The sequence below is a fragment of the Prinia subflava genome, chromosome 8 (genome assembly GCF_021018805.1).
Source record: "Prinia subflava isolate CZ2003 ecotype Zambia chromosome 8, Cam_Psub_1.2, whole genome shotgun sequence".
Classification (NCBI taxonomy): domain Eukaryota; kingdom Metazoa; phylum Chordata; class Aves; order Passeriformes; family Cisticolidae; genus Prinia; species Prinia subflava.
This window is the reverse complement of record NC_086254.1, coordinates 34,111,101-34,364,636: the sequence shown is the minus strand read 5'-3', so window position 1 is coordinate 34,364,636 and position 253,536 is coordinate 34,111,101. Positions and strand designations below refer to the sequence as shown.

At 50.7% G+C, this 253,536-nt stretch overlaps 2 protein-coding genes across 2 annotated transcripts; one reads left to right on the top strand and one right to left on the bottom strand.

The window, feature by feature from the left end:
• Window positions 1-8,979: 8,979 nt before the first annotated feature.
• Window positions 8,980-22,139, top strand: SNTA1 (syntrophin alpha 1). The gene is made up of 8 exons (XM_063404672.1): window positions 8,980-9,334; window positions 11,605-11,790; window positions 18,803-19,001; window positions 19,091-19,298; window positions 19,367-19,497; window positions 20,536-20,732; window positions 20,827-21,014; window positions 21,277-22,139. Exons 1-8 carry the CDS (start codon window positions 9,070-9,072, stop codon window positions 21,367-21,369), a joined length of 1,467 nt encoding a protein of 488 aa, XP_063260742.1. The 5' UTR covers window positions 8,980-9,069; the 3' UTR covers window positions 21,370-22,139.
• A 32,128-nt stretch (window positions 22,140-54,267) lies between these two features.
• On the bottom strand, window positions 54,268-206,372 carry TOX2 (TOX high mobility group box family member 2). The gene is made up of 9 exons (XM_063404670.1): window positions 206,130-206,372; window positions 144,891-144,956; window positions 117,024-117,269; window positions 79,392-79,631; window positions 74,927-75,154; window positions 65,304-65,384; window positions 63,149-63,556; window positions 61,789-61,919; window positions 54,268-55,476 (listed from the first exon to the last, which is right to left on the bottom strand). The coding sequence occupies exons 1-9, from the start codon at window positions 206,229-206,231 to the stop codon at window positions 55,440-55,442; spliced, it is 1,539 nt and encodes a 512-aa protein (XP_063260740.1). The 5' UTR covers window positions 206,232-206,372; the 3' UTR covers window positions 54,268-55,439.
• Window positions 206,373-253,536: the final 47,164 nt, after the last annotated feature.

Sequence of the window (253,536 nt, the reverse complement as noted above, 5' to 3'; positions counted from 1 at the left end):
TTCTGTTCCTTCACCTGTTGTGCTCCAGGGCCTGACCCTGCTGCTCCTCACACCCCATTCCCGATGCTCCCCCGCTTGCCGGGCGTCCCCGGGTGCCACAGCATCCCCCACTCCCCATGGGAGCTCAGTGCTGGACCGAACAAGGCACAGAGAGAGGTGGTTCAGCGGCAGGGGCTGGGATGGGGCCCCTGTGCTGGTCCTGAGCCCCAGGGCTGGGCTCACCCCACCTGCAGTCACAGGTGTGCGGGAATTTTTTAAGCCCCTGGAGGCAAATTCCTCGTCCTGCCTTGTCCTGCCCGATCCGCGCAGACGGAGGAGGCTGGAGCTGCAGGAGGGGATGCCCGGGATAGCCTCAGGCAGGGTCAGAGGTGCAGCCAGGGATCTCCGGGTCCCGCTGAGGTGCCAGGGGTGTGTGAGGGATGCAGTAAGTCCCCGTGGGATGCAGTCTGTCCCCAGCCTGGGGACCTGGGGCGCTCGGTGACAGTTGCGGGGGTGGGAGCGGGGCCGGGCGGGGTTAACGCCGTTAGGAGCCGGGGCAGGGGTCTCCAACAGACGAGGCCTCGCCGGCCAGATGGGGACACTCGTCTGCCGCTCGCCGGGGCCACAAAGGAGGGTCCCCTGGCAGCAGCTGGTCCCAAGGAAGAGGTTAAGGTGACACGTGTCAGGGCAAAGCCCAAGGGCGGCAGACGCGGCCCGGGTCTTTGTGGGGGTCACCTCCCATCTGACGGGGAGCAGGTGGGGTGGGAGCCGCGGGGACCCGGGGCCGGAGGAGCGGCGGGGTGGCTCCGTCATGGTCCTGCCGGGCAGTGGCACAGCCTGCGACAGCCATTCGCCGTCTGCCTTTGTGCTTCTGCAGATAATGAAGCTTTTTTTCCCCCGTTTTTTCTCCCATAAAGAATGGCAACAGCCCCATGGCAGGAGATGCTGATGGGGGTTACTGCGTGCCCTGGCCTGGAGCTGGGAACAGGACAGGGGGTAATGACCGGGTCAGTGGCCTGAGAGGCAGGGCAGGATGAGCGTCCATCCTGCTTCCCAGTTTTGTACACTTGGACAAACCACAGGCAATGCTTCATCCCTGTGGGCACTGCTGGCCCCGTGACCCCCTCTGGAGGCCAGGAGCCAGCCAGGGGTCAGGGCTCTCCCCTGCCACAGCTCAGCCCCTCACCCAGCTCAGCCCCCCCAGCCCCTCGGCTCCCCCTTGCTGCAGGGCTAATTTCAATTATCTTCTCCAGGCCATATGAATTCTATTAATATCAAAGTAATGAGGTAGTTACTGCGATTCGGAGGAATGGCTGGGGAATTGCTCAGGATAGGGTTTCGCCAGCCAAGAGGGTAAATTAAAACCTCCCTCTGGAGAGGAGCAAAGGGCTGTAGCAGAGGTGAGCGGGGGCCAGCCTGGGGCAGGGGGCGGTGATCACGGGTGTCCTTCCCCTGGGGGGCCATCCAGGGGGATGCCACTCATGCCAGGGGGCTCCTTTGGAGATACCATGAGCTGGATAGGGAGCTCACAGCAGGGATGATGCCTGCCCTTCCCTTTCTGCAGCCCCTCCAGCCCCTGCAAAAGCCCCCTAAGGATTGTGCCTGGAGCGTCCACCCCAGAATACAGAGGGATGCATCCCCTTGCTCAGCCTTCCTGGAGCCCAGTGGGTTCAAGCTGCTGCCTGGTGTTTGGTTTAGGGTGCCCCTCAAAGCAGCACTGAAATGGGCAGCGTGTGTCCCATGGCAGGGTTTGGGAGAGTGCTGGGCTCCCTCAAGGCACACGGGGCCCAGCAGCCCGGGAGAGGATGGGGAGTGATCACAGACCCCTCCTGGCACCCAAATCAAAGGAACTGAGGCTCTTCCAGGACCAGCACCCTTCCCTGGCCATCAAAAAGACCTGGCAAAGCTGCCAACACTGCTTCCCTGGGCAGCCCTGAGCTTGCTTGAGAGAGCTGAAAAGACCATGAGGAAGGGGAAAATAGCAGGGAGGGAAGGGGAAACAGCAGGAACCATATATATATATATATATGTGTGCATCTTCCTATAGAACAAGTTCCAGCTACTTGTTGGGTTGGAAAAAGAGCTTTATATGGGGCAGTGGATGGGCTCCTCCTGCATCCCCCCAGCTGCAGGGTGCTTGGGGACACAAGCAGAGCCTGATCCCAGCTGCAGCGGGGACCCGGCCAGGAGCTGGGGACACGGGGAGTGCACGAGGCTGAGGCGGGGGAGCATGACTATTTTAAGGGTAAAAATAGCTCTTGTTGTGGAGCAGGGGTGTCACACACGCCTGCCAAGCTGGGAGGGAGCAGGAGGTGCCTCCCAAGTCCTTGAGAGGAATTGGGTGAGCAAGGGGAGGGTAGGTTAAGCGGAGGGTGGGGTTTGTGCCCTGGGTGCTGAGCAGAAAGTCAGGGCATGTGGGAGGATCCTGTTGGACACCACCTCCCAAAACCGGCGCTGGGGCCAGCCCAGAGCCCAGAATAGCTGAACAGTGAGAAGAGGTGAGGATTCCTCCCCAGTGCCCTCTTAGCCCACATAACGAGGGAATATTTTTACAATGGCGGTAGAGAGACACAGGACAGGATTTCCCAGAGAAGATGTGGATGCCCAGGAGTTGGGACATCCCAGGTTGGACTGGGCTTCCAGCAGTCTGGTTTAGCACAGGTGTCCCCGCTATGGCAGGGGGTTGGATTAGATGGTTTGTAAGGTACATTCCAACCCAAACCACCCTGTGACTCCCATAACCAGCAGGCTGGGCAGGCAGCGCAGCGTGTCCCCTGCCCGCCTGTGGCACGAAGCCGTGCGTGGCATGAGCCAGAGGCTCACCCCGTCCCGTTGCTCTGCTCGGTGCCTCCGGTTCTGCAGCAGCCGCAGATGCCGCAGTTCGTGAGCCGAGCGTGGGGGGTCTCAGCTGGCAAAGACCCCCCGAATCCCCGCACGGCTTTGTCCCTCGGCAGCAGCGCCCAGCCGGGCGCTGGGGAGGGGGCTGAAGGTGCCCCAGCGCCCAGGGTGGGGGTCCCCGGCCGCCCTCAGCCCGCGGCAGCGCCGGTGGCTGCAGAGCGGCTCTTTGCTGGCATCTGCTGACAGCGGCAGATCCTGCAGCTCTCGGGATCCCAGGGAGCGGCGCTGAAAGCCGGCCCGGAGATGGCCCTCGCCCCGCTCCTGGGAAGGAGCAGCTCCCTGGCAGCGTGGGGCTGCCAGCCAAGCACCTGCCAGGAGCGCCCCGCGGGGATGTGACTCTTGCAGGGAAGGTGAAACCCCACAGAAGGATGCACTGAACTCTGATGCTGAAGCTGGCTCTCCAACTAGAAGTGGGAAAACATCCCTAAGGCTTCAAACACAGCCTTTTCCTGGGATACAAGGCTCTTCCATCCCTCCTGTGCCTCTGTTATGGGCTTAGCACAGGAAACTCTTCCTGCATCGTGCCCTGAGTCAGGGAATGAAATCACATCCACCAAGGTCTCCTTGTGCTCCAGACAACCTCTTGGAATCATAACTCACAGAATAGTTTGCGTTGGAAGGGACCTTAAAATCCACCCAATTCCAACCCCTCTGCCATGAGCAGGGACACTTCCCACCAGACCAGGTTGCTCCAAGCCCCATCCAAGCTGGCCTTGCACACTTCTGTGTCACAGCCTTGGTGGTGTCATGTTGACTGGCCATCAGAGAGAGGTGACAGCAGCAGAGAAGTGACATTTATCAAAGCTCTACCTGTTGAGTTACAAAAAGCCCAGGAGAGCTGCAGAATCCAGAATAATGGGCAGTGTATCCCACCAACTCTGCAGTCCAAGAGATGTATATTCCCAGTGCCAGGCAGGAAGGAAACAGCATTTTCTTCTGCAAGCTGCGAATTAACAGAAAAATGTCCCAGTTGAACTGCAAACATGATGGTGGATTTACAAGCTGCAGCTCATGTGCTGATATTATTATTAATTTATGTCCCTTATCTGATTGACACCCCTGCCACTGATACCACTTGGTCTTAGAGCATCAGAGAGCCAAAGCTGCAGGAGGCAGTGACTGGGCTTTAATGTGGGACAACTTTCCAAAATTATTTTAGCTTCTGGGTGCTGCTTTTTCCCACCCAGTCACTTGTTCCTTGATTAAATGATCCTGCCCTGATAACATGAACTGCCATGCAGTGGGATAAGCATTTTCCCACAGTGAAAGCACAGCTGCCTGTGGTTATCTTACAGGAATCCATAAGGGAGAAGCCTGCATGAGATGGAAGAAACTTTGCAGGGACTAATTATGTCCCAAAGCATACAGAAACACTCTAAAGGACTTGGAGATCCTAGTGATTCCAAAGTCAGATACACTTTTTTGCTGTGTTTCCTGCATAATGAAGGATGAATCCATCTGTTAAGTACATATTGCATATCTAAATCTGTTAATATCAAGACTAAAATCTACCTAGATAATAAAAGCTATTTTCCTTCCATCTCTTGCAGGGTTTCAAGAGTCTCAGTCCTGCAGGGCAGGGTTCCTTTCCATGAATTCCCAGGAACACTGAGCGGAGCAGCCCTTCCCTGGTGCTGAGGGAACTGGGACTAAGGTTTGTCAGGGCATCCATTGGCCTGAGATGCTGCCTGGATCCCCACAGTTTGGGAATGTTGTCCCAGAGACTGAACTTGAGCTCTTCAAGTCTTTTCTTCAGAAGGGATTAATTCAATTAACACAAGTAACAAAACAGCTCACAGCACTCTATAAATAGACTGGTGGGCTCTGACACAGCTCCTGGCTATGCCAAGCAGTGGGACTAATAATAGCTGCTTAACGACAGGGTTCAGGGGGCTGGAAAGAATAGGCAGAGAAAATGCCAGGATGGCTTAAACCTGCCATGAAAATCAGCTGGGGAAGTGTGGAATCCAGGAATCCCAGAATGGTCTGGGTTGAAAGAAACCTTAAAGCTCAGGTCATCCCACCCTCTGCCGTGGGCAGGGACACCTCTCACTGTCCCAGGCTGCTCCAAGCCCTGTCCAGCCTGGCCTTGAACACTGCCAGGGATCCAGGGGTAGCCCCAGCTTCTCTGGGCACCCTGTGCCAGGGCCTGCCCACTCTGCAGTATCCCAACAGCCACGGAGGAAGCTCTGCTGGAGGGGATGGCTCAGAGTGTGAGCACGGAGCCCATCACTGCCACACTGCCAGGTGCTGCTCCTGGGGACTGTTTGGAGAATGATGGAGCCAAGAGATGCTTTTTCTTGCTAAAAAGCAGCAATTTCCCTCAGGGCCGAGGTCAGGGCCCTGGCAGCACCCCCAGTCCTGCACCTCAGCCTCCTGCACTCCCCAGCCCCTTCCCCACCCACTGTTCCTGCTGCCAGGAGAAATTCCCAGCTGGGCTTTTGTCACCGACGCACGCGTGTTTCTGCGGGAAGTTTCTATTTCTGTGAATAGCAATTTTTCAAGCAGCTCCTCCCCCGCCTGCTGGCTTTCACAGGAGCCCTGACGAACGCCGCTGGCATGCCTGGAAGCTGCGGCTCACTCCTGCGTGCCAGCCCCGGCCGGAGCCTCCGCCCTCCCATCCCAGCGCTGGTCCTGCAGCTCCACGGCCCGGGAGCGACGCTCCTGGTACCCTGTGAGGGTCAAACCGAGCTGCGACACTCCGTGTGCTGGGCCCCCGGTGCTCACCGTGCACCCTGTGACAGGAAAGGGCTAAAAAAGAAGTGGGGAAGCCTGGGGGAGCCAAGCCTGCGGGAAAACCCCAAAACAGCAGCACCTCTGCTTGGGGGGCACTGAGACCTCCAAGAACATCCTGGCAGGTCCCAATTTCTCAGGCCACAGCTCTTGCCGGGCTCGGCTGTGCAGAGGAGCCAGCAAATGATTTCTGTCTTTGATTAAACCTGGAGCCAAGCCCCCAGTACTTAACCAGTCTGTCAGCCCTATTTGTCCCCTCCTGATGGATCCCCTGCTCAGGATGAGCCTCCCAGTTTGGGACCAGGGTCTCAAGGGCACTTTGGATTCCCTGTTTCCATTAGAAGACACCCCCTGCAGTACTTGCCTGGGGTCTCTATCCCACATAAGTTGTTATAGGAATATTAATTGCTGAAGCAAGGGGTCCGACAGCCAGGCAGAAGTGGTGACTGTGGGACGTGCTCTCTGCTGGGGTCACTGAGCATCGGCCTCGCTGCACTCACAGGGTGAGGCTGTTTCCCCAAAGGAGGTGAAGTCAGAGGGCTGTGACCTGGATCCAAGGTCCATGGTGCTTTCTCCATCCCAGCTGCAGGACAGGGAGAGGAATTGGAACCATCTGGATGGCTTCCATGCATCCAGGCCATGCTTATCAGCATCCATGCCTCGGGGCACAGAGCTGAGAAATGAAAAGGAACAACGAAAACGGAGACATTCTGCTGCACTGGGAGCAGTGTTTAGTGATCCCACTGCTGGCTCAGATGGGAATGGGCCCTTAGAGGCTGGAATTATCAAAAGCAGCTCTTGGGAATGAAAAAAAGCTGGACAAATTGCTGATTGCAGCTGCCTGGCTGGAAAATAGAGTGCTCCCAGGGCACGTGGCACAGGGGGAATGAGCTGTGTCCACTTGAGGATTGAAAGACCAAATTCTCCTTGCTGTTCCCAAACCAAGAGGCACTAGCAGCCAGAGTGGGGCTGGGCAGGGAATGGGATCAGTGGGGAATATCCTTGGGGTGGTGTAGAAGTGCTTGCCACAGTGAGCAGCACTGTACTGCAAATGCTAAGCATCACTTAAACCCCGGACATTTTAGCAAAGAGAAAATCAGGAATATGTAAAGCGTCTGTTTTGTAAAGAAATAACCTTCAGGGTTTCCTCTGCTGCAACCTCAAGAAATTCCACAGCTGCTGCTGCGTGGGAGGGAGCCGGGGGAGCATTCTTCTCCCCTGCGTGAGGCTGATGCTCAGGGCTGGCTGCAGCCCCTGGCCGGGAAGGGCTGTGCTGAGCAGCACATGCTGCAGCCCCCCTGCCTCAGGTGCCCAGAGCCTCTTTCCATCCCCTTCCCAGCCAGCCAGAAATGTTATGGATTTCTTATAAATCCTTGTGCTTTCAGAGGGGCTGAGACCTCAGTAGTCCTGTCCCAGAGGCTCCTGGAGCTGCTTGAAGCACTCGGCAAGGGGCAGAGGGGATGTGCCAAGAGTGGTTTGCTACTCCTGAAGGTATTTTCTACTTCTAATTAATGCAGTAAAAATGGGTGTCTGCCAAGGAAGTAAAAATATTCCCGTTTTCAAGATCCAGGGCAAGTAAGGAAAAAGCAATACAGACTCTTCTGAACGTCTGCAGGCACCGTCTCCCCCGCCTGGTTCCTGCTGAACACCCATTGGGACTGTTGGGAGGTTCCTGCCCTGGCTGCGGCTGCTGGGATGAGGCCCTGTGCCCAGCTCCCACTGCTCCTCCTGTGACAGCCCAGCGCAGGGACACCCAGAATGTCCAACGCCAGACCTGGGACAAGCAACAGAGTACTGGGGGCTGTGTCCCTCTCCCCATGCCATCTGGACGGCTTCCATGCCATCCCATGCTGGTCCCAGGATGGAGTGGGAGCACTGGGAAGCACCACGTCCTCCTGGTGCCCTGTGTCAGGCCAGGACAAGGAGCACTGGGCAGTTGTGTCCCTGCTGGTGCCCCATCCTAGGATGGAGAGGGGGGCTCATCCAGAGTCCCATCCCAGGATGGAGTGGTGGGGCCCTGGTGTCCTGGTCTCTCGCCATGCTCCATTCAGGCCAGAGCCGTGTCTCTCTTGTTGCCCCATCCCAGGCTGGAATGGAGAGAGCTGAGAAGCGCTGGGCCCTCCAGGTGCCTGTCCTAGGATACAGTGGGGAGCCGTGTCCCTTCCTGCTCCCATCCCGGGATGGACAGGAGAGCTGTGTCCTCCGTAGGGTAGGCATGGGGAGCACCGGAGAGCACCGTGTCCCTCTGCTGCCCCTCCATCCGGGCTGGACAAGGGAGGGCTGGGGAGCATCGTGTCCTCCCGGTGCCTGTCCCAGGATGGAGTGGGGAGCACCGGGGAGTTGTGCTTTTTCCTGTGCCCCATTCCATGATGGGGAGCACCGGGGAGCCGTGTCCCTTCCTTGTACCCCATCCATGGTCGGTGCCTTGCATCCCGGTGCCTTGTCCCGGTCTCTCCGGCCCGGCCCGGCGGGGCGGTGCGTGGCGGGGCAGGACAGGACGGGGCGCGGAGCGGAGCGGGGCGCTGAGAGGCGGTGCGGGGCGGTGAGCGGACAAGCTGTGCCGGGCGTGGAGAGGTGGTGCGGGGCAGTGGGCGGAGCGGTGCGGGACCCTGAGGGACAGGGACAGGCGGTGCGGGGCGGTGTGGGACAGGGACAGGGACAGGCGGTGCGGGGCGGTGTGGGACGGGCGGTGAGAGGCGGTGTGGGACAGGCAGTGAAGGACAGGCAGTGAGGGGCGGTGTGGGACGGGCGGTGTGGGACAGGCAGTGAGGGGCGGTGTGGGACGGGCGGTGTGGGACAGACAGTGAAGGACAGGCAGTGAGGGGCGGTGTGGGACGGGCGGTGTGGGACAGGCAGTGAAGGACAGGCAGTGAGGGGCGGTGTGGGACGGGCGGTGTGGGACAGGCAGTGAGGGGCGGTGTGGGACAGGCAGTGAGGGGCGGTGTGGGACAGGCAGTGAAGGACAGGCAGTGAGGGGCGGTGTGGGACAGGCAGTGAAGGACAGGCAGTGAGGGGCGGTGTGGGACAGGCAGTGAGGGGCGGTGTGGGACAGGCAGTGAGGGGCGGTGTGGGACAGGCAGTGAGGGGCGGTGTGGGACAGGCAGTGAAGGACAGGCAGTGAGGGGCGGTGTGGGACAGGCAGTGAGGGGCGGTGTGGGACAGGCAGTGAAGGACAGGCAGTGAGGGGCGGTGTGGGACAGGCAGTGAGGGGCGGTGTGGGACGGGCGGTGCGGGGCGGTGTGGGACAGACAGTGGAGGACAGGCAGTGAGGGGCGGTGTGGGACGGGCGGTGTGGGACGGGCAGTGAAGGACAGGCAGTGAGGGGCGGTGTGGGACGGGCGGTGCGGGGCGGTGTGGGACGGGCAGTGAAGGACGGGCAGTGAGGGGCGGTGTGGGACGGGCGGTGCGCGGGGCGCTGAGGGGCGGCGCGGAGCTGTGTGGGACGCGGAGCGCGCGAAGATGGCGGCGGGCAGGCGCGCCCCGCGCACCGGGCTGCTGGAGCTGCGCGGCCCCAGCGGGCAGTGGCTCCGCGTCCTGCTCACCCTGGCCGAGGACGTGCTGGGGGTCAGCCCTGCAGACGGCCCCGGGCCCGGCCCCGAGGCCCCGGCGGCGCAGCTGAACGGCGGCGAGCCGGGCTCCGCCGCGCCCGAAGCGCTCGCCAACATCAGGCGCACCGTGCGCGTCGTCAAGCAGGACGTGGGAGGGCTCGGCATCAGCATCAAAGGTGAGGCCGGGCCCGGGGGTCCCGGGGCTGCGGGGGGAGAGCGGCACCGGCACCGGGACCTGTTGCTGCTGCCGTCCCGCGGCTCGCTCGGAGCCAACCCCGCGGGGAGCGGAGCTGGGTCACGGTCCTGACACCCCCAGCCCCAGCTCAGGATGAGGAGGGGGACACGTGGCAGTGACGGGACCCGAACCGTGCCCAGCGTACGGAAAGAGCGATGATTTGGGTGCGGAGTGACCGGGCAGTGCCTGCCCGCCGTGCCCCGGCCGGGGTGCGGGACCCCAGGGCCGGTGAGCCGGGGGCTCCGACTGTCCCCCGCACCCACGGGTAGGGTGCTTCTCACAGGGCAGGTGGGTGCAGGGGGGCACCCGGTTACACGAACGTGGGCCGGCGTGTCCTTGTCCCGCCGTGTTCCTGAGCTGGGAAATGCCCCTTTAAAACTGTCAGCAAAACGAAGGGAGCGCTGTAAAGCCCCTGGGGATCTGCCGGCGCTGAGTGGGTTGTTAAAGCAGCGCACTCGGGCTTGGAGATGTGTGCTCCCGGGAAGCGGGAAGCCTGCCTGGGTAATGTCTGCTTTCCCTCCCGAGCTGTCCCGCTCCTTGGTGACTCGCCTGAACTTCAGGCTGGAAACTTCTTGGCGCAGGGGTGGTGTTCCTGCCTTTCTGCCTGCCTTTGATTTTCACGCGGCTCCGAGCGTGTTGGAAACTGTGAAAGCAGGATGGAAAGGGCAGCGGGGAGACAGGGACAGGGCTGTCACGGAGCGTGGCTGTGAGAGGCAGCGGGCTCGGCAGCCCCGGGGGCAGTGACAGGGCAGCTCTCGCCTCCTGACGTGGCTTCTCCTCCCAGCTCAGAGGGGACTCAGCCGCAGTCTCCGGCTCCCTCTGGAAGTGGGGAGGTTTTGCAATGTCAGTGTGCGGGTGCTGGGACTGGATCGACACTGCTGGCCGTGTCTGCAGGGTGCCCCAGCCTGCCAGCCCTTTTTTTGGGAAGCACAAACCCCCTTTCGTAACCACCCCTTGGCTGCCAAGTTGTTGCTTGCTCTGTGGCTCTCCCAGGAAAGAAGAATCTTCCCTTGGTTCAGTTAAAACTTAATTTTTGCAGTGACATATGTGGAAAAGAAGTAGCTGCCATCAAAACTGGGCAGTGGAAGCTGTTGTGGAGGGTGGGGCAGCCTTGGTAGGGCAGATCACCCCTCACCGGTCTGTTGGCATGTCAGCGTTCATGTGCCAGCCGTGTTTCACACAGGGACACTGGGTGCCTCCCGGGGTGAATGTGCTGCCACGGGATGTGGCTTGGGGCTGGCAGGACCACGGAGAACCGAGCGAGAGCCGGGCTGGCGGAGGCTCTTAGCCCTGGCAGGGCTCTCGGCGCTGCAGCCGGGCGAGGAGCCGCTGCCGCACGGACGGAGCAGCCCCCGCCGGGGCCTCTGACAGCTGATAGCCGGAGCCCTCGCAGGGTTTGGCAGGCGGCTGAGCGAGGAAATGCCTGTGGCACCGGCTGGGAGCAGCCCGGGGAGGGCAGTGACAGCGGGCTGGGCTCAGCATCTCCCTCTGGGGTGAGGATGGTCTCTCGGAGACTCCTCGGGACAGGCTGTCCCGGGGCGCAGGGCACATCGGGCACTGCTGATCCCTGGCTGCCACGGGCAGCGGCTGCCGCATCCCTGCGCCCTGGCACGGAGGCAGCTCAGATCTCCCTGCGGGTTCAAAAGTCAATGTGCAAATTGATCTCCTGAAGCCGCCGGGAGTTTGAATAGCATTCTTTTAGTCGGGACAGCAGGGAGCAGCCGGTAAATAGGGCTGCTGTATGGAGAGGAACACACAGCCCGTTTGGTTCACCTCTCCCTGCCTCTTTGGCCTCTCCAAAAACATTCAGCTGTCTTATCTGTTGAGATCATAAAGTCCTTGGAGCCAGGATAGTTGCTCAGCTCACATGATTAATAATGCAAATAAAGATACACTTTCCTGCCAAAACTGATGGGGAGATGGCCAGGTTACATGTTCGCTCTGTGAATAATCTGTGACCAATCTGAGTGGTTTTGGAGCAATCACTTCATCAGCTGTAAAGCCTCATGGCGCTTTGGCTGCTGTGGTTGGTACAGGTGTCCTGTGGGTATCTGGGGGAGTGGGCAGTGGGCTGGCCTGGCACAGTGCATTGAGTGCCAGCAGAAAGGCTCAGCCATGCTGGGACCATCTGGTACCAAAGCATCCCCCTCCCCACCCACTCCTCTGAGCATTCCTACAGCCACGACCGCTCCCTGTCTCTTCTGTTCCAAGGTGGCCGAGAGAATAAAATGCCCATCTTGATCTCCAAGATCTTCAAGGGGCTGGCAGCGGATCAGACCGAGGCGCTGTACGTGGGGGATGCCATCCTCGCCGTCAATGGCACTGACCTATCCGAGGCCACGCATGATGAGGCCGTGCAGGCCTTGAAGAAGACGGGCAAGGAGGTGATCTTGGAAGGTAGGAGACAAGGATGTGATGGAGGCAGAAGGGTCCTCCTGGACTGGGATGACACGGGATGACATATCATCTGCAGCTGCATTTGCATACTCTTTCAAATGGAAAACAACATATGCAGAGTAATTTGTCTGCTCATCCGGAGAGCTGGAGGTAACTGCTGGGATCTCCCTGTCTCCTTCTGGAGAGGGAGGGATGTGTGTGCCAGTGCTCCATGCCCAGAGGCACTGTTTCCCTGCTGTGGGACCTCGGGCAGGCAGCAGTGGGAGGTGTGGGAAAAGTTTCTGAGATATGGGATTCTTTGATTGCACAGCATCACCCCCACGTCTGCAGTTCCTGGGGCAAGAGAAAATATTTTCTGCTTTTCCCATGGTTTTAATTTAAACCCACATCCCTGGCTGGTGTAGGTTTATGCCAGCAGGGAGGGGATGCACTGTTCCCCTCACTCCTGCTGAGCACCTTGGGGTTTGCTGGGTGAGTTTTGGGCTGGTGGAGGGTGAGGCAGGGCCTGCTCAGGAACTACTCATCCAGGAGATGCTGCTCACTTAGGGATCCCTGGCAGATGAGGCTACAAACCTCCCAGGAATGCAGCCTTCACCTCCCTGGAGCAGGCTGTTCCCTGGGAACAGGTTCCCTCTCAGTACCAGGCAGATGGTCCCTGGTGTCTCCCAGTCTGAGGGGGCTGGCACACTGCAGGAGCCCCTCATGCCCTACTTGAGGATTGGGTGAGGCTTGATGGGTTGGGACCATGGGAGTCCTGAGGAGAGACCCCATTCTTCTCTGGTTACCCTTCACATCCCATCTGTCCATGTTTGCCCACCCTCTGCCAGCTTGGCCAGGCTGGGATGAGCATTACAAATCTGTCCCTCAGGAAAGGAGCCTTTCCCTCCCCTCCCCTCATTTCTAACCAGGCCCTGGGGTCACCCTGCTTAACAGGGTTGGTCTCGGCACCGGAGACCCTTCCCAGATCCCAAAGGGAGGTTTGATTTCGGGACAGTGCTCGGGGCTGTCCCTGGACAAAGCAGTTCTGTGTGCTGTGCTGTCCGCAACCACCATGGCTCCGGCTTTCCTGTGCCTTCCCCAGATTGTCTCGGCTCCAGATTTTCATTTTTAGCTTTGCTCAGCCCTTTCTGCTGTGGGTTCCTCCTCTCCTGGGAACCTCAGGACCACGGTTCAGGCGGAGGAATGTGCTGCTCTGCACAGCTGCTGGGAGCAGATAGGGTTGGTGGTGGGGTGGTTTTGTTGTTTTTTCTGACCAAAGAGAAACACAAGAGCTTCTTTCTTTGTGAGTCTGCAAAATTCCTGCCTGGAGTCACTGCTCTCAGACCACCCTCCCTCCATTATTTTCTGTTCATCCTTTGGTGTGGGTTTTCTTTCTGCTAGAGTTCCTGCCAGAGGTGGAGAGGAGCTGCCCTTTCCAGAGAGAGCCATTTCTCTCCCTGGACCCCTCCTCCTCCTGCATCTCCTGGGATCTAGGTCTCTCTCCTGGGAGGCAGCTGCAGGCAGGGCCTTTGCTGTAGCTTGCTGAGCTCAGGTATGACCTGCTGAGCTTCTTAATTAATTAAAACTCCCAGCAGGTACCCTTGGGAGGAGACTGGGGCTGGGCTGGCTCCCACTCCACACTCTGGAGCTTTGGGATGAGTTTGTATCTGATGTTGTCGGGGTCCAGCCAGAGCAGGGAAGGGGTCTCTGCTTCTCATCTGATTACTGATATCACTGAAGAGTGTGGTATATCTCCATCCCCTCCCTGTTTTTGTGTTTGCTGGCACAGTGCAGCTCTGCCCTGGGCTGGTGAGGCTGTCACTGCCCTGTGGAGATGGTGGCCTTGCCTTGTACCTGCCACCCCTGTGGCTCTCCAGGAGCTGGCTGGCCAAACACCCTACCCCAGGGAGAGGTGGCAGGGCTGAGAGGCAGGGGGTGGCCTCAAAGTGCCTGCAGGGTGTTAAACCGGGGGATTCCCTGCTGCCTTCTCCTGCTTGGAGAAAGCAGAGCTTAAAAAAGAGCACCTTAACATTGCTTAGACACTTTCTGGTCTCTGCATGGTGCCAAGTGTGACTCCAGCTTTCCTTATGGTGCTAAACCAGAGTATTTGGCACAGCCAGTGTCTGTTCACTCCTTGCTGCTCCTGGCTGCAGTCATTCCTGGGATTCAGAGTTTTTAGGGTGGTTTGCAGGTGGCATTCCAGCAGGTAACAAAACTGGGAGAACTGGCACCTCCTCACAGGGCAGTGAGCTGGGCTGAGACTCCCCAAAGTGGCAGAGCTGGGGGTGACACATTTTAATGTATCAGCAGTGGCTCCACGTGCCAGATTTCACCCTGGGCTGCTCAGCTTGGCTTCAGACTCCTGGGTGTCATTGCTGCCCAGGCGTGAGGACACGCAGATACCTCTCTGTGTGTTCTGCCAAGATTTTTTTCAGATGTGCCAAGCTACTCTCTTGGTATTTGCAGGAGGAGTTGGACTATATTTATATTACATTGTTATTTCGGGGAGAGTTGCTCTCCCTTGCCTTATTTTCCCCTTGGTTTTTTTCCTTATTTTCATTGCTTGGAATCCAGAGACTCCATGGCAGGGGCAAGGCTGATAAACATCCTTACAGCTGCCCTGGGGAGGGTTCTGGGGACAGGAGTTGTTTTCCTGGGGAGGCCCCTGTGCTGCATTGTCATGGGGAGAGAACAGGGAGCAGTGGGGAGGAGGAGTTGGGGTAGCTGTGGGCATCTCCCATCCATGACTTATTTGCCACAGGGATGCTCCTGGGGCTGTCGCTGCTCTTTAGGACTTGCCTGGCCAAGTAATTGCTTGGAAGTTTGAAATTCAGAAAAACGGGTGCTGGGAGAGAGTGGAGCTGGGGATTCTCTGGAGTGCTGGTTGGCATAACCAGCTTTGATCTGCCTCAGGGATGATGCCAAGAGGTGATGGGGCACATCTGCCACCTCCACACCTCGCTGCTCTGAGGCTTTGCTTTCCCTGGGGAGTTTCCTGGGTTTGTTTCTCCTCCCTGGAAACACAGAGGGTTGTCCCATGATCTCCCTGCTGACGGTGCAGCACAGGGGAATGTTTAGCAAAGAGCTGGGGCGTGGAATGTGGCACTGAGTGCTGGGATGGGATCCTGGAGCAGGATCCTGGGGCAGGAGCAACAGCAGTGGTGCCTCTCACCCTGCAGCATCCCATGGCATCTTCCTCTGGGGTGGAAGGACTCCCCTGGGACAGGAGCTGCTGTTGTGTTCATGCTTGGAGCCAGGGGCAGGGCGTGGGTGGGGTGCTGGGGACTGTGTTGACCGTTTTGGAAGCACATCAGAGCATTGGGTTGGAGCTGGCAGGTCCTTTCAGGGTGTCTCTTTGGGACGTGTGTTTGTTCAGCCCCCGGTTTTAACGTGCCAGTTTTGCGTCATTAACCCTGAGGCAGAGAGGGACCAGCTGGAGGTGGGATTAGCATCTCCGTAGGGCCAGCACTCGATCTCCAGGAACTCTCTGGAAGATTTCCTGATGTGATGGCCTTGCCGAGCGGTGTAGATCTACTGGGAAGATTTTTGCAAGAGAAACAGCAGCACTATCCTACTCCTGACCAGAAATAGAGTCTGGAACCTCTTCAAATCCACGTTGTGATCTGCAGGCTGAAGCAGGGTGTGCTGGTGACCCAAACAGTGGGAGGGTGTTCTTGAATCTGCTCTGGGTGTCTGTGTCTGTTTTCCTGCCTGGAGGAAGCATTGTGGCTCCTCAGTGGAGCTCTGCAGGGTCAGGCTTGGCTCTGAGCAGTGCCGAGCTGTGGGGATGTGTGGGGTAGGTTGTGCTGACTAGGATCCAGGGTGCCAGGAGTGGTTGGTTTGTGATTATCCTTGTGAGATATGGACTGATGGAGAGGGACAATTTCTACTCAAGAAGTAAAACCAAAGAATTTTGATGGTTCTGCCCCTTTCTGGCATGCTGGAGAGAAAAAAACCCAGCTGCAACAGAGAGGCAGATCCAGGACCTTTGGTTAAACATGTCCCTGGTGCAGCTCACTCCGGGGTTCAGCACACATGGGGTGCTCCAGGGACTGGGAGCCCCTCTGCCACCACCTGGCCCCCTGCAGAGGCACTGTCCTGGCATGGGATGGGTGGCCACACATCCAGAGACTTTTGCTGGTCCCCAAAACCTAAAATAAAGTTTTCATTAGTGCAAAGCCTTGAGCAGTTAAAGGTCCTATTTGTCTCCTGTCCTCTGTTCTGAGAGGATGAGTGGGACCGACTGTTTCCCTGGAGAGCCCACGTGGCTTTGGTGGCCCTGTGGATCAGCCCAGCAGCCACCCAGGGCTGTGTGCCCGCTGTAGGTGGCTTTAAGCCTACAGTAGCCAGGCAGTGTTGCTGCCCAGGGGTTTTTGGAGGGTGCAGGAGGGTGCCAGGGAGCAGGCAGGAGCCCCTGCACTGCAAGGTGCTAATTAGAAAGAAAAGTTTGAGAATTACGGTTACTACTAGCAGAGGTGATGCATGATATGGTCTGAGTTGTCTGCTTTAATGTGATGGAGGTAATTAATGAATCCATTCAATACCAGCTGCAGTGAAGGGCCTGGCAGAAGTGTAAGTTACCCCGCTGTGAAGCCTGTGCTGGGGTCACTGGAGGGGACAGCAGCTCCCGTGGGATGGTGACCTGGCCTTGGCCGGGGACCCTTGCAGTCTCCAGCTCCTCCCATCTCCCCGTGCTGGCTCAGGACCCCCCCCGACCTTCGTGACAAGCCTGAAACGCTCCTTAAAGCCACGTACCCGAGACACACACGCAGCCTGTTGCCTCATTCTCCGTGCCCTGTCCCGGACTGGGCACTGCTCCTGTCCTCCGCGGCTCCCTCGGGACGTGACCCCGCCACCGCCCAGCTAATGCCGGTGACGTCCCCCGCGTGCCCGCGGAGCCAGGGGCTGGCGCAGGGACACCGCTCGGGTTTCAGCAGCTCAATGGCATCTTTCTGAACTCCAATTAGTTCCCAGGCACCGGGATAATGGCAGGTCCCCGCTGCCAAGATTAATGGCTCGGGTGAGATCCAGCGCGGCTCGGATGCCTGCGGGAACGTGGCTATTTTTGTAACGGGAGGCGCAGGGCACGAGGCTGGTGGCCCCCGCCGCCGCCTTGGCCCCGGGGCCACCGCGGGGTGACCCGGCCCACGTGGCACAGCGCCGTGGCCATTTATAGCCGCGTCCCGCAGAGCGCACACGGGGCTCTGGCTCCCCGCAGCTCCTGCCGGGCTATCAGGATTTAGGGCTTTTCGGGAGCTCACCGGGATAGGAATGAAACGGGAGAGCACAGCATAGGCTGAGCTGGAAGGGACCCACCACGATCATCCAACCCCAACAACCCCACCCTGTGCATCCCTGAGAGCGTTGTTCAAACACTTGTGGAGCTCTGGGGGCTGTCACCTCTGGGGAAGATGGGTGGTGGTGGCCAGGTGAAGTGTGGGAGCGAGTGGCTCTGCGTGCAGATTCCTTCCTGGTGGGAAAAGGGCTCCTTCCTGGCAGCACATCAGGCTGCTGTGGCTTGGCTGCAGCGATGGAGCTGGGCCCATCCAGCCACCTACGAGTGTTGGCTGCAAAGCCAGGCTCATGTCCCCCATCCTGCCACTCACTGCTGGCTTGGGCCTGGAGTGGAACCAGCCAGGATGGCTGGGGACGTGGCTGCAGGCATGTGTCTGTCCTGTGGTGTTTTCCTAAGGGCCTCCGAGGGGAAACCCTTCCCTGGAGTCAGTAGCAGGTCCCTCACTGCCCCAGGGCAGGACCAGGACTGGCACCCTGCCTGCTCAGCCGGAGTTTTTCAGCCAGCATTGCCAAACTCATTTTCAGGATGTGGTTGTGGGGCCCCATCAATTTGTGGTGCCTTTCATCTCCTCCTTCCCCCAAACCTCTGGAGCTGGCTGCCACCCCAGCATGGCTCTGAGGGCTCTGGCTCTGGAGCCAGGCTGCTGGGGACTGATTTCTTGTCCCTGGTTTGAAGCTCACAGGGTAGGGCTGTGTGAGAGGAGAGCATGCTCTCCAAGGCTTTTCCTGGGGCCAAGCCAGGGTATTTGAGAGCTGCTCCTCAGCTGGCAGTGGGACTGGCTGTACCAGCACAGTTTGGACTGTGTAATTTTGGCCTGGGACTCTTTCCCATTCCCCACCCCTGGCTGTGTGTGCTGCCCCAGGGAACTGCTCAGGCCTGGGTTTGTGAACTGATCTGGATTAAAGGGAAGGAAAAAGAGGGGGAAGAGAGTTTTTGTCCCTCTTGCAGAACTCCCCAGGCTGGGATGGTGGGGCTGAGGTACTGGGAGGGTTCAAGGTGTCATGTGAGGGTGCTGAGGCCCTGGCACAGGGTGCCCAGAGAAGCTGGGGCTGCCCCTGGATCCCTGGCAGTGTCCAAGACCAGGTTGGATGGGGCTTGGAGCAGCCTGGGACAGTGGAAGGTGTCCGTGCCCGTGGCACGGGGTGGATTGAGATGGGCTTTAAGTTCCCTTCCAACCCAGACCATTCTGTGATTCTGTGATGAGCAATGTTCTTCTGTTCCTAAAGCAGTTGCTCTTATCACTGAGGCCACAGCCTCCCATAATTGTCTGTACCAGCAGGACCTTTACCAACCCTGGGTTAGTGTACAAATCCTCAGTCCTCCCAAGAGCCACACAGTGCTCCAGCCCCCTGCACCATGCAGGAAACCCCACTGACCTCTGCACAGATCTTCCCCTTATGCCCTGCAAGCCCTGGCGTGAGTGTGCCAGCATGCAGGACCCTTTAATGGTGCTTGAATTCCCCAATAAATGGAATGAAGTGGTTGGAATGGGATGATCTTTAAGATCCCTTCCAACCCAAACCATTCTGTGATTCTGTGTCACTCCCTGTGTGACCTCACCTGCCAATGCCACCCCTGCACCCGCAGGGGCCCCACAGCAGCCATGGGTGGCAGCTCTGGGGAGCAAAGGGAGGGGTCACCAGCTGTGATGCAGGGAGTGTGCAGGGGTTTCAGCAGGGCAGGATGAGGCTGCCCTGGCCAGTGCCATGTCCTCAGCGGGTTCTGCCTCTCTTCCAGTGAAGTACATGAAGGAGATCTCGCCCTACTTCAAGAACTCCTCGGCAGGGGCGACGGTCAGCTGGGACCCCTCTCCTGCTGCCCAGCAGAAGCGATCATCCCCGCTGCTGCCCCCTCGGGAGCTCCGGGAGAGCCGGAGTGTCCCTCTGAAGATGTGCTACGTGTCCCGCAAGTGCCTCCCCACCGACCCGGAGCACAGGTCAGCGCTTAGCGCCGGGGCCGGCGATGGCACCGCGGTGCCCCGGGAGCCGAGGGCGGGCAGGACTAACCGGGGCCGTGTCCCTGCAGGTACCTGGAGGTGTGCTCGGCAGACGGGCGCGTTGCCCTCTTCCTGCGGGCGAAGGACGAGGCCACGGCGCAGTCGTGGCTCGGCGCCATCCAGGCCGGCGCGGCCGCGCTGCTGCCGCGGGTGAAGGAGGAGCTGCGGGCGCAGCTGGCGGGGGCCGGCACGGTGGCCGGGCGGGACGTCAAGCACGTGGGCTGGCTGACCGAGCAGGTACCCCCCGGTCCCCCGCCGCCCCGTGCCACCATGCTGCCGGTGGCGCTGACCCAGTCCCTTTGCAGCTCCCCAGCGCCGGCACCAGGAACCTCCTGGCCGTGCTCACAGAGAAGGAGCTGCTGCTGTACGGGAGCCTGCCACAGAGCCGGGACGCCCTGGGCAAGCCCACGCACAGCTACCCCCTCATCGCCACCAGGTAGGGGCCCAGTGCCCTCCTGCCCCGCTCACGGATGGGGAGGTGGCAGTCCCTGGGGCAGTGGTAGGGCCTGGGAGTCAGGGCAGAACCCAGGGCTGGTGTCAGCCCCCAAAGTGGTGACAATGACCAGGGATGGAGTGTAGGGCTGGGGGTCAGGACAGAACTTCAGGGTGGTGGCAGGGGCTGGTGGTGGCGGCAGAGGCGTTTGAGGTGATGATAGAGTCCGGGGTGGTGTCGCAGCAGTGGGGATGGTGACAGTGTCCAGGGGTTGGCGGTTGTCACCGGCATAGTGCGGGTGCTTAGGGCGCGGGGGCGGTGACAGTGTCCAGGGGTGGTGTCAGGGCAACGGGCTCAGCGGGGCTGAGTCGCGGGGATGGGGCGGGGGGTTCGGCGGGTGTCGGGGCGGGTTTTCAGGGCGGGCCTTGAGGGAGGGACTCGGGGCGGGGTTCGGGGCAGGGCTGGGGCGGGGTTTTGGGTGTGGGGCGTGGGCTCGGGGCGGGGTTTGGGCCAGGGGCGGCTCCGGGGGCGGCTCCAGCGCGGGCGCCGCGGGGTCTCATCCGCGGGGCTGCAGCGCCCCCCGGCGGCCCCACCGCGCCGCCGCCGCGGAGCGCAGCGGGGTGAGGCGCTGGGGCCCTACGGGCTGCGGGGCTGTGCTGGGACCGTGCCGGGGCCCTGCGGGCTGCGGGGCAATGCCGGGGCCGTGCCGGGGCCGTGCGGGCTGCAGGGCTGTGCCGGGGCAGTGTGGGATACCGGCCAGTGCTGGCGCTGTGTGGGATGTGAAGCGGGCCTTGAGCTGTGTGAGGAGCGCTGCTGAGGCGGTGCGGTGCTGATGGGCAGTGCGCGGTGCTGGGATGTTGCGGTGTGCAGTGTCGGGGCAGTGCTGTGTTGGTGCTCGGATGCTGTGGTGTAGGAGTGCAGCGCTCGGGCGGTCCAGCACTGGGGTGGTGCGGGGTGAGATGCAGGGTGCGGGGTGAGATGCAGGGTGCGGCGGTGCCGGGGCCGTGCGGGGCGCGGTGCTGAGCTCTGCCCGTGCCGCAGGCTGGTGCACTCGGGGCCGGCCAAGGGCTCGGCGCTGTACGAGGCCGAGCGCTCCTTCGCGCTGCGCGCCGGCGGCCGCCTGGGTGTGCAGACCCATCTCTTCAGCCTGGAGAGCCCCCGAGAGCTCGCCCTGTGGACGCGCCTGCTGGTGGACGGCACCCACGGCGCCGCCGAGCTGGCCCAGGAGGTCTCGGCAGGTCAGCGAGGGCCCGGGGGGCCAGGGGGGACCGGGGGTGGCAGCGGGATCCCCGGCTCACCCCTGTCCCATCCCTGTCCCATCCCTGTCCCCAGCCTGCACGTGGAAGGGGCAGGACTGCACTTTGACTGTCCACATCGACAAGGGCTTCACCATCTCCACCAGTGAGCCCGGGGTCAGCAGGACCACCCTGCTCCAGCAGCCCTTTGAAAAGCTGCAGATGTCCTCGGATGACGGCACCAAGATGCTCTACCTGGATTTTGGTGGGCCGGAGGGAGAGATCGTGAGTTGGCTTTGCCTTCAGCAGCCCCACCCACGCTCCCGGGGACGGAGGGGGAGCAGAGCACCCACCCTGCTCATAGCACCCATCCTGCCAGCCAGGGGGGTGACACATGGCCCCCCCCCAGCCAGGGTGCACAGCCTTTCCCAGAGCCCCAGTAAAGGTGTGGTGGGCTTGGGGAGCTCTGGGTGGTCCCTGGCTGAAAGCTGGCTGCTGCAGGAACAGCCCTCCCCATTGCAAACATTCCACCTTTCCTTTTTTGCAGCAATTGGACCTTCACTCCTGCCCCAAGACCATCGTCTTCATCATCCACTCCTTCCTGTCGGCCAAGGTGACCCGGCTGGGGCTGCTGGCGTGACGAGGGGGCCCAGCACTGGCCGGAGCAGCCCAAGCCCCCGGCCCATCTATGCACCTCCCTCCTGGCCAAACCCAGCCCCAGCCATCCCAAGGAGACTGCAGCCCCCATGGGATCACCCACCCCCACCAAGGAAAAGCACCATTAGCCAGGAAAAACCCCTCGGGGGCGTTCGGGGGCAGCGGTGGGGTGAAACCCCTCTTGGCTGGCAGCACCAGGACTTCTCCGGTGCCTTCTTCCCCTCCTTCCTCGGCGGCTGGAGAAGCCTGTTGGGAGCCCACGAGTGGACACGTGGCCATCACCCCAGTGCCTTGAGAGATGATATTTTCTGTACAAAGAACCCATTTGTATCCATGTTTTATATTTATATTGCCCACTTCCAAACACTGATGTGGCAGCTTTCCGCACCTGGGTTGGACCCCTGGGAGAGTCCCCAGGCCCTGCAGCACAAGGACCTGTGTCTGTATTCCAGACAGGCAGCCCAAGGCTTGGAGGCCAAACCAGCTCTAAAGGGCTTAAGGGACAGGAACTGCAAGATCAGCTGTGTTTGCCAAATGCTTCCATATTGTATGGAAGGAACCACTTTTCTCTGTTGGAGTTGGATGGTTCGTTTGGTTTTGTGCACTCTGGGGTCACTTTATTTCTTGGTTTAGGGGGGAGGGTTGTCACGTGGCTGCTGCAGAATGACTTCTTTTATGAACCAAAAGATTCTGCATGAAAATGCCTTTTTTGGGGGGGTTAAATAAACTTTGCATTGAGATCACAACCAGCAGGAGCCAAGATCTGTCTCCTGGTTTCACTTGGAGAAGTCGAAAATCAGTTTGTGGGTGGTGCCTGGGCTGAGCCTTGGGGTGTTTTCCACCAGGGGAAGGGAGGGATTTTCCTGGAGGCTGCTGTGAGCTGGTGGTGCTGGGGACACTGCCAGGAGTTCAGGTGGGGACAGAAAGTCTTCAAGGTGCCCAACACTGTGCTGGGAGGGGCAGAGAGGGACAAGCTGATGCCAGTACCAGCTTTGGTGATATCAGATGGGTTTGGATTCCCTGCGCTTCAGGATGCCCAGAGGAGGGTGGGCATCATTTCCAAACTCGAGAAAGTTGTGTTTTGTTTTTTATATTTTTCCAGTAAAAGCAGCTGCCTGGCTGAGCAGCAGCAGAGGCTTGGAAAGTTATTGGGACAACAGGAAAGAGCTCTGTTTGCATCACTGCAGTGCCAAGTTCTGGGTTAACCTTCTCCTTTTGGACTGGTCCTGTCCATGGGGGCACCTGGAATCTCCCAGGAAAGCCATCAGCCAGGGACTAAAACACTCAGGCTGCAGGCAGAGGAACAAAAACTGATTAGCAGCAAAATGATTTCCCCAGAGAAACTGTGGCTGCCCTGGATCCCTGGAAGTGTCCAAGGCCAGGCTGGACAGGGCTTGGAGCAGCCTCGGACAGTGGAAGGTGTCGTTGCCCCAGGCAGGGGTGGAATGAGATGGGCTTTAAGGTCTCTTCCAACCAGACCTTCTCTGGTTCTGTGATTTTTAATGATGTCAGGTATCCTGCTGCCCTGTGAGGGGGGAGCCTTAGGGAGGTATTGGGGTGACACACGAGCTTTTGCCATGTGCTGAACTGCTCCCCAGGGCAGGGACCCTGATGCTGTGGCAGCCTTTGGGGTGCAGGGGGAGAAGTTGCCAAAAGAGGAAGGAAATCCATGGAAATTGTGAGCAACAAGGGCAGTGAGGTGTGTGTGGTCTGGGCAGGGAGGAACTGCAGAACCACAGGTTTGGGTTGGAAGGGACCTTACAGCTCATCTCATCCCATGGGCAGGGACACCTCCCACTGTCCCAGGCTGCTCCAAGCCCCATCCAGCCTGGCATTGGACACTGCCAGGGATTCAGGGGCAGCCACAGCTGCTCTGGGCACCCTGTGCCAGGGCCTGCCCACCCTCCCAGGGGAGAAGGAGCACAGCGAGAGTTTATTTGGTGTAAGAAATAGTTCCTGTGGGGTACATCAGCACTCAGCTGCACAGCTCCTGGCAGGACAGGCTGGTGGAGAGGAAAGGCATGTCCTGCTCGTCCCAGCACAGCCCCATGGTTGGCAGGAATCTTTTATGATGAACAAGCCCTTACTTTTTATTGCACATAACTGTCAGATTTCCAAGAGACCTCGCAAAATGGATTTGCAAAAGAGAAAAAAGAGATCCCCTCCGCCCCCATTTCTAACTGTTAAATCAATACAACAAGTAATTTAGAAACAGATGGTGTATTTTTCTATGATCAAAAGCGTGTCAGCACAAGGAAACACATTATTAGTGCAATTTACCTTCCTCTTCTTGCCCTGCAGCCATTACTCTTTGGGGTTCATTGCAATAGAAGAGGGAATCACTCCCAATCCAGAGCAGATTTCCTATTAATCTTATGGACCACAAACTGCTTTGACTTTCCCAGTCTGCTGCTGCCCCATGCCTGAGCCAGGGAGGAAATAGCTCAATTTGGAGTTGGGTATTTCTTTTCTTGGCTTTCTTTGTGTTTGGTGATGGTATGCAGATTTTTCCCCTTCTACATTTTATAGTGGTTTCTCAGCCTCTTCACCCTCTGGCACCATCCGTCACTTAACAGGATCCTTTCCCAGGGATGCTCCTGCAAAGGGCCCTGTGGATAACATGATTGCTTCCTATAATGAGGGTCTGGAGCACCAGGAGGGGCTGGGGGAGCTGGGGGGCTCAGCCTGGAGAAACAGGAGGCTCGGGTAGCTGGAGATCTCTCCCCAAGCCCAGCAGGATCTTGGATTCCTGGGGAGATGTCTGGAAAGGTGCTGTGAGCAACCTGGGGACCCTGGCTACTTTCCAGGCTGGTACCATAAAACTGAGGCCAGTGCTCATTACAGACCCCAGAGTCTTGGGGAAAACATGGCAATTATTCCCTAACACTCCTAGTTTTCCTAACATTTCCAAGGCTCATTGATGTAAATGTCCAGAAACATTCAGACATCTGGAATCACTGGATTTTTCTGGGAAGATTCTGGGCTTGGCAGCAGGGACTGGGTCCCGGTGCAGGATGGCATCTGTATGGAGTGGTGAACACTGCGGCTTGGGACCACCATGCTCTACCCTGGAGAAGAGTAGAAGCTCCTAAGGGTTTTATTCTGCCAGGCAGATGGACTAATATTTTTAAAAGCAGCTTTAAAATAAATATAATGAACTCTTACAGCTTACAGAGCTGGAATGATGGGAATGGGCTCAGGTTAAAGCAGATTTCCTCAGCTCGGTCACTTTGAGGCAGCTGGAGTTTTATTTGGCCACCACAACTGAAATAGCTCAGGCCAAGGGGAATTCAAAGGTGTGTGAGTGGTGGGGAATGGGAAGGGAGGAGGGAAAGTAGCCCTGTTCTGCTCTCTGCATGGAGCTCTTGGGATGCTGGCTGCCAGAGCAGGGCTGAAATGGGCAATGGAAGTGCAGGCACAGAGACTTTGGCATCAGAGCCTGAGCCATGCGTGGAGAGAGGTGGGTGATGCCAGTGGGGGTGACAGCAGCCCAGTTCTGGTGCATTCCCTTCCCCTTTGGGAGAAAATCCAGCCAGGCCATGGGGGGTGAGCTCTGTTCCTTCCACAGGAAAACCCAGCGCTGTCGGCATCCCCAGCAGCCGCGTCACGAGCAGGAATTCTCCCCAGAAATGTTTTTCCTGGCTGTGAGACCTGAAAAACAGCCCTGACTGCAGGAGCTGGAGAGGGAAGAGAGAGATGCAGCGGGAAGAGTGATTAGGTTGTCCCCAGGTGTTTGCTCACCCCCGGCAGAACACAGTTTCCCTCCCGACACCGCTTGTACTTCCATTAGTCAGCTCTGACCTTTCAGTGCCGTAATCAAACAAGACAACCCAACACTTAAATCTGAGTGTTTAGTGCTGACATTTACAATTGGTTCTCGAGTTGGGGAGACCAAATGAAAATTTCCTGGCAGACAGCTTGCTGCAGGGCAAGGGAATCAAATAATTCCTCTGCTGGACCGCTGGCATGCCAGCCCCCCCTTGGCTGTCCGGTGCAGCGGGCGGTGTCTGGGCTAGAACAGTGTCATTGGAAAGTCAACATTCACCTGGAGTTTGTGTGATCCCACCCACGTCGCCCCGTCAGGGCACGAGGAAACTGGATTTGGCATTTGATGGATGTAAACAGGAGAGATGTTCCCCAGGAGGGAGCCCTGGAGGAGTGGGGAAGCTGTGTTAAATGTTAGGGATCTGAGGCTGTAATGAGCGTGTTTTCTCTCTTTCAGCCTTAGCTGAATCCTTGCCTGGAAAGTGAGCACTTGGTGCATCCTGTGGCACATCCCTCGGTGCATCCCTTGGTGCATCCTTTGGTGCATCCCTCGGTGCATCCCCCGGCACATGCTTTGGCACCTCCCTCGGTGCATCCTGTGGAACATCCTGGCTCCACATGTGCCCCATGGTGGCAGTTTGGCTGTGCCATCATCCTGCACATCCTTGGACAGTGATGGGCTTTTCCAGACCTTTCTCCAGGGGAACCAAGCCCAGTGTTTTCCTGGTGAGGATAAAAGCCTGTGGGACATTGGGGTGTTCTGGGAGCCCCAAGGTCCTACATCCATGCCCCTTGTCCTCACGCAGATTCTTCTCCTGCGGGATAGCTTCCCACTTTATAAAGTTAAATCCATTAAGGAAGTGTTTGGACAAGGTTTCCCACACCACTCATGATGTTCAGTGCTCCTCCTGCCTCCTGCAAACAGAGCAGTCAGGCTGCAAACCAGGACAGCAGAGCTCCCTCTCCCCTGCCTGGGAACAGCCTCATCCCAGAAAGAGCCTTTATCAGTCCAAAATACTCTGAATCTCTTCTTCCTTTGCTAATACAATACTTGAATGAATGAATATGTTTGATTTAATGACAGAACTTGAGCTATCCAAAACGCTCTTGCTGTATTTTCCCAGTGTTGCTCCATGTACTGCTTTCCTGAAGACCCAAAGGGACAGACATCCCATTAGGATTTGACATGAGAACTGGGATGAGCCTTTGTGTCTACAGCTACAGATTCTGGGGGTTTTCCTGTGCAGGGCCAGGAGCTGGACTCCATGATCCTTGTGGGTCCCTTCCAACTCAGGATATTCCATGATTCTATGAAAAGCAATATTTTTTTTAAAGGCTTCTTTCTCACCTTTATCAAATTGCACCTAAAAATTGCACTTTAAACATGATCAGCTCTCAAATGTGGGTTGGTGCTTGGGGCTCCCAAATACCCCATCCTGCTCCATGGGTGCTGCTACAAGCCAGAAATGGGAAGCAGGACCTGATAATTTGTATTTTCTCTTGTGTCCACTGGGCTCCTGCTTTATCCCATGTTCCTGCTCTTCTCATTCCTTCTGGAAAACGCTTGTTCCTCCTTTTCTGCGTCCCAGTGCAGGGTGTGGTGCTTGGTCCCTTCCAGGTGGCTCATGTGACATTTCCATGGGAACAGGACATGATGTGGAATCTCATGGATGGCAGGAAAAATGAGTCATGGACAACCCTCTTCTGCTGCTGGAATTAGAGGTAAAGCAAACTGGGGGAAGATGTTTGAACCTGTCACATTCTCAGGGAGACTCTCCTCCAAAATAACAGGGCAGCTGTGGGGGAAGTTCTCAGCCGTGTCCTAGGGTGGGAATCTCCTCGCTGGGGGACACAGAGCAGGTTGGTGTGGGCAGGGAGATGCTGTGCCCAGGTGGGAGCTCAGTCCAGCTGGACTCAGTCCCTTTGAGCAGCACTGACCCCTTTGCCTCTCCCTCCCTCTGTTCCTGGCAGAGCTGGCCTCTCCACGAGGCTGAGGTGGAAATACAAACACATTTTACCTCGTTTCCCATCACCAGGTGAGGACATTCCCATTTCTTCCTGGGCTGGGCCCTGTTTCCCTTCCTTGCCATCACACACTCCCCAGGAGCTTCACCCCCCTCCTGTGTGCTCAGCTAAATCCACTCAGCACCTCACTTTACCTGCTTCAACACTTCAATAAGAAACCTTCTGCCTTACTGTGGGCAAATCTTCAAGTTTCTGGACTATTTGCTCTCTCTGGAGTTTCTGTGTGATGTTAGCCTGCTTTCACTCATTTCTACTGTTTTTAGTTTAAAAAAAAGGCCAAGGGTACAGAGGGAGGGAAGCAAACAGGTCTCATGCAGCATCCCTGGTCCTGTGAAACAGGGAAAAGAACCCAGGTGACACCTGGATCATCCTCCTCACCAGGAAACAAGGAGGCAGCGGTTTGGATGCTGTTACTAAAAGCAATGGGGAAAAATTCAGCAGAAATCCAGATGTTTTCACCCCAGCTCTGCTGCTCATTGTCTTTGGGAGCGGGGATAGGTTGGCTTTGTGCCTCAGTTTCCCTTTCTGTAAAACGGGCACATCCCTGCTCCCTCCCAGTGTGTGTTGACAGCAGAAGAAGAGCACAATCCTGCACCATGAAATAACCCTAGGAATGAAAATCTTTGGGAAAGTTCCTGTAATGTTATTGTCCATGTACGATCTCTTTCCAAATGTAAATGTTATGGCACTTTTCCGTAAGGAAATGCTGGACTAAAAATCTGAATTATTCTATCTCTCTATCTCTCTCTCTCTCTCTCTCTCTCTCTCTCTCTCTCTCTCTCTATCTCTCTATCTCTCTATCTCTCTATCCATCTGGATCTCAGTTTAATACACCCATTTAGTTTTCCTCCATGTGTTCTCAAACAGATGAGGTTTCAAGAGGCTCAGGTCTGGAGTGGTGCTCAGCTGACAACCAGAAGATAAAGGTTTGTTTTACAGCAATGGGATGAAAAGCACAGAAGATTTCACTTGGTTTTATAACACTCATTCAGGAGTCCAGAAATGGGATTTAATGTTTGATGTGGTGAGATACAGATGAGACCTATTCAGAGTTCCTGTGTTTTTGTTATATTATATATTATCAGTGCTGCATGGGAGATTTTTTCCTCCCCAAAATAATTCCTTCTGAAAGCAGAAGGTTGTTTCTGAAGGCTTTGCTGTACTGGTGACACATCCATATGCAATATAAACGACCTGTTGTTTCAGCAGATGATAATGGGAATAAATATCAAATTAAAATAAAATAAAATCAAACCATGTAGATGAGGAAAAATTGCGGAATTTCCAACACCCAGAAAGCTCCTGCTCTAGCAAAGGGCATGTAGCCATAGCAACAGGAGCCCTCACTGTCACGATAATAAAAAAATATATTATTCTAGGAGAGCTCTTAAAAGGGAAATATACATTTCAGTGAGGCGGATGATGAAATATCGTGCGGCAAAGTGAAGAACGAGGCAGAGGAGCCCAGGAAGTGATGCCGGCAGCTCTGGCACCCTCCGCGGGCAGGGACGGGGACACAGCCCGACAGGAAGACAGGGACGCATCCCAGGGCCACCTCCAGGAGCTGGGCTTGGCTGACCCTGCGGCCCTTCCAGCTCGGGACATTCTGCGATGCACGACTCTGCTGTCCCCACGCTCCTGTGGCTGGGGAGCGCCGCGGGTGAGCCGAGCCCTGCCGTGCCCCCGGAGCCCTGCACATCCCGGGAAAGGCTGGGAATGGACGGGCTGCAGGGGAGCCCCGGGGCCCCGCTGCGGGCAGGGGCAGCAGCCAAAGCTCCGGTGTCAGCCCCATGTCACCCCCATGGCATCACACCCCCATGGCATCACACCCCCATGGCATCACACCCCCATGGCATCACATCCCCACACCCCCATGGCATCACACCCCCATGGCATCACATCCCCATGGCATCACATCCCCATGGCATCACATCCCCACACCCCCATGGCATCACACCCCCATGGCATCACATCCCCATGGCATCACACCCCCATGGCATCACATCCCCATGGCATCACATCCCCATGGCATCACATCCCCACACCCCCATGGCATCACATCCCCACACCCCCATGGCATCACACCCCCATGGCATCACACCCCCATGGCATCACATCCCCACACCCCCATGGCATCACACCCCCATGGCATCACATCCCCATGGCATCACATCCCCATGGCATCACATCCCCACACCCCCATGGCATCACACCCCCATGGCATCACATCCCCATGGCATCACACCCCCATGGCATCACATCCCCACACCCCCATGGCATCACACCCCCATGGCATCACACCCCCATGGCATCACATCCCCAGGGCATCACACCCCCATGGCATCACATCCCCATGGCATCACACCCCCCCCGACTGCAGGGACACATGCAGTCCTAGGAGCTGCAGCCGCTTTGGGGGAAGGCTTTGAGCTCTTGGCAAGGAGAAAATCCTGGAGAACAAGTGGGCTGGCTGAACTTTTCCTGGGCTTGAATTTTGTAGATGGGCTAAAAACCAGTGCTAGCAAGTCAGCATTTCCCCAGTGGTGAAAAAGAGATGTGTTTGCAGAAAACTTGGGGAAAAGGGAGAGAAGAAAAATGCTGTGTTTTCCCTACAAGATACCCAGGGTTTTGTACTCAGCAAGAGGCCAGGGGTGACCTCCTCAGTGGAGAAGTCCAGATGTCTGAACCTACCTGGGGTGGGAGGCAGGGCTGGGATATCCTGGGAAAACCACCTTGCTCCAGGTGGGGAGCATCTGGCTGGGCCTCTGTGTCCCCATGGCCGTGCCCTGGTATCCCTAGACAAGGGACAGCTTGTCCTGGTGGCTGCAGGACTGTCCGTGGAGGAGCAGGTCTGAAACACAGGGCAGGAGGGTTATCCTGGCAGCCACAGGAGCCTGTGAGTGCTGGGGCTACTCAGCACTTTGGGGCTGTTTCATGGCTCCCTCTGGGTTCTGGGGTTCAGTCTGGGGCATCTCAGGGTCCTGCCTGCTGACAGCACTGAGGTGTGGGGTAAAAACACCCTCTTGGGGTAGCCCAGCCTGAATCCTTCCTGTGGGTGTTCTCTGCCATGTGGAGGGAGGAACCTGACCTAGGACTGGAGAGAGAAAGGGAAAAAAATGACCCCAAACCACAGGCTGCATCCTCCCTGCTGTGACCCCTCTGCTGCTGGGATGCCCCAATGGGTCACATGGTGGGATCCTTGGAGCTGTTTTGTGCAGGGTTAGGAGCTGGACTTCCGTAATCCTGGCGGGTCCCTTCCCCCTCAGGATATTCTGTGATTGATTCCATAAATCTATGAATGGTTATTTCTCCCTCCTGCTGCTGCACTCTGCCAGTGGTGACCCTGCCATGCTCACACCCACCCAGGGCAGACTGGCAACGCTGGAAATCTCTCCTGCCAAAACACCTGGAAATATTTCTGGATTTACCCAAGTGCTGAGGGAAGGGAGATGGCATCCCTGGGTGCTGCTGGTACTCTGTCCCTGCACTCCAGGGACCAGCACAGACCTGGGGCTGAAATTACCTGCTGCCCGCAGGCATCCTTGCAGCAGGGGAGAAGTCATGTCGTGGATATCTTGAAGGAAATATCCTGGATTTCTTGAGAGCCAGAGGTATCACAGGACTTGGGCACTGCAGCTCGGCTCCACTACCCCACAGCACATCCCCATGCCAGGGGTGCTATCCCAGCTCAGGAGTGAGAGTGGAGGGGATGGTAATTCCCGTAACCTTTATGTTTAGAGGGAAGCAAGAGAAGCACAAACTGCCTGCAGAGCACCAGGCAATGCCTCTGCAGCCAGCAGCATGGCCAGCATCCCCTGTGCTGGGGCTTTGTCATATTCCCATCAAACACTGGGACCAGGGAGCTGAGGAGTCCCAGCCCTGTAAGCTGGGCTGGAGCTCCACATCCTGCAGCCAAGGAGGGATTTCCTCTGGACAGGATTTCCAACCTCCTCAGCCTCCCCTCCTCCCTTGTGGGGTGGCACTGGTGTCATTTTAGCCTAAAGCAGGAATCGAGGTTCTTGGCTCCAGGATGGTGATAATGCCCTGCACAGCCCAGCAGAGCTATAAATACATAAATACATAAATAGCTCCCTTCTTCATTAGAGAGCAAATCCAAATTTGCATCCAAAGCCACCAGCAACGGGCCAGAGCGCAGCTCTCTAGCCAAAATGATCCCAGGGCTCTGGAAATTTTGGAAACATCTGTTTCAGGTATCCCAAAATATCAACGTTATTTTTCTTTCCATTAGATCTATGGACACGGGGTGCAAAATAAGCCCAGTTTACAAAAACATTCCTGCAACTTGGCCACAGCAGAAAGGCGGGGGCTGGCTGCTGGGGGCTGGAGCCGAGGGGGATGTGGGGGCTCGATCTGTCCCCTGTCACCCTCCCTGAAGGGACACCCTCCCTGAAGGGACACCCTCCGCGGAGTCCGCAGCTCTGGCTGCTGTTCTCCTTCGGGTGCTGCTGAGGAACAGGCACGGGGAATGGGATAAAGGGGGAGAGGAGGGATTGGAGACCCTCGGAGCATCTCCCTCCCCGCCGGGGCTCAGCCGTGCTCCGGCGTGGCCCCACGCCAGTGCCGAGGGGGAGGTTTTTGGCTCCGAACGGGCGGGTTTGGGTTGAGCCGGCGGCTCTGCGGGGCGGGCGCTGCAGGGGGAGCTCGTGGCGTGCGGCAGCTCCATCCCTCCACCTCCCCCCTCATCCCTCCGCATCCCTCCTCATCCCCCCGCATCTCCCCGCATCCCACCGGGATAACGCCGCCTGCTCCCGGGAAACCCTCCCAGCTCAGCCCGAGCCTGGCATCCCGCAATAACCGGGGAGGAATTGCGGGTGGTGACACCTCGCTGTGGGCATCTCACCGTCCCGTGCCCAGGGAAAAATCAGCTCAGGGACCACCTAACCCATGATCCCGCTGCTGCCCGGGACAGACGAGGAGAAGGCTCCAGGGAGAGCTCAGAGCCCCTTCCAGGGGCTAAAGGGGCTCCAGGAGAGCTGGAGAGGGACTGAGGACAAGGGATGGAGGGACAGGACACAGGGAATGGCTTCCACTGCCAGGCAGGGATGGGTGGGATACTGGGCAGGAATTGTTCCCTGGGAGGGTGGGCAGGCCCTGGCACAGGGTGCCCAGAGCAGCTGTGGCTGCCCCTGGATCCCTGGCAGTGCCCAAGGCCAGGCTGGATGGGGTTTGGAGCACCCTGGGACAGTGGAAGGTGTCCCTACCCCTGGCAGGGGGTAGCACTGGGATGATCTTTAGGGTGTCTTCCAGCTCAAACCATTCTGGGATGATTCTGTGATAAATCCAGAGCTTCTGCCTGGCTGGGGCACTGCTGAATCCTGAAATGAGCCAGAACGAGCTGCAGTTTTTAGGCTCAGGATACTCAGGAGTCATCTGAGCTGGTCTCTCTGGTTTTCTGGGTTCTTGTGCCCATTTTGGCCCTCTGAGTGTCTGCTGACACTCACAAACCCTGCACTACCCTTCATGGCAGGAGCTTTCCTCCTTGCTCCGGGGAAACCCTCCCGAGAGATGGGCAGAGGGTGGGGGGCAGCAGAGACCGTGCTGACCCCGAGACTCCCCTTGGAGAAAACCTGGATCTCAGGGTACTGCTGGGAATGTCACAGCTTTTAATGAGGAGAGAGAATTTTCTCCTCTGCTCTCCTTCCCCTCCAGCCAGGGAAGGGAAGCATTAACCCTGTGCAGGGGGAAGGGGAAGTGCCAGGGTGCTGTGGTTGGGTTGGGGTCACTGGGACACCCCTGGACCCCCAGCTCTGGGCACACAGCTCAGATCTGTGGGCATCCCACCCTCCCGTGCCCAGGGAAAAATCAGCTCAAGGACCACTCAGCCCAAGATCTCCCTGGGATGTTTTAATTCCTCTTAGCCTTTACCTTGTCTGAGGTAACCTTATTTTCCTGCTCCTAATTCCAAGGTTTGCTCTGTGTTTTAATTCCTCTCAGTCTTCACCTCACCTGGTGCATTCTTATTTTCCTGCTCCTAATTCCAAGGTTTGCTCTGGATCAGGACCAAAGCTCCAGCTCCTGGGATAACCACAGACTCCTCTTGGCATCACTGCAGGTATCCTGGATACAACCCCCATGAAAACTGGCTAAACAAGGAGGTTAAATAAACATGTGCAGACTTATTTATGTATCTCCCACTGCTTGCTCTGGGGAACAAGCAGAAAGAAATTAAGGAATTAGGAGTGACTTATCCACCAGGAAGGCTCTTTAGTCTTTTATCTGTATTCCTCATAGGTGCTGTTTTCATATTAATATGAAGACTGTATGTACATAGGAACTTAAAGCACATAGGAGATAGAAAGGGCATTGGATAAATTGGAGATAATTTAGTTTTTATATGTACACAAATATAGATACACACATCATTACCGTTTGATTTATGCGGGTGTGTTTACACATACAGATCTTATATTTACATATTTATAGAAATGCTGAATGTATTGGGTCCTGTCAGAGGCAGCTTTCAGATAAAAGAAGCCCAGGGAACGAAATGGATGTAAAAAAGGAGCAAACAAATGGAAAATAATGATAAATCAATAGCCTCACCTTTCTCTTCTGTTGCTAAAAGTAAATTACATTGCTGAACAAATACACTTTTTACCCCACAAGCTGCTGTAGAAGGTGGTCACAAACAGGCTCCCCTCTTCATCAGCTTGATGGGTTTCTATTTTTCAAACAAAAAAATCACAAATTTGCTTGGAAAACAAACCACAGCTATCACTTTGCCCCAAAATCCACTTTTCCACCTCATTATCCCCCTTGGAGCTGTGATTTGATGCCTTGGAGGCAGAGCCCAGTGCCTGCCTTGGCATGGTGGGGCTGTGATGGGAATTGGAGAGGGGATATTGTGGGATTGTGGCTGGAATCAGAGCAGCTTTCACCAAATCTTGTTTCCCAGTAGAATCAGACAGCTTTGCCCAGGAAAGAACACCCAGATCAGACATCACACACTGCTCCTCCCCTCAGTGTGCTCATGGAAGAGGCTGGAGAATTGGAAAGAGGAATATTTAGCGCTGAAGTGGAATTTCACACTTTTTCTGAGATGATATTTCAGTTCTTGCTTTCCCCCCCATCCCTTTTTACTGCTAATGGTTCTTGGTGTTTCTAGACTGAATCCAACACAAGCTTTGAACCCTGGATTGTCTCCTGAAGGGCAGAGTCTGGCCCCAAGGGCAGGGCAGGGACCCTCACCCCAAGGATTTGGCAAAATAAAAGTGAAATCACTCAGACTGTGCAGGTGAAACTCTCCCAAGTGGTGTTCAGACACTGGCTTTTTGGAGTGCCTTCTCTTCTCCAGACAAGACAATGCGAGATGGTGTTTGGAGACAAAAATATCATGAGAAGAGCAAAACCCAGCCCTTGTTGGGGCTGCTTGTGCCCTCTCTGCAGCAGATGGTGCCTCTCGGCTCCCTTTGAATTGCTCTCAGTGCATTACTTGGTTTTCAATTTCATTCCCTTTCCTAGGAGCAAGCTCAGCTTTATGTTTCCCTTTTAAGCTGATTGAAATAAAGTATTTGAACAAATGTCATGGGCACTTAGAAATCTCTCCTCTGTTTACTCTCCTGTGCTTTCATTCTGTCCACCCTCTGCAGCACTGGCTCTTAAAGCCTTGAGTGCTGTCTATCGAAATTAATGTCTCTTGCAGGCAGGACACCGGACAGATTCATTAATTTTTTTGTACACTGGAAATGTGTCTTTATGAAGTCTCTGTTCATGTTTTCCTGGTGGTTCAATAGCTGGGCTTTATGAGCCATCGGCAAAGAGATGGTGGCTCCTTGAGAGCCATTAGGTCCATACCTCTGGGAGCGTGGGCTTCATCCAACAAACACTTAGAGTCAGTGTGGAAACAGGCCCCAAAAAGGAAGTTTTGTGTTCTTCCCAACTCCCTTTAAACATCCATCATTGCTTGTATAACTCCTGGAGTTCCAGGGGGGCAAATCCAGGGGTGATTTCCATTTTAGGGTGGGCTTTCTGCTGTTCCAGCTCCCCTGGAGGCTGCACAGTGCCTGGACAGCCCCAGCCCTGGAGCTGGAGTTTCTTTTAAGCCATGCTGTCACCATAACCACCCTTCCTTTCCTTCCTTTCCTTCCTTTCCTTCCTTTCCTTCCTTTCCTTCCTTTCCTTCCTTTCCTTCCTTCCTTTCCTTCCTTCCTTCCTTCCTTTCCCTCCTTCCTTCCTTCCTTTCCCTCCTTCCTTCCTTCCTTCCTTTCCCCCCTTCCTTCCTTCCTTTCCCTCCTTCCTTCCTTCCTTTCCCTCCTTCCTTCCTTCCTCCCTCCCTCCCTCCCCTTTAGAAAAGTCCATAAGCCTTGGGTTGAAACCTGTGGTTGATTCTCCAGGGCAATGGGAGAAGTTCCAGGCATTATCCTGTTGGTTTCTTATCTTCTTTTCTTCTGTCAGAGCCAGGATTAAAGCACAGCAGACACAGTTTTCTCGTGTTTGAACTCAGTAGTTTATTAATTCTTATCTATATCACAGTCTCATGAGTTGTGAGTTCTAGCTAACAAGGTAGAAAATGGCTCTGTCTTTAACTTTTTCCATGCTCTTTTTAGTGCCAATTACCCAATAACGAGATGACACCTGCATTATTTTTACTTTTAACCCAATAACCAACCACCCAAGGTCCTCAAGGCAGACCTTTTAACCCAATTACAAAAAAACACCCAAACCATGAAGAAGAAGGTGAAGAAGGACTTGACCAATGCCTTAAATCCTCCATCTTGCCCCATACATAGTACTATATACTAAAATCTTAAATCTAAGTTTTCCACTCTGTGATATCCCATTCTATTCAAACTACACACCCACAACCCCAGTTCCATCACTCAGTTTTGGAAGCCTGTTCCACAGCCTCAGGTCAAATGTGGTGCTTGCTTGAGGGTCAGTGCCTTTTAGCACAGAAAGCTGAAAATTCTCAGCTTCCAGGGTTTCAACACTATCCTCTTCCAAGAGCACTGTCAGAGCGCTGAGGTCTCTCATAAGCCCTGTCCAGCCTGGTCTTGGGCACTGCCAGGGATCCAGGGGCAGCCCCAGCTTCTCTGGGTCCTCTGTGCCAGGGCCTCACCACCCTCTGAGTAAAGAATTTCTTCCTAACATCCAAGCTAAGCCCACTCTGTGTCAGTGTGAAGCCATTCCCTCTCATCCTGTCACTGTCAAGGGTCTCTCCCTCTTTCTTGCAGGCTCCCCTCAGGCACAGGAAGGCCACAATGAGGTTACCCCAAACCCTTTCTTTTCCAGGCTGAACAACTCCCATTCCCTCAGCCTTTCTTCTCAGCAATCCCTCTAATCAACTCTGTGGCCTCCTCTGGGCTTGCTCCAGCTGCTCCATGTCCTTGCCATGTTGGGGACTGCAGGGCTGGAGCAGGTGGGGTCTCACCAGAGTGAATCCCATCCCTGGAGGTGACCAGGGTTAGGATTGTCACTTCCTCTGCGTGTGATATCCTCGAGCCCCTCCACAGCTCTGTGCCTGGACTCTGCAAACCCCCCTGGTTTCCCCCAGGAGTCGCCCACTCCGTGTTTCCAGGGCTCTGAGCACAGATGTGTTTGTTTAACTGATTTTCATAGGTTCCTTCCAGTGATGCAGAGAGAGGCAGAGAGCTGTGTACATTAAATGAAAGCAGTGTAAAAAAATCAATTTAACTCCCATCTGAGCTGCACAGAGAAGGGAATAAATTGGAAATTATTTTTAAAATGACAATTTGGATTGTTCCCACTGCCAGCTGGACCAGTTCCTTCTGCTGTGTGAGCTGCAGCCCTGGATGGAAGTGCTGGAGGCTCAAGCAGCTTCAGAGAACACATAGACCAGCAAAAATAGTTGGAAAGTGCACCCAGGGATGCTGGTTTCAGGCAGGAAGGAGGAGCACTGGCTGTCCAAGCCCTTGGCTTGCAGGATGTAGCTACACATCAAATTTTTGCCTTCGGAGTCCTTGGGATGGGCCCACGGAGGGGAGGTTGTGTTCAGCTGATGCCACTTTCCAGTCCCTGGTCTGTTTGCTGCTTTAATATGAACTTTCTTGGTTTCAAAAGCTCTTGAGGGTGTTTTTGTTGTTGTTGTTGTGGTTTTTTTGTTTGTTTGTTTGTTTCGTTTTGTTTTGTTTTTTCTTCCCCTGCTGCTGTTCAAGGAAAACACCATTCTTTCATATGAAAGAAATGGTTCATTTTAACAAAAGGATTTGAATTCTTTTCTTTGAGATTTCTTGCAAAATGCCACGTGTGATTATTTGTAGGGGAAGAGGTGAGTGGCCAAAATAGCTGCAGGGATCAGACTCAGAGGGCCTGGATGTGGCACCTGGTCAGGTCTGTGCTTTGGGGCTAGCAGGGGTGTCAAGGAAATGTCCCTGTCACCCCTGGAGCAGCTGCTTACCAGGGACACGTGAAAAGGAAGGAGTGGGTGAAGGGCTCTTCTTGTGGAAATTTGGGCCTGAATAAGAGAACCTGGGCATTGTCCAAGGGCCAAAGGAGGTGAAAAGGTCGAGACAGAACATGGGCAAAGGGGAACAGCAGCAGCTGGCAGTGAGGAAGGTGATCCTGTCCTGTGGAGTAGGACAGAGTTCCAATGGGACAATGGGGCAGGGAGGGCAGATGCTGGCTGTGATGTGCACCCTGCAGCCCATCCTGCCCACTGCAGCCCCACTGCATCCTACAGCCCCACTGCATCCTACAGCCCCACTGCAGCCCCACTGCAGCCCCACTGCATCCTACAGCCCCACTGCAGCCCCACTGCAGCCCCACTGCATCCTACAGCCCCACTGCAGCCCCACTGCAGCCCCACTGCATCCTACAGCCCCACTGCAGCCCCACTGCAGCCCCACTGCATCCTACAGCCCCACTGCAGCCCCACTGCAGCCCCACTGCAGCCCCACTGCAGCCCCACTGCATCCTACAGCCCCACTGCAGCCACCCAGGTGGGGAAAGCCCTCCAAGGTCATCCACCCCGTCTCTGACCCCACAGGACTGTGCTCACCACTAACCCCTGTCCCCAGGGGCCACATCTGCACATCTCCTGAACACCTCCAGGGATGGGGACCCCACCACTGCCCAGGGCAGCTGCTCTAGTGCCTGACCACCCTTCCAATGAAGAAATTTCCCCTAATTTCCAATCTAAACCGCCCCTGGCCCAGCCTGAGGCCGTTCTCTCTCCTGTCCCTTTTCCCTGGAAGCAGAGCCTGACCCCCCAGCTGTCCCCTCCTGTCAGGAGTTGTGCAGAGCCACAGGGTCCCCCCTGAGCTCCTTTTCTCCAGGCTGAGCCCCTTCCCCAGCTCCCTCAGCCCCTCCTGGGGCTCTGTTCCCTTTTCTGGACAAGCTCCAACCCCTCAGTTTCCTTCCTGTACCCAAGGGAGGCTGTGCTGCATCCAGGTCAGCCCCACTGCATTGGGCACATCCCTGGGCCAAATTTCTCACTGCTCAATGACCTTCCAGGCCCTGAACCAGCAGTTTTAGGCAGAACTTGCAACCCTGGAGTTGATGAATGTTCAGAAATCCTTATTTGTGACACCCATTGTGTGAATAACTAGAAAAGCTTGCATTTACAGCCACACATCTTGAGGTCTGGGTGCTTGCTTTTGCTTTCTGAGCTTGCAGCATTTCCATTTTCAGCACAAATTTTTTTTTGCCTCACACAAGTAAGTGGTCACTGGCCAGAGGAGGGACTTTACAGCTGCATGGAAATAGAAATTGCTGAGCCCTGTCAGGCAGAGGGACCAGCAGCCCGTGGGCAGGGGTGGGTTCAGCCTTGGCAGCTGGAATGGGGCAGGTCCAGCTCAGCTCTTTCCCCTTGCAGGGCTCAGCTCTGCAGCCTCTGGGAGCCTTTTTTGCCCCCAGTTGGTGATTTTGGGGTCCCAGCTGCTCCTGGGGCTGCTGACTGCCCTCCCCAGCTGACACGATGCCCGTGCCAGGCTGCAGCGTAGTGGGGGTGACGGGTGGGCTTCCCCGAGGTGATGCCAGAGCCTGGACCTCCCTCCAGACCTGGGATGCCCTTAGGACAGGAGAAGTTTTAGTGCCAGAATGTTTCAGCCCCGAGCTGTGGGTTAACTCTCTGCTGGTTGGGAGGGGGGAAGGGTTAAGCTTTCAAAACCAGAACATTTTATTTTTGCAAGCACAAATTCACACTCTCCACCCTAACCAGTGTTGAAGACCAGGGTATATTTGAGACCAGCTCTGCTTTGCTCTCTGTTGTTAAAAAACCCCACTGCTCCCCGCCTGAAAAACTGTCAGGGGGAAATTGAAAAATAACATTTTCCCCTTTTTCTGCTGCCACACCTGCCTGCCTCCGAGGGGACCTGGCATTGCACCAGCAATTGTCTTGACAAGGTCTGAGCCAGTGGGTGCTGCTGGGGCTGGGTGCCAGTGTTGGGTGGGATCCTGGGTGCTCCTGGGTGCTGCATCTCCCCAGGGACCTGTGAGTTCTCCCTCTGTAAAGGGAGAGGATAAGGAAAGGGAAGGGAAGAGTGCAGTTCAGGCATTATAAAGATTGAAACACTCAGGTAAGAGCCACCAGTGCCCCCAGAGCTGTGGAATCTCATTGCTGTGACCCCGAGAGCAGCATGTCTTGGGTTGAAAAATGTAACCAAAAGTGTGTATTCTATTTTCATCTGTTGAAACCTGTTGGGAGATATTGTTCTTCTCTCCTCTTGCACCCATCCTCCTCCGAGGGACATCCCCTGTGAATGGGCCATTGAAGGCTCTCACATGACTGATAACATCACCTCATCCCATTGGGAGATGCTCCACCCAGCGGGAGGAGCCAAAGCCTTTCCACCGGGATAAAACCAGAAATCCCAAACACCAAGAGAGCCTGTTCCCACTGGATTCCCAGAGGATGACTGGACCCATCTCACCAGCACTGGATGCTTTTTTTCCTCTACAAGATCATCTCTACTTCACAGAACAACATCTGTTACTCCAGGAGGATTTATTTGCACTGCTTCCAACACCCTGGCTGACAGGGTGTCAGGTCATATCTCTGACTCTGTCAGGGTTTTCTAGAACTTTTGTTTGTTTGCTTGTTTGATTTTTTGTATTACTGTATTTGTATGTTTTAATATTCCTAGTAAACCACTGTTATTCCTATTCCCATATTTTTTTGCCTGAAAGCTCCTAATTGCAAAAAATTGTAATAATTTGAAGGGAGGAATTTCCATTCCAAGGGAAACTCCAGTTTTCCCTGACAGATTCCTGTCTTTCCAAACCAAGACACAGCAGCACGGAGGGTGGCTGGGTTCTGTGGCAGCAGCAGAGGCTTTGCCCACCCAGCAGCCTGAGAGCACGGGAAGGTGAAAGCAGAGTCCCCCCTGCCTTTATCACTTTGCTATCAGCTGTGCTCCAGGGGCTGCCACCTCCCCACTGCCCGCAGGGACAGCAGCTCCAGGTTTGCTTGGTGTCCTGGTTTAGGGCAAAGTTGGGAGGATACCCCTAAACAGGGGTCCCTCTGGAAAAGCAAACCCAAAAGGCCCCTCCCCACAGCCAGTCAGGGAGAAGAACTTCCTCCAAGAAAAGTGGAAAAAACTATTTATTTAACAAACAAACTGCTCACAAGCATAAAGAATGAATGATATGAAACAGTAAAACCTCTCACTGCTCTGAAGAGAGATGGCAAACCTGAGGAAATCCTTGCTGTGAGTGGCTCAGCTCACTCAGTGTTTTATCAGTCCCAGTCCCTCTGGAGGCCCAGGCCCCACAGGGGCCAGTCCTCAGTGCTCCTCTGGGTTTTGCAGTCCAGAGCAGATTTAAAGAGTAGCAAGAAAAATAAAAAAAAAAAAAACCAGTCCAGGGAACTTCTCTGCCCTAGCTAGCTAAACTAACTAAAAAGCAAAAAAGATCTCTGTCCCAGCTGCTGGTCTGTGCTTCAGACAAACCTCTGTCCAGGGAGAAATGTGCAGGAGGAGAGTTGTTCTCAAAACAAACTTGGCACTGCTTCATTCCCTGGTTTGCTCTCAGAGCCAGTCTCAAAGGCACAGAACTCGATACACAGCACAGCCAGAACAACAATTGGGGATATAAGCATCATAAAGTCACCCGAGGACCCTTGGTTTTGTCCCCTGGCTGCAGAATCAGGGACACAAAACAGCCTGAGGTGGGGAGAGGCACAGCCAGCCTGGGCACCCAAACCTGGCTGGGCTCAGCCCAGACCCACCGAGCCCCTCCTGCCAGCCCCCAGCCACAGCAGCACAGAGTCGTGGGAAGGTGAGGCTGGAAGGGACCTGAAAGCTCAGCTCCTCCCGACCCTCCCTTCCACCTTCCACTGCCCCAGGGTGTGCCCAGCCCTGTCCAGCCTGGCCTTGGGCACTGCCAGGGACCCAGGATATCCAGGCTGATAAAAACTGAGTGAGCTGAGCTAGCCACAGCAAGGATTTCCTCAGGTTTGCCATCTCTCTTCAGAGCAGTGAGAGGTTTTACTGTTTCATATCATTCATTCTTTATGCTTGTGAGCAGTTTGTTTGTTAAATAAATAGTTTTTTCCACTTTTCTTGGAGGAAGTTCTTCTCCCTGACTGGCTGTGGGGAGGGGCCTTTTGGGTTTGCTTTTGCAGAGGGACCCTATTTGGGTGTTTCCTCCAAATTTGCCCTAAACCATGACGCAGGGGCAGGCACAGCTTCTTTGGGCAAACAGCTCCAGGCTGAGTCCCTCTGAGCCATTCTGCTGGTGCCTGTGGCCCCTGTGCTTCCCAGCAGTGTTCCCTTTCCTGTGGGCACCAGCACCAGCCAAAGCTCCTCCTCACGTCCTGGGGCTGAGCTCAGCCAAGCAGGACCAAGGAAGGGCTCTGCCAGCCCAGGGACACAAACCCAGCCTGGCAGCAGGGAAAGAGAAGGTGTCTTGGCAATTATTACTTCAGCACTGAGCCTGCAAGTGTGCCGGTTTTGTTCCTGCTCATCTGAAAGCCTTTGACACGTTGGAGCCGCATGTTTCTTTTATGAACATGCAAATCAAAGCAGTGAAATTACAGATAATGATATGGAGTCAAAACTTTTCAGAAGTTAATGCATATTCCTTATTTTGCAGATTTCTATCACATTTGTATTTGCAAAATAGATGAGATAACGCTGCTCAGGAGAACAGCTTTGCTGTCACCCAGGCAGTGACACACCTCTCAGATCCCACCCTGGATTGCTGCCAGCTCCCTTCCCAGGGCCAGGGGCCCTCAGCAGCATCCCGAGATGCTGAGGCAGAGCTCAGCTGCCCCTGGTTTCAAGGGCTGTGTGTTGGGGCACTGCAGGTATCCCATGGCTCTGCTCTGGTGTCTGATCCTGCTGTAGGGCTGGGACAAAACTCCAGAAAACCATACTGGGTTCAGCTTTCCCAGGCAGGGACACAGGGATTGCCTGCATGGCCTGCCTGGCACTTTGGAGATCACCACAGGGCCCTGTGTAGTCCAGAAGGGTTTCCTTGGAAAAAAATTTACTTATTTGCTCATTTGTTGCTGTCTTGCTACAAGCCCAACTTTAGATATGACAGTGACATGATGCCAATGCCGTAAAACACTTTTAAAATGAGGGTATCTTTCCACAAAGCAATTCAGTACTTTTCCAAAGTGAAGTTTTCAAAATAACACTGGTCTGGTGTGGTTTCTTGTTGTACACAGAGTACACTACCCCAAATATTTGGCTTTATTCTTGCTGTGGTTTAACCCCAGCTGGTGGCTCAGCACCACACAGCTGCTTGCTTATTCCCCCACACCCGTGGGATGGGGAGGGGAACCAGAAAAATAAAACACTCAGGGGTCGAGATAAAAAGAGTTTAATAATTGAAAACCAGTAAAATAGTAATGTAACAACAACAACAACAACAATAATTAAAAGGGAAATAACAGAAACAGAGACAAGAATAAACCCCAAGAAAGACAAGTCATGCTCACCACACACTGGCTGATGCCCAGCCCGTTCCCAGCAGTGATTGCCCCTCCTGGCCAGGCCCTCCCCAGTTTCTGTACTGGCCATGATGGTCTGGGGTATGGAATATCCTTCTGGCCACTTGGGATCAGCTGCCCTGGCCCTGCTCCCTCCTGGTTTGTCCTGCTCGCTGGCAGAGCAGGAGACACTGCACAGTCCTGGATTCAGGGTAAGCTCTCCCTAGCAACAACTCAAACATCAGCATGTCAGCAGCATTATTCTCATACTGAGCCCGAAACACAGCACTGACCAGCCACTGAGAAGAAAATTGACTGCATCCCAGCTGGAAGCAGGACAATTCTGCTTTAGGAGGAATGTCAGAACTCCTCTATGTATGGGAAATACAGGATGTGATTAGAGTGTGCTGCTGGTTCAGACCCGTTTGCTGCTGTTCTGTGAGGTGCAGTGCTCACATCTGTCTGCCCCTCAGAGGCTTTCACCCCTGAGTGCTCAGTGCAGGGCAGACACATCTCCCGGACCTGTGTGGGCTGCATGAGCCACGTCCATCCCTCTGCCGTCAAATATTCCACAGCGATTCCACGGGGGCTGACCTGAGCTCCTGCCAGCCCCTTGCCCAGGCTCTCTGCACACTGCTGGGACTCCTGTGGACCCTGGGCTGCGGGCTGGGGGCTGCCTGCCTTCACCCTGCTCTGTAATTCCAGTCACAGAGCCATGAAATCCTCGATTTCATCCCGTCTGCTCACTCCCAGTCCATCCCACCGCAGGGACACCTCCTTGCCGTGAGGACACCCCTCACCCGCGGCTGAGGATGCTCTGCGGAGCACTCTGCCCCTCCCAGCTCAGCTCTGGTGGGAACCTGACCCTTTTCTGCTCTTTTCCGCCCCGAATTAATGTCAGCACGGCCGGCAGCGTGTGTGGGTGAGCAGCTCCGAGCACGCGATGCGGGCGGAGCAGCCCGGCCGAGCCTGTGCAGCCTCCCTCCCTCCTCCTCCTCCTCCTCTTTCTTCTTGCAAACACCTACATCCTTCCTGTATTGCTTCAAACCGCAAGGCAGTGAGCTGAGCAGCAAAGCTGGGTGCAAAGGTCTGCGGGGGGAGGCGGACCCTGCGCCGGGGCTGCAAATACCCCGAGAGCTCTGTCCTGCGGCGGGCAGAGCCGAGGGGCTGCCGCCCCCAAAGGGTCCTGTCCAGCCTCCCTTGGCCATCGTGTCACGCTGTGGGACCCGTGGGGTGGGCCTCCTCTGCTTCTGGAGCTCCCCGCCGGGTTCTCACCCAGGCACTTACTTTAGCAGAGAGCTTTTTTCAAATTTCTGGAAGTCTTGTGTGTTGTTGGGGCACCTCTGATGCAGCTCTGAGATGGTTTGAAAGGAACATTAAAGCTCAGCTCACTCCTCCCCTGCCATGGGCAGGAACGCCTTCCACCAGCCCAGGCTGTTCCAGGACCTGTCCAGCCTGGCCTTGGGCACCTTCATGGGTGGGACATTCACAGTTTTCACATGTGTCCTGCCAAAGCACTTTGTCTCTGTGTTCCCCTGCTCCCTCTCTATCCTGTGTTGAAGGAAGAGCATTAACAGGAGCCTCACAAACCTTGCACAGAGGCAAGGCCAAAACAAAAGAGCTAAATGCCTCTCCCAGGCTGTCCCGAGCCTGTTGCAGCCGTGTTTTGCACAGATGTGGTTCAGCACAGCTGCTCATGCTCTGCTCTCCCTGCCCCCAGCACGCTGTGGCCTGGACAGCCACCAGGCAGGGATGGTCACCCCTGTGCTGGAGCACCCTGGGGCAGTGGAGGGTGACCCTGCCCATGGCAGGGCGTGGGACGAGCTGGGCTTTAAGGTCCCCCCAACCCAAACCCTTCTGAGACTCAGTGACTTGGTTCTATAAATACACAGCAAGCCCTGCTGTGGTCACACCAGGTGCTCTGAGGTGTCTCCACGTGCTCTGCTGGGGCTGGGAAATGTACCTCTGCCCCAGCATCAGCAAGGAAGAGATGTGGGGATAAAACATCTGGTGGCCATGTGGGCTGTGTGACCCAAACACAGCCCCACATGTCCCCAGCCCTGCCCTGCTATGCTTTCTGTGTCATGCTGGCAGTGGGTGATACTCACTGCTGCTCCAAACCCCAGAGCAGATTTCATGTCTAAAACATCATAATTAGGAGGAATGGTGAAAAGCTGCAGGAACAGAAGGCTCTCGAGGCTCTCCAGGAACTGCCAGCTGAGCTTTGTATCGCTCAGCTTCGAGGAAAACCTTCACTCATGCTGGTTTTTCACAGCCAAACTCTTCCCTCACACCTGGCAAAGTCAAGCCAGTTCCCAGACAGGCAGCTCTTAATGGGATTAGGTTCTTGGAGGTTATCCCAGGGCAAACACTGAGGTCCTGGTAGGACAAGGCTCCTTGGAGCCCAGAGTGCCCCTGGGGCTCCCTGCAGCTGCTGCCCTGTGCAGGGCCCTGGGCTGTGTCTCCAGGGGCAGTGCTGGGTGTGCTGTTCTGGGACAGCCTGGCTGTGGACCTGGCTGCATCCTGCACCCCAGCAGCAGTGCTGAGTGTGGGAATGCCTCTGCTGCTCTCAGCCTGGATTATGGGCTGCTGTCCATGCAGGCCTTTAAGCCCTTTCCAGCCCTGATGGTACCATCCCCACACCAGCCCCCTCCTGGGGACACAGAATTCAGGGAGAGCTGCCAGGCCAGCTGGCAGTGTGACAAGACAAACTCCTTCTGCTCCCCAAACAAGCTGCTTCTCCTCAAGTGTTGTGCAGAAATGCCAAGGGGAGCTGCTGAACTCAGCTGTGGGCATCAAGGGCAAACAGCATCCAGTGCCCTGCCCCGGGTGCTGGGGTGAGCTGATGCTGAGCACTGCTCAGTTCCAGGCCCCAGAACTGCCACGAAACCAAGCCCAGACACCTCAAACACCAGTGTGCTTTGGTGGGTTGGGTGTGGGCTGATCATGGGTTGACCAACTCTGTGACCCGGTGAATAAACCTGCCTGGTGGTTTAAAAAACTGAGTTAAAAAACACCTTATCGAGCTGCAACATAAGGCTGGCTTGATCTAAGCCCTCCAAAAGCATTAAGGATCAGCTGTTCCTTCTGGAGCACTTTGATGAAACCCTCACTTGCTTTTATTGATGGTCCTACAAAGGCTGAGAAAGCTGGAGCATGGAGTAGAGAAGACTCTGGAGATACCATCATGCAGCCTTGAAGAGGGCTTGTGGAAAAGAGGGAGAGCAGCTCCTTACACCAGCAGTGACAGGACAAGGGAGAGCAGTTTTAAACTAAAGAGGGGGAGATTTAGGTGAGGAGTTAGGAGGAAACTCTTTCCTCAGAGGATGCTCACTGGCACAGGATGGCTGCCCCACCCTGCAGTGTCCAGGGCCAGGCTGGACAGGGCTTGGAGCACCCTGGGGCAGTGGGAGGTGTCCCTGCCCATGGCAGGGGTGGGATGAGCTGGGCTTTGAGGATCCTCCCAACACAAACCATTCTCTGTGCTCAACCCTTCAGGAACACATCTTTCTGCTCTGACATCCAGCAGAATCTGGCTATTTCCACCTCCAAGGGGAAGCACTGCAGTTCACTCCAATGCAGGAGAACATCCAAGCATGGAAGAAATGACCCTTAGAGGGTGCTCCCTCAGAGCTGGACCTGGAACGTCCTGCAGAGCCCGGATCTCCAGGATGCTGATGTCTCTGCAAATCCAGAGACCCTCTCAGAGGGTTTTGGTCACTCCCCATGGAAGCTCCATGTTCCCCTGCCTTCCTGCCTGGGATCTGTGTGTCAGAGGAGCTGAGAGGAAGGATGCAGTGCAGGCGTTATTATCTTTTCATGGGAAACTCCTAGATGAAAGAAAGAAATTTTAAGTTTATGTCTCATTCTGTATTCCTTTCATTTGGGGTTTTGAGAAAGAAGAAATTATTCATGTCTCCAGTTCCTGCCTTCACTCTCTCTCCTTCCTCTCTTTCTCTTCCTCTGTGCCAAAAATGAGAATACAAAGGGATGGATGGCAAATGTTTATAGGGAAGAGGAGATGTACTCTCCCAGGTTTTTGAGTTTTTTCAAATCTATAGCTCTAAATAATGCCTGAAACTGTGTAAAAATGGCAACTTGAAAGGGAAAAAGTGAAGTGTTGAGACATTTCAGTGCAGAGGAAAGAAAAGAAATCAATTCTTGGGCATTTCTTGCTTTAATGCATTCAGTGTTATGGAGGGGTCAAAGGAAAAAAAACCACATAAAAACATGAAACTTTTGATGGAGAGTTTGAATTTCTGGGGGTGGGGTGTGTCAAGAAATCAAATTTTTCTAATCTCTAAAATGGGAACCATGAATTTGTTTTGTAACATGACTTTAGATTGCTTTTCAATTATTCAAAATAAGATCTTTAGCTGTTTTTTTCCTCTGAATATTTGGAGCCCAAACCTGCTGTAGATTTTGTGACTGTTTCCAGTGGAATTACTGAGCACTGAGAAAGGCCCTGAGTGCCCATGGTGTTTTGGCAGAAATACCCTCAAAAATTTAGGGGATTTTTTGTGTCTGGCTTTTATTTCCCTCTGATTTCCAGGGAAGGGGGCAGTCCCTGTGGGCACTGCTGCAGCTCTAGGAGGGCAGCTGGGACTTGCTCACCTGGGTGACATCAGCAAGGGGGACAATCCTGGGGCTGACACTCATTTTGGCCATCATCAGCACAATTAGTGTGACTTGCTTAATTAATCCATCCTCACTGTGCAGGCTGGCTCTCCCTGGAGGTGGCAGCCAAGCCATGGTCCTTCACAGGGCTCAGTGAGAGAGGAGCTCCCAGGAGATGGGATTTGGGGGTGGAAAAGGCCTTCAAATCCATCCTGCCCCACCTTTTTCCTTGGATGATTTTAGAAGCTGGAAGAGCCTCCACATGGGTCATTTCCAGAGTGTTGGTAGGAAAACTTTGGGGGTGCCTGTGGCCTTTTTCCCTCTGTATCCCACATTCACTGAGGTGAGTGGGAGACAGGATGAGCTTCCTAAAGGGTAGGACTACTCAAAAGACCAGCCACAATTAAAGCACTCAAATAAAGCTCTAATTATAAAAACTCCCCTGCATAACTACAGAAATATTTTGTGTAAATTGCCTGAGAAAAAATTTAGTATAAACTGTGCTCCCAGCCAATAAATCTCCTTGCAGTGCAGTGCTTCTGGAGATGGTATCTCGTGTTCTGACAGTCTGTGCACTCCAGAAAGAGAAAAAATAAAAGGTTCAATATGTTCTGAAATGCCTTTATCCTGTTTCTCTGCTAACTTCCCCCAAGCCAGTCTGTCTCCTGGAGAAATCCCAAATCCTTGGGACTTTTTCCAGGCCTCCTTTTGATTGTGGGAGTTACAAGCTCCTATTTAGGAGGTAAAAATGGTGACGTGCTCCATGTGCCCGAGGGGATGCAGAGAGGCAGTGTGACTGTGGACATCCCAGAGGCTCTGGACTCCCAGATTCCTGCTGCATGGAGCCCAAAGGGATGCTGGATGAGGCTGGCTGCAGTTGAGCTGGGTCTGAAGGCCCAGGTGGCTCTCTCCAGCCAGCCTTCCTCCCTCCCTTTGGCTCCCATCAGATGCAGGGTGTATCCAATGGTCCTGCTGCTCCCTATGGGGCTGAAGGGTTAAATCAGGAATGGAGGGATTAAATCAGGGATAGAGGGATTAAATCAGGGGTGCAGGGAGCCACATGCCCCTGATGTGCCCACAGTGAGCTGTGCACAGCCTGTGGGTGATCAGGGGGGAATCCAGAGGGGAGTTGCTGATTTTGCTTGGGAATTTCCCAGAGACCAACAGGATTTTCAGCTTGTTTATTGCTAACAGGTGGCATTTTTAATGCCTTTGTCAGGAGCCACGGGAAGGGCTGAGGAGCTGAAGGAACCTGGCTGTGGAGCAGTTGCTCAGCTGGAGGGTGTCCCAAAGGCAGTGTGGACAGGAATGCTCAACCATGGGACAGAGGGGTGTAAGAGGAGGGTGCCGTCACATCAAACTCCAGAAGACCCTCTAGGACAGATGGGTCCACATTTTCCATCTGCCTTCCCTCCACAAGAGCAGCTCTGAGGGAGATGGACGGCCCAGGGCACGCATGGCTCTCTCGGCTCTGCACAAGACACTGACCTTTGGTCTCCATCCCATCTAAAATAAGTGTCATTTTATAGCCATAGCTGCGTCCCGTGACCAAAAATTCATCTGGGAAGCAATGAAATGTGCATTAATTACATATTAAAGAGCAGTAGAAATGTTACTCTCTCCCACAGACTTGCAGCACAAGAGGCTTCATTCATCATAAAATTTTAATGGGATCACAGGCTGAGGAATTGCATTTTGCCTCCGTGCCTGAGTGCTGGCAGTGACTTCAGGCAGCTGCAGGTCCCCACCTGGCTGGCCTTCAAGGCCATGAGGAGGGACAGCACTGCAGCATCTCCCTCCTGCTGTCTCTGGGTGAGGCTTCCTGGGTGTTCCTAGGTTTTTCTGCCTTGGAGCCACAACGGGAGCACAGCCACAGGGAGAAGAGCAGAGCAGGGTGTGGGCAGGAGCCTTGGAGGGGCAGAGAGGGAGAGGCTGAGCACTGCTGAGGCCACTCAGCTGCACAAACCCCTGAAAAGAGCTCACCAGGATCATCTGCAAAATCACCACCTCCTAAGCCCTGCTTTATTTGACCTCTGTCCCCACAATAATAATGGCAGAGCAATAGAAAGTTCTCTAGTGTGCTTGCAGTGTAATAAAGTGACCCCACTAGGAATAATATCTCCAGCAATTACTGTGCCAGGTATTATGCTGATTTATCAAATTGCAGTTGAAAGTCAAGAAGAGTTGAGGAGACAGTGATAAAACATCTGATCTCAACTCTGACTCTAAGTTACCCTTCTGGCCAGCACAGTATTTCATCCAGAGGAATTGTTATTCCTCTCTTCTTCAAAAATCATCATTCAAACCGGGAATTTTGCACTCCTTGTGTTTTGGAGGCAGCACTTTGCCTGCACTCAGTGATGAGCTGCCAAGGCCATGCTGAGTTTTTGGGACTCGGACTCACAAACCTCCTGCTGCAGGGAGGAGCACATGAAGTGAAAGCAAACTGACTGTGCCTCATCCCTGTGAGACACAGGCTCTGTTTTGGGCTCCTCAGTCCACAGAAAGATGACAAAGGTGCCTCATGCCACATTTGCTTGGTGGGCAGAGCCTTTCCACAGCAGGGACAGAGGGCAGGAGAAGCACAGCTGGAACTGCTGAGGAGGTTCCCATCCCAACCCTTGTTCAATGCAGCCAAGAGCCCACCTGGAATACTGGGAATACTGGGCACAGCTCTGCTGCCTGCAACATAAGGAGGATGTGAAAGTGTTGGAGCAATTCCAGAGGAGGCCGTGGAGCAGCTGAGGGCACTGGAGCACTGTCCCTGTGAAGACAGGCTGAGAGAGCTGGGGCTGTTCAACCTGGAGAGGCTGTGAGGAGACCTCCCAGCACCTTCCCAGCCTGTGAAGGAGCTACAGGGAAGCAGGAGAGCGACTCTTCCTGAGGAACTGCAGTGACAGGACAAGGGGGAATGGGTTCAAAGTGAAATAGGGAAAATTTAGATTATAGGACAAAGTTGTCCCCTGTGAGGGTAGGGAGGCCCTGGCTGAGGAAGCCCAGATTTGCTGTGTCTGCCCCTGGATCCCTGGCAGTGTCCAAAACCAGGCTGGACAGGGCTTGGAGCACCCTGAGACAGGGGGAGGTGTCCCTGACCATGGCAGGGGATGGAACGAGATGATTTTAAAGTTCCTTTCCAACCCAAACCATTCAGTGGTTCTGTCATGCCAGGCTGGCACCTGTGGGCTGGGCCCACACAGGTGGCACTGTGGATGTTCTGGTGGCCCCCACCTTGTGAAGCACAGGAGTGTCTGGGAAGAGGAGCTGGAGCAGCCAGTGCTGGGTCTGACACCCAACCTCTGCCTGGCACTGCCCAGCCTGAGGGTCCTGTGCTGTGTGTGAGGTCTGTGCCCAGAGCCAGCTCCCAGGCCACAGCTCATTTCCTTCACCAGGGACTGGCTCTGTGTCCGGGCTCCAGGACCTTTGGGAGCAGGGACCCTTGGTGTCTTGGGTTATGTAACCAAAAAAAAGTGTATTCTATTTCATCTGTAGAAAGCAGTTGGGGGATGGTTTCTTTTTCCTTTATCTTTTGTAACTCCAGGGGGAGGAGGGTGGATACTTTCTGACAATAGGCCAGCTGTTAAACCAGGTGGGGCAGTGTTTCTGATCTCTTCCACCACTGTCCACCCTCCGGGGGATATCTTCTGTTAATGGGCCATTGAGGCTCACCAGTGACTGACACATTCCATCATCCACTGGGAGATGCTGCACCCTCCCCAGTGGGGAGGAGCCAACCATTCCCTACCCAGATAAAAATGGGGACCCAGAGACCTCAGGCATCCCCTTTTCCACTGGATTCCCAGAGGAAGACCAGACTCATCTCACCACCACTGAACCTGTTTACAGGATCATCTCTACTCCAACAGAACCACATCTATCACTCCAGGAGGATTTATTTGGACTGATTCCAACATCCTGGCCAACAGGGTGTCAGGTCGTATTCCTGAGTCTGTCAGGGTTTTCTAAGACTTGTGTTTGTTTGCGTGCTTGTTTTTTGGTTTTGTTTTTTTTTTTTGGATTACTGTATTTGCATTTTTAATATTCCTAGTAAAGAACTGTTATTCCTATTCCCGTATTTTTGCCTGAAATCTCCTAATTACAAAATTGTAATAATTTGGAGGGAGGGGGTTTTACATTCTCCATTCCAAGGGAAACTCCAGTTTTCCCTGACAGACACCTGTCTTTCCAAACCAAGACACTTGGGGGAGCAGGGACAATTGGGAACAGGGACACTTGAGAGCAGGGACACTTTCCAAGGTTCAAGTCTGCCGTTGGTGGGGACCAGGGCCTCACCAAGGCTGGCCCCTGCTCCCAGCACGTGCTGCAGTTGTCAGGGACCTGGGATTTGTTAAATGAAGTCCTTTTCTTTGATCTTTTTTGCATGAAGCTCTCAGCATTGCATATCAGGGCTGTTTTCCCTTCCCTTCCATCCTCTCAGCAGTGATGGCACAGATGGGGCAGAGACAAGGTGTCCTCCCAGCACTGCCCTGTGCCTCGGGCACAGCTCAGGGTGGTGCCCTGGGGATCCCCAGGTGGGGAGCAGACTCCTTGCACACACCCTGGCTGTGAGGGAGGCTGTGTCCTGCTGGGGCACTGGGATGTTGGTTCATATCCCCCATTTCTGTGGGAGCCAGGGTGCCTGTCCAGAGGCATCCACCTGGGGCTGTGCTCGAAGGATTTACACTTGAGATGCTGCTGCTGAGGTTTGTTAAACACCTTATTACATCCCACAGCACTGCTAATTATGTGTTCATAAATCAAAGTCAATTAACCAGGGCTCTCCCTGCTCCTGCCTTTTCACATCCCTCTCCATCATTAGCCCAAAGTCTGGGAATGCCTGGTTGGTCCTGTGCCCCTGCCCTGCAAACCCTGGCCCCAAAGCTGTTCTGGAGCCTTCTGAGGATCCAGCTGGTGCTCTTTGACAAAAACTGGGAGCTCCACAGCTCACCCTGCCCTGGAGCACCACCTCTGCCTTTGCAACTGCTGGGGCAGGTGGAGAGGAGGGGTAGGGGAGCCAATATCCTTCTTCAAATATGGAAAAAATTACCACAACAAGGAGAGCAATAAATTCTTCCCCTATGTTCAAAAGCAAGGGATTTGCTTTGTAGGGAGAGAGATTTACTTTATCTGTCTGGAATTTAAAGGTTTTTAAAGGGAGGTTAGGCACACGGGCAGGGTTTAGGGAGAGCTGACCCTGCCCTGAGGCTTCTTGAGACCCAGCTACTGAATTTTCCACTCCTGTTAATAACAGAGCAAGGGTTCAGAGCAGGGGGAAGCTCCTCCAGGCACACCATCCCTGCCTGGCCCAGGGCTCCAAGTCCAGACCCTCCGGGCTGGGCTGAACCCCTCTGTTGAACTGGATGCATCCTTTCAGCACTTGAAGAGGCTGATAAAGATGTAGAACAGCTAATTACAGAGGCAGATGGTGACAGGAAAAGTGGGAATGGATTTAAACTAAAAGAGAAGAAATTTAGGTTGGATATTGGGATGGATTTTTTTCCCTGTGAGGGTGCTGAGGCTCTGGCACAGGGTGCCCAGAGAAGCTGGGGCTGCCCCTGGATCCCTGGCAGTGCCCAAGGCCAGGTTGGACAGAGCTTGGAGCAGCCTGGGACAGTGGAAGGTGTCCCTGCCATGGCAGGGGATGGAATGGGATGGGATTTATGGTCCCCTCAACCCAAACTGTTCTGTGACTCTGAGCCAGCCGTGATGGTGAATGGGAGGCTCAGCTCCCAGTTGCTTCCCTGAAGCAATTCCAGGTCCATGACAATTAGCCAACAGCTGGAACACCACTTAAGCACAGCTGCCATCATGCAAATTTAGAGATTAGTAGGGATTAAAGTGGTTTGGAAAGCCTCACAATTTCTCATTAATGCTCTGGGCTCCCTAATAGCCAACTGCCCTCCATTCCCCAGATGGCTCCAGATGCCCAAGGCTGGGTCTCTGTGCCCTCCGTGGTGCCCCAGAGCAGCCACCAGCCCTTTGAGGGCAGCAAAGGCAGCCCTGCAGAAATGCAGGGAGGTGGCACAGAAAGTTAAAAATGCTGTTATTGCTTTGCACAGTTCCCCCTAGATTGGCAAGGCCACCTCTCAGTGGCTCCCTGCACTGCTGTCCCACAAACCTTCTCAGTGGAGGCCTCCAAAGGGCTCCAAATCCCCTGTCCCAGTGACCCAAAGGTGACAGAGTGGGGCTGCAGGGGATGGACACCATGGGTGGCACCTTCCATCGGAGAGCACACACCACAGGCACCTGGTGGCACCAAACCCCCCAGTGATGATCCCTTCCAGACCTCCCAGGACTGGAAACCTCCTCCCTGCAGTGTCAGAGTCCCAAGGCCACTTACCTGCCACACACACAAACAATTAATATCTCAGAAGCTCTCCCTGGAGGAAATCCTGTCTCCTCGCCATGATAACTCAAGGAAGGTTTTCATAATGTTCCATTTCACCCCCTTATTTTAATCACTGCATATTTGTTATGAAATGAGTTACTTTGATATTGCAGAGGGAGAAGAGGGTGGGGCAGGTGAGGATGTGATGGGAGAGGAGAGAGGGTTGGAAAGCTGAGGACAAGGCAGAGGCCACTTCCAGGGCATCCCCCAGAATAAGGAGAGACTGGTCCAGCTCTACTTTTCATACATTTTATTATAAAGAAAGGTAAGATAAGCATTGTGAACCGAATGTGCCAGGTGCTGCCAAAGCAGCGCCCTCAAACAAAATAAAAAATAAAAAAAACCCCAAAAATGCACCTTAAGAGAAACTGTAATTATGCTCTCTAATTTTTCATAAATAGACAAAAATCATTGTCAGCAAATTTTAAATAGATGGACATATGGCCGGAAAAAAATAATAATGCCATACAACATGGATATAAATTGTCCATTTCTTGCTGTACAAATAATAGAAACAAGTTTGGCAGGCTTTTTTTGTTGGTTTTTTATACACATCTCCCTTCTATGTATAACTAAAAAATGTGCTACAATTAATATAAAATGCTTTTACTATAAAGTAAACTACTAATTTCTTTCACAAAAAAATCTTAAAGATGTCTTTAGCACAGCTCTAAAACACTTAGTAAACTACTTACAACTATCCAACAAATTATATTTTCATGATCTCTTTCACATTTGTCCTCTCGTAATTTGCCTTCTGCTTTCTCCCCCACCTACCTAGCAATAGTTTTTTATTTATTTTTGTTTTTTTTTCACCAGACCGTCCAAGGCCTTTGCATGTACAATATTCACACAAACTTCACATTTTCTTGCACAAAGTTTAGTGCTGTTAGCAAGTCAAAAGAGTGCATCCTCCTACTGAGCTGGCCTAATGCTGCAGGACACCAGACCTGGGTTTATGCTGCGTCTAAAAGCAGTTCACTAGGAAAATAGTCTGTAGCTAAGCTGATGGCAAGCAGAAAAACGGTGTCCTTAGTTTAACTTCATTATTTTTTGTTGGTTTTGCGCTTATTTTATCATTTTTATGTGCATTTTCTCTCTTTATTGATTTTTTTGTTCTTTGCGATTTACGAGGTGGGGTTTATTTTTTTTTTGCTCGTTTGGTTGGTTTTTTTGGGGGGGGGCGCTTCCACAGAAAGTAGACTTTTAATTTCTTTTTTTTTTTAGAGTTCAAAACTGAAAGGATAAAAAGAAAACTGCTCTTAGAGCCTGGAAACGAAGCCAGCGCCGAGGCGCGGTGGCCGCCGTCCCGCCCGTCCGACCCGCTCGTGCCTCCCCGCGTGGGCTGCAGGATTGACCCTCTCAAGTGTCCTTCGTCTGAGCCTCCTCCCGACGGTGCTGGGCCTTAGGTGAGGTAGAGTGCCTTGTCCCTTGGCAGCATGCTGTAAGAGAGAGCAGAGGACGGCGTCAGGCGGCGGCGAGCGCTGAGGAGGAGCTGGCACAGCTGGCGCGCGGCTCGTACCACACCACGGCGTCTGGGGTGATGCCGTTCTGGTTTTACCTCTTTTTCTTTTATATTGGTGCCTTAGGCTTTAGCTTTTATGTTTTCCAGATCCTGTACTGCATTAGTGTGTAACTCTGAATTCCATACAGAGTGTTAGTAAGCTCTTTTCACTGTTTGGTCAGACAAAACAATCACTGCAGGCCTCAGAGCCAAGGACATCCTCACAGCCTCAGGCCCGAAAAGTGTAAACAAAAGTGAACTGGGGGGAGCAAACTGGGGGAATGTGACTTCACTACCTGAAGCTGTAATTGGACAATTAACCCCTGATATGCAATTAGACCAAACTTATATCTGTCTGAAAATCTTCATTATCCATCATTATGACCATCATTCATCTTGGGTGTAGCCTCTGCCAGGCTCTTGCATTGCCCAAGGTGTACCTATTGAAGGCCTTTAATAAATACCCACTTTATTATTTTAGCTCTGTCTGGCCTCTGTTCTAGGTAGCCACTCCAAGGCATCAATATGTTCTCTATATTCTTTATGCATATATTTGTAACCTATTGTATTAGTGCTACTTTTCCCAGTAGTTTTCCGTGCCCTTTCCCCAGGCAGAAAGACAAAACATATTCCAAAGCCTCTGTCTTATCTTGGCTCTCCCTGGCAACCAAGGCAGAAAACCAGCTCTTCAGACGTATTTTCATCAACAAAGTACCAACAACCCTCCATGTGAGGGGGGTAAGACTCAGAAGGGGATTGACCAGGGGGTGGAATTGCATCACCACTTATGCTCCTAATTGGTGCTTTTTGTCAATTATGCTAATATACCAAACTTATAAAACTGTCCACACCCCTGTGGGGGCTGACCTTTTGTGGATGTTTTTCCATACCTGCCCCTGAAGGCCTCCAATAAAGACCAGCTTTCACATTACCTCCTATACTAACATTATCTCAAAAGTGTGTGTTGTTTCATTTCTGAATGAAAAAGGCATCAAGAGCACAAAACACAGCGTGGGCTGCACACAGAGGGACCACAGCAGGATCATTTAGGTTGGAAAAGCCCTCTAAGATGAGGTCCAACCATTCTCCCAGCACTGCCAAACCATGTCCCCAAGTGTCACATCCGTGTAGCTTTTAAAGCCCCTCAGGGTGGTGTCTCCACCACTGCCCTGGGCAGCTCTTCCAATGCTTAGCCACTCTTTCCCTGCAGAATTTCTTTCCAAATACCCAATCTAAACCTCCTCTGGTGCAATTTGAGGCTGTTTCATCTTGTCCTGTCCCTTGTCACCTGGGAGAAGAGCCCATCCCCCTCATTCAGGGGGTATCCCTGACCTAACCCTAGCCCTAGGGGGTAATCCTAACTCTAACCCTAAATTTCAGGCTGTAGTTGTAGAGAGTGAGAAGGTCTCCCTAAGAGTAAGAATTGGGTGCAGCTTCATTTCTTCCTGAATTTCAGCTGTAAGGGCTACAGCATCAGTTTCCTCCTCTGGCGTAGTCGCTGCTCTTGGTGGGGCTGCAGGGCAGGGCCAGCTCTGGGTGTCCCTGCAGGTCCCACCACAGGATGTTGGAATGCTCTGCCTGGGATCAGCCCCGGGGCCACCATGCCCTGCTTCACCTCACCTCACGCTGTGCCGTGGAGGTTCAGAGTTAATTTTGGATCTAGTGTGCTCCTTCTGACACTGCATAAGGAGAGCCCAAAAGGGAACCCAGATGCTCTTTTTTGGGGACATTGTAGGGAGAGAAGTGGCTGGAGTCCCTCTCCCCTGGCTGATGATCTGTGGAGGTTTTGCTCTGAGATCCAGGACTGTCAGTGGGGTTTATCCCTTGCACATACACAATGGAAATATCACCAGCTCCATAAAGACATCTTGGCCCTAAAAAGTGGTGAAGAACAAAAAGTCTTGGGAGGTTCTGGTGTGGGTGGGTTTGTGAGTGGAATAACAGAGAAGGAGCAGAGAGCAAAGCAGGGCTCTTGTTGATAGAGCTGTCTTCTCATAGAGTCAAGAGCCCACCCTCTGCTAATCTCCACATTTTATAATCTGCATTTAAAATGCAGAGTCTTCCCTCCTGCACTCAGGGAAGATTTAATGCCACTGAGCAACAGCGAGGTATTCCAGTCCTAAAACTTCATTAATTTTACACAACATGCTACAGAACATTTCCCAGTTCATTACAAAGTATTACCATAAATAATTGAATCCAAACTAAGTGCAGTTGTGATGGGTTATCTTTGCCTTTTTATAGTGTTTGCTCATTTAGCTCCTGATTTGGAAAATTTCCCGCTTTAGAGAGGATCACTTCATTGTTGGAAGGAATTAGGGAGGTTATGAATGTCTGGATCTAGTGGCTGTACATGTTTTTTTGTGCCTGGACAAGGTGTAATGCACAGTGTCCCATCTTTCAGCCTAAAGGAGAGTGGGAAGAGGTGAGAAAAGTTGCTAAAGGATGACAGCCAAAAAAAACCTAATCCGTGCCTTGCAAATGAGAGGAAGGACACAGAAAGATGAATCCAGTTCAGTGTTATTCCAAAAATACCCAAGTGTGAGAGGACAAAGGTAAATCATAGAATGTTTTAGGATGGAAAGGACACAACCCCTGAAGAGGGTGTGGAGAGAGTTGTAATCAGAAAACAAGGCAGAAAAAACAAGGGAGGTGCTTTAAGATTGAATTAGGGATTAAGAAAGATTTGCATGTGGTTGTAAATCAAGCTGCACCTCTGGTGGAGGTGAGGCAGCTCCCTTGGAGAAAGTCACAGTGAAACAGAGGAATTCAGTGCCTGGGAAGGAGCAAGTGCCACAATCAGGCTGTCAGGTGAGGGAGACAGGGGACTAGGAAAGGAGTTTGTGATGTGGTGGCAAAAAAGCATTGAAACTGTGCTGCAGTTGCCTGTGGGAAGTGATAGTCAAACACCAAGCAGGAGCTGAGAAATGCTCCCCATGTCTGCTCACAATCTAGGACAGCTTGGGCTTCAGCCCAGAAAGAGCCAGGAAAATTGGATGGAAGTCAGTAAGCAAAAAGTCATTAAGAATAGGGAGAGCAGGAGGTAAGAAACATTTAAAACTCTCTCTCCAGCATGGCTGAGTTATGAATTAAGGAGTGTCTGCTCGCAGGATCCCAGAATTTGCAGGGCATGAGGGAAGAAGTGTCATTTGATGGCATTCTAACTAGCAAGGCTGGGAAACAAAAGTCCTTACAGCAGTTCCCTTATTAGATAGAGAAGGACAGAGAGAAAGACAACCTTGTCAGTTTTTCAGAAGTGATCTGAATGTCAAACACAAAAGAAAACGAGGCTTGGGAGGTTTTACCCCAGCTAACCCAGTGCCAACAGATGTTGGAAGCTAAAGAAATATCAAGGTTAGACATGAAATAAAATTCATAACCCAACAGGGCTGTCTGTGCGCTGGGGAGGTTGGGACGATCCTCCCTTCCAGGAATCTGGGACAGCTGAGTCACATCCCATCAAGGAATAATCCCTTCCTTTCCAGCCAGATTTTGCTCCTCACACTGCTGCTTTAATTGCAATTAGGCTGAATGCACTTCTGAGGTTGAAATGGGCCATTATATGGTCCAGAGACTTCCCAAATAAACCTAGGGCAGCACTGAGGAGCCAAACCCCTGGAGACATCCCTTTATCACTGCTGTGCCCAAGATCTGTTCAGGGTTGGACCCACCCAGCTAATGACAAGGTGCTGTGGAGGACCCCAATGACAACTTTGAATGTCACTTGGAAATCAGTACAAAGTGCATTGGAGAAAGAAGGAGAGTCAGGAAGATCATGGAATCCTGGAGAGGATCGGGTGGGAATGGGCCTTAAAGCTTATCTCGTACCCATGGGCACCTTCCACCATCCCAGGCTGCTCCAAGCCCTGTCCAGCCTGGTCTTGGACACTTCCAGGGATCCAGGGGCAGCCACAGCTGCTCTGGGCACCCTGTGCCAGGGCCTGCCCACCCTCCCAGGGAGGAATTCCTTCCCAATCCCCCACCTAACCCTGCCCTCTGGCAGTGGGGGGCTGTTCCCCCTTGCCCCATTGTTCCTTGCCCTGGATGAGGAGATCCAGATCCTCTCTTTTTCTTGGCTTGTGAGCAGCCTGGAGGCACAGGGAGCTGCAGCCCTACCCAGATGTCTGGGAGTGCTCCAGGTGATGCAGAGGGGACACTGAGGCTGCAAATCCCAGAGCAGCAGAAGCAGGAGGTGAGGGCACTGCTAGGCAGGCTTAAAAATAAATGAGAACAATGCAGCTTTTGGCTGCCAGCAGCTCCTGTGCCTTTAGTCACAGGAGATGGCTCCTTCCTCAGCAGACACTATGATTTTTTCAGTGCACTAAGCACTTTCTGCAGGACTGATCTCTATCCATCTGAGTTCCTTGCTATAATCTACTCTAATAATTATCTGGAAGTCTCTGCATAATCTGTCTGGTTTTAGAATGACTTTTTTTTTCCAGGAAGCTGCGATAAAGCCATGAAATTTGATATTTCTGCTGTGACAAAGGCATGAAATGCATGAGCTTTGATCATGAATTGCATGGGCCCTCTGCTTACAGTGTGGCACTGCAGCCAGATGTCACATAGCTTGTTTTAGCAACACAGAACTCAGTCCCCACTGCTATGGGAACATTTCCCCTGTTTCTGGAGTGTCCTGGGCTTTCTGAATGGGGCCCAGGCAGTGGCATTTGCAGAGGGAATCAAATGTTTTCCCAGCTGATCCCTGAAGAAGTGATGCTTATTTCTAGGGGAGTTCATTCCTGAGATCTGCCCAGCACCTCTGAAATTGGGATCCATGAGCCACAACCCTCCAAGCACCTTCAGCATTTTGCCCACAATATGTTTTACAAGCAGGTCCTGATCATGTTCCTTCTTTCAGGCTGTCTGCAGAGACTTCAGGGAGGAGCAAAGGTCAGACCTATCCATGTCCCTGAGTCCCCTCGGGCAGGCAGGCAGCAGGGATATTCTAATGGATCAGGCAGTTATTTATTTCCCTGGAAGGAATAAATGTCTGTACAGCCTGTGCCCAGCCCAGCAGTTGTAAGTGCTCTGCTGGCACAGACAGGAGCTGTGCTCTGAAAAGCCTGGGAGCTGGTTATTATTTCTGGAGAAAGCACCATGTTCCAGCACTTGAAGGAAATCAATACTCCGACCATATCCAGCCTCCTTCCCAACCTGCTCCCACAGAGAACCCTGGGAATGTTCTAGAGAGCAGAGTCTCCAAACTCTTAGAGCTGAGCCAAGAGCAGTGGGTTAGGCAGAGGTTGGAAATGGCTTCCACACAGTCCTCATTCCCCAGCTTTAAGACTAGCCTGATGTTTTCATTTATTGGGGAATTTAAGCACCATTAAATGGTCCTGCATGCTGGCACACTCACGCCAGGGCTTGCAGGGCATAAGGGGAAGATCTGTGCAGAGGTCAGTGGGGTTTCCTGCATGGTGCAGGGGGCTGGAGCACTGTGTGGCTCTTGGGAGGACTGAGGATTTGTACACTAACCCAGGGTTGGTAAAGGTCCTGCTGGTACAGACAATTATGGGAGGCTGTGGCCTCGGTGATAAGAGCAACTGCTTTAGGAACAGAAGAACATTGCTCATCACAGAATCACAGAATGGTCTGGGTCGGAAGGGAACTTAAACCAATCTCAATCCACCCCGTGCCACGGGCAGGGACACCTTCCACTGTCCCAGGCTGCTCCAAGCCCCATCCAACCTGGTCTTGGACACTGCCAAGGATCCAGGGGCAGCCCCAGCTTCTCTGGGCACCCTGTGCCAGGGCCAGCCCACCCTCCCAGGGAAGAATTTCTTCCTCAACTTATCTAAATTTCTTCTCTTCCAGTTTAAAGCCATTCCACGTTGTCCTGTCGCTATCTGCCTTTGCAATTAGTTGTTCTTTGACTTTTTAATACGACTCTTTAACTACTGGAAAGCCACATTGAGGCCTGGCCTTATGGACACGGCTGCTTTCCAGCCTGCAGGAACTCTGCTGGGGGCACTGCTCCAAAAATAAATGTGTCTAACTCTTCCATGGAATGAAAGTAAACTTAAAAAAAAAGAAAAAAGAAAAAAAAAAGGAAATATTTTTGTGTCCAATGAAGAATTTATCCATGATTTTTAGGCTACCTGCTTCCATAGCATCATTTCAGTGAACCTACTGAGATGAGGGAGCCTTGGGCCCCCTTGAGCACTACTGGCTGTACATTTTAGGGCAGACCCTGAGCTGCTGCCACAGCCCAGGTGTGCACTAGCAGTGAGCTGTGGTGTGTACTGGCCTGCAGTGGTTGACCCCACACTCCCTGCTGGGGTAGTCGTTGTCCCACTCAGTGCTGCCTGGGGGGTTTGATGCACCAGGAGAACGGGGTCCAACACTGTTCTGGAACTCAGACGAAATATGGGAGAAGTCCTGCGGGGTGGAGAGGAAAAGGAGGGTTACAGGAGCACTCAGAGCAGGAGAACTGCACATTTAACAACAGTGCATCATCACGTTTGCAGGCACTGCCCCCCAAACCTGTCAGTTCAGAGCACGGGAGGAGCCCCAGGGACAGAGGGGTCCAGGCCCAGACCATGGTGTCAGTGCAGCATTTGACATCCCTTTTCCTGCTCTTTTTGTCAGGACCTCCCTCCTCGAGGGTGGGAATGGCTGTGGAGGGCACACAGCCACAAAAGCCTTGGGGTTTTTTGCAGTCTGGCCACCAAAGGCAGTATCCAGTGCAGCTCAGCTCCCATGCAGTGCTGAGTTCCCCACCCCAGTGTTCAGGAACAAGGGACAGCCACACAAGCAACACTGTCCCCATGAGCTGCCACCACTGACAATTCAGCAAGGACACTGAGGGGCTGCTTTAGCTGAAAGCTGATCAGTTTTCCCCATTTTTTGGGGTGGGTTTAATTAAATTTATATCCATTAGGCAATGTATAGAAACCAGATTCATGATAGTTACCTAGCAAAGAACATGATTTTTTCCCAGAATATCCAAATTAGGGCAATGGGGGCTATTTTTTTTTATTTTTATATTTTATTCACAAACGATGATGCTTCACAAAATGCTGTCCTCAGCAACAGCTTCTACCCCAATGAGTGATTGTGAGGATCCCCTATAATGTTACCACCAAGTTACAGAAGCCCCTTTTGCTGTGCAGAGCCCAATCCCTGTGCTGGAGCAATCAGGATCATTTAGGCTGGAGAAGACCTCCAAGATCAATCATCGAGTGCAGCCATTAACCCAGCACTGCCAAGCCCACCACTGAACCCTGTCCCCAAGTGCCACATCTACACATTTTTGGAATGCTTCCAGGAATGATGCCTCCACCACTTCTCTGCACAGCTGTTCCACTGGCTGAACACCCTTTCAACAAAGGCATTTTCCCTAATTTTCAATCTAAACCTTCTCTGGCACAGCTTGAGGCCATTTCCCCTTGTCCCATCCCTGTTCCTGGGAGCAGACCCCGATCCCCCCCGGCTGTCCCCTCCTGTCAGGAGCTGTGCAGAGCCACAAGGTCCCCCCTGAGCTCCTTTTCTCCAGGCTGAGCCCCTTCCCAGCTCCCCCAGCCCCTCCTGGTGCTCCATTCCCTTCCCTGGGAGACTCCCTTGGGGACACCCCCAGCCCCAAGAACCCCAGAGCCCGTGGCACTCACCTGCTGTCCGGGCGGCGAGGCGTTGATGGGGGGCTGTACCTGTAGTGCCATGGGGGGGGACAGGAGGGGCTGCTGGGGGACCTGCTGCATGCTGAGGGGCTGGGGCAGGAGCGAGCTCTGCGGGTGGTGCAGGGACAGCTGCTGGTGGAGCGGGGGGCTGATCTGGAAGGAGGGCGGCGGGGAGGCACTGATGCTGGGCAGCAGGGGCTTGGAGGGCAGGGTCCGGGACAGCCCGGCGTGCGGGTGGCCACGGAAGCTCTGCAGCTCCGACGGGGACAGGAAGGAGCCCAGGCCGGGGTAGGGAGAGGAGGCCTGCGGGGGCATGGGGTACATGGGCTGCTTGGGGGGGATCATCTTGGAGGGGGGGTTGCTCTGGGTGCTTTTCGTCTCCCCCTGGTCGGCAGAGCTCTGTGGGGAAACAGAGATGAGGTGGTGAGGAAGGAAGAGAGGGAAGGGTGATGTGCATCCTGAGATACCCGCCTGTGCAGGGGATGCTGCTCCTCTCCCTCCTGCCAGCACATGAGCTCCCAGCCCTGCAGCAGCTGGGTGCCCACAGGCTGGGTGCAGCATCCGTGTCTGGGGAACTAAAGCCCAGTAACTCAACCGTGCCTTTGGCAGAGCCTGGAGCATCAGGGAGAACAAACCAGCAGAGGCAAACTGCCCACCAGCAGTTTGGGGAACAAACCCCCCTGCTTCCAACAGGGCACAGATGGGCCTGTAAACCCTCTGCTTTCCCCACCCTGTGCATTCCTGCAGCCCTGCTGGGTCTGTAAGGCACAGGACAATCATGGCATCATCGTGGCAGGTAGGAGAGGACAGGGGAAAGGGTTGGAAAATGAGGGTTTTGTCCTGTGAGGGGTCCTGTAATGATACTCCTGATCCTTTCTCACCCAGCAGCCAGGACCACACTGTGCTGCTTTGCTCGAAACAGAAGAGCAACTGGAGAAATTGGGAATAAACCAAAGCCATAGAGCACATGCCTCCATGACTTCCATGCCTTCCACGACTCGTGCCTCCAACTGCTGAGAGGCACATTCAAGACAAGACCCTCAGAGGGTTTCAGAGGGACCAATAAGAGTTTTAAATCCTTCCCATCCCCTTTTTCTGTCCTTGCTGCTGTTGTGTTGAGAAGTTGGCAGCTACCAGTCTGCACAGGGGCTCTGAGCCTTTCCAGCTCACCATCACCACACGGATCCTGCAGAAGAGGGGTGATTTGAGAGATCACATCGTCTCCCAAGGCAGCTGAATGTGATGGTCAGGCTCTGAGATGTGGTGTAGTACAAGGAGAAGCTTTGAAGGGACCACTCACTACCCAAGGGCAGCATTATCCCTGAGCCAGGAAGATTTTGAGCTCCACAGGAGCCACCCCAAATTCCCATGCAGTGAATGCCTGTGTCCCCTCTCTGGGGGTGTGGGGGAGGGCAAGCTGTGAGGTCCCTTGGGATGGGCCTTCAGTCTAGGAGACTGGGCCCATCATTGCTCCCCAGTGTGGTCTTGCAGCACTGGGAGTTCCTGTCTGAGCTTGAAATGCCCTGAAATTTCACTCTCAGGCACTGGAATGGGCTCTCTGGCTTTGGCCTGGCTGCAGCGTGGTGAGCACCCATGTGGTCACATCTCATCAACCCACAGTTATGGGTCTTACTCGTTAAAACTCCCTAAAAACTCCCTAAAAATCTGGTCTAGGCTGAACATCCACACAGAAGCAACACCTGGGGTCCTGAGCAGGTGGGACAGCCCAAGTGCATGGAGCAGGGTGCAGCAGGATGCTGGTACCAGTGTCCCAGTACTGGGTGTCACCTTCCCCTGGGCCAGTCCCTGGTGTCACCTTGCCCTCCTGACCCCGTTGTTGCACTCACACCCCAAAACTGGGCATGAAACCGTGGGGACAGGCAGCAGGGACCCCTTCACCCCACACAGGGACACTGATGAAACTTCCCCTGCTGCTGACCCCATCCCAGGTGGGGCTCACTGCAGGGTGCTAAGGGCACAGCCCAGCTCCAGCCCCAACCGTGCTGCAGAGCCCCTCTTTCAGCCCCTTGGGAAGGTGCTAATGCTGGCATTAGTTCTGATATCACAGTAACACAGGATTTCTGATGGATTTGCTCCTCCCTGGAGGCTCCTGTGAGTCGTAACCCGTCCGCGAGTGCGGCTGTACCTTGGAGACGAGGCTGGCCCGGTACGCGGCCAGGGCTTTCAGGTACTCCTTCTTGGCAGCCTCTGTTTTCCTCTTGTAAGCCTGGAAGGACCAAGGAATGGATAACCATTAACAGAGGGAATGGGGGGAGGGCTGCTGGGCTCGGCTGCACCCCTCCTGCTCAGTGGGAGCCCCTTCAGAGGCGCTGTGTGCATGAAAAACTCAATTCTGCTGCTGCGGAGGAATTCACGGCAAACCAAGAAAGTGAAGCCCCTGGATTGGACCATGCTGGGAGTTCTGGAGGTGTCTCTGGTCAGAGTGGTCTGTGTGTTTAGACAGGTGTTTGTAAGAGACACTGTCTGATTTTATAGGGTGAACACAGTGAAATCCCTTCTCAACAGGAAGCAGAGTAAAGAGCAATCCAGGCTCTTGGAAGAGCAAGACAAAAGCCAAATCCTCAAATGACAGGACTCCCTTTAAAATCCCTTGCAACTCAACCCATTCTATGATTCTGTGGTGATGACCAGCTTAAAAACATGTGAGACAGTCAGAATCCCTAAACTACCCGTTTGTTTTCTTTGATTTCCCAATATTAATTCTTTGAGGTCCAAACTCCAGCTCTTCCCTGCAGTCTGAACAGCTGGGAACTGCTTTCACATCTTAAAAAAGATGAGATTTTTGCCTCATCTTATGACTTGGTGAGCTGGAGCTTGCAGGGAAGCAGCAAGTACTAGGACAGTTTGCTTCCCGTAGAAAAAAAAAATAATGGAGCTTTGCAAGGTGAATGATGGTTTATTTTTCCATCTTTCCTCATAATGAGAGATGCCTCTTGATCATGTCAGTGCTGGTCCCCTTCCTGCCTGGATCCTGGTCCTCCACATGGAGGTGAAGACCTTCAATAAATGATGGTGTGATCCAGCCTGTCCCCAGCAGTGAGTCCTTGCAGAGTTACACACATTCAACTGAGTAAGGGGAGGAGTATTTTAAAATGGAGTAAAAAATTCAGGATAAAAGCAGAAACTCCCAGGAAAAATACCCACCAACCCTCTTCTCCACTGGAAACACAAAGCCTTCCTCAAGTGAGGCACTGAAAGTTGATTTCAATTAGAACAGATTGGCATGTATTTAATTGAGCTTTCAGCCAACTGAAAAGCTGAAGCCTCATGGGCACGTTCTCTGTCCAGGATGATTTATCTTGGATATTGGGAAAAATTTCTTCATGGAAAGGGTTGCCCAACCCTGGAACAGGTTGCCCAGGGAAGTGGTGGATTCACCATTCCTGGAGGTGTTTGAAAGAGCACTTGGGGACGTGGTGGCCATGGCAGTGCTGGACAGTTGGACAGGATGATCCTAAGGGTCTTTTCCAACCAAAACAGTCCCACAGTTCCATGATTTAGCTCGTTCCCCCTGCAAATTCCCATGGCCATGGCAGACTCCCTCCCAACACTGACCTCTGAAGGGGGAGTAACCTTCCAGCAGTTGAACTGAATGTGAGTTTAAAATCAGTACAGATAAATCCTATTAAAAATGGATTGAAAGCCTTATTTTCATTGCTAAATCACAGTGAGTTCTGTAATGAAACGTTTTGACTCGACACACTGGAGGTCTCAGACAGCAATTTTCTGAAATGGAGCATTTCCCTACGTTTGTCTTTGGCTTTATGGTATTCAGGAAATATTACATTTGCTCCATTCAGAACAAAATTACTTTTCAAAATGTCAGCCTGAAGAAGAGTTTGCTTGTGAAAAGTAACTATTTCTTCAAACAGTATCAGTTCCCTTAATAAAAGCTATTACCTTTCTCTACAGTCTCCACATCTTTTATTATAGGATCAAAGAGTGGTTTGGCTTGGCAGGGGCCTTAAAGCTCACCCAGTTCCATCCCCCTGCCATGGGCAGGGACACCTTCACTGGAGCAGGTTTGTGCCCATCACAGCACCACGGAATTTACAGTGCTCAGCAGCAGAGCTGATGGATGCTCTTAAATGTGGTACCTGATGCCCTCACAGCAGTGAAACAGAAATTCCTGTATCTCAGGCCAGTGTTTAAGAGTGGCCACAGCTGAATGCTGATCTATGGAGAACATATTTAATTACTTTTCCTCTATAACAGCAAAATACAAGAGCGCTTTTACCATTTTTCTTTTCCAGGATATTCAGAGCTATGCAGAGACAAATTTAATTATTAGCAAGACTTGCCTGGAGAAAAACCTGCAATTTCTGGGCAGTGAGAGGACAGGTAAATAAGACTTCCTAAACCTAAATGCAAATAAATAAATAACCAATAAAGTCTGTGCCCATCTTCATCTCCATCACTGGCTTTTCCTGCTAAACCCTTTTTTTATGCCACTCTTCATCTGTTTTTGTCTCTTTTAGAGCATGTGCTGCTGGGGGGGCTCTGGTGCAGCAGGACTGGGAAGGGTCCCAGTGTCTCGTTCTGCTGAAGGGAGGGGGGATTGCTCCAGGCAGGAGCCCCCGTGCCCCCTGGGCCAGCCCTGGCTGAAGCCTGGCCAGAGCAGGGCTGCCAGGAAGGGTGATGGGGTGAGCTCAGGGATTGTGCTCTCTGAAGTTTCTCTGGTGAACTGGAAGTTCTGGAAGATTCCCAGTGGATTATCTGGGTTTTAATCATAGAATCCCAGAATGGTTTGGGTTGGTGGGACCATTTTGATCCATCCCTGCCATGGCAGGGACACCTTCCACTGTCCCAGGCTGCTCCAAGCCCTGTCCAACCTGGCCTTGGACTCTTCCAGGGATCCAGGGGCAGCCACAGCCTCTCTGGGTGACCTCTGCCACCACCCTCAGTGTAAAGAACCATCCTAAGGGTCTCCTGTTGGGGATTTTGGGGTCGTGCCCTGTGCCCACAGGACTCCATCAAGGACACTGAGCTGCCTGTCCCCAGGGAATCACCACGCTGACGTGGGATCTGAACAAACCTCCTGACAAATCCTCTGTGTAAAGGCAGCTCTAGCACAGCATTTATAACCTTTAAAATTTTAATTTAAACATTGACAAAACCACATTACTTTCTAATTAAATCCCATTTTCTCCCAGGGATTTTAATTTTGAAGCAATTTATCAGATTTAAGGATCCTCAAAACATTTTGCATGTTTTTCTTCCTAACCTGCCATGCCCACTGATTTATTTTCTTTATTCATTAGCAGGAGGATTCATTAGTCATTAAGTGAGTGGGTGGGTTGGGGAGGGGGGGGAGGAAGTAAAAATGGTTAGTGATTATGAAAACAAAAAAAAAATCCGAGCTGTAAGAAGCATATGTCGGGATCGTAATCCTGACACCTCTGTGTCTCAGCAAAGCAGCCAGTAATTGTACCGTAATGAAATGTTCTTGTTTGATAACAAGTTAATTAGAGAAGACAATTATTGCAAGCCCCGCTGACGCCCACGAGCGGCTCCGTGTGGCGCAGGCTCCGAGCGGCAGCCGGAGCTGTCATCCCTAACCCCTGCAGATCCAGCAGGAATGCTGCTTCCCAAGCCCAGGGAGCCAGGGGAACAACTCAAACTCCCCCCCAAAAAACCAAGGGGTGCATTGACCCCAGGTGGGGATGTCTCTGCTGCAATCCCAGGTGGAGTTTGGGGCCTTTTGCTTCAAAAAAAGTCAGGAGAGGAGAGATGGGGAGTTCAGGAAAGGTCTCCAGGAGGAAAGCTGGGAGGGAAGACCAAGAGGAGCCACCACAGTGTACCAGAGGAGGCATGGAGTGATGCTCTGCATGTAGGGAAAGAGGCAAAATAGGCTTAAATTGCACCAAGGGAAATGTTGGCTAAGCACTGGGAAGCCTTGAGAGCAGTAAGGATAATTAAGCACGGGAAGACATTGCCTGGGGAGATGTGTAATCTCCACCACTGAGGGTTTAAGAACAGATTAGGAACACATCCATCAGGAATGGCTTAAGTGGAGATGATCCTGACTTCAGGCATCAGGATGGTCTGGTTGACCTCTTAAGTCCCTCCTTGCCCTTCTTTCTATGATTCCATGACTGGTTTTTTTTCTTCTCCCAAATGTGTAAATTTGGTTTTTATTCTGCTTGTAAATCTGCAGGGTTTTTCGTGTAACCATTATATATTTTCCTACAAGATATGTCTTGAGATCACCATAACTTACGGCTTATTCACAGGATAACTCAAAGCATGTCCTCCCTGCCACATTCACCCTTCTCTCCACACATCCTTACCACAGCCTCTGGAAAGGCAAATAGGAAACACGGACACATTATCCTTTCCCAGCTCCTCCTTTCCTTCTTGCATCCTCCTTTGTATTCCCATCTTGGACAAGAATTATTCTGTCCCTCCCCACATTAAAACCAACTAACCCAAGCTGCACTTTCAGAATAAAACCTTCAAGTCTTGAGATCAACATCCCTGAGGGTACCTACAGGGAAGACCCTGGCTGGGGGAAGTATTTGCATGGTTTCAGGAGAGTTTCTGCTTTATCCTGGTGGAGACACGGTGCTGTGAAGCAATTCCTTCGGAGAATGAATGGAAGAGCCTGTAATGAAGCAGGAATTGTAACTGGTTAAAGCATCCTGAAACATTCCTGCTCTCCACTGCCTCGACTTCATGGGGTGGAAGTCATCCCTTGCTCCATGTGAGGGCACAAGCATATCCTCAGGACAATCCACTGGGGATTCCAAAGGGAACAGGAGGGTGACAAATCCCAACCTTAACCTCCAATGAAACCCACACACCATTCACCTTCCAAACCTCTGATCTTGCTCTCCAAGAAGAAAAGTGACACTCGTAGAGCTGCTGTCAGGAGAAGATTTGACCCTTCATATTCTCCCCATCATGACCCTGCCCTCCACCAGACCTTCCTTGAAGCCTTGTTTGGGACTGGTGCTTTGATCCCTCTCTGTGCATGGCTTTCCTCGATGCCCAGAACATGCTGAAGCCTCCTGCCAGGCCAGGGCAAACTTCTTTGACCCCACAGCCCCTCACTGCCAGGGCTTTGGGGCTGCAGGGGGAAAGTGCATCCTGCTGTGGCTCCAGCACTGACAGCTCGGTACAAAGCTGGAATTGGGCAGTTTGTTGCTTGGCTGTTCCTGTGGGATCTTTCCCTTCAGGTGGCTCTTCCATAAAACAACTTTACAGCTGGCCCATGATGCCTGTGTCCACTGCAGGCACCTGCAGTGTCCTGCCAGCAGCTGATGGGTCAGGTTCCATCAGCAGCTGGATCTGATTAAATGGGTGACTTTCTGCTGAGCAGGCAATTCTTCTGCTGGCTAATTTACCCCTGGAGTGTGAATGTATCCCCGGGGCTGTGTTGTTCTCCAGGCTGTGCATTTGTGTGGGAAAATCCTATTTGTATTTGGCCATGGAGTCACTCAGCATTACTGAACTGGTGCTGGTGAAGCACGAGCAAGAACTCATCTCTCGTACCTTTGTGTCCCCAGACTCACAAACTCAACTGAAAATGCTGGGTTTGCCCAATCTCAGCTCATTTCAGATGGGAAGCTCTGGGTTATCCTGGGGATCACCCAGCAGATTGCTCGGGGGCTCCTTGATTCCTGTGCTCTCAGTCCCTGGGCTCTATGGAAACACCTGCCCAGGGCTTTGGCTTTGTGGATTAGCTGACAAAAGGAAGCTGCTTCCAGAGACTCCTGCAGCTGCCACCTTGGCACCGATCTCTGTGGTCTCCATCACTGCATGGCTCCAATCCAACCTCCTCTTCACCAAAATTCTTCAGGGAACGGGGAGGTGCTTGGAGAGGGAAGAACAGAAATAGGCAGAGAGTGGATCCCAGCCAGTGACTTCTCTGGAGAGTCTCCAGGGTTATCACCCCCAGGCAGTCCCCCTGAGGGAGGACAGTCACTGGGGCTGGTGTCACCTGCCCTTGAGCAGATCTGGCCCGTGGTGGCCCTGTGGAATCAGAGGAGGGGCTGTGGGTGGCACAGACTGGGACCGGGCTGTCCGTGCCAGGGGAAAATCCTCCTAGGGAATTAGCAGAGCTTGCTCCAATCTGGCACTCAAATTCTTCTAATTTCTGTCAAATCAAGCAGCCCTTTTAAACCTTGCTGGGGAGCGCTGCTTGAGATCTGCTAATGGAAAAAGTCCCACCGAGGCAGGGGATTCTGGAGCTGGGACCCGGAGCTGTGGGCAGATTCCTTTGACAGGTACCCCATTGGATGCTAATGGCTGAATTAGCATTTCACTCTGCAGCAAAGCCGAAGCTATCTCTACAGGAACAGCTGCTAAACTATTTGCAGAGTTCAAAGAGGATGTATTAATATTTTTTTTTTCTCCCCGAGTCACATTCTTCAGATTCCCGTGTAAGCTCCTTAGGAAGGGCCACGCCAGCTGTTGAAGAATGAAGATTACAACGTCTTGCTAATGCAGTGCTGGGGATATTTAAGGTATTGTTATTTATTCCTGTTCTACAGCCACACTGGAAGGGGTTAAAATGGGGAAGAAAATGGTGCTCTGCTGAACAGGTGTCCTTGAGCAGCACCCAAGGACACGGAGATTGCTAATCCTGTATTCCACAGCATGATCAAATCACCAGGCAACAGATATAAATAAAAAAAGGCAGGAAATAAGGAAATTTAGATACAAGTGTGTCAGAGGGAAAATGAAGATTCATTGTGAAGAGGCTGAGAAGAGAAGAAGAAGGAACAAAATGACAAAGCCACAAATGATAAACCAGTAAGAACAAAAGAAAGGGGGGAGAAAAAACAGCCTCTCTGTGAAATGCATGTCTGTGACAGCAGCAGCCAAATCAAAGATGCTGCTAGATTATATGGTTTCTTGCATAATATGCATTCTGGTTCCCTCTCTGTGTTTGTCTTTCAGCTGGTGCACAGGGAAAAAAAACCATATCTGAAATGGGACGTGAGCAACCTTTATTTTCCTTGTTTCATCAGGAGGAGAAAGCAAATTTGCTTTGTGGGAGCAGCAGCACCTGCTCAATGGCAAATAAATAGCTCCAGCTTTGATATTACAGTGCATATAATCATTAGCAGCACAAATGGCAGAGGATTAACCCTCTGCATGCTGGCCAGGGCTACCTGGCAAAGGGCTGGCATGTCACTGGTGCCAGCAGAAATGCTCCAGGAGGTGTCAGTGGAGAGGGGCTGGGGCTCTGGAAGGGGCACAGGACACCCTTCCCAGCCCAAGGCACTGCCTGGCATGGCTACAGGCCACCAGCACTGGGCTTCCCTCAGCCCTTTGGCACTGCCAGGGGGCCACCCCACCTCTGTGCACCCCCTGTGTGCAGGATGGAGCTGGGGGGATGGATGGACACGGGGCAGGCACAGCAGGGACGTGTCAGGGGCTGCTCACATGGGGGAATCAGGAAATGCCCTGGGTTTATGGAGCAGCTTCCCTGGAACTGCCTGCTGCTTTCCCACAGGGTGGGACCCTAAACACCCCCAGGACTGGGCCCATGCTGGGCCCACTGAAAGGCACGGGATAAGGTCTGTAAACCTCCTCTGGAGCAGGAATTCCAGGGATGTAAAGAACTGCTGGGGCTGGGGTCTGCACCTCTGGGGATCCAAGTGTGGGACCGGGTTCGGAGAAGATCCTACAGCCTCAAATCCACCAGGAAGAGGGGAACTGTTCTCTAACTAAAACTTTGGTCGTAATTGAGCCAAAATACCAAGATTTGGCTCTTGCTTGCCTGCTGTGCCACCTCTGTGCTGGCTTTTCCCCAGTTTGTCCTCTGCACTGCTTCCTGCAGTGAGGACGTGAAGCCACTGCTGTTCACAAAGCTAAGAGCAGCATCCCTGATGAAACACTTCCCTTCTTCAGCTTTTCCACCCCTTCCCAGAGCACAATCCTGCCTTGCTGATGGGCTGACCCACAGCCTGGTGCAGCCACGTGGCAGGCTGGCCTACCAGGTTGCAGCAGGATTTTGGGCAGTGGTGCCAGGCTGTGCTGCTCCATCCCCTCTCCAGGTGTGCCAGGAGAGCACTTGGAATGCCTGCTTGCCTTCCCAGGGAACGTGAGCACCATTTCCTGCAGCCCTGGGCAGGAAACACCTACAGGACAGCCCAGGCACTTGTTTTCACATATTGAAGGCATTTTAAAATTTTCTTTTCCTTTTTCCCTTTCCATTGCATTGCCTCATGAATCTAAAAAAAGCTTCACCAGGGATGCTGGCCGAGGAAAGCAAACAGGGGCTAAATAAACTCTCCTCCAGCCAGACACTTCCAGAGTGAACGTGCCACATCACACAAACCAGCCACAGGGTCCCAGAGCCAAGGAGAAATCGTGTTCCTCCAGCCAGAGTCCCAGGCAGGGAGGTAACTTGTGGGAGAGAAGTATCCAGCTGGAGACAAAGCCAGGAAGTTAATATTTAAGCATTCAGACAAGGAACAAATGACTTAATTAAATCAATTACGGAGGGAGAAATGGAGCCACTTAGAAAGCGTGTGTAAAGAGACGGCGAGGCTGCTGCGAGCTCATGAAAAAGAAGGAGGAGGGAGAGTTAGCAGGGAAGATAAACGGGCTGGTTTAATCCCTGCTGTTAATTAAGAGCCGAGCGTTTGCACTGCGCTGAGTCGGGGCTGCAACGCTGCTACTCCGAGCTGTGCTCAGGGCCCAAACTGTGGCTGTGCTTGGAACCTGGTGGGGTAAAGGAGGGGCACAAAGGGGAATACAAGCAGGAGAAAGAGGTGGCATAAAGCTTTTCCACACTCCTGAACCAACAGCACAAACCCAGCACCTATGCTGCATCTTCCCAGGGCTGGAGTCCCCTCTTCGGATGAGGAATTTCTGCCTGCATGGTCCTACAGTGATCCACCAAAAGAGGAGAAAAGGGAACAGCAGAAGGGCTTTCATCCCTGAAGATCCTCTGCTCTTACTCCTGACTCAGTGTGGGGAGGAAATCAAGGTTATTTCCCAGCATAACTTCCAGTTAAATGGCTTTTTCCCTCCCTGCTGCTCTCTCCCCAGATGGAGCTGCCTCCAGAGCTGGCCATGGACACCTGGCTGGAGCTGTGGCCAGGCTCCAGGAGAAGTGCTCCCAGCTAAAGCCTGTTTGGGCCCAGGACACATCACACACCTTGCCAGACCTCACTCTGCCTGATAAAAAGCCATCCTTGCTCCGGGAGGTGTTCCCTGGGGTTCTCTCAATAGGCAACAAGCAATTACAGCTTTTGTAACTGACTCAGCAGCAACCAAGGAGGGAAAGCAGGACCCGGAATTCTCTGTGTGAAGCAGACGGAAAGTGGCTGACAGCTTTGGGGCAGCAAGGTTTCCTCTGTGAGGCCACTTCAGACATCTCCTTCTGAAGCTTTTAAAGCCTGAACGCTGGATTTGAAGCCAGCAGTACAGGGAGTTAATAGTGTTTAGCCAGTTGGCTGTCACTCCTTGTAAGTAAATAAGCAAATACAAACCCTTCTCCCTTCTCAAGCTGTAAAACCCCACGTCAGGGAAAGGTCACTGATGGCTGTGCAGAGTATGAGCTTATCAACAATAATTAGTTGCCATAAAAATTTGCTCTTGCCCACGCAACAACAGCGATTTTTGCACAGTGGGCACTTCAGCACTGCTCCTAAAAACAGCCTCTGGTCCTGCACTTCAGCCTGTGGAAGCCCCTGGCCATGCCCTGAACATGCCTGGGGAGATGCCCTGCACCGTGGAAATACACATTTCAACAGCTGAAAGACAAAAATAAATAACCCAGTGACTCACTTGCTTTTGTTCTTCTCCCAGACTGTCCCACATGGAGGCCACGATTTTTGACACGTCCCCGAAGGTGGCGTTGGGGTTTTGCCCTTTGATGGCTGCTTGTGTGTCTCTGAAAAACAGGGCGTAGGCTGACACGGGCTTCTGGGGCTCATTGGGGTCCTTCTTTTTCTTCTTCTTTTGGCTTTTGGGCTTTTTGCCCAGGTCTGTTGAAGGTCTTTTCTCTCCAGTGGCCTGCAAAACCAAGAGATGAACCTTAGCAGTCGGCTGGGAGTGGGCTGGTGCACCCCTGCTGCAGCTACTGAGCCAAGGAGATGAGAGAGGGAATGGGGAGGGGAGATGTCCCAGTGGAGAGGGGGGAGCAGCCCTGGGGGTCACTTTGTCCCTCAGGAGCCTCTTGGATCATTGCACAAACTGCTGGTGGATGTCTGAGCCTGCTTTGGGGCCTCCTCTCAGACCAGCTCATAGTTTGGGTTCATCCCTTTGTCCCTACTCTGAGTCTGGGGCTTTCCAGTCCTCAGTCACTCTCCTTGCCCGCCCTCCTCCCCAGCTCACTCACTCCTTGATCCTCTTCTGGATCCTCTCCAAATGCTTCCCAGCTAGATTGCTTTAGCAGTCCATGAATGTTCCAAACTTGGCTTCCACATGTTTCTGATTTCCATCCTGTCAGCCTCCTTTGCCAGCTGCTCCTGACTTCCCTCACCTCCCCATTCCAGCAGAGATGTGAGCACTGACCAACACCAGCATCACATCAAACATCACACCAGGGCCATCCAAAACTTGCTCCATCCTGCTAACATACGTGTACACCTATCCAGAAAATATCCAGGAATTGAACTATTTTAATCACACAAATTAAGTGCTTTGCCCCTGCTGATCACTATTCCAACTGCTCTGGGTGCAGCTGGGTGACCAGGAATGGCTGTGTCCACACTCACTGCCCAGTGGGTGTTGGAACTCAGGGGAGCAGGACACAGGGAACAGGAGCTGGCCCTTGTGGCTGCTCAGCACAAAATGCTGCCACTGGGCTGGGAAGTGAAACAGCAAGGCTGGAAACAGGGATGCTTCCACTGAGGGCAGCATGGAAAGAAAATCCAGTATCAGTCTCCCTTGGGATGCAGTGTATTAGGAAAAGGCTCTTCCTTCAGAGGGTGCTGGCACTGCCCAGGCTCCCCAGGGAATGGGCACGGCCCCGAGGCTGCCAGAGCTCCAGGAGCCTTTGGACAGCGCTGCAGGGATGAACAGGGTGGGATTTTGGGATGTCTGTGCAGGGACAGGAGCTGGGCTGGGTGATCCTGTGGGTACAACTCATGACAATCTATGATTCTATGAATACAGGGGACTGCAGAAGCCTCCATGGGAGGATATGCAAAGGAAAAGACCCCTGGAAAACTCTTGGATACCCATCAAAGCTTTCAACACATTAACTGTGTCCAGTGAGAGCTCACACTACAGGGAAGCACCATTACCCTTATTTTATAATGAAGGAAAACCTAAATACACCAGATGGCAGAGAATGAAAGCATTGGCTGGATCTCTGCATCCTTGAGGGCAAACAGGACACCAGCCCCTCCACCTGCAGGCCCCCAGCTCCAGGCACTACCATCAGGGGCACAGGTTGTTGAATTACTTGGAAAGACACAGCTCTAAACACCAAGACCTTGTGACAACTGTGCCTCCAGCTGAGCTGGGGACAAACAGCCTCTTCTCCTGATGGATTTGTCAGTCTGAGCATGTTCTTGGCAGTGCCAGGATTTAAGAGGCTTCCCTTCAGCTGGCTCAGGCCAGGCATGGGGAGGAAAAGGGCAGCAGCGTTCCTGTTCCCCGCTCTGCAGCTCTTGACTGGTCATTAATTTCAGTATCAGCGCAGTGACATTTGTCAAACAGACAGTGACCATTAGTGAATGAGCAGAGAGACCACAAAAATTGCATTTAATTTAAAATTGCCCAATTGGGCTTGAATGGGAGGCCTGGAGGTGAAAGGCCAGCTTATTAGGAGGAAAAAAAATGCATGACAGGGCTTCAGCCTATTAGTAAGTGAGATGGTATTTTAACTAACTGTGATCCCATTTGATTCAGTGGAGTGCCGTGGGCAACCTGCTCCCACACAGCCACTGACCAAGGCAAGGAGCTGGAACAGCAGCAGCACAGCCCCAGCTGGATTTACAGCTCAGGCAGCACCAAAGACCTCGTGGGATTCAAGGAAAACAGCAGCAGGGAGCAGGGCAGATCAGGATTTGGTATTCATAGGGTTTTCCGTGGGATGAGACAACAGCCTGGGCATGGACCTCAGAAGAGTCTGGACCAACCTGAACCATGTTCATGGCTAAATCAACCCCCAGTGAGCCAGTGCCTCTCTGCCCCAGAGCATCTGCACCCCCAGGGGTCATCCCCATGGTCAAAGGGACCAGGGAGGCTCGGGCAGGGGGATGAAGAGCTTGGCCACCTGCCTGTGGTGGCCACTGGCACTGGAACTGCCCTGGAGAGGCAGCAGAAGATGTGGACTGTGGCAATGATGTGACCCCAGAAATTTGGTGCCTTTGTAGATGTTGAACCCAGGAAGAGCTGAAACCTTGTGGACACCATGATTTTAATAACTATGGGGAGTGACCACTAATCCAGCTGGAATTTGGGCTGTACCCACCTGTCCCTCCCATTCATGAAGTTATGAAGCAGGTAAATACACCGTGAGGCTCAGAGACCTCTGAAATTCATAAGCTCCCTGGCTCAGAGGACCTGAGGGACCTGCTGGCATCAGATTCATTTCTTTAACCTGTGACCTTCTCGCTCACAAGATTAATTTCTGCTCGTTAGATGTCATTTTGATGACTTGTTGTAGAAAAGCCCTTAATAGTCACATGAAAAAGTGACTGATGGGTGAAGGCAGCAGCTGTGCAGACAGGGAAAGCAAACAGAAACCTGCAGGCCACAGCGTGGGTCTGCTGCTGTCCTCACACTCAGCATCTCCTCCTCCATCAAACACATCTCTGCCACCTGTTTGGAGGGTTTACAGGACAGAAGAATGAGGGGGATTGCCTAAAGGATTAGGAAAAATTCTAATCTCTGCAAGGTGTCATCATCTGGACATCTCCAAGCTCTTCCTACCCCATGGGCTCCAATGGCTCCAGAAAATGGAAGACCCAGCCCCGAGGCTGTGTCCTCCTCTGGGACTCCTGGGTGGCTGACAGGAAAGCTGGGTGATGCTGGTGGAGGCACAGACACAGAGCCTGGTGTGTCACTAAACTGAAACTCATTTTTTCCTGACATGAAAGATTTCAGCTCCCAGGTCCTTGCCTGCAGCTTTGTGACACAGACTTTGAGAGACAGCAGACTGTGGGATCCAGCAGCACAACCCCTCCCACAGTGTCTCCTGAACATGGAATTACAGAGTTTGTAAAACTCCTTTTGTTTTTAACCTTGTGTATCCCTTCTTTTTACAATTTTATCCACTGCAGCTGTGTTTCCACCCACATAAGCGCTCTGCTTTGAAATGCTCCTATCTGAAGTGAAATCTGCCAATGGATGAAAACCTACAGGACTGATGGGGATCAATTTTCCTGGATTTCCATGAAGAGGAAAAGGTTTTTGCTCAGTCCTAGCATTTTCCTAGTTTTTCAGCCCGTGCACTGTTTGTTGCTCTGGTGTTACATTCAAACCCTGTCACAACAGTCCATTTGGGTGGGACAAGGTTACAATACCAGTGCCTTGGGCCAGCACCTTCCACGAGAAGGTTTTCCGTGGATGGCTTTAATCAAATTCCCCGGGGAGTCCAGTAATTCACCTGCAGGCACAGAGGCACTGTGATGGCTGCAGTTTGCCCTCAATACATAACAGCCACAGACTCCTGGAACGTGGCACGTGTGGTTTGGCTTTCCTGGTGCATTTGGAGAGAGATGGGCAGCAACCAAGATGCGCCCAAACCCCCAGGAATTCCTTGGGTTTGTTGGTGCCACACTCAGCAGCAGTTGTGTTGGCTGTAGAGACCATTTGGCACACTGCTGACTACTTAGAACACCACCTGGGTGAACTAAAAGGCAGAGACCCCTTTAGTTCCTGTTTGTTTTCCTTAGCAAGCCATGTCCAATGAGCTCAGTTAAATCCCACCATGAGTTATTTTCCCTCCCTGTTTCAGTCTCCTCTACCCAGCATCAGAAATCTAATTTAGCTCCAAGCATTTGCAGACTCAGCCCCGAAGCTGCTTTGCTCATCATAACCATCATCCAGGAAATCCTGTAGCCTGGTGGACCTGGTAAAACGTGGAGGCACAAGAACAGCTCTGATCTCCAAACCTGCTGTGTGAGTGCCAGCCTGCCGTGCTGGACCTCACCCTGGGCTGGGAACAGCTCTCACCCTTGGGGAAGTCTCCCACTATAAATGTAAAAACAAGACCAGAAGCCCGTGGTTTTATTCAGCCCAGTTTATCCCTCCCTGAGAAGCCATTCCGCGTCCAGCCCGGCGCGACCGCACGTACCTTGTAATGCGACTCGGTCTCCTCTTCCTGAGTGGAACTGGAGGGAGAGGGGGTGGCAGATTTGCTTCCCGGGGGCGAGGGGGAGCCGTGGGTGACCCCGCTCCTGATGCCCATCTGGGAGATGAGCTGGGGCTGGCTGAGGGCCCCCATGGGCCCGCCCAGCATGCCGGGCCGGTTGAGCAGCGGCACTTGGCGGTTGGACTCGTAGGACGCGGCGTCCGAGTGCACCATCTCCTGGATCTGAGCGAGGAGGAGAGCACGTGTCACCACCAAATACACTCGTTTATTTGGTTGTTTGTTCATCTGCCGTACTGCCAAGTGGCTTTGGGACTGATTTATTGTTTAAATTGTTCATGGCTGGGAAGGCCTTCCTTGAGCTCGCTTCCAAACGGGACAAGAGCTGAGCACCGTGCACCCGTTGCTGTGCCCAAGAGCCCGACAGAGAGGTGCTAAATCAGCTTTGTGTGTGGGGCTGTGTGCCCTGAAGGTGCCCCTGACTGCCTCAGGGACCGCTGGTGGCTGGCACCCCTTAGGGGGCTGAAAAAACGGTCCATAAACCATAAAGCAATTTATGGTGAGATCACCAGGAGAAGCGAAGCTCCTCCAAGCCTCAGCCCGCCTGGCCTTGGACACTTCCAGAGACGGGGCATCCACAGCTGCTCTGGGCACCCTGTGCTGAAGCCTCAGCACCCTCACAGGGAAGAATCTCTTCCTGATATCCCATCTAAACCTACCCTCCTATAACTTAAAACCATTCCCTCTTGTCCTGTCCCTCCATCTCTTGTCCCCAATCCCTCTCCAGCTCTTCTGGAGCCCCTTTAGGCCCGGAAGGGGCTCTAATGTTTCCCCAGAGCCTTCCCCTCTCCAGATGAACACCCCCAGCTGTCCCAGCATGGCTCCAGAGCAGTGGGGCTCCAGCTTTTGGAGCATCTTCGTGGCCTCCTCTGGACTCATTCCAGCAGGCCCAGCCCCTCTACACCACAAAACAAATAAGAGATGAGATTGAGATGAGATGAGATGAGATGAGATGAGATGAGATGAGATGAGATGAGATGAGATGAGATGAGAACAAACCCTGCTGTTTTCTGCATAAAGACCCCATTTCCAGTTTGAATAATTTTCCCTGAAACTCCATTTCTCCCCAGGACCCATCCTTGCTGATCTAGTAGAGCTTGGCTCCTGCACAGCCTTGTCCAGCCATGGAGTGGGAGGGAGGCAAACCCTATCTGAAACATTTGCTAGACTTTTTCACTTTTACATTAATCTGATTAATGCTAACACGAGTTTAAAGACCTGAGCTCCTGATCAGCCCACTGAGGTGCAATCTCTCATTACCAGGGGAGCTTTGCAAACTCCATCAGCAGCACACACAGAAGGAAACCCAGGGAAGACCTCTGAGGGCTCCATAGGCTTCAGAGGATGTAAATCCAAACACAGACCCAGATTTACTGCTGCAGGTCAGGAATCAAGAGCTTTACACCACACCCAGCAGAATGTTCTGCTCTCCTTTGGACTCTCCAGCAGTGTCAGGGGAACAGCTTTCCCTGTATCTGCCCTTTTTCCGTTTTGATTGTGAAGTGAGGGGATTTAACTCACAGGAATTAAATATATTCCTGCATTTCAACAGCACGAATCTGGCTGAGGCTGACTTGGGGCCACACTGAATTGCTACCCTTGGCTTTGGTGGTGTCAAGGAGGCAGCAGGGCTGGCTTTGCTTTGGGCCAAAGGGGCACAGAGCTTAGCTGTGCTTTGGTTAGGGGCATAGAGATTAATTATGTCAGGTTTTGTGTGCCCTTAAAACCTCATGATGTGCCCTTGAAACCTTATTATGCATCTTACTGCAGAGCTCTGGCCTGTCCTGATGATAAAGGCACCAAGGATGATGCAGCCATGGGGATGGACACCAGGCTTGGGCAGCACAGGAGGCACCAGGGAGGTAATTTTCACATTTAAACTGAATTTTCAGCAGTCATGGGAATGGCCTGGGTGAGACAGGCAGTGACAGGGACCGTGCAAGGTGGGAAGCAGCACCCATCTGCTGAGCAGCCAGCCATTCCCAAACCCCAGCCAAAAAATGTACATTTGTCTTGGGTTTTGTCAGTTTAATCCAGACCTTTCATGCTGGAGAAGATCTGCCAGCTGCTAAGGAGAAGAATAATTTATTGTCCTTATTTTAAATTTAAATGAAGGGAAAGTTTAGAAGACGGGTGTTGGAGAAATGGGGAAGGCTATGAGATGTGGCTTAAAAAATTCCAAAATTTAAAATAGCTTGCTCACGTTTCAGCCACAGTAGTCTCCTGAGGAAATGCTGTATTAAGACAATTTTTTTGAAACTTTTATTATGTGGTCAATGGACCACAACAGCTCCGTTTATCCATTAAATATGTAATCACACACTTTTTCTTTACAGTGCATGTTATTTATGCATCAGAGCAGAACAAGTCCAGGAGTGCAATTATGGATATGGGCCACACGCTGTAAATGTCTCTGAAAATCTGTAGAAAAACCAGGAACCTGAGGCTGGCCCAGAGAACCCCTCCAGAAGCCCCATGCTCATACAGCCCCATCACAGAACCCTTTCAAGTAGCAGAGACACAGCATTTTTCCTTCTTCTCCAGGGATATCTTAGCCCAGACGCCTCCTCCCAATTTCTTAACATCATTAAAGGGACCCCCAGAAGAAGGATGGGGACAGATTTTTAATCAGGGGCTCTGGTGATAGGACAAGGGAGAATGGTTTTAAACTAAAAGAGGGTTGATTTAGGTTGGATATAAGGTAGAAGTTTTTTACAATGGAGGTGGTAAGACCCTGGCACAGCCTTTCCAGAGAAGCTGTGGCTGTCCCTGGATCGCTGGCAGTGCCCAAAGCCAGGTTGGACAGGGCTTGGAGCAGCCTGGGACAGTGGAAGGTGTCCCTGCCAGGGCAGGGGTGGCTGTGGATGGCCTTTAAAGGTCCCTCCCAACTCAAAGCATTCTACAATGTATGATAAAAAAGTGGTTTGAGTTGAATATTGTTGGATCCTCTCTCCCTTTTCCACATCTCCATCTCTTCTCCCCCAGCACAGGAGGTTCTGCAGGACATGCACAGCTCCTCACATGGACCCTGCCGAGCAGCCTGCACAGGCAGGAGCTGCCCCCACCATTTGGCACTCACTGCATTTCTCTCCACTTCCCTTTTTTTAAAAAATGCAATTTTGGAAGCAACCCCCCGGGCTGCCACCTCCTCATCACTCCTGGTGACAGCTCCTGGTGTCCCCAGGAGTGGTGGAAAATCCACTTGAGTTTTCCAGCTGTAAAATATTTGGAGTGACAATGAAGGTGAGTTGTTTGTGTGCAGCACTGAAGTTTTTTTAACAGGATTTAGGGTGAGGATGGCTCTCACTCGAGGTAGGGAAAGGGTTATTCCTGCTTCCCACTGTGGGATCCTGCTGACACTGAGCTATTTCAGAGGCACCCAAAGCAGGTGGTACCCCCCAAAAAAGACCCAAGGAAAGAGAGACCCAGGACCAGGATTTTGAGAGGATTCCCTGCAGCAAATGATCTAATTAGGCAAGTAAATGATGAATGAAATTGTGATCACGGCAAACCAAAGTGAAAGGAGGTAATGAATGCAGCATTCCCTGTGTGAAAGAAAACAACCTGGTCCTGTGGGATGCAGTCCCAGCCCTGGGCTTACTGAGGCTGCCCCATGCCTTTCCCTGCCCCAAAAAACCCCAAAGGAAACACACGTGGAATTAAATAACCACCCTCCAAATGTGACCAGCTCCTTCCCCAGGAGCACAGGCTGTGGGAGCCAGGTCAGGTCCCCTCTCCATCCCAGGAATTCAGCACAACAAGCTCACCACGAGGTGCTGCAAAAGGCTCAGGATGGGTTTGCAGACTGTGCTGAAAAGATGTTTTGCATCTCAGAGGAAACCCAGAGTGCAATGTGATGTAGTCATAGCTAAAGTAATTAAGTGCATCTTACTTAGCAGATTCCCAAAGGCTGTGCTAACTCAAAGACAGCTTCTTTTTTTCCACAATATTTCAATTCTTTTAATGAATATGCATATTGGGCCCATAAACGCTCCAGCTAATCCAGAGAAGGAGAGAAAAACAGGTTGAAAAATAGCACGTGGTCCACATTCCCTGTTTCTGGGGAGAAGGGGAATTCAGTGAGTGACAAATGCCATGAGGAAGAGCCCAGTCGAGGACTGGGGTGCTCTCCTAGCACAGATAATGTTTCCAATGTGTCAAGCCCAGCTTCAACTGAACTGTTCCCCAAGATTCTACTGTAAAAAGCAGCTCTTTCCAGCTGGGTGGAGCACCAGCCAGCAGAGCTGGGGCTCAGGTCCCAGGATGTGACAGGGATGGCTGTGTCGTGGAATGGCCTCCTGCTAAACCCTAACTCCAACTGCAGCCTTGAGGCAGGTCCCACCCCTAAAACCACCTCCTGCCTTTGCTTTCCATGGGATATTTCTCCTCCTCCTCCTCTCACCTTCCTTGGTCTCGGCCACGCCCTGAACAAGCCCTGTGCTCTGTGGCAGAGGTGCAGACTCCGAGGTTCTGCGTTATCCCCCGTGGTGTGCTCTGCCCCTGGAGCAGGGATGCTCCAAGTGCTCCAGCCCTGCTGCCTGCTTGGCTGGGCTGCAGCCCCAGGTGGGATCCGTGCCACACCACTGGTGGTGTGACCCAGGGAGCAGCAGAAGGAGAAATTTGGCTGGAGTTTGGTACAAAACGCTGTCTGACCCTGCTGCACTGCATCCCCCTGAGCTGAAGGGGGATGTGCAGAAGACAATGGCCAAGGTGAGCAGGAGTGGGCAGCTGGGGCAGCCCCGCTGAGGGGCATCACTCCCTGGGACCACCAGGCTTCCATGGGGAGAAGGACCTCGGGGTGCTGGTGGATGAGAGGCTGGGAATGGGTATTGGCAGCCCAGAAACCAAACTATGTCCTGGGCTCATCCCCCAGCATGGGCAGCAGGACAGGGGGGATTCTGCCTCTCTGCCCCACTCAGGTGAGATCCCACCTGAAGAGCTGCCCCAGCCTGGGGCTTCCCAACATCAGAAGGACGAGGAACTGCTGGAGAGAGTCCAGAAACCATGGAGATGCTGCAAAGGCTGCAGCACCTCTGTTATTGAGACAGGCTGGGAGAACTGGGGGTGTGCACCTGGAGAAGGGTCCAGGGAGAACTGAGAGCCCCTTCCAGGGCCTAAAGGGGTGTATAAGAAAGAAGGAACAGGCAGATGTTTTAGCAGGGCCTCTTGTGACAGGACAAAGGGTGATGGCTTTGAACTAAAAGAGAATTGATCTAGAGTAGATATAGAAAATAAATTTTTTATGATGAGGATGTTAAACACTGGCACGGGGTGCCCAGAGCAGCTGTGGCTGCCCCACCCCTGGAAGTGTCCAAGGCCAGGCTGGACAGGGCTTGGAGCAACCATGGCAGGGGGTTGGAATGGGATGTCTTTAAGGTCCCTTCCAACCCAACTCATTCCATGATTCTGTGACTTCCACCCTTCCCAAGGTCAGTTAACACAGGTGGGCTGGGCTGAGCTGAGCTGTCAGAGCCTTCCTCACCCAGCAGCTACTCCAGGGGCAGCCACCAGGCTCATCGACAGCACAGCTTCCCTCTCCTTGGGTTTGTTCCCAAGAACAAGCCATTATAACCACAATCAACCAGGGAGAGGAATTATCTCCTGAACAGCTTTGAAGCAAAGTTTTCCCAGCAGGCTTTTTCTGTATTGAAGTTTCAATGTAAACGCATCACCATAGCTGAAATACTTAAAGATGATTTACTTTAAAAAGAGAGAGAGCAGGAAAGAGAGGAGCTGATAAGAAAATATATCCCCAATTACCACCCCTCCTCTTCCCGATTTGTAACTGCTCCTAATAAACTTTCATGGTCTATGTAAAATGCTTTAGTGCAGTGACAAATTTCTGCTGGAATTTGAGATGTCTTGTTCAGAGTAATAGCTATCTCACACAGGTGCCCAGCTGCTATTGTAAAATCAGTAAGCATTTAATTGAAACAAATGACTATAATAATAGTACATTATCCCTGCAGGCTCATAGCCATAACAGTTTTAATTATTGAGTTAAGAGTCAAACTAATTTATCCTTTAAAGTAACAGCCACATCTTTGGTTCCACCGATCATCCTATTACGAACACGAGGGGAACAGTTGGAAAGGATTTAAAAAGGAAGTAATTTATTTTGGTAGAGGTGGGGGGGCATTTATCACATGGCAGAGGATTTCTCTGTGCACTGGTGCTCCCAGCTGTGGTTGTCACTTCCCTCCTGGATGTGTCCAATTCCCAGAGGAACCAAGCACCCCTCTGCCAGCTCCTGGGGATCTGTACCCTCAGGATGCCACGGGGGGGCTTTGCTGGCCCAGCAGCAGCACCACAGGAGCCCATGGGAGCTGCTGGTGCCAGCTTTGGGGGTTTGGGCACAGGGAAATTCTTTTGATCTATTTTGAAATTACAGTTTGTCTTCATTGAACACAGTGGAAAAAAAAAAGGTTTTACAGACTCAAATTTGCAAACACGATCTGAAGGAGCATCTCTGGACTTAGAGCCAGGCAGCAGAGAGGAAGAATCCACATCCATGATTTTAAAAAAGCATTTCTGAGACACAGGCATGCCCTGGGGCAGGGCTGAAGGCACAGCTTTCCCCAGCCCTTGGTTTCATGAGCATTCCTGCTTTTATTGTGGTGGCTGTGACACTGACATGGGGGATCTAAAGCACCTCTGTGAGCCCGTGGGGCACCACACGGGCAGGGCATGGAGAGAGGAGGGCAGTGAGGAGGTGGGGAAGCCCTCCCTGTCAGGTGGGCTTCAGAAGCTGCCCAGGGCGGTGGATTCACTTGTAACATCACCCTGTGGTTGATTCTTGAAGCAAGCCCAGAATGCAGCCTCCATGGCCAGCCTGTGCCGCCAGCTCTGGAGCTCAGAGCCCATTCCTGGAGCTCACAGCCCTGGAGCTCACAGCCCTGGAGCTCACAGCCCATCCCTGGAGCTCACAGCCCTGGAGCTCACAGCCCATCCCTGGAGCTCACAGCCCTGGAGCTCACAGCCCATCCCTGGAGCTCACAGCCCATCCCTGGGGCTCACAGCCCATCCCTGGGGCTCACAGCCCATCCCTGGAGCTCACCGCCCATCCCTGGAGCTCACCGCCCATCCCTGGGGCTCACAGCCCATCCCTGGAGCTCACCGCCCATCCCTGGGGCTCCCAGCCCAGCCCTGGCCAGACTGGAGGGCTCTCACAGTTTGTCCTTCCCCAGAGCTCTTGCAGAGCCCCATCAACCCCTTCCTGCTCTGGCCAAAGACACAGGGCTCTGCACTCTCTCCATGTTCCCCACCCTGCTCATTGCTCTGGATGCTTTTTGTTGGACATCTCCCTCAGCAGCACCCGAAGCACCTCACACCCCTTTTCCAGAGCCACCATCTATAGGGAGAGGAGTCCTCACCTTGAAAGACTTTTTTTGCTCCTGCAAGGCGGGCAATACTGTTTTCCCAAGCACTTATTCTTTACTGGGGATCAGTTTACCAGGCCATGCCAAAAGCTCTGCATCTCAGCCTTCTGCCACCTCCCTGCTCACTGCATCATCATCTGCCAGCTCCACTGGCAATTATTTAATGCTTCCTTTGGCAGAAACATAAAACCCTCCAGGCAGACAGAGTGACAATCCAGCCCACCAAACCTGTGCAACTCTGGGTTTGTATTGTTCAACTTCCTCAATAGATTTTGTGCTTCCAAGTCAAATGTCTTGCAGATGTCTGAGTGTGTTATGTTAACACTGTTACCTCTATCACCCAAACCTGTAATCTCATCAAAAAAGATATCAAGTTAGTTTGACAAGATTTGTTTTCTATCAACCCATGTTGATTGGCATTAATTATATTACCTTCCCTTAATTCTTTATTAATTGAGGCCTGGATCTGCCACTCCATTATTTTGCTGAGGATTGATGACAGACTGACAGGTCTGTAATTACCAGGGCTGTTCTGTTTCCCTTTTTAAATATTTGACATTAGCTCTTTTCTAGTCCCCCAGAGCTTCCCCAATATTCCAGGAATTATTAAATACCAGCATTAGCAGAGTTCCTCAGTCAGTTATCTGAAGCTATGTACAGACAAGCTCACCCTGATGGCTTAGAGGGAACCTGAGCAGACAAATATGAGAAAAGAAACTTTTCTGGCTTCAGTGCTTTAAATAAACCCTTGATCTTGCCAATGAACGTTGGCAGTTTCAAATGCAATGCTCTCAAACGTGAAGCTTCACCTGAAAGCCACACAATGTCCCCAGACGAGGCTCCCAGGGCTTCTCCCAGTTGTGTTTATGTGGGAATGGACTGAGAGCAGCCCTGAGGAGGATTTGGGTGGATGAGAAGCTGAACATGACCTGTCCATGTGCACTGGCAGCCCAGAAACCCAACTGGGTCCTGGGCTCATCCCACAGGGAGGGCAGCAGGAGAGGGAGGGTCCTGTCCCTCTGCTCTGGTCAGACCCCACCTGCAGAGCTGCCCCCAGCTCTGGAGACCCCAAAGTTGGAAGGATGTGGAGCCTGGAGTGATCCAGGAGCCACAAAGAGCTGGAGCCCCTCTGCTCTGGAGTCAGGCTGGGAGAGCTGGGGGTGCTCACCTGGAGAGGAGAAGGCTCCAGGGAGAGCTCAGAGCCCCTTCCAGGGGCTAAAGGGGCTCCAGGAGAGCTGCAGAGGGACTGGGGACAAGGCATGGAGGGACAGGACACAGGGAATGGCTTCCACTACCAGAGGGCAGGGATGGATGGGAGACTGGGAAGGAATTGTTCCCTGGGAGGGTGGGCAGGCCCTGGCACAGGGTGCCCAGAGCAGCTGGGGCTGCCCCTGGATCCCTGGCAGTGTCCCAGGCCAGGCTGGACAGGGCTTGGAGCAACCTGGGATAGTGGAAGGTGTCCCTGCCCATGGCAGGAGGGTTGAAACAAGATGATTTACAAGGTCCCTTCCAACCCAAACCATTCTCTGGCTGTAGATGACTCTGTCTCCTCATCTCTGGGGATTTTTTCATCCACATTTGTCACCATGTAAATTGCTCCCTGTCTTTTCCACCCTTGATCATCTCTGCATGCTTTTTTCCCCACAAGGAAAAGTTCCTGCAGCAGCAGCCCCCAGGCCCTGGCAGGCAGGAGAGGGAATGACTGAGGGAAGAACCTGCCTCAGTGAGCTTTGGCAGCCTGGGGTCTTGTGCTATCCTGCTATTACAGGGGAAGGAACCCTCCAAACACAACTAACACCTCATCAGAGGATAAAGAACTGTAACTTCAGGGTGAGAACAGTGGTGTTCAACAGGGCAGAGGCTCAGCTTGGCAAACGGGGGATATTTCTCATCAGTATTGTCACCACTCCTGGGGCTGGGAGGGCACAGCCAGAAGGAGCCAGCTCAGCATGGCATGAACTGAATATTGTTATTTTCCTGTGCTTCAGCCCCCACTGTGGTCACCTGCCAACAAGAGCATTATTGTGGCCTGGCACACAGAGGGTCCCAAATCCCACCCCAGGGAGCGCAGGGAGGCAGGAGCTGTGCTCCAGGGTGTGCTTCCCTCTCTCTTGTGCTGCTGGGGTTATTACACAGATTGCAAGAGGTTATGGTTTTCAAGCACCTTGAGGTGTCAATGACACAGCTCCAGGCCTGTCCTCCATCCCTGCTACAGACCTGCAACCCTGGCTGAGATGCTCCTTTTTAAGGGAAAGGCTAAAGTACTGTAAGTGCCTGGCCCATCCTGAGTCCCAAATCCCATCAGCTGTGTGATGGTGGAGAAACCAAACAACCTGGCCTGCAGGGAATGATTCCACTGAGGCTGGAAAAGCCCTCTGGGAGCACTGAGTCCAACCCTTAACCCAGCACTGCCAGTCCCACCACTAAACCGTGTCCCCACGTGTCACACCTACATGTTTTCTGAGCTCTTCCAGGCATGGTGACTCCACCACTGCAGCCTGTTCCAGGGCTTGGCCATCCTTTCAGTGAAGAAATTTTCCTAAATATCCAACCTGAACCTTCCCTGGTGAAGTTTGACACTGTTTCCCATAGCTGAGCCCCTGCATTCCAGCAACCCCCCCTCCAAGCCTGAACTTCCAGGGACAGCTCCCACCACCCCTGGGTGCTCAGAGCCTTCCACTGACTTCTCCCCAGGGGTTTTGCCTCCTCACCATTGAGTCTTGGGGGAAATGCCTGAAGGGAAGGAACTGCTGTGACTATTTCCATGTGTCCCTTGTCAAACTCACCCTCCGAGGTCAGGGATGAGCCCAACAGCCCAGCAAAATGCAGGCAAAATTCTGGTTCTAGTGGAAAAAATCTCTGCTCTATTGGAAGGTGCCCCTGCCCAAGGCGTGGGGCTGGGAGTGGATAGTTTTTAGGGTCCCTTCTCAGCCCAGCCATTCCAGGATTCAGTGATGTCTGGAGGAGCAGGGGTGCCCCTGGCATTGGAAGAGCAGCTGGGCTGTGTGTGTGCACCATCGGTGCTCCCACCCTTCTCAGCTGGAGAACTGTCTGTAAATAACATCTTCAATAAACTCCTTTTTTTCTTTTAAGTACATTATTTTACGGATAAAGAACAAGCCTGATAATTCAGTGAACATGTTTGCAAATAATCGATGCCATTAATTTCCAGCCTGTTTTCTGAACACATTATTTAGCGATTTTGCAAAACCCATTTGTAGAGGAAGGGAATTGATGCTCATCCAGGCATAACACCATAACACCATCACCAAAAGCTGGGGCCAGAATTCCCTGGAATGGGCACTGGGAGATAATTAAACAGCAGCAGACCCTGACCCCCTCTTTTATGGGGGGTATAAAACTTAATAAAATTGTCACACCCCTACCTGTGTATTGGAAAGCCAGGGATAACCAGCTGTGGGGGGAATAGAAGCAAAAGGGGCAGATGATAAAACCTTCATGGGTGAAGTGAAGGACTGAGGGGGCCAAGATGGTGCTGGGAGCTCAGAATGGTCTGCACCAGCCCTGGAGCCCATCCAGAACAATTTCCTCAATCTGGATTTCTGTCTCCACACTCGAGGTGGATGCAAGAGCAGACAAACTGTCCCATGGAGTATTTTTGTTGCCTTATTTGAGTGTAATGGTGAGCAAAGCTATGCCAAACAAGGGGAAAATATCTTTCACTATCAGACCCATTTATCCATCAGATTTTCTTTAATTTTTGTCTTTCACCTTTTAATCCCAAAGCTACTGGGGAAACCTGGAGTCAGAGGTCAGTGTTAAAACCTACAATAAATACCCCTATAAACAAAATTTGCTGCTTCCCAAGAGGTGGCCCCTGGCCACATGTCTGAGGTGCCCTTTTGTTCATGAATGGGAATTCAGGATCCTGCTAAGCTCTGCACTCCATGGGACCTGCCCAGCAAAGCCATCCCATAGGTCAAGGACAGGATCTGAGACACAAATAAATTCCTGAAAAGCAGAGATCTGCTGTGATGTAAATAATCTTAGGCATTGAAAAACAAAAGGGAAAGCAAGAAAACACTAGAGACAGAAAGTTTTTTCCATCTTCAGCTCTACAGAGATTCCTTGGGGAGTTTGCTTTTCCTGGTGGGTTACCACATCCTTGATGTTATTAGATGTTTAACATCCTGTGTTACAGCTCAGCCTCCTTTTTACAAGACTTTGAACTGCTGGAACGGACAAAAGTTCTGCTGCAGGTGGGTTGGAGGCCAATAATTTGATTTAATTTTTGTGGAAGCAGCGTAGGCAGGGCCAGAGTGTGCTCTGCTGTGTATCCTTGCCAGGGCAGGATGACACCCAGCCCTTCCCATCCTGCTCCCAGGGAGAGCACCCTGGGACACCCCTGGGCATCACTTGGTGATAACCACAGAACTGTGCCCAGCCTGGCAGGGCAGCAAGAAGCTTCACTTTGGCCGGAGAAGATGCTGGATTGTGTAAATCCAGGTGTTTTGCTTCTCAGGGGGACTAAAACTGATGCTGGCAAGAGCACCTCCAGCTCCCGTGGGACCCATCTCACCCACGGCTGTGCAAACACTCCCCCATCCCAATGCTGGCCCCCTCATCTCCCCCAGCACTTATTGCCCCCTCCCTGTGCCTGTGCAGCTGATTGAAGCCTTTCTGCACTCCCAGCTCCCCTTTGCTTTATGTCTCTCCTGGCTCTCTTCACACATTTTAGATATTGCATTCACATAAAGCAATAGACTCACAGGTAATGAGAGACCTCCACGTTTTATTGCATGGAGCATTAAAAAAAAGGAGAAGGAGAAGAAGGCAAAAAGAAGCAATTTTAGAACACAACAGGAAACTGGGAAGACTAGATAGAAAACTCATCCCAGTGGGATTAAACTCTGTGAATGAATTTTAATAGGGTTTTTTTTTTGATTTCAAAGTCTAACAGCCCACTTTTCAAGCACCATAAGAAACGCTGCAGCATTAGAAAGAGTTGGGTCCCCAGTGCTGATCCCACATCTGCACACAAACCACAGCTCCTCTGCACATCTGCAATGAGCTGCCCCCTCTTTGCCCCCACTCAGTTTCCCTCTGCAGCCAGATATTGCTGGGATTATTGCGTTCGTTTGTAATAAGTGTTTCATAAAAGTCTCTTATTACCAGGAGTACAAGCATGCAGGGAAGGAGGGCGGCTATATGGCTGAATATGTGCTGGGGAGCTGTAGGATTTTCAAAGCCCAGCTCTGCTGGAGCAGTTTGAGACACAACTGAAGCTCCAGCCCAGCAGTTCTCCAGCAGCACAGCGATGCTCCTGCCCTGCAGAGGGGAACCCCTGAGAGCTGCAGGATGTGCCATGACCTTGCTGCATCACACAAACTCTTACCAAGAGCCACAGTCTGTCACCTTCCTGCCCTAATTACAGCCAATGCTGGACACTCTAAAAATAGGTGTGAAAAGCCCAAATGACTCTGTATGTACAAAATTATTTGCAGGAGGGAACAGGGAAGGGAAACCTGAGCGCCAACTCCCGCCACAAGAGCCAGGTGCTGTAACTTCTGTTCTGACTCCTGACAATGGCAAACCCATCTCATTTCTGAGCCAGCCAATACAATTGCAGCTGCTCTTCCAAGTTACAGACAGGCCAAAATCTACATAAATGCAGAATTGAAGCCATACAGGTATAGGAAGTGCTCACTTAGGTTCCAGCAGCAACATTAACCTGAGCTGCTGCTCTGCCTGCGCTGTGCAATGCAGTTTATTAGATTAAATGTAGTGTATTAAGGGAGACCAGGGGAAGAATATTTAGTCCAGTAGCATCTCTGTCCTCTTGGGCTTCCTCATGATGGATAACAAACACCTCAGAGTTTCATTTATTTCCTCCTAACACCCAGAGAGACACTCAGTTCCTGGAGGTGAGATATGCCATATTAAATGAGGGTTGGGTCTGCCCAGGATTGGGTTGCCACAATAACAAGTGTTCTTACTGCCAGCCCTCATTTAATCCTGCTAGCAGCAGGGATTCAGGCCATCACAAACACTTCCTTCCCTCCCAAAACATATGACCCCAAGTGGTAAACCAAGAGTAAAGCATAACCCCATTAAAGGCTTGATTTTCCCCCCTGGGATTACATGCCGGCACTGGGGAGCTTGATCAATTGAGCCTTGAGGTTTAATCAATATGTGCCAACAACAACATTACTACATTCCAGCAATGCTCTCCATTCATCACCTTGAGTAACTCCAGTCACCCAGCACACAGAGGCACTAAAGCAGCAATTAAAGCTTTGGGGAAGTCAGAACGCAGCCAGTGTCTCCTGGGACAGCCCTGGGTGTTTCACGCTCCTGAAGGAGCTTCCACCTCCAGCTCAGGCACATCCCCCTCAGTGCCAAGCTGCTGATTAGATGGATATGGCAGGATTCAAGTGCAACAGAAGACATTTCCATTAAAAAAGTGATCAGTATTTTGTCTTGCACGTTGTGTCACCAAAACATTTTGGATGGCGCGCCACACTCGGCGCTGCATTTGCATTTCCATCTGATCAGACACCGAGGACACGTGCCAGGCTCGTGTTTACATTCCAGATAAAGTCACATATCCCAGCAATCTCATTAACCTGCTGCCCTGGAATTAAACAAAACCACCTACAAAGGCAGTGCATTCCTCCCTGACGTGCACCATAAGACACCTTCGGAGCTTCCCAGGCAGGCTGTGAGCATGGGCGGCTGCACAGAGGTGTGGGGATTTATGTTCCTTGGAACACTTCCCAGGTTTTTTATGGCCAGGGAGTCTCAGCACAAGTGCTGAGGTTCTGCAAGAGCTACAACTGTGTCTGTACATATGGACAGCAAGATGAAGGGGTGGCTTAGGGGAGCAGGTGGAGGGGAAAGCACAAAAAATATTCCCACTTTCTAAGGGCTGAGCATCAACTGATGAGAAGCTCAGGCCTCTCTGCTGTTGAGGGCATTGCTGTCCCCTTGTTACCCAAGGTCAATGCTATGTTGTCATTGCGCCCCCAGCCCCTCACAGGCACAGGGCTGGTGCTCTCCTTGCCCTGGATGTGGACAAATACCAGAGACTCTGCCACTCCATCCCCATGGGCAAAAGGGCCAATCTCCCCCACAAAAAGCCCTTTATAAACTTGCCAAACAGACAAAACCATCCCTGTTTGGCTCTGAAGAGTGCATCAGTCTCAGCTCCAACTCTGGGGTTTACACTTGTTATCTACACACATCCTCCTTTCTGGAACAAAACCCTAAAGCTGCTTGTAGGAGACAACTGCCAAAACTTTTATCATTGTCACAGACTTGTTTGCCAGGAGCAGACAATATTGCCCAAGTGGCCACGCGTGGATCAAAGAGGCTGCACAGCAGCACACGGATCTGGGAGAAGCTCCAGCAGGATTCTGGGATCCAGCTCGTGGGAAGGGATTGGATCTCATTGGTCTCAGCTTCCCCAGCTGGAAGTGGAAAAAAGGAATTGCTCCAAACCCGTGGTGGGCAGGTACAAATGCTGTGTCACGATGGATGAGATTTGCAAAAATTAAGCCATTCTGTACTTGCAATTCTCTCTTCTTGAGATGCAGAAGATGAAGAAGAGCCAAATATATTATCTGGGAAGAAAGGGTTACTTTTCAATCGAAAATTAATGCACTGAATTCTGAATTAACATGTGGGATAATTAAAACCATCTTTCCAATGAATTTATTATAGGATATACAAAGCTAATTATAAATTCTCTGTTGCTTAATCCCTTGCAGTTTGCTAATGCAGCGTTGAAATCTCTTTGGCCACACTTGTTTAAATTATTCATTAGACACAGCAACAGTTGTGAACTGTAATTTAAATTGGCATCTCATGAATATTCCATCAATACAATAAACACTGGAATGTTTTACTGCACACTGCTCGATAGTTTGTGCTGGAGCTTGTGTTGACACATTTTTATTAACTCTTTATAAAGGTGTTACCTATTTATGTCACTGATTACAATGAGAATAAAAAGTCCCACTCATAAATATTTGTGTCGCTTTCTTAAGGGAGACAATGTAATTAGGCAAAGCTTCAAAAGTCATAATTAATATTAGGTGGCTCTCCTTTCCCTCCTGGTTGCCTGGAACACGTGGACTGGCAGGATTTCAAAGCCTGGCACGTGTGGCCACGTTACAGCTTTGGCACCGCAGCTCTCCCAACTGCCCAGACCAAACTGGGGTGACACCTGTGGGGTGGCCCTGAGTCTGAGCTGGCACCCAGCAGCTGTGCTGTGCCCTGCTCCCACTGCACAGCAGACAGAAACACAGAGATAACTGGAGGAACTGTGAATATTTGCTCTCTGGTCTCCAGCCTTTGGCCCGTCAAAATTAGGAAATAAAATGCAGCCACCGTAAAATCCCTGCGTGTGGCAGCCTGATGGCTCTGCAGCACCTTATAGGCTTTTAATGGGGCATTTTTAGCAGCAGCCCTAAAAAGTCATTCTCGAGAGGCTGTACAATTCTGTGTGGGTTTCTATTTTAAGCCTGAACGTTTTCATTTCAAAGCGAGATCCCGCTCTGACCAGAGACTGTAAAAATGACACAGTGGGACTCGGTGGCTGTGGCTTCCCAGTAGCACTCATAACACACAGGGTTAGTTTAGAAATTAAAATATTCCCCCCTCCTGCCAATGAGGGGAATATTCCCTCCTTGCAAACAGGGTTGGTGAAATAAGACTGAAGGAATTGGAGGTTCAGGCTCTCCCAGGGTTGCCGAGTGTTCCCAGCAGTGTGGAAAGCTCCTGGAAAACCCCAGGCTCAAATGTTCCCTCCTGTGCACTGACTTCCACCCTCTCAGATCGGAGCTGCCAGGTGGGAAATAACAGCAGCCATTGCCTTATTTCCAGAAAAAATAGGGATTTTTTTCTGGAGCGGGCACCGGTCAGGACTTTCTCACGGACACACCAAACCCTGCTGGCTTGCTCAGGGGATGATATCGCAGTCCCTGTGTCCTGTGGGGTAATCCCATTAGCGAGTGGATGAACCGAGGAGCAAAGGCCAAGCAGTTTATCCCAGCAGGAGATTTGGCTGCTGGCTGCCGTGCCCAGGAGCTGCTCTGCGGCTCCTGTGTCCCGAGGCGAGTGCAGGGTCCCAGCAGCTCCAGCTCCCTCCAGAGACATCCCTGCCAGGACCTTGACCCCTGACCCCTCCTGGATGCCAGGAGTGATTTTCCTGTGCCAGGAGGGTTGGCAAAGCTAATGAATATTCACAGAGTGTTTAAACTCTGATTACCGATGGCCAGCTGAGTGAACAACTTCAAAACCGCAAAAGTTTATTGAAACAATATTTTTGCAAGGTTGTTTCTGCACCCACACATTTTTGTGGCTTGGGATAATTTGAAGGATTTTAGACCCACTTTCAAGGAGAGTGAGGTCCACAGGGGTTTCTCCTCCAGCACGGTATTTGGATGTTCCTAACCCTGAAATGCATTCACAGTAGCTCCTGCAGACACGTACAAGTATTTTACACACAGTTTTACTTCCACCAGTGGAGACAGTGGATTGTTGCTGGCCACACACGGCTCCACTGGCAGTACTCCCCCTGCCAAAATTAACACTCCACACTGATCCGACTAAAAGATTTCAGGCATTAAGGTAATTTTGTATCCACTCCTTTTTCCGTGTTGTGCCTCCACCACAGGACTCAACATTTCTGTGCAGCACTGACTTGCTGCAATCTGAATGTGACTCCTCATGGGGAAGATTATTCCCTCCTCTATTCCCCTGTGTGCACGGCAGGAACCACCGTCTCCTCTGTGATCTTTGCATTCCTTTCTTCCACCCCCTTGTAGGACAAAAGGCTGTTTTGGCATCTCCTAATTACGGCTTTGTGGCTGGCAGATCATCTGTTCACCTCAGCCTTTATTTCCAGTGACAGAAAGCGCCCGACTGTTCCGCTCCTCTGTTGTGATCCCTCTTGTTCCAGATCACCCGCCTGTGAGTCAGCTCAGGGCTCTGCACCCGCTGCACTTCCTCATAAATTAGTAAGTGATATCTTGGCTTCAGTTGCAAGGGTCTTTCAAGACTAATCTGTGCATTTTTGTTGGTGTTTCTTCCAGCTGTTTCTCGCGTACCGCAGCTGGCATCTCGTTTCAGCCTCGCGGTGGAACACAGACAACCCTGACACTTTGTACAGCTAATGCCTTTCCTTTTTTTTTTTTTTTTTTTTTGATCCATGAATAATTTTCTCTTCCAGAGCAGCAGCTCTCCCAGAATACCAAAAGCCACACACTCTGCTGTAACCATATCAATCCAGCTCTGACGTGAGTCGGAGAGCTGCAGCGCTCGCGGTGATGTCAATGCATGATTCAGATATGTTTTCCTTTATGCTCCCGGATCCAGGGCTCGTTCTGCTTCCCTGAGAAAGGGGGAGCTGGCTGAGCTCCTACAGATTCTGCCATCATTCACCCAGCCCTGCAATCTGTGCTCACATACACTGGGAAAAGCCACTTTGCTCAGCTTGAAGCCCTGAGGCTTTGGAGTGGGTAGATCCTTGTATCCAGCACCCTAAATGGGGTGGGTCAATACCGTGTTCCTTGGATCTCCTCATCTTGTGGCTCAAGTGAGACTGAGGGCTTTAAGAGCTGCCTCCACCCCAGAAGCAGAATCTGCAGAGGCAGGACTGACAGTCCATTGAAAGTAAAACCTGGCAGATTTTAAATGTAGGAGAAAGTGAGAAGGAAACTCCATGAGTTCCAAGGATCCATGGAAGAATTTCGTTCTTAAAATTCTAGCAAACATGAGTATCAATGTTTTCATTTAAAATTCTCTCTCAGCTGGATGGGATTGATGCACAGCTCCAGGCATGCCTGGAACACACAGCTCCCCCAGCCAGGCTGGGCTGCAGCACTGTGGTACACACGAGGCTCTTGGCTGTCCCAATCCTCAGAAATACGAGGAGCAGACAGGAAACCTCCCGTGCTGCACAACTGCAGGGTGGTGCCCTGCTGCTCTGCCTTTGCAGTTGATGCTGCAGGGGATGGTGCACCAAGGAATGTCCCCTAATGTGACACCAGCAGGAAGGCTGCCAAGATTTTTCAAATCTGTTAATGGCAAAAGGCAGTGTAGAAATAACAGCAGTGGATTCCAGGATGGGGATGATGATGTCCCCTCACAAGCAGGGACATGGACATGGCAGAGGTGTTTAATGCATTCTTTGCCTCTGTCTTCAACACAGATGATGGACCAAGGGGGTCTCAGTGCCTGGAGCTGCAGGATCAGGGCTGTGAGAATGATCAGCTCCCAGCTGATCCGGAATTGCACAGCATGGGCTGCTCCAGCTTGATCTCTACAAATCCATGGGGCCTGCTGAAATTCGTGGGAGAATCCTCAAATTGCTGCTGATGCCATCACAAACCCTCTCAATGATTTTTGAGCAGTCTTGGGAATCCAGAGAGGTGCCAGCTGACTGGAAGCCTGCAAATGTTGTCCTGATTTTCCACAATTCCATGAAGTTCCTTTCTTGTGTATCAGGTGAAGAGGTTGCAAATCACAGCAACAGCTCTGTGCCTTCAGCCCCTTCCCTCCTGCACCTCAACCCCTGCTCATCCCAGGTGAGCACTGCCTTGCCCTCTGAGGACCAGGACTTCACACCCAACTCCACCTGTTTGCTCCTTGCCCTGTTCATGTCTACTCACCTCTCTTCAGTGAGTTATGAAGGCAGAATGTGAATATTTTACTGACCTTCACTTCCAACATGAAACTCTTCCTGGTGAAATGACCATGTGTGCAAACACAGACACCCAAAATGTGTGTGAGTGTGTCTGAGCTGGGGGTCTGGTCCTCCTCAAATCCCTGCAGAAACATTTGCTTCATCCCAGGGAAGGTATTTCAGACAGTTCAATGAATCACACTCCAGGAGAGCTTCTTACTGTGGAAGAAACCCGAGGGACTCATTCAGGCCCACCCTGGGTATCACTCCTCAAAGCTGGCTTATTAATGTGCTGATTTACACCTTTGGAGTGTTTCTAACAAAGTACCCAGGCTCAGTACTTAGTATTTTTATAGCCTACAGTAAACACTGACACTGCTCTCCACTTGGGAATCTTATTCTGCACTTTGGCTGAAAGCTCTGGGTTTTTTTCAGTGAGAATTTTTTTTTCTAAGGGCTTTGTAAGCTGCTGTCTCTTAGAGACTTTTCCTAACTCAAGAAGGGCCCTGTCTGTACTCAGTGCCTCTGGTCCAATTTCCATCAGGCCAGGGGATTTCTCCTTCTTTCCTCTATGTTCCTTGTTTTGGCACTGAAGAAGTCACCTAAATGTAGAGTGACCAGGTGGCCTCAGTTTCCCCATGTGAAGAAACATCCTCAAGCTCTAGTGGAGGCACAGGTTGGGCAGCAGGAAGAATTTCTTCACTTAAAGGGAGGTCAAGCATCAGAAAAAGCTGTCGAGGGAAATGTTGGAATCACTGTCCCTGGAAGTGTTCAAAACCCATACAGATGAGGTGCTTTGGGACATGGGTTAGTGGGCAGTGTCAGGTTAATGACTGGACTTGATGATCTTAGAGGCATTTTCCAACCTAAAGGATTCTATGATTATATATGAAATACTTCCATTCCTATTCAGTGATAAACACAGGGAAGAAGTGAACTAGGAAAAGATTTCTTAGAGGAAAGAGTAAATCCAACCTTCCCTGAGCTGATGCTGTGTCCTGTAACTTTGGCTCCCAGCTTTGGCAGCACTGACATGTCTGTGTGAGGGAGAATCAAGCTCCAAAGGTCTGGTTGAAATATGTATTGATTTTAATGATCCAATATTTTAAATTACTGTAGATGATGGACTACAAAGAAACCATCTTACTACATCCATAATTGCAGTTACTCCTCTAATTTGTCCCTGGTGAACCTTCAGTGTGAGCTATAACTGAAGGCTAGTTATTATTATTCATGGTGTACACAGCATCTGAGTGTGCCAAGTGATTGATTGGGTGCTAAAAATGTTACTGGTTGTTTCCTCACACCTATTTATGGTGATCATGTGGCAACAACAGCACAAGCACTGCAGGAATGTAAATACAATGGAACATGATTTAAAATCACTGCAAGAACCCCACTCCTGAATTGCAGTAACCTCCAGGTAGATCCACTTCCACCCATGCATCCTAAAATAACTGAGTTCAGCATCACCCAGGGAACACAACAGCAAAAAAATCTGGTTGACCACTCACGGGCAGCAGTAAAAATCAACATGAAATTCACGGGCACTTCCAGAGCAGGGCAGAACTTCTCAGTGAATGGCTCAAATAAATCAGCATGGCTGAATTGCTGCTGACTGTACTGAAGTCATTGTACTGTATATGACTTTTCTACTTCAGTGAGAAAGCAAAGCAAAAGGGAATGAAGCAAACTGTCACTCAGGAGAACCCCAGCTCCCATCAACCATTATGGATCAGGAAATCCAAATTGTCAAAGGAGCCTCAATTTAGGCCTGGATTTTTGAGGTGTAAGATGCAAAGCATAAAATCCAAAGGCAGGATTGACACAGGGCAAAGTTCTCCTGTGCAGACCTGAAATCAGTGCACAACAGCCACGTGCACAGACAGGCACACACAAAACAGCCCTTGCGTGTGCAAGGAGCTCAGGAACACAGCTCTGTGTGATCCTGGCAGATCCAGGCTCTTTTCCATCAAATTCCTTGGAAATCCACACCAGGGAGGCTCTATCAGGTCTCATTTCATCAATGCTCTGCGACTGTGAGAAGCCAGAGAAAAAACAAGTTTAAAAGAAGTCCCACTTGCTGCTCTAGCTGGCAGAATTCCACACGGGAGCCCTTCCACAGGCAGCCTAATGTTACAGATCCTGACTGTGAAACGAGGAGCCACGGGGTGAGCAGGGGAGATGTTCACCTCATGCTGCTCAGCCACGCACACATCCTGGGAATCAGCAGTGGAACTGCTCCTCCAGCCGGCATCGGGACAGGCTCCTCACCAGGGCACAACACTCCGTGCTGAACTCGGGCTTGCAGCACTCCAGGAGCTGCATTTCTGCCTTGCAAACCAGCATGGCCATGGCAGAACTAAATATACTCCATTATAAAAGAAGGGCTTTCAAAATCAGCCGTACGCCAGGGGTGTCTAATCCGCCTTGTGATGTTCTTGGAATAGGTTGTAAGGATTCCTGGCACAACCAGGACTCCACCAATTCAATATTTGCTTTGGTGGAAAGATTTAACCCCTTTTTTCCCTGTCTTGGCCTCTGCTGTTTGGGTTTAATTCTTAGCACAACTCTCAGATTCTCTGTAGATGCTGTAGGGCATCTTCTGGCCTCCATGAGGGGGGTGAAATTCTTCTGATGAAGAAGAAATGAACCCCCTGAGGAGGAAAAAGCTGAGCCAAAAACACTGGGTGCTCTCAGTGAGCTGAAGGGATGGAGGCAATAGGAAGACCCACAAGTATAAGTCTTTCTATCCTTCAGCCTGCAGTGTGGAGGCCTTAAAATTAACCTTCTTCTTTACTTCCAGATCTAAGACACCCAAGAGAGCCCTGGAGTAACTTCTCGGGCCATGAAGACAGTTCTGTCACCAGCAAATATTTGCTCAATGCCCACAGAAGCTCTGATCTCTACAAGTTGGTTTTTTTCTGGACCTTTTACCTGCCACTTCCCATACAGGGATTTGTACCCTCAGCTCTGTCAGAGGAAAGACAACCCCAGATGTATTTTCTTATGGGGCAGTTGTAAGGGGACTGAGGCTGAGGTCTCACAAATCCTATCACAGAATCTCCTGAGCTGGGAGGGAACCACAAGGGTCACTGAAGCCAACCCCTGGCACTGCACAGAACAGCCCCAAGAATCCCACCCTGTGCCACCATGAGACATGAGCTTAAAAAGGAACAGATTCCTCAAAAGAGAGAATCAGCCAACACTACCAACCAAGCTGACCTCAGCTGGCTGTGGAGGCTGAGCAGTGACCTGTCCCTGCCTCACCGTGCTGGGTGAGGGGCCAGGTACCTTCCACCCCATCGTGGTGCCACGGCAAGGGAATCACAGCAAAAGCTCAACTTCAGTTCCAAATCTCAGCTCTGGGTTGTGCAGGAGACATCTGGGCAGGGACTGTGCCCCAGCTATCCCATTTTTTTCTCTCACCAGATCTGGATGTTCTGGGTTCAGCTCAACAGGAACATGAAAGTTGACAGGACTCGTTTTGCAAGGGAAGTGATTTTCCTGCAGGTAAACGTGCCTCTTCCTCCCCCAGATTAATGCCAACCAGATGGCCAACAGTCTGCAGTAGACTGCTGCTAAAAACACAGGCTGCAATCATCTGAGAGTCTCTAGGACAGACACAGAGAACTGATTTAGAACTGGAAACGTGCCATGAAAAAGCCCAAGCAGCGTGAAACTTGGAGCTGTGTGCAGGATTGTCTCTAGCACTGGGCAGAAACCTTCTGTGGTGGAGCAGGTGGGTTGGCAGTGGCAGATGGATGTTTGGCACCAAGAACACAAAACCTGTGCTAACAACTAGAGCTGGGCTCTCCCAGAGGCCAGTCCTGCACGTGCAAGCCAGGCCCACCTTCAAAGAGGTGCTTTGGAAAGGCTGCTCTGCCCCAAGCAGTAGGAATTGGAAAAAAGGTACTGGGACAGACCTTCTCTCTATGTCACACAAGGTGATGTTCATGAGATATATTAAAAATGTTCTGAGTAATAAGGAGTCATTAATATTATGAAGTTTAACTTGGGAATGTGCCCCAATCTTCAGCCCTACCCTGTCAAGGAAAACAGGATCCAGGGTTTGGATGCATAGGGAAATGACACATTGTGTGCCTTTCTGTGTAACAGTGGAGTCAGAGTTGATTCAGTCACTGTTTTTTAACAATTCTGCAGCAAAACCAGTACATGTAAAGTGCTCCCAGGAGCCCAAAGCAGAGATGGTCCCATTCCAGCACACTTCCCTGGAATGAGACACAATCCAGGGGAGATGGGACCTGGTGCTCCCAGCTTCAGATCAATTCCAGCCAGAAATCAGCTCTGGGTTTACTGCATGTAACAGCTACCTCCACCTCTCCACCAACACACTTTGAACATCTACTACAGCAACTCCCCATCTTTTTGGTAGACCCATAAGCATTTTAAAAATATCTTTTTGACATTTTCATTTTCACCCTCACTCTCAGCAAATCGCAGAGTTTATCCTTGCCTGTGTGGACAAAAGTATTCCCTTATATTGCTCTGAAATTCCAACCTCAATTCCCACGAGGTTTCCTGATGTAGCTGCTCTCACTTGTGTATTCCATGCACTTTTGTACTTTCATTTATTTTATGTACCTCTCTCTTAAACTGAACATCTGCCATTGCAGAGACTCTTTCCATACCCATAATAATTTCTGTTTCTATCCTTTGAGCCTCTTTTTTTCCTCCCTCTTGCCTGAGATGGGATGACCAACACAGCAGAGTGTACAACTCTCCAAACCACCCTCATCCATGAGTTTCTCCTGTCCTCTAACCCCTTATCCCTGCACAAGGTTCTTTGAGGTGCTTTCTGGCAGTCAATCCAGAGCACTGCAAGCTTTGTGAACAGTGAATATTTTTCTCCTCAACACACATTAATTTCACATTTATCAATGCTGAACAAACTGCCTTTGCAATCTTGCAGTCCATTTCCCTCCTATGCTTAAATCTCTGTGAATTCCCTTTCTCCTGTCCCAAATATGTCCAATTTCTTTGTGTCACCCTCCAGTTTTATTCCTCACTGCCGACATTCAGCATCATTAATACAAAAGCATAAACAACAGAGCATCCAGGGTAACGACAAAACCTTGAGAGACCCCCACAAATCATGAGGTGCACAAGTCTTTAAGCACTGCTTTTTCCAGTGTTTGCAAATAACATCAAGAATAGAAGAGTTTGGCAAAACCCACTTCTCCTGTACAGAAAACGTCCTGGTTCAGGGCAGCCACACCCTGACACTTTGCTAGTCCCTTTTTCTATGGCAACACCTCAAACTGCCCTGATTCCATCCACCTCTGCCTCAGGAGGAGCACAAGGAGAAGGAATGTTCCTCCCATGTTGGAGTCCAGGGCACGTGGAGAACCCCTCAGGCTGCCCTGGGGGTCCGAGACCTTGCTGGGACCCCAGGAAGGCGCTGCCTTTGACCTTGGTCCATGGGAAAAACTTAAAACACTCAGAGATGAACCACGAACAACAAAGATCTGAAATGAATAGCAGTTTAGTTTGTAACAGGGTGAAAATGTGTAGTTTTGGGGTTTTAGAATAGAAGTTGATGAGAGCAAGATGGAGAATTTTGGATGGTGTTTCATCTTCTTCTTCTTTTTCTTCAACTCCATCTTCTGCTGTGATGGTGGCACAGAGACATTGGTGGAATGGGTTTGAGGCAGAAATTGCATGTCTAGAGTAAGTAGTGATTATTGGCACAAAATTGTAAATATAGTAAGTTTTAAGAGTTGATTGGACTAGAGACCTTTAAAAGACCTTGAATTTTCTGTCTGGGAGGGGCTTGCCAGAGGTGTTTCTTCAGCGTGTTAAACTTGCGGCAAGCGATGTGCAGACCTGTAGATAAGAAACTGAAAAAAACCACCTCTAATAACTAAAGCTGCAAGTTCCGTTCATCCTTTCAAGCCCTGGACTATCAGAAGAAAAAAACCCTAATTGGGGGATGTTAGAAGGGAAATTCCGAGACTCCCAGTTTGCTACTTCCACTTCCATCAGCTCCACTTGCCCTGCTGCCCGTTCCCACAGGGACCAGCCAGGTATCCATGGGGGAGCCATGTCCAACACAGCCCTTGTTACATTCCCTGTGGGAATGGTCTCTCCCCCCTCAGGGACCCCTAGAGCTTGTGCCATGTAGTTAGACCCTTCCTTCCCTTTTTGACCCCATTGGCTGTGTCCCAATTTGTCCCTCCCTGACAAGAGCTGAGAAAAGACCCTGTTCCCCTGTGCATGCCCTCTTTCCCTCTGGAGACCACCTGGAATAAACATCTTACTGCAGCTAAGGGTTAGAACCTCTTTTGGGTCCTTTTTCCTGTCTATGATATATTCCTCCAGAGCCTGAGAAGGCCTGAGCTAACTTAGAACTTCGCAGGGATTAAAAAGGAGGATTTATTATCAAACCCTGGTGGGACAGGGCTGCCCGTGTTGGCTGCCACACACCCACCTTTGGGCTCCTTAACTGCAAATCCATACCCAGGCTTCGGACAAATAGACATGGGGCCAGCCCTGGGTAATGGGAGCAGATCCCACTCCTTACAGGAACACCCTGGTATCCCACAGCTGCCTGCTGCGGGTTCCAGGAGCCCTGGATCCCAGACGAGGGATGCCCTCACAGCAGGGATAAGTGAGAAGCACAACGCCGGTGATCCCCGTGGGCAGTGAGGGATTGCAGCAATCCCGGCGCCCTCCTCGCCCTCAGCAGAGACCAAACCACTTCCACGGTGTGAGAGGAAGGTTCCTAATGGGATTCTGCAGAGCTGGGAGACAAATGGAGCAGCCAGGCAGAGCATTAAGGAATGCTTTCCAGCCCGAGTGGAACACTCGGACGTATAACATTACCAACTGGCTCGCTGCCATGCATCAGATGCAGAAACATTTTTCTCTTTCTGTGACAAGCTGCATCTGTAGCAATCATTATAATTTCTCTTGACATTGCATCCCACACCTCTTCACAGAGGCAGGACTCAAGTAGCACTCTTCATTTAAATGGTAACTTTGATTTCTCGGGGCTACGGGGATGTGAAGTGGTTCAGCCTGTACCACTCAGAAGCAGGGGCTGCCGGGGCTTTTCCCAGGGTGTGCTTCCCACATTCAGAGCTTTCAGTCTTCTGGGATGGGGTTCGAATTTGGCAGCTGGACCTTCCCAGATTCACACCCAAAACACAGGTAGGAATTGGGAGTGTTTGTCGAAGAAAGGGAAACCTGCCTCGGGATTGCTGTTTGTGTTCTCCCTTGCTCTGCACCATCACTCACACTCACAGCAAACCCCACCGAGGCCACTGGCAGGGGAAAACTCCTCAGAAAGGGCTGGGATTACCATTTCTATTTACCAGCTGAGGAAATCTTACCTACCAATTAGGGACCATTCCTCCTGTCACTCCAGCGCTCAGCCGAGTAGCTGATGTGGCTCTTTGATCTTCTCATTGCATAACAAAGCCTGTTACAGCCCATTATTTTTATTGTAAGCACTTTCTGTTATTTGCCTCTAAAAACGGCTCCCATTGAAATGACACAAAGAGCCTCACTCAACGTGCACACACCTACAGCAGTGAACAGTCATCATAACTTCTGCAGCTGAAACAAAAGCCGTGGAAATTTCCATCCTTTTGTGCTCTCCTGCCCCGGGCGGGAGGGGAATGGAACCAACACCAGACACTGCAAGGCCATTTGGGGCTGAAACTTCTGGAAAAGCAATGGACAGCAAAGCACGTGCGTGATTGGGAATGAACCTCAAAGTTCCACGGCCCCTCCTTGTCCGGGGCAGTGAGGGATTGCTGGAGCAGGTTAATGCAGCCTGGTAGGATGCAAAGGGGAGGCCAGTGACAGCTACGAGATAAGTATGATTGATCTAAGGGATAAGGGCAATTAAAGATGGGCTGGAACATTGATCAAAATGCACAAGATGGATGGCAAAGTATTGCTGGACACACTGCTGTGGTTTTTCTTGTATCAGAGGCGATGCCGGTTAAAAAGTGGCAAAAAATTGTTCTGTTTACAGGTGCCTGATGCACTTCAAAGAAGCCTTTATGTCACGTTAGGATGTGGGGTGTGAACACACTTGGGAACAGGAACACTTGATGGTGTGGCAGAGGTTATGATGCAAGTTAAAACCCCTCACTTGTCTTTTGGAGGCTCTTTGCACTGGCACAGGCCCACAGCCACCACATCTCATTATTCCCATGGAAATGAGAAAAGAGGGGAGAAGCATGGGGCGAAAGGGGCAGCAAACAAGGTGGGCAGATGGTGCAAGCTCCAGGAGGATGCAGGGAGCTCCATCTCCTTGGCAGAACCACCTTCCTTGCATTATGCCCCTGCTGTCAGTCCAGAGGTGGCAATGGAACTCAGCTTTGTTGGCACAGCCAGGGAGCAGGAATGGGATGCAGGAGAAGGAGCAAGGACATGTGCCTTGGGGATTATTCCTGCCTGGAAATGCCTCTGTTTTCCTGAGTGTGACCCAAACAAAAACAAGTCCTCAGATGACCTGTGCTGTTGGATCACATGTACAAAATTAGGAACAAAGGCAGCATTTTAGGGAGGGTGAAGCAGCTTCTGGTTAATCAGCTGAGAGAGGGCTGAGTACACTCAGCAAGAGAGAAAGGAATCACAGAATGGTTTGAGTTGGAAAGGACATTAACGCTCATCTCGTTCCACTCTCCTGCCATGGTCAGGGAACTTTCCACTAGACCAGGTTGCTCCAAGCCCCATGCAACACCTCAAGGAAGGAGGAAGATCCTGCCTGCAGCTCTCACATGAACCTTTTGCGGTTCTGGCTCACACACAGAGCCCTGGCTGCTGCTAAAACCCATGTCCTGGTAAGCAGAGAGACCCTGGAAACATGTAATTGTTCACTTTACCTGCTGTTCCCAAAGGGATTGGGATCCCTGAGGTTCAAGCACACCTAAAACTGCTGCATCAAAGATAACCAATCTTTAGGCAGAGATGATCTGGCATCATTTATCTCATGCTGCAACTAAAGGCAAGACATTTCACAATGCCCCAGATTAGTCAGCGTGAACAAGGGCAATCCCAACACTTCCTGACCATTATATATCTATGCAATTTTTAATCTTTCCTCATGCCTACTTTTGACATAATTTCCTGTGTTTTTACAAATTATGATAGGGAGGAAGAAGATGGCAGAGATGGTCCCACAGCACACCAGAGCCCAAGCAGCTGGGGAAAAGCCCACCCAGGTACCAACCCCAGCTCCTGGGGCTGAGCTGACAAATCCTCCACCAGGAAATGGGGAATTGGCCATGCCGGGCCACACTTTCCCCAAAGCCATATCCCAGACTCCAGAGAAATTATTTTCCAAATCTCTAGTTCATTTTGCAAAGCATGTTGCATGTTTTTATTTGCAGGATTTTTTGATGGGGGCAAAATGGATTTTTAACCTCACCCAGGAAAATTGCTGAAGTGGGATTTTTTGCTAAGAAAGAGAAAAAAATTTCACCCCAAAGGTGGATGTGGCCTTAATCTAAAGGGTTAAAACTGGGCTAAGAACAGGCATCCACCTGCGTGTCTGTGCACTAAAGACAAACACATCTGAGATCAGAATCAGGTCTTAAAAAAGATCCATCCCATTCCCTGAACGTATTTATTGGAGTTATTTGATATTGTTCTGAAAACCTCTTTCATGCTGCATTCATCTCATCTGCTCCCGTAATTCCGAGATTTTATTTTCCACTATATTTTTAATTTATATCATGTTTTATTTATACCACTGTCTTTTATGAAACCCCGAATTTCAAAACTGACACCGGCATTACGCACATAAAGCAGACTTCTTATTATCAACATGGCAGAGGAGACAAAAAAATGACAGGAATAAATCTTAGGTTTTATGCCGGCGAGACGTTCTGCGAAGTAAGTGACATTTCTCAGCAATACAAATTGTACATTAAAAGATAATTTCCAGAACATGATACCAGCTCTGGAGCACGGCACCGTTTCACAAGGCAACAGCTCGGCCGCGCTGCAGCGAGCGCCGGGCCCGTGCCGTGCGTGGCACCACGGCTGTGTCGGGCCTGGTGAGGAGGCTTTGGAGTGATTAAGTTTAGTGCACACACGAGAGGCGGCTCCGTGGCGCACTGTCAGCACGGCGTAATTGATATTTTAATTACACTGCTGATACTCACGCAGCGAGCCGCTGCCTCCCGCCCGGCCTCGCGCAAACCGCGCTCCTTAGAGCGCCACGCCAGCTTGCTTAAGCCCAGGCTTAAGTGTGGTGGGGCTGCCTCAAAATGCTGTGAAAGTGTTATGAACAAGTTTATAAGTTAATTGATTGTTGCCATGTTCTGCTAATTGTTAAATGTTACCATGTCAAATGTTGATCACCAAGATGAATGCATAGACTGTTAATCACCCATATTGTTAATTACCCTAACCAACAGTCCCTTACCTGTACCCTTTTTCCATTGGGTATAGCCTCTGCTGCTCCCCAAAATGGTGCACAATATGCAAACAAAGGGACACTGGGACACTGGGTACTACTTACAGACAAAACCCCCCTTGAGACAAGGAGCCAATGCAAAATCTGAGACTAGAAGTAGCACCCCCAGACTGGTGTAGCAGCAGAGAAGATGGGACCGCCAACCAAAGCAGCTCCACCATGTCACTGTGACCTAAAAGCTCTCCATCTGCAGGACCACCCCAGACAATGAGCTCAACAGAACTTCCCAGGCACACCCGTGAGGGCCACAGCCCCAGCTCTGCTGTGCAGCAAAGCTGCCACCTCCTCCTGCACGTTGCCAAAGGGAGCAGCAGCGGTGTGCACGACCCCGTGGGCCCCACCCAGAGCTGAATTCTTAATAAAGGCATCAAAAAGGAGCAGGGCTCCTTGCCCTTTTATTTCAAAAGCAAAGCAAATTGTGTCACCAGCGCTTAGTGGCAGTGGAAAGATGTTTTCCTTTATGGAAAAGGGACTGTGCCCTCCCCACGGATTGTATGGCTGAGGAGACTTTCCCTACTGGAGCTGTCCTGAAGGTATTGGCTTATCAGGGAGAGAGTGTGACCAGCTCAAGGAGAGGACAGTTTAGGAGGATGAATTTTCATGGAATAGTTAAAAGGGGAGATGCAAACAGTGAAGAAGAGCTGCTGGCTCATTGAGAGCAGCAGGTAAACCTTGGGATGGGACCTGCTGGCTTCTGGTCAAGAGATGAGTATGGGAGATAAGGACCCAGTTTGCAGCCTTAAACCCAAAAAGGCAAAGGCAGCAGAGACAATTCTGCAGCCAAACTTTCACACACGTTGGTTCACTGTGCCGGGCCCTTCCTGCAGGTGCGAGGTGGTGCTGTGGGTAAGAGCACACCTGAAGGCTCTCCTGCACCCCCTTGCTCTGGGACAGACTCCTGGAATGGTTTGGGTTGGAAGGGATCTCCTGCTGGGGAGGAATTCTCCTGCAGGGAGGTGCCTATGAGGGTTTTTCAGGAAAAAAGGCAGATTGCCATGGGAGATTCTCACCCTGGCAGGTGACAGTCACCCTCTACCTGTTCAAGTGACACCTTGTCTTCTTCCTTTCCCCTGCTCAGAGAGGAATTATTTCATTACCAGGCAAAGCCCACATCTGCTTTGCTTCTCAGCTGTCACAACAGTTCCCTTGTGTGAAAAGTGTATCATGACACCCTAGTTACTCATATCTCAGAAACGGGATACCCATGGGTGAACTGACCACACAACCATGCATGTTCCTCAGGTTCACTGCTCTTGTGCACAGCCCAGCCCTCACAAGCTCTGCTGTTCTCTGAGCCCTCGCAGAGCCAGGTCCTCTGTGGCCTCCTCTGGGCTCTCTCCAGCAGCTCCAGGTCCCTCCTGTGCTGGCCCCAGGGCTGGGGCAGCTCTGTAGGTGGGGTCTCACCTGAGCAGGGCAGAGGGGCAGAATCCTCCCTGTCCTGCTGCGCAGGGCTTGGGGCATCTCTGGGCACACACACATGCCCAGCTCTCACTCACCAGCACCCCCACATCCCTCTCCCAGGGCTGTTTTTGATCTGTTCATGCCCAGCCTGGGAATTCCCCAAGGGATCCATGCACATTCTGCCCACAGGCAGCAGCTCTGCACCCCCAGCACCAGCAGTGCCCCCTGAGCACACACAGCCCAGCCACCACACCTGAAACTTCAGAAAACACCTCTCCACACAAGCCTCGTCCTCTGAGGAAGCAAGTTTGAACACGCACAAGAACAATTTGCTCTTTGATTGGGGATCTTGTCTCCCAGGTTCCGCCCTGAAGCGAAATTTTATGACCAAGCCCTCCAGCTAAGGGGGGAGGTGTGAAGGGAAGGGGCTTCCAAGTGAGAATGCCAACAGATCCTTACAGCCAGCAGCGTGTGTGGGTGTTGCTAAATTAAGCTCGCAAGTAGGTGGGGCAAATGCCTTAAACGAGTTTGTGAAGGTAAAATAATGTTCATTAAAAATAGAAAAACAACTGAAAAAATATCCTTTGTATTCAACTTCACACTCGTACATCATAATGTTCCAGTAAAAGCCCATTTTCCCTTGAGATAATAAAAGAATTGAATTTTTCCTTATCGGTCATCTATTTTTCTAGCTAAAGCTATTACTCCCTCTCTGTGGTTGCCAGGCAACAAGAAATATTAATAGCAGCTTTTATTAGCTTAGCTTTAGCAGTGGAGTACCAGAATGAGAAAATGGAAAACATAAATGTGTTACATAAATCTTTCAACCTTTCAGGGTTTGTGTTAGTCTCTGTTTTCATAATGATTTATTGAAGTGATGGTTCATTTATGAGAAAAAGGAGTGTGAAATAAGAAAACGGAACATTACCCTGAAGGACTGTTTGAAAATAAATAATTATAGAAGGTGAAGAAAAGCTGTTTAAAACCATTTTTCTGAGTTTTATAAAATTTAAAAAGACATATTTCTTTCATTTATTGCCTCTGAGAAAAACACTAGCAGGGAATTGCAAACAGGGCTCTGCTTAATACAAAGAACCCTTCATGTAGGGTTGTGTTATTACCATTTTCCACCTCATGTTTGGGAGTTTAGTTTTTAAATACTGAACCATTAATAAGCAGCAAGCCGAATTAGTCAAAACCTCAAAGCTCCCAACACAAAATTGCCAGTGAAAACTTATCCAGGACTGAAACAAGGGGAACTCAGGGAAGTTTCTACTGCTGGTGACCCCAGCAATGCTCTTGTTGGTTTGTTTATTTATAAAGGCTCTTCTGAAGAGCGTGGTCTTGCTTTGAAGGGCAATGCTGCCTGTGCACTGTGCTGGGATATGGATTATTTTAAATAACTTATTTTAACAGGCAGTGATTCAAAATTATTGAAATATTGATGTATTGGAAGTATCTGCCCACAGCACGTAAACTGCTCTGCCTGCTGGGATCATGGATTTCCTGGGGCCTGGAGGAAAGACTGGCACAGCTTGCTTGGCTTTTGTGACAGTATTTAATTGACATAATGAGTTTTTTACCATGAGGGTGGTAAAACCTGCCAGGAGCAGCAGTGGCTGCCCCATCCCTGGAAGTGTCCCAGGCCAGGCTGGGTGGCTTTTGGAGCAGTCTGGGTTCTGGCTTTGCAATCTTCCTGCAGGACAGCCTCACTTGAAGCCTGGGGAGCACCAGGCTTGTCCTTGGAGCTCTCCAGCACCCCAGGGTGCACATCCCAGCTCTGGGAAAGGGCTCCTTTCCTTTCCATTTCTCACGTGGCACACAGACAGCTGGCTTGCTGCTGGTTTGTTTTACTGCTCTCCTCTCTGTTCCACACCCAGGCCCGTTGTGTTGGGAAGCAGATATTCCAAGTCAGCTGAAAACTTCTGGAATTTCAGGGTGGCACTCACCTTTCATCTACAATGCACCCCCATTTACCACTTTACTCTCTCACCTCTACCTGTGCGGGGTCCACAGCTCACTGGAAGTGTGACATTTTACACCACGGATGTTCTTTTTGCCTCAGTGGATTTCAAATATTTTTCAGATAATTCTGTTCCACTCAACAAACTGAAACAAAACCTTTCAGGCTGTGGCTGAAGCTTTTCTGTCCTTGCACCAGCTTGCTGTGAGCACAAAAAAGTCACCCCAGTGGGCAGAAGGAAAAAACCCCAGCACTGTCCCACCTGACAAACAGAGGCACCCCCAGCCCTCTTGGCTGCTATCCAATATTTATGGAAATACTTTAGTGCTGCATTGGAGATTCCTGGGCTCTGACCTTGACTGCCCTTTGTTTCTGTCAAAAATGTTCTGCCAAATCCACCCTGAAATCTCATTTATTTCCAGCAGCTCCTTAACCCAGCAGGCACCCACCTCCCCACTGACCCAGAGCACATCTCTGCCCCCTGGCCTGCTTTCCCCACATCCCCAAAGCCCAGCCCCAGTGAGATCCCAGCCCCAGTGAGATCCCAGCCCCAGTGACATCCCAGTCCCAGTGACATCCCAGTCCCAGTGAGATCCCAGCCCCAGTGAGATCCCAGCCCAGCAGGACTCCCTGTGGATCCCTGGGAGGCTCAGCTGCGGCTGCTCCGATGTTCACAGTGAGCAAAGTTATTCTCTTCCCAAGGAAAACAGGGGGTTTTCCTCTTTGATTACTTTTCCCTAATTACTCCCATTTCTCAATGACAGTCACATCTTTCCAAGTTTCTTCCCCTTCTGACATTCCTCCTTTCTCCCTTCTTTTCCCTTCCTTTTTTTTTCACAGGAAAAGAGATATCACTAGAAAACAAAAATCCACTGCAGTAAGAATTTTCTGTTTGTTTCTTGTCATCAGCACAAAAAATAACAAACCTTCCCCAAACGAGCCAGCTCTGCCCCCTCCCCAGCCCTCCTCACACATCACATCCTGAGCCATCTCTTTGCCTACTCTTGTCCAGCCCCCCCTGCTTCCCTGCTCTGCAGCTCCCTGCACCCCACTCAGGGATTGAAAACTCCCTGAACTTCTAAAAACTCATGGGTTGGGGGGAAAAAGGGGGAAATTAAGACAAAAACAGCAGTAAAGAGGCATGCCATGAAAAGGTGGAGCTGGTGCAGATCCAAGTGTGGGAGTGGTGGTGTGAGGGTGCTGTGGATGGGGCTGCTGAAGGCATGAGCAAACAGAGGTGATGCTGGATTTGGGGTTTCCCCATCAGGGCACAGCAGCTTTGCCCAAACGAGGGTCTCCATCCAACAGCCCACGGGTGAGCTGGAGCCGGGAGCAGGGGCTGGCACACAGCAAATCCACCTCCACTCCCCAGCCCCTGTCCTGCCATGGCAATGCCTGTGCTGCTTCAGCTCTGAGTTATCACCTGCACAAGGGGGTGTCCCTGGGGAGGCACTGGGAGGTTCAATGCAGTCTGAGGGTAATGCCAGGACATCCCAGGACAAGAGACACACACAGGGGACAGAACCTGCAGCTGGATTTTCTTTATTTACTTCTGAGCTCTCAGGAAAAAATACCAATCCTATGTCTCTCAGTGAGTCCTGGTTCATGTCTTATCAGCAGTTAGAGATTTGTTCATCATTTTTCTCTTCGACTTCAAAAAAATCCTAAGGCTCAAGTTACATTTTTAGAGCAAAAGTCTGACCAATGTCTAAACATTTTACCATGAGTTGCTTGTTGTTTCTCATTGTATTCAAACACAGACATAGCAACCAAGGCAGGAAATAGCTGTGTATGCAAAAACCTGTGTGAGCTACAGCAAAGAGCAGCAGGGAGGAGAGAGGCTCCAGCTCCAGCAGTTGCACGAGCAACGCTGGTCCTGGAACAAACCCAAACCTCTGCACGCTGAGCCACCTCCTCAGAGCCCTGTGCAGGCAAGGCTCACTCCCAGACTGGCCTCCCATCACTACCTGGGTGAAATAATCCCTCTCTTTCTGGAGGTGTTGGCAAACAAGCCCCAGAATGCTTTGGGTTGGGAGGGACCTTAAAGATCATCTACTTCTGTCATGGGCAGGGACACCTTCCACTGTCCCAGGCTGCTCCAAGCCCTGTCCAGCCTGGCCTTGGGCACTGCCAGGGATCCAGGGACAGCCACAGCTGCTCTGGGCACCCTGTGCCAGGGCCTCAGCACCCTCACAAGGAAGAATTTCTCCCATCCATCCCTGCCCTCTGGCAATGGGAAGCTGTTCCCTGTGTCCTGTCCCTTCATCCCTTGTCTCCAGTCCCTCTCCAGCTCTCCTGGAGCCCCTTTAGGCCCTGGAAGGTGCTATTAGATATTAACCAGATGAGTTTAAATGTCCTTTCTCTTCAGGGTTCTTCTGTGCCCTCATGTGCACGTGCTGCTCCCCTCAGCACTCCCAGGAGCTGTGGGTGTGCTCAGGGACCAACGCTGCCATCCTGGGCTGGTGCTGCAGGAAAGGGACACCTGATTCCCCACCAAAAGGGATGGAAAATGTGACTCCTCAGTGGAAAAAAAGGCTGTGATGGGAGGGTAAGGCAGGATTTAATTCTGACCTAAAACTGCAGCACAGCTCCCTCCCTGATCCCTTTGCTGCCAGCACCTCTGAGGATGCTCCAAGGGTTTCCAAAACTGAACAGTTTCAGTTCACGCTCAGCTGGCAAATTCAGGGTTCACTGGACTTTTTTTTATTTTCATGGTAAGGGGCAAACAAATCTTAATCTCTCTATTCTACTTTTACAGCCCACTAAGTCCCCTTCTTATCTTCTCTGGCTGGGCCCTGATTTATCGTCACCACGCTGCATTTGTAAAACAGTACCATAAAGTAAGAAAGAGAACATTTCCCAAGGACTACTCCAAAATAAATTATTTCAGACACAGAGAAGCTGCTTAATAAATCCCCCTTTTCTTTTTTTCTTCAGGTATTTTAGAAAGTGATTTATAAGTGCAATATCACCTCTCAAAAATGAGACAATCAACACGGGATAAAATTATTGTGTTATGAAAATAGGGGTCAGGCAGAGGGGCTGTGCTTTAAATTAAACCAGGGAAAAATATTTCATCTGAAATTGACTCTTTTCTGTCTAAGAAATGAATGTTTTAATCACCTAAGAACCTAAAAGGTAACACTGAGCCCTAAGTAATATTTAATTCCATAGAAATATGCCTCTGTTCAATATTGATGGGCAGAACATGATATTTCTCTTAAACACACTAACAATGAAACTCAGAGACTCATCAGGACTTCACAAAGCCTTGGGATTTTCCTAGACTAAGAGATAATATCCCATTTAAATATTTAAATATCACTACCTTTCAGACCCTTATCTATTGAAGCAATCAACACCGAGCGTTCCCCAGCTAGGCATGGCCAGGCTCCCAGCCATGCTCTTTAAGTAAAATTAACTCTGTTTGATATCAGTGTCATTCAAAATCAATGATCTTAGAGAGAAACAATGTCAAAAACCAACCACGGGGCTAAAGCTGCTAAAGAGAAAAATTAAACAGCAGCAGTATTAATTCATTATCACTTTCAAAATCAAGTCACAGCCCCTCCTCGGTGCTGCTGATGCAGAAGCATCGTAAGCTCTAATTAGCCCTGGAGTTTCCTCCCAGAGCTGCACTTTACTTCATTATCCCTGCCTTGTGTGTCCCTGCACGAGTCATTTGAAACTCTGCGAGGTATCCCCTTCCCAGGAGTGAGCCGGGAGGCACCTGGAGTCTGGGAGTGAGGATCCTGTTCCCCCTGACATCAACAGGGGAGCTCTCCCTGCAGGGAGCATCCTGCTCCTCCTGCCGGGGCCACCCTGGCACTGGGACAGGGGGACAGAGAAAGGACACAGGGCCCTGGGGCTTTGTCTGGTCACCCCTGGCCATGGGGATGAGGCACCTGCACTTCGCTTGGTTCAGGGGCTGATGCGGTTTTATTTTTGCCTTTTTTTTCTTTTATATGCTCTCTGTATCCTTCACACATCTATATGTAGCTCTGTCAGCTATTGTGTTAGTGACTGCTTTTCCCAGTAATTTTCCCTGGCCTTTCCCTAGGCTGAAAAACAAAACAACTTCCAGAGCTCCAAGCCCTGGGGGTACAAGGCCCCAGTGCTACCTTGGTTCTTCCTGGGAACCAAGGCTGAGAACAACTCCTGGAGATCCATTTCATGGACAGGGTACAGCCAGGGCCAAGAGTGTGGCTCCAGAGAAGAGGCTTGACCTGGGGGGGAATTGCCTCACCACTTGTCCTCCTAATTGGTGCTTTTCATTAATTATGTTAATTTCCTAAAAGCTATAAAAATATATTCACCCCCATGGGCTGAGTGGGCTTTTGTGGACATCTTTCCACAATTGCCTCTGAAGGCCTTCAAATAAAGACCCTCTTTTATATCACCTCCTTACTAAAATGATCTCCAGTTTCATTTCCAGGCTGGGTAAAAGGCCACAGGAGGGTGTTCCACACAGGGGGGAGAAGCCCTTTGCCCTGACCCTGAGTGGTTAATGAGGCTCAGGAGGACACAAACCAAGCATGAAACTGCCACCATGAGCAGGTGACCGCGCTCTCTGCCAACACACCCCATCCCATCCCAGCCCTCAGGGCAACAGCACATCACCAACACCCTGCCCTGCCCAGCCACCTCCTCCCTGGGAGCACAGAGGGCTTTGGATGGCAGGGACAGAGAGGGGAAAGGCACTGACCGTGGGGAGCTGGCTGGAGAGGAGGTGCCCATCCTGGCTCAACATGTTGGAGACCATGATGGCCGGCAGGTCCATGTTCTGGTAGGGGTAGGCTGGGATCAGGCTGTTTGGAGGGAGGCTGTGGCACAGCGAGTGGTATCCAGCTTCGTGGTCCACCAGGTGCAGCAGGGACGGGTCGGGGAGGTTGGGAGGCGTGATGGGAGGGATCTCGTAGTCCTCGTTGTTCTCATTCTGGCTGTTGTACGTCTGAAACACCAAAGAGACATTTTGTAACGTGTCACTGCCCTGCTGCTTCAGCCAGGAAAAGGGATTATTGCTCTAAGAAATACAGATCCCAGGGGAAACAGGGCTGTTGTAATAACAAAGGCCCCTCCAGTCCTGCACACCAGGTTGTAAGAGGCAGGAGGCAGGGTGTGGGTGTGACAGCCGTCCATCAGGAACACACCATGGAGACATCAGAGGCTTCCCCTTGCTCTCCTCTCCCTCACTGCATCCCTGCTCATCTGTGAGTCCCCAAAACCTCAGCAGAAACTGCCACAGCTGGGCCACAGCCATGGAAGGGCAGGGCTGCTTCCTGACGAGCTGATGCCTTCCTAGGTTCTCTCTGGGAACCTGTCTCAGCTCTCAACCTCCAGCTGGTATTCTCGAGAGCTTTTGTGAGAATTAGAGCTGTAGAAATAACAATTACTTCGGATCAAAACACACCAAATTATGGAACAGTTTGTGTTACAAGGGATGTTAAAGCCCATCCAGTGCCACCCCTGCCACAGACAGGGACACCTTCCACTGTCCCAGGCTGCTCCAAGCCCAGTCTAACCTGGCCTTGGACTCTGCCAGGGACCCAGGGGCAGCCACAGCTGCTCTGGGCACCCTGTGCCAGGGCCTGCCCACCCTCACAGTAAAGCATTTCCCCCTAATATCTCATCTAACCTTGCCCTCTGTCAGGTTAAAGCCATTCCCTCTTGTCCTACCTCCCTCAGAATCCTCAAGAACTCAAGCACAGAAGCTTCAGCCAGGGAGGGGATTTGGAAACACAGCCATCACTTTTTGAAAACCCTTTAAAGAAAGCCTGCATGACTTCACCACACATGGAGATTTGTCCTTCCTTATATCCCCTCCCAAATTTCATCTGCAAAAGCATTCCCTCACCTCCCTACTAACACTCCTTCGAGGTGACACGAACATGCAGAGATATTGGAACTCTGTCTGCTCCCCGTGTTTTCTTATGGCTTGTTTACTTCTAAGCATTCCCATTTATATAAAAATATGCTGTTGCACCTGTGCAATCATTTTCACTTCAGACAAAACCATTTTTCTTCATAACGTGTGAATCTATCCAAAATTATTAATTACCAATGAAGAATATAATGAGTCTCTGGCAGAGGAGGCTTATTCTAAACATCTACTGTTTCACATATTATTATAGCATATGAAATTCTGATTAGCTGTAGTATTACACACATGCTAAAGCTAAATTTCCCAGATCACCTCATTTCATGGTTGGATTTGGACTTAATACTTGATTTAAGAGCAAAACCCCAGATGTTAAAAAACCAGTTAAGCACTGTAGGCTTTAATAATCCATTGTCCCAGAGCTCACCCCCGGATTCGTGCTCTTCATCACCACAGACTGTGGGAAGAAAGTCCTTAATAAAATAAAATAAAGCCTGTGTTTGACTGGAGTACAGTGGGAGAGGCAGCAGGGAGCAAGGAGGGATCTGTGGATTGGTGAAAGGGCACTGCCAGGGAGAACCAGGGCTCTGTGGGGTTCAGAGCAGGGGGCACTCCTGCTTCACCCCACAGCTGGGGCTGGAGAAGGCTTGTCCTTGCTAAGCTGAACCCACAGCTCTCACCCTCCCTCCCATGCTGCAGAAAGGAGCAAAAAGAGCAGAAGGACAGGATGTCATCAGGGTGACCTGGACAAGCTGAAGAAGTGTGGCCACAGGAACTTAACGAGGTTCAACAAGTTCAAGGAGCTGCTCCTGTGCCAGAGCAATCCAGGGAAGAGTACAGACCACGAGAGCTAAACCTTGAGAACAGCCCTGTGAGAGAAGGACTTGGGCACTCTGGTGGAGGAAAGGCTGGACAGAACCCAGCTCTGTGCCCTGGCAGCCCAGAAACCCAAACCCTCACCCCACAGCGTGGGCAGCAGGGCAGCGAGGGGACCCTGCCTCTCTCCTCCCCTCTCAGCACACCCAGGGCTGCCTGCAGCTCTGGGGCCACAGCAGGAGAAGGACAAGGAACTGCTGGAGCTCCAGGGGAGGCCACAAAGATGCTCCAAGGGCTGGAACCCTCTGCTCTGGAGCCAGGCTGGGAGAACTGGGGTTTTTCAGTCTGGAGAAGAGAAGGCTCCAGGGAGAGCTTAGAGTCCCTTACAGGGCCTAAAGGGGCTCCAAGAGATGGAGAGACAGGATAAGAGGGAATGGCTTCCCACTGCCAGAGGGCACGGTTAGATGGAATATTGAAAAGAAATCCTTCCCTGTGAGGGTGGGCAGGCCCTGGCACAGGGTGCCCAGAGCAGCTGTGGCTGCCCCTGGATCCCAGGGCCAGGCTGAACAGGGCTTGAAGCACCCTGGGATAGTGCCCATGGCAGGGAATTGGAATGAGATGAGCCTTAAGGTCCCTTCCAGCCCAACCTCATTTGATGATTCTGTGATTGTAGAGCAGGTTCTGCATATCTGACCCAAAACTTTACATTTGCCTGGGATTCCCACTGGCTGCAGGGAAACAGGAGCATGACAGAAACACAAGAGAGAGCCTGGGCCATGACAGCTCTGTACCACTGTTACTGTCCAGCGGAGATGCAAGCCCAGCTCCTTTGCTGTCTATCACTGTCTATCATGCCACAGGGAAGGCAGTGGGCTGAGGGGATGTGTTTAAGGCAGACAGAGAGATCCCATTTAATATGTCTCGTAGCTAGGTTTCCATTTGTGCTATGCTCCTCGAGGTACACTGATTCTTTCCCAGTTATTTAAGAGGATTTTTCTCCATGCTTTACAGAAAGGGATTTAAATAAATCATTGCAGAGAAAACTTGTTCCTCCAACTGGTTTATTTTGGTATCAGGTACATAAGCAAGTGGCTTTGCTGTACTTAACTAAATTATGTAAAACCCACTCAAAGTTTCCCAAAGCTCTCTTCAAAACTACGAGTCCCCTGTGTTGCTGCAGAGCAGCTCACCCAAGGGCTTTGAGGTGGTTTTGTACAGAGTGCCAAAGCCCCAGCGCCCTCCTCACCCCCAGGCACGTTTCTGCCTCTGTTCTATTCAACCCAGGGGATAAAAAAGAAGAGAAAAGAAGAAAAAAAAAAAGACCTGTTTAAATCACAAAGCTTTCGAATAGCTACAGCATTTTGCAGACGTATCAAAATTACAATCAAAGCTGTACACAATCAAAATCAGATTAGACAATATCCAATCAACATAATCAGAGCCGGCGCCTGGCAGCTTTCACACCCTGTCGCTACCGAGCTCCCCAGAGCAGGCTGCCCTCGCTCTGCTGTGCTGGAAATGGATGGCCAGAGAGAGAAGGAAGGGACAGCAGGCACACAGACCCTCAGAAGGCTGGGAAAAGGGGTGATTTATTGTCACACACAGAGCGTGTTGACGTGTCCACAGTGACACCTCCATCCCCACAGGCAGTGGTGGCCCACAGTGTGCACAGAGCTGTCCCCTCAAGCCCTCTGCTGCAGCACCCAACGCTCCTCTCCACCACCATGTGGGCTCTGTGGCAGATTATTTTTCCCATTCTTATGTTAATTTGAATTAAATTAAATAGCCAATTAGACGTTTCAGGGATACATTACAAATTAGATTAGCGGGCTGGTCTGAAGCCATTCATCCCACCAGGACTCCGAGCGCGCAGCGGTCGTGCTGCTGAACGGCTGCCCCCTTTGCTGTGCACAGAAAAAGATCCAGGATTTTCCACTGTCAAACAGATGACAGTTGTTGTGATTGCACATTATTCCTCTTCAGATTAAAACACTGAAATCAGCTGAAACAACAAGCCTCTTCTTGCAAACCCTCTGGTGGCTGTGCCGCCGGGCAGATGCCGGGTGCTGCTCGGGGCAGGGGAGCCCTGCAGTGAGGTGGAGACACAGGGTGGAGCCAGGCCCTGTTAGAGAGGGGACAGTGCCCCTCCTCTGGGTGACCCCCTTGTCCTCAGCCCACCAGGTATCCCTGTGCACCAGCTAGAGGGGTGGTATAGGATCAAACTGCTCTCAGCACAGCCTCGGGTTATCACAGAATCATAAAACAGTCTGGGAAGAGACCTGAAGGATCACCTCATTCCAAACCTCCTGCCATGGCAGGGACACCTTCCACTGTCCCAGGCTGCTCCAAGCCCTGTCCAATCTGGCATTGGGCACTGCCAGGGATCCAGGGGCAGCCAGAGCTGCTCTGTGCCAGGGCCTCAGCACCTCATAAACCTGGTTCTGCCCCATGCTTGCTCAGGATGGCATCACAGCAGGTACAACCAACCTCCAACAGCAGCAAAATTGTATTTTAAAACAATTTTTCCATCTTGAAATCCAAGTCTGAGCAGGGGTCCCTGCACCATCTCCATCCCATGGCAGATTCGGGGTCAGAAGACAGCGGAGTGGAGGAGAGGTGATGAGGGGGATTGTAATGGGGAGAAAGGCTCTGGTTCCTGGCAAGGTGACACCTGGCCATGTCCAGGACCAAGAGGAGTCAGAACAGGTAACTGGCTGCTCCCTCCCAGCTCACAGCACTGGGCTGGGGACACATTATTCAGAACCATTTGAGAGGAAAGGCAGCATTCCTGAAGCCCTTGCAGGAGCAGGGGCTGGCCTGCACAGCCAGGCCCTGCTGCTGAGCTGCCAAAGGCACCTGCAGCTCCTGGAAACACCCAATGAGGTCTCCTGCCAACGCTGCTCCCCACCACAGGGACAACGTGCCAAGGTCTCCCAGGCTTGCTGTATTCCCTGCTGCTTTTCAGGAGAGGGAGGCAGGGATGGACAGGAGGAATCCCAGATGCCCGGGACCTGCAGGAGAAGGCTCTCAGGTGGGAGAAGCTCTGGGGAGGTGTCTGTGGATGGCAGGAGGCTCCTCTGCTGCACACACAGAGCACCTGTGTGGTGGCCTGATGGGCACAGTGACCCTGCTCACCCTCTGTCATGGACTCAAAACCACCCTTGGTGTTGCTGCTGCTTCACCTCTTGCTCCTGTGCTGCACCTCCTCCTGGACTGTAGATAAACCAAGCCCCAGCAAGCTCCACCAGCCATCCCAAAACAGAACCTCCCTGACCCTGGAGGGGAATTCCGAGCACTGCAGAAAGAGGAGGATGGCCAAGGGATGTCCAGATGTCTGAATGTCCTGCAGCTCTTGGGGACCAGCTGCCACTCACCCAAAGCCACGTTCTACGAGACACCACAGATTCTCATGCAGGTGACTCAGCAGCGAGTGACAAGTGCTGAGCATGTCTATAAATGATGCCTTTAGCTTCCTCCTGCCCTTCCCCTCCTGGAAGGGGAGGAAAGCACTGTCCTCCTCTACAAAACACTCCACAGCCAAGCAGCACCACCTCTGCACTGCATGTTGGTATAAATCACAGAGGACATGGCTTGACCAAGGACCTGGGGAACCATTCTCCTCCTTGGCAGCTTGGCAAGTGTCCAGTGACCCCAATCCTCCACCGAGTCATGTTCTGGGTGATTATCCGTGAGGATCCAGGAGCTGCAGCCAAGCATTGATTCAGAGAAATGTTCTCCACAGTGAGAAGGATAAAGATTTGCAGTATTATTGCAGGTAAATATTTGCCCTGTCAAAAAGCATTCAACAGTAAATGCGAGCCTGAGAGAGAACATTTGTTCTTGGGAAGGTACAAGGAAATAGGGAGGCTGGTGCAATCTATCCAGATGACACAAACCACCATGCACTCTCTGCCATCCCTCATCTAACTGGCTTTTTCCTGAAGCTAATGCAAAACCTCAGTGACCCTCCTGACACTTCAGAGGTGAGATGGATCTAAAGAGACTCAAACCAGCCTGGCAAGTCTGCAAAGTGAGGAAAACCATTGATATTTGTGGGGCTGAGAGGTGCTACAGCTTGGGCTCCTGGTGTGCACAAGGAGCACACAGAGGTTATGGGGTGCCCACATGTCTTGGGTTATGTAACCAAAAAATGTGTATTCTATTTCATCTGTTGAAACCAGTTGGGAAGATTTTTTTATCCTTTATCTCTTGTAACTCCAGGGGGGAGGGGGGTGGAGGCCTTCTGTTAATGGCCCAGCTGGTAAAACCAGGGGAGCAATGTTCCTTATCTCTTCCACAACCCATCCTCTCTCCAGGGGATATCTGCTGTTAATGAGCCATTAAGGCTCACCACATGACTGATAAAATTAACTCATTCCATTGTGAGATGCTCCACCCAGGGGGAGGAGCCCAGCATTCCTACCTGGATAAAACCTGAGAGTCAGAACAGCAGAGCATCCTCTTTTCCACTGGATTCCCAGAGGAAGATTGGACTCATCCCACTTCCACTTCAGGATCATCTCTACTCCAACAGAACCACATCTGTCACTCCACGAGCATTTATTTGGACTGCCTCCAACATCCTGGCTGACAGAGTGTCAGGTCATATTCCTGCCTCTGTCAGGGTTTTCTAAGACTTTTGTTTGTTTGCTTGTTTTTTTTTTTATTATTCCTAGTAAAGAACTGTTACTCCTATTCCCATATTTTTTGCCTGAAAGCTCCTAATTGCAAAATTGTAATAATTTGGAGGGAGGGAGTTTTACATTCTCCACTCCAAGGGAAACTCCAGTTTTCCCTGACAGATACCTGTCTTTCCAAACCAAGACACCACAACATCCCACGAGCAATGATGGCAATGCCCCCAACCCAATCCCAGCAGGACCCCAACCCCAGGGCTGAGGACAGCACTCTCCCACCACACCACACAGGAAGGAGCTGCAGACAAGCAGGTGTTGGGGGTATTTTGATTTTTCCAAAGCTGGATGATGTATCAGGTGGAGTCAGGAGCCAGAGGAGCACACAGGTGGATGTGCCATACAGACACATCCCCTATTCCCTACACACTTCTCAAGGATTTGCCATGTGCCACTGATCACAGGGACTGCAGGGAACACCAGGTTGGAGAACACCTTGAGCCACAGAAGGAGTCCAAACACAAGGAAAAAGGTAAAATCAAAGCTTCCTGAAGACCAGCTGCCCATATTTCCTCAAAAGCCTTTGATCTCCCCTCCCACTCACTCACATTACACCCATTACTCACACAGGCATGACCCTGTTTGCAAGAGGGGGATTTTGATAGGTTTCCCTAGCCCAGAAACCAGAGGGGTGTTCTGCTCATCTCAAGGCACTGAAGCCACAGGGACAGAAATGTCAGCTGAGGTGGCAGAAGGCAGTGGAAGTCACTTGGGACATTGCAAACTCCAGAGAAATGCTCTGGGGCCAGCAAGGGAAATGGGTGGGTGTTGCTGTGGGGTGTCCAGGGGTGTTGCCCCTTCCACCTCCCCTCCTCCAGGCAGGGATGGCAGAGGGCTCCTGTTCACACCTGTGGTTCCCAAAGCCCCATGCCAAGAAGGGAAGCAGTGCTGATTTTCTGTGTCAGCAGCTCTGGGTCTTAGGAATGGAAATTGATTTGCCTCATCCTCACACACAGAGATCTGTGTGAATACCAGGGTCAATGAATTATGTGGGGAGAGGTGGATAAATACTGGAAAGAAGTATTTATTAACAGTCAGTCACATACAATCTACAAATTGTCTTTGAAGTGTTCCCAGCTCCTGCTACATTAATTTTCACATGCTCAGGTTTTTTACTAGGGGAGTGCTGTTGAAAAGGGAAAAATGAGTTCTTACATGAGCAGAAATTTGCCTGGAAGTGTCTGCACAATATTCAGCAAGAGGTTAGGGGCACAGGAGTGCAGCAGGGAATCTGTGGGAAAGTGGGCTCTTCCTCCTTCTGTGTGTGCTCCTCTTCCATACCCAGACTAGAGGGGTTTAAAACCATAGAATCACTGAATGGTTTGGGTTGGAAAGGACCTTAGTGAACTGACCCTGCCACTGTCCCAGGCTGCTCCAAGCCCTGTCCAGCGTGGGGTTGGGCACTGCCAGGGATCCAGGGGCAGCCACAGCTGCTCTGGGCACCCTGTGCCAGGGCCTGCCCACCCTCACAGGGAACAATTCCTTCCCCATCTCCCATCCAGCCCTGCCCTCTGGCAGTGGAAGCCATTCCCTGTGTCCTGTCCCTCCATCCCTTGTTCCCAGTCCCTCTCCAGCTCTCCTGGAGCCCCTTTAGCCCCTGGAAGGGGCTCTGAGCTCTCTCTGGAGCCTGCTCCTGTCCAGGTGAGCACCCCCAGCTCTCTTAGCCTGGCTCCAGAGCAGAGGTTGTTCTCTTCAAAAACCCCAAGCAAGTGCTGGTTGTCCCACAGATCAATCCTTCACCTCCCCACTCCCAGTTTCTCTCCATTTCTCCCACTCTGGGCATTGCTCTGGTGCAGACTCCCTACACCACAACTGCAGCACAAATCCATTGTGCTCAATCCCAGCTCCTTTGGATGGCTTCACTCATGAATCAGTGGGATGTTTATACCTTTAAATTTACATGAGTTGACCTTCTCCCATCTCCTGTAGATCCCATGCAGTCCTGGAGCCACAGCTCTTCCCAAAGCCTGGATAGTTTCAACCAAATCTGACAGATCAGAAAGGTCTCTTTTCTACACATTTTATAAAAAATGTTTGTTTCATAAAGCCATTTGTCCACAGAGGGTCCTAAACATCCTTGCTTGTCCTATTAACCTTGGATACCCTTGGGAAGTTGCCACAGTGGCAAAGGGAAAGCTGTGATGTGGTGCCCAGCAGGATGGGGCTGTGGTGGGAACAATATCCACAGGGAAAGAAAATCTCAGTTCACACCAAAATAGAAAAAAAAATGGAGGCTTGCATCTAAATCTGCATTTTGGGGGGTTATTTTACATGCTACTAAGGCCAGAAACAACATTCTCAGGACACTCTGGCCTCAACCTGTCTGTTGTGTGGGTGGGAAATGAAGAATAAGGTACCAATTATTTATAACTATCTGAAGGATAGAAAATCCCTGAGTTTCAGCCTGGCCATTCTGCTGCATCCCCTCCCATGGCACCAAGAGCTCACAGTCAGCTTTGATATTGTCCAGGCTGCTCTTGACCTGCATCACCACTTCCCCAAAAAAAGCTGAAAATAATGGAATTCTATGAACAATTTATAGCAAAAGAAATCAGCCTTATTGTAGACTTCTAAAAAGGCTCCCAACTCTCTCTCTCCCTCTATTTTTTTTTTTTAATCAGTATCTTATCCAGAACTGGAATCCTGTCAAGAATAGTGGATAGCAGAGAACTATAACTTCTTATTATGTGTATAGTGATTTTATGAATTCAGTGGGGAATGAAATGCAATTTTGTCAGACTTGTCTGTGTTCATAATGACCAAGTCAAATTAATCATCGTGGATAATACTCCTGTGTCAACCATTCAAGAGATTTTTTAATAGAATTTTTCTGATTCATGTCTTGCAGTACATCAGATCTGTAGTAATGCAGGCACTTCTAAAAATCAGTGCAATTATGGCTTCTTGTTGGCCTGTCATTTTCCTGGAATAAAAATGTCTCTGCAGAAGTCATATACTGTACATAAACCAAAATGGAAAACAAAAATATAGTTACAATTAGGCTTGATTTTTTTCTAAGGATTTAATATCTTTTTGAGGCCATTATTTATAGGCAGTACATAAAGCTCCAGAGCACGATGTGAAGATGGACGGGTTTATCACAACACAGACCAATTTTATCCTGGTTGTCATTCCTCCTTTGATTGCCCTGTGAGTTAGTGGCTTTTGCAGGCATGGAAATGACTATCCCATAGAACAAACAGGGGATAGGTAATGGGTTTGCAGTCAAATTATTGTGTTTATTAAAAATGTATCCAGGAAAGCCCACTCAGATCCCAAAGGGCTCTTGCTCAGGAAAATCTCTGGTTCAAGCAAAGGTTACGGTTTCCATAAAGGCAGATACAGCTGGAAGGGGCAGCAGTGCAGCAGGCAGGGGTGCAGAAAGGATTAGGAGTGCTGTGTTTATCCTCCTGAGGAAAGAGAGACAGACAGACTCCTAATTCCCTGGTGACACAGACAAAAATGAGTTTTAGAAGTGGATACCCCCAGGAGTAAAGAGGAAGAAAGATGTAATCAGACATCTCAGCCTTTCTCACTCTCATGGCAAGGCAGCAGCTGCCTCAAAGGACAGGGCAGGACCCTGCCAGCACCCCACATGTCCCAGAGGGAGCTCTGGGTGAGCCTGCTGGCACTGCTGTCCCTCCAGAGCCACCCTCTCATGCCACCAGGTGCCACCCCGGTGTGGCCACACCACGTCCCTGCCACAAAGACCTGCAGCTCCCAGATCCACAGGTCATGGAATCACGGAATGGGTTGGGTTGGTGACCTTAAAGTTCACCCAGTCCTGCTCCCTGTCACAGGCAGGGACAGCTCCCACTCTCCCAGGCTGCTCCAAGCCCTATCCACGTGGGATATTAAGGCTCAATTCCTGCTGACAGCGTTTTCAGAAGAATTCAGTATCGGTTTCCACAAACATCAGCAATAACCAGGGCTCTGAAATCACTTTGTTATTGCACCTCCACACGCAGGGCTGGGGCTGGGGGGAATGTTTGTTGCACAGTTGCTCTGAATGACCCAGACTAGCAGCTCACCTCACCTATTTTTCCCTTACCTCCCCACGCTGAGGAGGGAACTGTTTCCTTTCACTGAGTGTTTTCGTGGCTGTTCTTCCCCAGCCTCTCAGAGCAGACGTGGCAGCGCTCCAGGCTAAGCCAGGAGAAGTGCAAGCTCTGCTCCACGCTGGCAAAGAGCAGCTTCTGTCATCTGCCTCACAATCAGCCTCCTTAAAATTGTTTATAATGATTTTTGCCTGGTTTTAAAATGTATTAAAGGCACTGTATATCCAGTGAGACCGCAGCCAATAGGATCTAAAATTAGACTGACTAGGCCAGACAAATATAAACCCATTTCTTTTCTTTCCTAGGATCTCACTTCCAAATGAATACAAGGAATATCATATTCTACTCAAGAACATCACGCATTTCAGGGAATTATTTGAGTACAGGTTTTACATAATTGGCTTTTTTGTCTCATGGCATACTGAACTTGCATAATGAGCTCAGAGCAGTCACAGCAATCCATTGTTGAGCTGGATGGATTTGGTGGAGGGTGCTGAGCCCGGGCTGTGTTACACAATGGTGTATAATGCACTGTAAGCAGGTCAGGAGATAAGGCAGCCCAAAAGCAGGCACAGGCAAGGAAGAATTAGCAAAAAGCACTCTAAGAAATTAATTCAACCTGGCTTCAGCTGAGCCAGAAGGACCCAGAGCAGGAAGGAAACTACACTCTGTACCATGCTTGTTCCCTTTCAGATTTTGTCTTGGAGTATTTCCCTTGTGCTCAAACTGAGGGAGTGAAGGGATCAAACAAATCCTTTGTGCCACAGATGATTTTTTTGCTCCACATTTTCCAGAGTTTCATCTCAAAAGACATGTCCTGCTCGTGGCACGTGGCATTCACAGCCATCCTCTGCTCTGGGGTGTCATGGTCTGCAGCAAGGTCCCTCAGCAAAGCCACAATGGCAACACAACTTTTCCCCCCCAAATATACCCTGTTTGGGTTTTTTTCTCTCATCAGCAGAGAGACATCTTCCAAAGAAGCCCTGCATGGCCCTCACCAGCCAGAGCACACAGCAGTGGTGTGGGCCAGGCACCAGAGACATCACCAAGAGCACATCCCCAGGGCTGAGGATCCCATGCTGGAGCTAAAGGGACAATTCCAATTTTTTCCTAAATGCCCCCCAGTACCCTTTGCTTTGCTCCATCTTCCCACACAGAACCAAAGTCCTTAACCCCAGGCTCTGCTTTTAGGTGGGAACTCCACAGCACTCGGGATGTTGGTGCTGCTCATGGTCCCAGTCCCATAAAGGCAGAGCAAAGAGCAGTGAGAGCTCCTGGTACCCTTCCCTTCTAAGTGTGGGTATCAGCCAGATGAAATCATCACCAGCTGGGCCAGACCCAGTACTTTTGCTGAATTTCTTGTTGTTTCCTGTTGCCAACACCTTTGAAGTACAAAGCATCACCACAAACCTACTTGGATTTGAGCCCTCACGCTTCCCAAGCCAGGCTTGGGACCCCAAAGCAAACTGACAGGAAAACTGCAGATACCAAAAAATCAAAAAGTAATAAACCCCAGCAGTTCCCCCCCTCCCCATCACCCAGATTTGATGTGTGTGATTAGCACGAGGAAGGCAGGGACGTGGGGATGGCTTGCATAATGTGGTGCAATCTAGCACCTCCCCCAGGGTGCCCAGCTGCTGCAGAAGCAATTTCACAGCTCATCATCCATTATGAGATTAAAATAATTTTTTTTTTCATCCCGTGAAGTATTAATAAATTGTGCAGGCAGACCAGAGTTAGTGCCATTTACACAAATGGTACTGAATCACCCACCTAGTTATTTCTTAATGGATTGAGTATCTGTGTTCCTCCTTAGCCTGTAATTTAAAAACCTAAATGCACAAACCTGTTTATTTGTCTCATCAGGCCCCGAGCCAGCATTTACTGAGCCTGGGGACAGTGGGACAAAAGCAGAGCTGCTGCCTCCCCTGGACCTGCCCCAGCACTTTACGAGGGAAACAATACCAAAACATCCACGTCCATCGATGGGAAAAGAGAAATGCACCACAAAAAAAGCCCGAGCCCACGTGGAAATCCCACTCTCCTGGAGGCAAAAGTCACTGAGGCATTGCTGATGTAATGCAGGTTCCTTGGTACATGAGTGAAGATGTAAAGCTGCAGTCAGAGCACCACTAATGGCTCTTTGAACATCCCTGCTTTATTATGGTATCAGACGAAGAAGGCATGTTTAATGTTTAAACTTCCAACAACAAATGCCTTCAGCAAATATGTTTTATGTATTTATTCAGTGCTCCTTAAGCGCCTGTCGCCTCAGCAGCTGAGGTGCTGCTTACCTTTTTTTTTTAATATTTATTTTATTAAAATTAAGAATACATCACAGCTTTGCAAAACGCCACATTCTTCCCTCCCTTCTCTACTCTTTACCCCCAAGAGCAGCTTGAAATTCTTCACCCACCCATCCACTGCCAAACATTTCAGGCTGCCAGGAAGCTGCTGAAACGGGGAAAGGAAATTAACTGAAATCACCAGGGAGATAAATCAGCTTCCCATGTTATCCCAAAGACCCTCAGCCCCCGAGTCTGGCTCCGGCAGGTGGGAGATGTGCCAAAGCCAAGCAGCTGTGCCAAAGCAAACCCTGAGGTGGCAGAGACAGCACCCACCCAGCTCCAGTGGCAGTGACGGGGTTTGGTTGGCCAGGGGAGGCCTAGGACAGACTAACCATGGGTTTGGGATGCCTCACTCTGGGCAGATCCCAAATATTGACTCAGCAGCGTGCCAGAATCACAGAATCACTGAGGTGGGAGAAGACCTCCAAGATCATCAAGCCCAACCTCTGACTGACCACACCCCCTGAGCCCAGTACTCCCAGTACTCCCAGTACTTCCAGTCCATGTCAAGGTAAGAGCAGCTGGGGCTGCCCCTGGATCCCTGGCAGTGCCCAAGGCCAGGCTGGGCAGGGCTTGGAGCAGCCTGGGACAGTGGAAGGTGTCCGTGCTCATGGCACAGGGTGGAACCATGTGAACTTCAAGGTGCCTTCCCACCCAAAGCATCCCATGATAATCACACAGGATCTCTCTCCACCTCCTCAGCATTTACTGAGAGCCACAATTATGACTTTTCCTTCACAACTCCAGCTCCAAGAATTTTGTTCTTTTCCTCCCTTTTCCGAAGCAGAAGCTGTCGTGTCACAGGAGCAGGAAGGTGCTGGGGCTGTTAGGGAAAGCAGGAAGCACCCAGAGACTCGTGACAGAACTGTGAGAACTGGAACGTGGTGCATGGCCAAGTATCCAAATCCCCCTGTAGGCGTGAAAATCTCAGCCTTAAGCCTCCAATATGTGAATTTTGGGAAACAAACAGATTTTATCTTTAACAATTTTAACAACTTCTTTTTTTTTCTTTAATAAAACCAGGCTTATATATGGTATCTAAAAAAAGGCAGGAACACACACATGGCTGGGAGAGGCTCATCTATGCCCTAAATCAGACACTCATCAAATTCCTTCTAAAGCATTAAGCAACCTGGACAAAATGAGCAGTGAGAATAGGAACCATCCTTTCAGGAGGAAGGAAAAAAAAGAAAACCACCTCATTAATAATAAAAATAGCAGTATTTCCCTAAAGTAAGGACAGCTGTCATCTAGGAGGACAGCCAGGGCATCAATGTGCCTCTCAAAGGCAAGGAGCCTGTATCAGGAACCAGCTCCAGCGCTGGCACTGGCAGATCTACAGGCTGTGGACAACATTTGTGGGCACAGGGGATGGCTTTGCAGAGGAAAAGAAGGTGCAAGAGGGCTCCCATCCACACCAGCTCAACTCTCACCACACGACCAGAAGGCCCAACCAAACACCCAAGGCATGAGGTCAGAAGAGGAACCCAGCCCCAGCTCTCCAGAGGCCAAACCACCTGAAACTCTCAATTCACTGAGCAACTGGAGAGGTGTTTCTGTTATTTGTACTGGTTTGGAAACACCAGGCAGAACCTGAACTGTTCCAAAAGGCTGGGCAGAAGTGGAAGAGTCAAAATGAGAGGGAGAGATGCTGATGGAGAGGAGGGGGAGGTTCTGAGCACAACAGGGCTGCACATAACAAAGCCAAAACATCAAGCCCATGGTAAAAATTCATATTTTCCTCATGTATTCAAGGGCTGCAGCTGCTATCTGTCAAATCCAAGCCCACACAAGGCCTAGATATTTCCATAAACCAGGGATGACTCAGAGCCAAGTGCTTCTATTGCCAATTCTAATAACAAACTGGGCACCTCGAGTGCCACTTGGTGTTACCAAAAAGCATCAGCTCAGTCTGACCCCAAATACAACCAAAATAGGGCACATCCTTTTGAAGGAGATCACTAGCTAAGTTTGTCTGCAAGCTAAGCTGCATCTGCTTTCACCACTTCTTCTCCCATCCTCGTTCTTCATATAAAATAACAGGAATCTCCTTCCAGATTGAAAGAGTGTGAGAAAGAAGTCAAAAATCAAGGACTGCATGGCCAAAAGGAGAGGAAAGCAGGTGTCTCTAACAGGGATACTGCAGCACTCCTTGGTGCAGAAGCCTGGAAATCAGGACAGGCAGAATTCCTCTGCATGTTCCACTCGCCGTGTTTCAAAAATTAAACACCATCACATGAGCTGCTCAGAGCACTCCAGAGTTGCCTGCACTTTACAGAGCATCTTTCCTTTTTTATTTTTTTAATTGTTTTTGACTCACCAGCATCTCTGTCTTAGCATGGTAAGATCCTTCTTAAAGGTGCCCAGTAACTTGCTCTTGATACCAGTGTGGGTTCCCAGGCTTGCAGCACCCTGACTTGTACCCCCAAAATGTGACCTGCTGCTCCCTGCTGCCCCATCTGCTTGCAGAAGTGATGGGCATCGTCCTCCAGCTGCATCCAGCCTGGAAACAAACACCTTTGGGATATTTGCTTCCAAAATGCACTAGGAATTCATGAAGCCTGGGAAAGAAAGCTTCTCAGGAGAAAAGCAGCTCCCACGGGGAGCCTGAGCCCTCAGTGCCACGTAGGTGTGTGGTTTTGTTTAGAGGTCATCTGGAATTCTTTAAATAAATTTGCTAAATTGTCTTCCAGAGACTGATGGCTTTTCTTTTTTTTTTTTTTCCCTCGTTAATAAACTTTCAGGGGGTGTCTTTATTGTTATGTCTAATTTTAGCGAAAACTAACATTTCCTGAGATTCAATTCCTCTCATAATTGTTGGAAGGAAACTAAACTGTCTGCTGTAAACATTCACTGTATTGTGTGAAAAGTATCTTTATTACAGCCCACTGAGAATACTGATAAAATTCTCAATCCTTGCCTTTCCTCACTTTTTTTTTAGAGCTCACTCTTTTCTCTTACATACCCATTAGTGTCAGTTCAAACATTCTGCGGGCGAGATATGAGAACTTAAAATATATTATTTAACAATCAAGAGTGGAATAAAGACTTGTGAGTGGTAAGATCCTTTCTGTCTTCCCTTTTGGTGCTTTCTATTATAGAAAATGAGGATGGCTATTCCATTTGTCTGCGTTCGTGCTCAGAGTTGATGTAAAAATCTCATTAGTTTAGTCTGACATATATTCAATACAGTCTATGTACATATTTTTTTTCATTCTATTCTACAGCTACAAAATGATACTAAATTTCATCAGATTGGAATGAAAACTGTGGTCTTGGAACATTTCCCTTTAAGGGTCTTATATTTATTCAGAATTCATGAATCATTTTCCAGTAATACAACTATAATTATTCTTAAAGTGTTATGTTTGAAGGTTTAATATGAAATACTTGCAAAAAGCTCTTTTTCACTTTGATAGTTTGTAATCTTCATGGTAATCAGATCAGTTAGCTCCTTCCCACAGCAGCCAGGAAAATACAATTTAATATGAATCTCATACTCTTCACTCATGTTTTAATTAAAGTAATAAAAAGCCAAGTCATATTTTGCCCTTTACGGTGTACACAGATGTATAGACCTGAGCCAGACTGCATCAGACCCTCACTTCTGATGGCAGCTGATGGATTTGCTACTTTGAGATAAATTTAATCCAGGCTGGCTCCGAGGCTGCTGATGATGGAGGTGGTGTCAGCGATGGGTGAGACCCAGCACAGCCCTTGGCAGAACTGCCAGACTGGAGATGGAGCAGGACCCAACGTGGCACTCGTGGAGCTGCTGTGGCAGCCACCCTTCAGCTGGGTCCCGTGTCACAGCTCTGCTCCCTGGGGATGCCTCCCAGCTGCCCCTGGTTGTGGTTCCCACCATGGCTCTGAGCAGCGTGGCCTGGTGTGTCACCTGAGAGGGAGAGATCTGAGCCTTCCCCAGAGGAGCAGAAGCACAAGGGAGTGGTGGCACTGTGTCCCCAGCCAGCTCAGGGCCCCTGCTCTGCCCGGCCTCATGAGCGAGGGGAGGTGGGAGTGAGTGCCTTGCTCTGAGCAGGAGCTGGATGGCTGCACGTGGGACACACAGCCCTCATCACCCTCCAGTGCCTGCAGAGCCCTGATATGATGGAATCACCCAGGCTGGAAAAGCCCTCCAAGATCACCTAGTCATCAGTCCCACTGAGTGCCATGGCCAGGTGTTCCTTGGACACCTTCCTTGGACACCTCAAACTTCCCTGGGCAACCCCTGACAATGTCTGACAACCCTTTCAGTGGAGAAATTCTTCCTGATGTCCAATCTGAATCTCCCATGGCACAGTATGAGGCCATTTCCTCTTGTTCTATTGATATTTGCCTGGAAGAAGAGCCCAACCCTCACCTGGCTGTCCCCTCCTGTCAGGAGCTGTGCAGAGCCACAAGGTCCCCCCTGAGCTCCTTTTCTCCAGCCTGAGCCCCTTCCCAGCTCCCTCAGCCCCTCCTGGCGCTCCAGCCCCTTCCCAGCTCTGTTCCCATCTCTGGACACTCCAGCCCTTCCCCAGCTCTGTTCCCATCTCTGGACACTCCAGCTCTTCCCCAGCTCTGTTCCCATCTCTGGACACTCCAGCCCCTTCCCCAGCTCTGTTCCCATCTCTGGACACTCCAGCCCTTCCCCAGCTCTGTTCCCATCTCTGGACACTCCAGCCCTTCCCCAGCTCTGTTCCCATCTCTGGACACTCCAGCTCTTCCCCAGCTCTGTTCCCATCTCTGGACACTCCAGCCCTTCCCCAGCTCTGTTCCCATCTCTGGACACTCCAGCTCTTCCCCAGCTCTGTTCCCATCTCTGGACACTCCAGCCCTTCCCCAGCTCTGTTCCCATCTCTGGACACTCCAGCCCCTTCCCCAGCTCTGTTCCCATCTCTGGACACTCCAGCCCCTCAATGCCTTTCTCGTGAGGGGCCCAGAACTGGGCACAGCACTCGAGGTGTCCCAGCAGTGCCAGCACAGGGGACAGTCACTCCCCTAATCCTGCTGGCCACTCTGCTTTGGATACAGATGCTCTACTGATGGCCCGGCCCTCGTGGGGCTGGAATGGAGCCCAACCCTGCACGTGCCCAGGGCAGCCTCAGAGCTGACACAGAGAGAAGGGCTCGTTCTGTTATCAGCCAAGGCAACAGAGGGGCTTTCCTTTCTGCCCAGGCCTTCATCCAAATGCTGAAGTGGAAAATAACATTTTCCTGCTGGAAATAAGTGGCTCCTCAGTTAATCACCGTGCTGTGACAGCAGACCCAAACACCAGCTCAGGATGAGTCTCTGATGAGGAGGGAAGAAGTAATCAATCAGTTGGGAAAGGAAATCCCAAGAGCAATGGGCTGGCTATTTTCTTCCACTTCTGCAGCCCTCAGAGCTGCATTTCCACAAACAAACAGAGTTTTCCAGAGAGACTCCCCAGAGGTCCATCAGAGAGGCAAACCAGCCTCTGCAGGAGCCAAACCCAGGAGGGCACAGGAGGAAATCCTCACTCACCACAGCTCCCCGAGAGCGCTGGGGCTGCTCTGTCAGAGCCCAGCATCCCTCCCTGGCAGGCACAGGCCTGGCTCCTGCCAGCCTGTGGCACAGCCCGGGTTCAGGAGACGCGTGCCCCAGCACAAGGAGCTGGGGGATCCGAGGGCACAAACAGCTTGTGGATAAAAGCTCTGGGACTGCCTTTGGCTGAGGTGACAGCCACCACCCTAGGCCAGCCCAGGAGCTGACCAGAGGGACCCTGGTGAGGGTTTAAAGCACACCCAAACACCGTAGCAACCTGAGAGCTGTGCCTTAAAGGGGATCTGCTCTCTCCAGAGCTGCTCCAGGTTGTCCCCATGCAGGTCTGGACCTTGCCCTGGGCCATGCTGACCATCAAAGACAGTGGCTCTCTTTGCACCGTGTGCAGTCCCTTTACAGCAGTAGAAGCACATGGGAAATCCTTGATCCAGTGACACTCTCTTGGTTAAAGCTCACTGCCTTCCTCCTTCATTTGCTGCTCTCTCATGAGCCATTGCAAGCCCAGCAGCATTGCTGGACAGCCAGGCCAGGTGTCCTCATGGCACAGGAGCCACCCTGCACACCAGCACTGCTCAGTCTGGCTGGCCCTCAGCTGTGCCCCACAGTGCTCTGAAGCAGTCCCAGCTACTCCAGCTCCAGCATGCAGGGAGCACTCCTGGAATCTGGGGTACACCTTTCCTTCAGCCCTGCTGGTGGGCATGGCTTTGGCACCAAAACCACCCATGCCCAATCCCCTGCCAGAACTCATCGTGGTATCAGTGTTTTCTATATGGGAACCCTCAGGTCAAGATGCAGCAGCAGCAAGGGCTGTTTCTCAGGGGGATGGACATGGTCCTGCTGCTCCTTCTCTGCCATCCCCACATTCCCACCACCTCCCCAGCTGCAGCTCTGCTGCCTCCAGCTCTGGGCCAATCTCCTGCATAGATTGGATTTTTGGTTTTAATTTTTAAACATTTCACTGTTTACAGACATTTTCACTGCAGAAGAAATCCCGGCTCTGGCTGAAGATCCTCAGGCACACTGTGATTCCACATCTCACAGAACAAGGTCTACTGCCAGACGTGCTGCTTAACACATACACCCTTTTTTGGGTCAAAAACCTTCTCTGAGCTGATTCAGATCCCAGAAAACCTTGGAAAGACACAGGAAACACAAGGAAGGGTAACTGCTGGGGCTGGCCAGAGCTGGCTATGGTCTCCAGGGGCCTTGGAGAGTAGTGGATGCTGTGCCCAGCCCTCATGCTGTCAGGTGTGGTGTGTGTCCTCCAGTGCACCTGAGGATCTCCTTCTCCCTCCCCTAAACCTATAGGCTTTTGCCCCTAAACCTATCAGCAATTTCCCTGATGAAATATCTACACATGAAATTCATGCACCACAACAGTTTCAGTGTTTCCCATCCCTACCAGGTGCTCTGTGCCACCTGACAGGGGTCTTCAGCTGTTTGAGAGGCTATTTCTTTTCCCCTTTTTCCCCAGAGCAAGTGCAATAGAAGCAGAGTCCATCCATTTGCTCTAGGAATGGCTCAATTGCATTACTTTTTCACTCTGGGATGCTTGGTGGCTGTTTTTCAAACACCCTATTGCTAAAAACTTAGGAGTCCCTTGAGACCAAGGGTTGAAGATGATGTTCACTCTGCTTGTAATACAAAGGGATTTTTTATTACTGTTTTATTTAAACATTACAGCTGGCCTTGCACCAGCAGTAAAACCTTCCCTTGCTATGACTAAACTACAGGAATTGCTTCCTGACTGCACCTTTCAAAAATTTCACTGTCACACAGGAGTTCATGCAAAATTCACAAGCCTGGATCATCAGCTGTAGTTGTGCTCAACTCCCAAACCCCTCCTGGAAGGGTTTCCATTAGCTGCTGATTATAATAAATGACATGTAACACTCTATTGTTCATTCTAAAATAGTACATGAGATTCCTCCTCAATCGTCTGCTGAGAAAGGCATTTAGTATCTATCAATGTCTCCCCTCTATTTTTTCCTCTCCAGCACAACACATGAAATTATACAGTATTACTCAGAGAACAGCAGGGAAAGAGCAAAATCTGTCTCTTAGCATGGGGGCCTGCAGTGCACACTCCCAAACTCTGTGTAATCCTCTTTCAGCTCTGAGTCTCTACAAACCTCTCTCTTCTCTTCCCTTCACTAGGGGTCTTCTATACACACACATCTGTGTGTTCTTGCAGTATTTGCAATGTATCCTTGTAAAGGGATTTGGGGAGTCATTGGTTATCTGCCTTCAGGTGTGCACTGCTCCTGATGGGGCCAGTTCCAGACTTCAAGAGTACAGATTACTTGCAGACTGGAAGAGACCAAGATTCTGCACAGGTACAAGAGAGTAAAGTCCAAAAAGCACAAGACTGCTGCAGATTCAGGAGCACCAGAGCTCTCCATGCTCCCCTTAAAAAAAGGAAGATATATTCCCCCTTTTTTTAAACTCCTTGCTTATATGTGACTGACCAACCTCTGATATCATCTGTTCCTGTGATCAACAGATCAAGCCAAAAATCACCCGAATATGGAGTCTCCAAACCCATCTCCTCAGTTATTGACTCAGAGGGTGGTGAAATGCTGGCACAGCTTGCCCAGAGAAGCTGTGGATGTCCCAGCCCTGGAAACATCCAAGGTAAGCTTGGACTGGGCCCTGAGCAACCTGATCTCCTTGGAGATGTCCCTGCTGCTTGCAGTGGGTTTGAATTAGATGACTTTTAAGGGTGCCTTCCATCCCAGTCCATTCTGTGATTCTATGAAAGTTAAAACAAATTTCTGCTGTGCAAAGGATTAATTAGAAACACCAAAGTTCATTAGGGGACTGGAGTGGATATTGCACAAAGAATAACCTCACCATAGGCTCTTACTTTCTGTGCAGACCTTTCTGTAAGACTCAAGAGAAGGATCCCCCTAAGGAATTGTTCAGCCACGTGTGCGATCTCCTGGCTTCCTCCTGCCTTTTTTCTGGAGCAATCCTGGATTCGAGGAATGGTGACGATGAGCACCCTGCTGTGTCTTACAGGACAAAGTGCTGGAAACTCCTTCAGATTCTCACATCTGGCAGGTCAGAGACCAGCTGCCCTAAGAACATCTCCCACCTGAGCAAGTGCAAGTTGCTGCTTCAGTGTCAGGGGGAGAGCAGCCCCACCACTGATGGATTGAAAACCAAAGTCCACCTTGGCTCCACTCCACAGCTCCTGCCCTGGAGGGAGGAGCAGAAATGAGGGCAGGGTGGCCCTGGGTTCATCAGCACCCTCACTCTGCCCAGGGTCCACGGCCACCCCAGTCACTGTGTTGTGGCTCCGTGGTCCCCAGCAGGGATGGGGAACCCCTGCACTCATGTGGGTCTGCCCCAGCCCCAGGTTTGTTTTATCAAGTGTTGACATTTTGCTGTGATTCAGTCAAGATTAGTGGGAGCAACACGTCTGCCAGTATTGTGACAAGGTTTGAAGGCATATTTTACAGCAGAGGCTGCCAAGACGAGCTCTGTCTCGTCTGGAGCGTTAGCAGAACATGAGGAAGGTATCCATAGCTTCCCACACATCATTAATTTCTAATTATCCTATCTTTGCTTTCTGCATTATCACTTATTTACCAAACACAGCTTTATTGGACCTCCAAGATCCTTATAACCAGCAAAGCCATTGTTATGTTAAAACCAATGTTCTGAATGTTATTTATTATTTGATAAACCTTGTGTAACCCTGAATGAGGACATTAAACGGCAAGAACACTACTTCAAAATCCCATTTTAAATAAGTCACCAAGACAGCTGTGCCTTTATAAAACACATTAGAGTGGCACTCAGAGCACATATGGCTCAGGGATATATACAAATTATACAATTTCTGTCATTCGATCAAATAAGAGGGACGTTTTGACCCCAGAAACGAGTCAAATGTAAGTTGTAATTCCAGCCCCCGTGGAGGCCCCGCTGGTAATGGATCCTGACGGCTGATCAAAGAGCCCTGACCATTTGACCCACCAGATCAGTGACTCACTGTATCTATTATGGCTAATACAGACCCCAGCGAGGAGATATACAGAGGCAGGGAGATAAAGGGCAATAGATGCAGTAGATAAATGTTGATTTATACAGGTGCAGGCACGGGGACAGCCGCAGGTGGGTCCCACGTGTGCAGGAAGGGGTGGCCGTGCCTGACCCCACACTCACGTTCGTGCTGGGGCGTGGCTGAAGGCAGATGCTGGGGATGTGTAGATGTGTGACAAACATCATCACCTCCCTCAGGGTGTCAGCAAAGCCCCTGTGCCCAGCAGGGCTCTGTGATTCACACACAGCCAGGGAAAATCCACCTTCCATAGCCCCGCAGAAACACATCCCTGCCCGTGGATTTGCTTTCTTGGCAGTGTAAGTGCAAACAGCCCATCCAGGAGTTACCCAGTCTCACCCAAATGCCCAGAGCCCAGATTAAAGTCCTTGTGCTGCTCTACACATCAGGTGAGGCACTTGACATCATCTGCAGCAGGTGTCTCACCAGGCTTGCATGAAATCCTGCCTTTTTCAGTCATAGAATCCCAGAATGGATGGGCTGGAAGGGACCTTACAGCTCATCCCATTCCACCCCTGCCATGGCAGGGACACCTTCCGCTGTCCCAGGCTGCTCCAAGCCCCGTCCAACCTGGCCTGGGACACTGCCAGGGATCCAGGGGCAGCCACAGCTTCTCTGGGCATCCTGCTTTTTCAGTTGTAGAATCCTGGAATGATTTGGGTTGGATCTTAAAGACCAGTTCCACACCCCTGCCTTGGGCAGGGACACCTTCCACCACCCCAGGCTGCTCAGTGCTTGCTGTGGTCCTGGCAGCCAAGACCTGACATTTTGGACACACAGATGGGCAGCATGAGCAGCACACAGGAGCAGCACACAGGAGCAGCACACAGGAACAGCATCAGGAGGAGAAAATGATGTGCAAAGAACTTTGTCAATCTAACTCTCCTATCTTCAGTTGAACTCTCAATTTTTCAGCACTTCATAGCAGTGGGTCCTGTCTGTGCCCTCACTTCTAAAAGCACAGAGCTGCTTAAACAGTCTCCCTGGCCTGAACAAAGCACAGTGGTGTTGAACAGCCTTGCCATGAGGAGTGACACAAATTAACTTGTTGGGACAGAAAAGGGCTGGGTGCTCAGCTGGAATAAGCCATGCACTGGAATCTCCTGGGATTAGGCAGAGCACAGGATCCAAACTGTCCAGTGGTAAATAATCAGCTCTTTCCTCCTTCAAGCTGCCTGTTGCCTTGTTAGCAGCCAGAGATATTCACGGAGGGAGGGGAAATGCAGCAAACACCCTCCCTAGGGCATTCCACAATGTCCCTGCACTGACCAGGTGCACAGTCACATCCCTGCTCCCAAAAGCCAAGGGACAGTGGTCCCCAAAGCTATGCAGGGCCTGGCAGTCCCCACAACCTCATCACACCATCCCCAGCTCCCTGACAAGGCAGCTCCTGCATTTCTTCACCCAGCACAAGGGACGATGATTCCTTCTCACAGGGGATTCCCAGGCATAGTTAATCCATGATTTTAAAGCACCTATGGACTCTTCCTGCAAGTGCAAAAGCCTCAATGCTGAATAAAACCAACCTCATTCCTGTCCTGGAATTTCCCAACCTTTCCCTTCCTGGTGTTACTCTCCTTATCACAAAGACCTTAATAAATATTTTTTCCCACTGATTTTGCCAGTGTTATTATTTCTTTTACTGGCATCGTATTTTTCAGAGCACTTCATATCTGTGTATTCCTTGGGATTTTTCACATTACTTAATTCTTTGCCTTTGTTGGAAGAGGGGGGTGGGAAAGACAAAAATTGACAGGGGTGAGGAAAGATGCTCTGCTGACTCCACGAGACACAAGAGATACCTCACTCATCTCGGGGGTCAAATGTCCACCATGGTTTGATCAGATGTCAGCTTGCATTTATACCCTGGCCTCTGCTGGAGGTAGAATTACATTTCACATTTGACTCACTTCTGGGGTCAAATGTCCCTCCTATTTGATGGAACAAGAGGAATTATTTTCCCCAAGCAGGTTGTGCTGGCGTGAGCTGTCAGTGCTCTCATTATGTTTTAGGCTCCTTTATTTCTGCATTTTGTCCTAAGCTGAGTCCAACCCCTCTGGGATGACAAGAGCAGCAGCCATGGCACAAAAGCCATCCCAATAAGGAAGATGAGGGGAAGGAAGAGAGCACCTGGCTTCCATATGTTTTGAATGGTGTTTTGTGGGGGTTTTATGTGGGTTTTGCTGTGGGGTTTTGTTTCTTCTTCCACTCAAGTTGGCAGCTAGGCAGGGAATAATGCAGGAGAGGCAGGAGGACCCTGATCTGGCTTCACCACACTCTAGCCATGAGAAACTGCAGAAACCCAGACAAGTTGGGTTGGAAGGGACCTTAAACCTCATCCCAACCCCTGCCATGGGCTGGGACACCTTCCACTGTCTCAGGCTTCTCCAAGCCCCATCCCAACCTGGCCTTGGGCACTGCCAGGGATCCAGGGGCAGCCACAGCTGCTCTGGGCACCTGTGCCAGGGCCTGCCCACCCTCACAGGGAACAATTCCTGCCCAATATCCCACCTAACCCTGCCCTCTGGCAGTGGGGAACCATTCCCTGTGTCCTGTCTCTCCATGCTTTGTCCCCAGTCCCTCTCCAGCTCTCCTGGAGCCCCTTTAGGCCCTGGAAGGGGCTCTGAGCTCTCCCTGGAGCCTTCTCCCCTGGGCTGAGCAGAACTTCCTTAGGATCAAAAACCAGACAAGGAGCTGAGACAAAGCTACTGTCAGGGAGCTGCAGGATCATGATGGAGGAAAAGCCCAACCCACGAGGCTCATCATTGCAGTGTGGTGGTTCCAGTTCCGAGTCTGTAAAATTTCCCTTTGTCTAGAAGGAACCCAAGGGCTGTTGGATGCCCCATGTGGGCTGTAAAGGTATCTGGTAGTCCATCAGCCTCTGAGGTGAGCCTGTGAAACCCTCCTCCTGCTGTTTAATGTACTCCTTAGGGTTACAACAGGTTGAGCAAACAATAAAAAACCATCTGGAACCCCCATTTAAATAACAGAGTTGTGTCATTAGTGCTGAAGTCATGGCTGGGGCTGTAAAAACAGCAAACAAGTGCTGATGTTCAGGTAAATAAAGGGAGATGATGTATTAAGGAGGGTGAGGAGGAAGCTGCTCCTCATCCTCCTTGGCCAAAGCTCATGCTGGGTGTGAACCCACATCCTGGCAGGGCATGACCTGGGATCCTCACCTGCCCTCCCAGTTCCTTCCCTGCCAGCCCAGGTGAGGTCATGGGGAGTCACTGCAGCCCCAGGTGCCACCCTGCAGCCTTGCACCCCTTGTACCCCCAGCTCCCCTCTGACTGTTCCCTACCAGCACAGGGAGGGCACTGGGGATGCAAAACAAGGCAAACATCCCCATTTATTTTCCAGGTTACTCTGTACAGTGCTTTTGCTGGTGGAGAAAGAGCAGCACAGCCTCTGTGCACAAAGCCACCCCTGCAGCGGGGGGTTCCTGCCCTCCTCTGCCAGGAGAAAGGACCTTCCTCCCTCTCCATCCTTAACTGCTACTCCAAAATGGGAAATAAAGGCCAGCAAGTAAACAGAGTGCAAATGCAGAGTAAACTCCTGTTGCCCAGGTTTCAGGGATCTAAGCTGGTTTGGCTGATCCTTCACCAGGATCAAACTCGGGACGTGAATCCTCTCCCACATGGTAATCTCTGCTTTCCTCTGGGAGCCAACCCTCCTCCTTGAGGTGCAGGAACCATTCCCAGCCCCACAGCACCCCTTGTGACCTCCCCCTCATGCCCACCCTTGAGGGAAATGGGATGAGATAGGTGCTAAGAAGGAAACTCAGATGGTTCATGCTGGCCATGGCTCTGCCCAAACCCAGCCTGGTCCTGCAGGCACACCAAGGCCAGGGACTGTGGCTGGTCCCTGTGCCAGCACTGCCAGCCCTTGCCAGTGAAATCCTTGTCCCTTGGAGTTTTTAAGGGCAAAGCATCTACAACAACTGTCCTGTGATCAACCCCAACATGTGGCTGTGCACAGCCTGGGGGGACAGGGCTGACCCCTGGATGGGGCACCTCGGCATCTTTCCCATATCTCCTCACCCTCTGGCAATTGCTGGCTCTAGAGATCAGCCCCACGCCGTTGTTGGTTGAAGAAATATTTGTTTCTGCCCAATCACTCAGCAGCACAAAGTTTGCTGTTCCTTCCCCACCCTGGAATTCCTCCTCACACAAGAACAACCTCTCCCCACGCCGTGCTGGCGACGGCCTCCTGTGCCAGCATCCAGAGCCAGGGCAGGAACAGCTCTCCTGAGCAGTGAGGGAGGCAAACCATGAGATTTCATCCCATTCCCAGGGTGACATGGATGGAGTTTAACCCCTGCTGCTGTTGGAGCACCGTGCACAACTCACAAACCTTGTAACCCACAGGGATGTCCCAAACCCTGGGGCACTCTGTGGGGCCATGTCTGTGGTCAACAAAACAGCCCAAAATGGGATGCTGGGATGTGTCAGCAACCTTCCACCTTCCACCAACCTGCCACCTTCCCTCCCAAGACTGTGATGAGATGCTTAATGCTGACCATGCTAGGCCACCCCTGAGGGTGACCAGCTCTCATCTCCAGGTCAGGGGGACAGAAGAGCATGTGCTGAAGTCCTCCTGTCCCAGCAGGACCTAAATATGGGCTTAACTTTATAGAATCACAGAACTGGGTTGGAAGATCACTTAAAGATCACATTCCAACCCATATACAGGTTTAGGGCCCCAGTCCATGTTTTTTCCATGTGTATCCAAGCCCAGAGAAGGCCCAGGCAACTGCAAGACATGAACCCTTCCATTCTGGTCCCCCACACGTGGATTTCTAGCTCCCAAACAGGAACCCTTTGGTTCCTTTTTCTCCCCTGTTAATCTGTTTAGCTACAGGAAATACTCCACATGAGGGAAGGAGACACCTGAACTGCACACAGTACTTAGAAACTTCACTGCATCCAGAAACACCAAATGCACCTTCATTTTGGGTGAGGGATACTGAGGCAAAGCTTTTCAGCAAAGCTTTTCAGCTGAGCCAGGCTCCAGTGCCAGGCAGCAGCACCAGGATGGAATTGCATCCCAATCCCTCCACCAAGTGCATCCACTGCTCCTCGGCAGCAGCAGGGCTCTGACCTCCTCCATGGACACTCCTGATGTCCCAGGAGGGCAGATTCACAGAAAGCTTCAAGGATTTGTGCTTTAGTCCCCTAAAAGTCTCATCCCAGCCAAACAACACTTACCTGATTGGCCGATAGAAACTCCTGGGCGTTGTCGTTCATCCCCATGTACATGTTCTCCCCATCAAACTAGAAAGGCAAAAGAAAGAGTTAATGGAATGCCATCTGCACACCACGCTCTTGTGCATCCCAAATGCCTTCCTGGCTCTTCACGTCAAGAGCCAGAACTCCCAGAGGAAAACCCTGAGCTGCTGTTTGAACACTTTGGAGGGTGTATGAGCACACCTTCATCCCAGTTATTGCAAAGGGATATGCTAACTAGTATGGATATGGGATTTTTTCAGTGAAATAACGAATGAACCACTCCAAATAAGTCAAACGTGTGAGCCCAAAGATGCACCCTGCAGCAAAGATCACCTAAAAGAAGCTGTTGCTAAAATTCCTACTAGATCATCAATATGAGATAAAAAGCCAACTTCCATCAATGGAAATGTCCAGACTTGGGCAGGTCCCATTCCATCCTCTTACAGACCTCTACATAACCCTCAACACCAAAGCAAAGCTCCTGCAGCAATGCAGAAACACTCTGGAACCTTCAGGAGAGGTATCTGTGATGCCTTGGAAAGGCTGACCTGGAACAGGCACTGGACAGAGCTGGAGAATAAAGCAGGGATTTATTGAAAGGCCTTTAGGGCACACCTTGGGCAGGACACGGCCTGACCAGGGCTGCACCCAAGGTGGACCCAAAATGGTCACAAAATGGTCACAAAATGGCTGAGGGGTCACGAGGTCTCACACTTTGATAAGTTCTGGTCCATTTGCACATTGGGGTTTAATTGTCCAATTACAGCTCCAGGTTGTGAGGTCTCATCCTTCTTGTTCCTCCCTCCAGCCACCCTTGTTTGTGCTTTGGGGCCTGAAAGTTGTTTCCTGGTCTGCAGCAGGAAAGGATTTGTGTCCCTGCTCTGTGAGAGCTTACTGGCACTTAACGTGAGGCTCAGAACTACACACCTAAGCAGCACAGAGTCTGAAAAACATGAAAACTCAAACTCAGTGCATCATTTGTGCAAATCCTGACACGTCCATCCCCTCATCTCCTGCTCTCCTGCTGGCTGTGCCAGGACTCTGCTCCGGCTGGGCCGGGCAGCCCCAGCACAGCACACACCCAATTCCCTGCCAATCCACTTAAACAGCCACAAAACCCCCGTGGAGAGCTGCAGCTCCTCTCAGCAATTAGCTCCAACGGGAGCTGTTCACCCGCTCCCATTCCAAAGGCAGCAAAAAAGCCCTCCAGGATCATCTCCAGCCACACGTATGGCTGGGGCAGGCCTCAGGGCTGAGGTCACTAATTAATGATGGCAATAAAAACGGGCTGTGCAGTACAACACTCCCCAGACAGGGACGGAGGTACCAGCTGTGAGTGACACTTTGCACTGAACAAGGGGAAGGGCCACCCCTCCTGCCCTCCCCAGCAGGATGATGAAGTGCAGATCCTTCACCCCTCGCCTGCTCTCTCACTCTCCCATTTGAAGCTGATTCCAGTTATGCCTTAACACAAATTGGCCACATTAAGAGCAATAAAAGCGAAATCTAAATAAAACTAGGTGAAGATTTTCGGCCTAGACAATTAATTACACTTCCATTTCTCACAGTGCTACAGGATTAGCTATTAAAGTCAGCAGAGTTAGTAAAGCCAAGTGGGGGTAATGTGGCTCTGCTTGGCCTCAGACACCCTCTAATTGCCAAACTCTCCTCTGGCACAGCAAACCAATTAAAAGCTGCAAAATTGGAGCGGGTATGGTGGCACTCATTAAGCCACACCAGCAGCAGCTGCAGCAGGGTGGGAGAGGATTCCTGTGCAGCTGCTGGGTTCTGTGAGATCCATCAGGGAGGCAGGAGCTGGGGGGTGCAATGAGCACTGGGACAGGCAATGTCCCCACAGGGCAGCTGGGTAGCATCCACTTTAACCTGGATTTCCTCCAGATGGCAGATGATCCCTGGCACAGCCAGCTCCTGGCAGCAGTTCCAGCTGGAACTTCCAGGAACCCAGACCCAAGGAGTTCTGCAGCCTAAATTCCCTCTGACAGCCCCAGCAGACACACCTGGGCTGGCAGCAGAGTGGGGAGAATCACAGAATCTCCAGGGTTGGGAAAGCCCTCTAGGATCACTGAGTCCCACACTGTCCCAGTACTGCCACGGCCACCAGTGAATGATGTCCCTCATTAATGATCACCTCTCATTAATCCCTCCAGGGATGGTGACCTCACCACTGCCCTGGGCCACCTGTTCCACTGAAGAAATCTTCCCTAATATCCAATCTAAACCTGCCCTGGTGCACATGAGGCTGATTCCTCTCATTCTATCCCTTGTTACCCACCAGAAGACACCAACCCACACCTGGCCACCACCTTTTTCTTCAGAAAAAACAATTACCTTGAAAGTGACATTCAAGAAACCAAAAGTATCCTTCAGTGGGGAGGCCCAGAGCAGGACAAACCCTCCCCTTTCTTCACATCCTTCTGTTTGTCAGAATGGATTTTTTTATGGCTTTCTGCTGTTCCTCTACCTCCATTCCACAATTCCTTCTGCCCTTGATGCCTTCATAACAACTGTAATGAATCCTGCCTTCAGAATTACTGTTTCTCTGATTGCCAGGCTGAGCAGCGAGCCTGAAAATCAAGACTCAAAATGCAATGGAAACTTTGGAATTTCCCCTCTGCTGATTGGATTTTTTCCCTCTCCTCCAGGCTATGAAGGTGCAAACAAATTTATTAGAAATTCTCCCATCAGGATATTTTTTCAATTAGATGTTTGCCAGTTATGCAGCAGCCAGGTAGAGCAGATAAGTAATGTTCTCTCCCTCTTCTCATTATTGTTTTGCTATGGAATGCACTCCAAAACAATCAACCCCATCATTCCAGGTAGATTTATGGTAGAAACAGAAATTTTAATATTTCCCTTGGTTAGAAATGCCTCCTCCCTTTTTTTCTTTCCTCTAGCTCCTGTTCCAGACCTGGATACAGCCATTCATCACTCTCCTTACCCCAAAATCCAACCTGCACTGAATGATGTGGCAAGGATCATTTTCAAGTCCTAATTCAAAAGGAACATCCTCTTGTGCAGTTGTCTTAATCACTCTCTTGCTTGGTTGCAATAACTTAATTTTATTATTTTTTAGTTAATAGGAGCAGCCCATTAAACAAATTAGTGGCTGTGGCTGATTCTCTCCTGCAAGAAATGAGCACAAAGCCAGGGAGGGAAGGGAAGGGAAGGGAAGGGAAGGGAAGGGAAGGGAAGGGAAGGGAAGGGAAGGGAAGGGAAGGGAAGGGAAGGGAAGGGAAGGGAAGGGAAGGGAAGGGAAGGGAAGGGAAGGGAAGGGAAGGGAAGGGAAGGGAAGGGAAGGGAAGGGAAGGGAAGGGAAGGGAAGGGAAGGGAAGGGAAGGGAAGGGAAGGGAAGGGAAGGGAAGGGAAGGGAAGGGAAGGGAAGGGAAGGGAAGGGAGGAAGCAAAAGGGAAAGGGTGAGAGAGAAGGGAAAGTGCCCCAAATTCCACCAGTTCTGGCAACAAAATCAAATGAGTCCCACTGAACTGCCTTGTTCTGCAGGTGACAAGAGCTCCAACCCCAAGGCCAGGCAAGATCCCACCTCGTGCCATAGGAGGTGGCTTTGCCTGGCACAGATGGATGAGGGCAGGGATGGTGCCAGCCCCATTCAGAGAGGGAGTTCCAAGGGCATCAGGGTGATGGAGACCAAGCCACAACTGCAGCCCTCCATGGGACAACCTACTGAGTATTTTGGGTCCAAGCAAAAGAGAAAAGTGTGAGAAAACACCCTTTGAAATTCAGTTTTTCCTGGAGAATTTTATTAAAAATCTAATTCTTTTACTACAGCTCTTCCAGGGGAGCTGCAGCTGGCACTGCTCTATCAGCCCATAAACGGAGCTCAATTCAGATGCTGTTGTACGAAGCACTTTTTAAATTTTACTGCTTTTCTAGACTCACTTTGGTTTGTTATTTTTTCTCCACAGCATTATTTTCAAACCTGTAAATGTGCCCAGAGGTCACATGGGTCTCATGTTAGCCAGATGAATATGGAAAAGAAAAACAAATGCAGGCAGAAGGCTGGGACAGACCCCAAAGTGCAGCAGCTGTGGGATCTCCAGCTCTGTGCAAACAGGGAGAACAAATGTTTGCTAACTGGGAAGGGCCCAGTGGAAAGAAACACAACCTCCAGCCAAGATTCCAAGAAGGTGTTACTTTTTCCTGGATGGCACTGCCAGCTTGTACAATTTTATTATGAATCTCATCACATCCTTTTTATTTTGTGAGAGCCACAAACTGAGATGGAAACTTCAGCTCTGTAAGAAATCCTGGAATCACAGATTGGTTTGGGTTGGAAAGGACCTTAAAGATCATCCAGTTTAACTCCCCTGACATGGGCAGGGACACCTTCCACTAGACCAGAACATGTGGGCAAAATTCATACCAGTATGATCTTTTGTGATACCTGCAAGATCTCAACAGCCTTCCAAACTTTTAATTTAACTTTATGTGTGATGGGTTTGTGGGGTTTTTGTTTGTTTGTTTTTGTTTTTTGGGTTTTTTTGGTATGAGGTTTTTTGCAATACTAGACCAGAGCACCTTAACTACAAGTCCACTGAGGTTCTAGAGCTTGAAAATTTGGCCTGTTAATACAAATCCAGCAGTAATTAAGAGCCATCACCATGAAGGAGCTACTAAATCACATGGTAAGAACAAATTGGGCACCTCCAGTGGTTCCTACCGCTCAGAGCTATAAACACTTTGGTTTTTAAAGGCTTTGGTTTGCCTCCCTGTACCAGGACACAGGAGATGGGCAGTGGGTTCCCTCTCATGACAACCTCATTTCCAAACTGGCTGCACTGGGGATGCCACATTTCACAGGAGATTCTTGGAATGCATCTGGGTTTGTTTCCCAGCAAGCTCCACCTCAGCTACCACCAGCACCAAGACAGAGTGACCCAAAGTAATGCCATGTAAGGAATGCCTTCAGGTTTTTAGTGAGTAAAAGCTAGGACCCAAGAAAACTTGTGTAACACAGTTAATCTGTATTTAATACTCCTCATTAAAAAAAAAATAAATTAAAAATTGCAGCCCATGTGTTGCTGGGCTTCACTCAGCTGCTTCAAATGGCACCATTCCCACCATGGGAAAATATGTCTTCTTTAGAAATGTTCCAGAAACAGTTTTATCCACAATTCATTTTTATAATGAATATTTATGTATTTATATTTATAAATTTATATAAATGTATATATTTTGTGGCACATTCTGCTGTGAGTGCACTTTGGCCATGGTGCTTCCAAGCCCTGCATCCCCACGATGCTGCTCCTGCACACCAGGTCAGCCCTTTGAGGGATCTGCACCCAAGGGTGTTGGTGCTGATCAGGATCCTCCTTGTACACATCTCTGGGATGTGAAATCTTCACCTTAGCCCTGCCCCTGCCAGGGATCCACACCCAAGGGTGCTGGTGCTGGTCAGGATCCTCACTGTGCACATCTCTGGGATGTGAAATCCAGGGATACACACCTAAGGGTGCTGGTGCTGGTCAGGATCCTCCCTGTACTCATCTCTGGGATGTGAAATCCTCCCCTCAGCCCTGCCAGCGCTGCTGCTGGCTGAGCTGCCACTGCAAATTCCTGCAGGAGTAATTTAGCATCCCACCTCTTCAGGGAATACACGGCTGAGGTTAGCTTAATCTCTTTAACTGCAGTTCCCCCATTAAGGTCTTTACACAACCTCTGGCCCGCAGTGATCCACTTAGCATTATTTATTGGTGTGCTGAAATGCTCGGGCAGCCCCTGGGCTGATCCTGCCAGGGAGGGTCAGGAGTTCAGCAGGAGATTTACAGCTGCCCCCAGGAGTGCCCTGCGAGGGGAGCTCGGCGTGCCCACCCCAGCCACGCAGTGCCATTTGTCTGGGGACAAAAGGCATCGACAGGAGCACGACCCCACAGCAGGAGTCAGAGGCAGAACACAGACACAGCATCCACAGCAGCCACCGGGGCTTTGAGGGGCTGAGTTTTCTACCAACAGTGAATATTCTCACACATTTTCCCAGGGGAAATTCAGCTTGACATTGTTGAAGCCTCGAGGCTTAAAGCCTTGCATTAAAAAGTGGCTTGTTTGGTTGATTTGTTTGTTTTAAGAACAAGTTTACAAGTGGGATAAAGACCTGGTAGTAGTTTTTTCTCAAAAACACCAGGAGAGGGATATGGTAGAGGCTGTCAAGAAATTACAGCCACGTGGGAAAGAAAGAAATGACCTGCACCAGCCTGGGCACTGATGGAGTGAGTGTTCAGAAATTCCTAAACTGGAGCATCTCCCTTGGAAAAATCCATCTGAGAAGCTCTCACACTGGGATGGCCAGAAGGAAATCATAAAACCAACCAAGGAAATCCTAAGGAACCCCCATGACCAAGTGACATTCACTCACCTGCCCTAAAACAATGTGAGGGAACTTTGGGACACTCATGGCAAAGAGGGTCTGGAACATGTCCAGGGTGGGAAACGGAGCTGGGGAAGGGGCTGGAGCCCCAGGAGGGGCTGAGGGAGCTGGGAAGGGGCTCAGCCTGGAGAAAATGAGCTCAGGGGGGACCTTGTGGCTCTGCACAACTCCTGACAGGAAGGGACAGCCAGGGGGTGTTTGGGCTCTGCTCCCAGGAACAGGGACAGGAGGGGAGGAAATGGCCTCAGGCTGGGCCAGGGGAGGTTTAGAGTGGAGATTAGGCAGAGTTTCCTCACTGCAAGGCTTGTCCAGCTCTGGCACAGCTGCACAGGGCAGTGGTGGAGCCACCATCCCTGGAGGGATTTAAAAGACACGTGGATGTGACACTTGGGGACATGGGTTAGAGGTGGCCTTGGCAGTGCTGGGTCAGTGGTTGGGCCCAGCAGTCCCAGAGGTCTTCCCCAGCCTACCTGACTCAGGGATGTTAAATGTCTGACCTCTGTCTCTGCTCCCAAACACACAGGAGTGGGAAGGGGAAGGTTCCAAACCTTGTCCAACTCCCTCAGTGTGAACCCATCACACCCCAAGGAGGCCCAGAGGGACCTTGTGCCTCTCAGCCCACTCAGAGCTTGCTGAAGGGTCAGCAAACCCCTAGGAAAGATAAACTGATCTCTGTGGCTGGACTTCTCACAAGATTCCTCAAAAACCAGCTCCAAACCCCCAAACCCAACACGTCCTGGGACCCAGGGGAAGGTGCTCTTGCTCACAGCACTCAGGAGGTTTTAGCAAGCAGAAGATCATGATCCATCTGCACTAAAATCTATCCAGCTCAACATATAACTGATCTGGAAGGGTTCAGTTTATTAATGAGACAGAAATTATTCAGGCCAGCTGAAACTAAAAGCGACTTTGAATAGCTTTGCATTAGGGCTCTTGCTGCACTAAATGGCACTGAGGAAATGGAAGATTAAATTTAATGTCAATAAATGCAAAGTAATGCACTGAAGAAAAGCAATCCCAATGACAGACATGACAATGGGCCTTAAAATAGATGTTGCTGTCCAGAAGAGAAACTTTCCTGGAGACTTCACTTCCAAGTTTTTTTCAGTCCTCAGCAGCTGCCAAAAACACCACTCAGGTTTTAGAAGCAAGCAGGAAAAGTGCAAAGAATGAAAGACCAAATATTATTTTGCCATCTGCACTGTTAGAAGGAGAGAGGGCAACTGCAAGGAGGGTCCAAGGTGTGGAATGTGGATGGGAAAAAAGGGGGATGAAGGGACAGAGGGTGATAGATGGGCTCAGAAAAGATGTATGTGAAACATGAAATGAGAGTGGGGTTCTAAAAGCCTAAAACCAAGGAGACTCTGAGATTATTGGCAAGTGAAATTAAACCCTTCCAGAGAAGTTCTTCGTACTGGTCCCAAAACCACAACCTCTTGCTGCAGGACACTATGGCTTAGAGGGATCCAGAACAGCCATTGGGCAAATGAGAAATGAGTAATAAACCCTGACCTGTGGGCTCCTGAGAGCTCTGTGGGCAGATATAACCCCATTTTTTAGCATGTGGGTGATCAAATATCATTGTGGGACCTCCTCCTGGAGATACTCCGAGCTCAGCTGGACCAGGCACTGCACAACCCCATGTGGGTGGCCCAGTTTCACCTGGGGGGTCAGGACCCACAGATGTCCCTCAGGACTGGCAATATTTGGTGTTTGGGGGCTTCTGTGATAGGTGATCATGTGATACTCACACAGACCTCCACCCCAAAAGCATCTCCAGCGTCCCCTTTAATTCTCCTGAAATGCCACCACTAGCCCAGTGACAGCATTCATTTATCTAAGAGACTTGCTGGCTTTCTGTCAACGCTGCACACAAAATTATTGTTATTACATTATTTGGGGGGGAATGAGGCCTTAAACTCATTTACCTGGATCTTTCAGAGCCTGCAAAGGAGTTGAAGCTCTTCACATACACACACAAAAACTCCGTCCACTGAAAGCTACAGGGAGCAGCAGAATTTAGTCTTAAGACTGACATGGAAATAGATTAATTTTTTTTTCCTATTTCATATTCTAATTACAATTCTTCTCCCCCTACTATTTTCTGTTCTCATTACAGTCTTAAAATTGCTCTGCAAATTCTGTACCTTATTCTGCTCTTCCTACCATCTTTGTCATGGAAATGAGAAACAGAATGTATAAGCATGAAAATATTGCAGAGATCAAAATTCCGCTTAACCCTTTCCTGTGCGGCTCCAAAAAGAAGCGAAAGCAGCACAGAGCTGTTCATCCTCCACCCATCCAGCCTCCTCTTCTCCTCCCAGCTGCAGTGAGGAGAACCATGCTCAGAGAGGGGCTGATTAATTTAAAGGCCAAAGTCACTCACGGTTACACCTCACGGTGCAGGAGGAGGGGCTGGGGTTTCAGCTGAGCAGGTTTTGCTCCTGAGGGCAGATGTTGATCTAATACATTCTGACTGTGTTCAGATGATTGTGTTTAGCTTTTAGCCTGGTGTAATAACGCTGCTGGGGAGAAGCTGCTGCTGGTGCATTGAGCTGCCCTGGTGCACCGAGTGCTCAGCAGATCTCCGTGGCACTGAGAGCTCACCAGAGCTGCAGCCAAAACCCAAATCCTTCCTGATTTCTCTCCAAGTCTGGGCGTGGATAAGGAAATCAGGCTGCTGGAGGTGGGCAGCACCCACTGCTCTCACCCAGGACCTCCCCAGCCCACTGCTGGCCAGCTCAATGCTGTTTATTTTGCAGCGCTGCTGCTGCAAGGCTCAGGCATGTACATCACTTCCTTCTCGAAACCAAACTGCAAGCACATCCAGAGCTGTTTATCACAGGTGCTCGAGGAGTTTATCTGCAAAAAAGTATAAATACCAGGCTCTTGCTGAGCTGGTCTTTCACCCATCAGCAGCTGAGGGAGCAGGAGAGCTGAGGGAGCCTGGTGAGGGGAGGGAGGAGGGTGCAGGGATGCAGCACCGTGCTGGCACTGGCCTGGTGTGTGTTAAATAAATACAATAAGTGCTAATCAGCAATAACTGCACTGCCTGCTCCTCCAGCAACGCTTGCAGCTCACAGCAAGCTGAGAGAGGCAGAAAACACGCAAAGATCTGAAAGAAGCCGTGGAGCCTGTGTGCTAGAACAGTGCCCACGTCAAAGGCACTGAGAAACATTGTTTTCTGCAAGATAAAACCTCGGGGCTGAGATAAAAATAGAACTGGTACCTGTGCGCCTGGGAAAGCAGCTACCAGCCTGGCCCTGCTCTGGGAGTCTTTTATGGAGCTGATTTCCACAGCAGAACAACAACCAGAGCAGCCACTGGAGAGGGGCCCCACATGGCCCTGGGAGAGCCAAGGAGGCAAGGGAGCCGCTGGGGGTGAAGACACCTTGAGCAGGGGAGCTTCCCCACCCTGAAATCGGTCCCCTTTGCCCAGGGAGGGTGCAGCACGGGCAGTGATGCTCGGCCACAAACCGAGGTGAATTCCTGGATGGAATCAAAGCAGTTCCTTGAGGAGGGAAGGTGGCAGCTGCCGGCACCAGCAGGGCCTGGGTGACGCTGGGTTTGACGTACACAGAGCAGGAATGGGCTTGGAAGTCTCTGTTTGTCTTTTCTCCACTGCACAGAGAGTAAATAACAAAGTGAGGAAGAGAGCTATCAGAGGAGAGAGGAGGGGATGCCTCAAAGCTGGGCACTTTTTAAAGGCCAGGTATTTTGCTTCCAATCCCAATGCCTTGCTGGCAGCTGCACTGGTAAACAGCCTGGATCCCAACTACCTCCTAACCCACTCCAGTAATTCCTAAAATCACATGTGCTACTCAATTGATATTCACAGAGTAACACAGTGACTTTAATTCACCCCGCAGCCCCTGCTCTTTCAGCACAGATTAAAGATTACAAGGGAATTCTTTACTGAGAGGATGGTGAGGCTCTGGCACAGGGTGCCCAGAGCAGCTGGGACTGCCCCAACCCTGGAAGTGTCCAAGGCCAGGCTGGAGCAACCTGGTCTGGTGGAAGGTGTTCCTGCCCATGGCAGGGAGTGGAACGAGATGAGCTTTAAGGTCCTCTCCAACTCAAACCTCTTCAATCAAGAGTATATTTCTGCCCCCCAGAATTCAAGATCTTGTCTATTTTCTTCCCTTGCAAAGCATAAGGAAAACAAATAATTGATTTTTCAAGACCATGGGGAACATTATGCAAAACCAGCTAGTTGGGAGGGAAAAAAAAATCAGAGATCTTCCACACCAGTCATTTAGAAAACAGTTTCCAACACATAGATATTTGGCACTAGCAAAAACCTGCTTTCTGTGGTTCTGCACTCCACTTTGTATGCAAATATACTCTTGCAGTGGTACTTAGAATGACTTGCAAAAAAAAGAAAAAAAGGGCTGACAAAGTACAATCCGTTTCACAACGTTTGGACACGATCCTGACTCAAAAAGAAAAACTAATGAAAAGGGAGGTTTTAAAGACTAAATAAGACCCAACCATAAAACAAGGATGATAGAAGGTGGTTTCTGAAATTGCAAGGTCAGGTTGGATAGGGCAACCTGATCCAGAGGAACCACATGGTTCTGTGTCCTTGAGAAGGGCAAAGCCCTGGGAAGCAGTGGCTGGAGCAGTGTGGGCAGCAGGAGCAGGGCAGGGATTCCTCCCCTGTGCTGGGCACTGCTTGGGCAGCACCTCCAGTGCTGTGTCCAGTGCTGGGCCCCCAATTTAGGAAGGACATGGAGGGGCTGGAGCACGTCCAGAGAAGGGCAACAAGGGTGGTGAGGGGTCTGGAACACAACTCCTGTGAGGAGCAGCTGAAGGAGCTGGGGTTATTTATCCTGGAGAAGAGGAGCCTCAGGGGGGACCCCATCACTTTCTACAACTCCTGACAGGAGGGTGCAGCCAGGTGGGGTCAGGCTCTTTTCCCAGGGAACAGTGACAGGACAAGAGGACACAGCCTTAAGCTGCACCAGGAAAAGTTTAGGCTAGACAACAGGAAAAAAATCTTCTTTGAAAGAGTAAATGGGCACTGGAAACACCTGCCCAGGGAGGTGGTGGAGTCACCGTCCCTAGACGTGTTTAAAAAATGCCTGGATGTGGCACTCAGTGCCATGGTTCTGATGCCTTTTTGGGACTACCTAAAAACAGAGGCCAGACAGAATTAAGGGAATAAAAAGCAGTTCCATTTACTGAAGGGCCTTCAGGTACATCCAGGGCAGATGAAGCCCCCCCAGGATCTGCACCCAAAATGGACCAGGGGTCACAGGTTTTCAGTCTTTGATAAGTTTGGTCCATTTGCATATTGGGGTTCATCTCCCAATTACAGCTTCAGGTAATGAAGTAATTTACCCCAGGTTTGCTCGCCCCAATTCACTTTTGTTTACATTTCTCAGGGCCTGAGGCAGGGAGGTGCCCTTGATTCCCTGGAGAGGAATTGCTGTGTCTGACCAAAATGGGAAAGCAGCAGCTCAGACTGTGTGGAGTTTAGAGTTACACACTGAAGAATTGCACGGTTACAAATAGATGGAAAATGTAAAAGCTGAAATCCTAAGGCATCAGTTTAGTTGATGAGCAGGTGTTGGGTTGTAGGTTGGACTTGATGACCTCAAAGGTCATTTCCAACCTGGTTCATCCTGTGGTCCTATGGAGCGGGTCCGGAGCAGGGCTGGGAAGGTACAGACCTGTGGGGTGCACAGGCTCCCACCACTGCTGGCAAGGCTGAGGCTGGAGCTGCAAGCACAGCAGCAGGGCTGGAACCTCACACTCTGGAGAGCTGAGACCTGCACAGGCAGGGTTTTACAGCAGCGTTTCCCACGGGCCACCCCAGCCTGTGGAAAGGCGCCTCCCAGGCAGCACCACCACATCCTTGTGGCCCTGTTCCGTGAAGTGCTGAGTGAGGCTGGTCACACAAAGCTGCTGAGCTGTGTTTCCAGGGGCTGTGCACATCACAGCCCCATCACCCCACTGCCCTGGCCTTGGTGCTCTGGGTCCATGTGTCACACCCAAAGCTTCATTCCAAACCTCAACTGTTAAATGTTAAAAAAACCCCCACTATTTCCCCTAAGCACTTCTAATTTCAGCTTCTCTCCCTTCTTTTGCTACCTCTCTGTTCACTCTAATAATCTTTCCACCAGATTTTACTGCCCTCTAACTTTTTCATTAGGGCTAAAGGTATTCTGTGCTTACTGCAGCCAAGCTGGCCTCACGTTTACTTGCTCAATATCTCCCTTAGTGCTGAAAATTGTCAACATCTTAAAAAGACAGTTAAAAACTCATTAAAATTAATGAAACTAATTAGAAAGAAGCACCTCTGATTATTATTATTATTATGCCCCTGCCTCACTGTAAATAATGGAATAAAGATATTATTACGACTATTATTATTATTATTATTACTATTATTAACCCTAACAAGAAGTTTAAAGCATGTTGATGAGAAAGAGAAAAGAGCAGCTTTGCTGACTAATTAATGACTTAAATAAAAATAAACAAAGGGAGTCTTCCTGATTTTAGCAAAGTCCTGCCTTTTTCTAAACAGTTAAAAGCAAGACTGACAGCTTTATAGATAGGGAAATGGGCAGATAAGATAAACATGCACAATACAAACTTGTCCAAAGCTTTTACAGTCTTTCTCTGCACCACTTCCAGCTCATTAAATTACAGTATTACTATAGATTTGCAGCAAAATTATCTTTTATCTCGTCTTCTTTTAAAGCTATTTGGCATTTGCTGGTATTTTCTATTATAAATCTAATTGCAGATTCCAAACAGACAAGGGCTCATTAAGCCTTAATTATGCACATGTTGTTTTCAATAAACATTTTCATTTGGACTGCTGTGAGCTGTAATTGTTCCGAAGGCACTGCAGCCTCCCATTACCCACTTCCCTGGGATGGCAAAAGCGACTTTCAAGTAGGTCAGGGCTGGACTGGAGAATCTGTTTGGAACCTGTGGAGTTTGGGCTGTGCTGCTCCGGTGGGAATGCTGGCAGGGAGCTGGGGGATGCCCACGGGGATGGCTCCCACCTGCACCCAGCTCTGCAGTGGGGTTAACCACAGGTTCATGAGATGCTTTGGCTGGGGAGGCCTTTAAAGATCATTTATTTCCAACACCCCCACCGTGGGCAGGTGGAGGGGAGCAGGGAGGAGCCCTGGGCATGGGATGGGGCACGGGATGGGTTCACAGGGGGTAAAGCCAGAGGGGTGATGTGCCAGCAGCTTGCCTGTGGCTGCAGTTGGGCAGCAGGACTTGTGCTTGGCAGCTCCTGCTGGGAACAGGCTGCCCAGGGCACGGCTGGATCACCATCCTTGGAAGTGTTTAAACCACAGGAGGTGGCATGTCCCAGTGTGGCTCAGTGGGCACGGTGGTACTCAGTGGAAGGCTGGAGTTGATGATCTTAGAGGTCTTTTCCAACCTTAAAGATTCCCTGATTCGGGCACCTCTGAGGATGCTGCCAGCCCAGCCCAGCATCTGCCAACAGCTGGGCTCCAGCCCAAGCCCAGGTCCTCAGCCAGCCACACCTCACAGCATGGCCACAAGCACCGCAGGGCAAAAACGTTTCAGCCCACCCCAAACCAAATAGGGGTGGGGAGCCCTCTGCACTTCTTATTGAAGCCCTGGTTCTGTTATGTTCTGTTTGCACTCTGAAATAAGTAACCCACAAGAAGAGCTGAGCTTTTATTAGCAGCTCAGGCTTCCTCCTAACAACACAAAAGCTGCCTTTGCTCACACTCAGGAGTTACCAGAGCAGGAAGGAGCTTCAGGATGACAACTTTGAGGTCCTGGGTCCTTCTAGCCTCACCCACCCCTGTGGCTCCCAGGCTGGAGTGTCCAGGGCAGCAGAGTGTGGCTCTGCCCCACCCCAATGCTCCAGTGAGGAGCCATCACACACAAACCTCACCAGCCTCCCCCAAACCCCTTCAGGGGAGAAAAATAAATAATTTCCCATCTTGTGAAGGGTTAGGGCTCCAAAGGCAGGCTGGAGGTGCTGGTTGCTGCTGGACCCAGGAGTTTGAAAGGTTTTAGCACCACTGGAAACAGCACAGTGTGAGTGCAATCGGTGTTGCAACTTCTGCCCTAAATTCCTCCCAGCCAGGTATCCAACATTCCATCTCAGGACAACAGAGGTGGCCCAAAAAGGGCTTGTTTCATTAAGAAATTAGTATCCCCCTTCTTCAGGTTTCTTTCTCTCTTCTCAGTGTAGGACATGACAAATCCTGTCCTGAAGACTCACGTTGCACTTTCAGAAAGAAAATGTCTCAGAGGAAACAGGAAAACTTATGGCCTGGCCTTTGAAGAAGAGAAGTTGTCAAGCAATAATTTGACCCAGAAAGGTTTTCTAGGTCATTTTGACTTGGCATGTATATGTCTGACCCACTAAATCTCCCACAATAAAATTACAGAGTTCGTTCCAGCCTGTCAGTGTCAAATCATTCATAAATTCAGATGCACTGTTTACCCAGCTGCTATTCATATATTCACAGGGAAGGTCCTGCCAGGCTCCTTCTGGGGGGAAGGATTTGCCCTGTTCAACATTAGCTCGCGCTGACAAAGGGAAAATGTAAGAGCTGCCCTGACAAGATGAGCTCCCATCTTCCTCCCACAGCCCTGACAGGATTTATGGCTGTGCCACCCTCCCAGGGTTGGTGACACTCCCCAGACTGGGCTGCTGTGGGTTTGCCATGGGGAGGGAACACCAGGCCTGGCTGTTGTCACCCGTGTGGGTGCAGGCACTAATCAGCACAGCCACACTAATGAAGAAGCATTAATCTCTGCTGTACCCTGCCTGAGAAACCACAAAGGTGACACTGGAGCTGCCACCAGAACGGCCCTGAGGAGCCCAGCGTGGGCTTTACAAGAGAAGAAGCTCATGTTCAGCCTGCCAGGACACACAGAGGAGCTGTGCTCAGTGCTGTGGCTGCCAGTCACAATTACCAACACCAAAGGGTTTTCTTAAATCCACTTTCTTAAATCCACTCTAATATTTATGAATTCTTATACTTAATCCAAGCAACGCCTGTTAAAGGAACAATTGTGAGGGGTATTATGGAATATTGCTGTCCATGACCATGCGGGCTGGGCTGTCAGAGCAGTCACCTGCACGGGCTTCATCCCCTCTGCAGAGGAGAAAACATCACCTGACGAGCCAAAGGGGCTCCAGGGCCGGGTCCTTGCAAGCAGCCTTCCCCACCGTGGGGCACCTCCCACCAGCACACGTGAGGAAAGGTGTGTATGGACCTGCTGGGTCTGCTTTTCATACACATAAGCACGGTTTTATCCTTGGGGTGGATCCTGGCCCCAAGCACACCTGCAGCCAACACCTATAAACAGGGGTAGCGAGGTCAGGTTGGCAGCCTGAGGAGATGGGTGCCCAGCCCCAGTGCCCACCTCCCAGGATGTCCATCCTGTTTGTGCCAGGGGGGTTAAGGAGCAGGGACTGTCCTGTAACTGCTGTGCCCATGGCACTGTCCCTGCGCCATAACTGCTGTGCCCATGGCACTGCCCCTGTGCCATAACTGCTGTGTCCATGGCACTGCCCCTATCCCATAACTGCTGTGTCCATGGCACTGCCCCTATCCCATAACTGCTGTGTCCATGGCACTGCCCCTATCCCATAACTGCTGTGTCCATGGCACTGCCCCTATCCCATAACTGCTGTGCCCATGGCACTGCCCCTATCCCATAACTGCTGTGTCCATGGCACTGCCCCTATCCCATAACTGCTGTGTCCATGGCACTGCCCCTATCCCATAACTGCTGTGTCCATGGCACTGCCCCTATCCCATAACTGCTGTGTCCATGGCACTGCCCCTATCCCATAACTGCTGTGCCCATGGCACTGCCCCTATCCCATAACTGCTGTGTCCATGGCACTGCCCCTATCCCATAACTGCTGTGTCCATGGCACTGCCCCTATCCCATAACTGCTGTGTCCATGGCACTGCCCCACTGTGCCCATGGCACTGCCCTGTCCCATAACTGCTGTGCCCATGGCACTGCCCCACTGTGCCCATGGCACTGCCCTGTCCCATAACTGCTGTGCCCATGGCACTGCCCCTATCCCATAACTGCTGTGTCCATGGCACTGCCCCTATCCCGTAACTGCTGTGTCCATGGCACTGCCCCTATCCCGTAACTGCTGTGTCCATGGCACTGCCCCTATCCCGTAACTGCTGTGCCCATGGCACTGCCCCTGTGCCATAACTGCTGTGCCCATGGCACTGCCCCTATCCCATAACTGCTGTGTCCATGGCACTGCCCCTATCCCATAACTGCTGTGCCCATGGCACTGCCCCTATCCCATAACTGCTGTGTCCATCGCACTGCCCCTGTGCCATAACTGCTGTGCCCATGGCACTGCCCCTATCCCATAACCACTGTGCCCATGGCACTGCCCCACTCCAGCCAGGCACTAGGAAGACTTTATCAAGTGCTGCATGAAGGGACAAACCCTCCTGCACAGAGCTCATGCTCTCAGCTTTCAGACTCATTCTGCTGTCAAACCCAGGACAGCCCGGGTGATCAGGCAGGCTGGCACAGTGCACCACCAGCAGCTTTGCCCTCTTCCTTGGTTGCATTTTCTTCCTGAGCCTCAGGATCAGGAGTGTACATCCAAAGGCACATCCAGGTCAGGAGCACGGATCCACTGACCAAAGAGCTCACAGAGAAGCAGTTTTCTGCACAGTGCCACCATGGAGCGTGGCCTTGGCCAAGAAGTTGCCCACACAGTCAAGGCACAAGGAGAAACCCCAGCAGGGACCTCCTTACGTGCCACCCCACAAACCTGTGGACACAGAGGTAGGATGGTGCCAACAGGGACAACCAGCAGAGCTGCACCCTGTCCTGCTGCTTCCCAAACTGGTGTGACGCCACCAGGGGCACACAGGGCACAGGCACCACCTCATGGGATGGGTACCACCCGCAGCTGGACTGCTCCAAACATTCCGAGGGGTTTCACGGCCCTTCTGCAGCATGGAAGGATGTGCTGTAAAAACACATTGAGACACATCACCCCCAAACCCAGGGTTTAATGAGATGACACTCAAGTCAGCTTTGACATCTCATGAGATTATTTTGATCCCCACGTTTCCAGAGAAAAGGACTCTCTGCTCAGGTTTTCACCTTGCCTAAGTCAGACACCTAAAAAAATCCCATTTTACTAGCTAATGATTAGTACCTCACGTTTTCTCCAAAACCATTAAGTGGGGGAAAGTGATTTCCACCAATACTCTGCATCTTAATTTGGGAAGTCACATCAAGATTTCAGGCCCTCCAGTGAATAAGTTCCATTCTGTATTTCAGCTGCACCTCTGTAAAGATACCTCTTTTTCCCCACTTCCAAAATTTCCCTAATTGTTAAGAGAAAGAACCCTCCTTGTTCTGAGACAGAGCAGCAGGAATTACACCAGTGCTGCATGTTATGTGATACGACAGCCCCAGACTGTGTTTTGGTTGAACTCTTTTACATCAATGAAGGTTTTCTTTATTTGAAATTGTATTATAGAGATTTAAGCATCCTGGAGAGATGAAAACACTTAATTTGTTACTGCCTGAGCCTAATCTTTTGTTTCCCTCTGTTGCCCTGTAACCTGTCCCTCTGTGATCCATGTGCAGCATCTTCCCCACCTGCTAATTACAGGCTCCATTGTGCCAGATAATTCAGCCCCAGCCAGGCTGCAGGGTGGTTCTGCATCTCCAAACCATGTTCTGCTGCTGCCTCCAAAACCAGAGGAATTAATCACCTTCTCCAGTTGGTAAGTGGGACCAGACACTTGTGTGCTCATTGGAAAGGAAAACAACTTTGGTTCCTTTCAGCAAAACATAATGAATCTCCCAGAGAGCAGGAAGCTCATAGTTTATATTTCTTGGAAAATAGTGTATTAACATATTAAGTCTAAAAATATATCTATAAATCTTTGCAAGTCAGAGCGGAAACAAGAGGCAACGTGGCTGGCTCTGAAGGAGCTGCAAGTGCTGACACAGATGAGCCAAACAGTTTCTGTGCAAATCACATTTACCTTTGCCAGGGTTGGAGTTTAGGCCTGCTGGAGATGTTTACTGCAGGCAGCCCAGAGACTATAATTTTGGTACATGATTTCCATCCATCCATCCATCCATCCATCCATCCATCCATCCATCCATCCATCCATCCATCCATCCATCCATCCATCCACCCATCCATCTCCTGGCTCTCAGAGCAGCCTAGGCCATAGCCCCTGACAAACCCCCAGCCCAGCACCTGAGGGCATTTAATTGTTCTCCTCTGAATTCACAAATCAGGCTCCTTGTGCCCCTCCTGGGGAGTTTCTGCTCTCCCACCACTGCTAAGCCACGGTCCCATCAGCCAGTGAAGACGGTGGCAGCAATCCCATCCCTCTGCCCTTCTCTGAGGCTTCCCAGACAGGGTTTGTGATGACATTGGGGGATAAGGATTCAGACCACCCACCCCAACCATCCCATTAGGACAAGCATTTTTATCACCAGCTTAAACTCCAGCTTATGTCACAGCAAGAGCATCTTTAACTTTGCCTCTCCAAGCACAACAGTCCCAAAGGAGCCTATAAAGTGTGACAGGCATAAAATCACCAGCAAAAACAGCTGCTCTGAAAAAGCTCAGAGCTGGCAAATGCCACATCTGCCCCTAAGAGAGACTTGGAAAGCAAAGCTGAAAATAGGGACAACTGTGGCAATGTGAGGAAGACTGGTGACAACAAAGCAGAGCCAGAGGAGCTGTAAGAGATGACGATGGTCCCAGCGATATCCTGGGGCTCACCCTCAGCAATGAGGGTTTTGAGAGAACCAGTGTGCTGATGCTTTCCAAGGTTTCTTCTCAGAGTCCTCTACAAAGAAAATGTAAAGCTTTGAACCCACCTCAATTTGAGTTTCAGCCCATATCAATAAAGGTGGGTTTTCCACTGCTGTGGATGCTCTCAACTGAAATTTTAATACAGCTGCTCTGTGAGGAGCTGACTTAAGCCTAAATTATTACCAGGCTGATCTCAGCTGTGTGAAGAGTTCCCATACCAAGCTGAGCTTTGGTTTAACCAAACTGGGCTTTAGATGTGGGTGACACTGAGCACAGACCTGAGTCTGCTAAGGGCCTTGACAAAACTAAGCCTGGGACTTTTTTTGGAGAGTGAAATAATTAACAGCACACCAGCAGGAGTATTTAACCAGGTCTCCTGTTCCTCAATATCTTCATTAATGACCTGAAAACTAGGCTGCAGACTGAAACAAAGTATGCAGATGAAAAGAACATTATTTAGGTTAATTACAAATGAAGAAGTCTTGGGAATTTCTGAGCCACCTAGCCAAGTAGAAGGGGACATCAGAGCAGGAGAAACCTTGTGCTGATAAATCCAAAACAGCCCAGGCAGGGAGGAGGGGCCTGAAATCCTTTTGGACTTTACCAGGGGGTAAATTCACAGAGCAGTAAGTGGTAAGATCAACCACCATGTCAGCTGCCCCGTGCAAACCTCCACTGAAAGCACGACAATATCAAAATGATAGAGTGCAAAAATAACAGGTCAGAGGAGAACACAGAAAACCCTGTAACCTTGTTATCCAAACTGTCAGCACACACTGGCTCCAGGTGCTGAATTCAGTTCCAACCCCCCCTTCTCAGCAGAGAGATGAGAAAACAAGGGAAGAAAGATGGGAAACCAAAGCCCTGGGGCAAGCGAGGACATTTGAAACATGGAGGTGTTTCATGGGATAAAAAAGGAAAAGGCCGTGTTTTCTCAAAAAAGGGGGTGCAGAGACATATGACAACATCTAAAATCAATAATTTTGGCAAATCATTCCATGCAGGGATGCAAGTCCCCAGCACAGGGGCAGTTCCTGGCAGAGGGTCACATGAGGAGCTGGTGGGACTCCCAACGCCCTGGGAAAAACTGCTCTAATCTTGCCCCAAATGGGCTCATTTAGAAACTATCACTGTCCCCACTTGTGAAATCCAGATAAGTGTGTTTATCCCCAGCACAGCAATGAATCACTTCATGATGCTCCTGCGAGGAGCAAAGCCCGTGGGTTCACTGAAAGGAGAATCCCCCGTCCTTCCTCTTCCGCCTCCCATCTCCAGTTTGGTAATGCAGACACAGCTCCCACTGGGGGCTGGGTCAGAGCCAGGATTCATAGTGAAACAAATCAGGGCTCTGTACACTGAAAGCAGAATTTCAGGCTAAAAAAATGCTTACATATCTTGAAGCAGAGGGTAATACTTATAAGAAAACAAAAAGGGCCAAATTCACCTCTGGCTTTAGATTTCTCTCTATGTGCAGTTTTGTTCCACCCACCTCAACAACCAAAAACCCCCACAATGTTTTCAAGACAGTTTCATTTCGGAGCACCAAAATCACATTCTGAGCCAAGAGGCGTGAGAAACTCAAAAGCACCATAAAACCATCCTTGCTTCTGGCTGGTTTGGGGTCTTTGTTTCCACGGCGGTTTCCTGAGCTTCAAGGAGACAAAGCTCTCTCTTCCCACCGAGTGATGGTGCACCTCACACGGGGGAGCAAAGCCTAACCAGGAGGGGGAGGACAAGATCCAGGTGCCCAGCAGGGACACATGAAATCCCACCACGAGGTCCAGGCTGCTGGGTCCAGGCCCAGCACTATCTGCTTCCCCCATCCCAGGTGTGGTGACAGAAGATGGAGCAGCACAGGGTGATTCCACAGAACCCCAGCATGGTTTGGTTGGAAGAGACCTTAAAGCTCATGTGGTTCCACCCCCTGCCATGGGCAGGGTCACCTTCACTATTCCAGGGTGCTCCAAGCCCTGTCCAGCTCAGCCAAAGGTCCTTGGAGGTCAAGGAGCTGCTGGGCCAAGGTAATTGTGCTTGCACCAGCAATGCTCATGCAGGTTCACTCTGCATGCCAGGGTGAGGAGCAAGGGCTGGGCCATGGCAAAGAGAGAGAATGCAAGGCAAAAATGCAGGGTTTCAATGGTTTGGCCAATTTTCTTTGCCCTCCTTCCCATGAAGACAGGTTGAGAATTGGAGTTTTCCAGGCTGGAGAAGAGAAGGCTCTCGGGAGACCTTAGAGTCCCTTCCAGGGACTAAAGGGGCTCCAGGAGAGCTGGAGAGGGGCTGGGGACAAGGGATGGAGGGACAGGACAACAGGGAATGGATACACACTGCCAGAGGGCAGGGATGGATGGGAGATTGGGAAGGAATTGTTCTGTGGGAGGGTGGGCAGGCCCTGGCACAGGGTGCCCAGAGCAGCTGTGGCTGCCCCTGGATCCCTGATAGTGCCCAAGGCCAGGCTGGACAGGGCTTGGAGCAGCCTGGGACAGTGGAAGGTGTTCCTTCAAGATTAAAACAAGATCTTTAATGTCTCTTGCAACCCAAACCATGCCAGGACTCCCCCAAACAGGACAGCTCTTCCAACACCACCCCAACACCTCACACCAAACCAACCCATCCCAGAGGCGCTTCCAGCTCGTGATTCCAGCAAAAACAAGGGGCAAAAACAAGGAGGAAACGAGCAGAGCAACCCAGTCCCACAGAGCCCAGGCTGCTGGCTGCTGCAGGCTGCTGGCTGCTGCAGGCTGCTGGCGGCTGCTGCAGGCTGCTGGCTGCTGCAGGCTGCTGCAGGTTGCTGCAGGTTGCTGCAGGTTGCTGCAGGCTGCTGCAGGTTGCAGGCTGTGCAGGCGAACCCCTTTCTGCACCCTGCAGTTGCAGCAGGCTCCCGCCAGCTCCAGTCCAACTTTCCATCAAGCAGTAATGTGAGTATTTTTGACAGAGTCTTCTCTTTGAAGCTTAAATTTGCAAAACCCAACAAAAACAATGGCAGCCACAAAAAAGAAAAAAAAAGAAAAGAAAAAAAAAAAAGAAAGAAAGAAAAAAAAGCACCAACACCCCAAGGAAGCAGCCTGGAGCTCAGAGACTGCTCTGCTCCACAGCAGGTGAAAGCAAAGCCCATATTTCCAAAAACACCCAAACCAGCCTCCTGTCATTCAAACGGTATTTGAAAGTGAATGAGCTGCCAACCAATCAACTCCCCATCAGGATTCAAAGAACAGTATATCCAAACCTCAGGGCTGTGGCCAAGTATGTATTTGCAGTGCAGGAACACTCCAGCAGCAGCAGCCGTTTGCAAGAGTAAATGAGGTTATTTTGGCAGCAGAGCGGATGTAGCAAACAAGCCACTTTAACTGAATATGGTAAACAGAGATGGAGTGATTATAGGAAGAATGAATGTAATCGGGTTCCGAGTTGCTCTGAATTGCCTCGACTGACCACAATATCTGATAAAACCAATGGAAAAAGTTCTGGTTTCCTCTTGCATATAATTGATTATCTTACTGAGATCTACTGGTTTATATACATACACACAGACTCACAGCCCTCTGAAATTCAGTTACTTGGTGGTGCTGCCAGAAATAACCCAGAGCAGGAGCAGTTACATGGTGTTTATTTTTGTCTGGGGTCACAAACTCCAGAAGTGAGAAAGGATGCAAAGCCCTCTCCCAAAATAAGCACCTGGGAGGTTTGCCTTGAGGAGCTGAGGTGTAACTGCTCTGATCCTCGCTCAGCCAACACTGCTCCTTGCTTGCTGCTAAGTCAGAGAGGTGGGGAACATGCTGAGTGCCATTAACCAGATCTACCTCAGGGCTGTCTTCTTGAAAAGAAATGCTGGCTTTGATTTATTAAAAATGATGGAAACGTGTCTTTGGAATTTCCCCAGTGTCATGAGCAGGCAAATAAAGATGTTGGAACAGCCCTGTGCCTGGAGAGGGATGTGGGATACAGCCAGGGTGAGCTGTGATTTGGGATGGAGAGGGCACAGGAGCAATGGGCCATCCTCTGTCCTTGCTCTTAGGTTCCTTTCACACAGCTGCCTCGGGCCAGAGGAGTTTTGCACAGACCAGGTTGGATTTTTGCAGCATCCCATGGCTGCTATCACCTCTGCCCCAGACACACTCAGCATCTCTTCGCCTTGGCTTCTGCCAGAAGTCATTAAAGAACAAAAACCAAACAAAAACAAGCAAAAGAAAACCCAAGGGGACCTGCAATCTCTTCTTGCTGTGGTGACAGTGAATCCTGAAGCAAAAATGTGCCAGAAAGTCGGGCAGGAGGTGGCTGGGGCTCGGCAGGGTGCTGGGAAGCACGGCAAGCTCGCCTGCTGACAGCGGGAAGGAGCCAAATATCCACAAACAAGTTTCCTGTCTGAAATTAATTTACTTACTGAAACAGCACTCAGCAAAACCTGTGATTAATATTTTCCTCCCCAGGCTCCTAACATGACAAAACAATAATTAATGAAATATGAAACTGAACCTGAGTTACAGTAAGTGTAAAAATATTATTGTTTCTTTTATCTTCCTTTCTCTTTATCCCTCCCAGCGGTGGGGGACACCGAGCCCTGTGCTCTGCCTTCCAGGACAATGCTCTGCACTGGCAGGAACATGAGACTGATTTCTTAGCCCCTGGTTACCTGGCACCCTGCTCGACAGAGGAAGTCCAGCTGGGGGCTCAGGACAAGGGTGCAGGGAAAGGTGCAGGGGAAGCAGCACGGTGGGGAGTGAGCCCATTCCTTTTGGTCACGTCCATCCCTGTGGGACAGTGATTAAATGCAATAAAACAACCAGAAGGCAGCTGGAGGATTCAATCCTGAGTGCCACGTGCTGTGTTATTTTGCCCAATGTTTTCAACACCCACCTTCCTTTAATCTATTCCCAGCTATGGCACAGCACTCCCTGGCCCTGCTCGGGTCTCACGCTGCCTCCATCCCAAAAGCACTCATGGGCAAGCAGCCTGTGGTTTTTAAGGGATCACTCACAGCTGGAATAATCCAGCAGAAGAGGATTTTAAATAACAGCTTTAGCAGCACAAAAATTAGTCTCTGGAAAGCTGAGTGGGGACATGCTGGGAGAAGGTGCCAGGCCCAGGAGAGGGTGGTGGCAAGGCGCCCACAGCCACTCCTGCCATGATGGATGGCAAGGTTGGGATGCTTTGTCCAAACCCATCCTTTGGCCTTCTCAAGGCAGGGACATCTTCCATTAAATTGGTTGCTCCAAATTCCACCCAGCCTGGCCTTGGACACTTCCAGGGATCCAGGGGCAGCCACAGCTTCTCTGGCAACCTGTGCCAGGGCCTCACCATACTGCGTAAAGAACTTCCTGATATCTAATCTAAATCTCCCCTCTTTTAAATCTAAAAGTCTCAATATAGTGTTATCTAAAATAAGGTCACCTTGAATCCTGTTTACAGAGCAATTATTTCATAAAGCAATTGTTTAAGTCCTCCGGTGGACTTTATCAAATTTTCATTTTTGTCTGCATCTCTAAAAGCACAAATTGATTGTGTTTCTATGATTAGAGTACAACTGTGAGTGGAGCTGAGCTAAAACACTGGAAATTACACTGTACACACATGCAAACTGACACACAGAGACTTGGTATTATACACTGTCATATTTATATGCACACATAGAGATAAAACAAGAGCCCCACACATGTATGTGTATATATATATATGAACATTGGGGCTCAATTTGCTCCCTTGGTGCTGTACCAGCCTGGCAGCACAGGGCTGGGAAGCCAGGAGCTGTGGGAGCAGGTGGGTGCTGCTGTGCACCTCCTGCACCCCACTTCCCCCACTGCCCACAGCCACAGGCACCCAACTGTAAAACCACAGCCCCAGCTCGAGGCAGCAGAGCAGAGCCCACGGCGTGGGAGTCAGCTCCAGCACCGGGGAGAGGGGAACTGGCAGGGAAAATTGACTGATTTTGTAAGTCTTGCAGCTCCTCTTTTTCTTTTGTGCCTCACGGTGGTTTGGGACAAGTCCAGCCCAGGCTGGGTGACACAAATAAAGCACCTGGTGCTGCACTGAGCTCTGTGAGGGCTGTGCCAGGCAGGGGATGTGTCACTGTGACACCTCATACCTCCACCAATGACTCCGAGATCAATGGCACGGAAGGGGAAGAGGAAAGTGATTTAATTTGCAGATCAAGGGGTTACACAAGCACACAAAGCATTCCTTGTCATCAAACGTGTTACTTTGATTCCTCCCATCCTTCAGCTGAGGGAGCAGCAGAACGCTGTTGCCTTGCCCATTTTTCATTCCTGCTCTCCTTCTGAGACCCTGGGATATGGAAGACCCCACCAGACTTTTATTTTATGGAGAAAAGACACAACGCTGATGGAATATTTCCCTTGTTAGTAGGGCGCTTTGGTTGCCCTGATAAATAATTGCCCAGGTTTGCTAAACACTCAGAACACAAAGCAAGAGGAAGACTAAAATCTCTAAAAAACCAAACCCCAAAGCAACTCAGTCTTGGCATGTGGGTCACAGGGACTGTAAGGAGCAAACCTAAAGGTGAGATGGACATAGAAAAAAAGTGGAACTGGGGCAAGACTGCAGTGGAGAAGAGTAATGAGCTGAAGACAGGGCTTCACTCCCTGTCCCTCACAGGACCTCCTCTAACGCACCTGCAGGATGGGGAACAGCCAGGTGAGGAACAGTTTCCCACGACCTGAGCTTCTGCTCATCCTCTGAGAGCTTTTTGGCAGCCTCATCCCGGAACTGATTCAGTTGAAAACATCAAGTTCAGAACCCAACCCTTCCAGTCAGCACCGACTTCTACTCAGCATTGGGCTGGGAGATTTTTTGAGCTTGGTAATTAAAACCCACTTAAAAGAGTTTCCTCCATCCTCAAGAGCCTCGTGATTTACAGCAGCTCCTACTTGAACTCATACATGTCTTGTATTTCCAGACATTAGGTAATGAGGTTTTTGTGGTCCACAGAGCTTTCTCACTGATCCTCTGAGTTTGCAGCCAACAGCAACGACTGCACACACAAACACTGAGAGAAAAGTTTTCAGGATTTGCCATTAGATACTCCAGAAAGTGTCAGATCACACACAGACCTTACCCCAGTCTATCTTCACAGCTAAGGCTAGAGTGATCCAGGCATGACAGGTGGATGTTCTGGTGGACCCCAGCTGTGTGAACTGTGTTTGCTTCACTTCTCACACCACTGATCCCCAAATCTGACAGAGATGTGGCAGGCCCCACCAAACCCCAGGATGTGATGGGCTACCCACAGTGCCTGTTGGAGGTCCCAAGGAGCTGGGAAGAAGCATTTCACAGGATTCCTCTGCAGCAGCACAGCTGTGCCTGACAGGACCATTGTTTCAGTGTGGACTCACAAGGAAGAACAGAAACTCATCTATTCCACTTCCGTCTACAGCTGCTTCTCCTCAGAGAGCATCCAATTCTTGAGAAAGGCATGTAAAAATCAAACCTTTCTTCGACTCTAGCAGGTGACAAAAGAGGAGACCACAGACACAAAAATGCAGAGTGCCACTTGAAGTATCTGCTGATGCCAAAGGCTGGATTCCAGTTTGGCCAACCTTCCATACACAGTGAACCCTTGGTTGCCACAGATTTCTTCACAAGCCCCTGGAAACACGAATCTGCTATAGGGGAGATAACTGGGCTGATTTGGTCATGCCAAATTGGCACTGAATTTCCTGCATCTGACCCCATGGCCCTGGAACCCAACAGGGAACAGGCCACAGCATCCCACACCAGCTTGAGCTCCTTCATCTTTTTGCTGGGAACAGGAAGGATCTAGGTTTTGCAAGTATTAAAATTTAAACTTTTCTCAGGCCAGGAAGCACAAGGAGAGCTCCTAATACACAGGAAGGAGCTTGGAATTAAAAGGGCTTCCAAAAGTCTGGTCTCAACAAACTCAATCCTCCATGGACAAATAAGAGGAGTTAATTTACAGAATTATCATAGAATAGCTTGGGCTGGAAAGGACCTTAAATATAATCTCATTCCAACCATGCCATGGACAGGGATGTCTTCCACTAGACCAAGTTGTTCCAAGCCCTGTCCATCCTGGACTTGGACACTTCCAAGGATGGAGCCAACACCCCTGAGGAACCACCAGGCCCATGGTGCCTCACCTGGCACTGACAGCTCCCCAGTGCTCCCTTTCAGCTGGGTAAAGCAGCTGTCACTCTTTTTTTCCTTACCTGTTAATTGAAATAAAGTCTTTCCCCCAGCTCTCTGCTGGAGCAATACCCAAGCCACGGCCATCTGGTGGCAATGGGGACGTGGTGTCTGTGCCACCCCAGCTGTGATGCTCTAACCAGTATGGCTTGTGGCAGGTGATAAATCAGATGCCCTTTAACTCCCCAGCTGAGCTCTGCACACACCACAGCACTGGAAGCACAAGCTACAACCAATATTTTTACTGACAGGTGATAAATCACATGCCCTTTAACTTGTGCGCACCAGTTGCAAACGCAGTTAATTAGAAATTCATGCGGACTCCTTCCCGTGTATTATTTCCTGTGTGATTTACATGGGCTGTGTTGTTGGAATGCTTGCTGGGATTAAGGCTCCTGGAAGCCAAGGGAGCACAGAGCACAGATCTTTGCTGCAGAGCACCACGACCTCTAGTGCTCTGCAGCCTGGAGAAATTATTGGCAGCAGGAAGAGTAGAGCAATGAAGAGGGACCAAAATGTTTTATGGACATTTGATGGGTCCCTGCCAGCACATTTGACAGGTATGGCTTGCACATAGAAACCCTGGCTGCCACTGGGAGCCTTCCCTGAGAACACGAAAAAGAGCAGAAAAGTCTTCCTCGAGCCTGTAGAATTCTGCATTTTCACAGACTGTCCTGCAAATAGATACAAAAGGCTCTTTTTTAGCTGCCTCTGGAGGTTCTGTCACCCCTGGACAGCCCCTTGGAGCAGCACTGTGACACCCAGCAAGTCCCAGTGCTCTCCCATGGGATCAGGGAAGGATTTCTGGCCGCAGTCCCTCAAATTTGTTATTCTCCTCATTTTGGCAAATTAAACCAACTCTTTTTTCCAACTATTTTGTCCATATTTTTCTACGGACACTTCCATTGCTACTGATAGTATTTTCAGCTCTGCTACAAAAGGACATTTGTTAAAATATTCCATGACTGCAGAAGACTCATAACAGATTCAGAAACCCAGTGATAATCATAATAATTTTTTAGCACTTGTCTGCCAGACAGAATTATCAGCAAAAGCAGGGCTCTGTTATCTGCAGGAGCAGTATATGATACGTTCATTTCTTTTTTCTTCCCCCCTCTATAAACTTCAATTATTAATGATGGAAATTTTTCCTTGCCTATTCTTCCCTTGGTGGGAAAAACAGCCATTACTGACATTTGCCGATTTAAATCTAATCCTCCTCATCTGCATATAGACGAGGCTCTGTTTGACTCTGCCTATTGATCCAGCCAGGAAAAGGGACTCTATAACTTAATCTGATGTCAAAGGCTGATGTGTCCTGTAGGAAATCGGTGCTGTAGATCTCCCTGCTATAAATATGTCACCAGAATTAACTGGAAGCACTAATAGGTCACTCAATGAGCTCCACAGTGCACACAGGGCACGCTGAGGCTGCTTGTGATTGATGACACCAAAAATTAGCCAGAACAGAGGCTTGTCAGCCAGCCCAGGGACAAGGGACTCGCTGGCACGCTTTGTTCTCCTGCATGGGCTGGGTCCCAACCCAGCCCTGTCACTTCTGAAACATTTAACACAATTTACGTGAAAAGACAAAAAATCTTACTATAAGGACAAAACAATAGAAAATTAGGATCTCTTTCAACTCTTCCTTCCTGCAGTTTGTCCTGCTGCAGCACTGCCTTTGGTGGGCAAATAGAGCCAAGAGAGAAATTCTGGTGTCCTATTGCAGGCAAAGAACCCCATGGAGGATGGCAGGGATGGCATCACGACCTGGAAATGCAGCTCTGCATGCTCTGGGGATCAAAGTGATCCCAGCTTGCTCGCTCTGGGCTGGTTTCTGCACATCAGGCTCCAGCCAAAACACCCCAGCCCAGGAAAAAGCCTTCCCTGTTTAGCTGTCTCTTCTTCACGCACAATTTATCATAGAGTTGTGGAAAGGTTTGGGTTGGAAGAGACCTTAAAAACCATCCTGTTCCACCCCCTGCTATGGGCAGGGACATCTTCCACTGTCCCAGGTTGCCCCAAGCCCCACTGGCCTGTCCCAGATGAAAACCACCACGCCAGGGATGGACAAGGATGGACCATGAGCCTCTCAGCATTGGGACTGATGACAGAGAAAATCAAACAGGAGCCAACTTCTGGGTAATAGCTCAGTGGTCTTGCTCTCAATGGGACCCTGAAAATCAGCAGTTTCTGTCCCCAAATTGTTCATGTTTCTCATGGGGGTGCAGGGCAAGACCACTGTGCTCACACACAGAGCTGCCAACTTCCTTTACACATGGATGGGCCTCACACATGAATACAGCCCTGGAACAGCATCTGACCCATCAGCCCTGATCAACTGCCACCCCGTGCATGTGGAGCAGCCTGGAACATTCCCCCCATCCAGCTACAGCTTTGCTCTCTGGCCAAGAGGCAGCTTGGGCCAAATTGCCCTCATTTTCCTGTACTGAAGGAGCAGTGACAGCGCCACGTGGTGTGTCCCCAAGGATGCAGGAGGAGAGGCTGCTCTCCAAAGGCAAACACGGTCCCACATGTCCTGGTGGGCTCACAAGTCTCCTCCATCTCCACTTGTATTCACAAAACTCAAAGCCAACCAGAAAACCTCAGAGAATCCACAGGCTGCCATATCCAAAGCTCAGCACCCCTGGGTGAGAAGGGCTCTTTCCCAGGGTTGTTTTTAGGGCTGTAAATTATTTATGCTGGATGCCTGCAAAATGGTGACACTGAATAAGTCACTTCTGCAGCCAGCTGAGGGCAAAGGTGTCTTCAGAGGGCAACTTTCAGGACTTCTTTAGCTCGTGAGCTGAGCCTCCTCACAAAAAGTAAACAAACCCAAGACAGATTCAAGAAACACCAGAGGACAACATTCATTCAGATTTAAAACCTGACCTGAAACAGTCAGCTGGAACAGTGAACATATCAAAACAGAATCCAGACTTGAATTTACTGTAATCTCACCCATTTTCATTGAATCACAGGATGGTTTGGGTTGGAAGGGACCTCAAAGCTCATCTGGTTCCAACCCCTGCCTTGGGCAGGGACACCTTCCACTGGTTGCTCCAAGCCCTGTTCAAGCTGGCTTTGAACAATTCCAGGGATAGGGGAGCCACAGCTGCTCTGGGCACCCTGTGCCAGGGCTAACATCTAATCTAAATCTCTCCTCTTTTAGTTTAAAGCCCCTCCCCAGCTCTCCTCTGGCAATCCATCATGCCTAATACGAGGGGCGGGGATTATCCTCGGCGCCGCAGTGAATGTGGGAGCCAGGTGTTCCCTAATCCCCGAGCACAGAGAATATTATAATTGTTAGCACTGTAACGAGCACAGGTGCTTTTACCAGGCAGAGAACATTAACAGGCTCACCTCAAGCAGGGGAGCAGGCAGCGTTTCTAAACAGCAACTGGATTCATCCTCATTATTTACCTGAACAGATGTTCGCTGTGATACTTCCCGAATCCTGGAGCTGGATATTTGTCAGCATTAATGGGATTTCCAGGAGCTAGTTTGCTTTTGGAGCTCGTTTCCTCATTCAAATTGCAAGCATCCCTGTTTTGTGGCGCGTGTTGCCTCTTTCGCTCACGATTATCTTCCCAGGTTTTCACTTTTCCCTGGGTCACTGAGTGCAGATCCATTCTAATTACTGTCATTTTAGCTTTTGTGCTGCACGCTGTCACACCAGGACCTGGGCTGCATAAATAATGCATGTGCTCTTTGTAGGCTTTGCTAACAGAGACAGAGCCCTGCTCATCTGCTCATGGTGCCACGAGCTCACCTGAGGCCCAGCCCAGGCAGGATCCAGCACCGGGCTGCCCTGGCATGGCTTTTAGCATCCTTTCATTCATCTCTGCTCACACAGGGATGCCCTCCTTCCACTGCCACTCCTGGGGTGGATGCTGATCTGCCTGCCCGAGGGATGTCGTTATCCTAGCGTGGCTTGCAGGGCAGCAGTGGCTCCAAAGGTTTGTTAAATTAACGGGATCATGCAAATTCCTCATGCCCCATGGGAGGGCTTGAATCACCAGTGAAACGCTGCCCAGCTGCAGGGCTGCTGCCCTCTGAGTGCCACGCTGGCCCAGAGCCACGTGCACACACAGAAGGATCCAAGCTCACTGTCTTTAAACCCTCCAGCCCTGTGTCTTTGGGAAGCCCTGCCCCACCGGATCTCACACTGCTCTTGCCATCGGAAGAGGCAGGTGGCACAGGATGTGACACAAGGGCAGGATAACAATCTGCAAGTGATGACTTTGAGTGGTTGGGGTGTGTGGTGGCCAGAACAATGAAGGTGCTGCACCCTGGCCCCTCTCACGGGGTGCATCCTTCCCACTGAAAGAGAGAGAACATCAGACCGTGACCGCATGCTGACAATGTGGTTCTGCACCACGGGCTGCAGGGGCACAGAGCTCGTGCCAGGGCCCTCATCTGAACGCCCCAGTGGGGTACAGGGGACCAAGCCATGCCCCAGGGACAGGGGAAGGGCTGGCACAGGTAGCTTTGCACAAGGAGGATGAGTTGTTTGTGAGTGAGGGGACAGCCAGACACAGACCTCTGCAGCTGTGAGGAAGGTGGGACTCACCACAAGGTAGAATGGTCAAACATTTAGTGACCATGACATAATCAGGTGGCCTTATTACTCCTAAATATCTTTGTTGTTTTCTGTAATAAATAGCATTTCCATTAACAGAGACCCATGGGGCCAGCACATGCAGCCACTGCTCCCAGGAGTGGGAGGATGCCCCCAGTGGGACCTGCCACAGGGGTGAGGCTGACCCCACACCCCCAGCTGGCCAGGAGGAACAGCCAGGACCCAGCTCCTGGCACGGGGCAGCAACACCTCTGACCAAAACAGCCAGGGCTACGAGCGGTAATCTGTGCCAGGAGCCTTCAAATAAAGTTTAAAAATTACATTAATTAGTCAATTGCCAATTGACTTACTAATGAGACAACTCTTTTTTCCACTCTCCTTTGCAGGAGGGGGCTTTGCTTTCCCCTGTCCTGGTGCAGCCCAGCTGACAGCATGCAGGGCAAGGCTGAGGCTGCTTGCTCAAGCTGGCTGTGAGGTGCTTTGTGCAAACCCTCGAAGGAACAAGATTCGTTTGCTCAGCTGTGCACAAGCCCCACAAAACCCAATAAATAACCACGGCCGAGCTGCCTGCAAACATCCAGCAGGCTGCAGGGCACACAGGACCCTCCTGAAACAATACCTGCAGGGTGTCACATTCAGTGACACACAATGGCTTTGACACTGGTCTGTGGGCAGCCAGGAGAGCCAGGGAACCTCACCCAGGCTTGGCCGTGGTGCTGGCACAGGAGCTGGGGTCACCCCGCACATCCTTCAGCTGACACCTGCCACCGGGCTGGCACACACGGGCCCTGCAAACCCCCAAGAACAGGCTGTTTGCAGAGGCCTCATAATTCACACAAATCTTATCTAGAAGGCTTTGTCCTCGTATCTTTATGAGAAATGTTCTCCTGCTGTCTGATAAGGTGTGGCTGGTTTCTCTGTGAGGACATGCCAATGACAGTGGGGCTGGCATCTCTTTGGGCGAGGGCAGAGCTGGCACAACACACTGCCCCAGGGCTGAGCTGGCCTCGGGCACAGCGCAGGACACAGAGGTCCCCACGCTGTGGGGACATGCCCACCTGCACAGGTGAGCTCCCTGGCTCTGCTCACCCCCACCAAGCCAACCAGCAGCTCCTCCCTGAGCCTATTTCAACACCAGCCACGAGTTATGATCAACACTGAGCATGTCCCCAGCAGAACAATGCAGAAACCACAACCAAGTGCTGGAAATATTAAGCTGTGAGTCTGTGCTCCATCAGTTGCTGGCAATATGGTTTTCAAATGAAAGAGAAGAGATTTAGATTGCATATGAGGAAGAAATTCTTTACTCAGAGAGTGGTGAGGCCCTGGCACAGGGTGCCCAGAGAAGCTGTGGCAGTCCCTGGATCCCTGGCAGTGCCCAAGGCCAGGATGGACAAGGCTTGGAGCACCCTGGGATAGTGGAAGGTGTCCCTGCTCATGGCAGAGGATGGAACCAAATGCTCTTCAAGGTTCATTCCAGCCCAAGTCATCCTGTGATTCTCTGATTATCAGATTCAAGGTTTAGACTGGACTTAGGCATTTTTAATCCGTGGTTTATTAAGCTGGTAGTTGGGTATTGTAACTTTGAGACTGTGCAAGGAAGACAGAACTAAAAACCAGCTGGAATTTCACTCCTCAAAAGTTGCTAATCCCCTTTCTCAAAAAGATCTAGGTTTGCAACCAGGTAAGCATTTGTTGCATTTCCTTTGCTTCCAGGAAAGGGCATCATCTTGCTATCATCATTTAATAGCAGAATATTGAAGAGAGCAAGTGTCTCCCATTTCCCAGCCAGATGATCCTCCCTGCTCCAGCATTTACTCTCCATACCCACATGCTGACTTAGCCAAGCAGTCACATCAGTCCAGGTTCAAAGAATCCTGCACTGTAGGACCTGCTGCAGCTGGCCAGGCCAGTGAGTTCAATTCCTTTTCTTGGGAAAGAACCCCTGTTTTGGGAAAGCTTAAAAAGCCCAAACTCCCCATATAGGAAGGTGTCTGGATAATGACAGATTAAACCCACATATTGCCTAGAACTGCAAAGGGCTGACACAGCTCTGGGGATCAGCTCTGACAAGCCCTTGCTGGGTTTTGGCAGTCCCTGGGCAGCACAGCCCATGAGTGACTGTTCCAAGGAACAGGAACAGCAAGTCCAAAAGAACATAGAAATGAAGAAAAAAACCCCATGAAGCAGAAGTGTTCACTGTAATGACCAAAAACAAACCCCAGACTCATTGATCAGTTACTGGTTGTCCCTTTGAGTTGAGCACAGGTCTGTCTCTCCTCAGTACAAAGAGTGAGTGAACATTTATTTAACTCTTAGCAGATATTTAATTGTGGCAGATATGTGGTGATTTAACCCCAGAGAACAACTCAGCACCAGTAATCTGCCATCTCACTGCCTCTTCCCAGATCAGGAAGAAGTAAAATCCATGGGTTGAGATAAGAACAGTTTAATAACTGAAATGAAGCAAAATTTAATAGTAATAATTATAACAATAATTGTAATGAACAGGAGAGAGAGAGAAAGGAATGAAAACCAAGACAGACAAGTAATGCCCAAAGCAGCAATTTGTCACTTGCTGATCAGTGCCCAGTGCAACTGGTCCCTCCTGGCCAACTTCCTCCCAGTTTCTGTACTGGGCATGATGGTCTGTGGTGTGGAATATCCCCTGGCCAGTCTGGGTCATTGTCCTGACCATTCTCCCTGCTGCTCACTGGCAGAGACTGGGAAACTGCAAAGGCCTTAATTTAGGTAAGCACTGCTTAGCAACAACTAAAACATCAGTGTGTTATCAGCATTACAGGCACACCAAACCCAAAACACAGAACTGTTTTGTGCTACTAAGAAGAAAATTAACTCTATCCCAGCCAAAACCAGGACACAGAGGAGTGGACCTTGAGCACCTCCACATGAGGGCAACAGAGCTGGTGAGAGGCTTGGAATGCAAGCCCTGTGTGGAACAGCTGAGGGAGCTGGGGGTGTTTATCCTGGAGAAAAGGAGACTCAGGGGTGACCTCATCACTCTCTACAACTCCCTGAAAGGTGGCTGTGGTCGGGGTTGGTCTCTTTCTCCAGGCAGCATTGACAGAACGAGAGGACACAGCCTCAGGCTGAGCCAAGGGAAATAGAGGCTGGATATTAGGAAGAAGTTTTTCACAGAGAGAGTGATAAAGTACAGGAATGGCCTGCCTGGGGAGGTGGTGGAGTCACCATCCCTGGATGTGTTTAAAACAAGGCTGGATGTGGCACTCGGTGCCATGGTTTAGTTGAGGTGTTAGGGCTGGGTTGGACTCGATGATCTTGGAGGTCTCTTCCAACCCAATGATTCTGTGATTCTGTGATTCTGTGATTCTGTGGTTATGCCCAGTGGAACTCTTGACTCTCACTGGCCCTTGGGAATTCCAGTGCAGCTGATGGGGCCCTGCAGCCCCCACCCTGCAGCTCACGTTGTTGCCATCAGTCAGAGCTGGCAGCAAATCCACGCTGTGTTACACCTGCCCTGCTGCAGAAAGGCTTTTGGGGTAATTTAATGTCCTGCCTGGAGGTCACATTCAGACCTGGCACGAGGGTTTGGGGCACACTCATTGCACCCAGAATGAACACAGCTGCTAATGACAAAAGCCCCAGCAGAAGAGTGGGCAGAAAAAAATTCAGCCTTTCTTCATGCAGGGAAAATAGAAAAAGAAAAAACAATAGAAAAGAAACCCAGCAGAAATGGTTCATCAGATAGTTATAGATATCTAGAAACAAAAACCACAGCCACTTCAAGCTTGTGCACGGAGAAATTCTGGGGCACTCACCTCCTGTTTTTGTTTCATTAAGACAAAAGCAGGGTTTATTTCCAGATCTGTAATAAAAACCAAACACCACAGGCCAAGCTGCTGAGCCCTGCACTGGGTGGGCAGGGAGCAGCCCCCCAGTCTCACTGGAGGCCATCCTGCTGTGTGCAACTTTTCCACAGCTCCTCAAGACCCCATTCAGTCTTGAATTTGGTGCAGCCAGGTCCCACCTCCACTGCCAGAGGAAACTCTCCACCCTCACACTTATCTCATCTGGTTTTCTTCCCTTCATTCCTGATTTCACCATGTTCACATTGATTTTGCTCCATGCTCCACAAAAGAAGTCCAGAGGCATCAGGGTTTGTCCTTTCTTGGAAAGGGAGAAGGATCATCCTAATAATTTATTTCCAGAAAGACACAGAAATGTGATGGAGCAAGGTCCTACCTGCCCAACCTGCCACATGCAATGCAGAGGAGAAACTCTGCTTGCAGATTCCAGGTTGGATATTTAAATACTCAGCATCTCTGTCCAACACAAAAGCACTTTGCACACGCTGTGCTGCACCTTTAGTTACAGCTGGGGAAGCCTCAGCCTGCTGGGGCAGAAAATCAGAACTGGCAGGAAGAGCAGGCAGGAAGAAAAGACAGGAGAGGGTTGGGCAAGAGCACAAAAGCAGCTGTGTAATGAGTCTGGAAGGAAATTGATGCAGCTTCTCATCATGGCCCCACGAGCCTCCCTTCACCAGGAGCGGGTCCTGCAGGGCTGCAAAGCAGCTCCTTCCCTCAGCCCAGCTGCCAAGCAGTGATGCTGCAGCACTGCCACCTGTGCCAGCCTCTGCCACAGGCAGGCACCCAGCCCGGGGCTCAGCCTGTGCCCCACGTGCCATGGGCTGGCATCACTGGAGTCTCCTGCTGGAAGGATCCAGGCAGGCCAGAGGTCAGGAGCTGCTCTGCTTATCAGAGCCCACTGGCTTTGGAGCCATCTTTTAATTTTTTTTACTGTTTGATGACATCAACAAAGACAACAAGAGTTGGAACACTGCATTTTGGGGCGTGTGGAGACCATGTGGTGACCTCAGCTGCTGGGACATCCAGTGCAGTGGCACAGGTTGGCACTGTACACCCCACATGCTGCTGTACACCCCAGATCACCGCAGGACACCTTGCTGTGTCTGCCACCCTGCCCCTCTGTCCAGGGCCTGCCAGAATCCAGCTTCAGCTCCTGGCAAAGGCAGGCATTTAACACAGTCATCCTGAGCTGCACCAAAACCCAGTTATATTCAAATTCCACAAATTCAGACTCTCCACCTTGACCTTGGTTGATTTTTCAATCACCATGTTACCCCTTTTGTACCTCCCACCTGAAAAATAATGAGAGGCAGGGCCAGCCAGAGCACAGAGCTTTCCTTCCTCCTCCCCATCAATATTTTATCACAGCAAACACCTGCCACGAAAACAAGCCCTAGGAGAAACAGGAGGTTCGTGGAACAGCCTCAAGAACAGCACAGACACCACAGGAAACAAAACAACCTGTGCAGAGAAGAGCAGAGCCCACAGAGCAAATATTTGTGTGCCCCAGGAACAGGACAAATTCTGCTTTTGCTTGCATGGGGGTGTGACTGCTGTGTCCTCAGCAGTTTCAGCTACAGCAAAGGGCCATGCAGGCAGGGCAAATCCTTTCCCAAATATGCTTGGGTTTGGGGATTTCACTGTGGTCAAAGGGAGGAAAGGGATTCCCTGCGTGGGGTCACCAGTTCATGGGTTTGGCACCAGGAATGTCCCTGTGAAAGACTGGGATTGGCAGCCAGATGGTGGTGGGGACAAGGGACATCCCAGAATAAGAAACACAGGGAATCCTTCATGTTCTCCTATGGAGGATTCAGACTTAGCTTGCAAGAGCTGATCAGGCCCCCTTGCCCAGGTACAACTCAATCATCACCTTTCCTTTTTGTTTTAACCTTTGGAGAACAGAGCCAAGACCAAAATGTACTTACTGCTGCCAGCTTCTGCAGAACCAGGAGCTGCATGGGAAACATCCTGACTGCTGAATCCCATCCATGAGACAAGCACTCCCGGGGAGACACCTCCAGGGAAGCACCATTTGTTTATTACAGAGCACGCAGGGATGGCAGCAATTGCAGGTTATTATTTCTATTGGAGATGTGATCTCAGGCTGTGAGAAAATTTTAGGCTGCACAAGCCTGAAATAACTCCCTAGGCCAAATTTACAACTGGTAACAGGCAGAACTATCATAGTCACTTGTCATTTTATTTAAGGCCTGCACGACCCCTTGACCTACACAAGCTCTGGAGCTGCCAGCCCAGGAACTGAAAGCAGAGCTGTCAGAGAGGCCAGGCCCCTTCTCACAGGATTGGTTTTGTCCCAGGATGGATCTTAAGGCACCAAACACCACGGTGGGATGGCTGTTGTCACAGCCACATCTCCCCTGAGGGGGACACCAAGATGCTCCAGGGCTGGAGCCCCTCTGCTCTGGAGCCAGGCTGGGAGAGCTGAGGATGCTCACCTGGAGAAGGCTCTGGGGAGAGCTCAGAGCCCTTGCCAGTGCTTAAAGTGGCTCCAAGAGAGCTGAGAGGGACTGGGGACAAGGGATGGAGGGACAGGACAGAGGGAATGGCTTCAAACTGCCAGAGGGACAATTTAAATAAGATATTAGAAAAGTTTTTACAATGAGGGTAGTAAACTACTGGTTGCCTAGAGAGAACAAAGATGCCCCAACCCTTGAACCCCAAGTGTTCAAGGCCAGATTGGATGGATCTCCAAGCAGCTTGGTCTCGTGGAAGGTGCCCATGGCAGGGGTAGGACTAGGTGACCTTTAAAGGTCCCTTCCAAGCCCTGTGTGATTCTGCCATGCAGTGCACATCCCTGCACCTCACGGGGGTGGGATCCTGCACAGTGCCTTATTTAGTGGCAAGAACCCCTCCTGTCTCTGTGCCTGTCCCATTCCAGCTATCCACCTTGATGCCTCCCCCCAGACCATCAGCATGTCTGGGGTGTGCTGGAAACAACCCCAAACACTTCCACAAAGTTATACTGAAGGATGTGACAAACACCAGATCATGTTCTGTAGATGCACTACACACTTAGCAGTGCTGGTAGGAGGCTCAAACACCATTTGGGCAGAAACCTGTCCTTTCCTGGAAGCTGGAACTTTGCATCTCCCAGGACACAGCCTTGTCACTGGAGCCTTTTCTGCTCAGTCCTGAGGAGGCTGAGGGAAGGACTGACACACAGGGACACCCCTGGCTCAAGTGGGAGCCTCTTCTTGGGCCCACCATGGAGATAAGAAAAGTCCCTCTTGGTTTACAGTGTTTATTTCACCTTCTCTATCAAAATAAAACTGAACCTGAAGCTGTGGTCATCAACTGCAGCAATTTTATCTGCAGCAGGAATTGTCCCCATGCCTGTGACACCCACCCTCCCCTGGCTGCTTGCAAGGACAGACCCTTCTCCCTGAGCCCGCTCTCCCCAGGCTGTGCAGCGTGGGGACAAAGCTAAATATTACTGCACAGAAAATATTGAGAAATCCAGTCTCTTTGGTGCAGTGATCCTTCCTAAGCACGAAAACCACAGGCCCATGATTGATGGAGTGGCTCCCCTCTCAAACAGTCAGCTCATGCAGACAATCCCAGAAGCCAGAAGCAGGGTGAGCACGAACAACTGCCTGCAGAGACAAGGGTTAACAATCTTATCTGGGGTCACCAGAAGAAATTCCAAGTAAAACCCACAGCACGCAGATTTCCTGCTTTCTAACCCAGTGCCCTATTTATACCTCTCTTTCTTCACAATGCCAGTGACAGCTTTTTCCTCACTCACAGGCATGTTTCCTGCTTTCTGAATTGTGACTTTCATTTGTAGCTCATTTCCATAACCTCCGAAATAGAGTTTCAGTGGAAGTGTTAAATGTACTGATAAATTCTTCATGAATCTTGAAGTTATTGGCAGAGAGAATGGGGGCAATTTACCCTGTACCAGTCAATTGAAAATTATATATTTCAAAACCCTCTAATGGAACGCAGCAAGGTTTAACTCTGACTGATAAAGCGACGCCTTCCTGAGGACGAGGCCAATAACAGAGCCCATTTCCAAAATGCAGAGTCCCCAGTGTGATGGCAAACAGGCTCATCAGTGCACAGTGACCTTCACAGTCCCAATCTTTATCACAGGGCACAGGGACGAGCTCTGTGCTCTCGTGCAGGGCAGCACCCAAGCAGCCCTTGGTGCTCCCTTCCCCTCCCACGGGCTCATCCTGCAGGGGGGAGCAGGGGCAGCCAGGGGTTCTGTCCCTTTGCTGCTCCCTCAGGGGCTCCTCCTCGAGGGCTGCACCCACCAGGAAAGCCCCCAGGGTAAGAAGGATGTGGAGGTGCTGGAATGAGTTCAGAGGGGGCCACTGGGATGCTCCAAGAGCTGGAGCCCCTCTGCTCTGAGCCAGGCTGGGAGAGCTGGGGGTGCTCATCTGGAGAAGGCTCTGGGGAGAGCTCAGAGCCTCTGCCAGTGCTTAAAGGGGCTCCAAGAGAGCTGGAGAGGGACTGGGGACAAGGGATGGAGGGACAGGACACAGTGTCAGGACACAGTTTTCCACTGCCAGAGGGCAGGGATGGATGGGAGATTGGGAAGGAATTGTTCCCTGTGAGGGTGGGCAGGCCCTGGCACAGGGTGCCCAGAGCAGCTGTGGCTGCCCCTGGATCCCTGGCAGTGCCCAAGGCCAGGCTGGACAGGCAGGGACACCTTCCACAACCTGGGCTAGTGGCAGGTGTCCCTGCCCATGGTAGGGGTGGAACGAGGTGAGCTTCAAGGTCCTTTTCAACCCAAACCATTCTGTGACTCTGTAATTCCCTCTGATCAGGCTGCACTTTGATTAACAAAGCATCTTCTGTGTGCTCCTTGCCAGGAGCATGGCATGGTCCAGCTGCTGTCACTCCTCTGGTTTCTCTATTTTAAAAAGCAAGAGAGAAAGAGGAGAAAAAAAAAGAGAAAGAGAAAAAACCAGTCTCATCTGATCCTTATCCCTGTCAGAGCAGGAGCATCCTCAAAACCACTGGCTGAACAAGTTGCACTAAATAATTAGGACACATGGGGGGACTAAAAGTAAAGAAAGACTAAAGCACAGATTTGCTGCAATGTTTCCACTTCACTGGAGTCAGGAACAAGACACAAGGTGCCTATTCTGTGAAACCAGATGTGGCTGTGACTGAACAAAACAGTATGGACAGCAGGGAAAGAAAACCCACAAAAGTCATCGTGACTTATGTGAGAATCTGAAGGTCAGGCATGAAAAGAGCAAAGCCGGGGTGGAGCTGCCTTGCAGGAGAGCTGGGGATGCTGTGGGGTGTGAGGGCTCAGCCTGAGCTGTGGGGAAGGTCAGGAAACAGGGGTCAGATCCACCAGCAGGAAAAGCATCCAGGTAGAAACCCCATCCGACTGCAGCCCGCCTTCCCCAGAGGGTTTGCAGGAGGGAGAACCCGGGGGCTGGGGCGTTTGAAATGAGCCCCAATGCCAGAGCATCCTTGAGGAGCAGCCCAGGGTGGGCTGGCAGGCACAGGGGACTGTGCCATCCCCTCCACCACCCTGACACGGGGTGCACTCACTCAGAACCACCCAGGGCAGCGCAGCCCCACAACAAAAGCCTCAAGCACGAGGTCCCTGGAGTAGAAGAAGTGCCACGAGTGACATGGGGCACAGACCCTGCTGCAAGGCAGCTGCCTGTCCCCCACTTCCTAGAAAGCCTTCAGAGGTGACAAACCCCAGCACACCCATCACAGTCCAGTCAGGTGTTACTGCATTAAAACAGCAATAATTCCAAAATGGAGCTAAAAAGTTGATATGAAACAGAGGAATGAGGGAACAGGACTGGGCAAACAGGCACCTGACCCCAGCAGAGCTGCTCCCAGCTCTGCTCTCCTACAGAAGCACACACAGCTCCTGCCCCATATAAAATATTTGTGCATCCTACATAATTTAGAATCCTATTAAATAACTTGACTCCCCTATTTTTCATAGCCGCAAATTCCATGAATTTTGCATGGAATAAAAATTTAGCAATCATAGCAGTTGCTAATTTCTGTGCTGTGCTCAGAGCAGCCTTTCACTTACCCATAATGATTTTTAAACATTATCCTGCTGTTTCCTTTTTTCTATGCCTGGCATTGAAGAGCTCTGCGAACTATTTGAATTGCGCTGCTCTGAAAAAAAAAATCCTGTAGGGGAGGAAAAATTAAATTCAATCATCACTCTACCCTCTGTGAACTGTGAAAGTCTTGGGAACATGAAAAGGTGCTTTCGAAAGGATGTTAAGCATTCAAAAGATTAGACAGCAATGTGCAATTAAATGTGTTCCACAACCCTTTGTCAGAGTATCCAAAACCTTACTTCTGCATGAACTTCAAATCCTCCCACTGGGAGCTTGTTCAAGTGGTTTACTTTAAACCTGTACTTTAGATATTCCATACCTTTCACTTTTATAATTCTTCAGCATATGCTAACACTGGCAGAGTTAATAGTAACTGACTAATTTTAAACCCTGTGATTACTGGAGCTGATTTATATAGTAGCTTCACTTCACAATACTGCGAATCAGGCACGCGGTAATTGCCAAGTTCAATTTTAGCTCTGTCACACTGAAGCATTAGTTTTTATGCCTCAGCTGTTGCCTCCTCCATGCTATAGAGGTAAGTTGATAATGCAGTAGGTTTTGCTGTTAAATATCATAATATTATGATACCCCGTGTCAGATTCTTGCAAGCTTTGTGAGCTATGCATCTTCTATTAACTAAATACTTTTATTAAGGGAATGGTTTGAAAAGGTTCCTATTCTAATTTAGCCCAGAACACTGAATACTGGAAAGGTGGGAGAGTGCAATGATTTAATTCACCACCAAAGTGACTTGGGTGGAGAGAAGCACTCATCATCATCATCATCATCATCAAGGGGCTGTGACAGGAAATGTGAAGGGATTAAACTAAAGCCAGTGAACACAAACCAGTGAACACAAACCAGTGAACTCAGCCTCCAGCTGAGGCTCCTTACCCTGACCTCAGGCCACAACCTCCTGGCACACATAGGAGCAGTGCCAGGACCTGTTTCACCCCCCAGAACCAGGAGCTTTAGGGCTGCAGGTGCATCCAACAGCAAGGGGCATCTTGACCAAAGCATGAACATCCCAGGGAAACCTTCCCTCCCATCCCTGTGGGTGCTGCTGGCAGGGCTCAGGGAGCCTGGTGGCACCAGCAGACAGGAAAAGATGGAGATGGGGACACCAGAGAAACTTTGCTAAGAAGAGATGGGGCTCCACAGCTCAGGGATGAGCTGCACTTGCAAGAGGAATGAGGCTGTGCTGCTGCAGCTGAACCAACACACGCAGCTGGGCATTACCAGTAATCTCTTAATAGCACTTAAATCCACCCATCTCCTGGGCTTCATGAGGGATTTTCTTTGGTTGTTTTTTTTTTTTCATTGTAAAGTCTGCTCATATCAAATTTAACAAATGTGGGTTAACTGGAACTGCTTTCCTTCCCATTCACACATTCCTTGGTGCTCAGGATCAATGAAGGTGGGAACATGAGCTGGAGCCTCAAAGTATCAGAGAAGGTTTTAAGGTCAAGACCCAGGCCTGGGGATGGATCTGGGCATCTCCTCTGTGCCAGGGCCACAGGAGTGGGGTCTCTGCTCTGCTCCATGGCTGATCTTTGCAATCCTTGGTGTGGGAAGAGCACAAGGCAACAGAAAACTCTCTCTGCACAGCCAGGAGCTTGCTCCTGTTGGACAATCTGCTCTGATCTTAACCCCTTCCTCCCCTCCACGGCTCCCTCATCCCCAGGAAGATGCAGAGACACCAGTCCAACACCCAGGCTCTGTGGGGGCTCCAGGGACCCTCCTCTGGTGCCACCACTCAGCAGTCCCTGGGGAAATTCCCTCTATCAGCACCACCCTTCCCTCCCAGGCCAGGTATTGTGGCACAGGACAGCTGTGAGTATTCACTAACAACACGGATCTTAGGCCAGCTCTGCGGTTCATTGCTTAGGAACTCAGCAAAACCCATGGGGACAGTGGTGACCAGTCCAGTGGCCACCTCTCCCATTAACCCTCTCACCCCTGGAGCAAGACAAGAGCCTAAAAATGGGTAAGTTCCTCCTTTACTATTTTTTTCCACAGTTTTCCAAAAGAAGAAGAACCAGCCAATGTGCTAAACAGGAGCATCCTGGCAGCCTGGAGAGCTGGAGCTCCATCCCATCGTGGCTCAGAGCAGTGTCCAGGGCTCCCACAGCACAGGCAGCATCCTGATCCCCGCAGCCCTTCATGTGAGAAGGAGGGACACCTCACACACAGAGAAAGGGGAAGGAAAAATGCGGGAATTTTGCCAAGTGTGTGGTCACTGGGAGGAAGGAATAGGATTGATGAATTTTTCAGCTTTGATGATTTTGGTAAAACCAAAGCCACATGCCTCAGAACGCTCCAGGAACCCAGTCCACAAATTAACCAGCCACAGTGCCCAGGGACTCAGAGGTGGAAGTGACTCTTTGATGTCTGAAGTCACATTTTTGCAACCCACCAGGGATATCTGAGCAGTCCCATTTGTTTCAGAGCCTCTTCCAAGGTCAGTGCTGCTGACAGGCAGAGCCTGGTGTCACACAGCTGGAGGATGTGATGGCATCGATGTTCTCTGAGGTCTTCTGAAGCTAAAGCTGAGCTTAAACCTTAAACCACACTTTCTCACCTGCATCACCCCCATACTTATGATTATCTAATGGTTGCCCAGAGTGCAAACTCCCCATCGAAGCAGAGGGAGAGGCTGCACTCTCAGCAAGCCCATGGCTTGGATTTCCCTGGCAGCAGGACAGGGAGGAGCAGTCTGGTGTCAGACCCCTCTCCCAGCACACAGGGCAGGGGTACCACGTGTCAGACACACTGGTAATGCAGTACCCACAGCATTGAGATCCTTCTGAAAAATAACCCTGGAAAGAAATCCCCTGGTAGCAGTGATTTCCCTCTCCCTTATACACCCACATATCCAACTCTTTGTCCACTTGAGCTGTATTTTTTAGGAACCATCCTTTCCTAAGTGCCCAGTAGGACATTTTTTATCTGCGTCCTCAAAACTCTGCTGGGCCACACGTCATTGCAGCAGTGCCCAACACCCCAGGTCCTGAGTTTAAACAGAGCTTTGTACCCACAGGAGCCACAAAGGAAGGCAGCAGAGCTCATCCAGATCCTCTGCTCATGCAGAGCTGGGAGGCTCCACAGCCAGCACTGCACATCTGCCTGCAAAGCAGTCGGGGAGGTTTGCATCCTCTGGGCACATCCTTGCCAGAAAAAATGGTTTGGGTTGGAAGGGACCTTAAAGCCCATCCAGTTTCACTCTTCTACCATGGGCAGGGACCTTTCACTATTCCAGGCTAATCCAAGCCCCAGCCTGGCCTTGCACATGTCCAGGGATGGGGCAGCCACAGCTTCTCGGGGCACCTGTGCCAGTGTTTTACCACTGTCATTGTATAAAAACCCCCCAAAATACTTTCCTTATGTCTAGTTCAAATTGATCCTCTTTCATTGAAAACCATCACTGTTGTCCTGTAGCAACAGGCCCTGCCTAGAAAGTTTGTCCCCATCTTTATTGCCCCCCTTTAAGAACTGAATGTGAAAGAGCTGGAGCTTGCACGGCATTTTATCCCCCAAATTCACGGCTTCACACCAGCTGTGAGCTCTGTTTTGCTTTGGAACAGAAAAGGGGCATTGCCATAACTGGGACCTTGCATCCTGGGGGAAGCTGTGGGACAGAGCTCAGAGTCCAGAGCTGCCCCTACCCCACCCAGCCCTGCACAGAAAACACCTCCTGCTCACTAATCCCTCCAGCAGGATATCAGAGTCATCCCCACCCACATTTTATAATTTGTGGATAACAAACTAAATGCAACATTAAGCTTAGAACCATTGACACCTTTGCACAGAGAGATGTCAGCTTCTCTTTCTACTGCATTTAGCTGCTTTTTACGAAAATGTCCTCATTATTTTATGTGAAAGGCAAAGAGGCAAGCAGGTGGTCCTGACTGCGTGTCATGTGTCCCCCAGCACGTTGTTATGTGACTAAACTTAGATCTGAACAGCTGCTTGCAGTGGGCATGGGGACAGCAGAGCCCCCAGATGCTCTTCTCCTAATTCCTGCTGTGTCACACAGAATCATCCCAGATTGGTTTGGGTTGGAAGGAACTTAAAACTCCTCTCATCCCACTACCTGCCCTGGGCAGGGACACCTTCCACTGTCCCAGGGTACTCCAAGCCCCCTCCAGCCTGGCCTTGGACACTGCCAGGGATGGGGGCAGACACATCATCGGATACTGCTGGAAAACCAAGCAGTGCTGAGTTTTCAGCAGCCTCAGCTCACACATCTGCAGCTCTGGGAGCTGCCTCTGGACACGGGTGCACAGGAGCCTCTGGAGCTGGTGCAAGGCACCTCACACCCCCAGAGCTCCCTGACATGATACCTGTGCAATTCCTGACACACCCAGCACCGCCAGTGAGTGCTTCCCTTCTGCTTCCCCTTTTCCCATCACGAACAGGAAAAAAGAAAACCAAGAAATCTCCCAAACTGCAAGGGTCTGTTGGTGTTCAGGTGAGAAAATGAAAGATATTTCACCAAAGTCTGTTTACCCATGTGCTGACACATGGAAATGCTTTATTTAAAGCACTGAAAGGCTTCTTGCCCCCCTCCTCACACTGCCCTGGGCCCCCCAGTTTCAGATGTAAATGTGGAACCAGTTTGTTGGGGTGAGATGCTGCATCACCGAGGTGAGGGAAGGGAGGAGGGAAGATGAGGAGCATGAAGAATTACAGCAAGAACTGGCCCCCAGAGACCTGTGTGATGCACATCCCCACATCACACTGGCAGCTCCCAGCATCCAGCCCCACTGGGGTTTATTTGCTCCAGAGCAGGAATTCATTTTGCACTCAACTAATGTAAGCCCAAAGTGCTTTCAAACAATACTCCTCTAATAGAGACATTACAAAAGCCATTATTTTCCTGTTTAGAGTCAAACTAAGCGAATACAAAGGTAACTTCATTTTAAACAGACTACCATCATCACAAACAATGGATACCAAATATTCTTCTCCAATATACAAGGAATTTAACTTTCATTTTTGCTCTCCTTGAAGAAGTCAAGGATACCAGCTTGGCAAACACCAGCTTGTGCAGCAATATGATAAAGAAGCTGGAAAACACTTCCCTCCAAATCCTCTTCCTTAATGGGAGTTAAGAAAGGTCTGTTTAATAATACATTTAATTTCAAGCTCTCTTTCCTCCTACTTTCTAGAAAAGCATACATTCCAATGACACACTGAAAAAAAAAATCTTGCTTTCGAAATAATTTCTAAATTGTTCCCAGTTATGTTCTTGAAAGTATTCCCAGTTGTCTGTGACATTATCAGGCTTCCCACCCACCCCACTTAAGGACTGGGAGAGGGCTGTGTTTGCTGCTGTCGCTGCATAAATCCAAGGCAAGAGGATCCAAATCAGAGTAAGCAGATTTGCTCCACAGGGAGCAAGCCTGATCCTGGTGCCCTCCATGCCACAACTCTGCTTGTTCAGACCATCTCTGACTTCAGCCCTGCTCTACAGAGCCTGCAGCTCCAGGCCACACCCAGCAGCAGCCCCCTGGCACCTTCACCTGTATGCAGGAGATTTCTAAATGTCAGTTTTGCTAAGCAAGGCAGAGATACCTGCAAAGCTGCTATCCCAAAGTCACCACTCTTTCCATGCAGGGAAACTCAGAGCTCAGGTGGGCACAGGGGGGATGAAATGCTGAGGTGACCAAGCCCTGCCCTCTGGAATGAGCAGTCTCAGGAGAGGACTCCAAACAGGACAGCAGCAAAGAGCTCTTCACCAGAGCCACCCAAGTGGCTTTGCACAGAGCTTTTCCCTCTCCCTGCCATGCCATGGATGCCACGGGCAGTGCAGAGCTCCGGCAGCAATGCCCTGCCCTGGTTTATAAAGTTCTTCCAGGCTGGAGGCTCCACCCCAGCACTCCCGCCCTCCCAGCAGATCTTCCTGTGCCTCAAGGACTTCACCTGACCACGGACAGCACAGAGAGAGATCATTCCTCCCACCCCAGGACAGTCACCCAGTGCTGATGCTGAGCCTTGTCCCAAATACATCCTTGGAACTGGAATCCTCTCTGCAGCCCCAGCACTGCTGCTCAGCCCAAAAGGCAACACCGCAGGTGTCAGTGCTGCTCTGAGGACAATCTTCTGGGTGCTGGGACACCTTGCAGGAACACCCTCTGCAGTCCCACCGTCCCTGTCCCCATGCTGTGGGATGCATGGAGGACCAGAAGGTCCAAAAGCTGCTGGGGGCTGCCAGAACAACCCTTTAGCTGCAGTCCCACTGCAGTGCCCCCACAGAACCCAGGCAGTGCCAAAACACCGAGACAGCTTTGGCTGGATGCAGCCCTGAGCCCCAGTCCACAGCTGGGTCCATTCCATGGCATCCCTAGTCTGAGAAATGGCATTTTTTGGTGGGAACTCGAGTGCCACATGGAAACAGTGTCCTCCAAAAGCAGCTTGGTTGTTGCAGAGCACCTCACAGCTGAGCTGCACTTCAGCAGGAGCATCAGGCCAAACTCCCCCAGCCAAGGAACTGGCCTGGGCATCCTCTGATTCTGTGGCAGTGAGGATTAACTGGACACTGCAAGAGTTGTAGATGCACTGCAATCTTAAGCCTTTGTTAGCCTTACAAAGGCTAATTCATTATCCTTTCTGCTCCAAAACCAAGCTCTGCCTTCATTTACACCTTCACTGGCTGAAAGGAGGTTTCAGAGGTAAAACCTGGACAAATTTTATCAATGAGTTCAAATCTTGAGCTAAGTCAGAAGGAGGAATGGATTTATCCTAATCCCCTCCAAACATTCATCAACATCACCTGCCAGCTCAGCAGGATTTAATCTCTTTTTAATCTCTCAAAAGCAGTGGAGTGGATGGGGAAGAGCTTGGGCACACAGCAATGGTAGATCTCCCTCTGCCTCTCTTTTATTTTCTTTCTTTTTTGAGAGAATCCTGGCTGCCAAATCACGTGAAGCAGCACTTGAAAACTCATTAGGATTTTGCTAGCATCCCTTTCCAGGTAAATCACTGGCTTGGATATAACACTGCCGGGCTGACACGGTACCTCCACGAAGATGCTCCAGGAGCTCCAATTCCCTCAGCAAGCACAGGGAGGCTGTGCCCTGGGCCGAGGGCAGGGATGGGGTGGGGATGAACCCTCCCACGGCATCGCTGCAAACCCGTGTGTGTGCCAGCAGCGCAGATCTGCCCCGCAGGCACCGCGCCCACAGCAGCTCCAATGCCAGCCCTGAGGCACCCAGGGAGCCTCCCTGCCTCCCCCGGGGCTGCCAGCGACAGGCTCGGGTGGCGGGGTTGTCGCGGGCAGTGTCCCCAGCCCGGGCTCCGCGGGACCCCCGGCACAGCCGCGGGTGGGAGCGATAGCCCGCGATTCGAGGTTTACATCACACCAGCGAGCGCTCTTGGCAGAAACAATCGGCATTAGCGAGGAGAAGGAAGCATCAGGAGCAGCCGGCAGAGCACAGAGACACCTCTCGCAGCAGCCCCCGGGCTAGGAAGAAAATAAATAGAAATGCAACAGAAGCAACACTTGGGCAGCAGAGGGAGAGGGGAAGGCTCTGCAGAGGGAAACCGAGCCTGAAGAGCGGCTGGGAAGAGCTGGGAATTGAACTTTGCGTTGTCACCTCCTCCCCACCCCGTGGGACGGAGCTTTGCGCTTCACCAAGGCGCTCCGGTCACCCCGCCACGGCCGGGGGCAAGCTGAGCTCAGGGGCTGCAGGGCTGTGAGCAGCTCTCACTAACGCCGGGGCCAGAGGAGCCCGGGCAGTGCCCCTGGGCATGGAGCTCACTGCTCCCAGCCCTGCAGAGCCGGCTTCATCACCGAGCCCGGCAACACACCACGCTCCAAAACCTTCAGACTGCCCCATTTTTATCTCAGCTCGGCCTCGGGTTGCTGGGTTTCACTCTGGGAGGTGATGTTTATCACAGAATATTCCGTGTTGGAGGTGACCCATGAGGATCATCAAAGTCCAGCTCCTGGCCTGGCATGGGACAGCCCCAAGAACCCCAAAGCAAATCCAGAAAAAGCCCCAAAGAAGGCTGGATCACCCCACTGCCCTCGTTAGTGGCTCCACAGTGGCCAAAGGGATGAGGCCTTGAGTTTCAGGTGGCCCACTTTGCCCCTGTCCTGCTGTCTGTCCCACACTGCCACAGACAATGAGAGAATCCTAAAGGTGGGAAAACACCTCCAATATCATCCAGTCCAACCATCAACTCAGCACTGCCGAGGCCATCATTAAACCATGCCCCCAGCACCACATCTCCGTGCTTTTGGAAGCACATGCCACACCCAGAGAGCAGGACAGCAACCACAGCCCTGAGGACACCTGGTCCCTCAGCACCATGGCCTGGTGTCCCAGTGATGGGAAGAGCCCCAGCAGCTCTGCAGGAGCCTGTGGGTCCTGCAGCCTTCCTGCTGTATCTGTGCTAAGCAAGGAAGCAGCCTGTTCTGGAGACCTCCTTGTGCCAAGCAGAGCATCCCTTCCCAGCTGGCACTGTCACCGTGCTCATGGCACCATGACAGGGACACAAGCTCAAGCCCCAGATCCAGCACCAGGCTCTTCCTGCCTCTGAGCTGTCCAAGATTTCCAGCTCTGGCGGCAAATGAGAAGCCTCAGTTGAGCTTCAGAACATCCAAAGACAATTCCTCAAAATAAGAGGATGTTAAAATCCGTATTTCCCAGAGAATTCAAGCAGTGCCTTCCTGAAAATGGGAACTATCTGTGGCTTCACATGCAGCTCCTGGAGGGCAGCTCTGGATAGCAAGACTTAAAATCAAAGTCCTCAAAAGTCCTTAAAATCAAAGTTCATCAGGAAAGTTTCCATGATAAACTTGGGATTTGCCTGTGATACAAGGATCCTGGTTTAAAATCCAATTTGGGTTGGAAGGGACCTTAAAGATCATCTCCCTGCAATGCACAGCACAGGAAGGTGAAGGAGTGGGAAAAGAGGATGGTAATTTTGTGCAGGGCTGCCCTTGATTCCAGCTCTTCACTAATTTCCTCTCCAACTTGTGACCTTTCCAGGCAAAAAATAAATTTTAAAGAGATATAATAAATAAATGAATAATAGTAATGCTTGCAGGGAAAGGATGCAATCCAGATCCCTGCTCCCAGGACATATTCTAAATCTCAGTCAATACCACATGTTTTCCAAGGAATGAGGCGTTTCACATTTTATTAATTCTAACTAAAGCCCTTTTTATTGCAAACTTTCTATTTAGCATTTGATTGCAGGCACCACCACAGAGACTCTCACTGTATTAGAGCAGAAAATCTATTGATATTTTTCTTTCCTGCCATCTCAATCCCAGAAGGTGCTATTGAAATTAGTTGAAATACACTTCCAGAGGTCTCTTCCAGCCTGAGCTATTTTATGATTTTTAACGTGCATTTGTTTCTCTGGTGCTCTCACACAAATTTGGTAGCCCAGTTCCACAGGTGATCGAAGCTCCATGTTGTTATTCCCACCAGGATTTGGCCTCTCCTAAAAAGAAGGTTAAAAATATGCCAAACAACTCACTTAAAGACCTGCAAGTATATGAAGCTAAAAAGACCATTTCAATATTTTTCACCTTTTCAAAGTCCAACTCTTAAATGGAAAACCCAGCTTAATAGTGTTCAAAGAAACACCATTCTGGTCTGATTTAAATCAAATGGTTAAATACTCCACATGTTTGGCACAGCCAGAACTATCTGCTTTGCAAACAGATGGCCACCCACTATTAATTTGCCACCTTGACATGGAAATGCAGGTTGTCAATTAATTAAAAAACAAATGCCAGCAGTCTCCAGTTCACATTATGACCTGCAGCCTTTTCTCTTTATCTTAAGTGAAGTGGGGGGGAAAAATAATATATATATATAAAGCTACCACCTACTAATGCAAACTCTTGGCACATAATAAATGCTGGTCTCAGCTTGAACAGATTTATCAAGTTGAAACCACAGTGTCACCAACATCCGTCTGGGCTAGGGGAGCCCAGGCCATAATTCCAGTGTCAGTCCCTAAATATCCCTGGGCTGAAGGCTGACCTCACTGTCTGGCTGCAGGGCTGGGCCCACGGCACTCGCTGGAAGGTTTTTCTTCAAGAGCTGTTTGATCTTCAATCAACAACGCTTATCGGTGCTAAGGTCTGCCAGCCATTCCCAAAAGTTTGATATTTTTAACAGCACATTCTTCTTCCCCTTTGAACGCTATTTAGAGACAAGATAATGCAGCAGGGGAAAGTTGCCTCCCTGGGCTGAGCATGAACAAACAGAGCAGGATCCGATGGGGGGGAATATTTTCCATTGCTACAAGCCTCAGATTCTTTGTCTCCCCCAGCCCCCCCCAGTACTTTTGCTTTTTCTTCTTCATATGATAATCTGAGGGGGTTTGGGGCCATTGCATAAGCTGAAACAAACTAAGAAAAATCAGTTAGAATTCACTGAGGTTTTCATACATTTCATTTCCATGCTGTCAAAGTTTCTCTTCTTTTTGTTGAGGACTCCAGGGTACACTGCCCCTCTTCTGACAGTAGGGGCTATAGATCTAATTCCCGAAAAATACCTCATTCTTCCACTGCAGGCACAATGTTCTGAGATGGCACAGTGTACAAAACCTCTCTGTTCAAAGAAGCACCCAAGAAAACTAAGAAACAGGGAATGGATCTGTTATTTATTGGCAAAAAAGAAATAAAAGTGTTAGGGTTTAGTAAGTGACGCAACAAAATCACGGAATGGTTTGGGTTAGAACCCATTCCACCCCCTGCCGTGGACAGGAACACCTTCCATTACCCCAGGTTTGTCCAAGCCCTGTTCAAGCTGGCCTTGGACACTGCCAGGGATCCAGGGGCAGCCACAGCTTCTCTGGGCATCCTCACAGGGAACAATTCCTTCCCTATATCCCATCCATCCCTGCCCTCTGGCAGTGGGAAGCCATTCCCTGTGTGCTGTCCCTCCATCCCTTGTCCCCAGTCCCTCTCCAGCTCTCCTGGAGCCCCTTTAGGCCCTGGAAGAGGCTCTGAGCTCTCCCTGGATTCTTCTCCAGGTGAGCACCCCCAGCTCTGCCAGCCTGGCTCCAGAGGGGCTCCAGCCCTTGGAGGATCTCTGTGGCCTCCTCTGGACTCTCTCCAGGAGCTCCAGGTCCTTCTTGTGTTGGGAGCCTTCAGCAGCCCACCCTGTGCCCTCCCAAAGCACCACAGAGCTCCCTGGGAGCACCTTCCCCACCACATAGAGGAGAGCTGAAGGTGGGGTGGACTCAAACAGCTCATCCTTGACCACGGGCTTGGCTCTCAGGGGACAAAGGAGCTCAGCCTGCACTGCTGGGACAGGGCTGAGCTCCACCAGCTCCCCACACGGACCAAGCTCTCCATCACAATCTCCTCTCCTTCCCACCAGCATCCTTCACACTAAAACTGTTGCATTTGAGGGTTTTTAAAAGGCTTGGGAATTCCTGAAGAGCCTGCACAGCCCTACCACCTTCCCAGGGAGAGGGAGATGCTCAGGAATGAGTGGCTGGGTGAACCTGGCTGGAAAGGTGAAACTTCCTCATGGGTATAAATGTGGAGATCCACATCTTTGGAAGACAGAAAAGTTTCAGATGGCTCTGCTTGCACTTCTCCACGGACCTGGATCTCCTGCAATGGATACTCAGTGCTCAGGGTGGCTCAAATTATTCCTAAAATAACCCCCACATGTCTGGGGGAGCCCTGAACTGAGCTGCTGTGTCTGGAGAGGGAGACCTACACAGTTCCTGGAGAGGATAAAAGGCAGAGCCATGACACAGCTCTTATCTCCCAGCCTTGGCCACTGGCAAGAACAGAGATGGAGAGGAAGATGTTGTTTTTTCTAAGTGGGGAGGAAAAGCACCGTGCACATGCAGACAGCTGGGAAGAAAGGGGATGGAGCCTCCCTGGCCAGGGATGGAAACTCTGACTCATCGATAGGTTTTGTGGGAAGAGAAACCTGCTAATGTGATCCAGCTAATCCCCGTTAAAAAGTGCTCCTTGCCACTGGGGGGTGGAACAGGATCCATGGGGTCGTGGGGAAACACAGCCTGGGTGGGAGTGAGGATGGTGGCACATCCCCAGAGGGGAGGGTGGCGTGTGCCAGGCTCATTCTCCACCTCCCCTGAGCACCACGGTGCCAGGGCTGTCCCAGACCTTCTCCTCCAGGCTGAGGGGCTCTGCTGCCTGGAGGATGGTGCTCTTTGGGAATGGGGAGAAGGGGCTTGGAGCAGAGCTGCAGCAGGTTCTGCCACCCACCCCACAGGTCTTTATACTGTCACCCCCTTTCCTAGCACCTGCTAAGTCATGGGACCCTTAGAAACCCAGGGAAAAAAGGCAGCACGAGAGCCAGGGGCTGAGCCCTCAAACCAGCAGAAAAAAATCAAACCTTCTACATTTTAAACACTGGCAAAATCCAACCTCCTGAGTCCAGGTCCAGCCCAGAATGAGAGGTCAAGAAGCTGCCTGGGACCAAGGCTGGGCTGATTTCTGCAGCTCCTCTGAAGCCCCGTGCAGCGACCACCACAAAGCAGCACCCCGATAACCCCCCGCAGGAACAATTCCTGCTCAGGCCCCGGGTGACACTTCCCTCCCAGCTCCCCTCGCCACGGAGCCGAGCTGCAGTCTCAGAGATTTAATTATATCTGCAGAGGTCAAGCAATCCATGCAAAAGACGGGGGCGGCGGGGAGAGGTTCTGTGGCACGAGGCAAAGGTTCCCCCGCAGCACCAGGGCCGTTCTTTGGGGAGAAATGGAATCCAACAGAGCAAACCTCCAGAGGGAAACAACAGGAAAAGGGGGAGGCAGACAATTAAGATATTTAAATCTGGTCATACAGCTGCAGAATCAGGTGATTTAATGCTGTTTTCTACCTTTTTTTTTCTATTCTTTAAAGAATAGTGTGATCAGTGGTTGATCCAGTAAGTTTTGTTGGGAGATTTCTTCCTGCTGAAGCTGAGCTGTGTAACCCCAAGCATACACTATAATTACATACATTATATATAATATAAAATATATAATACATAATATTATATGTAATATATAATACATAATATAATTTATATCACCTATTAGATAATAGCTAATTTATGTACACCACAGAACATAGTATGTGCCATCTATAATTTATGTGTAATGTTATAGAACATACATTATGCATTATTTAATTATATTAAAACGAGTGTAAAATCACAAAGGTGGAACATTAGAGCTCAAACCTCCAATTAGGAATTAATAGTTTGAAAGCTCTAATCACACTAACACTTCAGCCTGACTTGAGGAATACTGAATAAGATCTCAAGAGGAGGCAGAGGTGCTGCTACACGACAGTTCAGACAGAAGCCTTGCACTCACCGGATGGAAAATTGTCAGGAAAAACACATTAGCAACACAATAACTTATTTTTAATGTGGAGCTGTTAGGAAAACACAATTATATGCTTCATTTAGACTGCAAGATATAACCCAACGTATGGTAAAAGCATTTAGAGCTCGTTTTGTAAAAAAAAGCCAGAAGAGTACAAAGGTAATAGGGGAAAATTGCACCTCGAGGGGAAAACGCTCCCCCCTCCCAGTGGGGCCAGTCTGTGGTGGGGGAGCATCCTCACCTCCTGCTCCTTGTACCCAGCAGGAAAGAGATGCACAGTGAAGGCAGCATGAAAATAGAGATTTTTCTGCAAATGCTGCAGAAAGATCACGATGGTAACAACGGCCCCCAGGAAAGGAGCTGCAGTGCCCATCCTTGCAAGGAGGAAAAGCTGGAAGAGCTCTGCAAGGTTCCAGGTGCTCTCCCACTGCCCTGGCACCAGGATCAGCCACGCACCCTCCACGTTATAGGATGCTCTGTCTGTGCAAGAAAACACAGTTTATTGACAGAATATTTTCCCTGTTTTGGATGCACAAACTGATCCTGGTGCCTGCTGCAGGCTCAGAGGTCTGAGGCAGAGCTCTTCGTGGATTTACCCTGCAGTTATGGTGGTGTAACCCCCACAGGCTTTGGAACACTGATTCAGGGGACAATCATTGACTTGAAAAATCATAAATAACTCAGAGAAACTTGTACAGTTTTGATTCTGAATTTTTTGTCTCGTGATGTCTCCTCTGCTACAAGGACCTCCATGGATCAGGCCCTTGACAAGGTTATTCAGAAGCAGCCCAAACAAACCGTTGTTACACACAAGTCAGACCAGTCTTCAAAACATCTCCTATTGTTCCCAAAACAAGCAGATTAAAGCCTCCCCTCCGTGCCTGCAGAGAGAACAACATTTTCTATGAATGGATGGACATTCATTATTTAGCTCCCAATCCCTGACTTAAAGCCCAAGGCAAGAAATGGAGCTTCAAACACTTTCTGCTGTGCAACCCATCAAAGACCACTCTGGAGAACGCAGGGTTGTCCCACTGAGTAGCTCAAGCACTTTTCAGAGGAAGCCCTTGCCCATATTCAGGGCCTAAAAGAAAAAAAAATAAAACCAAAAAAAAAAAAAAAAATCCTGCATTTGCAAATCAACAGGAGCTAAATGAGAATGAAATGGGCCCCAAATTAAAAATCTGCTGGACTTTGTTCTCCATCCAAAATCCTCCATCTCCAAAGAAAGATTTATGCTACTTCAAAACAGAGTTGGCTTTGGAAGTAGGAAGGGAAAGAATGTATTTTATCTTCCAGAATGGCAAAACAGTGCTGGAACAGGGAAAAAGGGAGCGTGTTTATCACTGAAATGTACAATTTATTGTAAAAGTCACAACAGAACGTTTCACAGAAATGCATTTGCTACATTGACTCGGGCTCGTACCAGCTCAGATCCCCTTTCTGAAGGGTTCTTAGAAGAAGAAGAGAGCATTGGTTGCAGATTAATACCCATCACATGGCTAGTAGAGCTTAATAGCATATTGGCAAAATAGTTTCTGTCAATTTAACAGCCTAAAAGGCAAGAGATGGTGTGTTTGGAGAGGCAAAACTGCAGGATCCTACAAGGAAAATTTGGGGAAAGGTTTGATGGTGCTGATGAATCTTACAGAAATCCTGCAGGGTTAATAACAGGGCCCCCAGCACAGGAGTTCCCAAGCACCACGGGCACTCCCAGGGGCTCACAGCAGTGTGGATTTGGTATTCCCAGGCTGGGTCCTTCTCCTCCTCCTCCTCCTCAATCCCCATCAGTTCCACTGGCTGAAAATTGGGCATTGTGCTAACCCAGCCTGACCACTGTAACACCAGAAGCAAGCAGGAAGAATTTATATTTAAATTTATTTCTGCAGGAAGAATAGAGATGATAATTCACTCCCCAAAGATGCCCCTGGGGAGCAGGATCACTCCTCCTGCATCACAGCATCCCTGCACACCCTGCAGGAAAGAGCACGGGGTATCGTGCTCTGGCAGGATTCCTGTCACAGGCCTCCCTTGCCAAGGCAATTTTGCTTAGGCAGAGAAGAAAAAACTCCCTCCTGAGCTTTGTGGGCCCACACACACAATTCAGGATCTAGGAAAAACCCTTCCATGCTGGTATATCAGATTCTGTCGCTAAAGCTCTGCTAAGAGCAGAGCCTCAGTGTTACTAAAATGCACATTTTTTACCATACCATGGTTTACTTATTGGGAAATACATCTGCAGAATCTCCCTAAAGCTCGAGAGGGAAAAATCCCCACATTTTCCTAAAGCAGCTGGAGGGGTGGGGAATGCCCCACCAGGGCACACTCCCTTCAGTGGTGCAGGAACACGCTGCTCTCACCAAACACCGGCACCACACACGCGCAGCTCAAACCCTGAGAAAGCTGTCCTGAAGTGAGCAGAAAGGATTCCGCAGCAGGTCCCAGTGCCACAGGAAAATGGCCAGAGGGGACAGGAAAAGAGGTTTAGACCCAAATTTAAACAAGGAGCCCAAAGCAGAGGTGGGTGTTTCCTTTAGCAGTTCACAGGTGGCCGATGGCAGGGACGGGTGCTGCAGTTTGGATGAGGGCTCCTCACACTTTCAGCTGAACCTCCCCAGTCCCTCGTGGCCCTGTGCAGACACCAGAGGTGTTCCTGCTGTCCCAGTGATGGAGCAGGTCCTGGGTCCAGCTCACAGGATGGAGGGGCCAGCTCCAGAGTGGGAAATGCTCACTGCAGCTTGTTCTCTCAGGTGTCTCCTTATCACTGCCACACCTCGGGCTGAGCACTCTGCAGCTCTAAAAATCCTGCCAAGGAGCAGCGGCTCCCTGGGCACCAGGAAGTTTGGGGCTGGCCCCTCTTTCCCAGCTGCCATGGCAGGTTGCTCATGCAGGATCACCAGTGACAGGGACTGCTTTGCACAAGGAGCCCTTTTCCCGGCTTCGATGCCACCAATACTCCTGATCCATCAGAACCCCTCACCAAACACAGTCAGAAGCAGGGAGGGCTCCTTCTCACCCTGCCTGATGGGGCAGGAGGGCTCTCATTATCCACTTGTGAGTGTCCAGCCCCTCACCACCTTCTCCATCCCTCCCAGTGACCAGCCCTTCCAGGGAAAACAGGGATGCTGTGGAAGCAGTTGAAGAAATGGTGCAAATTCCCCCCATTCTGGGGAGGCCTGGGCTGAACGCACACTCCCATTTCATTATCCCTCTAGACATCCCTTGTCCTTTCAGAAATGGGAACGCTGATGTGCAGTGGGCCCCTGCGTAGCTGCAGAGAGGAATTGTGGCTGACTGCAGCGTGCAGGCGAGTCGGAGACCTCCCGGTAACAATATCATGTCCAGTAAGTGCACAAAACAATTCCATTAACATTTCAGGCTGCTCCGGGCTAAGGCAGCTCACGGCGATGGCAGAGCTCTGCTGTGCTCCCAGAGTTATTTATGCACAGTGACACTGCACAGCCCAGCTTTGCTGTGCCCCCACTAAAGAAAGAAAGAAAGAAATGAAGGGAAACAAAAACAAAACAAAACAAAAATCCTGAACAAAACGAGCCTTTTAAATCAAAGGGCTCCATAGAGCATCTCCAGAAACTCAGCGAAGCAGGAGGACAGCAAAGAGCCTGGGAGTGCTCCTTGCTCTGGTCCTTCCCAGAGGTGGATTTTATCCAGGATATCTACATGCCATAGTGGAAGAATCCTGATTTTTCCAGTCCACCCTACCCTCGTCTGTAGCTTTTTGAAGTGGAAATGCTTTGAGGCAGATACTGTGTCAGCCCAGCCCTGGGCTGAGCCACCAGCACCGGACAGGAGCAAAGGGGTTGGGATTGGTGTGAGGTTCTGGAGTTTCCCAGAGGATCCCAAGTGGCTCCAGGAAGAAGGAGAACTCTTGTTCCAAGGCAGGCACAAGAGAACAGCGCACTGCTGGTGATCCTCGGCTGGATCCCAGCCCGCACCTGCCGGAGTTATCCGAAGGAAAAGCAGCAGGAGACACCTCCTCCCGCGCCCCTCGGGGCTCGATGCTGAAGTTACAGCCGTGGTACCTGCAGGCTGTCAGAGGCAGCCCGCTCCATCCCTGGCTTCATTCCAGCGGCCTCATGCCACAGAAAAACGTGCGCGGCTGTGCACAAGCAAATGTCATTCGATAACTCAGAAAAGAAGTGGGGGGGAAGCGCCCTGAATATCAGCAAAGGGTAAGTCACTTCCTTTCTTCTGCCGCTGCCGTGAGATCCTCGGTAGCAGCGACAACAGCAGCATCTGGTGGCAGTGGTCAGTACCTGGGTGCTCCTCTCCGGTGTCCCATCACCCGGGCAGCACCAGCACCCACCGCACCGCCGGGCTGAGCTCGCTGCACCCACCAGAGGCGATTTCCCGATTTCTCGCAGCCTCCCGGCCGCAGCGGCAGCGGGGACCCGCGGATCAATCGCGACCGCCTAATCCGGGACTAATCTCAGGGATTCAGGCCACGGATGAGCTCACGACGAGGGGCCCGCGCCCCAAGGCTGGGGCGGGCGCGGCCGGGGGGACACAGGACCCCGAGCCCGGGACACTGCGAGCACGGCCACAGCTCCCGCACTAAACACTGCCCGTCTGAGTAAATCGTGTTGGCATCCAACAACTTCGCGTTAAAGGCGAGTTCCGAGAGCCGGCAGGATTTGGGGGCAGCCGCAGTTGCCGGTGGCTCACGCTCACATGATCCCAGATTTCTGCTTTCACACACTGTGGGCTGATGTTTCAGCAGGACAAATGTCCTGCTCCCAGGTGATCCGGCTCTCGTTAGTATTTTAAGAGCTTATTTAGGGTTTTAGGAGCAACGGCACCGATAATAAAACACTTTGAAGCCAGCAGTACGCAGATACGAGTGAAAACAACGAAAGTTGTTTCCTTTCAGTATAATCCGGCATCTCAAAATAAACGAGAACTTTTAGGTTTGCTACAACTTAATAAAAAGAAATAAATAACCCAATGATAGAGAAACAATTAAATACGTCTCTTGATAGATAAAGATTAATTTGCCGCGTCTGGGAAGCCACACACATTTCCTTCTGCTTATGTTTTAAGAGTTTGATTCCGAAGTATCACAACAGTGAGGCGAGCCAAGAGCATCCCGAGCTGCTGTACCGACGCAGCGGGGCACTTTCTCCTTTTATTAACTTTTTTTCAACGCAATTACCCGAATTTGGCCCGGAAGGCAGCACGGATTACGTCTGGGATGATCCCCCTCCCTCCAAAGGGATCTAAATCCTACGGCTGTGCAGCTGAAACATCAGCGCTGTTTACCCACAGCGAGCAAGGCGGTACTCGCAGAGAACTCCTTGTCCCTGAAGTAGCATCTATCCCCTTCGCTTCTCCTTCTCTAGGATGAGGGAAATTTCCTACAGCACCCCCGCGCTCTCAAATATCCGCGGCGCACCCCTCTCCCGTTACAGCAGCGCGCTTCGCCTCGCAGCTGCAGCCAGCGGGCAGAATGTGGGTGAGGGAGGTCTCCCCGCCGTGCTGGGGCTCTGGGGGCACACGGACACCCCAGCCCGGAGCCGGGGGTCCGCTCCGCGGGAGCCGGGGCGCGCAGGCAGGTGGGGACGGAGCCGAGGGACGGAACCGGGCCGGGCCCCGCTCGGGAGGAGCCGCGAGCCGGCCCGGAGGCTCCGCAGCCCGTGAGGAAGGCGCGGAACAACAACACGGAGAGGAACAACAGCAAAAAAGTACCCGACAACAACCGCAACAACAACCCCCCCGCCCCGCGCATCGCCCCGCGCATCGCCCCGGGCCGGGCGCTCCCGGAGCCGAGGAGGTTCAGCCAGCCCGGCACGGACACACGGACACCGCGCTGCGCTCCCGGCCCGCCCCGCCGAGCAGCGCCCGGGCTCGGGCTCCCCCCGGGCACCCGGCGGCTCCCCCCGCTCCGCTCGCAGACCACTTTCAAAATTCCCTCCCGCAGCCGCCGGCGCCGCCGGCACTTTCCCTCCCCGCGCCCGCGGAGCAGCGGCGGGACGCGCCGAGCGCGGGGAGCCCCGCGCCCCCGGTACCTTGTTGCAGTGATAATAATCCAGCGGGCCGAGGCAAGTGGGGTCCGCGCCGGGCAGCGAGCCCACGGCGGGGGGGGCGGAGGGGTAGAACCGAACGTCCATGCCGGGGCTGCGGGCGGCGGCAGGCGGGGGCTCCAGCGGGCATGGACCCGGCTGCGGCGGCGGCGGTGCCTCTGGCGCGGGGAGAGGGCGGGGAGAGGGCGGGCGGCGGCGCGGGGGGGCGGCGGCGGCCCCCGGCCCGCCCCGCTCCGCACCGCCCCGCGCCGGGGCCGCTATTGTTCGCGGCGGGGCCGGGCGGCTCCTCCCGCGGCCGCCGCCGCCCGGGGCTCGAGCACCGCGGGCAGCGCAGCCGGAGCCCCGCCGAGGAGCCCGGAGCGCTCCCCGGCCCCAGCCCCGGCCGCCCCGGCGAGGGGAAGGCTGCAAGAGCCGCCCGCCGGTTCCCGCTGCCCGCCGGGGACCCTGGCACAGCTGCCGTGCCCCGCAGCCCGCGCCGTGCCCGGTGTGCCCTCTCCCGACACGGGACGGTGCCCAGCGGCTTCATTTCCCTGTGCCCTGGTGCCCAGCCCCTGATGAAGGACGTCCGGCGCCCTGATCCACCCTCAGGAGGACCCCACAGGAACCCCAAATAGATCCCCCGTCTGGAGCCCCTAACTACGCCCTATTTCTGGCAGGCCTGTGTCTCCCCTCTCCCAGCCCGGAGAGGACAGCCAGGCTCAGCCTGTGCGCCTGGCCTTGGCTTCCTGCTCCCCAGGGCACGGAGACCCCCGCTCTCCCCCCAGCTCGGCTTTCCACACATCCCAGTCTTTCTAATTCCCGCTGCTGGAAGGCAGCTCCATCCCTGGCCCCCTCCGACTCCCACGGACTCCCGGGCTTCCAGGGCACGGCAGCTGGAAAAGCCGAGCGTGTCCGTGGGAGGAGGATGCTCGGGGATGGGCAGGCTGGGCGTGCAGGGCTCCCCTCCCTGCCCCGCTGCCGCAGGCTCCGCGCTCCCCCAGCAGATCCCTCTGGAAAAGCAGCCCATGGGAGAGAGTGTGATACACAGAGCGGTTCTGCAGCACCTTGTCCCATTCCCCTGATCCAGGGAAACGCTTCCAAGTTGCAACAACCGCTCCATAGAAGAAGAGCTGGGACTGGGCTGGTGGAGTCACTTTGCTGGCAAATCTCCAAGAGAAATTGCCAAACCCCCCCTCCTTTTTTATTTTTACTTAGAAAAAAAACTTTCCGACTGACTCCAAAGGCTTATTCGCAACATGCACCCTTCAGGACCCTCTGGAGCTGGAACACCGATCTAAATAAATGCGGATGCTTCCTTCAGCATCCTTCATTGCAAGAGTGGGGTCAATTCTTGCCAAATTCAGGGAGGGGGGAGGCGGGCTGGGGTTTCTAGGGAATGCCAGCTCCAAGAATCAAGTGATTATGTAAAAATCGTAGCTCTCATTTAAATTAAAAACAAGATTTCAGCCCTCGTGGTGGTGGAAAAAATTGATTTAAGGATAAAAATTGTCTTGGGCACAAAAAACTACTTCACATTTATTATTATTTTTCTGACTGTGTGATTTTTCTTGAGAACCAGCATCGATCCTTGCGCATTTAGCAGCGAAGCAGGCTGGCTTCAGGATTCTCCACCAGGGAAGCTGCTCCGAGGGCTCCCAGTCAAAGGCGGAATAGAGATGTCTAATATTTTGCATTAAAACTTTGAATATCTCAGCTCCACTGATCTGTGCCTTTCCTGATTTACAAAACCCCTGAAAGGATTGGTTTTCCTGTCTCCCTGTTCCAGCAAATACTGAACTGACATGTCACATTATTAGAGCTTCATTATTTTTGTAAAACCTTCCCAAGTAGAGTGAGTGGTATATTACGAAGTATAAATAATTAAAACTAAACTAGAGATGTCAAAATAATGGAACAAAGTGTATTTTATGATGCATTATTCTGGCTTGTTTATCCACAAAATTCAGTAATTAGTAAGCAGCCTCTGAGTCATTAGCAAGGTTTGACTGTATTATTATCTTTATTAATTATCATAATTATTATATTTCTTATATTGTGGAGTCATTGCTAACGGCTTTGCAGTTAAGGTGGAATTGACTTTCCCACTAAAAGCACGATTTAATTCTGTTGTTTCCTACAAAAATGAATACATTTCCTCACCAAACGTGCAGCATCTCCCCGGCAGATACAACCTGATTTATTTGCAGTGCCTGAGCCACCCCATTGCTCCTCTCAGAGCCTCCCAAAGCTCGTTTTTCCCTGATGAAGCCCCGTTTTCTCAGATTTACACCCTCAGCCCTGCCAAACTTTGTGTGTTCATCTGCCTCCGTTAGACCTCGAGCAGAGACTGATCTGAGACACCCGGCATCACCAAGCGTTATTGCTATTAATAGCCAGAATGATTTTATATATATATACATATATATATACACTATATATACACATATATATGCCAAGAGAAGCTGGCAGAGGGAATGCCCCTCGTCAGAGCAATTTTCTCACAGCTCACCTCATGTCTCCAGTGCTTCTTCTCCTCACCCTGCCAGAAGAAGACAACCCAGGGGAGCTGAGCCTCACCCCTGGGCAGGGCCTGGGTAGCCATGGGAGCCTCCAGCCTCCATCCACGCTTCTCTGCCCATCCATCAGCAGCTCCTGCCCCAGCCCAGCCCCACCATGGGAGCCTCCAGCTTGTTCCTGCTGCTGGATCCTCCTTCCCCCTGCTTTTCCTGGTGTTTCAATGTGTTCTGTCCTGTGGCACTTTGCTGTGGAGCAAATGTGGGTCTGCCAGGGGATGCAGATTTGTGTGAACTCCTGCTCTCCTCCTCCAGCATCTCTCCACGTGGGATCAACAGTGCACCATGGAGGTGGGCCCGGGGCTGCAGCACATCTGCTCTGGAGCCAGGCTGGGAGAGCTGGAGAAGGGAAGGCTCCAGGTAGATTTTAGAGCTCCTTCCAGAGCTGAAGGGAGCGTGTAAGCAAGACTGGGGCAGACCTGTCATCAAGGTTTGCTGTGATACCACAACAAATCAAGACTTTGGGTTTTGCCCAGTTGTCCACAGGCGACAGGAGTGGTCTGGGATGGCTGAAGGGAACCAGCAACACCACTGGAGCTGCAGGATCCCCAACTGGCTGAGCCAGAAGCCAGACAGACTGCCAACACCAGGATCTTTTCCTTTCTTGTCCCAGCTGAGACCCCAAAACCCCAGAATGTTTGCAGGTGCTTTGGCTGGGTGGCTGAAAGAGGAGCTCCCAACATGACAACTCACATTTCGTGCCCAACGTTACCCTGGAACAGAAACAGCAGAGTGTGATTATCTCAGCAATCCCATTTAAGCCACACGGACTCCTCACAAAGAAGGGAAAACTCTACAGTGAGTATTTCTAAATATTAGGCTAAACCTGAACAATCATCATTTCAAAGGCACCTTTCAGAAGCAGGAAAAAGCCTCTGAATCTATCAGTTTCATTATTTGTTTCAAAGTAGTCTTGCTCCTCTCAACAAACCATCTAAAAAGCCTGCGGAAATGATTTTTAAAATAATTTAGCACAGTGCAGTTTATTACTTTAAAATACTGGTATGATTTTCCCCACTGTATTATGCAGCTATATTTTGACATTTTAGTCTTATCCCCAGTTTATGTCTGAGAATGATTTAATTCAGAGCTACACTCCTCATTCCCACTTGGAAGTAGAGGGATCTCTAAATATTCAGTAGTTTCAGTGGTCATAAAAAATGCTGAACAAATGGATAAAGCCAATTGCCAATAAACACAATGCAAATGTGTACATTTAAATGCAGTGAAATTGGATTAATTAAATCCACATTGCATCTGGATTTACATGTAATACAAAACAAAATTAAATGCAGCTCAAGAGCTTCCTTTAAAATGGGGCTGATTGAAAACATCTTCATTTACCTGTGTGGGCTCTGGGTCAGGAACTGTGCTGGTAAATAGACACATTCACAATCTAGATGAGCTAGATCTGACCCACAAATCAAGGTTATGAATTTGGCATTTCGTGTCGTTTAAAATCTAATGTGAAATTGCATCTCTCTGCTAACAAAACAGATGGTATTAGGCCTTCCTTTTGGCACTGGGTTTTGGTACCTGTCCAAAAAATCTTCTTGACATCCTTTAAATGCAGCTATTTAACCACCTGTCACTTTGCTTTAGATGCCCATTGAATTTCTGACAGGAAAAACATTATTTTGTCTACACGTTATTTCATGACACAAGAAACGTAGCACATATACAGCAAAGTTTACACATTGTGTGAAAATCTCTTTGAAAAAAAAGAAGAGAGTTGTTACATGCTACTAAGGCAATTACTCCATAATTAATGTCATTGATAGGATAAAACATTGCAGAAACCCAAATATAACAAAACAAAACAAGCTCAAACACGACAGGGAAGTATTAAGGACACTCACAACATCAACTGACAATTTTTTTCTACCCCAGTGAAAACATCTCACCTTTGGTCAAACACCAACCTGGCTGATGCCTACAAGCAAATAATTTCCCCCTAAAAAATCTCCATTATCAGGACTATGCTAAAGACAAAAGGTCTGTAAAATATATCAGCAGGTTTCTTCTCATGTTCAAGATGATGCAAGTGCTCGGATACCTTGATGCTTCAAACCTTGGAACCATTCTTCATAAACCGTGGAGTGGCTTGGGTTGGAGAAGACCTTTGAAAGCACCTCACTCCCTGACAAGGGCAGGGACACCTTCCATCATCCCAGGTTGCTCCAAGCCCCATCCAACCTGGCCTTGAACTCTCCCAGGGATGAGGAAACAACATTCTTTGGGCAACCTTCCTCCTGACCTTCAGGATCTTTTCAAAGGTGTTTGCTTCTGCTGCCCAGAAATTTCAACACATGAGACAAGGAAGAGCCTTGTCCTTAACCTCACCTCCTTAAACCCATACCTAGATCCACTCCTGATTTTTCAAAGCCTCCAAGATGTGTAGAAAATGAATTTACTTGCCAGCAGCAGCCTTGGGAGGCAGCTGCAGGTGGCTTCCTTGAAAACCCCGACCTTGGGCTCTGTGCTCACATGTGTCCTGAGTTTGCATTTGACTTTGGTCATTATTTGCCTGTTTGGCTGCCTGGGATCCTGGTCTCCCAGAGAAGTGAAACACCTTCCCTCCTTTCTTGTTCTGCTCCATGGGAAGGAAAGAGACTGAAAGGTTTGTGCTTGTCTAAACCTGACCTGGCCTGGGATGGTCCATGAAGTTGGGGGAGGAAAAAAAGGATGGCTGCAGAGGAGAGAGGAGCTTGTGCTCTGAGAGGAGGGAGGAGCCAGGACTGTTTGGAGACGAGAGCTGGACTCATCTGGGGGAATTTTGGGACAGCCTTGCCCCAGCTCTCACCTTGGCACACTGAGCACTGGCACACCACGCTGCTGTTCAGAATTACTCCAGGAAAACGTAAACTTTCCACAGGCAAACTGTAAGCCAAGAATGGGAATGGATGTCCGGGGGCAGAAATGCATCTTGCACAGAGTTTGCAAGGTCTGCTCCCAAGCCAAACAGAAGGATTGCAGGAATAGACAGGTGAGTGAGCTCTGTCACCCTTTGGGGAAGGTGCCATGGGGTAGCCCAGGAGTTTGGGGCAAGAGCAACAATCCAGCCCAGATCCAGCCAAAGGCTGTCCCTTCAGCAAGGCAGACATGCCAAGGTCCACATGCCCTCCTTGATCACCTGTTTCCCCATGGAGGCATTTTTACTTTGTGAGAAATCAGTCAATTCACATTTCTGTTCACATCTGGCTTCCCATTTTCAGCCCACGTGGAGGGGGTGGGAGCTGCAATCCGCCCCAGATCCCATCCTCAGCCAGGCAGACTCCGAGCCACTCCATTGCCCAGGTGTGGGACATGTAGTGAATAAGGTTTCTGTTAACTAAGTGCTACAAAAAACATTTGAAATAATTTGTCAGGGTCTTGTGCCACTTGTATAATAGAGGAAATTAATCCCAGGTGCCTCCCCAGCCACTGGCAAAAGAATTACACCAGAGATGAATTTAGCTTCGTGTCTTTAATTTTACTGTGCAGTTGCCGAGAAGAAGTATTGCTTTTGATTTCAAGGATGTCACATACTGTGACCAAGTTTAACAGTTTCTTCAGTTTCTTCCTCCTGGAGTAAAGGAGTCATTTCTTATAACCACGCTCTGAGTGAGTGTCTCGGGCTGGCGCTCGGAAAGTGAAGCAATTGAATCATCTCGTCGGTTCATTTTGAGGGGTGAAGCTCCCCTCCTCTACCCAGAAAATTAATCTTTCTCAGAGCTGCTCTCAGACTCCTCAATGCAGAAGAGAGTGACTTTTGTTTTATAAATGATCTCCTGAGGTTGCCACAGTTGGGCTTTCTCTAAGCTTACTCAATATTTCGGCAACGCAGGAGAGCTCCCGTGCTCACCCTCAGTCCAGGGAGAGGATTGGCGGCTGATCTTCAAAATTAATTCTTTTTTTTCTCTTTTTTTAAGCTAGTTTCCCATGGCTCTGCTTTGCTAAGGAGACAAGAAAAAAAATATCTATTGTGAGATTTGCCAATTGATCTAGGATTAAATGTCAAAATGCATTTTAGCTCAGCTTCATCGCTGTGGTTTTTGCTTGTCTCCGCTTTTGCTTTCACCCAACAAATCATCACTGGGCATTTTGGGGCAGGGCAGGAATTTCCCAGGGTAACCTCTGAGCTGAATTACAGCACATGTACTACACTTTAAAAATGGTTTTGCATGTATTCCCACACAGGAAGACAGGGCTGCACCCCTGCTCGACAACCCAGAATACAGTGCTCAAGGATCAAGGCTAAAATTACATCTCAGCTTCCACTTGAGATATATATATATATATATATAAAATACATTCCTAGTGAAAGAAAGTTACCTTTTCAAAAACAAAAATGTTAATGAACTGGAGATTATCAGAGGGTTTTAGCTCTTTCAGCCTGACCTGGGATGACTCAGATGGTTTGTCATCATCCTTGCAGGGCTAATGGAGTGAGGGAGAGGAGAGGCTCGACACAGGTCTGACACTGGGCGTTTGTAATGGCATTGCTAAAGCGTTTCAGAGGCTGCAGCTTTGAACATGAAAAGGAACTCTGACTCCCAGGGCTTTTGGCAGCCTTCCTCCAGGGTTTCTGCTGCCCATGGAAATGCTGGTCGGTGTTATTAGCTGAGCTGGACAAATAATGGATTTTCATTTCAATGGCAGAACTAAAGACTCCAGCAATGCCAGGGAGGGTGAGGGGAATTATCACAGGTTAACCCCAGAACGTCCCCTGGCTGACACAGAACTTACAGCTCAGTGTCAGGTTACTTCCTGCCCTCTCTATCATGAGATAATTACATTGTTGAGCAGACAGAGGCCTTATTTCCAAGTGGAAGCTGAAAATGGTTCATTTTTAAAATGTGAAATGAGATATTTTGAATATTTTCAATTTGTTTGCCCCACCTCTCTTTCCCTACAGGAAGAAGTTGCAAAATTAACACAAATCACAATCTGGCTAGGCTTGGTAAATTCAGATTTCACTAAAAAGGTGACTCCTCCCATCAGTGTTGCAGGATGAGCTTTGTCTGCTTCAGGCCCAGCTGAAGAGACCTCGGTCCCCAGCTCTGGGCACCTGGTGAAATACAACCCACGCTCTTCCTTTCAGTCTCTGCTCCTGTTTTTCTTCCCCTGCTCACTGTTGCTGCCCTTACTGCCCTCTTCTCTGCCCTGCCTCTTACTCCTGCCTCCTCTCCTTGGTCCTCTGGGCTGCAGTTCCACCCTGGCCAGCTTCTCTGTGTTGTTATACAAGACCTCCTCCCCAAATACAAGCAGCATCACAACACCTGACAGAGTTTCTTTCAGAGTTTACTAAATTCTACATGTTTCTTAGGAAACTTGTACAACATGGATGTTGTACAGCTTCCTCCAGGATGGGTTTTTGCTTTGAATCTCAATAAACTTCATCCCAGGTTCTGCCTTTTTATCACTGTTTTCCTCCACATGGATAAAAAGGCAAGGAGTCCATCCCTGAGCACAGCAAAGAGCCTGGAGTCAGCTGGGCTGTGCAGGCTGAGCCCCTCAGAGCCTCCTTTGGATCAAATAAAATACAACTTTAGAGAGCCAAACCCCACCACTCAGCAGCTCTTGTTCTGGCAGCTTCACCTTCCAGAAGAGTTTGCTCTGACAGCTTGGGCTATGATTCTAGGAGAAGTTTCAGCCTGAGAATGATGAAAGCCACAGTTTTAGAGGGAAATTAAGTTAAATGTAAATAAGCCATGGATCCCATTCAGCAGCACTTGTGTGTCGCACACAGGAGCACCCAAACTCCATCCGTGCTGAAGCATGCAGTCATTCCGTGTCCCAGCCCTGCTGGAGGAATTCCCCTGTGGAGGCACCATTCCCAAATCCAGCTGTGTCCTGTGTGAGCAGCGGGCTCAGGGAGCTGCCTCCCCCCTTCTGCTCCACTCTGGACACCCCACCTGGAACCCTGCACCCAGGAGGACCCAGAGCTGCTGGAGTGGGTCAGGGAGGGTCACAGGAGAACCACAGAGGGGCTCCAAGGGCTCTGAGCCAGGCTGGGAGAGCTGGGGGTGCTCACCCAGAGGAGGGAAGGCTCCAGGAAGAGCTCAGAGCCCCTGCCAGGGCCTAAAGGGGCTCCAGGAGAACTGGAGAGGGACTGGGGACAAGGGATGCAGGGACAGGACACAGGGAGTGGCTTCCCACTAACAGAGTTAGGGTTCGAAGGGATATTGAGAAGAATTCCTTCCCTGTGAGGGTAGGAGGCCCTGGCACAGGGTGCCCAGAGAAGCTCTGGCTGCCCCTGGATCCCTGGCAGTGCCCAAGGCCAGGCTGGACAGGGCTTGGAGCAGCCTGGGACAGTGGAAGGTGTCCCTGCCATGGCAGGGGGCTGAAGTTGAATCATCTTTAGTGTCTCTTTCAACCCAAACCACTCTCTGATTCCCATCCTGGCATTCCTGGGGGGATTTCAGGGGTTCCCACATTACAATGACACAGATGCCACTCACTGTGTCACCAGGCAGGGCACCAAGGCTCCAGGGGGACAAGGGGGACATGTCTCTCACTCTGCATCCAAGAGTCCATGGAAAAAGCAAGAGTTTTACCCCATGGGATCACCTGAACAAAATGCCAGTGAAACAAAACACTGGCCATGAGCTGGGGAGAGGGATTCCCTACAAAAGAAATTTTAATCGCTACATTTTTGGTGTTGTTTTTGGTTTTGGGTTTTTTTAGCAGATTAAATCAAATTAAATAGAAAGAGGGGGAAAAAAAAGCAGGACTCTTTTTCCTGTGGCTGCTTTTTCAGCCCTGGCTGAGGGGCCACGGGCTGGCTGAGCCCCCTGCTTGGCTGGGCTGTGTCCTGCGCCACGGCAGCCCCGGCACCGTGATGCAGAGCAGAGCCCACATCTCCGGAAATTCCCCTTTTCCCCTGAAAGGGGAGAGTCTCGAGATTTCAAGCAGACCTTTGCCAGCTGACTGTGCAACTAAAGAAAACACTGATGTAATTCAGCGAACAATGAGGAACCCAAACTTAGCACAATGACGGTTCTGGCTTTGTTTTCTGTTTCAGCAGCTCTGCACAACGTTGATTACATTCACAGGGGCTGCGTTTGCAGAACCCAAGGTCTGCGAGGCAGAGCATTCTTCACTTGTGGGAAGAACACCCCTCTGCTCCACATGAATGCAGGCACGAGCAGACTTCAGCAAGGTGAATCCCACCTGCATGAGTTAAATCATGTTTGGGGGTGTGAGCTCTGTTTATTCCCCCTGTCCCTTTCACCCTGACTCTGAGCAAACTGCTTTAGTGGAAGGTGTCCCTGCCCATGGCAGGGGGTTAATGGAGATGGTCTTTACTGGCCCTTCCAACCCAAACCATCCTGGGATTTCCTGATTCTTCACAGATGCAGCCCCCAGTGATGTCCAGAGGTGTTCCAGCAGTACCCTCAGCACACAGGTCCTCAAGTTCCTCACGTTCCAGAGAGCCCTGGGCAGAAGTTGCATCACTGGGTGTTTTCAGGAATAAACCACTTTATTTCAGCACAGCTGACTGTGGCTGCAGACCCAGGCCACTAAATCCAGGCTAAACATGAGTAAATGAAGAAACTCAGTCTGAATTTAGGACAACACTTTTGGGGGTTTGGCTTTGCAAAGAAATGTTTTTCTCTGTCAGCTTTTAAAAAAGGGCTAAAACTGATAACATATCTTTAAATAACGATGGAATCCCTGTATGAGTTTCTTTTCTCTGCCTGCTAAAACAGGGCTCCCAGTCTGGCCAGCTATGAATTGTGCTATTTCAGGTGCTTGTATCAGTATGAAAGACATGGCATAAGAGGATGTGAGAATGATGGAAAAAAACCCCTATTTTAAAAAAATATTTATTTCCAGAGATTTCCTCCTCTCCCCACTAATCTTTCCCTGTCTGTCTGCTGAATGCAAGTTTGAGATCATTGGGAGAGGAAAACACAGTCACACTGTGGGCTCTGAGCCACTGTCATGGACTAGAAGCAGGCTGCCTTGTGGAGTTAAATGATTTGTTTGGAGATGGGAAACAAAGACAGGAAAACAAGGATGGTCTCACCTGAGCAAGAGGTGGCCAGTGGAACCCCACAGAGTCTGTGTGGTCATCACCAGTCTGGAAAGGAGACCAATTAACACAACAGAGATGTTTGCACTCCAGTCAAAGTCTCCAGGTATTTCCCTAGACCAGCTTTGATGCTGGAGGAGAAGTGTTGTGGGACAGGCACCCAAATAACCGAGCAAGATGCAGCAGCAGAGGGAATTCAGAGGGAAGGAATGCCAGTGGGAGCACAGCAGCTCCAGCCCGGAGACAGGCTGTGGCACAAACATCTCAGTTCTCCAAAACCCTCATCAGCTCAGCAATCAGGGACGGTCAAAAATGTAACACGAATGCCAGAGTTCATGGGTGAGACACTGAACAGAAAAATTTTACCAGTGCATAAATTCCCGCTGCACCATCTCCATACAGGCAGGCAGTCCTGATGTTCCCTTTCAGAAAGGATATTGGAGAACCAGAAAATTTTTAGAGACAGGTTCAAAGCATCAGAGTTGTGAGCTGCTTCCATAGGAGCAGCTCCTACTAGGATAGGTAGGTACATAAGGATTTTTACTTGGAGATGAGACTATTGAGTGAATTCTGACACAGGCTCCTAAAATCATAAGCAGCATGAAGAAAGATGCTCAGGAACAACTACTACATTAACTCTTGTAGTAAGCATCAACAGCATTAAATTATCCGAACTTAAGTAGTTGTCCAAATTAAATTGTGATACTCATTGCCATGCTGGGGGAGCAAATGTGCAGATGGGTTTGGAAGGGCCAAGTTCTAGAAAGCAATTAGTTGGACCTGAATATGTGACATCAGGAAGTCTCTATATCCACATTTTCCTAAAACTAAGATAACACCTTGTGAAATGTCATTCAGTACAAGCTCTGTTTCTTTTCCAGTTTCCTGAAGCAGTCATTGTTGGAGCTGTGATATTCGGCTATGTGGATAGCTAGAAAACATTTATGGCTTTAAAATAATGAAACCAATAGAGGAATTTTGTCGATATGGGCCCTGACCTAGAAGTGAGCACAAGATGATCAACTTCAGCAAGCTCTGGCTTCAATATGACAAGAAAACATATGCTGAGTGATGACAAATTGTTATCAATGAATGCTGTGGTTGTTCATTAATAACTGAGAAATACTTGCATTAGAGCTGATACAAAACCATCTAAAAACATTTATGCTCTGGTTGGTTCACCAAGTAAGAAGATCATGAAGCAGCATTGCAGCCACACAGATCAGGCCAAACCCCAGAACAGGGTTTTCCCTACACGAACCACTCCTGCCAACACTGGCCCAAAGGTCTGTCCTGGGCAGGAGCTGGGACACCCTGGGCTAGCTGGGAGCAGGGTCTGTGTGGCTTTGCAGAGTCCTGCCCTCACACCTCGCACGCTGCTGGGTGGACCTGGGGTCACAGCCTTGGCTGGGGACAGAGCTGTCACCAAGGTTCAGGTTCTGCTCCAAACTGGGCCTGCCCTCTGGACATCAGCACATTTCACTGAGCCACAGAACGCTTTGGGTTGGAAGGGACCTCAAAGCTCCTCTCATTCCAAGGCCCTGCCACAGACACCTTCCACTAGACCAGGGTGCTCAAAGCCTCATCATATGGCCTTGAGTTGGTACTTTTGTTTTACTCTATCAATGATATCTTAATTAAAAACCTGCAAACGAGGCCATTCCTCTTATTTATTGAGTGACAACTGACAGATTTTTGTCCCAGCATTGAAGCAGGCACTGCTCAAGGTGTAAATTCTTTGTTCAGGGCGGCTCAGCACTGCTCTGGGCTAATCCCAAGTGATCTGCCTTAGGAGGAAAGGGCTTGGAAAGCTCAGGCAAGGCAAGATCTCAGAAAGTTAAACCATTCATGACCCTACAGGTAATTTCCTGATTGCGAGCGCTCACTATCAGAAAAATAATTAAAAAAAAAAAAATCTCAATTGTAGCTCTGCTGTTAAGAGCAGTTTGGTGTTGCTCCCAGTCTTTGAGGCACGGAACAAACAGGGAGAGAAGCAGAAGCTGCGTGAATCCCTCTGATTTTACATTTGCAGAGCTGTGGATCTGAGGCGAGACTTAAGCTGGGCATGTGGAGAGATGCAGAAATCTTTAGATTTGCATATACAATATTGAGATCATGAGAATGTCACATTTAAATGCAAAACTCACGTGTCTCATGAATAAATCATGAATGGTGGCAAGACTGATTCCTTTTTTTTTCTCCCTCCCTCCAATTGTCACCCCCCTCCCACTGATCTGCAAAGCAGACAATTCCTCCTTTCCTTCCCAAGGAAACACAGTGAGAGATGAGACTCGATAAGAAGCTGAAAGCTCTTCCAAAACAAAAAACATGTGCCTGTGTTTCTTGTTTATACTTGGCTAGGAAGTAAAGAAGCATCATTTCCTCTCTCTCTCTCTCTCTTTTTTCTCCCCTTCCTCTTTCTCAAGAGATACCTCAATGCCATGGCAACAGCCTTCAACCCTTCTCTTGTATGACACAAGCAGATTTGGAAAAGGTTAGCTGTGTGTTGTAATCAAACCCAGGCAGGTCAATCATGTAAAGAGATGACTTCCCATGCGCCGCGGAATAATGAATGAATAGATCACATAGGTCTTCCTTCCTTCCCCTCCTTCTCTCCCTCGCCGTGTGAAGTGCCAGCAGATTAGCATTTTGTCCCTGGTGAATAAAATCGAAGTGAACAATTCCCAAAGGTTACTAGAAAAGACGGAGCGTGGCGGGAACGGGAGATGAACTGATGGTTACAACCCCTAAACCCAAAAGTCACCCAAGTGGACAAGCCCCTCCTGGTGTAATTGAAGAGGTTTTATGCACAAAACACAATAAATAAGACCCATCAGTGCTGTGAGATATAATCCCCCTCAAACTAAATAGGGCTTGCTGCCTGTGTATCATTTTCAGTCTTGAGATATCACCACAATTTCACGCTTTGAAAGCAACAATTCAGATCTCGTTAACATCAGGCTGGGTCTGGGTTTGGGGTTCTGGATGACACTTCTTAAAAATCAGGCATTTAGGATTCATCTAAATGTTAAGAATGATTGATTCTGACAAAATTTTCTTGAGAAAAAGTTTCTCTGACCAGCAGTGAAAATTTGGATCAAAGACAGGAGCACACAGCACGAGTTATGTTGGGTGAGGACAGTCACTGGAATGTGGGACAAGGGGGCTCCTGATGTGCAGTTCCACCCCTATCTCCTGTGCAAGCACCCCCAGTAGTAAATAAGCCCTTCAATGACTCTGTGACTTCACACCTCATTTTTCATCCCAGCAGCTGAAAGTCCTGACATTCCATCCTCTTTGATTTACCTCTCCTGAATATGAAGTTCCATGGGAAAAGCTGCAACCCCACAGTCCCTCAGGCATCTCCTCTGTCCATCACAGGGGTCCAAGTTCCTGGTCAGACATCTGACCTAAGGTGTTCCATAGTTTATTAGGGAAGATATGATTTTTCTGGGGTCTGAGGGTTAGTCTGTGCCTATCTCAGCATTGCTAAACCCCCAAATGCTGGTAAAGACCTTTGTGCTGCTTTGAAAGCAAACCGGAGGGGAGAAACAAAGCCACACAAATACCTGGAGAGAGATTTCAAGTCAGAGTTACAATTTAATAGAAAGATTACAATAAATGCAGCAATACTGAAAAGTTGGCTTGAACCCACAAATTCAGGGTACAACCCTGTTGGTGGGGGTGGTGATGACAGTCCTATCAAGTGGGGAAATGATGGCTGGAGTTGAAAGCAGTGATCCTGTGGAAGCTCTGCCCCTCCTCGGGATCCATCCAGTGGTGCTGGTGGTGTCCCCAGACCTCAAACTTCCACATTATATCTGCTCAAATTCAGGCAGGGATGTTCAGTACCGCCCCCCAGGCAGGAGTGGGGGGTTCCCAATGGAATGGTGGAATCCTGTGAGTCATAGGATATTTTTGGGAGTCCTCGATGGTCTCAGCTGCCCATTGTGCTGGTGGCTCTGAGTCCAGGATGGCCCATTAGCAGAGAACCCCTGGGGCTGGGTGGGTTGGGTGGTGCTGGTGCTTCCCCAGAGGGAGTTATCACAGCTGGGCTCTTTGTGAAGAAAAAGAAACACTGCCCTGCCCCACAGGGTTTGCCTCTCCCTCCTCCTCTCATCCAACACCCAGCTGAGGGGTCGGGTGTGCACTGGGCAGCTCCTGCAAATGACCCATCATCAACACTTTGTCAGGAAATGGGTAGAGGAGAGAACACAATCTGTGTGGAATACACAGATTGGTTACACCCCCCATTGGCACTCTGCTCTTGTACACCCTCTTGTCCTCCAGTACGAACATTTTGGAGACATCAGAGGGTTTTGTGGGGCAGAGCTGTTCCTCAGAGCTACACAACATTATTGGTGCTCAGCATTCACCAGGACAACTTCCAGCAAGGCAGGATTTTGGCAGATTTTTACAAAGCTGGTGTTGGCCACAGCTGCATTTGGATTTAAAGAAAGGAGCTCCCAGCCTGGCTGGGAGTTTCCAGGACTGTTTACCACCTGGATTTGCAATATGGTGATGCCAATCACAGTTTATAGCTGGGCACCTGTTAATGGAAATGCTTTAGGGGTTGTAGCCATGGACAAGTGGTCCCAGGCCTTCCAGAGCTCAGGAAGAATTTGGACAATGCCCTCAGACACTTGGTGGGAATCTTGGGGCTGTCCTGTGCAGGGCCAGGAGTTGGACTCACTGATCCTTGTGTGTCACTCCCAGCTCAGGATATTCCACGATTCTCAGGATATTCCATGCAGGACCCTGTGGCAGTGACCCATGGGACTATCAATGGCAGGCTGTGGTTTGGCATGGTCCTGCTGCAACCCAAACAGGGCCAGGGAGAGCTCCAGCTGCTGCAGAGGTTTTTTGGCTGCTGAGCAAGGAACAAGCAGCCCAGAGCACTGGGTTTGCCTCTGGCTCTTTACAAGCTCCAATTCCACATTAGCGTCCATTAGGGAATGGAGACACAGGGTAGAGGAAAGAGGAACTCCCAAAATCATCACTCCCTCTTTGGGTTAACACTTCCCTGATGATGTTAAGGATTCAGCCAACTCAATATTTCATATTAATCCATATCCCACCCTGTAGGCCCAGCTCATGGCTGGTGTGTGCTCACACTGTCAGGGATGCTTTGCTTCATCCCCAAAATTAAGGAAAACAGCCAGAGCATAAACAGAGCAGAGCTTCCAGCCTCTGATTCCAAGAGAACACACACATAACTAAATCTCTGTTATGAACCTATTTTCCTGTGATTTTTGCTTCAGCACTTCGCAGCTGGTGATGCTGTTGACTCTTGTGAAACTATTCCAGGTCATACCCATCAAAAAAAACCCCACAAAACCACTCTGGGCCACCTCATTCCACCAGACAAGACAATTTCCTCTGAACCTTTGGGCAGACCTTTTTGGATGTTACCTGGAAGCACTCCCAGCCTTTACTCCAATGCAAACTGCACTGAAAGACTGGAATTTGCAAAGATGTGCTCAAGGCCACTTGTGCATCCTTTTTCAATCTCTTTTTGTCAGTGTGTCTGAAAAAACCCAAGTGCCAGTTTTTAAGACAGGGAATCTTTAAGCACCTTAAAATAGTCTTAGAACAAACCCAGCTACCAATCAAACCTAAGTGCACCTACAGCTTTCTCACCCACTGAAAGTTTCCCAGACCTACTTTTGACTGAATTTTTAATTATAAAGCTGGGTTTGATCTCTGGATGTTCACTGCTATAGAAAGACAATGTTTAGAAGTGAAAACTTGGAATGAAGAAGGAGGGTTAGGAAAGTATGAGTTCTTATTTCAGGAGAAGACCTTTTAGCTAATATGCTTTGTTCAATCTACAGTAGGAAAGGATCTATAAAAATGGCAATATTAACCAATGCTTGAAATTGAAATCCATGATTTTATTTTGAAACAGCTTATCTTTCAGCACTGGATCCGAGTTTCATGTCAGAAAAAATTTTATCATTTCCCCTCAGCAAAGGATAAGAATGAAGAGAGTAAGAGGGATTAGGATGAAACCATTGCAGACTTGATAATGGCAGAGAGGTTTTTAAAGATTGACTTTGAAGTGAAAAATTAAGAATACCTTTAGAAAAATATTTCTTCTTATTCAGAAACAGAGTACTTCTGAGAGGCATCAAATGTAAACAACAGAAAGAGCTGAATGCCAGAGTGAATGAATGTCTCCTGTCCCCAGGAACCTGAAAGCTGACTTCAGTTTTCATCATTTGCATACTGAAACTAATGAAGGCAAAGTGGGACTGCTTCCTACAGAGCAAAGCTGGGCACCAAATGACCTGTGCTTGTGTTCCTGTCCCAGCTCATTTCTATTCCATCTCCAAGCATCTCCTCCTGGGCATCCTTCTCAAACAAATTATTATGGCAAAACCTGATTTTAGCCCAACTGCCACAGCGGGCCCCAGGTCCCAACCCAAGCCAGGGGGAAGAGTTTTCTACCACTGAGCAAAGCCTCAAACCTGCCTGGTGCCAGGGGGGAACTGACTCTGAAGTCACTTCTGTTACCCTGGTATGGCCAGAGGCCCTGTGGACACAAACCAGCCTGGAGGGCTTGGCTGGACACACAGAAACCCTCACTGTAGAATTCTTCTGACTGTTTTTAAGAGCCTTATGACTGGACACCTCAATCACATGGAATGTGTTTTTTTCAATAATTAGATGCACCAAATTAATTAATCAGGCAAACTTTTTCTACTCTTGAATTACCTGCAAACAATACTAATTACTCAGTAGTAGCCTGATGTGTGGCTGATATAAGAGCAGAGAGAGCTTTGTATGCTGGCTGCAGGAATTCTTCCAATGTGGATACTTCAGGAAATAAACATTCCTAATACTCTTCAGAGGCCTCTTCCCTTCCATGAGGGAGAAGGCCTTTCCCTTCCACTGCCTTTTTACTGAACAAGTTATTCCCTCAGCTCTCTACTCTGAAACTTACTGCTCCATGTCCTGGTTTTTTTTCTTTTTTAATTACACATGGCAGCAAAAAGAAGATTTTCTCTTCTCCAGACCAGGTATTCTCATCTGACCTCAAACACAGAAAAGGTAAAGTAGTCCCAAAACAACAGATAACCAGTAGCTTACACCTACTTGGTATCCAAGAGAGGGAACCTCACACACCTGACAAAGCTAGAGAACTAACCCCTTTAATACTTTACATTTTTTCTTTCATATTTTAGAGGATGGAGCATTTTTAAAACCCTGGGCAGTAAAACACCTTATCCCCCCACGGAGACACTGCTGAAATCCTTGTTTTCAGCCCCTGCCTGGGGCTGGCTGTTTAGTACCCACCCAGTTCTCCCCAGCAGCAGCCGAGTCAGTGCTCACAGGTGGAAGTTTTGAGTAATCCACTCATAAAAGCCCCTAAATCTCTTTCTTGCTATTTGCTTCCCATTCTTCTCTGTGCTTCATTGTCCACCACCTCTTCACCTCAGTTTGGGACTTTTAAGAACAGCTCTATGTGATGAATAATTTGGTCCCTTGTAGATAATTAAAAAGATTTTGTCATTTAAGCTGTGTGGCTTTCTCATTTTTAGCCCCACTTAGCACCAACAGCTGCTGCCTTTGGCTGGAGGGAGCAGTGCTGGGCACGGACAGCATCAAAGTCAGACAGGAAAGCACTTCAATATCCTTAATTTTAAGGTTGTGATTAAATCATGGTGATTTCAGAAAACTGTCATGAAAATCAAGTATTGTCATCCTGAATAAGAGATGTAACAGGCATGACACAGGAGGAGATTTTGTTTCGAGCAATGTTATAAATAGATATTTTTATATCTGAACACATGAATAAAATATGAATAAATATAAAAATTAAATTAACAGATGTAAAGAAATACATAGAATCCTTTGTTTCTAGCACTATTGTCTCCATTAGTTAAATAACAAACACCTCTTGAACTTCTCAGCCATGCTCTTAGGCACTGTGTAGGAGTCCTCTTCCACTGAGGTTTGGCCTTTCCTATAGCTGAAGCTAGATTTAAATAGTTTTTCCCAATTTTTAACATTCCAAATCGCTGTTCTTTAGAAGTAATGATTATGTGGAAGCATAAGGTATTTTGAGACCTCCTAACAGATGCTTTGCTGTTATTTCACATCCACCTACGGCACTGAAGCCTCTAAGGCATTAATGAGCACTGTCTCCAAAAGGGAATTACGAGCAGCCACGTGGGAAGGAAACAATTTCCTAGGCTTGATCCCTCAATAAATGCAAAACTCCTCCTTGGTATCTGCTCCTCCCTTTGGGCTGGCTTCATCCCCCTCTCATTTCCAGAGGAACTCTACATCAGGGGTGGAGGAGGAGATCTGTTGCTGTTTGCTACGCTGAAATGACTACACAGACTTTTGGAACTTTGGAGAAAGACTAGAGCAGGGGCAAAAAGCCCTGATTTGTTTATTTCATCCATTATATACTTTTAGAAAGGTGACTGTGGACTGAAGGGTGGAATTCCCACCTCTCAACCACATTGGTCAAACAGACTGTCAACCAACACTCTCCTCTCATCGAGAAGAATGCAAAAAGAATGACAGTATTTACAAAAAACAATCTCTTGTTTACATGAACAGAGTGTGAGAAGTGAAAACTTCTACTTTAATATGAACGCTCAGAAAACTGAGAAAACTTATAGTGACAAAGATCCAAACTGGAAATCCTGGTTTAAATATTAAAGTCTAGGACCCATGAGCAGGATTTCCAGCCCAGTTAAGGACAGCAGGAACCACAGACTCCAAAGATGCCACTGAGATTCATTCTCCAGTGAGCTCTTCTCGTCTCCACTGCAGTGGATGAAGATGTTTAATTGTTTGTGTTCTTCTCCAGTCCTTTGACTTGTTTAGCAAACTGGTTTTCCCATGGTCTCACCAACCAAGGCATCCTGGTGGGACCAGCAGTGTCATGACTTGTGGGCACAGGAGGGTGAGAGCAGCTTTACTCACTGCTGAGATCATAAAAAGGTGTCATTCCCTCCCATGGCTACTTCTGTGCAGTTCTGCAGTCACTGGTGAGGAGCCTGGGTCCCTCCTCAGCACACAACTGCATTTTAATTGAATTAAACTCCGTCACAGCAATCCAGCCATCCTATCACCAAACTCCAGTCCTGCCCTGAAACAGCTCTCTGGGTGATTTACAAGTCATGCTCCCAAGTGAAAAGGACAAAAATTAATTTCTCCCTCATTTCCAGGCTGAAAAGTTTTGAAACTTGATTTTTTCAGCAGTGATTTTCTAAATTCAAAACTTGCCAGCAGTAAGGAGGCAGATGAAGAGTGGGGCATGGCTGTTCACCCACAGGCAAGCTCTTTCCTTCCTTCAACTCTCTTGGCTTCCTGAAGGCTTTGAGAAGCTCTCATTTTTACCTTTTATTTGCACCTTTTCCATTGATTTCTGTATATCCATCTCTCCTGAGCAGGAGCTCCTGAGCTACAGTAAACAAGGCCAGGCTGGTGGAGCACCCTGGCCTGGTGGAAGGTGTCCCTCCCCATGGTAGGGCGTGGGACAAGATGGTTTTTTTAAGCTCCTGGAGTTTGGTGATCGGATGGCTGGATTGCTGTGATGGAGCTTAATTCAATTAAAATGCAGTTGTACACTGAGAAGGGACCCAGATCCCTCTCCTGTGACTGTGGAGAATTGCACAGAAGTAGCCACAGGAGGGAATGACACCTTCTTCAGATTCCCCAGACAGCATTCTGTGAGTCTGTGATAAATCCTGGGGGAGCACAGGGTCACTCCTCCAATTTCTGAGCAGTTCCACAGGCCCCAGGTAGGACTGGGAACCCTTTCCTGTTTCCTGTCAGTTTAAAACCTCACCTCTGGGTTTCATTTCCATGTGTGCCTGTACAAGAGAAGCTCAGACTAACTAAACCCCTTGGAGGGAATGCTGGCTGGTCAGTGCTGCCCTAAAATCCCACCCAAAGCAAGGCAGGGCCACTCTGCTCCTCTGCCCTGTGTCACCTCCCCAGAGAATGACTGTCACCCCTCGGGGGTCACAAACACGCTGGGTGAGGTGCCAGAAGGCTTTGGGGTGACCTCTCCATGGGGATGTCTCTTCCCTCTGCTCAGAGGTGTTGTGGCACCCTAGTGTGATGTTCTGGCTTCTTTTTTCCTGCCAAGGTCAGGATTAATGCAGTTCGTGTTCAGACTTGGATGCTTATTATTTCTTATCTATTTACAGACCCACGAGCCCTGAGCTCTAACCAGCAAGTTAGAGAACAGAGGAAAATGGGCTGCTTCTAACTCTTTCCAAGGTTATTTAAGCAATAACCATCCAATAACGAGGTGACACCTATATTATTTATACTTTTGACCCAATAATGACCACCCAAGGCCCACAGTGCAGACCTTTTTCACCCAGTTACAGAAAATCACCCAAACCCATGAAGAAGAAGGAAGAAGAAGGAAGAAGAGAATGAAGAAGAAGGAAGAAGGTGAAGAAGAAGGAAGAAGGAAGAAGAAGAGGAAGAAGAAGAAAGAAGAAGGTGAAGAAGAAGGAAGAAGAAGGTGAAGAAGAAGGACCCAGACAATGCCCAAAGTCCTCCATCTTGACTCACATGTATTACTGTATACTAAAATCTTAAATCTAAGTTTTTCACCCTGTGATACCATACAATACCATTCAAAGTACACACCCACAGCCCCAGTGCCATCACTCAATCTCTGGAGCTTGTTCCAAGGCCTCAAGTCCAAATGTGGTGCTTGCTTGAGGGTCAGCACCCTTTAGAAATGTTCCTCCTGCAGGGTTCCCCTGCCCCAGGAGCCCTCTCCCCTCGGCTGTGGCTGAGCCAAGGGGTCCCTGCTGCCCTCGGGGGCCTTGGCAGGGCGCTGGGTCACCTTGAGCCCAGGGCCAAGGCAGCTCCAGCACTCTGGGGCTGGTAGGACAAACACACCAGGCTACATTTCCCTTCCAGCTGCAGAAAGTGCCCAGACCCGCCTCCCTCCTGCCTGCCCGCAGAAATGAGGCAATTGGGATTTATCTCCTTTTTCGTGTACTTTCTGCCGAGGAATTCAATCTGATTATCCCACAGCTTTGGCCTACCACTCCTAACCTGGATCCTCGACCTTCTTCTTCCGTGAAAGGCTGCTTTTAGCTCTTTGGCCTACTTTTAACCCCCAAAGATAATCCCTCTGCAGCACTTGGCCAGTTGCCAGCAGGATTAAAATCTGCTGGGGTTATTTACTCGCCTAATGAAATGCAATATACCCGAGTATATCAGGTCTAATTAACACCCTGTCCACAACATCTCTCCTTAACTCCGATAATTATAAAGAAAGAAAAGAATCCACGCTCCCTCAGCCACCCCAGCCATTAGAGAGGAAATGAATTTCAGTAGGGTTGGTTTTTTTTCTCTTCCAGTTTTATTACTGCAAATAGATCTCTTCCCAAACTTCATGCTGGCTCACTCATCTTTCTCTAAGATGAATTGTTGCCAGGAGTTGTCTGACACTTCTTAGTTTTATTTAGATAGTTTGGCTGAAATGGGATGTGGGTGATGAGTGGAAGCTCAGCCCACCCTTGGGCTACGAAGAGGAGGTGGCACAGGCTTGGCAGGGGAGTGGAGGTGGGCAATCCCCGGGAAGGGCTCCTGAGGGCGTTTGGGAGGGGGGAATCAGGTTCTGCCTGAGCATTGAACCCATTACAGCAGTTCCTGGACAAGGGCCCACAGGGACAGGACAAGGGGGAATGGATCCACACTGCCAGAGGGCAGGGAAGGATGGGATATTGGGAAGAAATTGTTCCCTGTGAGGGTGGGCAGGCCCTGGCACAGGGTGCCCAGAGCAGCTGTGGCTGCCCCTGGATCCCTGGCAGTGTCCCAGGCCAGGCTGGACAGGGCTTGGAGCAGCCTGGGACAGTGGAAGGTGTCCCTGCCTGTGGAAGGAGGTGGAATAAGATGATTTTTAAGGTCCCTTCCAACCCAAACCGTACTGGGATGATGCTGTGCATACACCTGGCAAGGGAGCAGTGACACCAGAGTGGGGCACTGAAGTCAGAAGAAAGGAATTCCCTTTTAGCTGAGGAAAAAAGCAGGTTTGAGGAGGTCTGGCACATGGAGATGTCAGGCCTGGCTTTGGTTTCCAGTGCTTCTCAGCAACCCTTGCTGCGCTGTTTTTGTGAGTGAAACAAGTCTGACATGGGGATTCTGGAAAAGGACTCCAAGGTTGCTTCACAAAGTCTGGAAAGCCTGTCTTAACTTTTCACTGTCACAGCTGCTGGTGAAACACTAATATATTTGTAATTCAGAAGAGAATAACTCCAAATAAGCACTGCAGCCTCTCAGAAGCCCTCATCTGTGCTAGATTACGTCAAGGGCTCTTGAATTAAACAAATCTGAAGTTTCTAGGCCAAGCCATTTCTGAGCTATGACATGAAAAAGCATTAGGAGATGCTTCAAACACTCTGAATTACACTTATTTTCCCTAAGACCCATGTCTCAGAAATGGATTGTCTGATACGCCTCAGGTTTTGCCAAAAACATTCCTCCCCTGGCTTTCCACCACATCTGCACAGCCTGAGGATGTGTCCAGCCTTTTTGCAGGGCTCCAGCAGCAGGGCCAAACCCAGACATTGGGGAGCTCATTTTAACAGGGAGAACAGGGAAACCAATCTTTATGTATTCCCTTTGCAGCCCCCCAGCACTGAGCCAGCAGGCCCTGAATGCCCTGCCAGCTTTTCCCACAGCATTTGATAGTTATCTCTTTGTCATATGAGAAATATCCCAGGTTCAGGCTGGATATCAGGAAAGGTCCTTCCCCAGAGATGCTGGCACTGCCCAGGCTCCCCAGGGAATGGGCACGGCCCCGAGGCTGCCAGAGCTCCAGGAGCCTTTGGACAGCGCTGCCAGGGATGAACAGGGTGGGATTTTGGAGTGTCTGTGCAGGGCCAGGGGCTGGGCTGGGTGATCCTGTGGGTCCCTCCCAGCTCAGGATATTCCAGGATTCTATAAAAGAATAACAGCATGCACCAAAGCTTTTCCTTTCAATCTGCTCCCCTCAGACTAGAAGGAGGTTAAAATAATTCTATAAAGATGTAGGAGGAGTGCATGGACTCAGCCCTGCCCACAGGAAGGTGTCACATCATCCAGACTGGCAGGTAATAGAGAATTATTTCTTTATGTACAGGGGTAACTCTTCCTTCACTCTCCAATCCCTGAGGCCAAGGATGGGATATAGATCCAAGCCAGGGCTGCATCAGGTGGATGGAGAGAGTTCACCCTGTGTCTCTTAAGATCTCCCCACTCCTGCCAGACACAGGCAGAACTGGGCAAACTGCTTGAGGAAAACTTGTCTGGTAACACTCATCCCTCTTGCTGCAAAAAAAAAAAAATAGAGGTGAATTGATGGCCCTTGGCTTCATGCAGGGCCCTATCTTGGGCAGCAGAAGCTGCTCCCCATCCTACCTGCTTGCAGCAGGATCTGAGGCTACTCAGCATTTTGCTAAAGCAGGTACCTGTGCTGTTACAGAAGAGGAGGATGTTGCTGCTCAGCTGCCTGAAGGAGGATCTGCACCCCCCATTTCTGATGAGCTCCCTCCCAGGGAGCGTTTGGGGAGGTAGATGAAAGCAGAGACATCAGTATATTATCCACGTTCCCTTGCTTTTATATCTTTTCCATTAGTGAACTGCTGGAAGAAGCCCAAAATCTGATGCCACAGAGGAAAACAGAGACAGAGACAAAGTCTTACATCTCAGCACAAGGGAGGGCACACTCCATATTTACCCCTCATGCTGGGTGTGCTCCATGCCTTAGCACCAACTGTGATGGAGCTAGACTGATTCCTTGGAAAAATCAGCTGTTGGAGGCTGAGAAAGGGAAGGAATGGTGCTCCAAAAGAGTTGTTTCTCTGCTTGTGATTTTCAGCTCCTGTCTAATGCAGAATATGTAGGAGACAGATGGGAAGGCAGGTGCTTAAAGAGGACCTGGAAGAGACTCCCATGGCTGAGGGAGAGCAGCCCAATCCCTTGGGAGTGTCAGAAGGACCTCTGCACTCTTTGGGCTGGAGCAGGAAGGGAGGATGAAGAGTCCCCTGCAGTGGTCCCGGGCTCATTTCTGGGTGGTCCTTCCAGAGAGCTCCTGGTGATGCCTTGGAAAGGCTGACCTGAAACAGAGACTGGACAGAGGGACAGAGCTGGAGAATAAAGCAGAGATTTATTGAAAGACCTTTAGGATCCACCTTGGGCAGGACAGGGCCTGGCCAGGGCTACACCCAAGGTGGACCCAAAATGGTCACAAAATGTCTGAGGGGTCACGAGGTCTCACACTTTGATAAGTTTTGGCCCATTTGCACATTGGTATTTAATTGTCCAATTCCAGCTCCAGGCTGTGAGGTCCCATCCTTCTTGTTCCTCCCTCCAGCCACCCTTGTTTGTGCTGTTGGGCTGAAAGTTGTCCTTGGTCCTCAGCAGGAAAAGGATTTGTTTTGTGTCCCTGCTGTGTGCAGAGCTGAGTGACCCTGAGTGTGAGCTCAGAGCTGCACCCCTGGGCAGCACAGAGCCTGAAAATAAGAAAGCTAAAGCTTAAGGCATCATTGGTGTCCACCTGCAAGTGGTCTCCAGGCTGGGACAGGTGCCCAGAGCCCTGGGGACACCAGCAGGTCCCTCAGAAGATTGTGCCAAGGTGGGGACCAAGGGAAGCCTGAAAGGACGAGGGGAGAAGTTGTAACTAAATTTGAAACCTGCTTTTTTTGGACAAGGTCCCTCTGTGTAATCCTGCAGCTTCACCTGGACTCACTGCAGGCAAACCCATTGCCAAGGACTGGGTGGAAAATATTTTGGGGTCAATGTGGGAGATGGGTTTTGCTGAGTGTCCCTTTGCACTAGAGGGGGTGCAGAGCCAAGTGACCCAGGGTAAGGCCCTGTGTGCACCAGCAGCATCTCCCTCCTGCCCTGCAGCAAGATGAACCAGCCTTGACAGCCTTTCTTGGCCTTTTGTTTGGACTTTCTGACATTTCATCCACCTCCCTGCAGACCCTGGAGCCCCCCAGCCTCCTCTGCAGCTCCACAGGTCCTCCCCAAGCCTTGGAATGCTGGGCTGGTGTCCCTTAGCACCTCCTGGGGCAAGAGTGTGCCCAGGAGGACAAAGGGGAGCCAAAGGACACAGTGAGGAAGAGAAGCTGGGCAGAAATGGTGGCCAGAGAGACCAAGGGAAGGCTGAGACAGCCCAGCACAGCCCCCTGTGCTTGGCTCAGGGTGACAAGCCCGTGCCAAGCTCTGGCAGGGGCCACACAGTTGGCTGCCATGGATATTTAACTGAACTTGAGCCTGCCTATTTATGGACAGGAATCATACCCAGGATCCAGGCTCCTCAAGGGTTTGAGTGCTCTTTGGGAATCTTCCAGGAAATGTCAGAAAATTCTGATTAGGCAAAATCAAGGCTTTTTTTTTTTTTTTTTTTTCCAGGGGAGCCTACCAGGCTGTTCAGCTGCGGCACGTGAGGAATCTCTGATGGAAAGCAGAGACAGCCAGGGGCAGGACAGGAGCTCCTCTAGGCCAGGGGAGACTCCAGCTTGGGAGCAGGGATCCTTTTTGCCCCCTGGGAACAGCTTCCAGTGGATTCCATTGGTGTTCAGCCCCATCCCTGAGAGCAGCTGTCCATACAGGCTCCATCAGGGAGGGGTGTTTGAGGATCACACCATTGGAGAACTTCTCCCGACTCCCGTTGGACCTGCTGCAGGAGGCAAGGAGGAGAAAATGAAATGTGGGAACAAACTAATAAATCCAGCTTGCTGTGAATGTTAGGGAAAAGCTGCAGCTTGAGGAGGTGGTGCAAAATTCCCCTCTACTGTAACCCTGAGGATTCAGAAATTGGGAGTTTTATCTCCCCAGACTGGGTCTCTGCCTTACAAAAACAATCCATGACTATTTATGTGTATCTCTGTGAATAAAGGATGGGAAGGGCCTTGAAATTTTCTTTGTGAATTTTGAAGACCATGTTTTAAACCTTTTCTCTGCAATGCTGAGATTCAGTTTTATTTCCTTTTTTTTTTTTTTTGATTGGTAGCTGACACTGATGGGCAGGGCCCAGCTCTAGGAGCCACAGCTTCCAAAGCACTCCTATGATGAAAAAAAAGCAACACCAGTGGAGACTGGAGCTTGTCAGCATTCACAGAACCAAAGCAGGATTTCATTTGAGGGACAACTTCCAAATGAACAGTGAGTCAGGTGTATAAACAAGGTGCCTGTGGAAAACCTTGTGGAGGGCAAGGATTTGCTTTCTTCTTTGCCTGTTAAATACTTCCCTCAAATCCATCTGTCCCAAAATTAGGCAGGTGGGTGATCAGGAGCCTGGCAGGGATCTCAGTCCAGGCTGGACACCCAGGCCTGCTGAGGTCCCTGCACCATCAGCAGAGAGGAGGAGCTGTCAGGGGCAACATCTCCTGGATGTGGGATCTTCCACCACCAGGAAATCCTCGGCACCTGTTTGACACTAGGGTCTCGTCTTATGGTGAAGTCTGATGTAGGATGATCAGAGCCTGACATCTTTGCAGGCTGAGGTCTCTCCTGCAGACAGCCTCTCTGGATCTGTTCTCATTTCAGCTTCAGCTGGGTCCAGCAAGGGAAAAGAGGCCAACAGGGAATGCTGTCTCCAGCCCTCGCTAGATGGGTGCCAAATCTCACAAACAAGTTCAGCCTCAAGTTTAAAATGCAACATTCAGGGAGGCAGATATGAAGCTGTAATCATCTGGGATTTGCTTGCTGCCTCTATGGTCAGTTAATCCCAGAGTGGTTGGGGTTGGAAGGGACCTCAAACCCATCTCACTCCATCCCCTGCCATGGGCAGGGACACCTTCCACTGTCCCAGGGTGCTGCAAACCTCATCCAACCTGACCTTGGACGCTTCCAGGGATCCAGGGGCAGCCACAGCTGCTCTGGGCACCTGTGCCAGTGTTTTACCATTCTCACTGTAAAAAAAACCCCTTCCTTATATCCAATTTAAATTGACCCACTTTCAGTTTAAAACCATTGCCCCTTGTCCTACTTCAACAGCCCCTGCCAAAAGATTTGTCCCCATCTTTCTTACAGAACCCCCACAAGTACATTTCCTTTAATCCTGCTGAAATCAGTGGGACTGCCCCTGTGCAAAATTAGACCCTGAAGGAATATTTTGCCATGAATTTTAGCGGGGCAGGGTGTGCTGAAGGGCAGCCTCCCAGCAGAGGTAGAGCCCCGGGCTGCCAGAGCCCTGCCCCGTACCCACGCCAGCTGCTCTACCCCCTGCTCCTCCCCAGGTACAGATAATTACCTTCCCCTAATTGCCATCTCCCGGTCATTAGCTATGTGAGCTGTTTACCCCAAAACACGAAGGCAGGGTAGGAGTGCTTCATCCCAGGAGAGGGTTAATCTCCCGCTGGATGCGGGATGCCCTCATGGGAATGGAATGTGTAGTGTTGGTAAGTGGTTGTGCCCCAGAAGCCTTTGAGAGCCCACTGACTACTGCATGCTAACGATTGGTATTATTAAAGAACAATTGATGGCCTGTAACCAAACAACAGAAACTAATTACTGGAAAACTTTTATTGTCCTTTAATTACTGGGCCTCTTTGTCAATTAGCAGAAGAGAGAGGGAGAGGGAAGAGAGAGAGAGAGACTCGTTTTATAGCAACAATAAATTTTCCAAAACTACAGTCATCAGTAGCTGCAGAAGCGAGTCTATTAACACACAATATTAAGGCCTGATATTTACTCTGGCTGCTAAATGTAGGTGCTCCTCTCCTGAAAAAGTGCAGAGCTCTAGGAATACTAATCAGGGGGCTCTGGCTGCCTGGCATGACAGCTCTCACTTCCCAAGGAATTTTACCCCTTGACCAAAGGTTTCTTTCTCCAAGGCTCCTCCAGCAAACTGGCCCCGTGCCCACCACGGAGCATGGAAATTCGGGGAGGCTGAGGGTGGGAGGAGACAGGGCTGGGCACTCCAGGGACAAGGATCCAAGCAGGGCCAGCTCCTGCCTGTCCCTGCAATGTTCTGTGGGTGCAGGTGTGTGTGGGACCCACCACCCCATCGGGGTTTGCCTGCATGGACCCATCCGCATGTTCTGCTCCTTGGTCCTGGCTCACCAGCTCTGTCCAAAAATAGTTTATTCAACTTTTATTTTTTTAATCTTTTCTCATCTGCTGCCAAATAAATTATTTCTGGGCATATTGTTACAAGTAGTTAACCTTCTCTGAGGAGCTCTGAACTGCAGTTACCCCCTGAAATGAATCACCATCTTTTTTCTGTCACTTGGCAAAGAGTGCTCACCAATATAATTTTTTCTTAGTTGACTTTCTCTGATTAACTAGTTGGTGTCTCAGCCAAAGGAAATGGGAAGGCACCACCACTCCTCCCATAGCACGTGGGGATGGGCTTTGCATCCCAAATGATCCTTCTAGGTTTCTTCTTCTGCTGGGGAGATGTGAGAGCAGAGAGGGCACCAGGCCCGAGAGCACTTTGCTCAGGGATGAGATGCTTTGTGAGACACAGTCATTGCCAGGCTCCTAAAAGCTTCAGCTGTAATGACTTTCGTTTGGGATGGACTTTCACTTAGGGTGGACCTTCCTTCCCCTCAGCAAGGGGATCTGGAGATCTTTGAGTACCCAGGAGCTTCACAAGCTTTTGTGTCATCCCTGTGGGCAGAGACAGGGATGGAGGTTATTGGAAGGAGTTAAATCCCTCCCCAGAGTCCCTGCTTTTAAAAGTCCCTTTCGAAAGAGCAAAGTACCAACTTTTTTATCAGAAAACAAACACCATTTCCCCTGCTGTCGGCAAACAGCGCCGGCTTTCCCCGCAGGTTGGCCGTGCCCACCCTGCAGCCCCTGCTCCAGCTCCGCTCACCGACGGCGGGGATCCGTGGCTGAGGAGGGATAAGCGCTGGGGAAGGAGCTTAGAAATTTGTCACAGCCTGTCTTACTTTATGTTGCTTGAATAGACCCGGGGTTTGTGCTATCAGAGGGAATCCGGAGCAGCTCCCGCAGGTGACCTTAATAGCGACAGTAATCTGTGGTCGTTTGGCACATCTATGCCTGGGTGATGATGCAGAGGAATAGCTAATCCTATAAAAGGCAAGCCAAGCTACACGGGATTTCTGGAGTTTACCCACGGGGCGTTTTTATTCCATTTATCTCCCAAATTTCCCTCCTTTCCCTCTCCAGCCAGCCCGAGCAGACAAGGGCACGCCTCTGTCCTCACAGGTGGTTTGCAAACAACGTGTACCTGGGGCTGCACACTCAGAGATCCTCTGGAGACAGGAAGGAGCCATAAACTCTGGGATGAGGCCCTTGGCAGGGTCCCACGGGCGTTATCAGAGCAGGGCAGGATGTGGGATCAAAGCAGCACCTGCTGCGGAGCCGTCGAGTAACGGAGCCCAGGCACCGCCCATGGGGACAGGTGGCTTTGCCTTCCCCCACCTTTGCCCCTTGTCTTTCCTTCTTCATGCACTTTTTAAAAATTTTTCCCCCTATTATTTTTCATTTTCTGCTACTCACACAACCCCCTTTCTCTTCCTGCTTTGCAACTTTTTTTTCCTCTCTCTGAAAAATAGCGAGAGAAGGTGTAGTATCTCCCTTTGTCCTAATTTCCTGGCAGGACTGATTTCAAAGCTCCTGTTCCTCAGAATTTCTCTGTGTTACACACACACCTGGTACTGATAGGGAGATGCACTGCAGGGTGAGTGACCTTAAACAAGCAGGGAAGTCCTTACAGCAGCGTTTATTCTCAGGAAATTGTACAAACAATGGTATCAAAAGCCAGGTTTCTGCCAGGATAGGTGTTTCAGTGGAAAGCTGTTGTGACAGATTCTTGAAAGCTGGGAGGAAAAGCAAGAAAAAGCACATGTGGAGAGAGCCAGGGTTACACAGTCACTGAAATTGTGTTTTGCCTTCACCCACCTCGTAGCCTTTTTCTCCCTGATTCCTCCTTCAAGGCCTGTCAGTGCTAAGAGAAGGGGTCTCCAGGAAAAGCCCAGAGCCCTTTCTTTTGGGCAAAAAGCCTCATTGCTCTGGGCAGATACTGAAGCAGCCTGGCAGAAAGAGCTGTAATGGTAAAGGAGCCACAAAGGCCAAGGCATCCCATCCCCATCCCTGTCCACCTCAGAGAGCTGTCTGCAGGTCCTGGTGCTGCCAGGGAGCTCCTGAGCAAACCTGGGCTTGCTCTGTCCTCCTGGGTTTGCTGCTCCTGCCTTTCCTCCAGCCTTTCCCAGGAATGCCTGCCAGAGCCCTGTCTCCAGGAGCAGCAGAGGGGAAAGATGAGGCACAGAGGTGCAGCTTATCCCACAGCACTCTGGGGATCCCATTCCAGCCCTTTCATCACTGGCAGTGTGGCACTGCTCATCTCAGCCCCTGAAGGTTTCATTCTCAACTCATGCTCCCACCATGTATTCATCCCAGACATGTGGCCATGCCTCGTGCAGGAGTTACCTCTAGAGACAAGGATTTGGGAGACCTGGGACTGGTTTTCCCACATTTCCTGAGGAAAGGGACAAGAGCCAGGCTCTGTAACGCTTTCCTCGTATGTCCCAGCTGGTGGGTCTGTGGGAGCAAAGCTCTGCTTGTCTCCAGAAGCACAGCTGAGAGCCTGACCTGTGGTTTGAGCACAGGAAGAGACACAGGGAGGCTCATACCTCAGTTCTGAAGCACCGTGGCTGGGTGGTGCTTGCTTTTAGTGCCCCTAAAACAGAGGAGGCTCTGCCAGCAGAGGGGCGGACACAGGAGAGACCACCCCTGTTAGGCAACAAGCAATGACAAAAACGAATCCCCTCCCTCTGGGGCTCTTCCTGAGGGGTTTTCTAGCAATTCTGGCATTGAGCACCAACACAATCACATCCCCTGTCCTGGCCACCTCTGCTGGCAGCAGAGCTCAGCACCAGAGGTGAGATCCACACCTTCCCTGTCACACGTCCCCTGCTCTCACGGCAGGGTGTGAACCTCACGGCTCTCTCTGACCCACTTTGACACAGCTGGTTTTCTCAGAGAGCAGGAGGAGTGATTTCCTCCCACAGAGCTGCCCTGGCTCTCCCTGGGAAGGACAAAGCTGCCTTGGGGGTCCGTGTTCCCCTCTGGGAGCGGCTGGAATTGGGGCAGAGCTGTGAGGAGCCGTGTGAGGCACGCACAGAAAGCAAAGAGGCACCTGCTCCACTCTGGGGCTGCTGTCAGGATGCTCCCCCCTCTCTGACATTTTAGAAACCCCATCTCTAAGAGAGACACGTGATGGAGACATATTCGGGTTTCGCTTCTGAAACCCAGAGATTTTCTGCTTCGTCGTGACTTTTCCCGGCAAATGAGAACAGGTCCCAAACCCAGGCTCAAAAACCAGAAGGAAAATAAGAAGGAGTCCCAATTAAAAGTGAAAACCTTGTGACAGTTTGGCTGGTTTCGTGGTTTGGGAACCTCAGAAGTTTTTAACATTTGGGGTTGGCAATACTTTTGAATTACAGGGAATGACTTGCCTGTTATCTGGAGGATCTGGAGGATCCCAGCCAGCCTCACCAACTAAACCCACAACCATCACCACAGTGACCTGGCCACGTGGAAGGTGAGGCTGGCAGAGCAGGCCAGAGGTTCCCAAAAAACCTTTACCAAGGGAATGGGACCTTCTCCAACCACGCCTGACCAGGACTTGGTTTTCAGAATCATTGCAAACTGCAAAATGCCAGTGCAGATCCCAGCACCAGGGACACTCGGGTGACACCAGGGACTTTGCAGTGTGGGTCTGCCTTCCTTCCTGCTCCCTCAATGGCTGTTTCCAAACCAGTCCATTGCTGTTTCACCTGGATGAAGAGGATATTCCATGTTTTCCCAGGCAGGCAGCAGACTTCTAGTAGCAGACTTGATTTTTAGGCCAATCTGTCCCGTGTTGTCGCTGAGTCAGAGTGGGAAAGCTGGGAGATGGTTCATATGCAGGGATGCGGATGGTGCATCTTCTGGAGATCATTTTCAATGCAAACAAACACATTATTGTGTTATTATGCAATAATGAACATGATTTACTTGGTCTATTTTTATAAAATTAAATCACTAACTAATGAGACTGCAATTTAATCTTAATTTTCACTGACATTTTTTTAACTACAGAAAATTGCCAGAAACACTCAAAATTCATCCTTTGCCATGCTAAAATGATTCAGAGCCTGGGTAGTTCCCCCATGCCAACCTGAGGTCAGTAGTTCCATGACACATTCTTTCTACCACATCCAAGGACATGAGAAATCTCTCCAGAAAGTGGGAAAGCACAGATGCTCACCACTCCTCACAAGAAACTGGTTTTAGGTCTGCCACCAAAGGACTCTTCAAAGAAATGCATCAAACCTGGGCAAGGAGGAGCCACCCAGTGCCAGCTCCCAGCACTGAAGAGCCCTGGTCCAGGGTCTGGAGCATTTTGAGGTGCTGGCTGGTATTAATCCATCAAATGTTCCTCATTTGAACCAGGCTGGTTTGCTCCTGGAATCCCATATGGAACACAATGGTACAATAGACCTGCAGTATATAATTATCATGCTGTATCTGCTTTCATATCACAGGTATTTTTAGATGTGTCAGTTTGAAATCTAGGATTTAGTGCATGGAGTCTAATGGATTGTTCCTTCTTTCCCCCTCTTTTAATGTCAACTCTCAATATGCATGAAGCAGACATAAAAGCACTTTTGTGCAGGTGCTCTGAATCTCTTAGCACAGATGACAAGGGGAGATGGTTTTCTAGATTCATTGAGCTTCAGAGGAGACAGAACTCGATGATCCAGCCTGAGCTCCTGCACAGAGAGCTCAGGTTTCCCCCACAGCCCCTCCATGGGCCCAGCAGCTCTGCACATCCCAGGAAAGGCACTGTGGACCTCCCTCCTCCAGGGATGGCTCGATCCTCCCTTGTGGGGCCACACTCAGGGCCCAGAAAGGAGAAGAGGGGGAAGTCACTCCAGTTCTGTGCAGCCCTTTGAGAGCTCAATTCTGCCCAGCTCAAATCTGGCAGCACCACAAAGGGAGCCAGAGAAGCCAGAGGGCACCTGAAATCCTCCACCTGCCTGGGGGTTTGGCCCAGAGGCTGAAATGCTGATTTACTCCAGCCTACAGGCACTTACTCCTGTCTGGAGGGCAAAATACTGGCTTGGGCTTGGCTCAGGGCCAGGTGGGTCTATGCCTGCTCCCACCAAAGGCACGGAGAGTCGGCAGCATCCCCCAGAATGGGTGAGCCAAAGGGCTCCCCACCCCCAGAGGCTCCATGGTGAGCTCAGCAGGGGGACAGGCTGGGGACCAGCCCTCCCTGGAGCTGTGGCTCTCGTGGTGGGGTGCATGGAGGAGAAGGAGATGAGGTGGTTCTTGATCAAGTGACCCCAAAGGCAGAAAGGAAAGTTATTGGAGCATGTTATCCTCTAACTTTTATCAAACTGGCGTTGCTGGAGCATAGTTCTGGATATGCTCTACCCCACTAGGTACTGACCTCTGAGGGGTTTTGGCAGACACATGAGGATCCCTTGTTGTGGCAGGTGACTCTCCAATAGCCCAGGTGTCTGAGTTATGCTGAGGACACTGGTTATACTTTACACCCTGTGTCTGGCCCCTGGACACGGCTCCAGAGAGACCTACAGAGGTCTAGAACACAGACACATGTTCACTGGGCTCACAGAGGTGTCCAAACCATTTAAGATGTCATGCAGGTGGGTTAACACACCTTTCCTCTCAGCAGAGCCCCTCTGTGCCCAGCACAGACCTCACAAACACCAGCCCAGAGCAGGTTCATCCCAGAGATCCAGGGAGCTTGGCATGGCTCACTCCCAGGGCCAGGCAACCAAACCAGTTCACTCACCCTGGCCCAGCATTGCCACCTGTTTTTTTTGCCATTGGTTTATTGTTTCTCAGTACAAACTTCAGGTAAGAATCACACAGACTTTTTAAAATCTGTTTGTTTTGTTGTTTTTTTTTTTTTTTTTTAACTAACTCAGTATCAGCACAGCATCAGAGTAAATAAAGGGGCAGCTCTGACTGCAGTTGTGGCACACTGGCAATTTTTGATTGTGTGAATGATGCTCTGGGACTGTAGGAGAGGCATAACTGAGACAAAAAGAAAATCCTTCTGCTTATTTAAGCTGTCACTACCATAGAACAGAAGCCCTTGTGGAAAGCAGTAATTCATGGGAGCAGATTTTCAAAGTCCCCCTATTCAGGCGTTTCTGCCCAAGGTAAACAGCTCAGTTCTGGTAGTTAACCCCACCCTGTTTGAGGTTGAAGAGAAGCATTTTGTTCCAGTATGTGGTATTTACTTAACAGCTGTTATCAAGTTATTAAGAGATCCCCCTGGCACCGCCCACAGCTGCGTGCTGGATGTGTCACCACGGGTCCCACAGCAGGGCCAGCCCTGCAGAGAGGAGTCACTGAGCACACAAGTAAAGAACAAGGCAGTCAAAGATAAGGGGGAGATGGGGGAGGGCAAAAATGTCTATTTTCACAAAGGCATCAAGTTGTGAGGCAATAAATTCATAGAATTGTAGAATCACAGAGTGGTTTGGGTTGGAAGGGACCTTAAAACACCATGGCATGGACACCCAGGCTGCTCCAAGCCCCATCCAGCCTGGCCTTGGACACTTCCAGGGATCCAGGGGCAGCACAGCTTCTCTGGGCACCCTGTGCCAGGGCCTGCCCACCCTCACAGAGAAATGAAATCCATCTGGAGGAGGTTTTGTATGCTGGACCAGCAGACAGCCCTGAAGTGGATTTGACTCCTCCCAGCTGTGACCCAAGGAGCACTTGGGTGACATCGTGCTCCAGCACACCTGGAAAAAGCTTACCTGGAGTGTGCTGGAGCTTGGGCAAGTGCAGACAGTCCCGTGAGGTCCTCCTGTGGTGTCCTCTGTGGTGGCAGGCAGGGACACCCCCGGGAGAGCACAGTGCCCAGGGCAGTGGGTTTGGCAGGACCACGTTGTCAGCTGCTGTGGGGAAGGGAAGGCAGGTCCCAAACCCACCCCTCTGCCCCTGGGGTCTGCCCCCAGCCCTGCCCCTGACCCCTTCCAGCCCTCCAGGCTCCTGCTGGGGCTGCCAGGAGCAGAGATGTACCACCAGAGGTACCACCTCGTGGGTGGTGCCAAGTGCGTTCTTGAAGGGAGATAACAATAGCAGTGGGTCTATTTTTAATTCAGTTCCTTGACAGAACATTTAGCCGTTCCTGTTAGAGGAGAATTTTGTAATGGGTTCCTATCATGTCAATTTGGAAAGTGTTGCAGCCTCCCACTACTGAGAAGTGTAAAACTATTGGCAACATATGGCATCCCCGTGGAGCTATTTAATTGTACAAAGGGCTGCCAAAAGATAAAAAGGGATTCAGGAAAAAAAAAAAGAAAAAAACAACCAACCAACCAACACAACTACTACAGCTCTGTTCTTCCCCTTTCAGCATCTAACAGCAAAACAGCTTGTTACATTTCCTAAATCCCCTCTCAAACAAAGCTGGGCTGCTGCTTCCGTGCTTAATAAGCTGGGGACTCTCATGGTGTACCCAGGGATTTGACTCCGACCCAAGTTTCCAGGGGATAGATTCTGGTACCAGCTGGTGGTGCCTGCCCAGAGTGGGACCCTGGCCCACAGCCCCAGTGCTTGTTGTAGGGCTCAGCCTTGGGGTGGGGAGTCTGTGGGGCAGGGAGAGCCACGGGCAGGGTGGGAGTGCCTGTGGAGCCTGGAGGGGGCAGGGGGAGATCCAGAGCAGCTGAGGGTGCCCCTGGTGTGTCTGCACCTCAAACTAGAGCCCAAGGACAGCCTCCAGAGGCTGTTTCTGAAGGGTCCCATGGAGCTACATTAATTTTATGGTAATTTTGAGGAGAGTTTGAAGGGTTTTCTTCAGAGCAGCTGGCAGAAATCATCTTCTGAATGTCTGACTGGCCTTCAGGCTCTGCCTCACTAGGTGTGGGCATGGCCTTGTTTCACCCCTGCACCCCATGGTGTGAGGATCTCTGCCCAAGAAAGCCATCAACACCATCCCTGGGCACCTTCACCTGCACCAGCACATCCCTGCTCCCTACCCAGGCGCCTGCACAACACCCTGCCAGGGTGAGGCAAAGTAGAGCATGCAACAGAACTCTCTTTATTTGCTTTTTCAGCTCACTCCCCAAAAGAAGCCTCCACACCTTGGGGACACAGGCCAAAACAGCCCCCAGTGAAACAGGCAGTAAGAGAGCTTGTTGTGTCAGAGACTGCAAGGATGCAAAAAATTGTGGCACTGTTGAAATGCCAGAGAAGGGAAGGAAAGGCATGAAAACTCCAAGGTATATCCATTATTTATCTTGAATGGTACAAACCCTACACAGCCTTGGCATGTTTGTGGGTAGAAAGGCCAAAGCTCCACCAGGTTTTTGGAAGGGGACACAAGAAGGGGTTAACTGAAAGAATAAGGAGGGGGAAAAAAGCAAAACAACAGACAAGGCAGGGAAGGTGTCAGCCAAGATCTCTTCAGATTCTTGAGAGAGAAGAGGTGGAAGAGAAACCAAAAATATCCAGTCTGTCACTGAAACCGCCCCTGTGTGAAAACCTGGAGAGGCACAGCCTGCACAGCTCCACGGGAGGAGCTCCAGGTTCCACCCTCACTACACAGCACTGCAGGAGCAGACTGGATCACCTGGATCCTCCTCTTGGATGAGGAAAATGAGGCGTTCAAATGGATTTTCAGAAAACCTTTCAACCCCGTTTCTCAACGTCAGTTTTGACCAATAATTTTCTCATCTTGCAAGTGTTGAACTAAGGTTGTGACAAGTCCTCATCCCTGCCAAGAGCAGCCTGCTGCTGCCCCAAGGGTCTCTAGGGACAGTGCAGCTGTGACCATTCTTGTCTTCCCCTCCACCGGAGTCACTGGAAAACCCCACGGGGAACCCACGTCTCATCCCCATGGAATATCTAAACAGACCTTTTGCCTGCTTTCTGCTTTTCAGCCAGCATTTCCTGACAATAAAGGAAGGAATAGCCTGATGGGGGTATAAATGTCTTGACTGAGATGTAAGATCTAAATCCCAGAGTCTTTCCTATCCTGAGCCTAAGTCACCGAGGTGATTTGGGAAAAGTTCTCCCGTGATCCCAGTGAGGTTTGGCCTCTGTGGGAGGAAGGAGCCTGAGTGCATTACTCCACTAAGGGCTGTTCAGCTCCTCACTGGATGCATTATTTATAGCAGGACCTGCAGTAAATTAGTGTGTGATGAGCTCTCAGATGGAGCCTTTGTGTTGGCTCAGTCCCACTGATGCAGCCTGCAGAAAATCCCACACAAAGGGGGGCCACAGCCTCCACCAGCAGCACCCACAAAACTTCCCTGTGCTCCTAAGGTCATTCTCTGGTTGTTTTTTGCATGAATTGGAGCAAAAGGTGGCATTGTCAAGGCCAGTCTAGTCTTTATTAGTTCACATTGGATTTCATTAGGAAAAGCTTTTATTGCTTGGCAAATAATCACATCTGGGAGGTCTGATAGGGAAAAATCACTGCCTAAAATCACGTTTTTGGTTAATCAGAGGAACAAAAAAAGCCGAATTAACTAATTTTCTTTTCCTAAGTTGGGCTGGACCTCATTAGTATAGGAATTATTTCACTGTGAAGGAAGTTAACAGTTCAAACAAAAACTAGAACCCTTTTCTTGGCCAAATGCATTTAAAGAACTCATCTCTGTCCTCATTCCAGAGACAGAGATTTATGTGGTTATCCTGAGAGCTGTGTGTCATGGCTTGGACTCAACATTTGGGAAATGCACAGAGGGACCTGCAGGATGTGTCTGGCAGGAAGGAGCAGAGGGGACCCTCAGGGCCATCAGCAGTGCTGGGCTTGGACTGGCCCCCAGAATGGCTCCTCAGTGAGGATCCCCCAAAGAGAAAATCAAGAGCTGGGGGATCTCTGGGCACCAATGATGGCGAGTTCATGTGTTTCTCTATTTATATGACCCTCCCCTGCCTTCCAGCAATCCCTTTCTGCTGCTCCCATGGCCTCCCCTTGTCCCTGAGGCGCCTCCTCCCACCCATCCCAGTCCCACACCCACTGGAATTCACCCTTCCCTTGGTTTCACCCCCAGCTCTGCTCCCCTGGCTCTCTGTGACATGAGGAGACTCCTGTCCCTCCTGGAACATCTGAAAATGTTGTGGACGGCAGAATCCTGATCCTTCTGGGGGAACATGGCATTGGGTTGGACATGAGGTGCTGGATTAGCTCAAGGAAAAGCCAGAGCTGTGTCCAGGTTCCTGTGGCCCTAAACTCAGGGATGTCATGCTTTCTTCTTTTTAATAAAAATGGTTTTAATAATAGTTTCATCTCAGTATAAATTGGGAAGGTCTTTGACATCTCAACACTTTTCACTGGGATGAGAAATGCTTTCCACTGGACACTGAAAAGGAGTGGATCCTGCTGTCTCTCCCTAGCCTTAATATTTCAGTGAAAATTTGAATCTCATTAAAACCAAACCGAATCAAACCAACCAACCAAAAACAAAACCGAACAACCAAACAACCCAAACCAGATGAGAAACACTCAAACAAAAGAGAGGATGAGGATGGCTGGTGTAGGATGCCCCATTTTTGCTGCAGAATCCCTTTGTGTGGAACAAGAATCTCCAGACTCTCTTGTCTAACACTGGCTCCCTTAAAACTGCTTTTTCTTTGTTTGGTTGGCCTGTCTAAAACCCATCCAGAGACACTGCACTTGCAGGCACCTGAGGAATCTTCAAGCAGAAGATATGCAGAGGACAAACCTCTGTTTTTGGCAGAGGGGTTTTTTTTAGTCAGATCTAAATTGCAGTATCAGTAACTTGAGCTCTTTTAAATAATACTCCAACCGCAGGAACCACGTGTGCAGGGGAAAAGGTTGCTGATTTCTCAGAAAGGTTTCTCGTTTCGGTTTTTATTTTATTGTTGCCATAAGATTTTGCTGTTGGGTGAGCAGGGGAACAAGGTTGCTCTCATTGCTACAAAATAAGAACAGAAGAAGGGAATCTGCTTTTTCTTCAGCTACCCAGTGATGATTAAAATAGTGTTCAGAGTATTCCCAGATGGAGAGGGGCCATGGTCACCTGCAGACCCTGGGAACAGAGGTTATTCCATCAAATTTATGGCAGCTGTTCCTGATGCTGGAGAAGTATCCAGGGACTCCTTAGACCTTCCAGCACTCCAGGAGAGCTGGAGAGGGACTGGGGACAAGGGATGGAGGGACAGGACACAGGGAATGGATCCACACTGCCAGAGGGCAGGGATGGATGGGATATTGGGAAGGAATTGTTCCCTGGGAGGGTGGGCAGGCCCTGGCACAGGGTGCCCAGAGCAGCTGTGGCTGCCCCTGGATCCCTGGCAGTGCCCAAGGCCAGGCTGGACAGGGCTTGGAGCAGCCTGGGACAGTGGAAGGTGTCCCTGCCATGGCAGGGGGGTGGAATGAGCACCTGGAAGGGATAGAGGGCGAGATGGATCAGCAAACTCCCCCAGAGTGCTGAGACTGCAAGGCTACAATGAGACTTGCCAAAACTCAAGCTGAGTTACAACTTGCAAATATATTTTAAATAAAAAAATGTTAGGTCACACAGACCTAAGAAAGCAAGATAGATGAAATAAAACCCAAAAGTAGTTGCAGAAAAAAATCCTAAATGAGTTCTTCACTTCAGTTTTCAATAAAGAGGCTGCTGCAGGACACAAGGGCACAGGGACAATCTCTAATGGGCATGAGATTTATAAAAATGGAAATTTCAGCATCCAAGGTGAAAGCAAAACTGAAAGAGCTTTAATGCACTGAAGCCAGGGGGAACAAATAATCCAACCCAGACTCCTGAAAGAACTGGCACATGAAATCATGAGTCCACTCTCCAGGATTTTAATACATAAGTCAAGCAGAAAAAATGACAAGCCCAGTTCTCGTGTTTTAAAAGAGAAATAAAGGATCCAGGCAACTAGAGACATCAACGGTATGCAAAGCTCAGAATAAATTTGCAAGGAAAGAATAATTAAAGACCCGAAGGTAAATGGAAAATCGGATCAAATATAACAAATAAAACACTTGGATGATCCTGACGAGGGAAGTAATAGAAGCAGAATGAAATGTAATAGTACAAAGTGCAGAGCTGTGCAGGCTGGGAGCAATAACACGAATTTCTGCTTGGAGCTTGGGCCTCATCCCTTGGAAATGACAGGACAGGATAGAAAGTTGTTTCCACTCATCTGTCACAGGGGATGGGGAGCTGTCAGCACGGTGCAGCTCTGGAAAAGGCTCATCCCAGGCAATGTTTTCCCACTAGGAATGGGTGAGTGTGAGCAGTGCATCCCTGCCCAGGTGTGACCTCTGCAGGCCTCTCCCCCCTTGAAGGACAGTGATGGTGATGCCTTAGGTTTGAGCTCTCCTGTGTTTCAGGCTCTGTGCTGCCCAGGGGTGCAGCTCTGAGCTCACACTCAGGGTCACTCACAGAGCAGGGACACAAAACAAATCCTTCTCCTGCAGAGGACCAAGGACAACTTTCAGCCCAAAGGCACAAACAAGGGTGGCTGGAGGGAGGAACAAGAAGGATGAGACCTCACAGCCTGGAGCTGGAATTGGACAATTAAACCCCAATGTGCAAATGGACCAGAACTTATCAAAGTGTGAGACCTTGTGACCCATCAGCCATTTTGTGACCATTTTGGGTCCACCTTGGGTGCAGCCCTGGCCAGGCCCTGTCCTGCCCAAAGTGGATCCTAAAGGCCTTTCAATAAATCTCTACTTTATTCTCCAGCTCTGTCCAGTCCCTGTTCCAGGTCAGCCTTCCCAAGGCATCAATGGGAAGGGGCAGGGAAAGGCTCTGGAAGGGGCTGAGCTCATCTGCCAGGAGAGAAGGAAGAGCAAACAATGACCAAAAGAGACCTGAGTGCAACGAGAGAAAGGGAATAAACAGAGAGGAGGAAGAAAACTACTTAAGCTAAAGGACTGTCTTGGAACAAGAACAAATGCAGCATGCAGGCCATGAAAGCATTTGGGAAGCTATGAGGAGATTTTTAATAGAAGAGCAGTAATGATTTGGAAAAGTCTCCTGAAGATGAGGGGAAGAGGAAACTAAACTTTGGCTTGGAGAAGAGATGGAGACATTCCTGGTGGGCTGTGTGGTGTGGGTGCTGGAGGTCTTTTCTCATCCTCTGAAAGAAGGGGATGGGCAGGAGGTGAAAGGTGTGGCTCAGCATTTCTGCAGCACAGCCAGACTTGCCTGCTTGCTTCTCCCGGATGTGCAGCAATGATGGGCACCACCCAAGTGCCTCTGGTATCTCTGAATGTTCAACCTTTCACATGATTCTCTTAGGAAAATCACCTGGTTTGTGGGAACTTTATTATTCCTTTGCCACTGAAGTAATGTTTTGGGTGTTAGTGTTGATGTTTGTACAGACAAAATAAAGTGAAAGTGAGAAAGTGGGGAAAATTAGAGCTGCCAGCAGATTTTCATCTGGGAGAGATGAGAAAGCCAGATCTGGGCAATGTTTACCTGCAAGGGGCAGAGCTGGGAAAGTCCATTCTAAGCTCCACAAGGACCTGTGTTCACCCCAGGTACTGGTGCTTGGCTGTGGTGTGTCCAGAAGGCAGAGAAGAGATTCCCCATCACACATTGGATCAAATGTCAGTCCTTTGCAGGAGGGCTGTGCTTCGAGCCTGGACATCAACCCATGAGCTCCCTCCGTGTGAATATTAGCTCAGCTTTCTGCCGTGCCCGTGGCTCAGAGTCTGCTCCACTGACAAAGAGCTCAAATCCTCACGGTGCCGAGCTGTGTCCAGCAGTGCAGCACCTCTGCAGGGCTCCTGGTGGGGACAGGGTTAATTGTGCAGGGAGGAGTGGGGACACAGGGTCAGCTCTTCCCTTGCTCTGCCTGCCTGGTGCTCTGCCCATTCCAAACACACCTCTGAGGCACGGGAGGCATTGCTGGTGCTGCTGCCGGGGCAGGAGGCAGAGCAGAGCCTGGATTTTTGACTGTCCCACTGGAATCAGTGGTCGGCTGAGGTGGGGACACCATGGCTGCACGGGCAGGATGAGTCCCCTGGAGTGTTCCCATCCACATTTCATCTCTCAGTTGCTGGCCTGTGAAATCAGAAAGTGCTGTTCTCCATCACCACTGGAGCCACTATTTAAATTCACAGAGTAATTTTTCCACTCTGTTAAAGGTTTCTTTCGCAAGTGCCTCTCCATGTCTCTTGATTTGATTTCCTTGTACCTTTTTTAATCCATTTTTAATAGGTTTCCAGATTTTTTAATAGCTTTAGAGATTTCTTTTCTCCTTCATGTCTATGTTGTTGATTGTAAGACTGGCTTTTGGATGTCTCCTTCCTTTGATACCTCGCTTGCCTGGGTCGTCTTTGCACTTATGCTTTAAACATATTCTCAATGTGCTTGGTTTACTTCATTGAGCATTTTTGAAAGCATTGCCTTTGCTTTTCCTCTCAACTCTGTTATCTGAATACATCTTAGGTAATTAATCAGCTCCCATTGATCTGAACATAAATTTCCAGATTTTTCAGACATTCATTACATGTGCTGAATAGAAGTGAGAGTGGCTGGGTGAGAGAATTCATACCTGACAAACAGCCCATCCAGATCTGAGCTGTTCCTTATCCTTGTGCTCTTCTCATTGAGCAGCTCGGGGCGGGCTGGGGAGAGTGATGTTTTTCAGACAGCTGTGAATGAGAAACAAAAGCTCAGAATATAAATTCACTCTCTGAAGGACTCTTCTTTCCGGCTCCCCTGGATCAGCAGCCATTTCTGAATTTGATACAAACGGGATTAGCTGGTCCTGGGAGCTGCTGTTCATTCCTGAGCCCACCTTCTGTTTAACACATCTGGATCCCACAGCACAGCCTGGCCAGGGGAAGCTCCTCTCTCCCTGCTGGCTGTGAGCCCCAGTCACCTCCTGTCACCCTGAAAGCCAGCCTGGGGCTCTTCAGGACAGGTAGTAAGAGACAGCTTCATGTCCAAATTAAAGGACATAGGTGGAGAGGCAAAAATCATGCCACACCTTTGTCTCACTGTCATGGGGGAGAAGGCTGGCAAAGAAGGAAGACATGGATATATTCACTGTGAGATGGTGGAAGTGCAGCCACACAAAGCCACAGAGCATCAACATGAGGGGCTCAAGGACCACCTGGGTGATCTCACGGGCCCTGGTGTGGGTTTTTCATTGAGTTATATCTGCTGCACAACATGATCCTCCTTGCGCCCATGTTCAGTACCCCTGGAGGTGCAGGATTTCCTCAGAACTGGATTAAAAAGTGGCCTCAGTCCTCACACGCCTTAACCAGCTGCTGCCACCTTTGCCCCAAGCATCCCAATGACACTGAACTGGGAAAAGCCACTCCTCTGTCACTGGAACTTCACAGAGCAGCTCCCAAGTAGTGAAGGCTTGTTAGGGGAACATTTCCTGCATATTTAAAGAGCTTTGAGCCCTACATGCACGTACCTCATTGGGCTTCACTGCCAAAAGTGCAATTAATGTGTTTTGTGCTGCAGTGCAGGGCAGCAATAGCACTGCCTCCCTCTTTGTGCTTTGTGTGGCTTCCTGCTGCAAAGAAAGAGGAAAGTATTGGTAAGTAGAATGAAAAAAGTATGAATTGCACATCTTAGTGAGTGGCCATGAATGATGAAGGCCGTGGGTAGGGCATGGATCAGATAAACTCATCCAGCAACAACTCATCCTCATCTTGCTGGCAAATCACAGTGGAAGGTGTTTGTAATGCAGAGAGCTCAGCTGGATCAAATCCTCCCCCTCTGTGGATATATTTATATGTTCACTCATTAGTTTATCCCCACACTTTGGTTTCAGCTGGGAGATTTTCAGAGTAAGCTACAAACCAGCTTGAAAGAAGGGTGTTGAAACTACATCTGAGTTAAAACCTAATTACTTCTGCTAGGAAAACACAGTTGTGGGTCAAACAGAGCAGAGCAGTCCAGGATGGCCAGCACCATGTTTCAGATGGATAATTTTTTCAATGCTTAGTTATTATTAACTATACCTCTCATTCATCCTGTCTCTTGATCCTTTTCCCAGAGCATGGAATTTGCTCATGCAGTACAACTGTCTATCAGAAGTCACTGTTGCAAACTGATTTCCAGTTGTCAGGCCCAAAGATATTTTTATTTTAGTCAAATATTCTGTTCCACTAATTCAGTCAGCTCACCCACAAGTTTAACAACTGCTCCAAAGAATGTGCATGTGAATATGATTTGCTGGTATTCCTGCTTTTTGAGATGGGCTATGCCTGGTGTGTGCATGAGAATGATTTAATATTTAAAGGGACTGAAGAGGATTTGAAGAATCTTCATAGCCGAGGAAGTTTGTGAAAAATCTCCTTTCTGGTTTAAAATGGATTAGAAATATGGATTCTGTTTATTGCTGCAGACTCAGTTTTCCCAGCGTTCAAGGCAGCCTAGGGAAAAATTTTATTTCATCATGCAGTATGGACCTAATCCTACAAGGTCTCAAACAACCAGGAAAAAGCCACTGAAAATAGCAGGATGGCTCCTGTGCATGGCAATAAAATGGTTGTACAGGCACTGGGGGGCAGGGACTGGACTGTTCAACACTGAAAATCAAACCCCAGCTATGAGCTGGGGCTCAGGACCTAAAGGCAGCTTGTGGGTGGCTCTTCCCTCGTGCCCATCTCCAGCCCAGCCTCACACAGAGGCTCCTGCCCTCTGCAGAGTGCCTGCTCTGTGTGCCCAGAGCTGCTGTCCCTCTGGACAGGGCTGTGACACACAGCCCCACCACTGGCACTGCACCATGGATGTCCCTCCGTGTCCAGCACAGCAAAGACCTCTCTGCTGCTGCCTGGGTCCCTCTGGGCTCAGCACCCCTGCCCATTCTGGGGCCCTGGGACAGCCCCTGCTTTTGCTGTGCCACCAAGGGGTGTGATCCTGCCCCTGTGCCCAGCCCTGGGGACACCTCTGGGTGCTGTGCCCAGCCCTGGGGACACCTCTGGGTGCTGTGCCCAGCCCTGGGGACACCTCTGGGTGCTGTGCCCAGCCCTGGGGACACCTCTGGGTGCTGTGCCCAGCCCTGGCTCCTCAGCACAGCAGGGCCAGGAGCTCCTGGAGCTGAGGAAGGGCCTGGAGCATCTCCGTGCCCAGGAGAGGCTGAGGGGGCTGGGGCTGCTCAGCCTGGAGAGGAGCCCCCTCAGCCCTGGGTGTCCCTGAGTGACCCTGGGTGTCCCTGTGTTTGTCCCAGTCTCTCCCTGTCTGTCTGTCCCTGTGTGTCCCTGTGTCCCTGTGTGTCCCTGTGTCTGTCCCTGTCTGTCTGTCTGTCCCTGTGTCCCTGTGTCTGTCCCTGTCTGTCTGTCTGTCCCTGTGTCCCTGTGTCTGTCCCTGTCTGTCTGTCTGTCTGTCTGTCCCTGTGTGCAGGGAGGGCAGAGCAGCCCCAGGCTCTGCTCCAGGCCCAGCAGTGGCCCCAGAGCCACGGGCAGGGGCTGAGCCCAGCAATTCCCTGCACAGGGGCACAGCTTCTGCCCTGGGCAGTGCCAGCCCTGAGCAGAGCCCAGAGGGGCTGGAGTCTCCTCCGTGGGATATTCCAGAGCCCTCTGGATCCATTCCTGTGCCCTGAGCTCTGGGATGGCCCTGCCTGAGCAGGGAGGTGGCACCAGAGGAGCCCCTGGGGTCCCTTCCAGCCTGACCTGTCCTGGGATTTTGTGCTGAGGGTGGAAGGAGCTGAGCATCCCTGTCCACCTCACTGGGGTCCCCTTGCCCATCCTCAGGAAGTCCCTTTTCTCTGGCTCATGCAGACTCCTGTTCCCTGGTCTCCATGTCCTCTAATCAGCTTAGCAAAAGCCCTCCACTGCATATGGTCAGATTGCAATTTTTGAATAGTTGTAGCATGGGCAAATCAAACCCAATTTCCTGCAATACAAAGCCCTGCACTGCTCCCCAATGAGGGCTATTTTCCTGCCAAATTGCATCTTTCAAACCACAGCCAATTCAGCTGTAAAGCTGCCAAGAAAAAAAGGTCAGAAAGACTTAAAAAAAAAGAAGATATTTTCCTCTTAACTGTATTCAAAAGCAGATCTCCTAATTCTGCACAAACTTTCAAAACAAGGGAGAAATCACTGTGGGATAGGTGCTGATTATGGGCAATTTCAGCCCAAAGGACAACATTCTGCACGCTTATTAATGGGACCTGAGAACAGCAATTTCTAATGGGGCCAGTGCTGGAAACACTTCCCACCTAGCCTGGTTCCTATGAAGATCTGCTCCAGTGAAGCCAGTGGAATTATGCAGATTTGGGGCCTTCCTTAATGGAGTTATCACTGCTGCTTGTACAATATTTTATACACATCAGTTTTACTTGAAGGATTTGATCATGAGTATTTTCTTGGCCACAGACTTTATGAGATAAAAAATACAATAAATGGGAAGATGGGAAAACCAGCTCTCTTTTCTGTACAGGAGAAAAAGACTGGACTGGGAGGTGATTGGATCAAACAATGAAATATGTAGAAAGAGCAGAGTAATGGAAGATTTTAAGTGCCCAGGCAGGGAGTGGAGGACATTAGGGAGAGAATGCTAGCTGGAAGCTTGTTTATGGAATTGGTATAAGATTGGATTTTAACTTGGTGCGTGGAGCAGCTGAAAAGGAAGAGAGCTACGTGATGTGTATGAAGTGCTGCACTCCTGGAAGGTGTTTGAAGACAAGCTGTGCTCCGAGAAAAAGGCTCTGCCAAACATCCCTGTGCACTGTGGTGGGCTCAGGACAAGGGAGGAGTCTGAAGCAGGAAACCTGGAGAAGTTTCTTTGTCTGCTGACAGGTGCTCAAACAGCCAGCACAGAAAGCCAGCTCTGACTGCAGGATTAGATGAAATAGTATGTAAAGTTTTATAACCCAAATCTCCTAACAGCTGCAAACACCCAAATCAAACACATCTCATGGGTGTGAAAGC

Coding starts and splice junctions, on each gene's coding strand:
- SNTA1 (XM_063404672.1), top strand. CDS start 9,070: ATGGCGGCGGGCAGGCGCGCCCCGCGCACCGGGCTGCTGGAGCTGCGC. Junction 9,335..11,604: donor GCTCGGCATCAGCATCAAAG/GTGAGGCCGGGC, acceptor TTCTGTTCCAAG/GTGGCCGAGAGAATAAAATG. Junction 19,299..19,366: donor TGGGCTGGCTGACCGAGCAG/GTACCCCCCGGT, acceptor GTCCCTTTGCAG/CTCCCCAGCGCCGGCACCAG.
- TOX2 (XM_063404670.1), bottom strand. CDS start 206,231: ATGGACGTTCGGTTCTACCCCTCCGCCCCCCCCGCCGTGGGCTCGCTG. Junction 79,632..117,023: donor TCTCCAGCCAGCTCCCCACG/GTCAGTGCCTTT, acceptor CTCCTCGCTCAG/ATCCAGGAGATGGTGCACTC. Junction 75,155..79,391: donor AGACCGAGTCGCATTACAAG/GTACGTGCGGTC, acceptor TTGGTTTTGCAG/GCCACTGGAGAGAAAAGACC.